The sequence below is a fragment of the Hydra vulgaris genome, chromosome 01, assembly GCF_038396675.1.
Source record: "Hydra vulgaris chromosome 01, alternate assembly HydraT2T_AEP".
Taxonomy (NCBI): domain Eukaryota; kingdom Metazoa; phylum Cnidaria; class Hydrozoa; order Anthoathecata; family Hydridae; genus Hydra; species Hydra vulgaris.
The window spans coordinates 53,880,001-54,162,500 of record NC_088920.1 but is presented as its reverse complement, the minus strand read 5'-3'; the positions used below and the strand labels follow the sequence as shown (position 1 = coordinate 54,162,500).

The window sequence follows — 282,500 nt, the reverse complement described above, 5'->3', positions numbered from 1 at the left end:
AAAATCAAGCTTATCAAATAACTTTTTTGTATTAATTGGTATAGAATGAGTAATAAACATCCTGTAAAAAAATAAGGTACTCTATAATAGAGTTTCACTTTCTCTACTAAATTATATATCAAACATAGCGGTAGCACTTTTATTTTATTTTTATTTTAAGCATTTTCTTACATATATGTAAAAAAAAATGAGTGCGTCTAAATTTATGAAATCCACTGTGTGTATATATATATATATACATAAATATATATATATATATATATATATATATATATATATATATATATGCATATATATACATGTGTGTGTGTGTGTGTGTGTGTATATATATATATATATATATATATATATATATATATATATATATATATATATATATATATATATATATATATATATATATATTTAGTTATAAAATCAAAATGCATATGTGTGCATGTGCTGTGGTTACCCTTGGTGAATAATTTAAGCCCAGTTTTAGCTCTGAAGTCCAATGTTTAGGTTGCGTGATTTTGCATTTTAATATCTAATAAAAGACATTAATAATCCTTTCAAGAAAAATGGAGGAACAGTTTCTAAAATAGCAATAGATCTTGCAAAACAGTGCCAGGGCAGTATCCAGGGAGGTTCTAGGGGGCTAGAGCCCCCCTGGATACTGCCCTGAGTCAAGTCCATGAAGAAAAGAGGGCTCATCCCCCCACCAAAAAAAATCAAATTTTTTTTTGGTGGGGGGCTGAGCCCTCTTTTCTTTTCTTCAAATTTGGATCAAATTTTTCATCATGAATTTAGTATTTATCATAATTAACTACTATATTATGATTTTTCAAATCACATATTTAAAAAAAATTGATATTTATTAGATACCAAAGAAAAAAAATGAGTTTAATAAAATTGTCAATGAAAAGTTATTTTTAAAATAAATTAGTTTCAGACTTAAGTCAGATCAGGTTATCCTGCTATTAGTAACATGTAACCCAGTACAATCTGCTTCATGTCCTGCTGCCTTGTAGGATACGCCTTTTTAGGCAAAGGCCAGGAGATGCCAACTCCGACTTAAAACACCCCCTGCCTTGGGGCTCTTGGTTGAGTAAAGGCTAGAGATAGTGTCTCAATAAAAATACTCATTTTGGGCAGATGTTAAATGCACCCAGCTACTGTCTTGTAGAAGGCCTCCAAGGCAAAGACTTAAGGGGTAAACAGATTCTATCTGTTGACCAGCCTCCCACCCCTTCTTCATCTATTAGGCTGGCACAGATGTATTTTTAATACATTGTTTCCAGTTTAGGATGTTGAATGCTGGATCTTCTTGACTCAATGCATGGGTTTTGCTTGTGTCTCTGTTTTTATGATTAGGCAACTCATTCTATTATCTCCTAATGAGGGTACAGCTCTAAAATTCAGTTTTATGGTTCTGAGGCCGGCTGGTAGTCAGGTTTCCCGAACTCTGTGGTAGCTCTCAGAGAGTCTGATTCCATCAACAACTGAAAAATATCAAAGTATTAATAGTGCCATGTTGCGCATGGATGGTGTCCCTGTTTGTACTTTTGGTGTGCATTGCGGAGGCCACATTTGGAGCCCTTTGTTACGGCTTATGGTTTATTAGTAGTAATGAGGCAATTGCTTGGGCTATTAAACAGTGTTCTGAGTACTATCTATGCTTTGAGTCAAGTTCTTCAATCTAATTTAAAAATGAATAAAGTACCAAAAACTATAAAACACAAAAAACCATCATCATCACCAAGTTCTCTAAACCTATCATTCACTAATATTCGTGGTTTTCGAAGTAACTTTTTTTCTGTTAAGTCTTATCTCTTGCAAAGTTTGCCAGACCTACTTGCTCTTTGTGAGACTAATTTGAGTTCAGCTGTCTCATCTTGTGATCTTAGTGTTGATGACATTTACATTCGTAAGAATTCACCCATTTGTTGTGAAACTAGATTTGAATCCACAGGCTATTCTTTCATGTGCTTTCGTTTAGCACCACTTCACTCTATTGCCTTCCTCTTTGTTCTATATTACCAGAGGCGTGGTGGCCCCAGAGGGATTACTGCATGGGCTTTTCACTTTTTCATCTAAGTATGGGCCTTTTGGCAAATTTTAATTGTTTCTATATTTTAAAGAAATTCCACAATCATTTAAAATATTTATGTAAGCACAAATTAAATTTTATTATTCACTTGATTTAAAAAGTCTTCGAGTTTGAGCGCAATTATATTAGTATTTTGCATAATAATAATATTGCCCTGAAAACAAAGTAGATGTTTTGAGACTTATTATGATATTTTTTTCATGAGAAAATAATGAACCCATAAACGGTGTTTAACGATCCTAATGTTGACAAAATAAATTTAAGAAAGTCCGCAGACCCAACAATAATAATAGCTATTATTATTGTTGGACTTGAATTAACTTTTAACCCCAAAACATTTTTCTTAAATAAATTAAAACGCAATACAATTACTATATAGTAATTGTATTGCGTTTTTATTTATTTAAGAAAAATGTTTTAGTGTTAAATTTTAAACTATGTTTTATATAAATAAGGATCGAACTCATGTTTTACACTTTTGTAACGTTTCGAAACAGATATAAACTTCTTTAATAATAAATAAAGTTTTTTATTTTTATACAGTTTATATTATTGTATGTAAATAAAGAAATCAGTCCGTAATATCCTGTCCTCAGACAGATTAAAAATAGGATGATGAACTGCTAAATGAAACCACATTATAAAAACTTTTATGTTTAAACTATGTCCATAGCGGCACCATTTTAAGAGCGGCATTTTTACTGTTTATGCGAAAATGTTAAAAAAAGTTAAAACACCGAATTAAACAAAAGCATAAACTAAAATGAATTTTCTCATAAAATAAAAAGAATTTCTTATTTTTCAAGATTTTCAATATTTATTTTAGAAAAAAAATTATACATAATTTAAAAAATTTTATATTATTGTACAATAAAATATATATCATTATATAGTAATAGAAAAATTAAAATCTTTGATTTTTAATTTTGTGTTAGGCTATGTTCTTCAAACAATAAAATACTAATCGTATTCGCTTGCGGTAAAGTTGTGTTTTAAGAAAATCAAAACAAAAACGTGGTCGCTACATTGTGTTGTTACCATTTTTATTTTGAAGTATTGCAAACAATAATATTAATTTTACATATATATATATATATTTATATATATATATATATATATATATATATATATATATATATATATATATATATATATATACACACACACATATATATAATTTTTCGTATGGGTCTTTACATCAAGCATATATGGTAAAATCCCGCATATAAAGGCCTTTTAATAAAAATCCCGCATGGGCTTTTTAGAGCCACCACGCCCCTGTATATCACTCTCCTTTATCTCAAGATTGCACTCTTTTTGATGTTATTTCTGATCATATTGACCAAGCCCTCTCTCTTTATCCATCAGCTAATATAGTTGTTGTTGGTGACTTTAATGCTCACCACTCTGAATGGCTTGGCTCTAGTGTCACTGATTCGGCAGGCATTAAAGCCCACAACTTTTGCCTTTCTCAATCCCTAACTCAAATAATCAACTTTCCAACTCGCTTTCCTGACAACCCAAATCATTTACCTTCTCTACTCGACTTATGTCTTGTTTCTGATCCTAGTCAGTGCACAGTTTCTCCACATTCCTCCTTAGGTGCTTCTGATCACAGTTTGATCTCTTTAAAACTAATATCTCATTCTTCTTCATCACCTGAATCCCCCTATTATCGAACCTCTTACAACTACAGTAAAGCTGATTGGGATTCTTTCCGTGATTTACTTTGTGATGGCCCTTGGTAGAAATCTTTCGTCTTCCTGTAGACAAATGTGCTTCTTACATAACTTCGTGGATTCAGGCTGGCATTGAATCTTTTGTTCCCTCTCGGCAATACCAGGTCAAGCCTCACTCTCCTCCATGGTTTTCCTCACGCTGTGCTGCTGCGATTGCCAATTTAAACCAATACTTCCATATTTATCAGCAAAACAATTCTCCAGAAAACAGACGTCTGTTTATTACTGCTAGAAACAATTGTAAAAAAGTTTTGTCTAACGCCAAAACCCGCTATTCTCAGGTCATGAAATCTCGTATATTATCTAAAAAATTAGGCTCTCGTAACTTCTGAAGAATCTTTAATAATATCAATAATAAGGGCAAATCTTTAATTCCACCTCTCTTGTATGGTTTGTAAAAAAAAAAAAAAAAAAAATTGAACATAACAAATTGATTTAAGGTTGGTATAAAAATGTCAAAGGATACTAGATTGAAACACAGAATCTTCTTGCTGGAAGATGCTATTAAAGTTCTTCCGGCTTCTCAGTTACTAACTGGAGAACAAGTTCTCCAACTTCATCACTGGAACCTAACAAAAACAAGGAAAGAGATGGTTTCAAGTAGTTTCAACAGTGTCAAGAAGAGTTCTGTTGTTTCTAAGAATCCATTGTCAACTAAGATTTGTGAGATTGGGTGCAAAGGTAATGCAGGATGCCAGACAGAAGGAATAACCCAGTGTGTGGCTGGTGCTGTAAAGGATCTCTTGCAGAGGAGTTCTATTCCTTATTTTTAGACTTTTCCATTAAAAATATAATTTAACTACTTTTCCAAAATATTGTTTTTTTAATTTGCTCTTTTTTTTATTAAGAATTCAAAAATGCTATAATCTATAATACATTTAGTAAATTTTTTACCACAAAAATACACTATTGTTAATACCAAGTTAAAGATACTTCAGTTGGAAGAAAGAAAAAGCTGGCAAAGAGCAAAATCAGAAGTTCTCCAACAGAAGTGAGAAAAAGGAAACATTTCAAGAAAGAAATGAAGAAGTTGTTTGATATCTCTGTCAAAAATGAGAGACTTGCAGATGTTACATTCTTGGAAGATCAAAAGGGAGAGTATAAAGCTGTAATGGTTGTCAAAAGCAGGATGTACACAAAAGCAGTGAAATATAACTTCTGAACATGTTGTTGTGAACTCTGGAACAATAAACAATGATGATGGTGTAGAGGATGTAGATGATGGGAAGGATGCTGATTATCAAGTTAATGGTAGATCAAAATCAATATGATATGGAATACAGAGTTCTGCCCATACTGCTACAATGGCACATGTTATTATTTCAGCAGAGGCAAATATATTAGATTTTGATGTTTCACTCTCTTCTGCTAGATACCAAACTAATGCAGCAATCAATGAGACTGGAAATAAAATTAAGCAAGGTTTCATTATAGAAGCAAAGAGAAAAACTTCTCTGCATTCATTTTGATGTTGAAATGTGGACAGAATGGCTGTTCTTGTCACATCTCCTGATCTTGAGAGAGAACAGCTTTTAGGGATAGTTCCAATGTCAGGTGGTTGTGGATTTAATCAACAGCATTTAAGGGACTTCTTGTGTATTGGGATCTTTGGGATGATATTCTCAGCATATGTTTTGATACTACAGTTTCAAATGCAGGTGGGTATAGTTTAATTGATATTAAAGTCAAAAATGGTTATAGTAAATTTTTAAATATGGGAAAAACATTTTAAGGTTGGTTGAAGGAGGTTGCAGCTATTGGAGAAACAGATGGAAAAACCATTACTATGGTTTGGATGTCGACATCATGTCTATGAGCTCCACATAAAGTTGAATTTTCTACAAATTTTAAATTACAAATTTTACTTTATAGTTTGATCTTTTATTTTGAATTGCTACTATTTCAGCATGTGGCACAGGCAGCATCTGGAAAGAAAACTGATGGGTTCAATGAACATCTGTTGAAAAGGTTTCAAAATTCTTGGGAAACTATCAAGCCCAAGATTGGTTTGCAGAATTTCAATACGTTTGACTAGAGTGCAAACAAGGGAGCATTTCCGCAAAGTTATTTTTCAGTGAAACAATTGTTATCATTATTTTGTTGTTCATGGGCATCTTGAAGCTATACTGTTCACAAAGGAGTTTCCTTGTGGTGATTACAAACATTTAGCAGAGCTTGTGCTGGTCTGGTTGAAAGTGACAAGATGAAGGAGTTCAGTTTTCATAAACCAATTGTAGCACACCATGCAAGATTTCTTGCTAAATGTTTATATTATATGATCATGGAACTGCTAGCCAGCCAGATGGATGACGTTGTCTTTGGCTTGATTACTAAGAAGGATAGATCAATAGTCCACCAAGTTGCAGAGTACGCAGGATTGTTTCATGCAATGTGGTTTTTGAAATCGTTAGTGGTGAGTTAGTCACCAAATGTGGATTTGAGTACAATCAAAGACATAGCACTATATGCAGATTTCGATGAAACTGTTTCAAATGCAGCTATCAAGAGCTTAACTGAAAGAAATGTTGTTCTTGCACTAGCAGTTGATCAGTTCAATGAGAATGTGCGATATGGCATTGCCCAAGCTCTGGTGAAATGTCCCAGATCTGAAACATTTGAACTTGGAAAATCTGTCTTTCCTAAATTAAACATGAAGAATATTCTATTCTGCCCAATTTGGTTGGATCCTCAGAGTTAGGTGATTTTTCAACTTCTAAACCTGAAGGAAACAGGCTGGATGGAAGTTAGCTGCAAGTAAAAGCATAATAGCGAAAATGCTGTTATCGTTATTATTATTATTATTATTATTATTATTAATATTAATATTATTATTATTTTTATTATTATTGTTATATTTTAGATATGTAATTGTAAGTCTTTTTAATTTTTATTATTCATAGTTAATTAACAATATGATTTCTCAGGGACTGACACAATTTCTTAGAGTACAAGTATCTACACAGATTATCAATGGGTTAAAAGAGGAATTCAACTGATTCAAGATTTCACCCATCTGTGTCAGAATGAGCCATTAAAACAGAACCTGCTACTTAATGTGGCAGACCACAGAAAAAGGCACTCAATAAACATGAAAGAGGAACTTTCAAAATCAGAAAATGTTAAACTAAATGTTTGTTTTTTTTAAGTATGCGATTTTTTGAAAAATTGTAATATAATAGTTAATTATGATAGATACTAAACTTATGATAAAGGCTTCTTTTAATTTCTGTTTGATCTTTTTTTTTGGAAGGGGGCTGAGCCCTCCCTCTCTCTCACAGGAGGCCCCATAGCACTCCTTCCCCCTGGATACTGCTCTGGCACTGTCTTGCAAGATGTATATATTGCTATTTTCGATGTAAATTATTCCCCCATCTTTCTTGAAAGGATTATTAATACCTTTTATTAGATGTTAAAATGCAAAATCACGCAACCTCTGCTCTTCTCCACACTGATATAGAAAATGGACCTAAGGCAATACTAAACATTGAACTTTAAAGCTAAAATTGGGCTTTGACATGTTTAGCAAAAAACATATAAGTTTATATATTTTTTAGTTTATATTAAAATTCAAATAATTCAATAAAATACCAAAAAACTTAATTGATATTTACAATATAATACAAAATATTCTAAATTGAAAAAATATGATGTTATCACCACTTTCGACTGTGTCACTGAAATAAAAAAAAACCATTATTTTTGACAAATTAAATTTATTTAACTATGGTAAAAATCTGTAAAAAAAAGTAATCATATTCGCATATCTCAAATTATATTCTTGTTGGTTGAAGAACAGACTAAGAAATCACCAAAGAAAAAAATTTAAAAACATTTACAGGTTTTTATTCAATGTTATCAGCAAATTTGATGTTACCCAGAATGAATGTATAAAAAAGTTTATTATTTTGCCATTCTGCGCAGTGCGCTATAAACATAATTAGTTCAGATTTTAATTTTTTTTTTGGATAGAAAATAACACCTAAAATACCTTTCCTCAATTAGTTAACATTTTTGATTAAAAAGTAATTGCATCATTGTTCTTAGTTTTATTTACAAAATTTTACTCATCTATACCAATATTTGATGGAAAAAATGGAGTATATGTGTATATATATATATATATATATATATATATATATATATATATATATATATATATATATATATATATATATAAACCTTTATTGACATGTTGTGTCTGATCACCTGATTGATATCCCATGTCCCATTGAAAACGATTGGCTTTAAACAGAACTTAAAGTGTGCAACATTAAAATCACAAGCAAAGCACACTTAAAGGAGGTTCTTGAAAGTAAGTGGAGCTCAATTTCAAAATAACTATACATGAAATTGATTGAATTGATGCCCAGGCATGTAAAAATGTGTTTTAAAGCCAAGGGTGGCTATTTTAAGTACCAAAAATTAGATTTGTCCAAGTTTAATTGTCATTCCTTTTTTTTTCTTGTGTTTTAATTAATAAGCTTTTTTAACTACCTGCTTGAGTTGAATTTTTTATTACATTTTAATTGGCACTTATATTACAATAATAAATATAGAATATAAAGACAAGAAATATACAATACACTATATATATATATATATATATATATATATATATATATATATATATATATATATATATATATATATATATATATATATATATATATATATTAGGGCTGTTCATGTGAACACAGGAAAAAAAAATTTTTCTTGGATTTGAATGCATAGTTGTTTATTTTGTGCCATTTGACATAGTAATTGACTGTGGAAAAAATCTTTCCAATCAGATAATGTTTAGGGGGTGCTCAATGACCATAAAGTTTTACGAAAAAAGTCAAAAACATGTAAAAAGTTCCAAAGTTCTAAAAATTTCTAGAACCTGGTTAGTTAGATTTTTTCCACTGAAATATTGTCTGATTGCGTGCTATATAGATTAATTAAAGTGCAGCAGATTAACTGTCATCAGGGCACCAGACTAAAAAATGTCTGCTAGTGTTTAAAACAACTGTGTTTATATCATTTTGTTAAAATTTGTATTCATAATTTTAATACTATTATTTAACTCAATTTAGAATTTGTTCAAACAGAATAAAAAGGTTTACAAGTATAAATATTATTTTTATTTGGAATTTCAGTTTGACAACAAATGTATTAATATTTTGATAGTACCTAACTTTAGTAACCTATTACAGAAAACTAGCATGGTAGTCTGGTAGTGTATTGTTTGTTATTAAGTGCAGATAATAATAATTTCTAATTTGAAAATATTTATTTAATTTCTTTAGTAATAATTATTATAATATATTGCTGCAGCTGCATAAACCAACAACTGAATGATAAGTTTGTATAATATGGTATTGAGTTTTGATTTTCTCATAATATTTCAGTTATCATTGAAATGGCAGCATCATCTCGTGTTGCTATCTCTACACGACTTCAAACCAAAATCTTTTTAATTGGACAACCAGAGCCAAATCTTCCAGATAAAGTTCTTCCCTTAACATCTGATGTTTTAAAAACATTTTTTTATCATCTTAATTCAACCAAAAAGTCAGTGCCTGAAAGTCATAAAACAACTGTTGATGAACTGATTATTATTTGGAATAAAGCCCGTATTCCGACAGCATTTCATCTGAATGTAGTCTTAAAGTTGAAAACTTTAGTCCAGGAATTTAAATTAATAAAAAAAAAAAAATCCAGATTGTCAGATTCTCAGAAATCGAGAAAGAAATCATTTACAGACACCATTGGCCTACTTTTTGACATTGCCCACAAGGATGCTGAAACCATGATCAGAATTGAAGAAGATAAAGAATTTTTATTGGATCAGAGATGTCAGAGAAAAATGGTGATGTTTGGAGAGGACAAAGAACTTTCAAAATTAGAAGAAAGAAATGAAGCAAGGAAACAAGCAGAGAGAGAACGAAAGCTAAAAGAAGAGCAAAGACAATCTGGTGCGAGTGCAATAGTTCCTGTTATTGAACCTTTACATGATGAAAGTTATAGTGATGACAACGATAACGATGCTGTTGATAATGACAAAATGGTTGATAGAGATTTTGAGATAGAAATCCCTGTTTATTACAGACAACAAGTCAGTAAAGCAAGTTCTTCAGGGTCAGCTGAATCAAGTTTAGCAAGTACTCCAAAACGACAATGTATCTTAGATACAATTCTTGACTCGCCTGATGTTTCATCAACATTAGACAGAATTAATCTATCTGACACAAAATTTACTATACTAGCAGCAGCAATTGCAAGGGCTGGTGGACAGAACCTCGATGATGGATCATTGTCACGTTCTACAGTCCGTAGAAAACGAACCTATCATCGATCAAATATTGAAGCCACTGTTCGAACTGAATTCTGCGATTTGGACAAACCACCATTAATCGTCCACTGGGATGGCAAACTGATGATAGATCGTACAAATTCTGCAGCCCCTAAAGCAAATGTTGACCGGCTATCTGTAGGTGTGACAGGTCACAATGTTGACAAAATACTTGGAATAGCAAAACTATCAGCTGGAACTGGAGAAGCCCAAGCAAAAGCAGTTATTCATCTGCTTAATTTCTGGGACATAATTGGTGATGTTATTGGAATGAGTTTTGATACTACAGCCTCTAACACTGGCTCCAAAAATGGTGCATGTGTAGTTCTAGAGAAACATATAGGTAGAAATTTGTTATATTTCGCTTGCAGACACCATGTTCATGAGATCATAGTAGCAGGAGTGTTTGGATCACTATTTGGACCATCATCTGGTCCCAACATACCTCTTTTCCAGAGATTTCAGCAATATTGGCCCAAAGTTAATCAAGGAAATTTTAAACCTCTGGATGACATTCGAATGAGAATACCCCTGGTGCAAGAACTACAAAATGAAGTGATTGCATTCCTCAAAGAAAACCTGCATGTTAAAATGCCAAGGGATGACTACAAAGAAATCATGAATCTCTGTCTGTTAATACTTGGAAAACTGCCTGATCAAGAAGAGAAAAATTATCATTTCAAGATCCCTGGTGCTTATCACATGGCTCGCTGGATGGCCAAGGTTATTTATTGTTATTTAAGATTTATTTATTTCGTGAAGAGTTCAAGTTGACCACAAAAGAGGAAAAAAATCTCTGTGAATTTTGCTTATTTGCTAGTCTGGTTTATGTAAAATCTTGGATATCATGCACAAATGCCAGCGATGCTCCAGTTAATGACTTGTTTCTGTTTCAGCAACTTAAGCAGTTTGCAGTTGTGAATAAAACGATTTCGGAAGCAGCAGTCAAGAACTTTCAAAACCATTTGTGGTACCTTTCACCAGAATTGGTCCCACTAGCTTTGTTTTCAAACAAACTTCAAACGGAAGAGAAGCAAAAATTGATTTCCAACATGAAATTTCACGGTGAGAACTGGTCTGAAAGGTTGATCAAATTAAAGAACATTGAAAGTCTAGAGAAGAAATCTCTGGACATGCTGGTGACATCAGTTTCAGCAAGTGCGTTGCGGTCAATGAAGGTTGATATTGATTTTCTGTTCAACAACGATCCAGCTACCTGGAATGATTCCCCAGAACACCAAGAAGGAAAAAATTTAGTATATTCATTGAAAGTAGTAAATGATGCTGCCGAACGATCTGTGGCTTTAATGTCGATGTTTAATGAATCGATTACAAGGAATGAATCTGAAATGCAGAGGTTAATTCAGGTGGTTGAGGATCACAGAAAGCGAGTGCCAGATGCCAGAAAGTGTACTCTGAAGAGTTATAGTCCTCGCTAGCATTAACATTGCACGAACTATAAAATTACGATAATTAAATGTTAATTGCTCATATGTTTTTTTGTTTATAATTCGTATTTTAATCAATGACAAAGAGTCAAAAATCCTAGTGTTTTATTTTGGAAAAATTCTGATATAACAAAAACCGCAGAACTTTAGTCGTATTGCAGTATTTTATTTCATTAAATTCTCTGCTAATAAACCAGTCTAAAGTGGATGTGGATTGTAATTTGTATTCCGAATTTAATATTTAGAGATAATTAAAACTGATCAAATCTGAAAAATCTAATTAACCGGGTTTTAGAAATTTGTGGAACTTTGTTACTTTTTCCATGTTTTTCACATTTTTCGTAAAACTTTATGGTCATTGAGCAGCCCCTAAACATTATCTGATTGGAAAGATTTTTTGCACAGTTAATTACTATGTCAAATGGCACAAAATAAACAACTATGCAATCAAATCTGAAAAAAAAAATTTTTTTGGACAGCCCTAATATATATATATATATATATATATATATATATATATATATATATATATATATATATATATATATATATATATATATATATATATATATATATATATATATATATATATATATATATATATATATATATGTATATATATACTAGAGCTTTTGGTTTTTGCACGAGCTATCTGTTTATTCATTTAAAAAGTTGCTTATTAGATACAAAATTTAGATTTATACTTGTTACAAGCATATATTTGTAACATAAACGTTACAAGAATAGTTACATACAAACGTCATTTGTTGCTTTTTTATCAAAAGTTTGATAAAGAGCTATAAGAGTTTTTAGTGCTTATAAAAAAATGTTTTATATTTTCTTATTGCAATAGAATGCAGGCATTTTAAGAATTATTACAACAATAAAAAATTCCACAATAAAAGTGAATAATATATTAAAGTAATTAATATATAAAATAAAACTCTTTACATAAAACAAAAATTGTTGTGCAATAATTTAGAGTGTAATAATTTTATTTTTTTTTATCTGTTAAACAATTTTATATTTTATCAGTATAACTTAGAATGTAATAATTTTATATTAAACCATGCCTTTTAAAAAGTATTGCAGTTTATTATGCAATTAGTTTTTTTTTAATATAAAAATGATTTTTCATTTTTCATTTTAGTTACAATGATAATTGTACTTTTGAGAGAAAAAAATTATTTTTAAATAATTATAAATTATAAAGTATAAAATTATACTTTTTTGAAAGCCGTAAATTGCTCCCATAAACCATGTATGTATGTATGTATGTATGTATGTATGTATGTATGTATGTATGTATGTATGTATGTATGTATGTATGTATGTATGTATGTATGTATGTATGTATATATATGTGTATATATATATATGTATATATATGTATATATATATATACACACATAAATATACAAGACAAAGACAAGAAATATACAATACACTAATAAATAAACAAGAAAATTAAGAATGCCTCACTTATAGTTTTTTTTATTGTTCACAAATAAATTTGTATATGTATATGTGTGTGTGTGTATATATATAATATATATATGCATATAATATATATAATATATGCGGTAGTGGTGTAGTGGTAGAGCACTTCGTTAAGTTTCATGTTTCGGAGTTATAGAGTTGAGAGAGGCTTATGACCACAATTAAGTACCCTCCTCATCTGTAATGGTCTTCTGAGCCTTGGGGAGGTGAATTAGTTAAAACAAAAAAAACAAAAAAAAATATATATATATATATATATAATATATATATATATATATATATATATATATATATATATATATATATATATATATATATATATATATATATATATATATATATATATATATATATTTGTCAAATATATATATATATATATTTGAGAAAAACATATATATGTTTTTCTCTTTCGGTTTTTTGAAAAACTATCTGGATATAAGTAAAAAATTTAAGTTAGTTGAATATATAATTTTTATGCCAATTTGAATTCAAAAACATTGATATTTATATACACTTTGTCACAAAGTATTGCTGGAGAAAGTTTGAGGTGAATCAAAATTTAATGGTGGCATTTTTTTCTGTTAAAATTTAGCTGTGGTTATTCTACTGATTCACAATAAATTATATTCCTTATTGGTAGTGAGCTAATTAGCATAGTTTTTATAAGTTAGCACAAACATATTATTTTTTCAAAATTAATAATCTCATCATGGAAGTTACAAATGCAGTATTTAAAAAAAAAAAATAACAGCAAAAAATTTTTTCATATCGAAAATGCAAAAAGTTAACTATTTTCGATTCTTCTTTCAATCCACACCAAAATAGTTGGATTTTTTGAAGTTATTTTTTGAATTTTGAATCTTACCTTGTGTAAAATCTAACCAACCTGGTGTGTAAGACTAGTTTAAAATTTGTTGTTCTATTGTTATAAGACTTATTTTCAGCCAGTCATATTTGCAAAGATTCATTTTACGTCAGTCAATTATTTGCATTTACTCGTGTTCAGTGTGTATCATAATATTTGTTTATGATTATAGATGTAGAGAAAATATAAAGATCTAGATAGTACACAAGGATGTACTAAGAATGTATAAAATCGATAAAAAGTCTGATAGGTAAGAAATATCTCAAGAAACATTAAATACAACCAAACAGTCAGCCCATAATATGAGCATAGGTAATGGTCAATATTACAAACTATTAGTTCAACCCTCATCTGATCAAGCTAAGCATGCATTGATTTGATTGTTAACATTAGCTAATGTAATAATAGTTAACCAAATAATGTGTATGAAAGTGTAAAGATAAAAGGTAAGTTTTTAAGTATATCAATATACATACATACAAGCAAATAAATATATACTTCGAACAAACATAACAAAAAATGCAGAGTAAAAAATGTATATACAAACACACGTACACACAAGCATATATTTGTACAGGTATATATTACAGATCGATACTGTAAGATCTAATTATAATTAAACTAATGTAGGTGAAACTCCATCCTCAGTGCCACAAGATTTACTAATGATGTTTCAGAGAGCCTGATAAAAAAGACTAGCACTACTTGTCAGAAATTGTTGTAATCTTTATCATGTTCACTCAGAGCATATACTGATAATTTTACTTATTTGCGATGAATTTAGGTTTAATCAACTTTTTCTGAGCTTTAGTTTAAAACCACTTTATTGTCTTTCTTTTTTCTTTATTGCTTACAATTTTTGTAAGATTTTACAAAGAATATAACTTTTTTTTTTTAAACATAAGTTGTTTGTTTGATTTAGTTATTTTCTACTTTATATCATTCCATACTCAGTTTAATTTTAAATGTTTTTACACTCTTTAATATAACTATTGTATTAGTAATATGCAAATATACTACTATATACTATTTAAAAGAATATAATTTGATATTTAACGTGTTCATTATTATGCAGTAGTGGTGTAGTGGTAAGAGTGCTCGCTTTGTAAGCAAGAGGTTCGGAGTTCGACTCCCACCACGTCCCTGGAAGTACCGCGCTCAACTTAGTTTCTCCGCGCAGCGGCCTTGCTCGGCAAGGTTCGTGTTTCGGAGTTAAAGAGTTAAGAGAGGGTTGCACCACGAATAACAACTAAAAAAAAACAAAAAAAACACACACACAAAAACGAATAGCCTCCTCGATTGTAGTGGCCCCCCTCAGGCCTTGGGGAGGTGAATAATCTAAAAAAAAAAAAAAAAAAATTTTGTATTGTAAATCAGTTTTTACTGTGATATAGTTTAATATTGATTATAAATATTGATTATAAAACATTGGTTATACATATTTATTTTTGTTATTGCATTTTATCATGTTCTATTATTCTATTATTATTATTCATATTGTAATTTTTATTATTTTCTTACAGTGTGCAGATTTAAGTCTCACAAAAGTTGTGCACCAAATGCACCTAGAAGCTGCAAGTGGACCACACTGGATAATATTCCACCAGATGTTCGTTGTGCTGGTTACACACAAGATGTAATTTTTTTAAATATAAAAATCTTTTATACGTATTATATGTATATTATATATCATTTTTTAATATAAGCTTTATATTCTAATAAAAAATTAGTTTTAAAGTTTATCAAACGATAGTTCAAAAAAAATTCCTTATGCTACTTACTTTCCACTCTTGATTTTTTTACATTTTTACTTTTCTTTATAGTTTTTGTATCCTATGGTTCTTTTATAGTTTGCCCAAGTTTTTTTTTTCAATTATTGATAACAGAATATACTATTCTTCATAGTTATTGAAGCTAGTATTATTGTGTTCTACATAAAGAAGAATGTGACTCAAATTATTATGATTGTTAATCATGTACATATATCTTCACTGTTTTTGAGGAAAGTAGTTCTTGTTACTTTTTTTTTTAGTTCTTTTGGACATATACAAATTATATGGGCTTTAAAGAGACAACTATTGCAATCACTTTGGTTGCAGCATAAAATTTTGCACACGCATATTGTCAAATAATTTATTCAATAATTTAATTTTTCTTTTATTGAACATTCATTCAATCACAAGTTTATGAGCATATTTTTGTGAGACCAATAAAAATTTGCTACCATCTAAATATTCTTTACTTTATTAAAAATCGAGTATCTGTTACTGATCTTACATGCAATAAAATTCTATATCGTAAACAATCTCTCATCATAGGCTGATAAACAAAGTTTGTATCCATTACTTAATAGTTCATGCAATTTGGAGCATTTTAATACTGTTTGAACTAGAGTAGACTTTTTAATGAAAATTATATTGGTTTTGTGTAAAATATTGGTAGCTATTTGTAGTAAATAAAGAATCTTTTAAACATGTTATAAATTAGTCTTATTTGAATTGAATTTTATTTCAAAATTTAAAGAGTTATTGTATTAAATAATTTTTTATTAAATATATTCAATAAAAATATTAAATAACAATTAAACTTTGATAATTGCAATTAAAATATATTGTTTTATTGTAATTAGTTTATTAAATTTGTTTTTCATAAAAATTATTATGATTTATTTTAATTATATGTTAAAACTACATAAAACCTTTTAAGACTACATAAAACCTTTTAAAACTACATAAAACCTTTTAAAACTACATAAAACCTTTTAAGACTACATAAAACCTTTTAAAACTACATAAAACCTTTTTCTTACTACTTATTACTTTTATATATATGTTTATCTTTAATTTATTTTTTCAATTTTTTGTTTGTTTGTTGCTTATTATTTATATTAATTTTTTTTTAATCCAAGATGCCTCATCAATGGATAAAGGGAAATATTGTTGACAAGAAATGTGCATTTTGTTCTAAGCCTTGTGGTAGCAGAAAAGCTCTACAAGATTACACTTGTCTTTGGTGCGACTATAGAGTAAGGTGTTATTTATTATATTAAATAAATAAGTAAATATATATATATATATTCCGCACCTACTATTTATATACTTATTCTTTATTTAGTCTTTTTATCGAAAATGCAAAAAGTTAACTATTTTCGATTCTTCTTTCAATCCACACCAAAATAGTTGGATTTTTTGAAGTTATTTTTTGAATTAATTAATTATATATATATATATATATATATATATATATATATATATATATATATATATATATATATATATATATATATATATATATATTTTATATATATATATATATATATATATATATATATATATATATATATATATATATATATATATATATATATATTCCGCACCTACTATTTATATACTTATTCTTTATTTATGCATTTCAATAGATTTAAGTGACTGAAAATAACAATACTTCACCTTGGCTTTAAGTTAACGATTAATACTTTATATTTTTAATTGAAAATCTTTAATGATATACCGGGTTTAGATGCTTATTGATTTTTTAACTTTTTATTTGGTCTCCCCTCTAATATTTATATAAAATAGTTTTACAATGAATTAAACAATTGTTTCGCACACAAATTAATATTCATATAACAGTTTAGCAATATTTTTACTTTAAGAAAGAAAATTCTTTATTGTCTCTAAAGTGCGCAAACTTTACTAATTAAAAAAAAACTTTATATCGTAAGTCTCCCCATGATAGATAAATAAAAGCAAGATTGGGATCGGGATTGGAAGTGGGATCACAACTTTCCTAATAAAAATCATCAATTAAAAACCACTTTTTCAAAATATTTTGAACCCTCCCATTTATTAAGACTCCCCATTTATTCAGCAGATAAGAGTATTTTTAATTTAAAATAATGGTGTTTTTAAATAAAGAGGAGCTCTACTTTCGATGGATTCGTTTTTTACTATTATAATAATAGCAAAAAGCAAAATAAAAGTATATATAACAACAAAATTTATTTATTAACATATATACAACAATTAAAATATTAACATATATACAACAAAATTTATTTACAACTTTTAAATAATATAATGACAAATGCAACAAAATGAACAAAAAATATCTTTTTAACAACATAGATTGTAACAACGGGTTTTTCCCCTCCCTACTCTTATTTTAAATTTTTGAATTAAAGTATAAAATATAATAAGTTTTTTTGCTCTTTCTCTTTAAATAAAAACAGGGGCTGCAATTCCTTAACGAATTTGTTTTCATATTAACAAAATATAATCGATTGTGTTATACCTTTATCTATACATACGTCATATGTTATATCTAAAATAAAAAAAATTAAAATTATATTTAAAAGGAAAAATAACATATACAAAAATTGGAAACTTGTTTTTTTATCATCGTTGTTTAGTCATAGAAGCATTTAAAGCATTTATATATTTAAGTACATCTGTAAATATAACATTGTTTGTGAAACATTTGTTAAATGACAAAAAAACAACCTAATAAATGATCTTGTTCTCCAGCACACATCATAGAGTTGGCCATGTGAGAAGCAAGGACACATCATAGAGTTGGCCATGTGAGAAGCAAGGACACATCATAGAGTTGGCCATGTGAGAAGCAAGGACACATCATAGAGTTGGCCATGTGAGAAGAAAGGCTACAACTATAAAAAGAACTAGTTTGAAAAAACTCTTTTTCACAGTAGAATTATTTTCCACAGAATTATTTTCCCCAAGCAGCCACTACTCAGGTAGTTCAATACAATAGCACAATGGATTATATAATATTTCACTACCAATAAATCAATGCAATGTGCAGAAGTTGTTATTAATAATGCTGAAAACAACATATTAGCACAAAAATGCACCAACACACAGTAGGGCAGAGTGTGCTAAAATACTAAAAAATTGTTGTCATAATAATGAAAATATGTTCGTTAGAGGAAATACCTAGTTAAAAAAACATTAAATATTTACTGAAACGTTTTTTTATGCAGTTATTTGCATGCAAATTTGACTTGTGTTTCAAGTCAAATTTTTTTTGTTCAGACTTTTTAAAACAATTTAACATAAGTGTAATCCTTAGTTTTTATGCATCAGTGACAAACAGTTTTCAATATTTTTTTTTCTATTAACTATTACTTACTACTTAACTAACTATTCTCCAATATCCTCCAAACATTTGATTATGTAAATCTAATGCTCAATGTATATAAATAGCCATGCATCATAAATATTTTGCAACTTTTCGCAATAAATAAAGTTGTTACAAATAAATCATATTCGTTTCATAGTATTTATTGCAAAAATATGTTTTTAATATGTTCTTCAAACTATTTTTTGTAATAACTTTTTAACTACAAATCAATTATGCAAAGTTTACATTTACAAATATAGAATTTTTTTTGTATTTACCAATGGTTTCAATAAAATAATTTTTTTGATTTATATATGGTGATTGTTGCTGCATTCCCCCTCATTCCCTATTTCTCTCCCTCCACAAAACAATAATTTAAGTTTTTCTAACCTTTTCAGTATATCTAATGTTACTACATTTAGTTTCTGTACTAATAATAACCATTCAAGTTACAATGATAGATGGCAAAGTCTATACTGCCTTATCTTATAAATGTAACAAGCTCTTGTCAATGTATATGTGGATGTTCACCGAAAAACATGAACAGCATTGACAAAGTTACAAAACTTCTCTATTCACCAGATGAGCTTCAATACGGATTTTCTACACTTCATTCATAGATAAGATTTTTTAAGATACCAATCAAAAAATGGCAACTAAGAGAGGGCGCAGAGAAAGCTCTTGTTCCAACAAAATGGGATTTATTGTTGACTATCAAAAATATGGAGGATCCGGAAATTCAAATAGCAGCAATACAGCTCGAAAAGCCTTTTCAAATGAAGATGAAATTGCAGAAATTACAGGAATGAACAAGGAACTATTTGTAAAGTTGCACATAATCTTAATTTGCATATCAAGTGGATTTCAAATAGATCGTTCTAAGTTTTGCTTATTTTGTCTGAAGACCGCAAAGCTCTATTTATGGTTGTTCCGTTGGTATTACTTGCCTCTTGAGTCTTCACAAGATCTTAATTCATGGAGCAGAAGTAATAGAAAGTCTATTATTACCATTAGGTCTATTTAGTAAAGAAGCTCAAGAAGGTTAAGATTTTAAAAAATATAAGGAACATCATTCCTGTAAAAATTCAAGAATAAAGACAAATAAAGATGTAATGAAAAGACTTTAATGTACATCGGATGCAGTTATTTCATCTTATAGAAAAACTGTTTCAGTAACAAAAAATTTCCTTCAGGTGTTGCTGAACTTGCAAAAATTCTACGTCCTAGAATAGAGACAAATCTATGTTGTAATTTTTAATTGTAATTAAAAAAAATTTTTGTATAGATTTTTAAGTTTTTAGCAATAAATATAAGCTTGATATTCATTTTGTATGATTTGCATAATTTATAACAGTTCTAATAAAAAAAAATATTTGGCACAAAAAACACAGTTTTGTCCCGCTGCACTGGGATCAGAAATAACTTAAAATTAGGCTAAAATTAATTTTTTTGAAAATATTATTTACAATTGCTGAAAATTGGCTAAATGATGTAAAAATTGTAGACAAAGAAAGACGACTATAAATCTTTAATATAGGTCAAATATGGTTGGGGGGTGTAAGAATTTTTTTTTTTGGGGGGGGGGGGGGCAGATATCAACATACAATGTTATGCATACAATTTTTTAGAATTAAACCAACGATATATATATTCAGCCCTCAGAATTCAGATCAGCAATGTGAACTTAACTTGAAGTGTTTGAAGTAACCTTGAAGTGTTTGAAGTTGGCAAAAAATTGCTGACCTTTTTTTATATATCTTATGGTAACACCTTTGTATCAAATTTTTTTTGCCAACGTAATGTTGACTTCGAGTTTGGCAAATTACAGTAAACTCCTGGTTATTCGAACCTCCTAGGGGAATTAGAATTTTCTTTGAATAAAATTTAAAAATAAATAAAATTTCGAATAACTGCTGGTTCGAATAACTGATGGATATATGCATGAGTTTGTTAAAGAAAATTCACGGGGAATGAAAATTGCTTCGAATAAGCAGAGTTGTTAACAAGGCCAAAAGTAGCAAGGAAAAGGTTACATTTTACAAGGCCAAGGCCAAGAGTTTTAAGGTCAAGGCCAAGAAAAAGAGTTTCAAAGTCACAGTACAAGTACTGTGACAATAAAATCACTTTTTGTGAAAATAGACCAAGGTGCAGAATGTGCAGGATTCAACAAAGTCAATAAGAAAATATATTTATATAGATATATATGTAGAGATATATATGAAAGCCAAAAACAAAAATGCATAAAAATAAAGAATAAAAAATTTTAATTCTTTAATTTTACATATTTTTCTTAAAAGGCCAAGGCCAAAACAATCAAGGCCAAAGCCAAAATTTTCAAGGCCAAGGCCAACAGCTTCAAGGCCTTAATTTTTGGTCTTAAGGCAAGGACAAGGACTAACAACTCTGCAAATAAGCAGTAAATTGGAATAAGTGCCAGTTTGAACAACAATATATATGCACACATGCACAATAAAAAGTTTTGTTCAGAAACGTAAAGAAAAACTCTCAAAACATAAATTGAAGTTAATTTATGCCATATTAACTTTTATGTCGCTAATTTTTTTATAAAATGAGCTTTTTAAAAATACATTGTTTCAAAATGGCAAATTAAGGCAGCTAAATTTGTTAGTTTCTTATAGAATGATACTAATTTTCTTTAAAAAAAGATTTGACTTTGCAAAGGAATTTTAAGGTAAAATGTCCTAGCTCTATAAAAAATCAGTTTAAACTCATTAAATATGCACATTTTAAATGCATTTTTTACCAGATGTATAAATATATATCGAAATATTTTTATAAATTAAAATAAAACTAGCTGTCATGACCTGTACAATACGGGTCGTGGTAGGTCTGTTCCACACCCAACTATTTCTAAATTTGTTCTTAATATGGTCTCTTTAGTATTTATTATAGTAAACAGCAAAAAATTAATTGATTTTTTTGCCGTTTACAAGTAAAAGTTTTTGGCTTTTGGTTAACAATTAGTCTACTATACTTTAAAACTGTACTTATTTACTTCAACATTTTTTACATAATAAAAGTATCTTTAACATGTTGTCCTTTAGCTTACAACACCACTCAAGTCTAAAATTGGCGGTTTTTACATTTACCTATCGATGGAGCTGCTCATTGCACATCTAACCACTAGTCACATGATATAGATTTCAGCAAATTTTGTTAAAATCTATTTCATGTGACTAGTGCTTAGGTGCGCAATGAGCAGCTCCATCAATAGATTAATGTAAAAACTGCCAATTTTCGACTTGAGCGGTGTTGTAAGCTAAGGAACAATATAAAACAGTTACTTTACATTTCTTCAGGTGTTTTTGGGTATAATATTATTTTACCCTTTTTTACCATTAAGATTTATTTAAAAAGCAAATTTGAACATTGAAAAATAGGCCAAAGAGACCTAGTTATTTTAAATAAGTTAGCTTTTTACAGAAAAGCTTTTATAAAAAACATCAAACAGATAGCTTTAGCTATCTGTTTGATATTTTTTATAAAAGCTTTTCTTTAAAAAAAACTCTTAACAAGTTCATTCAATTAAGCTGTTTTTCCTTTGGAGTTGGGTAAGTAAATTATTAAACCTGCTGTTTGTGCTAAAAATCGATACTTAATGCAAATGGAAGAATTTGAGTACAAAAGGTGATAAAAGTATAAATGATTTCCATTCACATATAAAAAAATAATGGAAATATAAAAAGCAAAGCAAAAATGGCCAATATATCCATTCAAAACAATAATTCCAAAAATAAAAAATATAGAAATTTACTTGAGAAACAAAAAACATATTTTTCTTGAGATAAAATAAAAATATGAACTTTAATAAAAATTACAAAAAACTATTATATTCAACATAAAAAAATCAAAAATGTTTATAAAAACAATTTAAATTAAAACATTGTTTCATTATTATATAGCTTTTAGTAAATGGTATAAAGATTATCAAACTTCGTTTAAGCTTTTTGAATACAATCAACATTCAGAACATTTCTTAAATTCTGCTATGTAGGAACTTTCAAAAATCAGTCATAAGAGAAAGAATTCGACCTAAAAATGGAACAAAATTATTAATTGAATACACTTAATACACATTAGTTTGTTATGTACTATTTATTTATTTGAAAACTTAAAAATGTGACTAAACAAATAATAAAATAAGAGAATTACTTTGCGAGGCTGTTTTTCTTTTGTTAAAGTTTCAAGATTTATTATTGCTAGTTTGGATTAATAACTCTTTTTAAAAAAGCAAGGGTAAAAATAAATGAAAAATAAAAATTTGCATCAACTCATTTAAACAACCATCATTACCAGCTTGCTCCATTCTGAATGACACTGCTGAATGACACTGCTGAATTAGGATCATATATGTTTAACTGACAATATATGGGTACAAAACCTTGAAATAAGCTTGCCTATATAAAAATATAAAATAAAAATATAACTCATGCAATATCTTGATTTTTATTTACAAGAATTATACAAGAAAAGTATTTTCTTTTAAACACCAGGACCAGTTAATGGATTGTCAAATCTATTTTCCAGTACAACTAAATTTATAAAAATTATTTAACAACAATTATCTAATAGAAATATAAAGTAATAATTAGGTTTAACCTGATTGATTTTTAATTTTAGTGCAACTTTTATTATATATTGGTCAATAAGCAAACTTTACTTTTTTTTTTGAAAGTATCTATTGTTCAACATAGAAGGCTTTTATTTCGCCTTTTTATTTTAAGCTAATAAAAAATTTAATGAAATGTCCACTATATCAGAAGTAAAAATAAGAAATTACAAAAATAAATGTCTTATATCTGATTTAAATCGAAAATTTTTGTCTTATATCTCTCTAAGATCTAATTCAGAATCTTTTTCATTCAGCGCGTTTTTCAAACGTTTTTTGAAATAACCGTGGTCAAATTGTCAAAGCAAAATATTATTTGCCTGTTCATACAACGGCAAGCGATCATAAGCCTTCCTGTGAAAGCCTGTTTAGTATGATAGCAAAAGTTATTTTAATGAAGGATAAAAAATATTGGCAGAATAATAAGGGGTCAATTCCAATTTCAAAGGGTTGTCAATTTCAGTTTCAAAGGTTCAGTTTAATCAGAAAAAATATAGAAATAAGAAGGATAGTGCAGCACAGAGAGAAAGTTATTAAAAATTATTTGAATATATTTTTCTTGTTAAGTTGTGTTGAGAACAATTAACAGTTTTATAGTTTTATGCCATAAACTTTTGTCAAATTATTTTAAAAAGATTCAAAGGTTCCTCTAAAAGATTAAGTTTAAGTCGAAAGGCAACTCATAAATAATAAAACATTTGTATTACTAATGAAAATAGTAATATAATATAATATATAAGTAATAATATAAAATAATAAAAATAGTAATATAATATAATATATAAAGTAATAAAGTAGTCCTTTTAAATTTATTTAAAAGTTCCGATCAACATAATTGATATGTTATCATGTGCATAAATTATCACATGCAAAATCCCTCTAAAAATATATTTTTATGTTGTACATAATTTTTATTTTTTAAATCATGCCCAAGCTCAGCGACAAGTAGTTTGTTAATTTTTTTAATTGTGCAAATACATTTATAATTTTTTAACTCAAGGTTCATGAAGATTGCAAAGCAGAGTTTAAAAAGAACTTTGAAAAATGTACCCTTGGTCATAATTCATTTTCCATTATTAAACCAATTTCTATCAAACAGTCTTCAAATTCTCCAGACTTATGGGAAAGTGCAAGTACTGATAATGGTAGTATTCCGTTAATTGTATTTGTTAATTCAAAGAGTGGCGACAACCAAGGTGTTCGCTTCATGAGAAGGTTCAAACAAATACTTAACCCTGCACAGGTTTTTGACCTAAGTGTTGCTGGTCCAGCTTTTGGGTAAATTAATTACGTCAATACAATTTTTCTGTTTTTAAATTAAATAAAAACCTATTTATTATTACTGGATAAACTTTTATTGTATATTGTGTATTAGTTATCTTTAATCTTCTTTAGTTCAATCAAAATAAATTTTGTATCTATTGTGAACCAATATTTTAGCTGTGGTTAAACTATTTATATTTTGATTTATCCAAAAACATTTGATATTAATATTATATACTCAACAACATAATATTATAGAAATCATGTTATTGTTGAGTTTTGCATTTTTTTTAAAGAAAATTTAGAATTTGATTAAATAAGTTAATGATTTTAGTTTTAAATTTTATTAAATAACAGTTAAAAAAAATAAAAATGGTTATTTTGATTCTTTATCAGTATTTATTCTTTAAAGTGAGAAAATTTTTTGGCGGCTACTAACCATATATTCATACAATACATAGTAATTAAAATAAGTAAAAAGTGTAGACCTGCTAATGTTAACTTGCTTTTAGCAAGTCACATTTATTGAGTGGTTAAATATAGCTTCAAGTCAGTGTTTCAAATTTATGTATATTGTAACACAAGTTTGTAATTGATTTTAACAAATAAAGTTCTCAACAATTCTAATTATGCAAAATATTTACGAGTTAAAAAAATAGAAGTATTTTCAAAATAAATAATTTTCCTCAAAAATTTTTACAGAAAAGGAGATTACCTATGAAGAAAAATTCCTTTGTAATATGTATGCTATCTCTTATGTGTGTACTAGTGTGTACAGAGTTCCCACAGTGAACTCTGTAAAGTACACATAAATAAAGAGGGGGTGTTAATAAAGTAATAGTGTTTTTAAAGATATTTTTAAAGATATGTTATACACATATGCCATAATTATTTTTAAATTTTTAAAATGTATTTTACTACAAGTTTAAAGTTTAGGGTGGGGCTTTACTAATATTTTTTACAAAAATTTCTTTGAAATTTATTTTTTCCGTATTTATGGTTTTTTTTAATTTCAGGTGTACTTGTACACAAACTTTTATACAAAATAGTACATGCATCACCTGATATAGACATTATCAATAGTCTGTGACAATAATACTGCATATTAATATTGCCATTCCTTTGCAGCAGCAGGCTATAAGATAGTTTATGTATGTCCTAAACCCCCAGCAACAGGCTGTTTCACTCTATGTGTGTTGTCACAGTGCTTACCTAAACACACATTTTTAGTTGTGTGCGTGTGTGTATATATATATATATGCATATATACATATAAACATATATGTACATATATATATATACATATATATATATATATATATATATATATACATATATATATATATATATATATACATATATATATATATATATATATATATATATATACATATATATATATATACATATATATATATATATATATATATATATATATATATATATATATACATACATATATATATATATATATATATACATATATATATATATATATATATATATATATATATATATATATATATATATATATATATATATATATATATATATATATATATATATGTATATATATGTATATATATATGTATATATATATATATGTATATATATATATATATATATATATATATATCTATATATATAAATGTAGTCTTACCAGGTACACACAATTTGAGCAGTTTCGTATTCTTGTCTGTGGGGGTGATGGAAGTGTGGGTTGGGTTATGACTGAACTCGATAAACAAGACCTTACAAACAAGGTAAATTTAATATTTTCAAACAAATGTCCTCATTTAGTAAGATAAATTTTTTTTAAAAATGAATTGATTAAAGCAAGATTTTATATATATATATATATATATATATATATATATATATATATATATATATATATATATATATATATATATATATATATATATAATTATATCTATTAGATATATATATCTAATTATATCTACTAGATATATATATCTTATATATATATATATATATATATATATATATATATATATATATATATATATATATATATATATATATATGTATATATATATATATATATATATATATAGATCTATAGTTTGTTGTCTTTGGGAAGAGCGGAAGGAAAAAAGTGATTCTTACGCCAACACATATGTCACTTTTAATTACTTTTGACTTTAGTCCAACATTTTCGTGTTGGATGAAAGTCAAAATCATTAATTTAATTACAAATTAATTGTTATATAAAAAAACCACAAAAACGCAAATTTAATTGACCAGAATGTTTTTAAAAACATTCTGAATGTTTTTAAAACATTCTGAATGTTTTTAACAATATAAACAATGTTTTTATTTTTATTTTTTTTAATAAAATGTTTTTATTTTTATTTTTTTTAATAAAATGTTTTTATTTTTAATTTTTTTACTGTAAATCATGCGCGGAGTGTTGCTACATCGACTATCTTATAGCCTGACTCGCAAGGGAGTGTTGCTACATCGACTGACAAATAGCCTGACTCGCAAGGGAGTGCTGCTACATCGACTGACAAATAGCCTGACTTGCAAGGGAGTGCTGCTACATCGACTGAGGGTTTGGTTGGGGCAGGCAGTCTATCAATTAATAGAATAAAAAAATTCCGGTCTTGCATTTTAATTTTTACTTTTTATCAACAAAATATGGAAAAAACATTCAGACAACATATAAGAGTTCTATATATATATATATATATATATATATATATATATATATATATATATATATATATATATATATATATATATATATATATATATAGAACCCTTAGATGTTGTCCGAAAGTTTTTTCCATATTTTGTTGACAAAAAGTAAAAGTTAAAATGCAAGACCGGTATTTTTTTTTTTTATTAATTGATAGACTGCCTGCCCCAACCAAACTCTCAGTCGATGTAGCAGCACTCCCTTGCGGGTCAGGCTAAAAGATAGTAGATGATGTAGCACTCCCTTGCGGGTTAGGCTATTTGTCAGTCGATGTAGCAGCACTCCCTTGCGAATCAGGCTGTTTGTCAGTCGATGTAGCAGCACTCCCTTGCGAGTCAGGCTATAAGATAGTCGATGTAGCAACACTCCGCGCATGATTTACAGTGAAAAAAATAAAAATAAAAACATTTTATTAAAAAAAATAAAAATAAAAACATTGTTTATATTGTTAAAAACATTCAAAATGTTTTTAAAAACATTCTGGTCAATTAAATTTGCGTTTTTGTGGTTTTTTTAAAAAAACAATTAATTTGTAATTAAATTAATGGTTTTTACTTTCGTCCAACACGCAAATGTTGGACGAAAGTCAAAAGTAATTAAAAGTGACGTATGTGTTGGCGTAAGAATCACTTTTTTCCTTCCGCTCTTCCCAAAGACAACAAACTATATATATATATATATATATATATATATATATATATATATATATATATATATATATATATATATATATATATATATATATATATATATATATATATATATATATATATATATATATATATATATATATATATATATATATATATATATATATATATATATATATATATATATATATATATATATAATTGATAGCTATCTTTACTTTGGAAAAAATCAGCTCAGAAATTCAAAATTATTAAAAACACATATATTATATACACATTAAAATACAATAAAATAGTCAACTATAAAAAGAGTATAGCATAAAAATGATCAAATAACACTAATAAAAAATAACAACTCTAATACTTAAAATATCCTTCATTTGCTTTAATACCAGTTACTATTTATTTCAGGATTAATTTGTATTTGTATTTGCAAGAATTTCATGTAATATGTTTCCATGAAAGTACTTGAAAAAATTCTTCAGCATTTTCGGACCATTTTCTATCTTGTTTTTAAATTCAAATATTTCCAAACATGTTCTATGATGTTTTAATACAGACTTTGTGGCAACCAAATCATTACCTAAAGCGAAATTTCTTTGGAGATACAATGAACAATTCAGAAGTACTATCCTAGAACAATGCTTTTGATCACTGTTTTGCTGTTGTATAAAGTTGTCCAATTTTATATATTATTCACTTTCCCAAGGCCGAAAAGGCTTTGTTGTAGTTACAACTCCAAAACACAAACCTTGACAAACAAGGCTGCAGCGCAAAAAAAAAAAAAATAGAGTGCTGTATTACCAGAGACATGGTGGGGATTGTTTAATGATTGGGTTATCAGGCTGATATGGTTATCCAATCCTTGTTCTAACATAATGGCATTTCATTGTACCAAAAATTTTGAATTTAAATTTGTCCATGTACATGGTGCAATTAAACATTTCCTGAGTCCAATCTTTGTAGTTTTTTGTGTTTGCAACGTAAGAAAGGTTTATGAATGGGAACACATAGCAGTGATGTTTTTTTCATTATTTTTTGATTTTTTTTCTTTTTCCAAAAATCTTTATGAAGTCATGTTGGCAATAAAATTTATAGTATGTGACTGTATACATAAAATGATAATACTCATATGTATGTATATGTGTATATATATATATATATACACACACACACACTATAGCAAATATAGATAACAAATTGTTACTAGTTTTGCCTATTTTTATGGCTTATAGCGTTTTAAAAACAAAGAATAATGAAAGAAAAGGTTGAAGTAGTGGCACTCCCTTGCAGCAGCAGGTTATGAGATAGTTGATGTAAGTACTGAAGACCCTGGCAGCAAGCTATTTCAGTGAGGTGTCTAAGATGTCTAAACACTCATTTATAGTTATATATATATGTGTGTGTGTGTGTGTTTATATATATATATATATATATATATATATATATATATATATATATATACATATATATGTGTGTGTTTATATATATATATATATATATATATATATATATATATATATATATATATATATATATTTATATATATATATATATATATTCATTAAAAAAACATTAAACCAACCTTTTGTTCATTTATAGACAGTCATCACTAAAATGAAATCAATTCATATTCAAAAGTTTTAACAACTTTAACCATTAAAATCGTTTTCCATATTTCAAATTCATACCATAGATGTCATCTTAGAACACACTCAGTTGCGTAGTTTAATTGTTAAGGTTACATCTGAAGACAATTTTAAATAGTTTATATTTCTGTTTCAATGGTTTAAGGGTTAATAAGGTGGGAGTGCAAAATCATATTTGTCCAAGGTTATGATATGTATGGTAAACAAAACAGATTTTTTTTCACCAATGTACATGAGTATGACTGTTAAAAATTTCAAGCACAAGTGCCCTTTCTTCCCATAATTCTATTAAGTTCCTAAGAATTCCTGAAATTCTATCCCATAATGTGTTCTATTAAATTCTATCCCATAATGTGTTCTATTAAATTCTATCCCATAATGTGTTCTATTAAATTATTTTTCTTTATATTATTCTTTTATAACATTTCAAGGCTTACTCTGATTCGTCTTAAAACCCAAAACTTTTTCTTATCTCTCAAAACCCAAAACTTTTTCTGCATTTGCCTAAAAAAATCTATTTCTTTTAAAAACTGTAAAAAGATTTTTACACTTTTATCTTGAAGTTAAAAAAGGTGAGTTAGTTTAAGATGAGTTGCAACCTTTCTATACTTAAGTTTGATTTAGAACTGCATGGAGAGGTAAATTGATACTTAATTAAAACTCAATAATTCATACCCGTAATAAAAGTAAGGATTATTGCTTATTGCTGCATTAGCTTTTAATTAAAACATTCTAGCTCACTATAAGAACACCTTTCTTCCTCATTACTTTTTTTCATGGCATTATAATTGCTTATTTTTATCATGCTTTTTTGAACTTTTCCAAATTCTTTCTTACTACTTAGTTCTATTGCTTTTTATTTGTAAATCTTTAAATAATCTTTTAATTTTACAATAACTGGAGCTTTTTTTCTCTATGAGATTGAATTTGTAAATCATTATTTGTAAATCATCATTTGTAAATCATCATTTGTAAATCATCATTTGTAAATCATCATTTGTAAATCATCATTTGTAAATCATCATTTGTAAATCTTTATTTGTAAATCATCGTTTGTAAATCTTGTTATCTCTATGTAATCTTCTATTTTCAAAATAACTTGAGCTTTCTCTTTTCTCTGAGATTAAATAAATTTTAACTATATTGATAGAATTTTTGCTGATTTTTTACATTTTAAGTTAATGTAAACCCAGATAATTTGATTAGTTGAAGAAAAGAACTGCATATTTGCAGTTATTTATATCATCAGTTGTAAATTAAACTTTATTAATTGTCATTTTTTCTTTCTTTTTGTGCAAGTGTCCTGATCATAAACATTTTTGATCTGGAGATGAAAGTTTGCTTTTTTACTGTTGTTTAACAACTTCCAAATTTGTCTTTGTTTACCAAACAATAGATTTTCTTTTATTTCTGTTTTAATATCAGCCCAAAAAAAGATTATTATTTAAAAATTCCTAGTTAAAAAATGCTTTATTTTACCAAGCTTTTTCAAGCAATTCATAGCAATAAATAAGTTTTTGCAAATGAAGTTATATAAGTGTCAGGTTTTTTTAATAGACATTACATTTATATAATTTCAAACAAAAGAATTACTTTGTTGTTAAGGTTTTCTAATAAATTTTTTAATTTTTTTCAAATGTATGGAATGCCCTAATTTGCATACATATATTTTATCATGTATGTATGTATACTTTAAGATTCAATATTTTAAATAAAGTAATTAAGTTTTTTATATAAAAATATTTTTGTAAATAAATATTATGCTTTGCTTTACACTAGTGTCAACTAGGAGTTCTACCATTAGGAACAGGCAATGATCTGGCTCGTGTTTTGGGTTGGGGCACATCTTGTTATGATGTCAGTTTAATACCTCACATTTTAAAACAGCTTGAACATGCAAAGCCATGTATGCTTGATAGGTTAGAATTTTGTTATTTTTTTTTAGTCTATTTACATAAATATTTTTTGTTTTGTTTTTGCAAAATTGTTCTAAATATTATTCGTGTATTTGTTAATTTTTGTTACTGTTATAGTAACAGTAACTTACTGTTATAGTAATAGTAACTGTTGCTGTTATAGTAACAGTAACTGTTATAGTAACAGTAACAGACGAGGAGGCTACTTAATTGTGGTTATAACCCTCTCTCAACTCTAGAGAAACAAATTGAGTGCGGTACTATCAGGGACGTGGTGGGAATTGAACTCGAAACCTCTTACTTATGAAGCGAGCGCTCTACCACTACACCACTATCGCATTACAGTTACATTACAGTACATTACATACCGCATACAACTACAGTAACGAATAAAATATTAAGAGTCAAAATCTGTTATCACATGCCTAAAATGAATTTTGATTTTAATAAAATACATATACTCTCTGAAATTTGTCCTTAATCTAGACAAATTTTTTCTCATAATTAAAAAGGAGAAAAAACAAATAATACCTCTTGACCAAATGATCTAATGATCTTGTCTCGTAAACTTATTTAAATATTGTTCTAATTTTTTTGGAGCTTTTGGTATCTATTCGATATCAAATTTAATAGGAAATAAACAGATTTTAACCTATTTTTGGGCTTTCTTTATAAGAAACATACAAAGCACCCACTTTTTCCAAATATGAACATGTGAGTATTTGATTAAAGCAGGCATTGATTAAGACAGTGGGTTTCCAAAAGTCTGTATGATTGTATTGAAAAAATTCAAAAGGAACAAAGTTTTTTTATTCGTAGGTGCATGTTCTCATATGTTTTTTGACTCAAGAAACCTCGTAAAGTTTCATGTCTACTGCTAAAGTGTGAATAGATACGAAGCGAGTAGACTGTTATAGTGTTTTTCACTCTAACAGTAGACATATAACTTTAAAATGCTTTTAATGAATTAGGCTCTGTTGTATCAGCATATTTATTCCATGTTCAGTTTTGGTATAAACAAAAGAACGAAACATTTTTTTAGCAATAAAAGTAAAATTGAAGCATTACGAAAATGTGACAGTGTAGACACAGTTGGAGTTACTCTTCTACACTGGAAAAACAAAAAAGATCTGTTTATGATGACCATTTGCATTAGCCTGTGTAAAAACAAAAAAAAACCACTATACTCTTATACTCTCCAATACTAATCACTATACACTCCAATCTTTTGACCCATTTGACAGTTATTTGACCCAAAAAGACTATACTTAAAGTTTTAGAACTGTAGGACAAATCTAATAGGATTATGCTGATGCTACTTTTTTACATTTTTTATGAAAAACAAGAAATTTTTTAACTCGATAAAAAAAAAATTTTATTTGTACATTTTTTAAATTTATATAGTGTTTACAATAAATTTTATTTTATCTCCAGCCATTTCTTTATTGAATATATCTAACAATTTGTCACTGTCAAATCCTATTTTGCTGCCTAATTCCACTGCCCAATTAAATTCCACTGCCCAATTAAATTCCACTGCCCAATTAAATTCCACTGCCCAATTAAATTTTACTTTGCATAAATATTTAGACTAGTTTTATTTTTCCAGATAAATAAAATATTGACTAAAAAGAAAAAAAGTTTAAAAAAATTGTTGTTCTACCAATCCAAGGAGAATATGTCTTCTGAAATACCCCATCTTCTGAAACCCCATACATAGTCTACCAGATAAAAAACTTTCTACCATTGTAAATAGTTTAAGGTTCTAATACTTTTTAATTTACATTAGAAAACTTAGCTATGTAATTTTTTTCTTTAATTTTCATTTATGTACTTAAACTTAACTTAAAATTTAACTTAACTTAACTTAAAATTATATACTTATTAACTTAACTTAAAATTATATACTTATTAACTTAATTAAAATTATATACTTATTAACTTAAAATTATATTTTAACTCTCATAGTATAATTATCTTAGGTATGCCAGGTAATACTTATATTTGAAATCAGACAAAAAGTTGATTTTATTAGAAATAAAATCATAGGTGTTGAATGAAAAAAGATTAATGTTGTACATTGACGCTAAACTTGTAAAGCAAACTTGTGAGCAGAAGAATATCTGTTACAAATCATAGACTGAAGTTAAGTGTGTCTGCTCCAGATGCTCTGAATTTTAGTTTTTGTTTTTTTTGTTTACTTTTAATATGGAGTTTAACCACTAATATTTTTTTTGTTTACTTTTAATATGGAGTTTAACCACTAATATTTTTTTTTCATAATCCTGTTACACATGGTCTTATGAGCTTAAACATGATAAGTTTGATATAAATGAAAAAGATTGTAAAGTATAGCGTCTCTGAATTTTGACTTTAGTTATAATATGACATAAAGCGTGTACACAAAATAAATGTGAAAGTAGAAAAACAACTAAAAAAAAGTACTCCTCAATTTTTATTTTGAACCAAGTAATAATTTTAATACAATAATATAAGAAGATCAAACATTAAAAAAAAGATTAATTATTCCTGTGGGAATCTAATAAAATTTTGAGCTTTTGCTTTAGTGGTACCCATAAGCTTGCGCACAGAATAAGAATCAAAACTATTTGATGCTTTTTTAAATGATATTTTAATATCTTTAACATTTCTGCAAAGGTTTTTAGTTTTTTTCATGTTTCTTTTAATAATAGCCCAGTACTTTTCAATAACTCTCAATTCTGGGCAGTTTGGAGGATTTTCTGTTTTAGGCACAAATTTCACATTATTCTTTTTGTACCATTCCATAGCTAGTTTACAATAATGAATTGAAGCTAAATCAGGCCAGGTCTGTTATTGTGTGATTTAATGAGAGGTAAGAGGCGTTTTTGTAAATATTCTTTAACATATATTTGACCACAAAGTATGGACTGAGAAATATAAGGTGCTGATTTTTTGCCACAACTGCAAATAGCTTGCCAAATTAAAGCTTTTTTAGTGAACTTGTCATGTTTTGTGTATTTAAATTTCTTATCTGCTTTTCCTCTATATTTGGCAATATAATAAATAGCACCAGGAATTTGTTAATGATTGTACTTGATATAAGTTTCATCGTCTTCAATAATACAGAAGTTTTCAGAAATAAAATTGTCATACAACTTTCTGCCGCGGGTTCTTGCACTTTTTTGTTGAGTTTCAGAACAGTTGGGCACTTTTTGTGCTTTGCAAAAATGAAAACCATGTTTGTTTCTAACTTTTGCAACAAAACTATGAAAAATCCATATATTTTTGCGTGTTCCCTTAGTGAAAGGCTTGGGTTATTCTTAAAACTGTTGACCAGATTTCTAACTAGTTTTATATTTTTAGAACCTTCCTTTCTTCCACCACCAGATTTGCGTTTGATTGATTTTGTTTGAGAAAAACATTGAATAACACAACTAACGGTGTATGGATGTATTTGCAACAGTTTTGCTATCGAATTGTAGCTACTATTAGGATTTTGTAAACATTTGTGCCTAATTTTTTCTCTTATGTCTTCTTCTTTTATCATTTTTAAAACCAATTAGAACCAAAAACTAACATTTTTTTGAAACCAAAACACATTGTAAACAAAATACAAAACAATTTAAAACATTTTAATACAACCACTGAAAAAAACTGCTTATTCTTTCACATTTATTTTGTGTACAGGCTTTAGGCTAATGTGAATATCAGAAACTGAGAAGATTGTAGTCTTTTAAATCAGATATGGCATTTCAGAGAATATACTAACAATAAAGTAAGTTCATAAACTGTCAATTAAATGATGACATGTACTTGACGAAGAGAGTTATTGAACAAGCGGCTTTTAGTCATTATCTCATCATGTTTCAATGCACACATCACTTAGGAATGGTAAGCTTAACACTCTATTAAACTGATAGAGAGAATTGCTTTATAAAATGGAAATTATTTTCTATTTACTTTATATATTTTTGTTATATATTTTAATTTTATTTTAAATTACTCTAAATCTTTTAAACTTGATGCTGTTGCACACCAACTAAGATCTTGGTTAAGTGGGATTAAATGTCAAGTTTTAAAAATAAAATGTTATTTGCTTTTTACTGTTGTTTCACAACTTCCAATTTTGCCTCTGTTTATCAAACAATAGATTTTCTTTTAAATCTATTTTAATATCTGCTAAATTTTTTTTATTTAAAAATAATGAAAAAATAAATAACAACCTGTTTAAATATATATATATATATATATATATATATATATATATATATATATATATATATATATATATATATATATATATGCATACATACATACATACATACATACATACATACATACATACATACATACATACATACATACATACATACATACATACATACATACATGCATAAATACATAAATACAGGGCCTATTCTGAGAAAAAAATTTGGGCAGCGGTAGTCCTCCATCCCAGAGAAATTTAGTGGAAAATCTGCATTTTTTTGCACAAAAAAAATAATATTTGCCATAAAAAACATTTAAAAAAGGTCTTCGAATTTTAATTTGGGCGACGCCCAAATACGGTTGACGCTGTCAAAAATGGTCTAGAATAGCCCCTGATATATATATACATATATATATATATATATATATATATATATATATATATATATATATATATATATATATTGTTTTAAATATATATATATATATTGTTTTAAATATATATTTATATATTGTTTTTTATTTTTTATTAATTTAATTTAATATTATTTTTAAATGGTTCCAAGTGCTTTTTTTACATTGAAATGATATTCGATAGGTTTTTTTTTTATTAAAGTTACATATATAATTTTTTGTAAGTTTTTTTCTTCAAAAATATTTTTGAATGACTTCTAATGTTTTATTATAAAATGTTGATTAATTGCCAAATGTTGTGCTACATTTTTTTTGTTTTTCTTTTTTGCATGAATAAAAAGTTTTTTGTTTTATAACTTTTGATTGGTGAATTTTTTCCATCATTTATAGGTGGAGCATTTCAATTAAAGAATTTTCTTCAACAATACCAAAGGTGTGTTTTATTTATTATATAGAATTAATATCGTATAGAATTAATTTAATTGTTTCTTTGTTATTATTTTTTTGAGTCTGCAGTTTTTTACAGCTCTGGAGTTAGTGTAAAAAAAAATTTTTTTTATGACTAAAAAGTTTTTCTAATCTTATTCATGAAATCTTATTCAAGTTTCTTATGCAGAAAAGTTTTTCTAGAATGTTTCTATTAAAACAGGATTGCTCATATTTTGGTTATGAGGACTCAATTACAATGCAAATTACCAGAATGCTGGCAACAAATCATCATGACGTTGTTCTGCAATCTGCAAAGTAACTTTTTTTTAATAGAGTTATAAATATTATTAATTTAAACAAAAATTTTAAATTTATATTTGTTTTCTTGTATATTACTTTTAAATAAATTTTGCATTATTTTTTTGTCAATAATTTTTAAATTAAAAGATTTTTTTTAAACATTTTAATTTTTAGAATGTTGTATGATATTGTCTGCCATTTTGTTGAGTTTGTGAAAAAGTCCACTCTTTCAATAGATGAAGATAAGAAAATTGATTCAGACTCACTTAAAAATAAATGTTCAGTACTTCAGAATAAACTAGAAACTCTCTTTCAAACATTAAAAATAGAATCAAATTCAAGTTTAGTATCTAAATCATGGCCCAAACATGAAAGACCTTGGCCTGATAAGTGTAGAAGTAACACAATGGAGAATGTTGAACTTTCTTCATGTAAGAATCTAGGTGAAAAAAAAAAATATCACAGTGATATAACATTAACAGAAGACAATTTTAAAAAAAGTAATAGTTCAATAAAATTTATTTCAAAGGAACATTTATGGTCACGTGCAAACAGTTTAAAAAGTGCCCTAAAAGATATAATAGATCATACTGAAAAAGGTAAATTTTGTGTGTTTTTATGAATGTGTACATATATATGTGTATATGCGTATACAATTCAAATATATGCATACAAATATGTTTATATGTGTGTGTGTGTGTGTGTGTGTGTGTGTGTGTGTGTATATATATACATATATACATATATACATATATACATATATACGTATATACATATATACATATATACATATATACATATATATATATTATATATATATATATATATATATATATATATATATATATATATATATATATATATGTATATATGTATATATAGGCAATATTAAATTATATTATAAACATTAGCATTTAGCTAATTCCTGGTACTGCGGGTAACAGTAACATATATATTATATATATATATATATATATATATATATATATATATATATATATATATGTCTTGGGTGATGCAGAACTTTATGTCTAGGCATAAACGTTCTATAAAATATAAACTTGATTATTTGAAATTCAATTATTTAGAATGATGTTAAAAGCAGCTGAATGAGAATCTTTTCGAAAGTAACTCAAAATGTTTTTTGTAAATAAACCTAATATAAAAAAAAATGAAATCGTAAATCATTTTGAAAAGGAAAGATTTTCTTAAAGTACAATATATGATAACCTATAAAGACTTTCAAATCTGAAACTGTTCAATCCTTTTCTCATAGAAAGCATCCTGGTTGTTCAAAATCCTGGACTAGATAAAAGAAAGCCGAATTAACAAGGCCAATTGTTGATTGATTTACACCAAATGTAAAACATATTTTTCTCTGACTGACCCCTTTTTGATTGTTGACAACTTGTCAACAATCGAAAAGGGTCAGTCAGAGAAAAATATGTTTTACATTTGGTGTAAATCAATTGACAATTGGTCGTCAGTTAAAAAAAATGAATATTAAATAAAGAAAATGTAAAAAGACTCCAAAATACACTATAGAACAACAAATAAAGGCAAAGAAAAGAAGCAGGAAACTAGTTAACCAACTCTATAACACAAAATTGCTTCCGGTCATCAATGACGAAAAATACTTTTGTTTTGCAGGGGACAACATGCCTGAAACTTCTGGTTACTACACAAACAACAAAAAAACATGCCCAGAAAGTATTCGTTTTATAGGAAAAGAGAAATTTTCAAAAAAAAAATTAAGGTGGATAGCCATATTTAACCGTGGTATGTGCAAGTTGTTGTTTCGCATTTCCAAGGCTGTAGCAGTTAATTTATTGATCTATATTGATGAATGTTTAGAAAAACCACTTCTTCCATTCATTCCCAAATATCATGGAGACTTTAACTATTTATTTTGGCTAGATTTAGCAATTTCTCATTATTCAAAGATTCTCTAAATTGGATGGACCAATATGTCGATTATGTTGGTAAAGAATCCAATAGCCTAAATGTGCTTCACGCACAACCAATTGAAAACTTTAGGGAACATTTGGTACAGAAGGTTTAGGAAGGAGATTGGCAAGCTTCAACAGAGCAAGTTTTGATTGATCAAATTAAATTAAAACTACAAGAAATCAATTTAAATTGTTTACAGTTCAGTCTTCTCCGTTTACGGAGCGCTTTCGTGCTCTTGCAGTTTTGCGCTCGCCCACACGCCCTCCAATACTAAAGCTGGCGCTTTTTTAAGCGCTCGCCAAAAATTTTAAGCGTGTTTTTAAATTGAAATAAATCTTTTTTCTTAATCAAATTCTAATTAAAGAGGTACAAAAAACAAATATTTTTTAATATCGTGCACGCCAGACAAATAATTTTCAAACGGAGAAGATTGACAGTTGCTTATGAAAAGCATCAAAGCAAAATTGAGATCAATTGCAGATGGCGGTGTTTTTCATTTAAAAAATAACTTATTCCTTTTAAAAGATAAATACTTTATTTGAAAAAAAACATAATAAATAGTTTTTTTTTTCATTATAAATTTTTTCATAATAAATAGTTTATAAAAATATATAGCATAAAAATATAAATAAAAAACAAAATAAATAGTTTTTTTTTCATTATAAATAAGTTATTGACGTTTTTATTTTGTCTGATAACCTACGCATCACATATTATATGTGTGTGTGTGTATATATATATATATATATATATATATATATATATATACACACACACACACATATATATATATATATATATATATATATATATATATATATATATATATATATATATATATATATATATATATATATATATACAGTCATGGACAAGAAAGGCGTGCAATCGCACTTCAATCTTGACCACGCATGTAATGAGTTATTTTTTTGCTCTTTAGATAATTAAAAGCGCGCTGAATAAAACCAACAAAGAAAAAATTATAAACAGATTAAACTAATTAAAAAAAAAAGAAATCTTAAAAAAAGAGAAACTAAAAAAAAATTAGCTAATATAAATCTGAAAAAGTAACTCTAGAAAATTATTTTTGATTATGTTTTGTAATTACGTTGATGTTGAATAACTCGTCACTTTGGTTTGACAAGTTCCTGATTTTTTTTAGATAAGGAGAATAGCAAATCTTTTTTGTTTTATTTTTTTAAGCCTAAAAAAAAATATTTTTATGATTATTTTTTATTTATTAATGTATTTTTATATATCAATCAAAAAAAGAATACATAAACATCAAGCCTTCCTGGGAAGCGCGTGTGGTTGCACGCCTTGTATGTTCACGCTTAAAGTGATTAATAAATCAGCAATTCTTGAAGAAAAGAACCAAAGACTATACGAAATAGAAAACGTAAATAAAATAAGCTAAAAAGAATTTATTAATAAAAAAATTTGTTTTCTTATTTTTAGAGCGTTTGTTATTTTCCACTACCAAAATTGATACAAGTCGAGGAAAAAAGTAGATAAGAATAAAATGAAAATAAAAATATTTTTTGATATACAATTTTTTCGCAACTTTTTTCAGTCAGTATGTAAAGAAAATACTTTATAAATTGCGCTAGACACATGGACAGTTTTTAAATTTGTTTTCAAATGCTTTTGCTAAACTTTACTGTTTTTGTCAATGGGCAGGAAAGCAAGAAAACTAATTGCTATTTATTTGTGAAAAAAAAAAATTTTTAAGCAAATTTTTCATATAAAAAAATGTAACGATGCTGCAAAATTTTGTAGGCTAGTGCATTATTAATTTACTGAACTTTTTTAACAAAATTTCTAGGAGCCTATTGAAAACCTTTTGTTTAAGTTTTTGAATACATTTTTTTTCAATAGAGCAATTGTTATGTTCATTATCTCTAGTAATTCATATTAACATTGAAAATTGGGCAGTATAAAAAAAATACATGCATCAAATGTGGTAAATACATTTATTAAAGAAACTACATTATTCTTTTATTTAACTTATTCCGTCATTATTATTAATAATATTTTTTTTCATATTAACAAAATTTATTAATCAAATAATATTTTTTATAAATAAATAACAATTTATTTTCTTATTTTCCTATTATATAAGTATTGAGAAAAAACATAATAAACAAATAAATGTAAGAAAAAAATTAACAAAATTTCTTATAGTTCTAGCATACATAGCAAATTAGTTTCTAAATTTTATGGACTGATGAAAATCAAGAATAAATTGCATATCAAAACTTTCAAATGTTGTTAAATTTTTACTAAAGATGTTTTTTTCAACAACGACTCTAAAAAAAAGAATAAAAAAGTTGTATAAAAATTTTATAAAAAAGTTTTTTTTTTAATAAGTTTTCTTGTTTATTTAATTAAACTTGATATTTCGTTACAATTTTGTTTCCTTATTTAAGAATAGTTTTTTTTTTTCTTAGTAAATATGCTTAGCTTTTTGCCGCGAATTATTGAACTCTTTAAAAGTTAAAAGGTGCAAGCTGCCGTGGTCGGTTAGTCTAAAACAATTACTTTAAACATGGACAAACAAGGTTGCACATGCTTCCCGGGAAGGTTTGAAACATAAAAAATAAAAATATAAATAACTTTAATTAAACATTTTTAAAAATTAAAAGATTTTTTTAATTCTCCTAATACAAAACCAATGCGATGAACTATTAAACTTTGATCTTTTCTAATGTTTTTATAATATTAGGCAAACTCTTTTGAATAAAAAAAAAAACTTACATCTTATTATCATTTAATAAAAAACTAACTTTATTTAAATTATGAAAAAGTGTTAAAATTAAAATTAAAAAAAAGTTTATTGAAACGCATATGTTGTCATCATTGTTTAAGATTACAAATTGTTTAAAAAAAATTACATTCATTAGAAAAAAAAAAAAAAAACTTTTGAAATAAAAGTTTTATTTAATATTCTATGACAATTTATTTTATACCATTTTAAAACTTTATTTAAAATCGTTTGGCTTAGTGTAAACAAATTTTATTAGAAAGTTTACATAGCATAACAAAAAAAAATAATTTTGTTATGTGTTCGACTATTAAATATACGGATTCATCAAAAAGTTTATTAAAACAATTGTTTTAGTTGTGTGTGTATATATATATATATATATATATATATATATATATATATATATATATATATATATGGGCATATTCACTGTGGAAAATGTAGTCAAATTTTATTCTCGTTTTCGTCAACTTTTAGCAAATAAATATTGATGTAGACACAAAAGTTTATTTATAATATACCTTTAGTACTAAAATCAATTAATTTAATTCATTTTTATGCTTCCGAAAATTACAGATTTTGAAAAAATATCATTGTAAAATGTTATCTAAACGATGAATTTATTTGCATAATCGGAATTAATTTATCATGAAAATGGAGCTATCATATTCAAATTGTTGTTGGTCAGATTTTTAACTTTATAAAAGATATATATTTGGGATTGTCCATAAATTACGCAACACATAATCTTTTTAAAAAATAAAAGTAGGAGATAATAAGCTCTTTTACGCAGTAATTTTTATTAAACTTAATGGACTATTTATTTGTTTTTTTAAATTAAGACTCTGCGAGGGAAATCTTTTGATCTTTTTTGTTTTGTTTATTGTGAAATTTGCGTTGCGTAATTTATGGACGATCCTTTTCAAGAAAATAACAAAAGAACTTTTGCAATATTCATGTTATGTAAGTTAAAAAAAACGTGATAAAGTTTTGTTTTTTCTAACATTTAGTTTAAAAGCTTAAGTTTTTTAATAATATATGCAAAATAATACTAAATGTTACGCTTTTTTTCATTTTACATTTTAAATTTGTGTAATGTAAGTTAAAACTACATGCTTTTACTTAAGTTCTGGCGCTTTTTCGTTAAGTTTTTGTTTACAAAATGAATTACATCATTAAGTAATTATTATTTCATCGCATTGGTTTGACAAGGTTCTAACTGAAACTTTTTATTTTAGAAGAATTTAGAAAAAGAATATTTAATTTTTTTTTTTAATGTTAATTAAAATTATTTAATTTAACGATTTAAATGTAATTACTTTGCAGTATTTTAAAAATTCAACCTGATGAAAATAAGGTAATACGCATAAACATAAAAAGTGTAAGTAAAAACTTTAACAAACCAAAGATTTTCTTATTTAAATGACTCAAATAAGTATTAATAAAGTTGTAATACTAAAATAATTTTTTAAAGTTGCTCTTGGTCTTGTGGAAAAACTGTTTTCCATTAGATAATTTTCATAAATGTTATAAAAAATCACTCAGGAAGAGTGGCCACCGGTTTTTTAATACTTTTGCAATTTTAACTCTTAACAATAATCGCTCTGTAACGTAAAATATATAGTATCAAAAAAACAAGTTTATTTTTCTTAGCCGGTCACCTCTCATAAACTTTTATATATTTTTTAAATTGTTATAGAATTCTTAACATCTTATAAAAGTTTCTAATACAAACAGCAGAAATCAGACCTAAAACTTGTTTTCCGTGTAAAGTTAAGTGTCATTTTCAGCAATAAGTTCGCCCTCTTTTGGCCAGACTTAAAACTTTTTAGCTTATTTTATTCTTTAGACTTATTTGTGCATTGGTGAATTAGTTGCTTTTCAAACCTACTGAATTTTACACTATTGATCTAATGATGCATAAAATTGACTGCCAAAAAAATAATCGCATGCTAAAAAATCCTTATTTAGCGTAAATCAAGCAAATTGATTGATTAAACTAGTAAGTACAATTGAAAATAGTAATTTTTAAATAAACTTTCATCATAGAAATAAAATAATTTTAACTTTCCATCAATGAAGCCTCCTAGTTGATTTGTAAAATCAAGGAAAATGATAGAAACCATTGCTAGTGTGGCTGGTAGAGTATGAAAATGCAAGTGCAATTGATCGAAATATAATCATTAATGTGAAGAAAAATAGATTTTTTTAGACATCTAAATTAGCTTTAAAAATTCAAGAAGATCACAACATCACAGTGACTCCTCAAACAATCAAAAATTGTATAGAGAGCATGAGTAGAGTAGTTGGAAAAAAATTTTTTTTGGAATTTGCAAAGAAGTACGAATTCAATAGGAAATTTTTGATATATTTTAGACAGAAAAGTTGGCGACCTAGCCTTTAGATGCAAAGACAACTTGAAAAAAGCTATAATGAGCGCATGGGATAATATAACAACAGAAGGGACCCAAAATTTGGTCAACTCAATGCCAAATTGTCTAGCTAAGGCCATCATCGCCAAAGGAGGCCCCATTCGATACTAATTTCCATGGAGTTTGACAATTTGACATTATTTTTGAACTGTATGATTTTATTTTTTTTTTGCAGTCAATTTTATGCATCATTAGATCAATTGTGTAAAATTCAGTAGGTTTGAAAAGCAATTAATTCCCCAATACACAAATAAATTTTTAAAACAATACTTGATAATATATATAAAATTTTTTTTAATATTTTAATGAAAAACTTATTTTTTTGATGCAATCTTTAAAATAATGTCATTTTTATTAAGTGTACAATTATTTTTTTGCATACTGTATATATATATATATATATACATATACATATATATATATATATATATATATATATATATATATATATATATATATATATATATATATATATATATATATATATATATACATATACATATACATATATATATATATATATATATATATATATATATATATATATATATATATATATATATATATATATATATATATATATATATATATATATATATATATATATATATATATATAAACTATGTTAGTGTATTCTACAAATAGAGTGTTCAATGTTCTTAAAGAACAGAGCGATATATATATATATATATATATCGCTCTGTTCTTTAAGAACATTGAACACTCTATTTGTAGAATGCACTAACATAGTTATATAAACTATGTTAGTGTATTCTACAAATAGAGTGTTCAATGTTCTCAAAGAACAGAGCGATATATATATATATATATATATATATATATATATATATATATATATATATATATATATATATATATATATATGTATATATATATATATATATATATATATATATATATATATATATATATATATATATATATCGCTCTGTTCTTTTCAAACCTACTGAATTTTACACAATTGATCTAATAATGCATAAAATTGACTGCAAAAAAAAAAAAATTTTATATATATTATCAAATATTGTTTTAAAAATTTATTTGTGTATTGGCGAATTAATTGTTTTTAACTTACATAACATGAATATTGCAAAAGTTCTTTTGTTATTTTCTTGAAAAGGATCGTCCATAAATTACGCAACGCAAATTTCCCAATAAACAAAACAAAAAAGATCAAAAGTTTTTCCTTGCAGAGTCTTAATTTAAAAAATACATATACATATATATAACAGGGTTGCAAAAAAACCGGTTTTTTTGAAAAAAACCAAAAACCATCGGTTTTTTAAAAAAAATAAAAAAACCATGGTTTTTTTGGTTAAAATTAGGTTTTTATTAAATAATGTTGTATTTGGTTATCCTTTTAAATTAAAAAAAAGCATAACACATTTTATTTAAGAAGCATAACACATTTTATTTTAAACTATATTCTTTATCAATATTACTGTAATATTTCACCAAAGTTATTCAATACATCATTGTTCAATGTTCTATATATAAATACAAGCTTTGCTGCTTTTTCTACCCCCAATTGGTTTCTTAACTTAGAATGAACAAGGCCAAATGTTGAAAAAATTCTTTGGATTCCAGCACTAGAAGCTGGTGCATTTAATAAACCTTCAATATCCATTATGTTACAATCCACAATTTTTAGAGATTTCCAACATTCTATTGGTGATATTTTATAAAACAGATTTACTATACAAATAGCTTTTATCGAATGGAGCAGATTTGGCTTTTAATTTGAATATTATTAGTAACAAATTCTTGAACTCTTTATCTGCGAAATTCATCGCAGCTTCATTTTCATTTTCAGAAAAATTACATCCAAAATATCTAGGATCTATTGTGTTTGCCAGGAATTGAGCATCACTGACAGTCTGAAGGTATCTAGATTCAAATTTTTTTTTTCATTTGTTAAAAATGATAAACTGTTTATCAAATCTTTAAAAATTTCAACAGTGTCACTTATTTTTGTTAGATCTCTTAGCAACTTATCTAATGCTCCTGCAATTGGTTTTAATATTTTTAATAAATCTTCTGTGTTTCGCTTTATCTGTATATCACTTACTTTTTTACCAATCATGGGATCTAAGTCTTTATTTTTTTCAAACATTGTGAAAATGATGCTCCAGTTGTTGACATATTTTTCAAGTGAATCACGCAGAATTCCAGCGAGTTTCAGTAGGAAGTGGCAATTTTGTTCGTCCACTTAATTTATAAATTGCTCCAGCTTGATGATTATTTCTTATATATTTTATTATTTGTGTAACATGCTTGCTCACATTTTCAATGTTAAGATCATTTACTAAAAGATTTAGCATATGAGTAGCACACCCATAAGTTATGACAATATCTCTTTCAGATGACAGTACTTGTCTCATTGATTTCATATTAGCTGCATTGTCAGTCGCAAAGCTTTTTACTGTGCATCCAAATTTACATATTACAGAATCTATTGCTTTGCTTGCTAATTGTGTAAGATATTCACCAGTATGTGAATGACCAGAAGTGTTGATTGTTTCTACTAAAATGTTAATTTTATCTGTAATTACAGAGAGACAAGCTATAGGTTCATTATGTACATTACTCCAGCCATCTAAAGACATGGCTACAATTTTACCATTCAATACATTACATTTTTTAATTTCTTCTGTGTAAACCCTATCTAATATTTCTCCTCCAGTTTGAGTTCTATTAGGTAGAGTGTATCCTGGATGAAGCATATTGATAGATTTTTTAAATTCTTTGTGTTCAACTGTTCTGAAGCTAGAATTTGTACTGTATATAAATCTACCAAGTTGCAGATCAAATAAATCTTTCTCTTTGAGGCTTGTTCGTGTGAAAAACTTATCAATTTTCAAATATTTATCTGCTGATGTTGAATTGGGCTGAGACCTTTTCATTTGTTGTTGTGATGTTGATGGTGAGTTACCTTTAAAATGAAATTGCAGTTTATTGAATTATTCTAGGTTAATATGTCTATACGTAATAATTTAAATATATATGTTTACAATTTTAAAATTTAAAATGGCAATACAGTAATTTAACTACCTTCAAGAAGTTGTTGATCTTCCATTGACTCCATAATTTCATGGGGTTGTGATTGCTAGCACTTTTTTATATGTTCATGCATCCTTTGAACTTGACCTTCCATTTCTTTTTTACACGCATTACAAACTGCTCTACACCCTTGTTTTTCTGGAACAGTCACTTGTGTATATTTTAACCAAATCATATCATATTTGCGCCCAGTTTTTTGAGACATTTTTTGTGGTATCAATAAATTATGTTAGAACTACTTATATTTTTGCTAAACATATGTATATATACATATATATATATATATATATATATATATATATATATATATATATATATATATATATATATATATATATATATATATATATATATATATATGCATATATATATACACACGCATATATATACACATATATATAGATACATATATACATCGTTAAGAAAACTTCCTGATGAAATAAGTTCATCAGGAAGCAATTCTTCTGTAGAAGAAAACAGATAAATAAGTGTTATTACTAATTTATTACTACTCTATTCTATGAGAACGCTGAGGACTCTATTTTATGAAAAAACAGAAACAAAAATCATGGGTTTAAAAAAAATATCTATATCGAAGATTAGTTATATTTGTTAACATAACCCTGTTTTAGTTTCCTGTTGTAAGTTCAAATCTTTTTGAAAAAACATTAATTTGGTTTAAACCAACATTTTTTTAATTGGTTTAAACCATGGTTTAAACCAATGGTTTAAACCATTTGATTAAAACCATGCAACCCTGTATATATATATATATATATATATATATATATATATATATATATATATATATATATATATATATATATATATATATTATATATATATATATATATATATAGATATATATGTATATATTTGTATATATATGTGTGTATGTATATATATATATATATTTATATATATATAATATATATATTCACACACTGTTGTAAAGCAAAAGAGTGTGTGTGAGTGTGATTTGCGACTTATTTGAGTTGGTTATATTGAACCTTTGCTTCTGTAATTTCTTTTAGTTTCCTAATGGTTAATAATCTTTGAGGTTATTGAGAATTATTTACTTTTTTAAAATAGGGTTGTAGCACTTGGAAAATAATTTATATAAAGATGTAGAATTAAAAATTTATATTGGACATCTTTAAAATCTGTAATTTTTATTTCAGTTTTTGGTTAAATAATGTTTAACTTACCTGCTGCTATTGTGTCATTTCCTCTGCTAGAGGGGGCTGCGCATTTTTTCTTTGTTAATCTTTTATTTTTTCTGAGTATAAATAAATATGCACTTAACATTTATGATTTAATTCTAAATTATTCTATTTTTGTTATGTTCTTATTACATGATTTTGTGTTTTTTATACTTTTAGTGCTTGGTAGCCAGGAGACTGTTGAAGCAATCAACAACTCTAATATGACGAACAATAAATTAGACATCAGACCTAATGATATATGTAATGGTATAGAACCTATTGAAAATAAGCTTCAGAAAAAAGAAAAAAGTATCTCTGGAAATCCTAATGCTAGTAATTTTTTATTCTTCGTGCTTAAAATCCAAACATTCGCAAGCTTAGTAAACTTTTTGAAGAAAAGTTTAAAATTTTCTTTAATAATTTTAAAAGATCTTTTAATTGAGGTTAGAATCTCATTTAAGAAGGTAGAAAACCTTGATATAAATTGATATAAACGCTTAAGTTCCTAATATATCATAAGTGAGATTAAGCATTTTTTTCCATTTGAACTTAAGTTTTCTGTAATGAATGAAAGTTATATGGTTATATGGATATATTTTTATATATGGTTATATGGATATATTTATTTTATATGGTTATATGGATATATTTATTTTATATGGTTATATGGATATATTTATTTTATATGGTTATATATATATATATATATATATATATATATATATATATATATATATATATATATATATATATATATTTTAAGCTGTTCCTCAATCTTCACCATTTTTAAACTTGCAAAATATTGCAATGCGATGTAAGAAGACATCCAATACTGTTATTTTTCCTGGAACTGTTATAGCACGTGCTTTTCAGAAGCCTAACAATTGTGTAAGCTTTATTAGCAAAGTTATTTTAGCAAATACAAGTGCTATTTGTGCAACCGCTGTTGCTGGAATGGAAGGACATGAGCAAATGTAAGTCGTTATTTAAAGTTGACTAAGAATATATCTTAAAACAAAGAATTAATTTATTTTATTTAAAACAGAGAGCTCATAAATAATTTAATCTTATTAATATTTAATTTAAATTTAAACTTATTTAAAAAAAAGTTTATTGATAGTGTTTTAAGTTTTTGTTGGTTTGTTTTTGACTCAATAGTTTTTAAAAAAGAAAAACTCTGATGTAGAACATTGAATTGTGATTATAGGTAGGATGAGCTCTTAAACCTTGAATAGTATTTAGTTAATTGTAGTATCACAAAAATATTAAGTCTTGATCTGCAAGTTAATGTAAGGTTGGGTATCCATTTGTAAAAAATGGTCTTAATTCTTCCATAATGCAATATTTAAATAAGAAAATGACATTCCTAGCTCAAGCCACACAAGTGTGAAATTATAGGCCCTAAATTTTTAAAAACAAACAAACATATAAATAAGGTTAAATGTTGTGATAATTTACTAAAAATAAGTTTATTTAAAAAAAAAAAACATGCTTAAAATGAATGTCACTTTTAAATTTTTGGGTGAATATTTTTTATTGTAGAAAAGGCTTGCATTAAATTTTGATAACACTTTAAATCTTTTGAGCATGGTTCTGAGATTTTTTTTTGTCTTAGAAGTTTGTTTCACTTTGTTAGCACTAAAATATGACTTGTTTGGCTTAAGACATGTTTTGAACTTAAATAATAATAGTTTATATTTATTTATGTCTTTGTGTGTTATGTGTGTTATTAAAAAATAATTATAAAATGGTAATAAAAAATAAATATTAGTGACATACTATAAACATATATATAGAGATTTTCTTTTGTAGTCATGGATACTATCCATATATATAATTATTTGCTTTAAATTTTTTTTAAGCTTTAGAAAGAACTTCAATGAGAAATGTGTTATGAACAATTATTTTGGTGTAGGCATTGATGCAAAGATTGCTTTGGATTTTCATAATAAAAGAGAAGAGCATCCTGAAAAATATAGGTGACTAAAATACTTTTAATTAAAGTTACGAATCTGTTGGTGTATAATCTGCTTTTTGTGTGTCAGTTTCGGTTACTGATTAAAACTTTTTTTTCTTTTTTTTTTTAAAACTCTTTATATTGGTAATATTACATAAAGGGAAAAGATTTGTACATAATACCACTACACAAAAATTAATAAACATTTTGCATTTATTGGTAACTTAATATAAATGCATGGTCTTTCAAAACATTAGCATTTTTTATAACTACTAAAAAAATAATTGTTTGGTGTTGTAAGGAATATAATAAGGAATAAAGATGTTTTGCTATGAAATATAAAGAAATGTGACGTTGTGTGAGATTGTGTGAATATATATATATATATATTAGTGATCAACCAAAACCGAAATTTGACCCGAAACCGAAAGTACCGAAATTTCGGTTCAGTGAAGCCGTAGCCAAAACCAAAACCAAAATTTCGGCCGAAATTTGAAAAAGAATGTTTAAAATCCCTGAACCTTTTATGATCACCGAATTAAAGCAAAAAAAACTATTTTACATATATCTAAGCAATCACCATGAAACATAGTTTGATAAAAACTATAATTTCAATAATTAAAGGCAATAATTGAAGTATTTTCTCTGCGGAATACTTTTTTTTTTTCATGTTTTCTGGCAAAAGTCTGTTTCTTTCATTTGAAAGAATGTCTCCAGCAGTTAAAAACAACCTTTTTACTTCGGTAGATGTTGGTCGAGGTCGTAGGAATCTCTTTGCTACTTTTGCCAAACCAAACTTGGCTTTTAATGTTGTTTTCTAATATAAATCTATGAAACTTCAGACCTTCTTCGGAGTTTGAATCAATTTTTGAGATTTTGTCAACCCAACCAGGCATTGCAAATTGCAACATTTCAGCCCTCTGTTGTTTTGTTCTGGTGTCAAATAAGGGTATTGTTCTTTTTTTAATTGTAATAGGCTCAACTTGATCTGAAGTTGGTATATTTTCAGGACTGCCGGTAGTTGTGAGTATTGCTTTTTCAGTAAGGAGATTTTTTAGAGTAAATGACTTCTTAAATGTGATGAAAGTCCGCTAAGTGATTGAAGTTTTAGATTGTGCGATTCACGAGATACTTTCAAATTGCAGATATTGTAAGTTCCGTGTTTGAAAACACTACCTGTCACGGTAAAATGATTCCATAAACCAGTTTTTTATCGATTATTTTCCATTGTAAAATTTAGCACTGAGAAACTTTTGATGAAACTATTGGTTTGGGTTGCTTTACTTAAATGTTAACTCATTTTAAGAATGATTTTGAGAATAGTAATTTAAAACTATTATGTAATGTGATTTCAATTAAAATTTCTACAATTGTCATAGTTAAAAATTGATTTACTAACAAACAATTACAATTAGGAAACCGTCATGATCCCACTCTAAATTTAAACTTAAAAAAAAATCTTATAAAAGTTTCGGCTCATTTCGGTTGCGGTTTGAACCGAAATTTCAGCCGAAACAGGAAAAGTAAAAAAATTATTGAAGCAGAAATTTCGGTTTCGGTTTCAGCCGAAATTTCGACCAAAGCCGAAAGTTTCCGTTCACTAATATATATATATATATATATATATATATATATATATATATATATATATATATATATATATATATATATATATATAAATATATATATATATATATATAATAGAATAAGTAGAAATGTGACATTGGAAAAGTTCTCAACATTTATTGCCATAAAACTAGATTTTCTAGAAAATCTTGTTTTCTAGGTAATCTAGTTTTATGACAATAAATTTGGGTGCCACATTTAATCGCAATTTTAGAAAAATATTGAATGTAAAATTTAGTTTCAAAGAAATGTAAAATAGTTTTATAAAATTGATTAAAGAAATTTTTTCTTGCTAACTAATTCATTATGCAAAACATAAGTCTCTTTTTGCAGATTAAAATATATGCTGATAAAAAACTTTTTTAATCAGCATATATATTTTTTTTTTTTTTTTTCTTTTAAAAAAGATAAAGATTTCAGATGCTCCACACTTGATTAAAAAAGCTTGTAACTGCCTTGCAAATTCTGGTTCTGGAAGAGATACTCGATATATGTGCAACAATGGTCTGCACCTACTTTGAAGTCATATTCCACAATTATTATTAGGACTTAGAATGTGGTTTAAGATTAGTAAATAAACTCATAAGTGGTCACATTAATTTAATACCATATTCAGTAATACATGTTCATTTGGTTGCTCAAGTGTTTAGTGAAACAGTTGGCAAAGTTTTACAAGAATTTGGTCCCCCGGAATATGCTGGAACTGCTCAATTTTGTCTCATGATAGATAAATTTTTTGACTGTTTGCATGTTTCAAGTAAAAATAAAACTATTTAAAATTTAAAAGAAAATCTAAACCACATGAGAAATTTATATGCATAATATCTTTACATATGCATATGTTATGCATATATATGCATATGAGATATTATATGCATAATATCTTTACATATGCATATAATACCTATAAAACTTTAAAAGTGTTTTATTTTATATTTTAGTGAAATCAAAAAAGATAAAAAAAAAAAGATGCCATTGCTAGGATTCAAATCATACTTTCTGCTTTGCTTCAGAAATTCTGCGAGCTAATCACAAAAATTTTATAACTACTTAACCAATAAAAGACTTAATAAAACAAAAATAAATGCTATAGATTAAAATTAAGGTGTTGCCACAATGCAGTTTTCAAGTGAAAGTAAAACTGTAAAACTTGATAGTTTTACAGTAATATGTTTTAGTTTTAACATTACATAATTAGAAGTTTGCATAAGTTAGATATTTGCATACACTTTCGTTAGCTTTTTCTTATAAAAAACAGAGCTGCGAAACTTACTCACCATCACCTCAGTTGCAATGGCTGCCAAGAGTTCTGTGTCAAACAAGCTCAAAAGGGCTATACTACTAACAGCAGTATTAAGTTCATCAATAATAATTAAGATGACTTCATAGAAAATCATGGCCTGAAAAGTGTCAAGATAACACAATGGAAAATGTTGAACTTTCTTTATATTCTTATCTAGTGTGTGTTATTGTATAATATAAATTATAGAATGATATAAGATAATATATATTAGGTCAAATAATATAAGAACAAGTTAGGTAGACAATTTATATAAAATTTTATAGGAGTCGTACAAAAAATATGATATGGTATGGTGTACTTGGTGGTAAAGAAATTTTGAATAGAACATACAGAAACTTGGATCAAAATGTTCATCTGGAGGTATTAATGTAATTTGTTATAGTTTTTATTTGTGCAAAGCTTTTTTTTAATTGTTTTATTTTACAAAACTAAAATGAATCATTATTTTTACAATACAGCAACCACATAAACAACCCCTGGCTAGTGGCTTATTATTAGGCTGACATTATTTTGCATGATTTTAAAAGATAATTTCCTTTGTTTTCATTTTGCTATTGTCTGATATGTCTGTAATAGAAAGTCGCTTCTAACAGTATGTCTATAGTCTTTATCTCAGTAGTTTGGTTGGCAAGATTTTTGAAAAATCTTAAATGGTTTCATTAACAAAGAAAAGTCTAACATCCTTCATATTTAGTTAGGTTTATCTGCTGTTAGAAATCCAAATCACTCCTGCTTCTGTTGCAGGAGCAATTTGGATTTCTAACAGCAGATAAAATTGTTTCACATCTAAACTCCTCTATATCTTGAGGTCTGAGAAACATTTCTTTCTCATTTATAAAATGGGTTCTATAGAACTGTTCTATTCTCTTTAATACTTTTTAAACCTTTTAATAAGTGTTTTATGGAAAATTTTTGACTGATCTCTATCTAATATCATTAAACTATCATTTAGTCAGTCTTTTATTGTGTTTGAGTCTTTAATTAACAAATATCAAATGTGTTATCCTGAGTCCAACAACTTACTGACAATAATTTAGATTTCTTATTTTACTGATACCTTGTTAAATATAATAGCAGAAACCTTCTATTGTGCATTAGATGGAAGTTAGCAAACTAAGTGCTATTTGATATATAATAGGCTTTTGATAAGTCAAATGATATATATGTTTCTCGTATATATTTATTATATATATTTTTATATATTATTATTATATATTATTTGTTATATATTATTATATATATATTTATTAAAAGAGAAGATAATTTTCATAGTTTTTATTTTTGTTATTGTTGCATTTATTATTTTTTATCAAATTTTAAAAATACACTTTTATTTTTTTTTATATTACTACAATTTATTATTAGATTATTTATTTTGATATATAATATTAAACGTTAATTTTTATTATTGTTATTATATTTTTAATTTACATTTCTCTTAACTTTGATTAGTTTTTTTACTTATTTAGTTTGATTTTATAACTCTCTTCAATATTTTTGTTTTTGTTATAGTTTACTGTTTGGCTGTTGCATTATTGTTTAACTACCATTATTATTATTATTATTTATTATAATTGTTAGTTTTTTCGATGTTGTAATCGGTTGTTCCTAATAATCATCTTTTCATATGCATTATTTTATTTTAACAATTATTAATAACATAGCTATTTACTTCCTACTTATTGTTTCTTACATTCTATCTAAAATTTAGCTATTTACTTCCTACATACTCTCTAATATTGCGGTTCCACTATGGCTTTAAACTGTCATTTGTGTAAAAAAATAATTAGCCAAAGTTGCCGCTCATCTCAATGTAATATTTGTTTATTTTGGGCTCATACAAAATGTAACAGGCTTAATGATACTAAGTACAGTTTACTACAATTAAATTGCTCGTTGTGGAATTGTGTAAGCTGTATTAAAAGTGTCTTTCCATTCACAGATGTACAAGATAATGAACTTAAATTGCTATTTTCTTCTGATAAAATTCTTTGAACTGATAATTTACCTCTCTCTACAAACCTTTTCCTATCTTTTCATTTAAATAAAGTCTCTAATCAAATTAGTAATTATGTTTCATCTTGTGTTTTAGATTTTGAGGAAGAAATTTCTACTTCATTAGACATAGTTTGTAAATATTATGACATAAGTGAATTATGTACACTTAATTTTAATAAAATGCCGCTCTCTCTTTTTTTCATCTAAGCATATCATTACAAGAATACTTTGAAGATTTAAACGTAATACTATCATTAATTAATTTTGATTTTTCCATTATTGGTATAACTGAAACATGGGTAAAAAAGGAACATCCTTATATCATCCAATTCTCATTGATAATTACAACATTGAACACACACCAACGGAATCCTCTTGTGGTGGTACATTATTATATTTATAAAAAAAACTAATTTACACACGAAGAAATGATTTAATGATTTACACGCCTAATTGTTTAGAACCCACATTTGTTGAAGTTATTTTTTCTAAAAATTCTAACATTATTGTTTGTTGCATTTATAGACACCCTTGCATGGATAATAATATTTTTAATAGTATCATGTCTGTCTTACTTCAAAAAATATCTGCTGAAAATAAATTTATTTTCTTACTTGGTGATTATAATATTGATCTGATGCAATCAAATAATGACATTGTGACGTCTGATTTTTTAAACTTATTTTCTTTTTATAATATTCACCCTTTTATTACTTTGTCGACTAGAATTACTGATCACTCTGCTGCAATTATCATATTTTCTCTAGTTTAATAGCCAATGAAATTGTTTCAGGTAATTTGACAACTTCTGTTTCTAATCACTTACCTCAATTTTGTATTTGTCCCAATTTCAATAAATTATTTATACCACGCAGACACAATTTATATAGCAGGAGTTTTAAAAACTTTAATAAAGATAATTTTGAATCTGATTTATTTAAAAATGACTGGGGCAATGTTATAAAGTCCAATGGTACTAACAAATGTTTCCAAACGTTTATTACTGAAACAACATTGATTTTAGATCGCTACACCCTGCTTAAAAAAACAAGTATTAAAAACTTCAAACATTAATTCAAACCATGGATTACAAAAGGAACTATAAAACCTATTCAAGTGCGCAATCTTTTCCAACAAAAAATGATAATAAAAAAAAATTTGAAAGTATTTTTAAAAGATATAAATATATGATAATTACATTAAATAAACTTAGTAAAAAAAAACATTAAAAATTTTTTTTCTCAGAAAATGTAAAAAATCTTCGCAAACTTTGGAAAGGCATTAACATTCTAATTAATGTAAAATATTTTAATAAATCATCTCCCAACTGTTTGCAAGAAAACGAAATATATATAACTGATCCAACTCTAATCTCTGAATCATTTAACACTTTTTTTACAAATGTTGCTCATAAACTTAAATCCAATATTCATTCGTCTTACATTAACTATCAAAAGTATCTTAAACATCCAAATTTACATAGTTTATTATCTCCAACAAATATTCCTGAAATTTCATCTTATATCTAAATTGAATCCAAAAAAATCATTAGGTCCAAACAGCATTCCCACAAATATTCTTATAGATTTTAACTATGAATTTTCAAATATTCTTTCTAAACTATTTAATACCTCATTTGTAAATGGAGCGTTTCCTGATATTTTGAAATTATCTCGCGTTAATCCAATATTTAAAAATGGCTCAAAACTTTCATGCACTAACTACAGACCTATTTCTCTTTTATCTAACATTAGTAAGCTTCTTGAGAAACTAATGTATTCTAGAGTGTACTCTTTTCTAAACTCATTTAATTGTTTAAATGATTTTCAATTTGGTTTTCAATCAAAACATTCTACTTGCCATGCATTAATGAGTATAACAGAAACTGGTCATTTTGCTTGTGGTGTTTTTATCGATTTACAAAAAGCTTTCGATATCCTTTACCATAGTGTTTTGATTTATTAAATTAATTAAATCAAAATTAATTTATTAAATTATTATAATTAATTATTACAATTATAATTATAATTATTAAAATTATGGAATAGGTGGTATTGCAAATGACTGGTTTTGATCTTATCTTTCAGATCAAAAACAATTTGTAAGTATTAATGGTTTCAATTCTAGTAATAAATCAGTTTTGTGTGGTGTGCCTCATGGTTCTGTTCTAGGTCCTCTTTTATTTTTAATCTACGTTAACGACCTAATCAACTCTCTTCAGTTCATCTGTTTGCTGATGATACAAATCTCTTGCACATCATCAAATCGTATCATTCTTTATGTAAAAAATGTTAATTCGGATCTAAAAGGTATAGTTCACTGGTTAAATGCTAACCTAATACGTCTCAACACAGAAAAAACTAAACTAATTTTTTTTCATCTCCGAGAAAAAATTTCTTTAAAAATGTTGAAATCAAAATTAATAATAAATGGCAAATCCTTCAAGAGTTAAATTATTGCAATCAATTAATACACCAAGATTGATTGCAATCTTTCATGGAACTTTTATATTAATAAACTAAGCAAGAAACTAACTCGAAAATCTCAAGCTAATGGTATGCTTTTGATAATTCGTCATTATGTCAATAAAGTTACTCTAAAGAATATTTACTATGCATTATTCTCATCTCATCTTAGATATTGTTGTCAAGTTTGGGGTCAAGTTATAAACTATCACATTAACAAGTTGCTATCTTCTCAGTGTTAATCTATTAGAATAATAAACTTTCAACCAATTAAATCAGATACATTGAAGTCCTCAAAAAAACTTTTTATTTCAACATTTCCAGTGCTAATAAAGTATGCTAATCTTCTTTTTGTTTTTGACTCCTTAAATAAAAACTTACCATCTCCTATCACAAACTTGTTCACAGAAAGTAGACTATTATATTCCTACTCTACTAGAAATATACACAATGGAAAACTAAATGCACCATCTTCTAAAACCCAGAAGTATGGTAAAAATTCAATTGTTTATCAGTACGTCTGTGAATGGAACAGGAGCCTTGCATGCATTTTGAATGAGTCCAAAAAACTATATCCTAGAATACCTTTACTCCATCTTAAACAATATCAATTAAAAAAAATTCTGAAAAATTTTTTATTCTAACTTTTAGACAAAATATCCTTACAATTAAAATATTCTTTTAATTTTCTTTTTGTCATTACTACAATTATCATCAGTACTTTATGTTTCTTTTTTTATAATAATAAGTTAATGATTTCTGTATGAGTGACACCATCCATTTTATGCTCATAACTACCATTATAATATTAGTTATTATTATTATTTTTTCATTTGAATTTTTATAAACATACTTATTATTACTATTACTATAATTTGTATTAATTTTTTTTTTTTTTTCTTAATCTTGTATTATTATAATATATTATTATTTTTACTATTATTTTTGTTATAATTATCAAAACTATTGTAAAATCTTGATTTACGGAAAATAAATTGCTTGTTGTTGTTGTTGTTTATAATATTCCAGATTATCTTACTACTAAGATTGTTGTTTAATTCTAATAATAGTTGCATTAGTGTTGATGTTTCTATATTGATGAATGACAACACTTTTACTGAATCTTCTACTTTATGATTTCTTAGGTTATCTTTTACTACTGGCACCTCATGTAAACCATCCAATCCATTGCATAGTTAGAATATACTATGGTTGTCTCTATTAATCATGCTGAACATTTACTCCTGATAACATTCTCTACTTCTATAAATCTTCTATTTGTTTTTAAATAAAATACTATTGATATTTGAGCTGGTTTTAAAATACCTTTTTTTTTAAATTTACTATGTTAAACTTTATTGTATTTAGTTGTATTATTGGTAACATATTTTTATATTTCTTGTTAAAAGGTTGACGGACATAAGATAAATTTACCCAGTTTACAAGGCATTGTTGTACTCAACATACAGAGGTATCCTCAAAGTATTTTATCTTTTATAACCAGCATTTTTTTTGAAACAATTCTAGTTAAAAAAAGAAATTATTAAAGTAACAATAAATATATTATCATAATCATACATCTACCACAATACTTTGCACAAACATTAGCAATTAGTTATATAATCAGAAATAGATGCAACATCAGATTATAAAATTAAAACATTTGTTGTCACTAAGAAAAAATAGTTTATATTTTTATTTTTATTAAAAAGTTATTGAATTGTCAAGTTGTTGTTTGAATTGCTCTATCAGATTATATATATATGTTATATATAATGTTGTTATCAGATTAAGCATTATCAGATTATATATATGTTATATATATAATGTTGTTTAGTCTTTAAATGTCACAGTTGAAATACTAAATGTTTACCTATATAAAAGAATTAATTTTTAAGTTGAAATTTTTTATAAGATAAAGTTTAATCACTTTCACTTTAAGAGGCACTGCAAAATGTTTTTTTAATGTGTTGTTTAAAAAAACTCATAGCATATCCATTTTTTTTTTCAGCTATATTGGTGGCTCAAACTTTTGGGGAACAAAAAAAGAGCTAGATGTATGCAGATATTTTATCATTTAATATCTGTTTTATTTTAAATTTAATAAAATTAAGTTTACATAGTTAATGAGTTTTGTGATGACATGTGCCAAAAATTACCATTTGTGTACATTTTCTGAGAAGGAGTAATAATACATGTACTATCTCTAAAGAAGAATATTTACATGTGTATTTAAGCACCTGTGTGTAGTGTACTCATTTTTTTTTTGAAAGTTTTCTCAAAAAAGTTTTTCTTAAAGGACTTTTTTGCTTTTTCAATTTTTCAAACTCATTTAAAAAAAAAACTTTATTTGTAAAACTGTAATAAGTAACAATTTAAAATGTGTTATAAATGTTTGTGATGAAAGTTTTTACTTCTAAATAAGTTTTTTAATTTTTTGTGAAAAAATTTTTGTGAAATTTTTGTTAAGGGTTTTACTTCACCATCATTTGATGATAAAATGCTTGAAGTTGTTGCTGTACTTGGAGCAAGTCAAATGGGTATGTCTAAAGTGTTTGGTGGCATGCAGCATCATAGAATATCACAGGTTACTTAAGTTAACATTTTACCATAAATACATTAACTTTCCATAATATTGTTAGTATTTATATATTTTGATAGTATTTGTAAATATTCTGCTATTTGCTTTTGTTTTATTTTATCCAACAAATTATAATTATAAATTAATTAATAGACAATGCAAAACAAGCTACCACCAAAAAAATGATACACTTATAAATAACAAAGATTAAAATATTTTTCATTAATAGTGTCACAGCGTAAAAATTACAATAACTGATGAAGAAGTTCCTGTTCAAGTTGATGGTGAAGCTTGGATGCAACCTCCTGGAATAATTCAGATTATTCACAAAAACAGAGCTACTATGCTTAAAAAGGATCGAGTGAGTTTTTTTTGCCAAAAGTTTATAAAAGATAAAAGTTGATTTGGTTTATATGAATGTTTTTGAATTAACTTATTAATAATTAAAGTCAACCAGTAGTCTATAGACAAAAAACAAATATATAAAATATATACATATATATATATATATATATATATATATATATATATATATATATATATATATATATATATATATATATATATATATATATATATATATATATATATATTAAGGTGGTTCTAAAAACAACTTTATCTGAAAATGACTGCTGGCACCCCATGACTATGTTGTATATAATTCATAAACTGCAATATTTACGAAATATATGAATAAACACTATTATCAGGGGTTGCTAGCCACCCTCAAACATTATCTAGGTCCCTAATATTATTAAAAAAAAAGTTTTTCAAAATTATGTCATGTTGGGTATCAAATAAAGGGAAATTATATAAAAATTTTAAAAATATTAATCATTTTATAATTAAATTTTTATTTTAGATTTTAGTAAACAAAAAGTTACGTTTTTTAACTAAAAATGAAAAATAGGGAATTTAACAAGATTTTTTGATTATAATTTTTTTTATCTATGTTTTTTTATAAAATGAATATTATTTTTGAAATTTGTATATGATTTTGCTTCGTTTGAGACCCAACATGACATAATTTTGAAAAACTTTTTTTTTAATAATATTAGGGACCTATATAATGTTTGGTGGTCGGTAGCAACCCCTTAAAATATTTTTTATTCAAAAATTTCTTAAATCTAGCATTTTTTTAATTATATACAACATAAAAGTTGTTTTTAGAACCACCTTTATATATATATATATATATATATATATATATATATATATATATATATATATATATATATATATATATATATATATATATATATATATATATATATATATATATATATATATATATATATATATATATATATATATATATATATATATATATAACAAAGAACAAAAACAAATATATAACAAAAAATAAAAAACAAATATATAACAAAAATATAAAAGTAATGAGCATATGAAAACACAAAATAAAAGTAAAAAATTTTTGAATTTGTGATGGAATAAAAGCTTTTATGAGATCACATTATTAAAAATATATGTATATAATAATTACAAAAAAATATGTATATTTTTAAAATATGTCTTAGGAGTTTGAAGAAGCTCTTCGCTCTTGGAATGAACCAAGCAGACACTGTAAATATGATTATAGAGCTTTGACTGGACATGAAGTAAAGCTAATAAAGCCTGTTGCAATTGCTGTTTTAATTCTTGTCAAGAAGTACATTTTTTTTTTCTAATATCTTATCTTAAATTTCTTAGGAAATGCCTCTCTGTCATTGTGTAATATCATGATTCCATCCTAATTCATATTTAGCCCATTAAAAACTCTATAGATTTTTTTGTTGTGTTCAGTGTAAAAGCTGCTTCCTTAATCAACGATGCCCATCAAGAACTTTATGAACTTGCTTCATCATTAAAGCAAATGGCTGAGAAATTTCAAAGTTTTTCTTATTCTGTAAGTATTTTGTATTTATGGTTGTGTAAGCTATTGTCTATAGTTAAATTTGTATTCAAAGTATGCAAAAGTATAAGTAAACAAAAAATTGTGTTAATTTTTTGTATTATTTTATTATAATAATAAAAATTTGATATGAAATAATTTTCTCTTCGCTTCAATAGTTTTAACTATTATACATAAAATTGTTTCAAAAAATTTCTATTTTAATGAGGTTATTTAGAGTAGTTTAATAAGGCAAGAGTGCAGGTTAGTTCTTAAACCATTAACTTAATATTGTGGTAGTGGTGTAGTGGTAGAGCGCTTGCTTCATAAGCGAGCAGTTCCAAGTTCAATCCCCACCATGTCCCTGGTAGTACAGCTCTTAACTTGTTTCTCTGCGCAGCAGCTTTTTTTGTCAAGGTTTGTGTTTTGAAGTTATAGAGTTGAGAGAGGGTTTTAACCCCAACTAAAAGTAGTTGTGGTTAAAACCCTAGTCTTGACTGAAATGGCATTGATGGCCCTGGGGAAAGTGAATTGAAATTAAAATCATAAAATTCTCTCTCTTTTTATGTCCTTAAAATTTCATGCCCTAAAAAATTTCATTTCACTTTATTTGAATATACACTTTTTTAAATAAAGGGTAACTCTTCAATCCCCACCATGTCCCTGGTAGTGCCGTGCTCAATTTGTTTCTCTGCGCAGCGCTTTTGTTTGTCGAAGTTTGTGTTTCAGAGTTATAGAGTTGAGAGAGGGTTAAAACCACAATTAAGTAGCCTCCTCATCTGTAGTGGCCATCTCGGCCTTAGGGAGAAAAAATCTAAGTTCTGCAAATTTACTTTAGTAATTCAAATTGATTTTTATTATAAACACTTTCTGTGTTGCTAAAGACATAAAAGTAATCTTTACTTTTTACCACTCTTTTTTCAGACCCTCAATTACATGATCCATTTTTTTACGAACGATTTCTGGAAGTGATGTTAACCCATCTTTTACTGACTTACCCAATCAATGAGTAACTGCCAATATGCTGAGTTATTGTCTAATTTAGCCATATATATTTACACCCATTTTTTAGTTGGGCCAATGGATCTACCCTTTTTAATTCATAAATTCGTGTTTTGTATTTTTATTTAGTTGTATCAAATCAATACAAATACGAAGCTGTTGATTAAGATTTTTTTACAACTACAATCAGATGACAGTTCTTTTATAAAAAGATAACATTTGATATTAAAAAAAATTTTGAGAAAATCTTTTACCCTTATATATGTAATATATAAAAATAATCATTAATTATACTATTATTTTAATAATAATTTTTATTATTTCATTCTTTTTGTTTATCTAAAATAATGTCTGGGTTTTTTGCTACTTTGCTGTTTTACAATTTTTGCTTGTTTTTTGCTGTTTTAAAATTTTTTTTAAATTTATTGCTTGTTTTTATATTTGATTAAAAATACTTTTAATGATTTATAATTATAATTTTAATAAACATAATTGGTATTATCATATATAATCATAATTTTAAACTTTTTTGTAAAATTATTTGAAGACTTGCAACACTCAGGAGGCTGCAGAGTTTTTAACATTATCAAAGTCGTTCATTAATGAAGTCAATGAAAAATTGTGGATTTCCAAACCAGTATGTTTTTTGAATTTTATTTTATTTGTGTGTTTGTTAAGTTTGGATATTTTTTCCATATTTTTTATGCCAAGTATCTTTTATGCCATACCACTACTAAAAAAGATTTTTTATAATTTTTATTTAAAATTACATTATTACAAATATGTACATATATAGAAGTTGTCTGAAGAATTAGAGTATGGTATCAACTCAGCTCTTAAAAAGGCCGATCTAGAATTAAACTTTTACTACGAGCAGTTTGAAAACAAAGATTCTGATGATGAGGTTTTTAAATTTTTTTTATTATTATTTATTTAAATTTTTATCAGTTGCTTATTTCTATTTATTTGAAATTTATAAATGAACAGAAAAAAGGGGCTTTTATATTCTATTACTCTGCTTTTTTACCTAATATTTTATAAAGATGGCATGAAAATGAAAACATTCGAGGGGTGAATTAAGTGATTGTGAATTGCAATATCTGGAAATGTTTCTGCTCTTTAAATTTTTAGTTATTTAAAAACCATAAACGCTTTTTTTTATTTCAAAATTCAATATTTGTTATTCAATAAAAAATATTTATCTCATAAGTATGATAAATAATCATTATAAAACCATATTGTTATTATTGTTATTATTATTAATAATTATTAATAATAATAGTAGCACTTGATGTTGATGTATAGACATTAACATCTTTGTTGACCAAAAGATAGTGAAAAGGAGAATGAAGTTTAGTATTATAAGTACTTAGGGAGATGCTGTATAAGTACTTAGGGAGATGCTGTATAAGTACTTAGGGAGATGCTGTATAAGTACTTAGGGAGATGCTGTATAAGTACTCAGGGAGATGCTGTATAAGTACTCAGGGAGATGATTAAAAAAAAACTAGATGAATAAAAGATTATATAACATGAAGGGACATATGCAGTAAAAGGATGCAAGTTTGCTGATTGACAAGTCAAATATGAATAAGTTTTGGCTGATGTAACTAAAGATGGAAAGCTCTTTCGAACAATGTCATGATAGTATTTGTTGAAAAAAGAAAAAGACAAAACCTTTTAAATGTCTAACAATCAATTAATCTTTTTCTCTGCAATAACAGAAAGAGTGTGGTCATCAGATTCAAAAATGAATTAAAGGAAAAGTTTATCCTTGAGAGAGTAATAAGATCAGTATCAGTGATGGAATGTTAGACTTACCATTCTTAATGACATTGTTGAGGATTTTCCAAAAGTCTCTAGAAGCTAACCTCTGAGATAAAATATAAGATTTAGTAAACTGAGAGTATTGTAGTATAAGTATAATTATATGTTAAATATTAAAAAAAAAAAGTTATATACTATATATTGCTTTTTGGTGTGTAATGAGTCAAAATATGGCAATTATTTCTTTATTTTTTAGATGGAAACTTCATCCCAGTTAAGCAATAATAAAATGATGAACAGTTTTAACCGAAATGCTGTTTCGTGTCGATTATTTTCTTCTTCTGAGGCATATGGTGAGTTAAATATTGGTTTATTTATCACTAATATTCTGCAATGCAATTTTTAGACTTTGTTGCAGTTCATGCATTAAGTTGATATAGAATTTATTTTAAAATATTTGTTTCTGGTGCAGAAAATTTAGTCACTGTTCTGGTATCCCAGGTAAACAATCATTTTTTTAACATTGTAATTACTCCTACTTTGTTAACAAGTTGCTGCTTTAAACTTTTTGATAGCATAAAGTCTAGTTTAATGAAGGTCCAGAGAGCTCTAGACTTAATATTTTTAGACTTATTTTAAAGACTTACTTATTTTCTTGTATTGATTGCATAGGTAAAGTATTTTAATGGTTTAAACAAATACTAGAGGTTGCTGCTATGAATGCTTTAAAGAGGTTACTAGCTATAACCACAATAAAAATTATCTATTATTACAGCTATTACTACTAATTAATTATTATTAAAGCTACTACTAAATCAAGGTACTACACCCTAGGTTAACAGTTTTGAATCAAGCTTGGATTGGTGGAGGAATAGCAATTGTTCAACATGATTGTTACAGTATTTATTTTAATAGTACGCCCACTAGCATTTCAGTTACTAAGTTAATAATAATAACTTGCCAACAGAATTTCTTAAATTTTAAAACTACAGTTTTGTTAAAAAATAAGCCTGTTTATATATTTAATTACAAATATATAAACCAGAATTTTTATTGAAATTGGGGTTTTATCAAAAGCTGTAAAAGGTCCAAATGTGTCAAGGCCACCACTAAAATGTGTAACTTCTAGGCTACTACTATAAAATGTGTCTCCACTAGGCCACTACTATTAAAGTTTGTCTTGTTCTCACTCTTAGTCCTAATAATCTGAAACAATAATCTTGAATTATGGTAAAGAGAAAAAATTTAACCATTTTTTAATGAAAGCAGCAAGGTCTGATCTTAAAGAGAAGTCTATAATATCTTAAAGAGATATTAGATTTGTTGTCCTTGTGTATGATGAGCTGTAGACCACACTATGCCAGACGTTGTTTCAAAATGACTTTTTGTTGTATGTTTTTTTTTTTTATGTTGTTGATAAATAGTATATCCATATAAGATGATTGCTTCAGTGAAGGTACTAAGTGTCAATTATGATTAAGAAGTTTCTTTTGGTTCTTTGGAATTTCTGTGTTGTATAGATTTAAAACAGTGTTTTTCTTGTATATGTGGCTAAGATTGCATCTTTTATTATCGTGGTTATTTTTAAATGTGTTTAGTTTTAAATGTGTTTGGTTTTAAAAGTTGTTAAACAATAAAAAATTTATTAAATTTGATGTGTACGATGAGTTGTAGACCATGCTATGCCGAGCATTGTTTCAAAATGACTTTTCTTTTTAAAATTTTTAATAATTTAAAAATACTTTTTATTCATTTTATTAATATTCAAATTAAGACAAGCGCAGATAAATATGAGTTTTTATCATTTTAAAAAATTGTTTATATAAATATATTTCAATAAATATTAATTAGGTAGACTTTCGTATCATCTCCAGTTAATTCTACGCAAGTTATTGATAATAAATCTTGTATTCTATTGGTATCAGATAATCTAATTTTTAACCCATTTCAGGTGGTTTTTATTTCAACTGGCTATTCTGCGTTTTTAATTGGTATTTTTCAATATTTTGCGTCATAGATGTAGTGTAGTGTACATACATCATAGGTGCAATGTTTCAATCTGATCTAAATTATGCAAAAGTTGTTGCTTAAATATATCATTAAGTTGTTAACCATTTAAATTAACCATTTTATTAAGTTGAAAGTAGGCCTTATTTTAATTGTGTTTTAAAAAAACTTGACATTCTTTTGTTTATATGTAGCAGCTTCTTGCATTCTGCAGTTGCGTTTAAACTGATTTTAAATTTGTGAGAATGATATAGTATAAATTGCATTTAAAACAATATTAAAAATATATTTTCGTTTTTGCAAACTAATTGTGAGGAGGAATTAATATGCTAGTTAATAATAATAGTTAATGCTGATGAGGTATAGCGCCAGGCAATATCTATGACAGCCGATATATATTAATTACTGTTCAGTTTTAAATAAAAAAGCGTTAATAATAAGCTTTCTTGATTTTTGTCTTGTTTGCTATTGCTTTTAAATCGACCGATTGCAAGTTTGATTTAAAGCTGTAAATAAAGTTAAATGGTTAAGTTTGTCGAAAATAGTTTTTAATTTACTAACTTTAATGTTGTATATATTTTCATTTTATTTGGTTTGCCGTTTTTCCATTTTGTTTTAACTTTTATGTTGTTTTTTTATTTTTTCATTTAATTTAATTTAATTTTATTTGCTATTTTTCCATTTATTTTCATTTTGTTTGACATTTTTTCATTTTTTTAAATTTTATATTTCTTTCTATTTTTCCATTTATTTCATTTTATTTTGTTTGCCATTTTTCCATTTATTTTCATTTTATTTTGTAATTTTCAGGCTTTATTACTTTTCTTGAATAATTTTAGACATAATACTTAATTTTAGAGTGTCTTGATAAGAAGTCATTAACTGATTGGACAAATAATGATGTCAATTTGTGGTTAGATAAAATTGCGTGTGGAGAGTATAAAGATATTTTTTTTACTAATAAGATTAGAAGTGGCAGAGAACTAATTGGTTTAAATGAAAAAGGTCTGACGGTATGATATTTTTTCTTTTGTAAAATAAAATAAACCAAGGACTATTATAAGAAAGAAGGCAAAGTTGATTTTCTGATTCTGCTAGCAAAGGTTAATACTTCTTACTAAACACTTATACAGTTAAACTTAACCAAAACAACATGAAATCCATTAAAATAATAATAATCATATAAAAATAATTTTACAGTGAAAAAAAACTTTGAAAAAATTAATAAAAAGTCAATATCATAAAACTTCCTCTATACAAAAATGAAGAACATTTGATATTTTGATGATATGATATCTATAAAGAAATAAATAAATATTCTCTAAAAGATTTTATAGTAATGTAAAAGCTAGTTTTTTTTATATATAAAAAATCAATATAATAAACACCATGAGCAAATTAAAAACAATTGTTATTAATAACAAATGTTAATAAAATTATAAATAAATATTACTCAGCAAGAGGTACTTTTTTATCTGACAAAGTGTTTCTTAACGGGTGATGCAGAAGTTATCGGACAAAATAAAAATGTCAATAACTTATTTATAAATAAATAAAAAAAACTACTATTATATTTTTTTTTAAATAAAGCATTTATCTTTAAATAAAAATATATTATTTTTTATATGAAAAAACACCACCATCTGCAATTGATCTCAATTTTGCTCTGACGCCTTTCATATGCGACTGTAAAAGGTTTAAATCAATTTCTTGTAGTTTTAGTTTAATGCGATCAATCAAAACTTGCTCTGTTGAAGCTTGCCAAACTCCCTCGTAAACCTTCTGTACCAAATGTCCCCAAAAATTTTCAATTGGTCGTGCTTGAGGCACATTTGGGGGATTGGATTCTTTATCAACGTAATAGACATATTGGTCCATCCAATTTAGAGAATCTTTAGAATAATGAGAACTTGCTAAATCTGGCCAAAATAAATAGTTAAAGTCTCCACGATACTTGTGAATAAATGGAAGAAGTCTTTTTTCTAAACATTCATTAATATAGATTGATGAATTGATCGCTACAGCCTTGGAAGTGCGAAACAATGGCTCGGACATACCACGGTCAGATATGGCTATCCACATTAATAATTTTTTGGAAATTTCTGTTTTCCTATAAAACGAACACTTTCTGGGCATGTCTTTTTGTTGTTTGTGTAGTATCCAGAATTTCCAGGCATGTTGTACCCTGCAAAACAAAAGTATTTTTCGTCATCAATGAATAAAAGCGATTTTGTGTTATAGAGTTGGTTAACTAGTTTCCTGCTTCTTTTCTTTGCCTTTATTTGTTGTTCTATAGTGTATTTTGGAGTCTTTTCACGTTTTCTTTATTTAATATTCATTTTTTTTTAACTGACGACCAATTGTCTATTGATTTACACCAAATTTAATACCTATTTTTCTCTGACTGACCCCTTTTCGATTGTTGACAAGTCTCGTTAATTCGGCTTTCTTTTCTCTAGTCCAGGATGTCGGACGACCAGGGTGCTTTCTATCAGAAAACGATTGAGCAGTTTCAAGTCTTTTTAGGTTATCATATATTGTACTTAAAGCAAATCCTTCCTTTTCAAAATGATTTACGATTTATTTTTTTTTTAATATCAGGTTTATTTACAAAAAACATTTTTAGTCGCTTTCGAAAAGATTCTCGTTCAGCTGCATTTAACCTCATTTTAAATAATTGTGTTTCAAAAATCATAATATGTGAACATTATAGACAGAATGTTAATAAGTCTTTTTCTAAAACAGCTCGGTTTTTTTTTTTCTTCACAAAACTTAAGCTAGTTCTAAATAGCTGATAAGTACATTCACGAAGAACTGTCAAAATTCTTGTTGAAATCTCTTAAATGGCAGCTATCAATCCTTCAGTGGCTTGCACAAGGGTTTTTCTGGAATCGTGGGTAACACATTGGATCCATGCCCTGATTTTATAGCTTTAAATTGTTCTAAAAATAATTGTAGATTATTTGAATTTTTATCTTGCAAAGATTAGTTGTGATCTTTTATTCTGCCCTTATGCAGAAACATTAACAGTATTTAAAATGATATCTTTTCATCTTGATATAGGTTTTTGGCATCAATAAAGAATTCTATTGTTAACAGTTTTTGACACTCAGAAATTCAGTTGTTACATAAGCATTTAAGTTTATGTAATAAGAAGCAGTAATAAGCTATAGAGAAACTTTTGTTACACAGTATTCTCAAGTGTCAACTTGTAACAAAGTTCAGTTTCTTTATAATTTAAATTCCTAACTTGAAAGAACAGTTGTCACGTTTATAAATGAAATTAATAGCTTCTTTTTACCTTTTGAGCTAAATAACTTAGAAAACTTTGAGTAGAAGAGCAAGCAATTTTTATGATTTGATATATACTTAATGGAACGCTAATTTTTAAAAGCAGAAAAAGTTTTTTGTGGTGAACACAGTGTACACTTATCATAAACAATTATTGTCATGAATCTCTCTTTAAAATCCTTTGACATAAAAATGCATATTAATTTATCTTCGTGCCGAGATATTACGATATTTCAATTTTTTATGTTGGTTTGCAATTCATTGTCAAGATAGAATTCAGAAAGCGAATTTATTTTATCTTTTTTAATAAAATAATTAAGTTTCTGACACTGTAGCTTAGATTTGCAAAGGAACATTAAAAATACTTAGTGCACATACTGGTCGAGTATAGCTGTCATGAATCCTAATCATTTCTGTTTTTTCAGGCCAAAGTTTTTCGCATATAAAAAATTTGTCTCTATAATAAAAAATTTACGCGGAGGAAGCACGTTAATCCATTTCTGTTTCTCAGCTTCATCTTTAGATAATTTAAAAACATGATAATTATTAAATTCGTTATAAATCCCTTTACAATTCACAACATATATGCTTAGCATAATGAAAGTAAGATATTTTCCAAAAATTTTATTGCAAGGTTTGAAAACGCTTTGACTTTAGTAGAAATAATGACCTTTGCTAGCGTCAGAAAATTTTGTCATATAGTTATCCTTAAAACAAGCTTAAAGAACATTGCGTGAAAATTTTTCCAATTTATGTCTAGAATTTTTTATGATGTTCTATCTCTCCTAATCTAGTAAGTTAAAGTGATTTCTTTCCTCGCAGGCTTCTTTAGATTTATTACGCTTTGATAAAAACAAACTAGGAACATTTTTTTTTTCCTAATATTTTGATTTGATGTTTATTTTGAGCTAGAGTGTTTTACCTTTTTTTTTACAGGACTTAGGAATTTCACATGATAAAGTAAGGCACATAATAAACCAACTTAAAGATCTAAAGCACTTCCAAAAAACAAAAACTAAATGGACTCGAAAAACTGTTCTGTGAATGGTTTGATATTGTGAACTTGCATTTGAAAATCTGTGAACTCACAACGTTAATTGGTCTTATAAATAGACTTGCAACAGTTTCTAACTTATATTTATATATATAAATTATATTAGTATTTCTGGAAATACTACTTTTGAATTTTTATCTGTTTTTCGAATCTCGTGTGAAATCGTGATTTGGTTGAGCCAATCACGTTTTAAGCATACGCAAATGCACGTTTAGATGTTATACAACAGTTTATTTATATCGAATTTCAAAGCTTTATTTAATAAGGGCTGTGCCTTGATAATGAATTTTTTGACGGAAGAACCTTTGTAATTTATTTGTTGATAAAATATAATTACACATTCTACTTTTAAGTTGTTTTTTTTTCCCGTATGTTTTTCCAATTAAAAAATTTTGATAAGTCAATAGCATAAGCTCATAAAATTGTGGCTAGAATGATATGTTCATTATTTTAGCTGAGACATCGTATTTCTAAAAAAAACTTCTTGCTGTGTTGCTATCGTTTGATGTACATGTCCCACTTGTACACCCTTGGTTGCTCTATAAAAAGATTCGCCATTTTTGAAATTTAGCTCGGCCTTCAATCAATTTAAAACTTTTTATCGAAAAGCATATTTAACTAAATTTAAACGACTCTTTTTATTTATATTATATATATGTATGTATATATACATATATATATATATATATATATATATATATATATATATATATATATATATATATATATATATATATATATATATATATATATATATAATGAAGAAATATATGTACACTATAAAAAATGTCACGCCAAATTGTCTAATAAAACTCCCATGTCACGAAGCCCGATTTTTCACGCGACGTAAAGAATTAAAGTTGTCACGCAACTTTCAGATATTACGTTTGGCGTGACATTTATAATTATAGATGTCACGCGACTTTTTAAAATTTAGTACGACGTGACATTTAACTATTTAATTGTCGCGAGACATCTAAAACACTATCGTGTCGCATGTCACCAAGCCCGATTTTTCACGCCACATTTAGATAAATTAAATGTGGTGTGAAAAATCGGTCTTGGTGACATGCGACATGATAATGATTTAGATGTCCTTGGTGACATGCGACATGACGGTCTTGGTGACATGCGACATGATAGTGATTTAGATGAAATAAAAGTCACGCCATAATTAAACATAAAAAATAAGAAGACCTAAGAAACGATAAAAATTATATATTTATTTTGTTTAAAGAAAAGACATCAAATATATTTGACAAAAATATTTGCTTATATATAAGCAAATAAATTTTTAATGGTTCAGAAGTCAATATAAAATGTCAATACAGTAGAATCCCGTTAACTCGGACTCTGAACAGGTATATATATTTTGTCTGACTTAGCGAATGTCCGAGTTAAGCGAAGCTTTTGGTATGTGTAGAGAATTCAAGGGGAATTGAAAATTTGTCCGACAAAGTAAAATTCCAACTTATCCAGGGTCCAAGTTAACGGGATTCTAATGTGTAACACGGCAACACTTTTCACAAGATTTTACATTTTTTGAGCTAAAGCTTAATCGTGCAATCAAATTAGTTGCAAGACATAATGCTGCAGTAGCCCTAAAACTCCTCCAAACAACCTTGGGTATGATAGGCCCATTATATAATAATATGCCAGAAGTTGAAGGACGTGTGCATCATTATAGCGTGCATCATTATGGCATTGTCCGATACGTTTTCCGACATTGTCATACGTTTTCGCCTAAGATGAGTTGAGGCCCTGGAGAAAAAGTAATATCTTCAGCCTAAATATTTTGTAAAAAAGAAAATCATTTTCTCAATTTTTTTATCTATCTTAATCAATATTTAAAAAAAAAAATTTTAATTAAAAAAAAAAATTAAACAACTTTTCGTTAGACTTACACCAGCAATAACAACTGGGCACAACGCCCCTCTTCTGGTGTGTTGTTGTGAAATTTAATCAGGACAGATGCAATAGACATACCAGGACACAATTTTTCAACGACATGCATTAGTTTATCTAATGCTGTTTCTTTTGTTATAATATTCATTCTTTTGAACTCGTCCATGGCCTAAAAAAATTGGTAGCACATATAACAATCAATGATATAGTAAATGTGCCAATGGTATAGGTAATTTTTTCTTACGATCTCGCAGGGCTCAATTTAACGGTTGGACATCGGACATTGTCCGCCTAAAACCTCAGATTGTCCAATTAGTTTACCAAGCAATTGGACGTTTTGACCGACGGGAATTATGAACGCCATTGTTGATCACGCAAATGATTTTTCTTGTTTATAACTTGACCACGACTGTTTAGTTGTTTTGATGATTTGAACGTTTCAGAAATGCGCTGAAAAATTGAAATTTAAGCTAAACTAAAACTAGGGGGGAAAAAATGAAAAAGCTAAATAATAAGCAAAACAATTCCTTACGAAAAAGAAAATAAATTAGTTTTAAAATAAAACTAAAAAAAACTTGAAGTTAAAATTAGTTCTTGTTACGTTTTTAATTGCATTTGGAAAAAATTAATTTATAACGTTTAACTAATAATTAAACGTTAAATATCTTTAACGTTTTACGTTTAAATAAAGTTACTCAAAACGCTTTTACAGACCACTTCTATTGATTGTTTAATAAATGAACATTTTATTTAAATGATTGAAAAGTGAAATTAAATTAATGAGAAGAAAAAATATAGTATTTTTAAGTTGTATAAATATTTCTTTTAAAAAATTGCAAAAAAAAATTTTTTTTATTAAATAACATATTCTTTTTAAAATCGTAATTTTTAATCATTTTATGCTTTAATTAGTAAATCAAGTTAAAAAAAAAATTAAAGACTTTTAAACAATTCTTTGTAAAAATAAAAACAAACAAAAAAAATTAAAAAAATAAAATAAAATAAAGCAATTAAATCATGGGAAGACTTAATTTAACTTATTCATAATTTAAAGTAACTTAAAAAATTATTTTTTAAAAGATTTTCAGAAAGACATGGAAAAATAGTTTCAAAGTTTAAATTTATCATAAAAAATACATACCAACAGAAAAAAAAGGGTTCAATTTAAAAATACGTACTTCGATTTTCTAATTTATCACAATTAACAAGCTAATCAATAGAAAGTTAAAATTCGGACTAAAGATCCTAGTTTGCCAACATAAAAAGATGTATGGTATAGGAAGTAGAGGGTATAGTTTCCCTCTATGCACACACATGTATAGGCGCAAGCTTTGCGACCCCCGACATCCAAAAAAAAAAAAATGAGTCATAACGCATGGTCATAACTTTTATAATTTACAATATTTTTCAACGAAATTTAAAATCTGTCGATAAATTTAAATTTAGCTTTAGAGATATTAAAGATATTAAAGATGAAAATTTTACTACATTAGTGCCCTCACGTTTGGGCAGGGAGGAGGAGGGGGGGGCAAGCGAACATACTTAAGTTTGGAGTTTGCCCAATGTGTGAAAGTGTCCTATCTGGAACTATTAAAAAATCCTGCGGGCGTCCATTCTCACATGCCACCCCTTATATACTGGCCCTGAGTAAAGCGTATTTCAGGCAACCTATTTTTTGAGTCGACAAAAAACAGGTTTTAGCAGTGCCGTGGCTAATGGGTAGGAGCCCCCCCCCCCAAAAAAAAAGTTGTTATTAGGGTCTCAAAATTTGCCAAATTTTACCGCTAGGTTTTGCTAAAAAAAAAAAAAGCTCCTTAAATTAGCAAAAGGGCACAAAATTTGCTGCTCTCCCCTCCAATTAAGGGGTATGGGAAGCCTACCATCAGCACTGGGTTTTAGGCTTTGTTTTCAATATTAATGATCTCGCGTAAGAATCGTTTTTTACGGACTTACTAAAGAGGGGTGCCTGAAAAAAACCCTTTTATTTTTCGCTCACGTTGCTTACGAATAACATTTGAAACACTTTTTAGAACACCACCCTGAAAAACAAAATGTAAAACTAAAAATATATCTTGTATAACACATGAATGTGACATGTATAAAGAATTTTACTTTAGGATTTTTTAAATCTAAATCTACATCTTGACCTAGATCTAGATGTTGGATTTAAACTTACCCTATTTCTGATAATGAGAGTAACTTATGTTCTGCTTAACTTAACATTTTAAAGAATTTATAGTGAGCCATTAGTTTTATAAATTTATTTTTGTGTGAAACATTTTAAAATAAAACATTAAATATTAATTCAAACTTACTGCACCCTCTTCTCCAAAAGTACAGTTTGGATACGACTGTTTCAAAAGGACAGTAACACGCAATAAAACTCCTTTCTAATGGAAGGGGTTCCCTCAGGAAGACACCCTTGGGAGATAATGTGCCAATTCATTACCAATATCTTTTAAAGTATGCTTGCAGCAAGGTACCAAACCATTTAAATAATTAGTGCAATCCATCGAAAAAATAGGTAACTAATTTTTCATTAAAAAAAAAATATATATATTATATTGAATTAGATAAAACTTTAGCAAGCATATAAATAAAAAAAATAACTAGACTACAGCTTATTCTTTATAAAATAATACTTAGTATACAAAATATATTCTTCTACAAAATGAGGCACAAGGTAGATAAAGGTACAAACTCTATCAAATGGAGCTATTGACACAGTTGCACAGAATTAAAATATAAAACAAAAATCCACTTGATAGCATAATTATTGGCAATCTTAATAATTATTAAATAATGTCTTTTTAAAATAAAATTACAGGGAAAAAAGACTTCGAAAGTTCCACATACTTTAAAACTTTCACATAATTATTTCTTTATACTTTTTAAAACGAAAAAAAGTATAACAAGCTTTTGTTATACTTTTTATTGTTTTAAAAAGTTTAAAGAAATAAAGATTAAACTAATAAAATTGATAAAATCAACTTTCAACCTATCTTTCTTAAAACGCATATATCTCCCCATCTAGAAATGTTGACTCTGTACCTTTTCCTTATCTTGTGCCTCAAATAATTATTTTTATATGAAATAATTATTGTAACTAAGATAGTAGGAGACAATCTTTTGATCTAGGCACAACTAATATGGTGCCATCTAAAGTAAATTTTGTCAGTGGCCACGGAATTTGGAGAGTTTCTAAAGTAATTGGTTGGAACATATTACTACTTCTGACATTACTGATATTACTACTTCTGACAAAACCAAGCTTATGAGGTATATAGTTCTCAATTTTCATGATACATACTTTTACGCCATTAGGTTGAAGATCGGTAATCCTATACAGTTGATAAGAATCATTAACTGTTGAAATAATATCACCAACTCGGTAGACAAAAGATCCAATCACAATTCTTTTTTTAAATTGGTGTGTTTTTGCCGTAAAAGGCTAAACCATAAGTTGGCCATTCTCATCAAGGAAGTTTGAAATGGTATTCCAACAAAGATGCTCACAAACTGATTAAGCAATGTTTTTAAAGCAGTACCAGGGTACACTCTTTATTTTATTGTGCTTTGCTTCAAAGGTCATGCATAATTGTTTTTTTAAGGGACCAAACTAATGCATTTGTCCAACAAAATGCAGTAAAAAGTGATGCTTTGGTATCAGATTATCTGGCCACAACAAAGCAAAAGATTTGTTGTGTCTTTCAATAAAAGATTGTAAATCCAAAACAGTTCTATGTGTAGTTATTGGTGACAATGTAAGTTGAAGACTTTCCAAAAGATCAAGAAAATTAATGTAATGAACATCATTGCGATCACTGTATTGTCCAATAAAAAAGTGGAATAATACGAGCAAGTATCAAAATTTGAGCAGATGTTTGTGACCCTGAAGTATCAAATATATTTGGGAAAATATTAGGCTTGTCTCTGGCTTCAGAGTATGAATAAGGAAACTATTGAGGGCAGCTAGTGAGTAAATATGTGTGGCCGTGGCGCAGTGGTTAGGGCGCTTACTTTATAAGCAGGATATCCAGGTTCGAAACGAGTTCTGGACATATTTTCGCGTCACGGTAAGGAAGGAGGCGTGAACTTCCTGGTTAAATGCACTTCCGCAGTACTTTGTGACAAGACCGTTAGGACTTCTTGGGGCACCTAAAAGTATATATATATATATATATATATATATATATATATATATATATATATATATATATATATATATATATATATATATATATATATATATATATATATATATATATATATATATATATATATATATATATATTTCAACAACATATAATCGCAGCAGAAGACAAAGTTCAAAGGGCACTAGTCCTTCCAGCAAAATATGCATGAGATCGTGTGGTGTGTGATGTCATTAATATCATGGGATCGTGTGGTGTCAATAATATCAAAAGTGGCAATTGATAAAAGCGCACTCTCATAATTATACGACAAAACCTTGACCAATAAAGTTTTGCCTTTTTACTTGTCACACTTTTACTTTTGAGATCTATAATATGTTGATGGTGGTTTGCATGAGTACGTAAACGACACATTTCTTCTCTATAAATTATTGACATTTCTTTATTTGTGGTGATACAAGAACGACAACATCTAAATACATTTGGTGCAAAGCTGGTTTAAATCCACAAATGTGATTTGAAGCTAATATGTCTCCCAAATATATAACAAATTTTAAAAATAGTTTTACACAACCAATCGTTGAATTGAAAGTAACACCATTATTCAAGAGATTACAGTAAGTAATAAAATCTTCTAAGTACTGAAAATAAGCCTCTTTTTTATTTAACTTATAATAACTTATAATAAATTTACAGGCACAACAGCGAGTGGAAATACTGATATTAACGTTGAGCGTATATAGGATGGCAACTAATGAAATTGAACATAGAAAATAGTCAGCTTATGAAGTTTTCTGTCTTTACCAGTAGGGTTTGCTAGTTCTATGTCGGGCCTTGTTAAGAAGCGTTACGCAGCTCGCATTTTGCCTGCGAAAAGGCAAAAAAAATTTTGCCAACGCGTCCAGCAGTTTTGCGTTACGCAAAAAGTTATATCTTTTAGAATATTTAAATTATTTTTTGACGTTTATTTGTTATTCAGAAGAAAAAAAGTCGTAAAATTTAACCGTAATTGTAAACTAATAGATTAAAGAAATAGTTAAAGAAACAGTTTAATAATTTTTTTGTTGTTGTTAAAAATTAGTTAAAGAAAATAAAGCTTTTTAAGTTTTATCTTAAGGAATTAAATATAGAAATTCCTTTTAAATATATAAATTATTTGTTGTCATAATAGTTTAAAAAACGCACAATTTATTTTGATGTAAATATTTTATTAATAAGATATTTTGTTTATTGTCAATTCAATAACGTAAAGTTTTAATGACGTTCGTTTAATTTATGAAAATAAATTATGATCAGAATATGTTATCGGTAACTGATAAAACTCTTTATTGTTTAAAAATATTATTAAAAAGAGTTCACAAAATAAATAAGAAAAAATTTATTAACAGTTAATAAAATAACCAAAAACCAACTGTAAAATTATAAGAAAATAAAAAAATATTGTTACATTTTATGAAAAAAATATTTTTTTCAAAATAAAATTTAGTTCATATTTGAAAAAATTGATAAAAATGATTTTTCTAATAGGAACTTTGATTTTATTTGTAACTTTTTTTATAGTTAAAAAAAAAAAAACTGTCTGTATGATTTTTAACGTGTTAATAAAATAACTTTATTTACAATGCGGTACTCGAAAATACGCTAGTGACGCAATATAACTTCTAGCAATACAAAATATAATTGCTGAGTTGAGTTACTTTGAAAAATGTTACACGTTTTCGTTACGCAGCGAAATTTTGTAGCAAGGCCTGCTATGTCATTACAACATGAGCTGAGAGAAAATTCAAATGGCTAGTGGGTGGAGAAATATGTTTGAAAATTTCTTTCAGCACCTTCCTTACATAAAAGCTGCACAAACTCATCAACCTGCGATAAGAAATTAATAATTTCAAATAGTAAAAAACCTTTTCCACCAGCAAACACAACTTCAGTTATTTTTAAAATGTCAAACAAATTATTTAACAATTTTTCTCTTGGATACTTGTCACTAAGAATATCCACTCTGGCAAAATACTTGTCAAAAGTATGAAAATGTTCTTCTTTTATAAACTTCCGAATATCAAGTAACATTTGCTGAAATAATGCTGAAATATTGTATTGACAGTTGTTGAAGGCACTCTCAATTGACCGCATAGTTTAATTGCTAATGTTGTTTGCGAGTCTATTTTTATCTTAGGAAAAGGTAAAACTACTTTTTCATTTTTTTTGCAAATGTGCCTTGATATTCCTATTGATGATTTAAATGAGGCATTAAAAATTTTACAAACAATTTTACATATCGAACTTATACCTAAATGTCTGCCCATACGTGCATCATTTACAAACATAAATCCACAGCAACATACCTTAACCCCAATCTTTAGAGAAAGTGGAGACTGGACAGTAGCTTAGACATTCATAATTTGTGGCTGCAAAATAAACGATGGTTGTGAGTGAGCTTTTACTTGTACCAAGAGAATTCCCTGAACTTTCTCAATTATAAATTGGAACAGAATTCAACATTTAAAGAAATGACAGTTCGTATGTTATTTTTTGGAATGATAGGTCTGATTCTGAAAAACATAAAATAGAATTATCATATATTAAACATAAGATAAGCATAAGGAAAAGTATAATTAGTTTTAGAACAAACTTTTAAAATAATAAGAAAAAACCTGACATCATGAGTTTAGACTAATTTATAATAAAATTTTAACAATAACCTTGACAACGATTTCACAAATATTAGGAAGAGCAACTATCATCTCATCTTTTAAGACCATGTCAGAAAACATCAAATCAAAGTCATCTGGCAATAGATTGATTTTTGAGGACACTAGAGCAAAATATTATTTTCGTATATTTTATGCATAAATTGGGTAAAACTATGAGAATTCTACTGCAAACTAAGTTTAACTTCATAGAATAAAATATTAGTATAAAAATAGTAATTAGATAATCTAATAGATATTATTTTATAAATTGTACTTTAGGCTTATTTTATAATTTTACTTTGATAACACTATTGTCACAAATTTTGAAAATATATACTGAAAGTAAAATTATTATTTTAAAATAAAAAGACATGTTCGTAACTGTAACTATGTATACCTAAAGGTGTTAGCATACGTATGTATTGTAATTATTGTTATTGTGTGTTGACTTGATTAGTAGGGTTGCCAGATGTCCGGTTTTTACAGAGGAAAATACAGCGTCAAACTTGTAAAAATAAATTTTTTTCTCTGTTCTCCTTCGTAAAAGTGGACATCTGGCAACCCTATTGATTAGTTTATACAATTTGTGAACAACCTTGTTTGTAAAAACATTTAACAGAAAAAAATTGATTCAACGATTGATTTAAAATGCAGATGTGTTTTCAATTAACTCATTTCTGTCAACTGTAAATGTTAAATTATGTGAACTGTTTACTTATTAGTTTTAGATAATCTTAAATAAAAATACAAACCAAAATAAAAATTAAAAACTAAACCGGTAATAAAATTATCAGAACAAATTCTAGAATGATTTAAATCGAAATTCATCTTTTCAGGTTTTATTGCAATAAACCATTAACTTTTAGTGCAATAAAAGTAAATATTTTAGTGCAACAAAAAGCTTCTTTTTGTTGAAGGTTGAAATCCTCGTCTTGATTAAAATTTTTGATTGGAATACGAAAAAATTACTTAAACAACTTTCAGAACGATTTGAGTAGCCAAAAACACAACAAAAAAGCAGGACTTAGATGATATCAAAATTATACCAACAGATATATTGATATGACATAACAATCAATGTATATTAATTCCGTATTTGTTTGTTTTTTTAACCATCATGGCTAATTAAAAGTTCTATTTTTTTTAAAAAAGCTAGTGAGGTCAGGTCGGACACACAGAAACCGTCGGAGAAAGTCCTACCCGAGCACAGAAACTGTCAACAGAAAAGCCTAATAAAGTTTTGTTAAACAATAATAATTTTAAATAATTGATTGGCAGTCAATTCCAGCGAATAATAGCAATGTACACAATAACATTGTGTAAAGATAATCAATATCATAGTGTATAACAAAACGAGCTTAAAATACTCAATAACGTATTAAGAATAACAATTATAAATTAGGAATAGGTATTCCTAATATATCATTGAAAATACTTATCTCAGATCTATTATTAACTTATTTTACTGTCATAAGTTATGACAATTCATGTAGAGTGTATTTTTACCTTTTTTTTTAACATTAATGGTAATGTAATAAAAAGTAAAACTCGTTGAAATGAAATATTTACCTTTAGATTTAAGCGCGAACAAATTATCATCTACAGCCAACACCATTGGCATAAATTTTGATTAATAGGAAACTTTAATTATTTTAAAGTTTCCTATTAATCATTTCGACATTATAGTCATAGAATAACCATGAAAAATTAATTAATGTGATTTTCGTTGCGGACACACATACGTTTTATTAGTCACGCGACATTTAGCGCGTGGCGCGAAATTTATAAGTATGGCGTGACATTTAAACAATTATACTCTCCGCGACTTTTTAATTGCTTGTAAGCTGTAATAAGTCGCGCGGCTTACAGCATTTCTTTGTAAAGATTTAAAAGTGGCGTGAAATTTAAACATTTTGATGGGACATTTAAGAATTTTGCGTGACGTTTTTTTCGTGTACTTTAAAAAAAATTAAAATAGTTGTTAAACAATTCAGAATTTTTTTTTTCAATCTTCTTCTTTCACATCTTCATCAATCAAATCTTCGGTATCATTAACACTTCATTAGGAATATAATATTTAGAAGAATTTTATGGGAATTCCCAACCTGCAAAAAAAAAAAAAAAAAAGCATATGTTGTCTTAATAAAATCTTTGTAATTAAAAAAAATTACCGATTTATCGGATTCAAACAATCTAAGCTACCAATAACGTTTTAATTAGAAAATCTTATTTTGAATACAGAAACCGATATTTATACAATGATCAAAGTAATACTTTTTTGTACTCCATAACTTTTTTAGGTTTTTTAGGGCTCTATTTTAAGGCCGCCTTTATTTCTATTATGCATAAACGACTTATGCTTAGCAACAAATTTTTTAGATCTAATTTTGTTTGCTGATGTAAAGTAACAAACTTTCACTAAATGCGGGTAAAGCAAAAAAAATACTTTTTTATAAAGCAAGTAAATCAGAAAACATTCCTCTAAAAATATTAAATCCTAAAGTTAACAACTCTTATAATAAAAGGAAAACATACATAAACTCTTTAGAAGTAAAACTGGATAAATATTTATGGTTTTCACGTATAAATAGTATTGTAGCTAAACACTTGAAAATGATGTTTAGGGCTAAACCTATCCGGAATATCTCTACAAAAACTCTATTTCGCCTTTATTCACAGTTATTTGTTTTACTGCAATATTACGTGAGCTAGTGTACTAGTCACATAAAACTAAAGAAAATTTAAAGTAAAAAAGTGTGCAGAATAGTGTTTGGAGCTGATGGAAATGCTCCTTGCAAACCATTTCTGCTCGATATTTAAATGTGTATAAACTCAATTTACACAAAAACTTTATTTTTTAAAACTTCATTTTTTATGTTAGGAATAAAAATAGAGTTTTCTCCAAAAATATTTCTTATTTAGGTGAAATTAACCATAGTGAAATTAACCAATCTTATTTAAGTGAAATTAACCATAGTGAAATTAACCAGTCTTATTTAAGTGAAATTAACCATAGTGAAATTAACCAATTTTATTTAAGTGAAATTAATCATAGCGAAATTAACCAATCTTATTTAAGTGAAACTAACCATAGTGAAATTAACCGGTACTAAAAAAGGTTTTTAGATAACAACTTGAAATATAATATAAAGGCAACTTCTTATTCAATCAAACCCATGGGACCACATCTGAGAAATATTTTCAGATATTGTTAACAAAAAAAAAATTCGAATCCGTTAAGAATGAATCAAAACGGTTATTATTGTTCATGGATCTCAATACATACCGGGAGGCTGAAGAAGCACTAATTTCATAAGTGCAAGGTATTACAAAAACTTGCATATGTACAAATTAAAATAAGTGCGCCAAAAGAATTTGCAAATATTGGAACTTGCATAAGTGCAAAGCAGTTGCAAAAACTGGCCCAAGTGTATTCTGGTATAAGTGCGAACTGGCATTAGTGCAAATCGGCATAAATGTGAAGCAGTTGCAAAAAATTGCATAAGTGCAAATCAACATAAGTGCAAAGGGGCATAAGTTCGCCGAAAGAACTTGCAAAAACTGGAATAAATGGGAATTTATATAAGTGCAAACTGGCATAAGTGCAATTGCATAAGTGCGAATTGGCATAAGTGCGAACTGGAATAAGTGCGAAGCAGTTACAAAAACTGGCATAAGTATGATTTGGTATAAGTGCGCCGAATAAAATTGCAAATATTATCATTAGTGCAAATTAGCATTTCGCATTTATGCCAGTTTGCATTTATGCCGATTTGCACTTATGCCAGTTTGTACTTATACCATTATACACTTATGCCAATGTTTTCAAATTCTTTCGGCATACTTATGCCACTTCGCACTTATGCAATTTTTTGGAACTGCTTCGCATTTATGCCAATTTGCACTAATGCCAGTTTGCACTTATACCAATATACACTTATGTCAATGTTTTCAAATTCTTTCGGCGCACTTATACCAGTTCGCACTTATGCCAGATTGCACTTGTGCCAATTTTTGCAACTGCTTTGCAACTACAGTTCACACTTATGCCAGTTCGCACTTATGAAATTTGCGCTCATTTAGTCGTTCCCTATATACCCGACTTTCAATGAAACATGAAACTTCAGACTTTTTTCTTAGGTTAAACATATTTTATTCAACCGAGTTAAAAATTATAGATTGTTACATTTAAAATACTCTTGAAGTACTCTGCCGCTTTGATTTATGCCTAATATTTTACTTATAAGAAACTGAACTTGATCTGAAATTAGCATATTTTCAAGATTGTAGTCAAGATTGCTGTAAGTCGCAAATAAAGATTTTTTTATTGCAAGATTTTTTTTTTTTTTTTTCGAGTCAGTTACGTGCCGAGTTTTTAAATAATTTGAAAGTTCGTTGACTGATTAAAGTTTTGGATTGAAAAAAATTATTACGGAATTACAACATAAGATTTTGATAATAGAAGATTTTGTTGCTTCAGAGAAAACTAAGTGCAAGTTATGGCACAGAGAAAAAAATGCCTATGGTTTGAGACTTAAAATTCTTGTTTAAAAATCAGAATGACAACCTTCCATATTTGTTTCGAATCTTAGACCTCAACTGGCCTAATCCAAATTTTTTTAGTTAGTAAAGAAACATCAGCTTTCTTTAACGAACTAAAAAAACTCAACTAAACTTCTGTTTGAAAGTTTACACATAAAATAAAATGAAATGTTTTTTTATAAAATTTCTGTTTCCATCTAAAACAACAAAAAATATGTTAAACAGATAAGACAACCGGCAACAAATAGAATTACAAATAGTCAACATTTGCGTGAGAAACATCTGGTCTAGAAAATTTCAAACGAAATGTATTTAGCTTTTTTTGCACTGCATAATAGTTTTTTTTTTATTATTGAATCAGCCAGAAGATTAATCATATCATTTTATATATGACTGCCAAGGTAACTAATAGCTTTAAATATTTATAAATATTTATATTTACTAATGCCATTTAAGATTAAAACAAAACGTGACTTATCAAGTAGTATTTCAAACCAAGTTATTAAAAAGTAACTTTGTTGTTCCCATAAACCATCTTAAAAAAAGTAGGGCCTGCGATTCGGAAATTTAAACATCGATTCGAATCTCAAATGCATTCACCTATATATTCGCGAATCGAATCGAAATTTGAATCTTTTAAAAATAAGTTTTTTTCCTATTTCAACTATTTATAATGCAAAAGATGATAATATAATGCGAAACAATAATACTTTATTCTTAACTGCAAAATTAATATATTAATATATAAATTAAGATTTAACTGCAAAAGAACTATAATATTTTACTATTTAAATTATAATTCTTTTTAACGTTTTAATTTTGTATTCTTTAGTGTAAACAACATTTGGAACCAGTCTGGAAGTAACATGTAACTTTTTAATTCGAATTTATATTCCATTAATTTTTAAATTGTTATTTGCTGGTTATCCTTTTTATTTTCTATTCTTTGGAGGCATTGACTCTAAGAAATAATACGATTCGGTTAGTTACATCTTTTCAAAATAATTGTAAAAAGACCAATTAAAGGATAGTATCCTAATTTATTAAAGAATAAAATACACCATTTTTACATTCTATTCTTATATAGGGTCCCTTTATGTTGTCCCTATAATAGGGACAACATTTGGTACCAATGATTATGTATATATTATATCTTTTTATAATAAACATAAATAACCAATCATAAAACTTTTATGTACTTTATCTAGTCATAAGGTTTTATTATATATTTAAACTTATAAAGTTTTATTTGCTCATTATCTATTTTATTTTATATTCATTATTGGAATTAACGCTAAATAACAATAGTAAAGCTGTATCTTTTCAAAATAATTATAAATGATCAATTTAAGGAAAATATATAAAGCGACAATATCTGGTAACAATTATTAATTTATACCGTAAGATTGGGTGGCTTTGGCCCATTGGGTGACTTTAGCCCAAGCAAAATTTTTGTTTAAAAATGGTTTAAAATCGATACCTCAAGGTATACCGGTTAATGTTTAGTAGCAAATTGTGGGAGATTTATTATTTATTTAGTCTAACTTAGTTTACTTAACTCGAGTCTTTGTGATATTATTGTAAGTTGCACTTTAGAAGAAGCACCTAAAATCCGAATTTTTTCAGGTGTGTAAACTTTTACATCGATAGCAGTACCTAGAGAAGGTTTTTTATTGGAATATACACTGAATTAATTTTAAACCATTAGTGTTTGATTCTATCTTGTTTTGAAAGCTTAACAGTTTATTACTTTTTTGCAATTGAGATTAAAAAAAAATAGGTTGTCTTTGGCCCACTACATAGAGTGATATTGGCCTGGGCTAAAGTCACCCCATGTATTAGAGTAAACCTTATTTAGTGATCATTTATAGATGTTATGGTAGTTACTATGTTGGAATGAAAAATCTTGTAGTAGTAATGCAATAGAAAATCAGTACCACTGTTTGTATCAGTAAATAGCGAAATTTGTTTAGTACTTAGTTTAAATATGCCACAAAATTACAAGCCAAATCGTGGAAAATATATTACTTATACTTTAGAACAGTTAGACAATGCATTAAAAGATTTATAGAATGGTTTAATTACTCAACGACAAGCAGCTTAGAAATACGATATACCAAGATCAACATTAAAAGATAAAATAAAACAGACATCCTAAAAAGTATGGTGGTCAGTAAATATTTACATCAAAAGAAGAAGACATGTTTAAGGCATATGCAATAAAATCATCTGAGTTTGGATTTCCTGTTGATAAATATGATTTAAGATTTAAGATTTAAAAGGGTATTTAGAGAAAAAAGTCGTCGTTATACCTCAGTTCAAAAATAATTTTCCAGGCGGAGATTGGATTCGATCTTTCTTAAAAAGAAATCCAGAACTCACAGTAAGATTTGCAAGCAACATAAAGCGAAAGAGAGCAGAAATAGGAACGACTGTGATTGATAACTACTTTATAAATCTATCAAATGAAATAAGTAATATATCACCTGATAATATATGGAATTATGATGAAACCAATCTCAGCGATGATCCAGGTAAAAAAAAAAAAAATTAACAAAGCATGGATGTAAATATCCTGAGCGCATAATTAATTCTACAAAGACCTCGTTCTTTGTAATGTTTTGTGGCAATGCTAATGGTGAATTGCTACCACCTTATGTTGTTTACAAAGCTGAGTCGTTATGGAATACATGGATGGAACATGGGCCACCAAAAGCATGTTATAACAGATCAAAAAGTGGTTGGTTTGACTCAACATGTTTTGAGGACTGGTTTTTCTCTTTAGTTCTTCCAAGACTTAAGAAGGCTCAAGGAAGAAGTGTCATTATAGGTGATAACGTATCTTCACATTTGAGCATTGCAGTACTGGATGCATGTCAAAGCAATAACATAGGATTTGTGGCATTACCAGCAAACTCTACACATCTCACGCAGCCATTAGATGTTGCCTACTTTAGACCTATGAAGATTAACTGGCACAAAATATTATGTGAATGGAAGGAAAAAGGAAAAGGAAGGAGAGTTGCTTCTCTTCCTAAAGATGAATTTCCTAGACTTTTAGACCGTTTAATTACCAACTTAAATGAACATGGGAATGATAACCTTAGAGCTGGTTTTCGCAAAACTGGAATTTTTCCATTAGACAAGTCTCAAGTGCTTTCACGACTACCATGTTGTAATGTAAGTTTAGACTCAACTACTGATTTAGTAAGCCAATCATTTTTAGATCATTTATGTAAGTCACTGGATGATCCCTCAGATGGTTCTAAAAAACCAAAGCGATGTAAAGTATGTGCTGTCCCAGGTAAAAGCTTATGTTCAACAGATATATCATCTTGTGTTATAAATGAAAATAATAGATTAAATTCAAATAATGTAGATACACCTATCAGTATTATAAATACAATTGAGACCAACAACATTGACTTTGCTGGCCCAAGTACAAATACTGGAACTACTGAGACTTCTAATCTAATTTTTGCGGATGTAAGTTTAGTCGTAGAAAGTCATACAGAATCTTTAGATCATTCAGCATTAGGCAAAAAGAACTTTCAAAATATTGATAAAACAAAAAATGTTTGTAAAAAGGAGAAATTGTTAAATCTTGTAGAAAATTATGTAATTGTTAAATGCAATGGAGAGTTAAATCCTGGACAGGTTTGTTTATTTATTTTGAATTATTTATATTTAGCTAATCAATTAGTAAACTTTATAACTAATTAGTAAATCAATCAATTAGTAAACTTTATAACTAATTAGTAAATCAATCAATTAGTAAACTTTATAACTAATTATTTTAATAACTAATATTATTTAATGTAATAACTATTGAATAATTTTAAAGTAACTTTCGAAATTTTTTTTTCTGCATTGAAAAAATTAAGAAAAAATGGAGCAGAAATTACTATTATGAAAAAAAATGGACTTAACTGGAAATGGTCACTACCAGCAGTGCAACTTTTTTTTCCCCAGTCTGAAATAGTCAATTTTATTGAGGAACCAAAGAAAATTTCGAAAAGGGGAATTTATTCAGTTCCAGAACTTTTTCACTAAATTTTTTAAAACATTTATTTAGTCATTTTTGTTTACTTTATACCTAAACTGTTTTGTTTACTTGGTACCTATACTTGTTTAGTTTGTACCTATATTTTATTTACTGTATACAAGAACTTTGTTACTAAATCTTTTTTTGTCACTTTATTTTTGTAAATTTTTTTTTTTTTGCCTAAATATTGTTGTTTTTATTGTTGTTTTGCTTCCTTTAGTCCCTTTTTACAGGGTTGGGCCAAAGTCACCCTAACACACAGGGCGACTTTGGCCCACCATTTAAACCGCCCAAAAGATACTTCAGGTAAATAATTTTCAAATGGGAGACAGATAGTTCTAACTGTCTTTTCTATGTACTTCTAATAGTACTTAGTGTTTGAAGAAATAACTTTTGTGGCTTTCATGCAATAGACATTAAGGTGCAAAATGGGCCAAAGCCACCCTATCTTACAGTATCTTATATCTTTTTATAAATGACCAAATATCATAATATTATTTAATATTATATTTAATCATAAAAATTTTTTTCAATTCTTCTTGTTTTTTTTATTTTTTAGTGGCGTACCTAACAGCAATGGTGAGGTTATATCTTTTAAAAATAATTATAAATGATCAATTAAATTGTTATATGCAGTAAAATCACACATCATTTAAAGATGTTTTTATTTTTGTTGGTTATCTCTATTTTATTTTGAAATATTTACCTTACCATTAAGTACCATTGAGCAACATCTTGTTACTCAATGGTTATAAATTCTTTTTAAATATTTATAAAAAGCTTATTACGGTTAATACAACATTATTTAATAGCTTTTTTACAAATAAACTTTACATGTTGTAATAGTTTTAACTATTTTTCAATTTATTTTATTACATTACTTTTCTCAAACTATTTATAATTTAATTGGACTCAGTCAAATATAATTTAGTTTGGACTCTGTCAAATAAAAAAAAGCTACTGTAATGAATATTATGCTTGTAAAAATAGGATCAGTATGATAAATATAACACCAAATGTAACTATAATGTCGTTAGTTTATTTATTTTTTTCAACTTAACGCAAAAGTTGAGCAAGTATAACCGCGAGGCTGAATAAGAGCGAATTTTATAAGTGCGAAGCATTGTAAAAACTGACATAAATGCAAACTGGCATATGTGCGAAATGGCATAAGTTCGCCAAAAGAATTGGCAAACATTGGCATAAGTAAGAAGAAGTTACAAAAACTGGCGCAAGTGCGTACTGGCATAAGTGCGAATCGGTTTAAGTACGCCGAACAAATTTGCAAACATTGGCATAAGTGCAAATTGGCATTTCCCACTTATGCCAATGCTTAAAAACTTATTCAACGCGCTTAGGCCAGTTCGCATTTTAGCCGATTCGCACATATGCCAATGTTTGCAAACTTGTTCGGCGCACTTATGCCAATTTGCACATATTATAGTTTTTGCAACGCTTCGCACTTATGAAATTCGCGCTAACTCAGTCGTCCCAATATAACGGATAAAAATAATGCCAATATAACGGATAACTAGCGTTATATTTGCTCAACTGTGGCATCATAAATATTTTTTTTATTTTGACGTTAGTTTTTTTTAGAGTGCAGGAGAAAACAAACTGATTAATTTCACATCCTTGTCTATATGTTCATTTTTCAAATGTAATGTTTCAAATGTAAATGTTTCAAAACATTAGTCAAACCAGATTTCATCAAATAAATATTCACAAAGATGAAACATCTCATGAAACAAAACCCCGACATCTTTGATAAGCACCAATTTTTAGCACATGCAATTTAATATTAATGAAAATCTACAAGAAATTAAAAACATATCTTAACTTGTTAGCAATGAAGAAACTGGGAGCAACGCACTATGGCAAGTCTAACACAAAAAAAAAATTTAATTAAACTATTTTTATTCATTGCATGGCTTATTGCTAAAAACTGATTTTAACATGGTATGTCATTGTTGAGCGTTATTCTTGAGTGTCTAATCCATTGCCCTGTTTTCTTGAATACACGACAAATTTTATTATATTATTTATTAGAAAAATGTTTCAAATGTTGTCTATGCAGTTAATACCAGAGCATTTTAAAGTTCTTCTATAAGAATATAAGAAATAAGAATATAAAAAATTTCTATAAAAATTAGAAAATTTTACTTTAAGCTAGTTATAGAAAACAAAAACATTAAAAAAATAGTAAAAATTATAACTGTGTTATTGAAATACCTGAGCATAAAATATCAAGTATTAAAAAATTTTTTATATTAGTATTCTAACAAAGCAAAATATTTATACAAATATTTTGTTAATAGCGTAATATTCGGAGTTTTCAACGATATTAAAGATTTCGACGATATTAAAAAACTGACGATTAAAAATAACATATACAAAAAATCGAAACTAAAAAAAAACTAGTAAATAAGACTGTACATAATAAAAGAAAATAAATAAAATAAATTTACACAGCATAAAAGCTAGTACAACGTCAACAACAACAAAAATTAAAATATTTCAAGGAAAAAATTTTCTAAAACTTTAAAAAAGATTAAAAAAAAAAAATAAAAAAAAAATAAAAAAAGACGTAGGAAATTTTTTTCATGCAATTCGTAAAACTTTTTATACAAAACGCATGTGCAAAAATGTAAATATTAGGGTAAATATGAAAACAAGGTGAGAAAATATTTAAAACAATAATAAAAATAATTTATAAAATATCTTCTCGTCCTCGCTTATTTACATTACTATGCTAACTAAAAAGTTGAACTTTATTTGAAAATATTTATTTCCACTTATTCAACGAACAGCTGTAACTATAATAACTGAAATTTGTTGAACTTTCAGTGTTTCTTAATTGCTAATATAGTTAAAAAAACTCAAGACACGTGCTCTTCTGGAGTCTCTTGAGGTTGATTGCCATACATAGGATTTTGAAAAGTGGAAGTGGCTTGCTTAAAGATCGGATTCTCTCCCTTAATAAACAACAATTGCGTTAATAAACACAAATCAGAAAAAAATAAAAAACTTGAGAGAAGAAAATTTTAAAAATGAGAAAAATTTTTACGGTGTTCCATTTTGCATTCTTGGTTTCTTTATCGAAACGAGCAAACTCACGTCGATCCTAAATATTTGAATAACGACTTAAACATCATTCAATTAAAAACTACTTAAGTGCACAACTTGAATTAAAAAACTCAAGCTAGCGACCTCAAATTAATGCATACCTGAATAGTAGCCAAGAGCTTCCATATCAGTAACAAAGCCAAACCTATTCCCACAATACCAGCTATTACTCCAAGAATGATAGCCAAAATGTCAGGTTCAGCAGGGCAAACTAAATATAAGTCAATGAAAATACAAACAATTATTTGTGCACCAACACCAGTAAACCTAAGCAAATGTAACATAATAACACAGGTGTGTACTAAGTAAATATATAGTCTATGTATGAACAGTTAACAAATATGTTATGTAAGATAGAGTGCAAAAATTTTATTTCAAAAAAATAAGTCAAACAAACAACAATTGATTTGTGCCACTATTTTAATATTTAATATATATGCATTTGTAAGTGATATTAAATAATTGTAAGCGAAAAAGGGAATTCTTAAATTCTTTTCTCTATTAATTCAAATTAATAAAACATTGATTTAGATGCACGTTTAAAAATATTTTCAAAAATATATATATATATATATATATATATATATATATATATATATATATATATATATATATATATATATATATATATATATACAAACTTAAATTAGTTATCAGTAAGTGAATTTGAGGGGCCCAATTGCTTTCTAACAGTCAACAACAAATTCATTTGCAAAACCTTAAGCCACTTGAGTGTCTTTGCTAAAGAGCAAACGGGTTTATTCAAACACCTTAGCCCAAAAACAGACTCTTTCAGTTTGATGAATCAAGCATAAACCTATCTGTAATATAAAAACTACTAATATGCCTGGAATCAAATGTTATGCCAATATTCAAAAAAGATAACAAGTTCAAAGCATCAAACTATATCTCACTCACATCAGCACTCTATAAAATTCTAGAAAGCATAATACTAAAGAAAATTTTATTTTTGTATCAAAAATGTTTTTACTGAAGAACAACACCTTTTTTTTCAAAGAGAAGAGGTTTGACAAATTTTCTTGAATTCCGCAATATTCTAACAGAAGCGTTGAACCAAAGGCTACACTGTAATTGTTATATATATAGAATTCTCTAATATATTCGATCCAAGGCATCCCATCAAAGACTACTTTACATATGGTATTCATGATACTCAACTGAATTACATTATAGCGTGGTTAACGGGGGCAACAAAGAGTCGTCATTGATGGTCATAAATACAAAATAGCAAACCACTTAAAAATATATACAGATGACACAAAAATCATTAGAATCAAAATTTGTGTGTTAGTGTTGAACTTCTAGCGCGGTATTTACCGATCCATAAGTTCCTACATGTATGTTTGTGTTCTGCATGAACTGGTCCGGTGTTTAATGTTCATTCACCTGTAAGTTACTACATGTGAGTTTGTACTAAATGTAGGGTACAATATGTAACTGTTTTATCTGTCTGAACCACTAGCGCAGTGTTTGCTCACTATAAATTACTAAATGTATGTTTGTGTTTAGCTTAAATTTCTGATGCAGTGGGAGCTCAGTTAAAACTAATGACTCTTGCTATAAAACTTATGCTCACCTTGATTTTGATGCATTTCCAAAATATCATACTCATTATTTTAAAGAACTGCCTACAGGAAGTAACTTCTTTTAACAACTCTAATTCAGGTCAGGTTTAGGATTATCATGATCACCCTGCTACTGGTATCATGTAACAGTGTTTTTAGGCAAACACTAGGAGGAAAAAAATCCAACTTAAAATTTCCCTGCCTTGAGGCTCGTGGTTGAGTAAAGGCTAAAGATGATGTCTGGATAAAAATACTCATCTTTGGCAATGTAAACTCTGTGGTAGCTCTCAAAGAGGCTAATTCCATCAACAGCTCTAAAATATCAAAGCATTAACAGTGCCATGTTACCTCCTTTTTTTTTACCAGACTTGCTTGTTCTTTGTGAGACTAATTTAAATTAATCCTTTGACTCGCAAAGACCTCAATAGTCACATGCTTGACGTACACTTACGCATCAATTTACCTATGTCATAAAATCAAGTTTGAGTCCTCTGACCATTCCTTTATGTGCTTCCGCTTAACCCCTCTTCACTCTATCACCTTTCTTTTTGTTCTTTATTGTTTTCCTTTTATTTTATGATAACACTCTTTAAAATTTAACATCAAATTTTTCTTATTAACCCTCTGTTGTTATTGGTGACTTTAATGCTCATCATACTGAATGGTTTAGCTCTAACACCTTAATCACTTACCTGACTTGCTAACTTCTGTGACTGAAAGGTTCTATCATGCATAAGATAGAGGCGGCGATGCTAACACTATTGCTCTTGACATATCTAAAGCTTTTAATAAAGTTTTGCATGCTGGTTTTCTTCATAAGCTTGCTTCATATTATGTATCTGGGAAAACTTTTGAGATTAATAAATTATTTTAATCAATCACTGCTTTATTTAAGTCATCCTTGAAGGCTTACACTCTTCTTTATTGCAGGTAACTTCTGGAGTACCTCAAGATTTTATCCTTGGTCCTGTTTTGTTTTTTATCTACATTAATGGTAACTTAACTCATTAATCATATTAAGGTTAATTCAATAAAGTTAAGGTTTATCATATCATCAATGATAAACCTTAACTTCTTTCTGCAGGATTTGCCATGGAAGGATTTACCATACTCTTTGATCTTAAGGTATTTCCTGATAATGAATTTTTTGCTTCATCAGTAACAGATTGTCTAGAACCAGTGACTTCCAATTGTTTTTAATCCAGTTATTGCTATTGTTTATTTTTTAGCTTTTAGCCATTCATTGCCAAGTCTGACATCAAACTTCGCTTGTAGTGTGTTGCATTTTTAGCTTTAAAAAAAAAAGACAGTTTAATAGTCAACTACCCAGTGTTTCTATTAACATCAATCACCAAGCAAATTTAAAAAATAAAGACTGTTTATTATGGCTGGATCAAAAAAGTCTGTTAAAAGACATAAACGCCAAGGTCAACATACCTAAACATTCACAGACACTGCTGTTGAAAATAAACTAAACAAGATTTAATAAAAAAATAAAACCTCAGTTACAAAAAAAAAAAAAAAATTTATTCAGAAAAAGAGCACCAAAAGTAAAAGAAAACATCATGTTGACATTTTTCTTATTAGAAGTTGTATGTTGAAAGTAATGACATTTTTCCTATTAGAAGTTGTATGTTGAAAGTAATGACACTTTTTTCTATTAAAAGTTGTACAATCACATTTTAATATATTGTCTAGTAGTTTAGTTTTAACTTTTCTACTCAGATATTGTAAAGAAATAATTTTGTACTTCAACAACTCGGAAAAAATCGAGACTGGTTCTCAAGGTAATTATTTAATAAAGAAATTATTTTTATGACTTTAAATTTTAATATAAATTTTAAAGAATTAAGCAATTCTTACAAACGCTTTCATTGTTTTAATGACCTTAATGGAATATATTATTCATTACTTTAAAAATTTCTATGGAGGTTCTCAATATCCTTACTTAATTTAACGACTATGTTATTTCTTAATAACAAAAATAAATGAGTGTTTGAATACTTCAAACCTGGTGGTCGGTGTGGTTCAGTGGCAATTGTGTACTGTAGCTGTTATGTACTGTTGCTATTATATACTGTTGCTATTGCATACTGTTGTTATCATGTACTATTGCTTCAGAGCTCGAAATAAAAACATCTATTCAGTAAATTGCCTTGATAAATTTTTAGGATCATGGTTGCATACTACTCTTTAGTTATTTTTGTAATTTAAAATTATTAAATTTAATGTGTTTCCACAACTGAATTATTAGTATAAAATTTATATAAAAATATCAAATCAAATACATTTTGAAAAATGCAACATCTAAGTTATTTAAAAGTATTAGTATTACTTATAGTTAATAAAAACAACTTTTATAAAATAATAAATATAATACAATAATAGTAAAATGTTATGAAAATAATAATTTTTATTAATTATTCATTGTACTATATCTTTAGCCTACCCAAATCATTACTACTAAATCCAAATCCATCAGTACTAAAGCCCTTTTCATCCCTATATCATTTCGGCATCATCAATTTTATTTAAATTTAAGGCTAAAACCTGAGATTCTTTTTACAAAAGAATATTAAATCCACTTACTTCTTTCACGTTGTACCAAAAGCTGTATTTCTCCAGTGATATTATTTTTATTGTATGAAAATACAAAAGAGCAATCATCTTCATCCCGAACAATACAGCGACGTACTAAATATGTACAACAATAAATTAAAATACAGTGACGTACTAAATGTATACAATAATGTATTAAAAAATAGCAACATAGTAAATATATACAACAATGTATTAAAAAACAGCGACGTACTAAATATATACAACAATGTATTAAAAAACAGCGATGTACTAAATGATCTACCCACTTTGTTTGAATGCAACTTCTGTTCTTTTTTTAAATCTGACTAGAGGGTACTCTAATTAAATCATCTGACCAAACTTTTTATTTAATTTTTTGAAGCAAATCATATATTTATTTTTTTCAAAGACCTACTTAAAATTTTACCTGAACTCTCACTTAAAAACTTGCAATGTAAAAATCAATATTAAATTTGATATGTGGTGATTGATTTATAAAGATTAATTTTTACTGTTCTATGAATCACTTTTTTAATGGTGAAATCATTACTATTAACTAATATGCATTAAGTTGGTGCAGTGAGGCCACTCCTACTCAAAACATGATTTTGTACAATTTTCTTTTAAACTATTGAGCTGTTGTTTTTTCAGTCATTTGTGAATTGTAATTGACTTATCATATTACTTTTTTTATTTGCATTTATTTTTGCAGCAATTTTTTGTGAAGTTACTTGCAAGCTGGTTTGAATAATTTTTTAATTTAAAAAAACAAACATTTTTTTTTTAACATTATAAACAACATAAAACCTTCAGGGACTTTATCTTGCAGCTTATAAGAAGAAATGTTCCATTTAGTACATTCTAGTTCACACTGTTCTTTCTTTAAATCACTTGTATCAAATACTTTGCATTTGACGCATTCTCTAAAGTCTTGACAAGCATCTGGACAGTTCTAAAACAATTCAAAATTTTATCCATTAAAATTCTGGTTTTTTAACAAATCAAGTCAGCAATTCTTCTTTTAATAAAAGATTTGATTCTAAATTAAAAACAGGAATTACCGAAACACATTCTTGACATAAATCACCGATGTAACCAGCATTGCAAACACAATTATTGCACTTACAGGTGCCTTTTCCACTGCATTCCACCTAAACAAATATTTAATATTGATAAAAATAAAATCAATTAAATGCTTGTAAAATAAAATGATAAAAAAATCGCACCCCATCATTATTCATGCACATACTTGTGCCTTTATCGCATTGCTCTTCACATGCATTTCCTTGCCAATTTGCATTACACAAACATTTTCCACAATCACACATTCCTCGATCTGGTCCTCCACATAACTTTCCACCATTAGATCTTCCACATGTTGTATTACTACATTGACATTGATCCCCATAGATGTGATCAATTTCACCAAACTCATTTAACTAATTTCAAAAAAAATTGTATATGTAAAAAGTACATGGATGTTTTTTTGGGATAAGTGGATACTTTGATTAATAAACTTAACCCTGTCCCAACACTAAACCTCTATCATGAACTAAAATTTTATTTTTATAATGACATTTATATAAATATAAATGTGTGTATATATATATATATATATATATATATATATATATATATATATATATATATATATATATATATATATATATATATATATATATATACACACATCAACCCTCAGAATTAAGGTCAGATCGGCAAAAAATCGCCCAACTCGTTTCTATGTTTTATGGTCAAACCTTTGTTTTACATTTTTTCTGCCGATCTGATGCCAATCTCACACAGATTAAGGTCGGCAAATTATTACCGACCTGATTTTTCCTGATTCCGAGGGGTGATATATACATATATATGTATATACTTATATGCAATATTATATAAAAAGCACTTATTTAACTCATCATGATAATGCGTTTTTATGTAAAGTTCATATTTAAATGTATGTAGTTTGATAACATTTTTGCTTGATATAAAAGTAAGCATAATAATTAATTTAGCATAAAAATTTTAGTAATTTTTATTGCTAGTATTTTTAAATTAAATTTAAAAACTTCCCAGACTTAAAAATCACTAAATGAAATAAATAACTTTCTTAAACTCGGGCAGTATAAATTAAAAAATATGCAGTATAAAATAAATAACTTTTTAATTTAAAAAAAGGTTTTATATAATAAGTGTAAAATGAAACTTTAGCGAGAACTTTTTTTTTTTGTACAATGTACAACATAATATTTATTTTAGGAAGAAATTTCTTAAATTAATCTTAAATTTTCGGAAAAAGCAGAAAAAAAAATAAAATAAAAAATAATGAAAAATTTAATTGCTACCCTAACCCAATCAATCAGTTAATGCAGGAGCAACTCCCTTACATGTTCTACCTATATCAGTCAATAAATGTACTGAACCCCCCGCATATTTCAGTATGACATTATCATGTGTGTATCTAATGTTGCATTCATTTATGTATGTATGTGTGTATGTGTGTGTGTGTGTGTATATATATATATATATATATATATATATATATATATATATATGCGGTAGTGGTGTAGTGGTAGTGCGCTCGCTTCATAAGCGAGAGGTTCCGAGTTCGATCCCCACCACGTCCCTGGTAGTATCGCGCTCAACTTGTTTCTCCGCGCAGCGGCCTTGTTCGTCAAGGTTCGTGTTTCGGAGTTATAGAGTTGAGAGAGGGTTATAACCACAAATAAGTAGCCTCCTCATCTGTAGTGGCCTTTGGGCCTTGGGGAGGTGAAATAACAAAAAAAAAAAAAATAAAATAAAAAAAAATATATATATATATATATATATATATATATATATATATATGTGTGTGTTTTATAAAATATAATTGAGAAACTAAACAGTTTATTGTTTAATTGATAATTTAACAATTATCTCTCTACTTTCATTATTTCTTTAATTATCTCCTTCTGCCACAGCATTGTCTGTAGACAAATGAGAAAATTCTTGAGCCTTGATGTAGAGCAGGTTGAAATTCAAAAAAAACCTATAAATTTCAATAGATTTTTAAAGTTAAACACTTTTATGCTTTTTTTTTTAATTTCATTTAGTTGCCCCAAGAAGTCCTTACAGTCTTATCACAAAGCACCACGGATGAGCATTTAATTGGAAGTTCACACCTCCTTCCTAGCCAATGTCACAAAACTTGCCCAGAGGTGGGATTCGAACCACGGATCCTTTGCTTCTGAGGCAAGTGCGCTACCACTGTGCCACGGCTGCTCATGCTTTTGTAATTAATTAAAAGCATAATTTAAAAGCATAAAAAAAAAAGCATAAACTAATTAATTAATGTTAATTAAAATATAACAAGTTAATGTTCACTGTTCTTTAGTTTCATGTAATTAAAACTAATTAAAAACATACCGTGCCTTTATTGCAAATACATTCGCCACACTCGCAATCACCTTTTCCGCTACAAACAGATTCAACATTTGGCACTCTAAATAAACAAACAAAAAAACAATGAGCGTTTTTTTTAAATAACTTTTTTTTGTTTTTTTTGTTTTGTATATCAACTTCCTCCTCATTATATCTTAAAACTTAATAAAAATAAAAATATATATACAAAGGCTATTCTAGGAAAATAATTTGGGCGGCGGTACTTCTACGAAAATATTTGAGCAGCAGTATAAAAAATAAAAAAGGTCCTCAATTTCTGAATTTGGGAAGCGCCCAAATATGGTCGGCACTGTTGAAAATGGTCTACAACAGCCCCTGATATATGGTACCTTTTTCCGAATAATAATAAAACATATCTTTTAAACTTTTATTCATTACAAATAAAATAAAATAAATAATTTTCCTGTTATTTTGCTGATCATGGAAGCCACCGAAGGAATTTTTATTTATCCAAAGTTGTGGAAAACACAACAGCATTCCATAAGTCTGGGAAAGTAGAAAAATATCACCCTATTTCAATTTTACCAATATTATCTAAAACTATGGAAAAAGCTGCCTATTAACAGTTACAAGAGCACCTTGAAATCAATATTTTTTTGACACTCAGTTTGGATACTGCAAAAGAAAGTCAACACAGTCAGGGGTCACACTGGTAACAGACAATGCAAGGAAGAGTGTCAATGAAGGAAATCTTGTTGGCAGTTTATTTATCGATTTAATGAAGGTTTTTGACACTGTAAATGTCAATATCCTTAGTAAAATGAAAACATATGAAACAACTGGAAATGAGTATGAAGGGTTTGTTAACTTTTGAACAAAGGTTTTTATTGAAAACAAGTATTCAGAAGATTTTTATTTAATTTTATTTAAGTGATCAAACACAACAATCTATAACAAAGGAACAAGGATCTATATTAGGACCTTTATAGTTTATTTTGTTTATTAATAATACACCAGAATGCCAATTATTGTCAAATATGCAAATGATGCCATCATATACTGTAGCCATTAATAACTTAACACTATTCAAGAATCTCTAAATTCATAATACGTCTTGCAAATCCAACAAATGTCGCAGAATACTTATTCAAAAATGAATTAATAATCAACTAAATGTGGGAAAAACTGAAGCTGTTTACTATTGTTACTGAAGCAATGCTGTTTGGTACTGCAACAAAATGTAACAAGAATGTTCTTTGTGTAAAATATGATCATGGTATAATCAACACAGTAAAGTCCTACAAATACTGAGAATGTAAATTGGATCTGACACTATCATTAAATAGCCATTTTAAAGATAGCTATAAAGAAAATCATCTTAAGGCTATAAAATCATGTAGTCATTTAAAACTGCTGAGTAAACTAAAGAACTTCCTTCCTTCCTGCCAAAGCAGCACTCTGATTTTGACCAGATTGACCATAGTAAGACAAATAATTGACAATCATTGCAAACTAAGGGAAGTTGCAAAACTTATCAAATGAGTTTTGCAGCAAAATTTTGAAAACTTAGGCGTGTTTTCAAAAAAGTGTTTAAACAATGATTTTTATGAGAACTCTACAAACAAAATAATTAAGCATACGAGATGTACAAGGAATATTGTTGAAGGTATCCCAAGCGCAGAGACAAGTTGTGTTTATTTTTTTCTCTCCATATTTTGCTGTTAAAGAATATTAAAAATTACAAAGTACATGAATAAAAGATTTACATGACCAGAACAAGAAGAAGACAATAATTGTCTTATCACTAAGCTGAAGAATAGTTTTATTATCACTAAGTTAATATTGATGTTTAAATGTTGATGAGAATGTTTTAGAAAAATGTTTAATTTTTTTGATTAAAAAAAAAAAAAAACATATAGGGGAGACCAGGGCTAGTTGGCTTGTTTTTTACTCTATGAGCTCTGTAAGCCCTAACAGCACATTTTTTTGAAAATATTAAAGTGTAGTCTCAAAGAGTATGAACTTGGGTAACTTATAAAAGTTGCATTCATTTACAAAAAAAAAAAAAAATTTTTGGGGCCTTTCCTGGCCCTCAGAAAAAGAAAAAAAAAAGTGCCAACTTACCCCACTTTTGGGGTAAGTTGGCGCAACTATAAAAATGATTATTAATGTACTATTAAGTGCAAAATTATTAGAAATTTTTTTACAATTAACTTTGGCAACAATTTTAAGCCAAAAATTTAATATTACTTCTAGCTGGTACCAAATATTACATATAACATCCAAAACCACTTTTTATCTGTTAAAAAAAACCTAAAAATAACTTTTTTTCATTTTTTTGTAAGAATAAATTTTCTCAATATTGTTAAAAAAAAAAATTTTTATAAAAAATTTTTTTCCATAGTAAATGCTATGAGCCAACTTACCCTGTAAAAATTTTGCCAACTTACCCCAAAAGCCTTTTTTTCAATAGTCTATAGATCCTGAAAAAAAGCAACTTTGAAAAGTCTGACTGGAAATAGTAAACCAATTGTGACTGGAACTATTACAATAATTTTTTTTTCATACAACTAACTATTTTCTTTGTAAAGTAAAAAGAAAGTGATGTTCCAAAAGTTATGTTTTTGTCCAAAAAACACATAAATCCTAATATCTCCCATGCGCATGCGCGAATTCTAAAAATAATATAGTGAATGATGAAATGGTCAATTAGGAAACTTCTGTGTAATTTTTGTCACTTTCTGATGAAAGGCTCTGAAAATAAACGCAGTTCGTCAACTTACCCATGCTGCCAACTAGGCTTGGTCTCCCCTACCAAGAAAAGTTACTTTAATGATAAATATATGTAAAGAATAGATCAATTTTGGTGATCTTTTTTGTTTAGAATTTGGTGGCAAAGATGGTTTTTTTTGTTTAAAGTACTTTATTTATGTTTGAAATCAATAGAGAATTTGAATCAATCATAGATTATGTATGAAACCGTACGCTATAAGCAGTTACCTCGATGCTAATCAACCACTACAAAGTTGTAACAAAGATACCTTAACAAGAGTTCCAGGAATCTTACTATTACCTTAGAACCATTAAACTGCATTTTAGAGCTGTACACTTAATAAGAGATTCAAACAGAAAGAGTTGCATAGCCACAACCAAGGTGGTAAACTTATGAGTAGAGTTGAAAAGATTATTCACAATCATAGGATAAAAATTATTAATTGTTTACAACTATGCCTGTCAATTAGATGAAGATCTCAACATTAACTTTTAATGAACAAGACCTAATTTATCATTTATAGATTTCAACAACAATTTTGGATAACTATATTATCTTTTGTAGTTAGTTCCTAATATTGATTTTGGTTAATCAAGACCTATATTATATTCTATAAATCATAGCACCAATTTTGGATGAACGTTCCATCCAAAATCAATAGAATCTTAAGAGTTAAAGGTTTCAAGATTTTAGACTTATTTTAAAAATCATTTAAATAAAACTTTTTACAGTTTAATTTTAAAATATCTATTTTATAAATATATTTTTATTAATAAATATTTTTTATAAACATAAGATTTTTTTGTAACTATTTGCATATTTTTATGTTTTGTAAATTGTAATTTGTGTAATATAATTAATTAATTATTTGTATAATGCATTGTTTATTTCTTCATATCGTTTTATTTAATACAAAAGGAGATTTTTTAAAAAACTTAAAAACCTTTAATATTACTTAAAAATTTATTTATTGTACATTTAACACACCTGCAAAGAGTTTGGTTGTTTGCTTCTTCCAAAGTACACTGACAAAATCGTCCAGCAAACTTTTCCCTTTAAAAACAAGATACTTAATAAACAAAAAATACTTGTTTTATTATTATACAAAACTAGCATGAGTTACCCGGCGTTGCCCGGGCCAATATTTAAACTGGCTTACCTGATATCTGTACACAAAAATGGTCCCAAAAAATGGTCCCCTCTGATCCCGGGGTCAGGGGGGCCCATTTTTGGGCCCCCTTGACCCCGGGGGTTGGGGTACGGGGTCAAAACCCAGCTAAGAACCTTCTCCTCCTCGAGGACTACCCCCATGCCAAATTTCATCGAGATCGGTCGGGCGGTTTGGATTTCTATACAGAACAAACAAACAAACACACACACACACATTGCCCTTTATATATATAGAAGAGAAGACAAACAAACAAACACACACAAACACACATTGCCCTTTATATATATAGCTGGAGTTACCCGGCGTTGCCCGGGCCAATATTTAAACTGGCTTACCTGATATCTGTACACAAAAATGGGCCCAAAAACACACACACACATTGCCCTTTATATATATAGAAGATAATTATTTTTTACAACAACTTAAAAACAAAACTATTTAGAAATAATAAGAAATTACAAAAAAAAAAAAAAAAAATTACAAAAAAAATTAAATGCTTTAAACAATGTTAAACAATTCGAACTATTAAAAATCAACTATTTGAAAATAGTTTATAAAATAATCATAAAATTTTGGTATCTTTTTTTATCTCATTGTATCTTTTCTCATGGGTGAGAAAACTATTAATTAAAATATTAAAAAAAATTTAAATGCTTTAAATAATGACTTTTAAAAATAGTTAATAAAATAACAAATATTAACGTTAATAAATGTTAATGATATATTTAATCACATCATCTATCCTGATGTAACACTATCTGTTTTTATTATCACATTTCCCAGGTCTACCTAACTGGATAGCTCATTTAGTCACCTATTTGCATAAACAAATATAAATATATTGTTTGTGACTGGTGAGCCCCAACTTTTTCCAATGCACACCACAATAAAAAAACAGACATTAGACTATAATGCTGGATATGGTTATGGCACTAATGAGTATGCTGAAACTCACGCACACATGTGGTCACAGCACTAATGAGTGTGCTGACACTCATTTACACATTCATTCAGAAGCTCCACAATGCCCATCAGGTTGGCGCTCGTTGACTATGTGGTCAGTACAGGGTCTTAGCTCTTTTGGCTAAGAGTCAAGACCTGTGACCTATGGTGACTAATGTGTGTATTTGATCAATTGAAATCCATTCAGTAGGTCTTACACCTGGCCCTGATGTGCTAGCTCATATGCGCAAGAAGTGAGTGTGTTTAACTTTCTACTCACCTTACTAGAAAGTGGACAAAGACATAATGAGACCATATCAGACAACCAAATGGAACCTATTAATGCACCAAAATACCACACCTGTAGACATCAATAGTCTCTAATATTAATAAACACAATCTACAATCTATTTTTTTATCAAATCTTCCAGGTCTACATTAATAATCAGCTCCTTAAGTCAAATATATGCAATCATTGTGTTGCATAAACAACTAAAAACTAATGGTATTATTTTTATACCTTATGGTATCTTTTCTCATGGGTGAGAAACTATGATACAATGCAAAAAAAAAATTAAATGCTTCAAACAATGACTTGTAAAAATAATTAATAAAATAATCTCAATAAATGGCATCTCGTCGAATCTCTTCTTATGGGTGAGAAAATAATAACAATTCTTTTTTATGAAATATAAGTAAAATAATAATAATAAATCTATAAAATAAATAACAATAAAATATAAATAAAAGTAATAACAATAAATAAAATAGTTAAACTAAAAAAAATAAAAAATTCTTTGATTCAGTTCATAAAAAGTTAACTCTTCCAGAGTTTATAAAAAATTTCTCACAAAACTTCAATTATAGTGACCATTTTTAGGACCGTCTTTATTTTTATGACCAAATTTATTTTTATGACCAAATTTATTTTCATGACCAAATTTATTTTTATGACCAAATTTATTTTCATGACCAAATTTATTTTCATGACCAAATTTATTTTCATGACCAAATTTATTTTCATGACCAAATTTATTTTCACACCCAAATTTTTTTGGCCTTTTTCCAAACTATTTGAGAGCCATTAGCTAAATTATTTTAAACCTTTTTAAAAACCAAGTTAAACATTTAACTTTTTTATTTCTTTGTAGTTTATAGACATAAACATCAATAGCTCATAGAAACCATCAATAGCTTTCATGTCTACAGGCTGTATAATAAGTCACTACTAATATCACTTTACTTTTATCAATATATTCTACATATTGATAACAGTAGAGATAGTATATTCTCCATATGTTCAACAAACATAAGGAGAATATACTATCAAACATATTACATGTTTGGAAAATTGGTATCTTCTAACTAATTTTTAAATCCTGTTATTGATAAAAAACTTTAAGATATAATTTATCTCATTGTAAGATATAACTTATATCTCTTTTCTTTTAAATTGAATATCAGTTAAATATTACTTTTTTGTCTCCGATAAAAACCAATAATATTATCAAAAAGAAATCTTTTCATAAAATTAAAAAAAAAAACACATAACAATTCATCATAACAAATCCTCATTCTAAATGAACTCATTCAGATATAGAATAATAAGTATGTCCTAAAACAAATTAAAATTTTATGAAACTCAAACTTACTTGTCACAAAAACAAATACCACAACTCAAATTTCCTCTTTTACTACATTGCTCACTATTTTGAATCTAAAAAAAAATCAATCTATGGGAAAATAAATAAATAAAAAAATACATAATAAATACAAAATATAATAATAAAATTAAATGTATACAAGTACCATAGTCAAGTGATCAATATCAAATGTAAACAGACTTACACTTGTATTTCCACATGGACATTCACATATAACTTGTAATTTTACGCTTACATCATCAAAGTTTGTTTTAATTAAAAAACTGAAAAAAAAAACACTTGCAATAACAAAGATTTAAAAAAGATTTATATTTTAATTAAAAAATAAATAAAATTTATATTTTAATTACTGACACATTTTTAATTATATTTTAATTACTGCAATAATAAAAAAAAATCTCACTAGCTGCAAAAAAAAACACAAACTAGAAATAGAAATGGGTTTAACAGGCTTGGGTTCATTCAACTCTACCGACTCCATATACCTTAAATTGAATAATTTTTGAAAAGTAATGAGCTCACTCTAGATCTTTTTCTGCGTTGCTGCAGTCACTTGTTTTCATCTCAGCACTAAATGTCACCTTAAATTATTAAATCAAATATATATATATATATATATATATATATATATATATATATATATATATATATATATATTATTATTATTATTATTACCATTAAGATATAAATATTAAAAAAAAAACCATTTAATAATTATATTTTTTGGATTCCTTATATTTTTACTCATTAATAAACACCATACAATAAAATAAAAAAACCTGCTCTCCAATATCAACATCATTACAAAAGGATTGATCCAATGTTAGTTTCCCTTTGCTATATTTAAAAAAAAATAAAAAAATAGTGAAAAAAACTGTTTTTAGTTGTTGTTTAGATTTTAAAATATTTGATAGCCCTTAATAACATCAACACAAAAAAAAAACAACTTAATAAGTAGGTCAACCTAGATCTCAAAAATCTTGTTATACTAAAAACATATCCATTTGATTTACACCTCCAGCTTATTTTATTTAGACTTGGGTTATTGATTATTTATTGATTGATTTTTATAATTAATTATAGTGGTTTATTATTTATATTTGTTTTTTGTTTATATTTCTTTGTAAAGTCCTCCATTTTTAAATTCTTTTCAGAATATTTTTTATTGTAAAATGTCTTTTAAAAATGTAAAAGGATCATTCAATTCAGAGTAGAGCAATGATCCCTTATGGACCATCTCAAAAACTGCTGAAATTTATTGATTTGGTACATATATATGAGAATAGAATGTGGAAAAATGTTAGATTAATATCTAATGTGGTTCTTTAAAAAAAATTACTTAAACAGTGTTAGGCATAAAATTTCCTTCTTTGAGCAAAATGACTTTTTTTTTATTTTTTCACTATTTTAACAGTCTATAACTTTTGATTTTATACTTAAATTTTTTTCAAGATAGTCAGTGTGCTATCAATACATGTTTTAGACAAACCAAAAATCTAGCTTATAGATAAACATCTTAGAAAATTAAATTCTTACTCTCAGGGTTATGTAATTCAAATTATGTAATTCAGAGGTCAGGGATCCATTTAAATTTCAAGACTCTGGGATTTGTGTATTTTTTTCTTTTTTTATTGTTAAGGTGCTCTAACAATAAAATAACAGTCTTGTCACAGACCACCAAAGAAGAACATTCAACACCAAGTTCACATCTTCCTTGCCAATTCCGCTTATTTTACCAGATTTGGTACCAATTTGGAATTCTTTAATATACTTTTTAAATCATTTTAAAAGTTTAACTTGCAGATAAATATTTTCTGATGTACAATTTAATTCAAAGACAATTGTGACATGCAAAATGTCACCTAACAAACATTTGCTAAGATAATAAAGAAAATCTTTAAAAAGTGCAATAAATACATTTTATGCAGAGTTTGCAGAAAAGCAATTCAAAATTAAATTTCCTTTCATAAAAATTGCTACAGATGGTCTTCATGCTAACCTTTTTAAGATATCTGTAAAATGTTTTAAGACTTTTTTTTTACTTACATTAGCAAACGTTGTTTGGGTGTCTCCATGTCACCGTGGAGTGAAAAATTCAATTTTATAAATTTCGATGAAAAAATTAAAACCGAAGAAAAAAAAAAAGAATTAAAACTGGCATAAATTATTTTATTATAATTTATTCAACATTTGCTTAACCTGTTGTATATAAAGTTTAAAGGACATGTTAATCATAGAATATATTGTTATTAAAGAATATGTTAATCATGAAATTTATTGTTTTTGAAGGATATGTTAATCATGAAATATGTTGTTATGGCAAATAATATCTTTTGTCTTAAGAGAGATTTGAATCTCTCTTAAGACATAATGAAAAAGTGAATTTTTTAAATGAACTAAAATTTAATAAATTAATGCAAAAAACAACATGATCCCAAAATTTTCACAAAGAGCTGTAGTCAATAAAATATGAAATTTATAAAAATTTATGCATTTGAAAGAGATATTTTGCATATTCATGCATGGGTGTTTAGTGATAATTCCATTCATGCAGCATTTAAAAACATTTGTGTAATTAATAAGAGAAAACTTAATAGTAACCTTATTGCTTTTCCAGGACTTTCTCATACATAAAAACTAAGATAATATAATTAAAATGTTTAATTCAAAATGATGAAAAATTAATTCTAAAGTCGGGGTCTATCATTTTTGACCTCAGAATTAGGTGTTTGATTTCATTAAAAATAAACTGCCTACCATTAAACATGGAGGAGGTAATGTAATGATTTAAAGATATTTTAGTTGGGATGGTGTTTGTCTACTATTGATCAATATACAAAGATATATGCAAGAACATTATGTTATATTTATCATAAAGATCACAGCTAAATCAGTTTAAAAATTCTTCAAGAAGAATAAAGTTTGTGTTTCAAAGTGGCCGTCCCAATCACCTGACAGAAATTCTTTTGAACATTTGGGGGAACATGTTGACTTTCAAATAAAAGGCGTCTAGCCTTCAAACCATTTAGTAAAATCAAAGAAATACAGGCTGACTCTATGCCTCATAGATGCCAAGCTCTTCTCGATTGTAAAGGATATACTACAAAATGATAATGTGATTCATACTTTTATATAAATTTTTGATCAAATATCATTGGAAAATGTGTACTTTTTTAAAAATAAATGCAATGGAATGGCAGGCGATTGCTCATGCTCATCTACAAACCCGTGCAAGTCAGTATACACAGGTGAAATAAAGCCCAAGCAAAATACAATAAATTTTTTTGAAATACAAAAATTTATTAATGTTTTATTAAATTTAATTAATAAAATAGTAAAAAATATCTAGCGCATTAAAAATTATATATGTATGTATATATATATTTATATATATGTATATATATATATATATATATATATATATATATATATAAATATATATATATATATATATATATATATATATATTTATATGTATATATATCAGGCCTTGTTAAGAAGCGCTACGCAGCTCGCATTTTGCTTGCGAAAAGGCGATTTGCCTACGCGTTCAGCAGTTTTGCGCTACGCAAAAACTTATATCTTTTAGAATATTTAAATTATCTTTTGATTACCGTTAACGTGACGTTTATTCAGAAGAAATAAAGTCGTAAGTAAAAGCATTTAACCGCAATTGTAAAATAATAGATTTTTTTGTTAAAGAAACAGTTTGTTTCATAATTTTTTTTTTGCTATTAAAAATTAGTTAAAAAAAAAAGTGTTTTAAGTTTTATCTTAAGGAATTAAATATATAAATTCCTTTTAAATATAAAAATTATTTTTAGTCATAATAGTTTAAAAAATACACGATTTATTTTGATGTAAATATTTTATTAATAAGATATTATGTTTATTGTTAATTCAATAACGTAAAGTTTTAATGACTTTCATTTAATTTACGAAAATAAATTATGATCACGAATATGTTATCGGTAACTGATAAATAACAAAAAAAAACTTTATTGTTTAAAAACATTATTAAAAAGAGTTCACAAATTAAATAAGAAAAAATGTATTAACAGTTAATAAAATAACCAAAAACCAAATATAAAATCATAAGAAAATAAACAAATATTTTACGTTTCATGAAAAAAATATTTTTTTCAAAATAAAATTTAATTCATATTTGAAAAAAATAATAAAAATGATTTTTTTAATAAGAACTTAGATTTTATTTGTAACTTTTGTTATAGTGAGAAAAAAACAAACTGTTTGTATGATTTTTAACGCGTTAATAAAATAACTTTAATTACAATGCGGTACTTGAAAAGACGCTAGTGACGCAATATAACTTCTAACGATGCAAAATATATTTGCTGAGTTGAGTTACTTAGAAATGCGCTACGCGTTTTCGCTACGCAGCGAAATCTCGTAACAAGGCTTGATATCTATATATATATATATATATATATATATATATATATATATATATATATATATATATATATATATATATATATATATATATATATATATATATATATATATATATATATATATATATAGACCTCAGCAGGAATGGCAGGCAATCACTCACACTTGCCTCCACACCAGTGTAAGTCAATTTACACAGACAAAATAAAGCCTAAACATAATTATTTATATTTAATATATATGTATATACATTTGTATTTATATGTATATACATATAAATACAAATGTATATACAAATGTATATACATATATTTTATTATACATAATATATATGTATATACATTTGTATTTATATGTATATACATATAAATACAAATGTATATACAAATGTATATACATATATTTTATTATACATAATATATATGTATATACATTTGTATTTATATGTATATACATATATATGTATATACATATAAATACATATATATATATATATGTATGTATATACATATGTATATACATATATATATATATATATATATATATATATATATATATATATATATATATATATATATATATATATATATATATATATATATAGATATTTATATACATATATATATATATATATACATACATTTATATATATATATATATATATATATATATATATATATATATATATATATATATATATATATATATATATATAGGAAAGAAGAGAAGGAGAAGGACCACTATAGTCAAGCATTTGATTTTTTTTTTTAAATGTGATTATAACCCTCTCTTAACTCTTTAACTCCGAAACATAAACCTTCATAAACAAGCAGTTTCATGGAGAAACAAGTTGAGTTTGGCTCTACCAGCAACATGGCAGGGATTTTTCTTGCTTAAAAAGCAAGTCTCTACCCCAAAACTACTACCACATATACATGGATTGCTCAAAACAGGGGTGTGATCCTGCCACCTTTTTATAAACTGTAAAACATCCTGCTACCTTTTTATATCTCTCATTATCTTAATATTAATACTACAGAAATGTTTAATGTTCAATGTCGTTTTATAAGTTATGCTTTGAAAGAACGCGTTCTCTAAATGCACGCGGTCATCAGAGAAAGATCTCTTAAGCAAGTTGAAACTTTTTTCCTTATGAAATTTAATTATTAGTTTAGATATATTGCATAAAGAATCATACTAAGATAAATAATCATCGTTAAGATCATATTATAATTCAAGTAAGTATATAGAATAGTTGTATATACATTTTTATCAGACAAAGTAGAAAAGATTTAAATTTTTATTAGATAGTAGAAAGGATTTTAATTTTTTAAATCGTTTATATTTTGTTTGTTTTAGCTTTTCTTTTAGCAGTTTTATTATTTTATTTTTTAGAAGGAAAATAGGGGTATGGATGTTATTTAAAGTTATACTAATGCTATTTCCATAAAATGGTTATTACTACTTTGAAATTTCTGTGATGCTATTAACTATTTTTGTTCTTTTTTAGAAAATTTAGAAAAATTAAATCAAAATTTTGTGCCAACACCGACATGGTATGTCACATGTTATTGTATGTAAAGGTTAAATTCTGTTATGAGGATTATAGTTCTTATGAAAATATATATTTTGTTTATTTTGAATCTTTTTAAATTTTCTCGTGTCATTTTTAAAATTTTTGTTTGTACACGTTTATTGTTTGCATTTATGCTTTTTTAATATGTATGTGTATGTAATAATTAGTGCTTTATAGTTGTTTTATCAATGTGTTTTTATAATAATGTAAAGTTTTTAATGTATTGTTTGTGTATGTGTCAATATGTGTTATATAATTGTTTTTAAAAATGTTTTTAAATATGTATATAAGGTATATATTTAACCTTATATACATATTTAAACACATTTATTGTGTTTAAAGTTGGTACATATGTTTATATTATGTTGATTCAAAGTGCTGTGACTTTGAAAACGTGTAGAGTAAGATTTGTCAATTTTGCCAGCCAAGTGATATACTTATAAAAGAGGGTTACACAATAGTGTTTAGTGTCAAAAAATACATAATAATGTATTTTAATAACATTTTGCTTAATGTTGTTACTTATGTTCTGTTAAATATGAATGTTATCTTACTTAAGTTATGTTATAAACATATTATATTAACTTGTGTTGTGTGTTGTTGCTGTGATATTTTTTTGTTATCTTTTGAGTTGATAGACATTTGGCTTATTCATGTTGGTGTCTATTGTTAAAAATGGTAAGTAGGTAGTTTTATTATAAATCACTGCTTTTAATCATTCACTAAAAGCCAATACAAATTATTTTGCCACATATACAATTTGTTTTATTTCAGTTTAATTTTTTGTCGTTAGCGCTGTTTACTACATGATTTTGCTATAAATATTTTGGAATCATGATGTTCCAGCATAAATTATTTTGTAAAAGCTAACATGAAATAATAATATTTTACAACTACTACTCTGGTAAATCACAACAGCTTTTCTCTATAAGGTGCATTGATTTTCATTTTTGTATGTAATATTTTTCTTATTTATTTACTTATTCATTACATTTTTAATTTTAGATTTACCAGATAATGTATTAATATGGTATAGAAGGACAAAATATTGAAAAGTTTTTTGAATTTTTGAAAAAAACGTTTACTAATAATTTTTTTAGAAGAAATAATTTTTAAGTTTGCAACAAAGGGTTTACAACGTTTTTTTTTTTAACTTTTCTTTGTTAGCAGTATGTTTATTATTAGAATTGCGTGTTTTTAATAATTTTTTTTGTTATTATTTGCTGAGCTAATTTTTTTTCAAACATCTCCTATCTGATATATATATATATATATATATATATATATATATATATATATATATATATATATATATATATATATATATATATATATATATTTAAAGTCATGAGATTATTATATAATTTATTTTAAATGACAGTCTGTTATATATAAAAATTATTTGTGTGTGCTATTTAGTGTAGAAAAAAATTATATAGGAAAGATCGCAATCTTCAGGATTCGTTTAAGATTTTTTGTTACTACTTTCAATTAAAAGTGAAGTTTAAATGGATGATATTAGGCTAGAAGCAGATATTAGTTTAGTAAATGGAAATGTTAATAGACAAGTTGTTTGTGGCACAAATGAATGAGATTTAGGCGAGATGAAATTAATAATGGACAAAATGCTGCTCGGCAAGCAGCAAATAATTCAAACCCAAATGAAGAGAGCTTGGTTAGGCGAGTTGAAAATAATCGTCGCAGAAATGAAAGAGATCAACAAAATGCAAGAATTGCTGCTAGATACGAAAGAATGCATTGTATAGCAAGAGGTAATACTATTCCAGATTATAATTATTTAGGAGAAATGAATGATATTTGTCAGCATTGTGGTGCTAAGAAATTTCCTGATGAAACAAATTTTTTGTTGCCATAATGGAAAAGGTAGTTTTGTCGCAACTTTCATCATTTCCACAAGATTTAGAAGATTTATTTAAAGGAAACTATGCAGATAGAAATGCCAATCTGAATTTTTTAAAATATATTAGAAATTATAATGCCTGTCTTTCTTTTGCTTCATTTGAAGCTAATGTAGTTCAACCCATAAATCATGGGCCACCATGTTTTAGAATATGTGGTCAAGTTTTTCATCGTATTGGTAATTTAAGACTAAATCAAGATGTTCTGCCAACATATTGTCAACTATGCATCTATGATCCACTTGCAGCAGTAAGTTTTAGAATGCAACAATGTGGTAATGATCTTTGCTTAAGTGATTTAATGTTTCGATTGCAAACTATTATTAGTGAAGAAAACCCATTTGCTCTTGCATTTAAAAACATGGCTGAAGTGGAAGATGAAGAAATTCGTCGAGCAGCTCTAGAAGGTCGCTCAGTGTCAGTTGTAAAAATGTCTTTACTTGAAGGGCATGATAGACGTCGCTATAATCTCCCTTCACATAATAAAGTTGCAGTTGTATTTGTTGGTGAAGATGGTGCACCACCTGCTTCCAGGGAAGTTGTTATTTACCCAAGAGATCATCTTCTTAAAACTATATTAAGTATGTCTGCCAACTTACATCATAAGGTTTATCCTCTATTTTTTCCAAGAGGTGATGCTGGTAGGCATGATCAATTAGATCACAACCCTAAACGTGCTACATTGGTTAGAAATCGTGTTATTTTATCTCAGTATTACAATTAAAAACTTTTAATTAGACAATTCTTTTCTTCACTCTTTTATGGCAAAAAACTGTTTCAGCAATATGCTGTTGACGCGTATGTTAAAATTGAAGGCCAGCGCCTTGGTTTCATCAAAAATAACCAAAACAAATTGAGAAGCGAGCAGTATGATGTCTTACACGAACATGTAAACAACCTTGGAAATGATCATAATGTTAGACCAGGGCGTGTTGTAGTTTTGCCATCAACTTATGTAGGAAGTCCTAGAGCTTTAAAGGAAAACTTTGAAGATGCTATGGCTATAATTAAAAAGTATGGTAAACCAGATCTTTTTATTACTTTCACTTGCAACCCAAAATGGCGTGAGATAACTGAAAATTTATATCCAGGTCAGACAGCAAATGATAGACCTGACTTGGTTATTCGAGTATTTAAACTCAAATTAATTAACCTTCTCAATAACATTTTAAGCACGGTGTATTAGGGAAAGTTGTAACACATGTTCAGGTATTGAGTTTCAAAAGCGTGGTTTGCCACATGTTCATATTTTACTTCACTTTGCAAATGATGATAAGCTTGAAACAGCTCATGATATCAATAATTTAATATCTGCAGAAGTTCCAGATCCAATTGTTAATCGAGACCTTTATGACATTGTTAGAACTTGCATGATTCAGGGTCCATGTGGCATACTGAATCCAAATTCTCCCTGCATGAAAGATGGGGTGTGCAGCAAAAACTATCCTAAAGAACTTAATGCTAACACAGTAGCAGTTCATAATGGTTATCCACGCTATAGACATCGTAATGGTTGGTTATCAATATTAAAGGTAACAATGTTGTTTTTAAAAAGGTAACAATGTTATTTTTAGTATCCTCTTCATCCTGTGAAAATGGTGAGGTTATGCTTTATATTTTGATTTAAAAAAATTGTAAATATTTTTAAATTTTATCATATCCTTCTATTTGTAATTTTAGAGTCGTTAACATTTGAGGAATATGAAAGATATTGCTCCCAACACCCAGGATCTCTCTCGGAGAGGTCCTTCAATAAGTGGCAAAGTAATGGCGGTATGGATGAGCCATCTTTCAAATGGAGGGCTCATCCATACCGGGGTGTTGGGAGACATCGAAGAAAAAACAGCAACCAAAAGGTTGTAAATGCCTTCTATCAGTGAAGATATTTATAACTTTTTTGTTGCCGCTTTTTCTTCAGTGATTTTTTTTTTTTTAATTTTTTAATTTGTAACTTTTTTTTTTTAATTTGTAATTTTTTTTTATAATATGTTGTATATTTGGTTTGATTTTGTCTTTTTTAATTGAAATTTTATTTGCTTTTCATCAATTAAACTTAAATATAGTTAAATTGATTCATTACCCAATCATCATAATATGATGCTACTTAAATGCTAATTAAAAATAATTAATTGGTAGTTTAATTTATTGAAAACACTGCTTTTAAAATTTACTATAAGCCATGACTATTTAGCTATATAAATGCAATATATTTATATGTCTATTTTCTTTTATGTCTACTTATCTGTTACAATTTTTATTTTAGGTTTGTCATATGACGCATTAATGCAATATAAAAGATAAAAGTTAACATATTTTTTACAATTTGTTATACCACACATGTTTGATTGTAAATTAACTTTTTTTTGTTTGAAACGTATTTGTACTCAATTGCTTAGTTATTTATAATAAATTTATTTAGTTGTGTGCATTTATCGTTTTAAAGACGATTTTCCTTTTTTAAAGGAACATGTATCAAGTGGATACCAAAAAATTAATAACTCATGAATAATTTACATTCACTTCATATTAATCTTATTAATTAAAGTTCATGTTATAAAAAATATAACAAGAATTTAGCTTTAATCTTTCGTCAATTTAAGGCATGATGAAGTGTTATTATTTTGTGTCAGTAACTAAAAACATATTGTGTTGAACTTATGTTAATGTCTAGGAAAATGGTTCTGCCATAGACTTATATGACAGTTGTAAATTACTCATGTAACGTTAAACAATTGGTAAATTAATTTATTTTAATTTTACAGATGGTTTAACTTTTTTATTTGTAGGCGTTTTTCTTACAGGGTATTAGTTAAGGTTTCGCAACTTTAAATTGTGGAAAACAGCCACTATAAATTAAGTAACAGACCGACCGTAACCCGTATTACGGGTTGCTTTCTGCTAGTAATAATGATTAGTATTTACAGATTATTGAAAAGCATAATCTTGCTTTTTTTTCATGACTATTACTAATATATTGGGCCAGGTCAGTTTTTTATCTGAGGTAAAAATGACTTACCTAAGAAAAGGAAAAATCAAGTATATTACCCTAATTTAACTGTAGGTATTTATGGTTTTTTAATAGTAACACAAAAACAAACAAAACTAAAAAAAAGAATAGGCTTTCTTATAATGACAAGTGGCAAGTAAGTTAATTGATAAGTGAAGTTAATATCCATTTTAAAATATATCTTATATTATTATTATTAACTGTTTTAGCTATTAATTTTAATTTTCAACTCCAAATGTTTGAAACTAATACTATATTATTTCAATTAATCAATTTTTTAAATAATTTAAAACAATAAATTTCAAGTAATTAACACTTTAAATAATTTTAATTCATTATTATACTCATTAAAAATTAATGTTTTATATAAGCAAATTTTTACCTGCACTTAGCTCGAAATTTTATATCAACACCTTTTGGCGGGTCAGCTCTTATATTAACAACTTGAGCAATTTTTAAGTATGCTTCTTTGATCAAAGGAACTACATTTGATGAATCGTTATTCAATCGAGCTGCTACTGCACCAGATGCTTGGCCAAAAAAGCTTGCTACTTTGTTATATAGATCTGTGTTACCTGTGGTGGCAAAAATCGGAACTATTTCATTCTCAGCCATCAATGCTCGAATTTGGGATAAGGATGGATAGTCAAACTTGTTCCATCCTATATAGTCATTATTTTCTAAATGACATTTTCCGTCACTTGGTAAAACGAAACCACCAAGCAGTCCATCACCAGAAAAATGGAAGGTTCCATCAGTAGTAAGAATTACAATCCTTCTAGCTTTCTTTTTATTACGCCATCCAATTTCTTTTTCACAGACAACTACTTGCAGCAATGCTTCTAATGATCCTTCTGGACTATCAACATTATATGAAATTTTAGTGTTTTTAACAGCTTCTCCGAACAATGCTTTATTTTCATTAAGTGGTAAACGATTTTTAAAAGAAAATGTTTGCTGAACTGATGTGTCAGATCGTACTTTCTCATTCCAAAACCATGTGTACGGTCCTATATCTTTGTCAACAAATAATCCGAATCCCAAGCGAAAGTTTTCGGTAACTTGGTCAAGCTCATTAGCTAAATGTAACCATATTCAACAATAAAACAAATGATTAAATCTTGCACACAAAATAAATGTGAAAGAATAAATAAATTAATAATAAAAATAACAAATACATCTTTTTTTTCCAATTTTTGTTTTAATATATTCTTAATTGTGTTTATTGTTATTGTGTAATTGTGTATATTGATTACAATGTGTTGCGGTTTTAAAAAATGCTTTAGTTTTCCCATTTAATTTAAGATGAGTTTTAAAAATGACAAAAGAAGAAGACGTTAGAAAAAAAATTATGCACAAATATCTAGAAAATCTGAAGAGAAGCTATAATTCAATAGTGAAAGAGTTGCAATTACACCCCTACACCGTTAGTTATGTTATTTAATGTTGTATATTTTGAAAATCAGGTTTTCAAAATATACAACTGAGAACCCACAGTAGAAAGTTGTATAACAATTTTAATTCTGAAAACTTTTGTAATATTAAAGATGATGAAACTTATATCAAGTACAACCACCATCAAATTCCTGGTGCTGTCTATTAAATTGCTAAATAAAGAGAAAAAGCAGATAAGAAATTCAAATGCACAAAGCATGATTAGTTTGCTAAAAAAGCCTTGATTTGGCAAGCTATTTGCATGTGAGTCCACACTTTCTGGTAAAATATATGATAAAAAGTGTTTACAAAACATCTTTTACCTCTTACTAAATCAAATGATAGTAGACATGATCTGACCTGATTAAGCTTCAAGTCATGATAGTAAACTGGATGGTATAAATAAAATGAAGCAAAAGTTGAAGCTAAAACACCAAAACCTATAAACTGCCAAGATTTGAGAGTTATTGAAAAGTACTGAGCAATTATCAAACAAAAAATGAAAAACACAAAAAAGCTATGCAGATTTTAAGATTTGAAAACTATGCAGAGTTCAAGATTTGAAAAAATCTTTCAAAAAAGCATCAAATAGTTTTGATTGTTGTTTTGTGTGCAAACTTATGTGTACCACCACAGCAAATGTTTGAAATTTTATTAGATGCCCACAGAAATAAATTAATTTCTTTAAAATATTTTATTGTCATATATTTATGTATCAAAATTATTACTTAGTTTTAAATTAAAACTGAGTACCTTTTTTTAGGAGTTTTTCTACTTTCACATTTATTTTGTATACACGCTTTAAATAAAATCTTTAATACAGTTACTGCTATTGTTTCAACTGAAATCATATGAAATGACTAATTTATTACAGTATTGAAATATATATTATAAATATGTGTATATAAGTGTGTGCGTATATATATATATATATATATATATATATATATATATATATATATATATATATATATATATATATATATATATATATATATATATATATAACTATGGTAAAGGGCTTAAATATACAGTTTGTGGTCAAAAACAGCTCATAACTTGTCTACGGTTTTTAAACTGACAAAATTAAGGTTAGATTATAACAAAACGCATTAATTTGATTGGGGAAACTAATTAAATTAAAAAAACCACAAAAACACAAATTAAAAAACTATGATGTTTTTAAAAACATTCTGAATGTTTTTATTTTGATTTTTTTACTGAAAACATGCGCGTATTGTTGCTACATCAATTATCTTATAGCCTTACTCGCATCGGAGTGCCACTACATCAACTGAGGGTTTGGTTAGGGCAAGCAGTCTATCAAACAAAAAATGAAAACTTTTTAAAAAAGTTTTTAAATTTTTTCTGGGTTTAAAAACAATAAAAAAAAAAAAAAAAAATTTAACACTGACATTTTATGAAACTTAAAAACTACTGTGCAAGAGTGTGTATATATATATATATATATATATATATATATATATATATATATATATATATATATATATATATATATATATATATGTATATATATATATATATATATATATATTTAAATTATACGGTCAAAAGTGTTAAAATTTTATTTGATATTTTCATATTTTAATATTTAAAATTTTAAATGAAAAATTGTTATAATACTGATTTCAAAAGTATGACATATAAGTAATGCCCCATCAAATGTCATCTACCACGATCATGGCTGCCACTCCAGCCATGCTTGAACTGGTGACATCTTCTCTTTGCATCCTTAGGAATTGTCTGTTTTCATTGTTCATCATGATGTCCAAAGCATTCTTTGTGGCCAAGTCAAAAAGTTCCATCAGGTCGTCTTTGAACATTAGCTCTTTAAATCTGCAGCTTTCATATGCTTTTGTCCTATTCACCTTCAGCAGTTGATATTCACCATACAAATTCTTTAGTTTTCTTTCACCAGAATCAATCCTCTAAGTGGGAATTCTTGCATTGCTCCAAATCATATTGATATCTTTAATTATGCAATTAATACTGTCCTTCACAGTTAGGTCTTCTTTGAGGTGGTGAAAGAGGAGGCAGCGAATGGCATCACCGTTTGTAGCTAATCTTGCTGAAGAGAATTGGTTGGTGGCCTTGCTGACAAGCCAAACTTCAGCAGAACTTCTTGTTGTAGCTGCCATTATGTAATTAAGTACCTGCCTGTGGATATAAAAAAGTACTAAATAGTAAATATTGTCATACTGTTCATAAATATTATGTTCAAATGTTCAATGTTCATTTTATTTTAAAAACAACAACAATTGTTTTAAGGCCTCAATATATGACTGATAAATTGATAATATTACACTAATCCATTTAATAAACATTAGATTATTAACTAAATATTCATGGTAACTAATTAATTGTAATTATGTAACATGTCCATAAAGCAGCTGATGCAAATTACTAACCTTTTAAGCTATTCTTCTATAGTCAGAATAAAAATTCAAAAATACTATATATTTTTAGGTTCCTTAATATGAAACAAATATTGTCCAATTCATAAAAATATTCTTGTGTGTCAGACATTTTTACCGTTGGCATCAGATAAGCACTGTTTTCCTTGACATTTATAATTTGTCCAGGAAAAAATTCAAGTCTCAAATTTTCTGAGCTAGATTTCTCATTCTTATTTTTTGTTGATAAGTTTATTTTCAATGCTACTGAATGATTTTGAACTAGAACTGTGCTCATGGCACATCTTTCGGATCTTCTTCAAATTGAAATTTTTGATTTATGCTCTTCGTGTTTTTGTTCTGTTTATTTTTCCTTGCAAGCTTTGAGCCAATATCAAAACTCTTATTAAATTTTTCTAAACCTTCTTGCCAACACTTTTCCCTGCAGGAACAGAAAGCTTTTTTTTTCCTTTTTAAGTTTTTGAAGACTACAAGGATTGATATTTTTCTTGTGAAAAAATCTTAAAGCTGTCTTCTAAAAATTTTTTATCGTACGATTCTCTCTCTAAATTGTGTGAGAAGTTGATTGACATTTACTGGATGAATACCACACTTTCTAAAACCTGATTATAAGTTGTTAGCCTGATTTGGTTCTATAGCAATCGATAACTAAAAAGTTCTGGAAAATGCTGTTTTTCAAGAGATGTTTTTGTGCAGCCAGCAGGAGAAACTTTGTACTCTGTAATAATTCTATGCCATGCTGTTTTTAAAGGTTTAAAGAAACCCATATCTAGAGGTTGAGTTAGTATTTAATTTTTTTCACAGGCATTAATTAATTTTGGAGAGATATGAAAGGATAAGTTATCGCCTAACAAAAAAATGTTCCTCCTAATTTTTTTTTAAAGGTAAAACTATAGAAAAAAACAACTCTTCAAAAACTGCTCCATCAAACCAACCCTTTTAGTGTTGAAGTATCTGACTTCTTTAGGACCTCTTACACACCAAGTTGACTACAGATTTATAGCCTTATAAACTACAAAAGGCAGTAGAACTTCACCAGCAGCATTACCTGATATCATAATGGAAATTCTTGTCTTAGAAGTATATATTTGCTGGGTATTTATTACCTCTCTTTACCAAGCATTTTTTTGAGCCTGGGTCATCAGTCAAACTTGTTTCATCGTAATTATATATGTTGTCTGGAGGTACATTTTGTACAGTTTTGGATAATTGCTCAATATAATCCTTTAAAATTTCTTCATTAACCATTGTTTAAGATTTTTTTAAGTTTGGCACAAATTTACTTGTAAGCTGTGGATGTCTTTGTAAAAATGAGTTAACTAAATTAGACTCAGGAAAGACTTTAGACTCTTTTACTTTTTTTCCTGAACTAATTGGATAATTATCCATAATATGATGTAAATCTTCTTTACCGATTGGAAATCTAAAATTACTCAACTGAATGGTAAACTTAACAAAAGCAGCCTCCACGAATTTGGAAAAAAAGTATGGTTTACCAGGTTTTAAGTTGTGTTTTTCTTTCATTTTGTAACAAATCATTCTTCAACTTATGCCATATTTAGCAGTAGCTTATTTTTGTGTCAGCTTTTTACATTTTACCTTACCAAGACATTTGAATAGGTCATTATTTGTATAATCTTTATATTTCTGGCTTTCTAACAACTTGACATCTGGTAGAAACATGAATGTTATTTTTAATTAGCAAAAAAATTAATGAAAACATAAAAAGTATATGTAATAACTTTACTTATATATACAATTTACTTCAAGTTTTAAAAAGTATTGTTTTTAGATGATTAAAGACAGTTGTGGTTATTTTGCACATAGTGCAAAGTTATCTCAATTTAGTCCAAAATAGTAACTTATTTATGAAATTGTTAATATTTATTCATCTATACTGACAATCACATTAAAACATAGAATAATTCAAACTTATATTATGATGAGCATGTTACACCATTCACCTTTGGATCTAATTCTGATCTGCTACAGATAAAAGTTGCAAGAAATTATTTATGTGGCTTTTTTCTAAGTAAAAGTACTTGTGTAGAAAGAAATTTCATTAAAATGACTATTTCACACAATTTTCGTATTAAAACTAGAATATACAGCTGACTTCAAAAGTGTTTTGCAGTTATAATTCAACCTTTTAACTGCTAGAGAGTAAAATATTTTTGACTTTGGTTGTACAATGTTACCCACGGTTGCGCAAAGTTACCCAAAGTTAAGGTATATAAATACGCTGTTTAAATTTTTGTTTTTAGTGAATACAGTTGAAACAACTAATTTATAGCAGTTACTATATTAAAATATATACTAATATGCATGCATGCATGTATTTATGTATGTATGTATGTATAGAGTTGCAAAAAAACATGTTTTTTTCCTTTGGCATTTTTTTGGGTCAAAACAACTTGTTTTTTTGGGTTTTTTGGTTATTTTGGCATTTTTTTAAAGCTAACTTTTGTTTTTTAGCAGAAATTTTGGAATAGTTTATCTTTATCCTAGTATATTTTTTAGTATATGATTATTAAAAGCACAATTACATGTACAAACACCAATTTAACTTAAATTTTTAACAAAAAGTTAAATTAGATATAAGTAAGTTATATATCTACCCATACTGTGTAGGAAAGTTTATTTGTCATGTACTTCCTAACAACTGTGATACTCTCATTATATATAGAGACTATTCTTATCCTATAAGAAAGTTACCATTTTAATTTTGATAATGAAAATATATTAGTATATGTATATAGTATATTTAAATATATAATACCATGTAATTTAATATCAGACTTCAATCGCCCAAAAAAATAAGCAATCTATCAAGATTATTTATTTCTTTGAGCATTTGTATATTGTGTGGTAATTTAGTCTTACATTGTTATATTTGTCAAAAAAATATATATCGCTAGTAGGCACTTATAAAAAAAAAGCCCTACACTGAATTTAATTTCAAGAAAAATTTAAAAATTTTGAACTTAATTATTTACTGAGTTTCTCAGATTACTTTCAACTGATGATTCGTAACTTATTTATTATTATTATTTTTTTTTCTAATTATATGATTAGAAAACTTTTTCTAAAAATATGATTAGAAAATGAGCTTGAGCATTAACTAAATATTGGACAATTAAACTTAAATTAATCAAAAAAGATAACCACAACATGAAAATAACTGAAGTTATTTTCATGAGTTCTGATTTTTTATCTAAAGGAGGGTTAAAAGCACCTTATATATGTATGTATGTATGTATATATAGATCAGTTCAAAAAAAAAAAAATTTAATAGTTATGTTATATGTGGCCATATAATATAGTACTGATATCTGAACTTCTTGACCTAAAACTGAGAGTGGTATTGTATTAGTGGAATGTACATTCATTCAATCTAGTTGCAATGTACAACTATCTACATCTCTTGACCCAATTAGGAGCATCAAATGCTTTATCACTTATTCATGAATTTTGCTAAGTTCAGAAATTGCATCACTTGTAGTCATTTCAGCAATGACTTCAGCACCAGCCTAGAAAGTAGAAAAGTTTAAGTTTAATATGTTTCATACAGTTAGTTACATACTAGATGCTAACTAGTTGCTTTCTTTACTAATTACAATATGGTATACACTCAAAATACTAGAGACTAAAAAGTAGAAAGTAAGTCAGTTAAATTATACTTAGGTGTATTTAATACTTAATGTGAGAGTATACTTGTTTAAATTAACACTCTTAGACTCTACAGTTTGTTTCTACAGTCTACCCTACAGTCACAACTCTCTGGTCTGTAAACTCTACAGTTAGAGTAGTTTAGAACTTCAAAATGTTTGTTACACCCACTATAATAAATTACCTGTAGCTCCAGATTCTGGAATTTCTGCATGAAGAATTTCTTTTTTAGTTCCCTGCTCATTTGCTGATATTTAATTTGATGCTCCTATACACTTTTATTTATGATTTTGAAAACGAGAAACTAATCCATGAATTTTAATTCCACATGCATTACATGTTGATCTCATTTTACCTGAGTAGTTTCAACCTTAGTGAATTCTGCCCAAATAATATCTTTTTGTCAACCTCCTTTCTTTATAGTAACTTTAGTAACTTTACTATTTAAGTTAACAGAGACTAATTAAAGTGAGCTGATAATTTACACTTTACGAACAGTAAACAATAATGACATAATGTTAGAAGTTACTTAGCTAAATTAAAGTTTTTAAAATAATTCAAATAAAAACTAAATGTTTTAGAACTTTAATCATCCATTATTTAATATTTACCAGTGACTAGCAGCACCCAGTCACACGTTGCTGTTGCAAAGACTGGTTAGTTATTCAAATAAAAATAAAAAAAGGTTTATTAAATCAGGCATCACAAATAATCTATTCACAGGCTCTTAGAAAAATAAGAACTAGATGTTTAATATCATTTCAACACTAACTGTTTTTCATTAAATATATACTATTTTCTGAGTTTGACAACATGTAATTAATTAATATGGAGATAATGACTAAAGTTTAGTTCAAATACTACAACTTGATATGAGAAACCAATGACTTAATGACCTTGTCGAATGACATTACAATTCAAGTTGAAAATTGCCACAGATGTCTATCTGTTCTTACAATATTGAATATTCATGGCAAATGTCAAACTTTTAATTGCACATGAATACAGTATATATAGGTGAATGTAGCTGCTAATGTATAGCTACACATAGATTGAAAAACTAAAAAAAATCAAAAATTAAAAAAAGCTAAAAAAATCATAGACAATCAGACAAAAAAATAAATTTAATCGATTTTTTGCATTTGATTTATTCAATCCCAACCCTGACATAAGTAAAGATATATCAGCTATTGGGTTGTCAATGCTGGTGTAAAAGGGATATGATGGTAAAAATGATATTCTGAGATTTTAACAAAAAATGTAGTAAATAATTGTACTATATGTTTTACTAGCATATAGCATTGACTTATGTTATTGTTATAATTGCTATATGTTTTGTTTCATTATTATAGCATAAAAACCAACTAGCTATAACTATATATATATATATATATATATATATATATATATATATATATATATATATATATATATATATATATATATATATATATATATATATATATATAAAAATAAAAACCTAGAGCTTCTCCTAATGTTTGAATGTTCGCAAGATCTTCTTTCATAGAAGTAGACATATCCATAAGATAATACAAATCAATAGGAAAATTTTTCGGTGTTTTTACTTCAATATCAACAGAGACTGGTTGACCTAATTAGCAAAAACTATTTACATATATTGCTCTTTAAAATATTTTTTATGAGACACAGAAAAGCACATACCTGGTCGTAACTTTACAGTGATAGCCTGTGGAGAAACACGAGTTTCACCTTCAAGCTGTGCCGCCTTAAAGAAAAATAATAACATTTAAAAACAAAATAAAAATTTAAACATAAACTAACATAAATATAAAGTCATAGATAAAAGATTTGGCAGAGGAACAGATTAACTATTCTTAGTAATTGCTCAATTTTGTTTGTTTTTATTTTGATGTTGCAGTAACTCAATTTTTTTTTAAACTAGTTCACTTAACCTTTTTTAATAATATGCAAAGTACACATTCTGTTTTTTAACTTTCTTGTTCATATTATATCAACTTCATTATTCCAACTTTTATCTGTTAACTAATATATTATTTTTTGTTTTCATTTTAAATAAAAGAAAGAAGATTTGCTAGCAATTTGAAAATTTCGCAAGTTTATACAAATAAGAAGTTTATGCCAATAAGAATGCAAGTTTATGCCAATAAGAAATCAGACTAAAGGAAAATATGCAGAGCTAATAGGAAACATCTGTTGAACTGATTCTAAATACATTGATAAAGCTTTGATTAAAAAAAAAAAAAAAACAGACTTTGCTGTGTTTTTTTTATAAAAAGGTATAAAATAAATCCTACATCTAAATAATACATAATTACTTTTGTATTTCTTAATGAAAATATACCTTTTCTATCTTTGATGATGATGGAGGATTTGTAATCTTGATGCATTTTTGCTTTTCATGGTTTTCCAAAAGATCACACTTCTTGTAGAAATTTTTTAATGTGTAATTGTAAAACTAAATTTTAATTAAATATAAATAAAATGCTAGATATTTATAGAACAAACATATAAAACAAATATAAAAAAATACTATAGCATAAAATAAACAACAAATAATTTTAAAAAATTATTCAATTCTAATAATTTTTCTATTTCTCATCTAATTTTAATGGTTTAAATTGACTTTTTTCTTTTCTTTTGTTTTCTTGTTTAACATCCATGTTTCTGTACTCTGTGTAATGTGGACAAGTTTTCATAATGAGCTCTTTAAATCTTTCATCTCGTACTTCTTTTTCAGACTCACCCTATCATCGCACTAATTACTACTACCCTTAAGCTGATTGGGACTCTTTTCGTGATTTTCTTTGTGACGGTCCTTGGGCTGATTTCTTTTCCCTCCTGGATTCAGGCAGGAATGGATGCTTTTATTCCTTCTTGCCGGTTCCAAGTTAAGTCTCATTCTATCCATGGTTTTCAATCTCTTGTGCAGCTGCTATATCTAATCATAATCACTTTTTTCATCTTTTTCAAAAGAACAACTCTCTTAAGAACAAACAGCTATTTATTATTGCAAGAAATGTAAAAAGGTGCTGTCAGATGCTAAGCTCCATTATTCTCAGTTCACTAAATCTCGTATCTTATCTCAGAAGTTAGGCTTTAGAGACTTTTAGAAAATCCTCAACAGCGTTGTTAACAAAGGAAGGTCTAACATTCCATTTCTCATTCATGGGACTGATCTAATTACCTCTCCCAAGGATAAGGCCATTTGCAAAGAACTTCTCTTATAATTCAACTCTCAAATTTTATGGTCATTCTCTTCCTTCTATTCTAATTAAACAGGTAAACCAATGGGTTTACCTGTTTAATTAGACATTCAAATCACTCCTGTTAGACATTCAAATCACTCCAGCTTTCGTTGCTAAAGTCATATCTTGATTAAACTCTTCTACAGCTTGTGGTCCAGACAACATTCCTGTCACAGTCTTACAAAATTGTTCTACAGAACTCTCTTCAATTTTCTCTAAACTACTTAATAAGTGCTTGACTGAATCTTGTTTTCCTGCCTGCTGGAAAATGGCATCTGTTGTTCCAATTTTCAAAAACTCTAGTGAACATATTGACCCCTCTAATTATTGTCCAATCAGTCTTCTTTCTGCTATTAGCAAGGTCTTTCAGTCTTTGATAAATGAACTTCTCACATCCCATCTTGAGTCAAATAACTTGCTATCAGACAATCAATACGATTTTCGATCCTCTCGCTCTACGACTGACTTACTAATTGCTGTGACTGAAAGATTTTATTGTCCATTAGATGGAGTCAGAGAGGCTAGGGCTATTGCTCTTAATATATCTAAGGCTTTCGACAAAGTTTGGCAGGCTGGTCTTCTCCATAAGCTTGTTTCATATGGTGTTTCTGGGAAAGATTTTGAGATTATCAAACTGTTTCTTTCTAACCGCTTTATTAAAGTCATCTTAAAAGGCCAACACTCTACTTTATTTCCAGTAACTTCTGGGGTACCAAGGTTCTATCTTTGGTGCTATTTTGTTTCTTATCTACATTAATGATCTTCCCAACAACCTTACATCTGAAGTAGCTCTTTTTGCTGATGACTCAACTTTATACTCCTGTCTTGAAAAAAAGTCTTCTCTTTTCGATTGCTTAGAACAGGCAGCCGATCTTGAATCTGATCTCACTTCTGTAACTGATTGGGGCTCACAGTATAAATTTTAACTCTAATAAAACTCAGTTATTTACTGCAAACAACTATTGCAGTACCGTCAACATTCCTAAATTGATGAATGGCAACCCTCTCACTGAGTCCTCTTCTTTACGTCTTCTTGGATTATCATTTACTACTGACTTTTAATGGAAACCATATATACAATCGATTGCTAAATTAGCACTTGCTAAGGTTGTTTCTCTTTATCGTGCTAGCCATTTTCTCTCTCTTGATTCTATTCTCTACCTCTACAAATCTCTTATTCATCCCTGTATGGAATAGTGTTGTTATATTTGGGTTGGTTCTTCTAATGATGCTCTTTTTCTTCTCGACAAGGTCCAAAAACGCATTGTAAACATAGTATGACCCAGTCTAACTGTTAAGCTTGAGCCTCTTTCCAATCATTGTAAAGTTGTATCTCCTTCTCTTTTCTACAAATACTATCATGGTCGCTGCTCAAAGAAGCTTTCATCTCTAGTTCCATCAACCGAAACTCATTCTTGCTTGACTCGTCATTTATCAAAGTCTCATTCTTTTACTGCATTTGTCCCTCCATGCTCCAAAAACTCTTATTCACCTAGCTTTTTTTCCCGCACTTTAACCCTTTGGAACTCTCTCCCATCTTCATGCTTTATATCCAACATTTAAAAGCTCCTCCTACACTTACCTACAATTAAATTGCAAGCTTTATATTAGAATTTTAATTTTCCTATGTGTGCATAGGTAATTTGCTTTCAGTACAGCTAAGGAACCTCACCTGCCACAATAAAGAATCAGGTTAAAGTCATTGTCATGACTTAACATGAACCTATAATAGTTATTTTTTGTTATTATAACTTTTCAAAATCAATTCTAAATTAAACAATGCAAATTTTAAATGTTAGAATATATTTTTATTATATCAAGTAACTCAAACCTTATTTCAAGGTTACTTAAAATTTTTTATAGGTTCATTTAACATTTAAAGATAAAATAATCATTTTAAACAAGCCAGGTACATCACAGAAAATTGATATGTAAGAAATGCAGTGTTTTGGACCATTCATCAACTGATATTGTATAATAATATAATATATATCTGTATTTCATTTAATATAAACTAATAATAATAAAGATAAACTAATAACTTATAATAAATATGAAATAATTAAATGTATAATAATAAAATGTTAACTAAAAAGATTTTAAGACTTGATTAATATTTTGATTCGTAAATTATATTTTCCGTGAAAATTCACGGAAATTAAGAAGCAATTTTGACTATTTTCCATGAAAATGAGGTATTTCTGATTGAACTAATGAACGTTTAAAAAATTTAAAGAATATAGGAGACAAGTAGTGTATGAATATTTATAATATACTGACAATCGATTTATGTAGGATTAATTTTAATATCCATTGACATATATTGTCAATCAAAATTAAAATCAATTGAGATATATTGTTTTTGATAGTTTTTTTGATGTTAAAACAAAACAAGTACTTGTGCAAGTATTTGCTTTGTTTTTGCAAAAATAATCTATTAAAAATTGTTTTATATCTTTTATACACAAATATATATATATATATATATATATATATATATATATATATATATATATATATATATATATATATATATATATATATATATATATATATATGTATATATATATATATATATATATATATATATATATATATATAATAAATATATAATACATACATATATATATATATACATATATATATATATATACATATATATATATATATATAAATATAAATATATATATATATAAATATATATATATATTTGAGTTGATTTTTTGCAATAAATGTTTGGTCAGGTCATAATGATCACCCTGCTACTGGTAACATCTAGTCCAGTACAACCATGCCACATGGTTGACTAGATGTTACATATCCTGCTGCCTTATAGAGTTTGCTTTATAAGTAAAGGTAGGGGAAGTTAACTCTCACATAAAATACCCCCTGCCTTAGGGCTCTTGGTTGAGGAGAAGTCAGAGATAGTATCTCAAAAAAAGTACTCATGTTGAACATGTTTTAATTGCACCTGGCTGCTGTCTTGTAGAAGTACTTCTTTTGCAAAAACTTTACTAAGACCATTCTTTATTTATTTGGCTGCCATAGATGTAAACTTATGTTACATTGTTTCCTGCTTATGATGATGAGCAATGGATGCATATTAACAGTGACATGTTGAGTATAGATGATGTCTCTGCTAGTGCTTTTTTGTGTGCAGTTTGGTGAAAGGTTACATTCAAAAGATCAGGTAGGCCTTGAATGTTGCCTCTCTTCTGTGACAGATTTTGGCTCAATGTGACTGGTGATTTTTAATCTTAACAAAAGTCAGTTGTTTACTGCTAATAACTATCACAATGTTGTATCCTGATGTTGATGAATGGAAACACTTTTACTGAGTCCTCTAATTTTCTTCTTCCTGAGTTAATGAGTCATAAATCTTATTTACAAATCATTACAAAGTATCTGATATGGCTGACTCTTAATTGTGCTCACCATTTTAGTTATGTTTAATAGATGGAATAAAATTTTTATGCTATCTATTAAACACAAAGAACTTTTAATATTACTTCAATTGGTTAATCTTTAGGCAAACAAAATTTTTATTTAGCAAAAATTTCAACTCCTATTTGTGAAATTTTACTAAGCAAAATTTAAAACTCTTAATTGTGCTCACCATTTTCTTACACCATATTCCATTCTCTACCTTTAAAAATCTCTTACTCGTCCCACTATGGAAGACAATTGTCACATTTGGACTTGTTCTTCTAATGATTCCCTTTCTCTTCGAGAGAAGGTTCACAAATGCTTGTAAATATAGTTGGATCTTGTCCAGCTTACTAGGTTTAGCTCCTGTCCTACCATCATATGACGGCATCTATTTTTCTTTTTTATAGATACAAACATTGTCTCAGCTTCAGCAAGCTTTCTTCTTTTATTCCACCAACTATAACTCAATCTGACATTAGTTGTCATTTAGCATATTTGCATCCACATACTGTATCTGTTCCTTTTGCGCTCTAAAATTCTTTATTCATCTATTATTATTTCTTGTACCTTAAAGGTTGGAATTCTTTCCTGTTCTCATGTTTTCCTAAATCATACGATTTGCAATTTTTTAATTTTGTCTTTTTTTTTCTTAAAAGTTCTTGCTCTTTTACTTTATCTTTTCTTGCTTAAAACTTTTGTTTTTGTCACTACCAACAATGCAAGCAACACTATTTAATTTAGTAACTTTTGACAATAACATTTGCCTTTTTTTTTAGTTTAAAAACTGAAAACATTTGAAATGTCTTTGACTCTATTTAATTCCTAAATTAAATAGGTTTTATTTTTTATATATATTGCAAAAGGTTTCATTCAAGAACAATCTAGAGAAAAAAATTTTTTTTGTTCTTTCAGATCGTTCTTGTTGAAAATTTTTTTGAAAGAAACAATTACAAATAAAAATTCCTTTGGAAGGTGAAAACCATGGGATAGAGTGAGACATGATTAGAAACTTCTACAAACAGTTGCTTGATGCAGTTTATGCCTGCCCAAGATGAATACTTTTATAGATATACCATCCCTAGCTTTTACTCAACAAGAGCCCCAAGCCAGGGGTGTTTTAAATCTGAGTAACATTTTTTACATTCTTTTCTTACCTATGAAAGCAGATCATACAAGGCAACTTGATATAGACCAGATCTTGCCTTTCTCAGCCCATTACCTCTTTGATGTTTGCAGTGGAGAGATGAGTTGAGCTCTGTACCACCAGGGGTTTTTAATCATTCAGGAATCACTTGGATTTACTTAAAAACAAGTCAACTACCTTTTACTTCCGTTATTTTTGTTGTTTTAGGAAAAATAAAACATGGGCACTTCTGATTTTGAAATAATAATTAGTGTAGCATGTAAAACCCTATTTTTTTTTATTTTATATTATTTTTGTATATAATATAAATTTTTATGCACTTTTGCAGGGAAAAGGTGAGTGAAAGTGGAGGCTTTATTACAATTGGGGATTGTGACACAGAGGGAAATCAGTGAATAATTAAACTTGATTCAAAAGGTGCTCTAAATTATAAAGCAGAGGCTAGAATTAAGAGGCTCGTCTAACCTCAAAACTTTCCACATCAGAGAGACAATTATCACACATGCCAAAAGAACAACATTTCAAAAAAGTTTCTGTGAGCTGTTTTGTTGTCACCTCATCCAGGCTGGCTACACTAGTTTTTAATGGAGTAAAATACTTCCAAATATAATTTTTGCTTATTGAGTTATTAAATTTAAAATGAATAGACAATCAGTATATTGTTGTATTATCCTTGGGCATTTGATTATGATGCTAATGACCATTCTACTAGCTGTCTTTTCTCTTTTGGGCTAAATTCATAACTTTTGTCTTTAGTGATGAGTCAACGAATCAAGTCCTTGATAACTAGTGCCAGAACGTTCAAAATTGTTCTGATTAGAAACACTTTCCCAACAGCCTGGTGAAAACTGTGAAGTATCCAACATCAGTAATGGTGTGGTCTTTAATCTCAGTCCATGGTGTTGAAAGACTGTATATAGTGGAGGGTACAATAAGACAGCAACTTGTACTTTATGTTAAACTTACTTGTATTCTGAATTCTAACCTGGACAATTATTTTTTTATTTTACAAGTGTTACTGTTATTGAATCAATATTGAACTGATGTTAAACTAAAATTGAACTATTGAACTTTTCGAGTAATAAACTATAAACTAAACTATAAAATGGCATTATCCAGTTTGAGATCTGCTCCTAAGCACTAGCTTATTGGAAAGCCAATTTCTCAGTTATCTACAGCAAGATTACCACGTATACTGGATGTACTTTAACTGTTCTAGTTTCATCATTTAAGTGAAGGAAAAACTCTTCCTGAAAGTTAAAATCTTGAGATGCAGTAATTTATATTTGGATGAAATTCAGGATACCAAACAGCGGGTTAACTCATGTGTCAGAAAACTGTCCAGCCTGCAACAGAACTATCTGGCTTTAAAGGCACACAGAACACGGCAACAACAGGATGAAAAAAGACATGTTTAAAGGTGATCTTGAAGAATCGTTTGATATTGCGACATTGGATGTGATGACAGAAATACAGAACAAAGAAGATCTACAATTCCTTTACATGCAAAAAGAAGGTATTTTTTCTTGCATCATGAATGGAGTAGATGTAAAGACAGCAACAAAAAAAACAAATATGAAAAAGCAATGAGAATAATGAGAGAGAAAGAGAAAAAAATGAGATCTGAAGAACGCATGACCAAAGGGCATTAACGAAACAGCAGGTGAACTTTCTTTGTTGATATCTAATTCAGAATCACAAGTAGATGAGGAGTATCAGCCAACTCAGCCATGTACGCCAACAGTATCAACATCAACAGATTCAACAACTTCTGCTTCATCACCTATAAAGAAATTTTTATGTTTATCTTTCTGGTGTCTTGGTGGATACAAAGACTGGGAGAAATTTTGAGCTCCCAGTCCAACACATCACGCGCAATAGATAGCAAAAGCCATTTACACACTAAAAATCTTTCTTTTTAAGAATCAGTTCTAGTTGACTGCTCATAAACCCAAGAATATCACAGATTTGGCTTGGCTTGTCAGTCTTGTTTATGTGAAACAGTGGAATGAAGCACCACTTGGAGTCTGAGCCCCTCTCAATAACATAGAATTTTTTTCAAATCTGAAGACCTATTCGAACAAGACTGTTGCCAGCAAGGCACATCAAGCATTTTCAAAGTACCCCTGGTTTCTCTTTGAAGACATTGACATTGTATTATGCAAACCACATCGCTTTCCCCCAGGTCAACCAGCTGTAAAAAAACAGACTTTTTTACAGTGTAACAAAACCTCTTGAGAAACTTAGGATTTATGAAAAAGATTTTATTTGTTTAACTTGGTTCGTCAAAGATTCCATTGCACAAAATTTATTACAAAGTGGTAGTAAAATCTCAAGTAATGATCTTTCTCCTACTGTACCATATATCATTAATGATAAAAGAGCTAATTTACATGAGCTTAAACAATATTTTGATGAGTCTGCTTGAGCTGAAATTGAAGTACGATATAAAAGCACTTCATCTAATAGTTGGCCATGTTATCATTGTCAACAAATTCAATCAGCCTGTAAACTTCAAAAGTGGATTCAGTGCGATCACTGTTTATATTGGTATCATTACTATTGTGTTGGTATTTTAAGAAAACCGAAAGGTCACTGGTTATGTATAGATTGCAAAACTTAATTGAAAACATATAATTATATATATTCATATATATATATATATATATATATATATATATATATATATATATATATATATATATATATATATATATATATATATATATATATATATGTGTGTGTATATATATATCTGTATGTATTAATAGTAAAATGATAGTTTAATATATTAGCATGTATATAACTTAACGATAAGTAGATTCTAATTATAATTTGTCTTTTATTTAAAACTTAACTTTAAAACTTTAAAACTTTAAAATTTAACTTTGACATTTTTTAGACTTTTTAGCGTTAATTGATGTATCCTGTTAATATCGGCACACCAAAAGAACAACGGTTAAACAGAATTTATGTGTTATTTTTAATACAATTCATTTATGCAAGGCTATAACTTTATTAACATTTTACATACCTGTTAGTCATTAGTTACTCTCTGCAGTAGTGCTGGAAGGTATGATAACATAACTGCAAGGTAAACAGCTTTAAACCTTTCATTCATTTTATGAAAGACTGTATAAAGCTGTCTTGACTATTAGCTAAGCTCTGTGACATAAGCACAACTAAGAGGTTCCTTGAAATGTTTTATTTCTATTTTGTTATTGGAATGGTTATAATGTACGCTTTATAATGTATACTAAATATATATATATATAATATATAATAAATTTTATAAAAATTATATTATACTAAATTATGTATTTAAGTGTAAAGTGAATAGAATAATTCTTTAATAATGGAAATTTTCGTAATATGAGCTAACTTTATTATTAATTTAATTATCACAATATGTGATTGTCAATCATGTTGTTAGGATATTGAAACTGCTCCAAAGGTAATAAAAATAAACTCTATTAACTATAAACTAATAAACTATAAACTATATTATCTTAATGTGCGACTTTAAGTTAGTACTTTATTAAGCAAGCCTTTTACCTAATAAAATTATTTCCAAGTACATATTAGTAAAACTTTCTCCTTTATTAAGGAAGTTTTTTTTCATCTCCATATTAAAAAGCCAGGGATTGTCGATAGTGTTTTATATATAGATTTGTACATTTATGTTCATTTGCTCAACTTAAGTAGTTAAACATCCTCCAATTTCATGGGAATCCTTCTCCGCATACACATTTTTGCACCACAAATGTGTATCTAAAGAATTTAGTGCATTTAAATCAAACAATATTACTACCACATTCTTTACAATTTACTTATTTATCCGTGAACACACTTTTGCAATATTTGCTTACCACTTAAATTGTCGAAATTACTACATACCATCTATCCTTAGAGAAGACTAAAAAAGTGTCCTAAATAAATAAAAAAGTGTGTGCAATATGGTTTACATTGTGACAAGAGATATTTATTAGAGATGCCACGAATATTCGACAACAATTATATTGAGGGCTCCAACCTGCTTTGTTGGAGTGCATAAATCAACTACTCTATGGGCATTTATAAATAGCTTGTGTCACAGCATACATTATTTGTTGACTGATACGCCAAATATTTTAACTATAGTTATGCCTAAAAGTTTCATACTCTTCAAACCATTTAGAAAAGTTCAAAAATAACCAGTTCAGGTATATCTTGCACTTCTGAGGTAATTTCAGAAAATGCTATAGAATGAATTAGTATAAAAAACTCTAAACTTATTTAAAATTTTATTTTCATGACAATCTGAACTTAAAGCATGGTTTAACTTTAATGGGAAAGACGATTAAACGATTGTCTTTTTTATTAAATCGCCAAATATTTGTGACATCACTAATATTTATCTTTAATCTATATTCGACATTTGGCATTTTTTTGTAAACACAGCCATAATGCTTTTAAAAAATCGGTAAGTTTTCAAAAAATATAGTCAAAATCATATGAAATTTATTGCAAACTGCCAATATTTATTATAATAAATTTTGTTACTTTCCAAGGAAAATATCAAAAATTCGTTAGTATAAGATACGTTGAAAGTAGCCAAAATCACTTCTTAACTTCTGTGAATTTTAACAGAAAATAGCGAAACTCCTCATATTAAGTTCCGTGAATTTTCACGGAAAATAACCAAAATCGCTTCTTAATTTCCGTGAATTTTCACAGAAAAATAACATTAGGCATTTTGATTAATCATAAATATTTAACTTACAATATCTTCGCACCAAGCACACTGTGGAGATACAGATTTGATACATGCACCACAATCTTCTTTGGTTTGACAGTCGTTAAAATTTCCTTAAAATATTTTTTATCAAAAATGCTTCATCATCATCATCATCATCATCATCATCATCATCATCATCATCATCATCATCATCATCATCATTGTAATCATGTCATAACCATACTAACCAACAAAAGTGATTTTATTTATTTGACTTTGAAACATTTTAATTGAAAAATATTTACCTTTTATTTCAACATACCCCAGTTGCAAAACAAAGATAAAATATAAAAATGATAGAACATCCATGACTAAAAATTATATACCAAATGTTTTTATATAAGCATATATACATTTATATAATTTAAATTATATAATTAAAAACAAATTTAATGCAAAACTATAATTATTATTATTATAACTATAGTTACACAAATAAATATTGTTACTACTATTATTACAATTATTACCATTAATATTATTATTATTGTTACTACTATTATTTTTATTCATCATCATCATCATCATCATCATCATCATCATCATCATCATCATCATCATCATCATCATCATCATCATCATCATCATCATCATCATCATCATCATCATCATCATCATCATCATCATCATCATCATCATCATCATCATCATCATCATCATCATTATTATGTTATTATAACTATAACTATTACAATTTTGTACTGAATTTATTTTATTTTACATTTATACATTTTATTTATACATTTTATTTTATTATAGATTTATACATTTAGTTTATATAGTATATTTCGATTTTTATAGCATACAGCATTTTCAGAAAAAGAAGAAAAAAACAAAGAATAATGATTAGATTGATGTCCTTTGCCAAACCCTCAGTTGATGTAGCAGCACTACTTTGCCTGATGATAAGGTAGAACATGTAAGGAATGCTCCTACATTGACTGAAAAATAGATAGAAAATGTATTTCACTACATTGAAAGCATTTTTATACAACAATTGTGCAAGAGAAAAACTAACAGTTGAGGCAGATCTGTTGTAAATTCTGGTAGTTTTTTTCATAAAATATCAATACAAGTAAATTATCCATCAATTGAAAGTATAAATTTAGTATTTTTATAGACCATCAAACTGTTTTTTATCTCCACAAAACTTAATTTAAAAAAGAACTACCTGAACATTATTTTAAAATATTTTTTAAACCAAATATAATCCTTAAAACAAAAATGTAAGCCACAATATATGTAAACCAGCCAATGTACAAAAATTAACTGTTACAGACAGAGATAATTGTTTGATTAAGCAGAAAGTCTGTATATTGAGAAATATCAGCATTGGCACTGAAGTTTGCTTTAAATCCATCTGAATTAACTGTACAATTAAAATTGCAACAAACTTCAAGACAAGTTTCATTGACAATTTGGCTTTGCCCCTACAACCATTAGACCTAAGCCCCATCAAGCACCTGTGGTCAACAGTGAATAGCAAAAAGGCCAAAAACAACTCATAAATATTAAAATTCTTTTTTGAATGAACCGTAGCACAAATGGGAACTGACTCCTAAGCTGGATATACAAATCAGATTGTTTAGCCTTGGTCTGATTTGGATGCAGCTTTCAACAAATTTAATAAATAGTTTTTTTTATGGGGGCCGCTAAAGAGTTAACCATTTTCAGTTCATGACTAAAAAACTGTAAACCAAGACTTTAAAACAATAGTAATTACAACAAATTAAATTAAAATATTTCTAGCTGCCATAATGATTTTCACACCCGTAAAGCTTACAATAATATATTTATTTGAGGTCCGCATACTTAAGTATTTATGAGAATGTCAAGTAAATTAGTCCCAGTCTTTTTTAAGAAGTTATAAATTAGATTTTTTATTTATAATCATGATTATAATAGAAAACCAATTTAAAATTTTCTTAAAAAGATATCAAAATAACAATTAGAGCAACAAGAGTATTAATAATACATAGTAATACATAATGGTGATAGGAAATAAAAACATTTAGAACCCATTAGTCTGATTATTACCACAGTCTCATAATTTTTGTGAAGCGTATAGTCAACTAGTCATTAGATTCATGGAAAATCATTTGCATAAACTTAATTTTTTGAAAATACTTTGGGTTTTTTTAAGTTTTATTATTGAATTTAATGTTTATTTTGTAAATAGAATTTAATTTAGATAAATGTAATATAAAAACTCATTATCAGAATAACCAGCAAATTTTATTTTTAATTTTTTTTTTATAGAAATGAATATAAATTTTCTTTTAAAGTTTATCAAACTAAATGAAAACACATAAAAGTTAAATTTAACAAGTGTAGCAAAAAACACACACCACTTTACCTTTATTCAAAAACACTTAGACGCTCGCTTTAAAATTTTTAAGGTTTTATTGGGTAAACAAACTTGATCAGAAAAATATAATTGCAACTGAATAAGTCATTTTAGTTTTTAGCGTTAAGTTATTCTAAAATTTCAAAATTCTTATAAAATATTTTAAAGTCTTATTTGAAATTGTCTGCCTGTTCAACAAGCCCCATAAAAAAGTAAATTGAGTCATTGGCAGGGGTATACTTTAGGGAAATGCGGAAAGGGGAAAGGTTTCAACGGGTAAAAAGTGGGAATAAAATGCGGAAACAGGGCCAAGGGCTTGCAAGTCTCAGTGCATTCATCAATCAATTTATTGAGAACATGCAAGGAGTACTGCTACATCAACTGAGGGTTTGAGTTGAGGAAGTAGTATGATTGGGGTTATTCCAGCATTTTACCCGTTGAAGGTTTCCGTGTTTCCGCATTTTATCTGTTTCCGAACTTTAGCACTCAAGTAAATATAACACAAAATCATTTTTTTCTTAATTAAAAAAGTATTCATTTTTGAATTATATCTTTTGATAAAATAATTATCAGTAATTGTTAAAAAATGTATATTTAACACAAATATAATATAATGTAAAAGTAATTTTTTACAAAATGAATCATTAATATGTATACATAACTTAAACAAATGAGAAAATACTCAAAGTTTTTTTTATATAAAAAGAACTTAAAATTTTAAGTCATTCTGCAATCATCAGCATAATGCATATATATATATATATATATATATATATATATATATATATATATATATATATATATATATATATATATATATATATATATATATATATATATATATATATATATATATGTATATATATATATATATATATATATATATGTATATATATATATATATATATATATATATATATATATATATATATATATATATATATACAGTATCGGACAAAACGAGTGCAACCGAATAATGCTAATTTAGTTTCTTTATATAAAAGTGCTGCACTTTTTCAATTTAGAGAAATAACTATGTAACTGTTTAGAGACAAAGTTCTTCAAGTTTTATTTGAACAAATCCAAAAGGCCCAGGTCTTTTGGATTTGTTCAAACAGTTGATCTTTATTACGAACACCTTCACGATTAATTCTGCGGTTGACGATCTCCCACAGGTTTTCGATAGGGTTGAGATCGGGAGATTGAGGCGGCCAATCCATCACCGATAGGTGGTTGTCTTGAAACCACTGCTTGACTACTTTTGCAGTGTGTTTTGGATCGTTGTCTTGCTGAAAAACCCATTTTATTGGCAAATTCCATTCAGCATGAGGTAACATAACATCTTTCAGGATATTTTTATACATGAAACGGTCCATTATTCCATCGTTTCGATGTATTGGACCTAGACCGTTAGCAGATAAACACCCCCAGACCATTACATTGCCTCCATCATGCTTCACGGTCTTATAGCAGTAACGTAAATAGATGTTCTTAAAAGAACAGAGCAATTATATATTAGTAGAAAATCACTTAACTAAATTTTTCCATTTGACACTGTGTTTCATCAACAAAGATTCATCAGAAATCCTTTTTCTGATGAATCTTTGTTGATTTTTGATGAATCTTTGTTGATGAAACACAAATGAAAAAATTTAGTTAAGTGATTTTCTACTAATATATAATTGCTCTGTTCTTTTAAGAACATTGAGCACTCTATTGTGTAGAATACTTTTTAAAGTTGTTTAAATATATATATATATATATATATATATATATATATATATATATATATATATATATATATATATATATATATATATATATATATATATATATATATAGATATATATATATATAGATATATATATATATATATAGATATATATATATATAGATATATATATATATAGATATATATATATGTATATATATATATGTATATATATATACATACATATATATATATATATATATATATATATATATATATATATGTATATATATATATATATATATATATATATATATATATATATATATATATATACATATTTGCATATATGTATACATATATATATATATTGCTGTTGTATGATTTAGTATTAAAAATACTAAACTCTTGATTGTTGTAAAGTGCTCAATATTTAAGAAAATATATATTTTTTCAAAAACAGAGCGTTTTATAATTAAATTAAAAAAACAACAACTTTTAAGTTCCATTAAAAGTTGTTTTTTCTAAAATTTAATTATATATATATATATATATATATATATATATATATATATATATATATATATATATAAATATGTATGTATATATATACATATGTATGTATATATATTTGTATATATATACATATATATATACTTGTGTGTATATGTATATATATATATATGTATATATATACATATATATGTATATTCATAAATATATATATTTATATAAATACATATATATATATATATATATATATATATATATATATATATATATATATATATATATATATATATATATATATATATATATATATATATGTATATATATATATATATATATATATACATATAAATATATATAGGGAGCCCTAAAATTGCTGCTTCATTGTTGGTAGTTTTAATTTTCCGAATATAAAGTAGTCTAATCGTGGTATTAAATCTTTCAACCCAAACAATTCTACTTAGTATGGTTTCTGGATTATTTACTTAAACAGCCTCGTTACACAACAAACTACATTTCCTACTTACAGACATTATGTGTTTGCTTAAGTCATATGTTGGACTTGTTATTTACCTACAGCAGTAATTCTACTATAAATTTATTTCCCAATGTTCAATTTATTAATTTCTAACAACCGTACTGTTTGAGAATATTTTAACCCCAATGTTAATAAGACAAAGAAAAAAGATAATCCTTGGGTCATTTCGAAAATTAAAAACTTAATCCGAGCATAAAAATCCGCTTCGTATATCAACTGCTCAACTAAATGGAAGAATAATAAACTTAAAGTAAATTACAATCCTCTTAATCGTTCGTAAAAGCCTAAATATTTAAAGCAAAAAAGGCACATAAAAAAGAAATAATATTAAAACCCCAGAAAAACCCCAAATTCTTCTACAAACAACTAAAAAATAAAGATTGAGTTTGTTCTCTATTTAATTTTAGTTGAACTCTGTAGTTACACTTCTGAACTCTCAATTCAAATCTGTGTTTACAGAATATTTTCCGTCGTTAAGTAAAAGTGATGTTAAACTATTTCAGACATTGTTAAGGAACGTACCGATCTAAACCACTATAAATCTTTTTTCTACGTACAAAAAACTTTCATAAATCATTTAATTCTGGAACACTACCCATTCTCTGGAAACTAGCGATATTTAGTTTGGTCTCCACAAAAAGATAAATTCCTTGATGAAAACTATTGTTCTATACTAATAACCTCTATTGCCTGTAAAATCTTAAAAAAACTTTCTATAAACAAAAAAAAAGAGCGTGATTTAGAAGCCATTTTTTCATCTAACGCCAAAAATAGCACTCAAAAAGTTGTCTCTAAATCCTTACAAATTCTTGGTATGAAAAAAAGAAATTCACTTTCATTGATAAAAGTATGGTTCTTAAGTCATATAAAGTGTTTATAAGACCATAGGGTCACACCATAAATAAACAGTGTCTATTTGGGCTTTTTATTTAAAAACTGATAAAACCTTGGTTGAATCTGTTTAACGCAAAGCTACAAAATGGGCTTTCAGCTTAAGATATCTTTAGTACTGTGAAAGACTAAGAAGAACGAATCTTCCATCATTGACTTAATGTTTGGGCTAGGGTAACAACAAGGTTAGGATTAGGAGAAATTTTCCGCGCTATATTCCCGCATTTTACACATTGAAAATTTTGGCATTTTCGCATTTTACCCGTGTCCACAATAACATATTGTGGTATAAGTTGCTTATTAATAAATATAATAGCAGCAATTAAGCTGACAATACCCTTTATTATGGCAACTGCAAAAAGATTCCTAAGCGCATGAAAAAGAATAAGATCACGTTTTGTCTTCAATAAACCTAATAGCTATTGAAGCAGAAATAGCAGCTCAATTAAGTTTAAAGGTGAAATATACCAATTTTTAGCCATGAAAACAAGAAAAAAGCGTTTATTAGATTTTCTACTTACTAAACTTACATGGTGTTTCAAACTAGCTTTTATTTTATGTAAACAAAATTGTATTTAAGAAGGATAATTTTTTTTCATGTATAATTTTTGTCAAGGAGGAAGAAGGGAGGAGGGGAGCAGAGAGTAATTTTGGGGCCCGTATTAAAAATGTATGTATATATATATATATATATATATATATATATATATATATATATATATATATATATATATATATATAAATATATATATATATATATGTATATATATATATGTATATATATATATATATATAAATATATATATATATATATATATATATATATATATATATATATATATATATGTATATATATATATGTATATATATATATATATATATGTATATATATATATATATGTATATATATATATATATATATATATATATATATATATATATATATATATATATATATATATATATATATATATATATATATATATATATATATATATAGAAGTATATATATATAAAATATGTACATATACATATTTAAAATACGATAGCAATGGAAAGACCAAGTTCTGGCTTATACTCATTGGAACCATTAGCTTTAATCCTAATTGTATTTACAACAACTATTTTTAGCCGTGGAAATGTGTGGGTTCTGGCAATTACTATTTCTAACAGATACTACATGAAATAAACTTGGTACGGCTAGGAATACAGTTGAGGTTGCCCCAATTTCTTTTTTTGAAATACCAAAAACACTTTGGCGTTTTATCAATTTGATCATTTTTTGTTTTTTTATTTCATTAGTTTTAATATTAATATTTTAAGCTAAAATTATATTCTTCAATAGATTACAAATATCAAATTTTATTTAAGTGTTCAAAAGTTATCACCATATAAAGTTTCCAAAATCTCTCGAAGTGAGGGGGTTTTAAAAAAACAACTGATCCCTGGTTATTGTTGTTTATAATTTCTAAAAAATGGATAAATCTCTAATAAATGGATAAATGGAAAAAATACATTAATCATTATATACTAAGCATAATACTTTTCTTTATTAATAAAAATAATCTTTATAAGCTACAAAACTTACAAACGTATTAAATTTTTTAAATTTATTAAGAATATTTTTAATGTTACTTAAAATTTGTATTAATTTGTTAATAAAAAAATTCCTATTTAAGAATAACTAAAATTAGCAATTAAAATTTTAAATATTTCTCAGTATTCGTGTTAAATAATTACTAATTTTTTTAATCTGGCCTATAGAAGATGTATTTTCAATCGACTACGGTTTATAAAAGTTTTATCAAAACTCAATGTGTAAAAGTTTTTGTTTGCGAATAATTCAATTAAATTTGCCCTCCCGGAAACAAACGTTTCAGCATACTATTTTACTTTTCAAACAAAGGCAATAAACGCATTGCTGCGTTAGTTCTTGTAAGTTGGAACAAAAATTTTTAAAAAGTTTGTGTTAAATATTGTTCATTAAAGCGTAAAGATTGGTCTAAGCGCTCTAAAATGGTCATTAAATTTGCACGGGTGAATGCTTTGTTTTCAAACAAAGACTTTTTTCAGGAATAACGTGTGCACCTGAACAATGAAAACTTACAATCAAATGAACAGAAGATAATGCAAACGAACGCTGAAACAAAAAGGGTTCAGTAATTTTTAACGCGAGGTCGCCAGCACTTTGTGCAAGAAAAAAGTTTTTGGAAATTTTATCATTGATATTGTTACAATTGATTTATATTTTATATTATAAATATTAAAGTTTTAAAAGACAAAGGAAAATATTTAGAAGTGAAATTAAAACATGAAAAAGCTATTAAATAATGCATACAGATTTGGGTAACATTAAAACACGTAGCCAAATGTTCAATACAATAATTTCAGTACTATGACGCACACCAAAAATCACCTATATAAAAAATGGTGGCCTTTGATAATATTGATGCTACAGCAGCTTCGGGGTATGCACTTATAATTTTTATGATTTTCAAATTTATTTTTTCAGAAATTAATTTTTAGAAACCATAACTTAAATTAAATATAGATCACGCTGAGCAGTAAAACAGCAATTTAAAAATGCCAGGTCCAATTTATATTTAAAATGCTTTGCCTTTCAAAAAGAAAATTTTCTTTACTTTTAAATTTAAATTTCACTGGTGGGCGTAAAACACCATACATTAAGTAACAACAAGGAAACGTTTAGGTCACACCTATATAAACTTGTATACACATATAAAAATACTGTTTTTATTATAAACTATTAAACCATTATTTTGCCGATGGTAAGCTAGTAAATACCATAAACTGGGGTGTCTGTTAAGTCTGTCGAGTAATTTAAAGTTCAAAACAGATTCTTATTATTTCTCAAATACGTGGTTTAATATTTTTCGACCGCATTATGATAAAGTATGTAAAGTAAGGAGAGAAAAAACATTTGTACAAACGCGCATTACATACATGGGGTATTAAAGGTAAATTTACATGCATAAAACATTAAAACTAGTAAGTAAACTTGCTTTTATAACGCCTTTAGCAGTAAAACTTCATTTTTATTTAAAAATTATTTTGTGTTTGAATAAACGAAGTGTTTCTAAAATTATTGCTCAAATGACTTCTTTCAAAAACGGGTGTTGTTTTACTAAGATAAAAAAATTGAGGAGTTACTTGATTTATTGGAAAAGAAAGAAAATTAAGAGAATGGAAAAAAAGGTTTAATGCAACTTACGTATTTTTAAATTATCTGTAAAAAAAAAAAAAAGATGTCAAACATTTACGTTATTACTTTTTAGCTATTTTTATTAAATTATTATAACGACTCATAAATTATAAAAAATAATAACAAACTTTGAAACAACAAGAAGTACTTTCAGAGGCGATTTTAGGAATGAGGGGGGAGAGAAATCCCTAAAAACTGCTTTCTAAAAAAAAGAGGTCCTCAAAACTAAAAAACTGCCCACTAAAAAGACTAAACAAGGTTTGATCTTCTTTTTAGAGAGAGGGGAGAGGAGTGGAGTAAGGGAGGAGGTTACGCACCACCACACACAGACCCCTGTCTTCATTCTGATCATTCATATCACTTTCTAATAAAATGTTTACTTATGAACAAAAAGTAAAAAACTAAGTGAGTTTTTACGTGGCGGTTGGTACGAATGTACTATTCTACAATCTCTTAAATGATGTTGTTTTGTTAGAGTCTATAATTTTTTTCTTCCATTTGTCAGACTTTGGCTAGTTTGGCAGATTTAAATGTTATATATTTATATGTTTGGAGATGAGGGTTAAGAATAAAACCCATTTTCTTGAACGACCAATTTTATATAAATTAATTTAGAAAAATATGTTAAGTAGTCGCTTGCACTTCAGCAATAAAAACGATGTGAAGAGAGTTTTGTTCACTTTGGAACGATGTGAAGAGAGTTTTGTCCACTTTTGTGAATTGCAAAATTATGATTATTTTAGCTCAAATTGCGAAAATAAAAAACACATTAAAAAACAAACACTTTTGACAATATAGCAACTACTGACATTTGCAATCATAAAGATTTGGTAACAAGAACTGCTAGCTACATAAGCTATAGCTTAGACGCCAAATGGGGTCTGTAATTTAACAATCTTTATATATTATCTACGTTTTTATTTATTACTACTGGTTTTTATTTATTAAATCTATTTTGCGTTACCAACAATCAGTGAAAAACTTTGCTGTATAAATATGTAAATATGCATATAAACATTTTTGAAACTTTTATTTTTTAATGTTTTTAATTGCATTGAGCTTTTCCAAACACTTACCAGTAATTCAGTAATTTTTTTTCCAGTTTACAAGTAAACATATGCTAAAAATGTTAGTCAGATTTTTTCAAATTAAAGATTTAATTTTTATGCGACTAAATATGCAGGTTTATGCATATTTATTTATTTTCATTCATGCAGACCTAAACTTATCTCAAGGTTAATCTAAACTAATCAACTTTTTTTAACAATTTTTTAAATCTCGTTTTAAAGTTGCTCAAATAAGTTCTTGCGGTTCCAGAACTTTGAAGAAGACCATCTAGCTATGAATTTCCTTACCGATGTTGCAAATATGGCCCGAGTAGGTATTGAACCTTGAACCTCTCGATTCTGAAGCAAGCGCTCATAACTAAAAGATAAAAGTGCTAATAACTTTAAGATAACTCAAATTTTACTAAAAGTTTTGAACTCCTAATTTTAAGAACAATTTTCACACTGTAAATGGTAAAAACAAGCTTGGCACCTATTTCAATCTACACTGAATTAAAACTTATTTTAAGTTATACTAAATTATAGATTGAAATGGGCCCGGTGCTAGTTTTCAACATTTACAGTGTTCATTGTGTAAAATTATAATTATAGTTTTAACAAACAAAACAGAGAAAACATTTTAAATATATAGCAGCACCAACCTACATTTTCGTTTTAAAAGTTAGCAAAAAAAAAAAGTTGTAAAACTACAATGAAAATGTAATGAAACATTATTATTTGAAAGATATCAATTCGCTTTGACTCTGAAAGTCTTTACTTAAAGATATTAATTTTGTTAATTTATGATAAAAACTTTTTTTAAAAAATTGTCAAACAATTGATCTCTACTACACATTAATGACTCAATATCTGACTCCAACGACATCTCGCAGCGTTTTATTTTTTTAATGGATTTCTTTGTGATTTGTGATTTCTGTTTGGTGATTGGTTTAATTTCTGAAAGAACGAGATAATTATTTTTACGTTTTTAGGTTCCGATGTTTTTTTCTTAGCAACATCATTAGATGTACAACATTATTAGGTGTGGATTTTAATTTTCTACAAGTATCTGTTTTTAGATTTGTTGACATTGTTGATGTATCTGTTTTTAGATTTGTTGATGTATTGGAACATTTGATCAATTGATATATTTTTTTTAGATTAACTCTTTTAATTTAGAGTTTGCTTAGTTGGATTTCATTTCATGCAATCGTGAAAGGTTCATCAGTTGCAAGACATTCCGCCGCTTTGGCTTGAATCTTAGCCTATGGAGTGAATTAAGCATTTCTGTCAATGTTATCCTAAAACTAGGGTTTGGGAAAACCGGCATTTTTAGACCCGACGAGTCCGAGTCGAGTCTAAGAATATTTATCGGGTCCGGGTCCAATACGTCTTTTTAACTTGCAATTTTAACAATAGCATGAAAGGATTTTTTGTTCTCTCACCCATTTTTAAAAATGGATTTGGTATACGTTAAGGTAAATAAAACAACTTTTAGCCAGTTCAACGTCTCACGTACATATATTATTCTATACTTTTATTATAATCTTAAACTACCAAATAAACTTGACATTACCTTTTTAAAAATATCGCATTTTATAAAATGCGTGTGAATATACTAGCAAAAATAATTTCAACTCAATTAAAATACTTGCAAGTGTGTAATACAAAATAGAGCAATTATTTTTGCTTACAAAATAAAACTTTAAAAAAACTAATGCACTTAATGAATTGTCCGATAACCTAAAACAAATTCTTGTACAGAAGTTGGATGCTACAGAAAATGTTCGTTCGGAATTTGTTGATGTTGGTTTTATCTTCATTAACGCTTGATGCAATTTTTCTAAATATACAGTTCCTTCGACGTCACCATCGCTCTCATCAGAATAATAATTTTCATCTTGATTATCATTAATATCATCTTGACCATGGTCATTTCTATCTCCATCAACGTCAACTTCATCTTGCAAGATGGTAATACTTTTCTTTTTATATAGTACATCACAAACAGCTAAGTGTATTGTGTGATTCAAACACAAATTATAGAGACTAGGAGCTTCTCATCCAAATTTTATCATTACACTTGCACCGTCGCCGATTGAACCAGCTATATATTTTTTAAAATTAATATTATATGTGTTTAAATGTTGTTCAACTTTTTTAACTAACTGTACAGCTGTACACGAGTTAAAAATTCTCACTAAACCCAGATTATTAACTTCAGAGTCAATTCCATGCAAATTGATATTGAGATATTTCCGAATTTTCATACTCGTCCATTCATCAAGTATAATGCTAAATCGTCGGCCTTCTTTAATTTTTTCTTGTAACAATTCTAATATTTTTTTCATAAAACTTATGAATTAAATTCATAACATCTCTTTACTTTCACGAATAAAACTAGACTTTGTAATCGCCCTAACTGATATACCATCAAGAGCGGCCATTTTAGAGAGAACTTCTTCTAAAGGCTTTCTTGCGACGGAAACGAAAGTGTCGATAGTTTTAAATCGTTTAATGCCAGAATTTTCTCCTATTTCTTCCCGTGTTGGTAAAGAAATTCCGTGTTTAACTTTTAAATGTTTAATCATTGATGAAGTATTTCCATCTTCGTTTGATATTATCGTTGAACACTTATTGCATTTTCCACTTTTCAAATCTTTCCAAAAGATTTAAAAAATCACTCCAAAGAGAGGGAGTATTTCAAAAGAGCGAAATACTCCCACTCTTTGGAGTGCTTCGGCATAATGGGACTGTAAAAAATGTTCTAGTAAAACTATGATATTTCACTTTTTTCCTATATAGAGAAGTAATTAAAAAATGAAATTTGTTTTTCTTTTTTGTTTTTTAAATACGCGCCAAAAGAATTAACTTATTAACTCAATCTTTCTAGTCAATAGTTTTTATATTAGCGAATGCTTCTAAAACATTTGCTAATTATAGAAATATATTATATTAGCAAATCCTTGAAAGCATTCGCTTATATATAAAAACATTTCGATTAGAAAAAATTTAAGTTATGAAGTTAATTCTTTAAGTGTGTATTCGGAGATACATGGAAACATACATAAACTTTAATATTCTCAAGACATCTAAAAAGCCGTGACCAAGTTCAACTTTAAGTTAGATTCACAAACCCTTCTAATATATTTTTCTAGAAAAGGTAGGGATCCAGCTCGACGACGCACCGCTGCCTACGAAATAAGGGAAAACATTCAAACCATGAGACTCACCGAGCCTTAAACTGGGTATCGGATCCGGGTATTTACCCAAAGACTCGCCGAGACCGAGTCCGGGTACCCGGAGCCGAAAAACCCTACCTAAAACTGGTATATGCGTTCAAAATGACGCAAAAAAATCTTAAATGCTTAGTATTTAGAAACAATGTCATAAAAACACATGCAAAATGATATTATAGTATGGTTTTATTTATCTTTTAACCAAAGTTTTTTTCTGCAACACCGAAAAACTAGAAATTAGTTTAATTCATTCCCACAGTTATATTTGTTAATTCATCATCTGGCTACAACATCTGGTAAAATAATTTAAACATTAGTGAACAGGTGACGGGTAAAAACATTTAACACAATTTAACACATGTCAATGTTACCCACATGTCAAAGTACCCGCGTTACCTTACTAAGCTTTGGCCCCTGTTGTAAATTAATGAAGGAAAATCGATCGAGATGGCTTTTTCTACAATAACATAACGACATTAAGGAAAAAAAAGATTAAAAAAAAGATTTAAAGGAAACTGTAATATAGCTCGTATTTGAAAATACCAGTTGGAATTTGTAAGTTTTTTTTCTATTCTTAAAAAAAATATTAGGTCAGAGTTATTATTAATGGATGGTACTCTACGGTAGAATTTTTTTAAGAATGGTTTTTTGCAAAGTTGATTTTAGGTAAAGCCGTTGGTAGTTTAATATAAACTAAAAATGCTGTATTTTATATAATATAAAATATAATTATAAATATATGCTATATTTGGTTTAAAAAATCATAAAAATGACCACATAAAGTAAGTTTTAGTGAAAGTTTTCTTTGCAAAATAAAGGCAATTTTTTCTAATTATTGAATTGGACCGTTGATTTTTTCTAATTATTGAATTGACCGTTGCGGTAGATTTGACTTGAAATAATTACAATTAAACTTTAGTAAAGTTAAAAAACAACAACTTAAAATAAGATAAAATGTAGATACTGAAAGTGATGATAAAGTTCTAAACAGTGTATAATATTATAACTTAATAGCCGTTAGTGTATGATATAAATGTATTGAATAAACAAAGAAATTAGATAAATGAAATAATAAACTTTGTATTAAAAATTATATGGAGTAATTTTTTTTTGTTATTCTTACTACCTATTATTACTTTTTAAACGATTAAAAAACAACGCAAATAAATCAAAGATAAGAAATAAAAAACATTGTTTTGCCACGATAACCAAGAAAATACTGATTCTTAATTTAGTTGGATATAAACCGAAAATTATCAAATTGGAAAATATAAAGAATATAAGGGAAGTCAGTATGCTATACCTAGATTTTATTTTAAGCAAAAGTTTGTTATATTTATTGTTTTTTCATATTTTTTTTAGATTTTTGCTTTTGCTTTTTACTCTAAATATGTTTTTTAATGGCTTTGTAACCGCTAGGTGTTGAATGGCTGCGTAACCGCTAGGTGTTGAACGATAAAAATTTAGCGAGTTTAGCATAACATAATCTAAGTCTATTTTAATTATTTTATTTGTTCATTAAACAAAAATATATTTGCTACCTAAAGTGCCAACTTTCAACTGTTCTAGATCACAGTTTAAAGTAGTAGTTACATATAAATGCAATATGACCATTAGAAGCATTTATGCTATTTTTCGGTTAAGTTAGCCGGAGCTTAGGCTTTTTTATTTTTATTTTTTAAATGTTTTCTTGTTTACTTTGGCAACACAATTATTTATGTTTTTCATTCTGAAATATAAAATTAGGGCATACTATATTGTTTTAAATCAATTTCAGTATTTGAATATAGCCTTTTTAATTATACTTTCTACTTAAATAAATACTCAGTGAACCAGCCCAACTTTTTTTGATTTATTCCATAAAATGAATTATTCAACAACAAACCATGAGCAATTGGGAAAATGGTTTTTGACAAATCTAGGAACACGACATTAACACGTCGTTTATATTACTTTAAATATTGTAGCATAATAGTGCGGTAATCATCATTGTAGAATAATAGTTTTAAAAACCGAATTCACAGTCACTGAAAAGCAATTTTTTTCTATAAGAAACCAAGTAGCCGGCATTTCAGTGATTTTTGAGAACACAAGATTTTCTGAATTTCTAAGTTATTTGCGGACTTTATATTTTGTATATTAAGAAGAATGATACCGGCTTTATTAGACAAGTTAGTGCTAAAGTGTTTACTTTAACATTACTTTTAAATAATAATGCTGAAGAATTGTCATCTTTAGGATAATTAAAATATACATTATTATACAAAAAATTACAAAAGTTTTTTTAAAAAAAAATACTATTAAATAACAGTAAAAAAAACTCTAATCAATTTTCCCAAATATATGTTGATATTATACCCCTTTAACATTTTAAAATTACGTTACGTATTGTAACGTAAACGAGATTCGTTACTTTACGTGCAAAATGTCCGTTATTTTTACGTAACCGAGACGTAACATTTTACGTAACAATACGCAACACTGCAACGTAACGTTACGCGCAAAATGTTCATTATTTTTACGTAACCGAGACGTAACATAGTAACGTAACAATGCGTAGCACTGTAATGCTACGTGCAAAATATTACGTAACAACACGTAACATTTTGACCTAATGACACACAATATTGTACGTCACAATATAAATATTTTGACGTCACAATACGTCACAAATATAAATATTTTGACGCTTTATCACGTCTTTTTTTTTTTTTTTTTTAAAGGTTAAACAATTGAGACGTAACGTAACGTTAAAAAAATCTACCTTTGAGACGTATTTTAGTTACAACTCAAATCTAGATTTAGTTACGATACGTTACGTCTCAATTGGTTACACTTTCAAAAATTAAAAAAAAAAATTTGAGACGTAACTTTGCGAATTGAGACTTTTTTTTTTTTCGTGACAAAGTAACCAATTGAGACGAAGCTATTTTACAATAAAAATAAAACAAAAGTATTTAGCAATAAGGCAATGATGAACAAACATTCACTACATTTTCAAGTTTATTTACTAAATATTAAATTAATAAATAGAGAGTGTATCCTTGTTACCAATTATAGCCGATTGAGACGTAACGTAACTTTAAAATGTTATAAGGGATACTTTTTATACATGTGCATGATACATGCGTTTGATAGAATGCATTTTTTTTGTTGGTTACAGAAAAACATATTTACGGCTTTGGTAAAATGTATCGCAATGTTTGAGTCTTGAACAAAACAGTTAAAGACGTTTTACTTAAACCAGTTTACTCAAACGTTTTACTTCCTCTTAAACTCAAATGTTTTACATCCCTAACGACAAACGTTTTACTTCCCCTTCCTCATCCACTCAAAAACGTATTTGAGTGGATGAGCAAGGGGAAGTGGGCATAATGTACGGAAGATATAAAAAACTATGCGAACTTGGCATTGTTTTTAACTAATTTACCAAATTTTAATGTTTAACTTTGAATGCTCAAAATCTCATTCCAATTTATTTTAAATACTATCGTATTTAAATAACACAATTTAAATAAAGAATAAAAAACAACAATTTCCAATATAGTTAATGATTTTTAATTATTTAAAATCTAAATCCTGAAAAAAACCAAAAACTGAAAAACGTACAAAAAGTTGGGCAGGCTTGAACACGATGACTAAATGCTGTCCTAACCACAACCCTCAAGCAATGTATGAACATTTCGTTGTTTCAATCCCTATGTTCATGTTTGTATTAACTACTTTATAATAACCTCTATTGGTCAATCAATTAGTTCACAAATAATTTTATTGATTAACTTTAGTCGATCAGTAAAGTATCATTGTTGATAAAATGTGTTTGAAATTGAAGGGAAGTGTGTTGTTTACAAGATTCTTTTATGGTGTTATGAACAAGCAATTTTAAAAACTACGTCTGATATTATAGCACTATATTTCTTTAACATGTTCAAGTTATCTTAATAAATCGAATCTCATCAGAAATATATTGCAAAGTGACTTCTTGCATGCCTCTTTTTTTCTTAATTTTAAAGATAATGAGAAAAAATATATAGTCACTGCAAACAATAATCAAGTGATAAATTTAAACAATCTCTGTTTATATATAGTTTTTTATATAGTTTCCATACATTTGATAATAAAACTAATTTTTTAGTCATTAGATAATCCATTTTCACTGACATCTACTTTTCTTGTAATGTAGACTGTTATACTACTCTGAACTGATTTGGCATTCGGTGGCAAACATTTTAAACAATTAATTCAATTATGAAATAGGTTCCAGTCAAACTTTGTGAAACTTATAAATGTTCCCCAATTACATTTTAAAGTTACGTTACGTATTGTAACTTAAATGGGATTCGTTATGTTACGTGCAAAATATCCGTTATTTTTACGTAATCGAGACGTAACATTGTAACGTAACGCTTCGTGAAAAATGTTACGTAACAACACGTAACATTTTGACCTAGTTACACGTAACATTGTAGCCTATGGTATCCTTCTAATAAATTGTTTTTTCATATATATACATACATACATTAAGAGAGAGACTTTTTTTTGTGTTGTTATTCACCTCCTCAAGGCCACTACAGATGAGGAGGCTACTTAATAGTGGTTATAACCCTTTCTCAACTCTATAACTCTGAAACACGAACCTTGACGAACAAGGCCGCTGCGCAGAGAAACAAATTGAGCGCAGAACTTACCAGGGACGTGGTGGGGATCGAACTCAGAACTTCTCGCTTATAAAGCGAGCGCTTTACCAATACACCTCTACCGCACTTATATATAAAAATAGAGAGAAAGAGCTATATACATATAAATAGTGAGAGAGAGTATTAAGGTGGAATGCAAGAAGCAAACTTGAGTCAAGTTCGACTTGAACTTTACATTGTAACCAATAGAGGCAGAGTATGGGTTTTCCCCTCCAAAGGTACTCTACCGCTATTCACAATGTAAAGTTCAAGTCGAACTTGACTCAAGTTCACTTCTTGCATTCCACCCTAAAATGCCACGACATATTAAAAGATTCTAGACAAAAAGAGAGATTAGATAGTGAAAACAGAAAACAAAAAGTGCGAACTACACATAATTGGCTTAAGCAATTTTGTTTAACATTCATTGAAAGAAGATAATAGGTAACATAAGAAAGGTTGACATTTTATATTCATTTTTGCTTGTGGGTAAATAAAAACTTGTGAAGTGTTATTGACAAAAAAAAAACGTAGTGTAACGTAACAAAATTTAGATATGAGACGTAGTTAAAATACGTCTCAAATATAGATTTTTTTAACGTTAAGTTTCGTTTCAGTTTATACTTTTTTAAAGTTGCACTTTAATAAGTTTAAATAAAATAAATGAGACTTTGCGAATTATAACTTCTTTTTTTTTTTAGTAACAAATTAGTTATAAAAAAAAAACTACTTTAAGACGAAAGTAAAAAATAGTAACTAATTAAGACGAATCTTTTTCACAATTAAAATAAACGAAGAGATTAGCAGTTTTTAAGAAAAATGTTTTAGTTACAAATGTCTCGACAAACTCGTGAGTGGGGGTTTTTTCAATGTAATGTTAAAACATAGTTTTAACATTACATCGAAAAACTCTCCAAACATAGCATAAATGTATTCGTTCTTCTAACTTTACTAACCTATAACACATATGCTCAATTAAAGTTTTACAATATAAGCCATATCTCTAGTAATAAAACTTAATTCTGTGTCTGTATTAACCATTCGTTTTATGAGCCTTATATCTAAAATCAAGTAAGAACTGTATGTTAATGTTTAATTTTTAAGAAAGAACTCAGTAGTTAATAATAACTAAAAGAATTTAAAAGTAGAATAATTTTTTTACAATAGCTATTTGTCCTTTTTTTAAAAAAGTAAATGATATCATTCATATTAAGAGGTGGTAACTTTTGAATAAGTTTGAAGAGCAAGTATTACATTACAAAACATTTTTAAACTGTAAAAATATATTGGTTTGTAAATAGGTTGTGGATGTATGGCTACAAGATTTAGCCTCAACTTTCTCAAAATCAAAGGTTACTTCTTATTATAACAGTAAAATTAATGTCTTAGCATACTTGCTCAAACACATGGCTTAATATCTGCTTTTAAAAAAAGAGGAAAACTGTAGTAGAAAAGAATAGATTTTACATAGTGTTCACTCACTAGTATAATACTACCTCTCACTAGTATAATACCTACCTGTTTTTCTTCATTTGAAGTTATACTGTTAATAAAATAGTGCTTAATAACAATTAAATAAAATTAGTACTTAACACTTTTTTTGTTATGGGTGTGGTTTTTTTTCAGTTTTTTTTTTAAACTTGCAGTTTAGAATCTTAATGAAACTGATTGTACAAGCTTTGAAATATTAAAAAATAACAATAAAATTTGACAGTTGTTTCTATATCATAAGTTTTTTACCTAACTCTGATGTACTTATAAGTATAATATGATCTAGTAGTATCAATTTTTGATGAACAATTTCAATCTTGTTTAGATACCAAACTGTTTCTTCAACTCTTGACCAACAATAAGATATGTAATATGATTTTTAGATAGTGAGAAAATTAAGCAACAAATACAAGCATGAAAACTTAAATTTGCTTAAGATATGAATTGCACAAGTATAGAGTGTACATAAAACTTAGATATTCAGTTAATATAAAATATATTCAATTGGATTTGTAAACCTACATTTATTACAAAAATTGTTACAAAACAAACAAACTTAAAATAAAAACTTAAACTTAACTTTTAGTGTCTAAATTTGGTGTTTTAATTTTAGTGTTTAAACATTCTATTCATCCAGAAATAAAACATTTTTTTAACAATTTATTGCAGCTCACGAATGTAACTCTTGAAGTAACTGAATGTTGAAGTGTCTTGAATGTAACTGCTGGAGTAAAATTTACTTTTACTTTTCTGTATAATGCCCTCAGTTGTTTAAAATCTAATTAGAGTAGATAGGTCACCATTCATAATTGAAAGGTCAGCATTTGTTTGGCTTGGCCTGTAAGTATTGCCATACTGTTGTTAGAAATGCATACATTTTCAATGTAATCTTCTAATAAAACTTTTGGTGGCTTCAGCGAAATTTTTTTTAAAAGTTTGTGTTCTATTGTAACTTTGTAAGGTTGTGTATACCATTTATAATATATGTATTTGAGTATTTTTGAAGAGTACAGACATTGAAAATGTTAAGTAGGGTCATTTCGGATAAAGCGAGCCAATAAAACTAAAATCAGTGTGTATTAATAACTATGTGAGATATCTTAATACTTCTTGTACTAGAAAACTCTATAACAGATACCGAAACTATGATATAATGTAAAGTGAGCCACACTAATATAAAGTGAGCCAAGTAAACTATATATGATACATAGGAGAGGCTCGCTTTATATTAACAAATTTATAAAGTGAGCCACCATTATTGGTAAAGCGAGCCAATAGCTTATATGATTATTCTAAAGTGAGCCATTTAGCTTTTATTTCAGACAAAAATTTACAAAATTGGAAGTATTATTACAAATAATATTTACTATATTAATATTAACTTTATTACCTACGATATAGTAAACTGGTATTAAAAGTTTGCAAACATTAACCTCAAATGCATACAATGCAAAAAATTTATAGAACGAAAGCAATATAAAAATGTCAGCGACTAGTCTAATAAAAATAATACTGCTAAAGCTGCAGATAAATGATGCAGTACAAAATGCAAAATATCAAGTCTTAACTAGAGTTAATTTACTTAGTTGTTGTTTGAACACAATCAGCACGTAGTTGTCCACGCACGGTTATTTCGATACAGCTCTCATGTAACCAATCACGGCAAGCGTCACACTCAATCCATTCATCATCAATGAGAGGATCAGTTGCTTCACCATATGCAAACCCACAATATTTGCAAATGTCCTCTTCTTTTTGTTTCATTTCTTTTTTGGATTCTTTCTTTTTCTTTATAACCTTCTGTTTAACAGTTTTCTTCTGTTTCTTTTCTTTGCTGGTCTCTTTCTCTTTAGCTGCTTTTTTTGTGATTGGTTTGGTTCTTTCTTGAATAAATGCTACATTTTCTTCTGATGTCAATTCATAAGATGGTGGTTTCTTACGTGGCCGACTGCTTTGTGGTCGATCTCTGTGTGGCACTGGCATCAAGTTTTCGAAAGACACATCGAGGTCTGCTTGTTCAATTGACACAATTACATTTTCATCAGTGATAGGTAAACAAGTACTACCAGCAATATCAGTATTGACATGTTGCTCATGCTGCTTATCTAGGCGAGTATTAGAATTAGATGCATTAATATTATCTTTATTAGCTGTATCAACAAGTTTAGCACTAGAACTATTTGAAATATCTGGCAATTGCATTTCTTTCAGATTAATTATGTCAACGGATTCGGTCACAGAAATCAACTGCAAATTCATAGCTGCATTAGGTACAGGTGGCTGTTCAATACTCGATCGCAGTGGCAAACAAGAATTTTCAATATTTGACAACATTTTGGGCTGAGAATCCAATGGCTCGGTTTACCTGAATGCCCTTGGCTCGGTTTATCTAACAGTTATGCAAAACCGAGCCAGGTTGAAAATTCGATTAAAAAACTTTATCATCGCTCAAATACATATCAACACTGTATTTTTTGAAATAGTTTCTCATATTACTAATATTACAATCATATTTACTATAAATAGTGTCAAATATGAAATACTCACTTTTCTTAATTGAAGCTAAACAAAATATAAGGTCTTAAAGCGAAAAAACGTTTTGTTACTACTCGAATGATTATAATTATACCACCGCGAAAATAATTGCTTAGCAACTGTTTTTAAAATATTCATTAGACTTTAAAATGAATAACTAATATTAAATAAATTGTTATAAATCGAAAGCATAATTTGATTTCGTAAAATTGCAATATTTAGGCGACCGGCTCGCTTTATCCGAAATGACCCTAGAATAAACAAACAGTTGGAATAACAGCAAACAAAAACTTTAAAACACTATCAAAAAAAATAAACATGGATTTAAATTATTTCAGATCTTAAATATAAAGTTTTTCTCTCCAGAAAATCTTATGTAATTTGTTTCTATACAATTTAAAAAAAATATAGTATTCAAATCCTTTTTTTGGAAAAGCCTAATACTTTACTGCTCACTTATAAAAAATGCAGCAGAAAAACTTTAGGAAAAAAAAATTAAGAAGTTAATGCATTAGAATACTAAAGAGAACAAATTAAATCAAGATGTTAATGTGTTCTCCTGTAAAGAGAGATAAATGATAGTTGATTTAATGACCATATAGAGTAAAGTAAGTTATAAATAGTGAGTGAATAGAATAAAATATGTAAATATGATAGTGTTACATTTGTATCATTAAGTTTATATGTAAATATAAGAGTTATGTTTATATCATTAAGTTTATACGTGAATGTAAGAGTTATATTTAGGGTTAGGACTATTGTATTTGTAAAAATTCAATACAATTACACATTACAATGCAATAATATTGTATTGTAACATTACAGAAACAATAAAAAAAATTTATTTTGGTATTGTATTGCTGTGATGAAAAACAATTACAATAATTATTGTATTGTTTTGATGAAAACAATACAATAATTATTGTAGTGTATTACTTTACATTAAAGTAGAAAAGCTAACGTATTTTAATGTATTTATTTTCATCTCTGATGAACTTACTATTATTTTTGCTATTTTTTATTTATGGATTTGCAATATATTGCATATTTTATTTTTTACATATTTAGATTTTGCATCACCTTTCTTGTTATGTATTTCTAAGCTCTAAATGGCCGCAAAATATTGCCTGTCTGATGATAGCCTTACTATTATGAAAAATAACATTCATAAATTATTTTGTTCAGCCCTTTTATTTTTTCCTCTTGGTTTTAATGCTGCAAAGGAACTTAAAATATAAACAAACAGTTAAACATAATAGTTCTTCTTAAATAAAAATGTTAATGTCTTTTATTACAATAACAATATATTGTTATTGTATTACAAAGACGAATTACAATACAATATTTATTGTTATTGTATTGGGTCATTACAATACATTTTTTTTTCAGATATTGTTATTGTTTTATAAAGATGAATTGAAATACAATATTTATTGTTATTGTATTACAGAAATACAATAGTTGAAAATCACAAGTATTGTTATTGTTTCTAAATTAAGTTAATACAATAACAATAATTATTGTTACTGTTATTGTTTTCATTACAATTACAATAGACCTAACCCTAGTTATATTTATATCATTAATTAAATTAGATCTACTTTATATTCAAGTGGATTTAAACATGTAGAGAATGTGAAAAATAAACATAGAAAAACTTTATCTAAGTTTATATTTTTTATTTGTATAAAACATAGACTTTATTAAAGTAACATTTAATTTATTGATAAATAATATAAAAAAATAAGGAACTTGAAAGTGTTTCTTTTTTTTCTCATGTTTTGCTTTGCTCTCAAGATTTTTTTTCTCTCTTTAGGTGATGTTAAAAGTAGCTGCCGAATTACAAACATTATTAGTGGTTATTATTTAAAGTCTGGAATAAATCAACCAAACATTAAAAAATTAGGGGAATCTGACAATTTAGCTCTTTGCAAAAAGCTTTCTTGTAAAGAGGATATATATGACTTTGGCTTGTTTGATGGAAAACAATGCTATGGTATTCTTTGCCTCCACAATACTGACAAAAGATGTATGCTTAAAAGAGATGGAAATGCAGATTACACAATTTTTAAAATACATGCTCAGTCATCGCCAAAAAGAAAAAAGCATGATAGATGTAAGTAATAAAAATCCTTTGTGTATGGGTTGATACTAAGTGTGCATATTCATCTATTTTTGATCAATGAACACATTAAAACATTAAACTGTGTAAAGACGAATGTTAATTTGAATAGTTTTAAGAATTAAAATGCATGCATACTAAGTATGCATACCCAGATGTAACATATGCATGCCAAGCATGTCCAATAATAAAGTTAGAGCAGTTTGCATATCTACAACAACCTTTAAAATAGCATATAGTAGTGCTGAAGTTGCAATCTGCACTAAAGTTATTAGACGATAAAATTAGAGTAACTTTAGTATTTATATATTTAAGTTTTAAATTTAGAATCCATTTGAAATTAAAACAATCAATCTACATGAAGTTTTGTATTTTAAAATTTGTTAACTTGTTTCATTTATTTGTTTGAAATTTTTATAACTTTTATTCTTTATCAGGCTTCTTTTACCAGGTCTAAAGTAATTACTTTTACAGGCTTGGTCATATTTAGGAAACCACTAAAAAAGTTTATTAATAAACTTTTTTAGTGGTTTCCTAAATATTTATAAATAATTTCTTAATTTGATTATAAATATTTAATTTTAATTAACAACTTCATCTTTATCCAATCCCAATCTACCTTAAACATATTTGTAAGCAATCTACTCTTAACATTGTACTTGTTACATAATTGTAAGCAAGTGTTTAAAATGCTGCCAAGAAACAATTCAAAAAAAAGGTAACATTACTAAAGTTTGCCATTACAAATGTATCAATGTTATTAATATTGTTATTATAATATAGGGGAAACTAAGGTAAAATAGGGTATTAGGATAAAATAGGGTTTTGCAAATGCAGAGCCTCAAAAATGATAGCAAATGATTGGATTTGAAGTAATACAATATAAGACAAGGTCATTTTGATCTATAGTTCACTTTTTTTGCATTATTATTGTTACAAGGTAAATACAAATTTATAAATGTTTTTCTTTAAATTTTTTTAAGAAACTTGTATTTAATAATTGAAGCTTTGAACTAAAACTTTTATTATATCTGAATAATGTTTAATTACCAACAAACAATTTTCATATAACAATAAAATCCCAGTTTCAATTATAATTATTTTCAAGTAAATTTGTATTAGTTTTGATAATTTTTTTACTCTAGAAGTTTTTTTAAAGTACGTTTTACCCAAGTTTCACGTATAAATGTCTGTTATAAAATATGTATGAATGTTTTAATTAGTTTATTTAAAAATTTTTTAATAAATTTTATAAATTATAGTAGTCAAAATAAAAATTTAAATGTGTTTGATTGAGACATTTAAACAATTGTACCACTCTAAACATTTTTTGAGTTTAATTTTATATTTAACGTATTATTTCAAGTATGCAATAACTAATAGAATTAAACATTGTAAAATAATAATAATGCAGTTATATTTTTAATAGAAAAGAAATATATACCTTTAAATAATATTACGTATAAGTTACATATAAAATCAATTACAAAAAAAAGTATAAAAATCTTATTGCACAAGGTTTTTTTAAATTTGGCATAATTCAATTTTGTAAAAAGAACATATCAACCTCATTGTTATAAACTTTTTTTAAATTTTCACATGTATATACACAGTATGTAGCATAGCTGCAATGTTTCTGCAGCATATTTTCTATATATTTGGTATGTTATTATTTGAAACTAAATTACCGTATTCCTTTTAAACTAAATTATTGTATGCTCATTTGTAGAAAAATCTTTATAAATATTTTTAATTTTTTTAGATCATAGTACAAAGAAAAATGGTTATCAAATAAGTAATAATTCACTGCAAATTCCATTGAAAAATAAGTTTGTAGGGAATAGAACATTTATTATTCAATCACATAGGACTACTAATGTGCATAAAGAAAATAAACAACTTCATAGGAAACATAAAAAAAGGAGAGAAAAACGAAAAGCACAAATAGATGCTGGTAAACATGCTGTGTTCCAGAATATGTTTTTATACAACAATCAAACTGAACTTTTAACTAAAAAACAATTAACAAAAAAACCATATTTTTCTACTCTCACTTCACTTAACCCTAATTTTAAACTAGTCTCATATTCAAAACCATTTAATGTTTATGGTTTTTCTACAAATCAACAAAACCCACCTAAAAAGTTATTAGTTGTTAATCCTAGTTCGAATGAAGTTTCTTATTCAATGCCAAGTTTTGTTTCAAAAGAAGTACCATCTCAAAATCCTGCTTTAATCAATTCTTACATTCACCCAGAAACATTATCAAATGGGGAAAAAATGTTGTATTCGTTCACTTATCCACCACTTACAAATAACTACAATAAAGATTTATCCACAGCTAATTTTGTTATACAAGAAAGTCTATCCAACTCAAGTAATCTTTTGGGAGAAAGTAATGTAAATAAAAGGATGAATATTGATTCAACTGCATTTTCTAGTTTTAATGAAGATCAGCATCAGCCATTTCTGAATAATTTGACAAAATCAAATAATCTTTCAGAAAAAAAAGATAATCTTATAATACCACCAGTCCAAAATGAAATAGTGCAAAAAGCAGTTCAATCCAGTAATTATGGTAGCCAAAATTTTAATAACAGAAAAGGAATAATATCAGATGTGCAACCTTTGAGAGATTTTCCTACTGATACAGATTTAGCAGTTGAAGAAAAAGATATTATCCCCAGTCCTGATGAGCTTAGAAAATTAGATGATCAAACCATGGCTGCAAAAGATAGTGTTATCGATATTCCATTTTCTTCTAAGAATCAACTACAAGATTTACCAGTTCTACAGAAAGGTTTGTTTAACGCTTCAAAACATACGCAAGCACAAACATCAAATGCAACACTCACACGTCTATATACACCAAAAAAAACTTATCAAGTTCTTCTTCAGCAACGTAAGATCACAGGACACTCATTATACCATCATATTCCTTCTATATCTCATACAGAAGAAAGTGTTGTTAGTGATACTGATAAAAAAGAACCAAAGTTTATTACTGAAAATTCAAATGTAAAATCTACCATCTTAAAAAATTCAAATGTAAAATCTAACATCTTAAAAAGTAGGTTTAGTAGTATTAACAATCGCGATATGGTTCCCAGACCATCAGAAAATATTGAAAAGCTGATTCCTGAAAATTTTCAAAAGTCAGAAGTCCAAAGGCTGTTAGGCCCTTTAGATCCTTTTAGTTTTCCAAATAATTTTAATCCTAGTAATTCATCAATTTTAAAATTTGGAAACATACATAATGTGACATCTGAAACAGATGACACTGATGAATACATGATGCTTGATGCTCAACATTTAGGATTCCAAACTGCAATATCAAATGATCATAATAAAAATTATGACATTTTAAATTCAGGTAACAGTGCGAGAATCTTAAATGAGGTTTACTTAATCATATTGCTATTATCTAAAACGTTAAAATATTTATTGACATAAAAGCTATTTTTGCAGTTAAATACTTCTTTATAATTTCACATAAATTTATTTATTTTCAGTTTTAGTAGATAAACAAAATTTTCTAGGTAATTAAACTTTTTTTTAATAAAAAATACCAAGTTAAGAAAACAAGAAACGCTTTAACATATTACTGTCTGACATTAATAACAGCAACATATGGTTACAAAGTCACTGTACCTTTTATTGTTATGCAAACACACAAAGATGTTTACAACAGAGTGTATACTATTAACCTTAAATTTCAATTTACATTACAATATGTTTACAACAGGGTGTTACTGTTAACATTTAATTTCAAATTACATTACAATATGCAGTTAGAACATTAATTTCGGTACATATCAGTTACTTATTATTTAACAAGATTACTAACAACGCTATCTTCTGATAATATGACTGACTCAAACTATTGATAAAAAAATATATAATACAGATTTTTTATAAAGTGTCTCATAAAAGTGAGATGAATCTTTTATGCACTTATTAATTATTTAATAAATTTAAAAAATGTGATGTTTTTTTAAAAAAAATACAGGCTGTGTAAATCCAATTGGAATAAGTCAGCCCGCTTTAATTAAAGACTTCCAGTTTAGTGCATCATCCTCTATGGAAAATTTTCCACCTTCAAAAGCAAGATTGTTACTGAAAGAAAATGGAGAGGGTACATTTTTAACTCTTTTTTTTTTTTAAAGTTTTTTACAAGATAGTTTTAAATGGTTGTTTACCTTTTTATTTTAATAGGAGAAAAAGAATTTACTAATTTATTTTAAAACAGTCATGTTTGTAATAATAATTATACTTAATTTAAAACAAAATTTTTTGATTTTTCAGAATATTCAGGGTCATGGTGTTCTTCAGCGAATAGTAAAATGGAAAATATGCAGCCATTTCTACAAGTTGACTTAAGAAAGCGCACAATGTTTTGCAGACTTGCAATTCAAGGGGATGACAATGTCAGAAAATGGGTGAAAAAGTTTAAAGTACATTATAGTGATGATGGTGTCAAATGGGATCCATACAGTGAGGAGGGTGTAGCAAAGGTGAGGAGGGTGTATCAAAGGTTTTTTTTTTGCAAAAGTTGTATATGCGTTAGTTTAAACTAATAACTTTCAATTATTAACAACAAAATTTATATAATTTGAAAAAGTTCAAAAAAAAAATGATTTAACAATTTTTAAATCTGCTTGTTTAAAGAGAAATAAAGAATTGTAGATCATTTAAAATTATTCAATATTAATTTGTACAATAATCCAATTGGTTATATAGTAAAAAAAAAAAAAATTAGCATTATGGCTGTTTTAATGTTTATATAATGTTTCAAAGTTGCGCAACATTAGTGCTAATAAGTATTATAACACTTTGTTAGATATTTATGGGTAATGAAGATGAAAAAGATATAACATTTCGAACACTTAAAAATCCTGTAATTGCACGATATGTTAGGTTTAAACCTATACAATGGGAAGGTGACTCTCCTTGTATGAGAGTCGAGATGTTTAATGCTGGAGTGCAAGGTAATGGTTAATGATAACTTATACTATAGAAAATGTTTTTAAATCTTTTGTATGTGTGCTATTTGATATAAATGATATTTGTACCAAATCTTTGTGTTGCAAAATTGAGCATAAACATCTGTAATGATACTGCAAAATTTTAAATATTTTTGTAAAATAATCTATATATTTTAAATAGTTATTGTGGGCTTGAGTACATTCATCAACTGACTTTGATTTTATTATAGTTAGCATATCAAAAATCAATTAGTGAGCAACTATATTAGTATATGCCAACTTAATACAGAGTAGGAATATATATATATATATATATATATATATATATATATATATATATATATATATATATATATATATATATATATATATATATATATATATATATATATATACATATTAAATCTTTAACACTTTCTGATTCTGACATAATTAAACTGACATAGATAAGTTTACTAAAATAAATAACAATAAAAATAAGCATAATAATACTTAATGACTAAAACTTCAAAGTTTCTTCCATAAATTAAATGTTCTATAAGTTAAAGTCTATGTTTCAAAACTAAATAAAAAAATTCAATAAATATTTTTAATTAAATTCATTAGCGATTTATTTGTGTTTCAGTTGCTAAAAAAAAAATTGCTTTTATTTATTACATTTATTTTTTAACAAGCTTTCTTTTATTTTATCTCTTGTTTATTAAACTTGTGGCTAAATCTTAAAAACAGCATCATTTTTGCTGAAATTGAAAACTTAAGTCTTTTTTTTTTAGCAATCTTTAAGTTAATTACTAAGCCACAAATTGAACAATGTATTCAGTCGCAGCTTTAAAGTTGCTTTTATTGGCTAGAAAAAATAGGGAGATTTTAATAAACCAAATGTCTTTTAAATAACTTAACACAGGGTTCCCGCTCCTCTTTAAAAACCTTAAATGTCCTTAAAAAAAAAAACTCCTTAAAAGTCCTTAAATAACCTTAAAAAAAGTTAAAATTTAACTGCTCTCCTTAATTTCTCCTTACTTTCTTTTTTTTTATCATCTAGGAAATTTTATTAAAGCAAATGGATTATACTTATCCATAGAGAAGCATAAAGTTACTTCTTTGATGAGTTAAAATCCTATACTTTCGTTTTATATATATATATATATATATATATATATATATATATATATATATATATATATATATATATATATATATATATATATATAAATATATATATATATATATATATATATGTCACAGAAAAGTGTGATTATTTTTTTGACAAACTGTTGATGAAGCTTGTTACTTTCAAGAAAATTACATATATATACATATATACATATATATATATATATATATATATATATATATATATATATATATATATATATATATATATATATATATATATATATATATATTTATATATATATATATATATATATATATACATATACATATATACATATATACATATATATATATATATATATATATATATATATATATATATATATATATATATATATATATATATATATATATATGTATATATGTATATATGTATATATGTATATATGTATATATGTATATATATATATATATATATATATATATATATATATATATATATATATATATATATATATATATATATACATTTTAATATAATATAATTGTTTTGATTTAATATAATTGTTTTCTCCTTAATTCTCCTTACTTTTTCCGCCAAAAATTTGTTGTTCGCGACCGAATCTCCTTAGATATTAAGAAAATATCTCCTTAAATCTCCTTAAAATCTTTAATTTTAGCCCCAGTTTTAATAGTGGGAACCCTGTAACACCAACAACAAGCTTTTTGCAGTTTCTCTTTTAATGATAGTATCATGATAAAAATACTTCTAAACTGTGCAAAATAGATTAACTCTTGGAAGGTCATCCAGTTGTTAAAATCTTCTTCAAAACCACACAATGTCACAAAAAAAAAATGGATTTCATCATCTGTCTCCCAGATAGCTGATCCTTGCTAACTGCCTTAAGAGAGTTATTATCACTTATCAGAAAAATATACTTGGTCAGTGGCATCTATGTTATTTGCTGTAACATACATGGCACTGTTGTAAAATTAGTCAACCACCCTGTAAAGTTGAAGATGAGTCTACTACTACTACTACTACTACTACTACTACTACTACTACTACTACTACTACTACTACTACTACTGCTGCTGCTTCTGCTGCTGCTGCTACTACTACTTTGTTAATGGCAGTTTAATAATATTTTACTTTTAGATTTTTAAATTATACTTTTGGTTGGATTACGATTGCCTGCCCAAACCAAATCCCTCAGTCGATATATGGACACATATATCGACTGAGGGATTTGTTCTAACTGGCACATGTTCTAACTATTTAAGTCAGTCCATGTATGGACACTCCTCACATGTTCTACCTATTTAGATCAGTCATTGTATGCACACTCCTCACATGTTCTCTTTATTTAAGTAAGTTGATGTAAGGAAAAAAATGAAAAAACAAACAAAAAAAAACTAGAAAAAAAAAACAAAAAAAAAATGAATAAAGCAAATAAGCGAAAAAATTGTGTAAACAAACACTTATTGCTTTGTAATTTGAATTGCGATTTTTAAAGTAAAAGAAATTCAATTATTTACTTTAAACGAAATCATATTAGTCGTTAACTGTTGTTGTCAATGAAAATAAAAAATCTGCTTATTAATAACAATAATATTGCTGTAATAATATTAATATATATAATAATAAAATAATAATATTAAAATGTAATATTTTTATTTTAGTTTTTGTTATTATTTTTTGAACTCTTAATTATTTATACCTTTAAGGACTTGATAACTCTGTTTTGCGATCTACCATCCCTTCTGTTCATTTTGGACTCGTAGTAGATCTTGATTTTGAAAAAATGGATGAACTTATAGCACTAGATAAATCATCATTTGGCAACAACGGATTTTTACATGGCGGTGCAAAAATATTTGACACTCACAGCTCATGTAGGCATGCGGTGCAAATTCCAATAGGCTCTGATATTGTCATTGATGGAAGTGTGATGAAAGTTCATCCACGTAAAGCTATTTCTATTGCTCTTTGGATACAGTTAAATCGTGTTGATGGTGTTCATTCAATTTTTGATACAGTTGGCAGAAACTCAAAGCACAATTTAGGGCAGTTTCATTTTGAAATTGTTGGTGGTGATGTCAGATGGTTTCACAGAAATGAAACTGAAAGTGAAATTTTTAACTTAATTACAGGTAGGTGTTATATACATTATGTCTTAGTATTCAATAAAGAGATCCTTCTAGAATAAGTTTAATTTTTTGATGGATAGTTCCATCATTTTTACCTATATTATCATTTATCCTGAAACAATTATAATATTATTTAAAAGTTTCCAGTTAGTTTCCAGTTCCCTTTTATCTTGAACTTTAAACTTTTTTTTTCATTCAGCTTTAATTTTTTAAAAGAGTTACAGCTTGTATTTAATTATATACATTTATATTTATAGCTTCTCTAAAAATTGCATTAAAGGGGCTTCTTTTTTTGATTATGTAAGTTTAAAAAATATGATGTCTAGAATTTCATTTTCACATAATGACTGTCAATCTCCATTTTTGGGTTTATTAAATTGAATTTTAATAAAGTCTCAAACTAGTGCAAAGTTTAAGGCCATTAAAAGTGGCATTATATAATAGATGATATATATATATATTTATATATATACATATATATATATATATATATATATATATATATATATATATACATATATATATATATATGTATATATATATATATGTGTATATATATATATATATATATATATATATATATATATATATATATATATATATATATATATATATATATATATATATACATATTTATATATATATATTTAAATGTATATCATAAATTTAAAACTTTAAATGAAATAATGTGCTATTTTTATTAGAACAAAAACTTATAAAGTCGCATGAATGGAATCATATTGCTGCAACGTATGATTCAAAGACTGGTGCTACAATTATATATATCAATGGTACTGAACAGGTTCGTGGTAAAGGACAGGGCCTAATCTCAAAGGACTGGTCTGAACATGTTGGAATTGGGCAACATAAAGGTGTTAGGTTTTTGGACGGACAAATTGATGAGTTTAAAATTTATGATTCAGCAATTACTGCTGAGCATGTTGATGAATTAGCATCCAAATGTGACTTTTCCAGATATTGTAAGGAGATCATCTAATTTTTTTTTTTCTTCTAAATTTGTAGAAATGATAAAAATGAGAAATATAAAATGTTTTATTTTTTTTTTAATTTTTTAACATGTATTAATATTTATTAAAGATTGCGGGCAAACATTAACTGAAGAAACTGGATCAATATTTAGTCCCTCCTATCCAGATACTCAAAATGGTCCTGTTGAATGCGTATGGAATATACAGGGCGATATAGGAGAGACTGTTTCACTAGACATGTCTCAATTTAAACTTGGTTACAAAAGTGATTGTGGAAAAGGAAACTTAGAAGTTAGAGACAAAAATTCAGTAATAGGTGTTTATTGTGGAGCATCTATTACTCCACGGAGGATATTGTCTCATTCCAATCAATTAACTATAAAGTATTCTACAGATGGTGCATTCACGGGTGAAAAGTTTAGGATTGATTTTAAAGGTAAAGTTTTTCTTTGATTTTGAAATTTATTTTGAAATTGAATAATTATTTATACCAAAAAAGCAAAGGAAATCTATTTTTAAAATAGTTTAAGTTTATTGTATTAAATGAAAGTGTATGTGAGCCTCAGAAGATGGCTGTTATAAGTTGATGACCTTAATGTTTAAATAGGTAAGTCTAAAGCTGTTGCCATTTGTGCTTCTAAAGTTTCTCAGATGTTAGGTTTTAGAGACTTTTGGAAAACTTTTAACATTAATTTTATTGTCATTAATTAAAGCAATTCAAATATATCATCTCTCATACATGGGGGTCTGATCCTATTACCTCTCCAAAGAATAAAGTGGTACTACTTGCAAAAAACCTTTTTCGCTAATTTATCTCTGAACCTAATGACCTCATTCTTTTTTTCATGCTAGAGAAACAGGCTAATCCATTGTTAGTCATCCCAATCACTCCAGCTTTTGTAGCTAAAGTTATTTCCTGACATATAGAATACTTTTGCTCTTTTCTTATGGTGCATCTATAAAAGTTTTTTAAAGTTATTGAATCAGTTTTGCAGTTTTATTTGATAAATAACTTTTTTCTATGGAACAACAAGGTTAAATCTTGTATTTATCCTTGTACAGAATATTGCTGTCATATTTAGGCTGGTTCTTATAATGATGCAAGTTCTTGTGCATGATGCTTAAATTGTAATTTTTGAAAAATGAATTTTAAAGATCAAGAGAGCTATTGGAAGTTTTGAAAATAATTTTTTTTAGTAAAGTCATTTCTTTTGAAAATTAAAAAAAATCTATTTTAACATTAGATGTTGTCTACTTTTAGAATAAAATAAACCCAAAGATTTATTCTTAAATAAAACTTGATAACAGCATGCAAGCCAGAGGGTTTTCATAGATTTGTATTTCTTAAGAAGAGTTGTCACTCTGTTTTACATTCTAGTATTAAAAGCCATTTTTATCAAAACTTTGGTAACAATAAGATCTCATTCCTTTAAGTTTTCAATGACTTTTACAGGTAGAATTCCCTGTACATAACTGAATAGGTTTAATAGATATACCTTGTCATGGTTCACATGTTTTGCTTACTTGCTTTCCTATTTGTACTTTATTGAAATGTCATCTTGGCTATCTTTCATTCCTATCTTCTTATTCTTATCTTTCATATCACTATAAAAAAAAAGAAAAACTTATTTCATGATCAATTTAAGGAGAGCTCTGAGATTCAAAATATAAATTAATATAAATTAAAATATTATTTAATTGACAAATAACTTTTAGACTAAACTGATTCTTCAGCTGAGTCAATTATATATATATATATATATATATATATATATATATATATATATATATATATATATATATATATATATATATATATATATATATATATATATATATATATATATATATATATATATATATATATATATATATATCTATCAAAACTTGAAATCTTTTTATATATAAACACTGAAAATTTCTTTTTCATTTAATTTTTGTCACTTCTTTATGAATTTTATGCCTTTTTTTTTTCTTTACTTTTTTAAACTTTAGTTTTGACTTTGACGTTTTTAAAAGTTGAAAACAAGACAATATCTTCTTCTGCATCTGCTCTGGTTTTTATTCAAATTGAAATAAAGATGCACCAAGAATTACACCAAATTGAATTTAAAAAATTTATTGATTAAATTTTTGAAAATAAAATTTTAAAAATACATAAAATTTTTTTTTTTAAGTAAAACTTTTATAAAAATAAATTATCTTTAAAACTAAGTTTTTGAAATTGAATTTTTTTTTTAAATTTAAGTCAAATTTAAATAAAATTTAATAATACTATTTTAAAATTTAAATACTATTTTTAAGATAATAAATTTTTAAAATAATTTGAATATTATTTTTGTATAATTTTGATATTATTTTAAAATAACTTGAATACTATTTTTAAAATAATTAATTTTTAAAAATAAATTATTTAAATAAATTTTAAAATAAGTTATTTAAAAAAATCCCAAATATGCTCAATTATATTCAAAATTGGACTCTGCGGTGGCCAGTTCATCAATTCCAGTACTCCTCCCTCTGCCATTTCATTTAAATAATTTTTTGCCTCTCGGGAAAAATGTTTTAAGTCATTGTCCTGCTGCAGAATAAAATTATGACCAATTAGTCTCATTCCGGACGATACAGTGTGGTGCCTTAGGATATCCACATAACGTTCCCTGGTGAGTCGCCCCCCTATTTTGATCAAATCACCTACTCCAGGTGAAGATAAACAGCCCCAAACTTGTAAAGAGCCTCCTCTGTATTTAATAGTCGGGTTTAAACATTTGGGCTGATAGGCTTCTTCAATTCTTCTTCAAACATATTGACGTCCTTTTGTTCTAAAAATTTCAAACTTGGACTCATTGGTGTACGGAACCCGATTAAACTTTTCCTGGGCCCAATCTTTGTGTTGTTTCGCATATTAAAGTTGTTTTTCTTTATTGCAACACTGTAATAATGGTTTTCGAATTGCAACACACCCTCTTAATCCCGATTTAAGTAGGTGCCGTCGAATAAAAGAAGAGCTGACATTTTTCCCAGTTGCTGTGTTAATGTATTTTGCCAGCTCGGTTGATGCTTTTTTTGTATTTCTTAAAGATAGGGATTTTAAATATTTATTGTTATCTTTTGTTAGCTTAAGAAATCTACCACTTTTCTTTCCATCTTCAAGGGAGCTAATTTCTCTGATTTCTGTAACAGCATTCTTCGAATATCCTGTTTTGGATGTAGTTGTTATGACAAATCGTTTTAATAAATAAACAAACAAATCCCTCATGTTTCCTCATCAATTTTGTTTATTTATTCAAAATAATATATTCTTTCAACTTTTCTTATATATTATTAAACTTAAGTACGCTTTAAAAAAATTACATAGGAAAAAAATTGTAAATACATCTAATTATACAAGTGGTCTAAAACTTATTCACATTACTGTATATATATATATATATATATATATATATATATATATATATATATATATATATATATATATATATATATATATATATATATATATATATATATATATATATATTTATATATATATTTATATATATATATATATATATATATTTATATATAGTAAAAAAATATTTTAGTTAATAGGAAAAAAACCAAAAAGAATTCAGTTAATCATCAGTGCGTAGCATCTAAAACAATAGGAAATGTAACATTAGTTGGTGGAGTAAAAGCAGGAAATTTTACAGACCTTGGATCTGTTTCAAATATGGAAGATTGTAAAAACAGATGTTGTAATTTAGAGGAATGTCAAGTTGCTTTTCTCATTGATGATAGTTGTTATGCAGTAAAATGTGCTCGACCTCAATTATGCCAACCACGTAGGGCAAAATCAACTGCACTTTATCCTCAATTATTATATATTAAAAATCGAATCAGTAAGAAAGTTTTATAATCATTTTTTTTTAAATGATAATTAATAATATAAAATATTATAATCTAAATAATTAAAATAATAGTTAATTAGATTTAATTGTTAGTTAAACCTTTTTTTTTAACGTTTTTTATATTTTTGTTATAACGGTTGTTTAATTTTATTTTAAAATTTTTTAATTTTAGAGCTACCATTTTTAAGTGATCCCACAGATCCCAACATTAATCCATCAGAATCTGATATTCAACCACATAAACTATGTCCTCATGATGAAAAACTTGTCAATGTTACTTTAGTAGGAGGCATTAAATCTGGAAATTTCACATCTCACGGAACTGTGCAAAACTTTGAAGAATGTCTCCAGTACTGTTGTCTTATGAATAATTGCGATCTAGCATTTATGGTGAAACAAACTTGTTTTTCTTTAAAATGTGCAAACTCTGAGGTGTGCACTGTACGACCAGCAAGACCATCTGTTTACAATCCTACTGTCGCTTTTATTAAAAGAAATAAAGCTCTTTCAACATTTAAAGTTCCTACAGTGTCAAGTATTTATTAAATATTTATTTTTAATTTTAGGCTATTTTTTTTTTTTTTTAGCACATGCATACATACCAAGATCCATTAGGGTGATGCAGAAGGCAACAACTTAAAAAAAAAATCACCCACCACTCTCTAAAATAACACTCGATTGAAAAAATATTTGAACTAAAAAAAAAAAATAGAGGTTCCATAAAACTCTCAAACATTTAACTAATCTCTAACTTTATCATAAAAAGTACTTTACCCTGTGTCTCAAATGAATTGAAATTTTCCATATTTTTTTAAAAAACATCTTTTTTATGCATTAAAGCATAATATTTATTATTATTTCATTATTATTAACTTTTTATTTTGATTATTATTTTTGAAAATTTGTGAAGGTTTCTGTTTGTTTAAAAGTAGTTTTTAAACAGTTTTTTTCAGCTTAAAATAATTTTTATTCAAAAATATTCAGTTATTTTATTATATAAAACACATTTAGGAGGGAGGGGGCAATATACCATTTTTGAAATTTTTTTTTGAAGACCCCTAACATACATACATACATACATACATACATACATATATGCATACATATTTAAATATATATGGATGCATCTAACGCCCCCTACTTTCAAAAAGAGATTTTGATCAACTATAAATCTTTTAATTGATTCTTATATGCAACTCTGTTAACTTTTTCTAAAGTAATAAACTGGGTTTAAGGGGCCAACTCAAGTCTGAGTTTGCAATCCAACCTTAAATGCAGAAAAAAAAACCCAACATGAAATACTTATAAAAAGTTTATTAAAAAGTATATAATGTTAGGTCTCAAAAGTAGCAAAATTATATAAAAATCTAAAAGTTTTTTACAACTTTTTATTTAACTTGCTTTCTTGTTGGTTTATTTTTTTGGTGTCCTCGCAAAACAAACACAAGGTCAGCCGTAATAATAAAAGAAATTGTTAAAAAAGTAATTAAAACAAACAAGTAAAACAGACTTTAGTTAAGCGTAAATAAAAGAAATCGTTAAGAAAAGTAATTAAAACAAAAAATAAACAACAAACTTTAAGTGTTTTAGTTTAATGTAAATAAATAGAATAAATGTTGAATAATAAAAAAGATATATAAAAAACACTTTTTAAAAACAAAATTTTAAAAATGGACTAAAAAGTAAAAAATAAACTATTTCACGGGACCCAAGGACTTTGTGTATATACACAAACTGAAATATCCATTAAAGTCAATGACTGAAAATGTTGGGCACCAATAGAACGAGTTGTACTTAGTTGCCCAACATTTTCAGTCATTGACTTTAATGGATATTTTAGGTTGTGTAAGTCCTTGGGTCCCGTGATGTAGCTTATTTTTTACTTTTTAGTCCATTTTTAAATGCTTTTAAAAACATTTTTTAAATATATTTTTTTAGAAATCATTTTATAAAAATAAAAAAAGTGCAATTTTACAAGATTTTTGATTTTAGTTATCTTTTTCTGATGTTTTTTTATAAAATGATTATTATTTTATATATGAAATTTTATATAATTTTTCTTCTTTTGAGACCCAACATCACATACTTTTTAATAAATGTTTTTTAAAGTCATGTTAGATTTTTACTAAAAGTTTTACTTTTTTTACTTTAAAATAATTACTTTTTTTTAAAATGATGATTATTTTTGACATTGTATATAATTTTGCTTTATTTGAGAACCAACATTATATACTTAAAATTTTTTTTTTTTTTTTGAGATTTAGAGTCATGTTGTGAAATTCAGACTTGAAGTAGCCCCCCCCCCCTCCCCGCCTCCCTAAATCCAATTTGCATTTTTCAAAAAATTGAAAAAAAAAACAGTAAAGAAATTTAAAAATAAGCCCTGATCTTTTTTTTGAAAGTAGGGGGCATTAGATGCACATTGTTTTTATCTAGTTTTGGAAAAGACTGAAACAAGTTTAAAGACTTATTAAGGAAATTTTTAATAATTAATAAACTGCCTGCCCAAAACTTTTTACTCAATAAATATTTGTGTGTGTAATATACACAAACTCACACACATTTGTTGTATTTTGTTCTTATCATTACAGAAGTACCTGCTGTAATACCAAAAGTACTACCAATAGAAAGCAATAAAGCAGCATGTAAGGATATAAGATTGTCAAAAGTTCATCATGGTGTTACACTTAGTGGAGGCATAAATGCAGGAGAGTTTACAGATAAAGGTCATGTGGAAACAATGGATGAATGTGTTGAAAGGTGCTGTAGCTCTGATTCTTGCAATGTGGCGTTTGTTATAAAAGACACTTGTTTTGCAGTTAAATGTAAGTCTTACAATGACTGCAATCTGAAGTCTGCAATGTCTGAATACTACAATCCTAGAATTGTGTTTGTTAATTGGAGTCCTCCTAAAGATTTAGGTGAATCAGGTAAAGTTTCAATTTGATTTAAAAAATAGAATAAAATAGTATTCAATAAATTAGTTTTTTTTTCATACTATTTTATTGGTTACTTCAAACCTTTTCTTAATGGTTACTTCAAACTTTTTTTTGATAGTTACCTCAAACTTTTTCTTGATAGTTTCTTTAAACTTTTTCTTGATGGTTACTTCAAACTTTTTCTTAATGATTACACTTCAAAAAATTCATATTTATTTATTTTTATTATTATTTAGATTTTTTTTCATAAAAAGTGACAGATTCTTTTTCACCAAAAATGACCGATTTTTCACCAAAAGCGACAGATTCTTTTTTACCAAGTGTCAATTTCTTTTTGAATAAAACTGATGGATTCTTTCTTCTTTTTTAGATAAAATTAGCTTGAAAGTTCAGAAAATAAATTTTTGAAACAAATTTATTTATAAAATTAATTATAAATTATATATAATATTTATTTATAAATTTTTATAAATATGTTTATCAATGTAATATTTATTTATTTATAAATTTATTTATAATATTATATATTTATTTATAAATTTTAATAAATAAATATTACTGATTTTATTTATTTTTTATTCTGCAATATAAGAAAAACAAAATCTAAAAGTTTATAAACAAGTTGCAACAAGAACATATGAAATTTATTGATAAGTGTTTAAAAACGCTTATCCAAGATTAATAAATATGAGAATAACTTACAGAATAAATTGCATGCAAAATTTGCAAGCGCAATAAATAATTACTCAGTAAAAATGATAAAAAGAACTTTTATACACTTGTATAGTTCATTTTTACAGGATAAGTTTCAAAAGAAGACCAAAAGTTAACATGATACATGATAAGTTTCAAAGCAATACCAAAATTTCTTACTCTAGTTAAGTCAGTGGATTTTTTTGTTAGTGATAAGGATTTGTCCTCTCAGCCTCCTAGTTTTTTTGCACCCTCACTGGCGCTAGACATTTGTTAAAACTCAGACGCAGAAGTAGTAAAGTAACTTTTTTTGCTGAGTTGAATTTTTTGCTAATTTTATCTACTTGTTAACCACATTGCCATTCACTAATAACCAAATTGATTAATACTAATTTAATAACTGTGTAGTTAATTATATATCTATATTAAAAAGGTGTTAGTGAAATCATTTTTACATACTGTTAAATATATATTATTTGGCTATATATTTTACTATATTTGACATTGTTAAATGTATTAACTGAAATTTCCTTATTTATCATATAACTCAATATTTTATATTTTAATTATGAATAACTATGTTAGTAATGTTAGTTATAACATGTTAGTTATTTAATTATGAATAATTATGTTATTTATCTTATAATTCAATATTTTATAATTCAATAATTATATTATTTATAATTATCTTATAATTCAATAATTTATTTATCTTATAATTCAATATTTTATATTTTAATTAGGAATAACTATGTTATGTTAGTTATAAAATGTTAGTTATTTAATTATGAATAATTATGTTAATTATATTAGTTATTTAATTATTAATAATTATGTTAATTATGTTAGTTATTTAATTATGAGTAATTATGTTAGTAATGTAACTAATGTTAGTTTATTTTGTACTTTTTTATTTCAGTTCCATACTTGTATGAGGGGTGTTGGCACGATTTTGACATATCTGCATTTGCACTTCCACTTTTAGAGGGCACTAGTCCTATACTAAACACTCTATATAAGAAAAGACAAGATCCAGTAAATGATTGTTCTAGTGTTTCACAGAGTCGCGGCTATAAAGGTATTTATGTAAAAATGTTCAGTTAGAATATGCCCATGTTTTATTTATATTGTTTATATAAATATTATTAATTTAGATCCTAGTTATAATATATTTCTAAGGTATTTAAGACTTAAATATTAGTTATATATTTATATATCGTTGTAAAATAGTTGTATTTTAGCTAAAAAATACTTTAAAATAATATTTGAATTGGTATAAAAATTATGCATTATTCTTGCTTTTTCAATACTTAACATAAAATAGCATTGTTAAATACTCTAAAAGTATTTTTATCTCTTAAATTAAATATTATATATTAATATAAAATTAATAGCCACTTAATTAAATAAGAGAATGAGTTGTCACGAAGAAATATTTTCAATATAAATTATCTTTTTACTAAATTTACATTATTTTTTTTTTCTATATTTTTGTTTTCAATTTATCATTTCCCAGTTTTATTTTTTTTTATTATTCATTTTTTAGTATTCATTATTATCCAATTTATTCATTTTCCCAGTTTTTATTTAGTTTTTGCCATTCAAAATGGCGGAGCTTGTTTTAGTGGTCCAAATGCAGAACAAACATATAAACGTTATGGCAAATCTGATGCATGCAAAGAAGGAAAAGGAGGTCCATTTGCAAACAGTGTTTACAAATTATTTGATGATGGTATTATACTTTTTTTTGTAAAGTTTAAATAAAAAATATACATATGAGATATGTATTTTTTATTATAACAAAAAATGTGTTTATGTATATTTTATTATAATATAACATACAGAATATCTAATCAAATATATGTTTACATATATTTAACTATATTAGAAATTTATTTAATATTTCTGGTAATAATTTTTCTCATACATTAGTATTTCTGTTTATTAGTTTTAATGTACATTATGTTAGTATTTAAAAGCATCAATTAAAACTGTTTATTTACTATTACTTGTAATTAAAGAACTGTTTTATTTTTTTAAATTGTATTAAAATTCCTGATTATTTTTATTCATAAATTTACATATCTACAGTGATTTACATATCTACAGACAAACAGTTTTATATAAAAAAAATCTTTAGTTAAAATAGAATCAATGAGGCAAACATTTCATAAAATGCAAAATTTAGCAGTTTTATAAAAATATACAATTAAAAGTGTTAAAGATCAAACCTTAAAGTAGCACTAAGGTAATACTAAGGTAGCACTTTAATGACTTGTGGTACAAGCAACAAAAGTAATTAATTAAATTTAAAGACAAAAACTTTTAAATACATCTTTTAAAGCTAAGTTTACTTCATCAAGATTCACACTTAATAAATGTTTACAAATATTGACAATTTCAATATGAATAATAGACTCAAAAACATTTGTTATTTTTATTAATTGCATTTGTTTTCTTTACTGTTTGAATAAATATTCTTTTTTTGGATTCTTGAAGTATTCTACTTTTGGATTTAGCAAAGCACAGACTCAGCAGATACACTATCTGAACTCCTGTTCAGTGTTGCATTTGCTGTGCTTCTGTTACTGAGAATTTCCTTACTATTACCTTACTTACTAAGAATAAAATTTACAACCTTTCAGATATTTAGATTACTTAAATTTATGGTCTCAGTGTAGACTGTAAGAATGCTAAATTATTTGCACAAACTTTTCCTTTAAGTATTGATGTCCGTTTTATATATAGCACACACAGTTGGAGTATAGTGAATAAGATGCTTGAAAATTTAAAGCAAACTAAATGTTATTTGTTGATAAATGTAAGTGGTATTTTATCATAACTTAAATCCAACAGTAGCCTTTTTATTTGTTCAGTAAAATATTAAATTCATACAAAAACTTTAAATTCAAAAAAAGTTTTTTTATCAGTAAGATAAAAGTCTGCAAGGTCTTGTTAAAATAACAATTTCTTGTAGATTATATAAAATAGTTTTATATTAATTAATCAAACCATATTAATTAGTAATAGGATATTTAGCACAATTTTTTCTTTATTTTTTATTTTTGTTTCCTTTTTCTGCACTTGAATACTTTTGTGGAGTGATTTTTATACTTTTTAAAGAATTTTTCTTTTGAGACCTCTTTTCTTTATTTTTATATTATTCAAGGAATTTTTTTTCTCCTGTTCAATATTTGTAGTAAAATAATTTGTACATAAATAAAATATTTCATTTACAATTTTATATTTAAATAGGATCTGTCATTGCTCTTGGATGCTGGGCAGATTTGCAAGATCGATCATTTCGTAGAATGGAGTCAAATGACCCATTACTTTTTGACAGCTTTGAATCGCGCGCTGATCCAATTGGAACTTGTGCTAGAGTGGCAACAAAAATGAAAATTAAGTATTTTGCAATGCAAAAAGGTGGTCAATGTTTTGTAGCAAAAGACAAACAGAAAGTTAACTATAATAGGTACTCACCTTCTCGGAAATGTAAATATGGTTTAGGAGGGCCCATGGCTAATGATGTGTATATGCTAAAGCTTAGTAAGTTTGTACACGTATTAAATATTGAAATTTTTTTTTCTTTGGTTGCTTGTTTACTTAACAATTTTAAATTTTTAGTAAACCAAGTTATTTAATTTATTATTATTGTTGATCAAATTATTTTATAATGGTTTGTTATAATTATCATTCAAAGTTAATAGCCTTATAATTATTTAGTTGCTGGAGCTTAAATTTCATTAAAGCTCCATTAGCTATTAGAAATATTGGAGTTAATTGTTAATAAATGAAAGTTTTAAGTTTATATTTGATAATAAATCATTAGTATTTCAAATTCAGTTTTAATTAACCCTAAAACCCTGTCTTAAAGTTGGTTTAGCAACCAAGAGTTAAATTAAAGGTTGTATAATGGTAGACTTTAACAACTAAAAGATGTACTAAAGTTTGTATAATGACAGACATTAGGGGAAAAGACTTTATTTGAATCAATTTTAAAATGATTATCTTGAAATTGCAAAAATGATTCATCATGAGTCTCTGATATGGATAATGAGGGATTTATCTCGAAATCGTTATAGAGAAAATCTTCCTAAAATTTAGTTAGAAAAAATCTTAATTAATTTTTAAATTAGAAAAAATTCAAAAAAAATTCAAAATTCAAAGTTGAAGTAGCTTAATCAAGATTTTGATTTCAGAAAACAAAAAAAAAGAAGCGAAGAATAATGAATAAACAATTGCTACCCCATCCCAAACCCTAAGTCAATGTAGCAGCACTCCTTTGCGGAAGCAGGCTATAAGATAGTCGATGCATTTACTGAAGCCTTACCATTTTTGAAATGATAAGGCTTCAGTAAATGCATCAACTACAAAACACCTTGATAAACAAGGCTTTATAACTCCAAAACAAACCTTGACAAACAAGGCTGCTGCGCAGAGAAACAAGTTGAACATGGTACTACCAGAGACATAGTTGGGATCAAACTCAGAAAATCTTGCTTATGAAGCGAGTGCTCAACCGCTACACCACAACCGTATTAATATATATAATAATATAAAACATACTAATACTTAAAATAAACAGATTTATTAAAAAAAAAAATATTTTTAATAAATGAATAAATGTTTTTAAATACTTAATTACTAACTTAGTTTTTGTTCCTGTGTAGACTTTACAGATAATCCAGATGTAATAAACAAGACTAAAGTTCAACTCCCTCAAGATGATATTTTTCCTGGCGAAACTGTATACAAAGAAGAAATAGTTGGAAATCATTATATTCGTTATCTTTACAAGGCAACTCCACCAATGAATAATGTAACTCTTGCATCTGCAATAAATGCTGGAACTTTTGAAGATAAAGGAAAAATGGATACAATAAGTGAATGTATTAAAGCATGTGGAGTTTCACCAGATTGTAATGTTGCCTTTATGCTCAGTTCACAATGTTTTAATGTTCATTGTTTTTCTGATGAAACTTGCAGAACTAAGCCTGCATATTCCACAATATATAAACCAGAACTTTCATATATCAAACATAGGGTTATAAGAAAACCCAGGAATAAAAGTAACTTTTTAAATTTTTTTTAATATACATATTTAAATCTTTTCTATATATATATATATATATATATATATATATATATATATATATATATATATATATATATATATATATATATATATATATATATATATATATATATATATATATATATATATATATATATATATATATATATCGAGCTGGGATAGCTCAGTTGGTTAAAGCGCTGCTAAAAGTTCAGATTAATTATTGGCCATAGCAGCAGGGTTGCAGGTTCAAATCTCAGCTCCGCCTTCTCAGCGTATGAGTATTACTTCGGTACGAAGGGAACTTTTCTCGATTAGCTCTGCTATTACGATGTTTCCTTCTCAACTAGTAAATAAATAATCTAGTCGAGTAAATGAAAATTTTTATTATATATATATATAAATATATATACATATATATATATGTATATATTTATATATATATATATATATATGTATATATATATATATATATATATATAAATATATATATATATATATATATATATATATATATATATATATATATATATATATATATATATATATATATATATATATATATATATATATATATATATATATGATTAAGTAATGTTGACATAATGCTTACGTATTAATTATGCAGAAGTTATTTTATTTTAAAATGTGTTAATTACTTTAATAATATCATGCATCAAAACAAGTTCATTTTATTTAAACTTTATTGACTTATGAGTTACTTATTGTGTTATTATTTACTTATGAGTCACTTATTTAGTTATTTAGCCATTGGCCAGGTGAGTGTACATTCTTCACCTTAACGTTTTGGTTAGGGGAGTTTTCTTTTAATAAATTTTTAACTACTTTAACAAATTTAGTTTTAACTTTAACAAGTTTAGTCAACTTTAACATATTTTTTTAGTAATATTTTATTACTTTATGTTCCTAATAGGATTGGCTGTGGTTTTAATTAAATAAAATTAATTACATATTTGCCTTCATTTCTCAAAATAAATATCATTTACAAGTGTAAAAGGTTGTTAAAAACAAGCGCCACAGGCACCCATGAATTTTCTAGTATATATATATATATATATATATATATATATATATATATATATATATATATATATATATATATATATATATATATATATGTATGTATGTATGTATGTATTAGGGTGTCCCAAAAAGCAACATTTTAGAAAAATATATGCTGCCACTCTCTTAATGTATTATATATGATATATTTTTTGAATCAAAAACATTTCTAGGGGTCCCTCAAGACTCTTAAACATATAACGAGTTCCTAATATTATCACAAAAAAATTCTGTTGGTCTCAAATGAAGTGAAATCATACAAAAATTTATTTAAAAAAAATATTGTCAAAAAAATTGGTAAAAATGCACTTTTTTTATTAAATTAATAAACTTCATTTTTTATGCTCTTCAATTCAAAATATTTATTAATATTTTAAATTCAATTTATAAAGTTACCATTTTTGAAATTTTAATATGGTTTCGCTTCATTAGAGATTTAACATTATACACTTTTGAAGTTTTTTTTTATAGTATTAGGAACTCGTTATATGCTTAAGGGTCTTGAGAGACCCCTAAAAATATCTTTTCTTCAAAAATTAAAAAAACAACTTATTTTTTTATCATATAGAACACATCATGGGTGTGGCAGCATATATTTTTCAAAGATGTTTTTTTTTTGGAACAATTAATTTTCAATTAATTAATTTATTTATTTTAAAAAGTTAATACTTATTCAATATTAAAACAAAACATGATAAATTTAATTGTGTTTTTTTAAGCTGAAATTGCTGTCAAAGACAAAACATGCAAAGCAATATCTGAGCATAACAATGTAACATTTATTGCTGGTATCAATGCAGGAAACTTTTCCGATATGGGTCATACTACTACTATGGATGATTGCAAAGCAAGATGCTGTCATGACAAAGACTGCAACATTGCTTTTAAAATTGAAGATGATTGTTATGGAGTTCGGTGTTACAGCAAATCTAGTTGTCAGATGAGACCTGCTAAAAATGCTTACTTATTCAATCCTCAAATGGCAGTTATTCGAAAAATTAATGATTCATTGGAACAAGCTGTGGAAGAGAGTTAGTGTTTTTTATTGAATTTAATTTTGCATTTAATAATTTAATCCTGAAGGTAAAACAAATAGATCTTTGTTACCATTCTTAATTTACACTCATTGATTGCTTGTCTTAATAGTTACTTACTGTTTGTTTTAAAAGATTGCAAGATTACTTATGTTGTAAAAATGACTCTATTATTTTTTACTATTGCAACTAACAGAAAGTTATTGAAGAAAAAAACTTATAAAAGTATATATTATTATTTCATTATTATTTTCATATTATTTAAAAAACTAATTAAAGATCTTATTCATTTTTATTTTATAAAAAGAATTTACATATTTACAAACCTTTCTCATAAAAACAAAGCAGACACAAATGAATTTGAAAAGTATTTTTGGAGGCACTGCTACTAGTTTTGTATTTGGATACTTAAAAACTTTAATTATTGAAATGTTAAAAGCATAGATTTGTAGTTTTTATTTAATCTTTAATTGAATAAATTTATTTGTAAAATAAATGTTTGATAGAATAGTTTTTTTTGAATAGATTTAGCTTTTAATATTTTTGAATGGATTAGTAAAAAATTAAGTATTCAAAAGAAAAAAGGCTAGCCAACTATAAAGATGACCTGTTACTATGACAATTGAAGGTTATTATTTTTGTTTTCTCCTGCTAATGACTTTAGTTTGAATGAACCAAGACAAACATATATCAACAACACTACTATTCAAGACAAACATATATCAGCAACACTATTAATCAAGACAAACATATCAACAACACTATTAACAGATACAACAGATTACACAAACCTTCTGAAGCATTTTAAAAACCAATACTGGGTAAAACACTCTAATAGACCTTTCTCAAAAAAAAACACAACAGACACAAACGAACTGCAATTAATGTTTTTCTAAACAAATTTTTATGTTATTTGTATCCATTTCCAGACATAACAGCTCCTTTGGTTTCACTCAAGATTGAATTGACAACTACCGTTTCTCCTCAAACCACATCTTCTCTTTCAACAACTATGAAGAAATGTAGTGGAGATTTATGGGACGAAGAAGTGGTAAGAAATAGTACTTTAGTAGGTGGAATAAATGCTGGCACTTTTCGTGACCATGGTCAAGTGGATAGCATTGGGGAATGCATGGAGTATTGCTGCAGTGAAAGTGACTGTGATTTGAGCTTTATGATAGACCAGGATTGCTATACAGTCAAATGTTATAGTGAAAGTGTATGTTTAACTAGAAAAGCGAAACCTACTGCGTTTACTACTTTAATTGCATATAAGAAAGCATATAAAATAGGTATGCATTTTTTGTAACAGAAAATTTAATTTTTCAATTGAATTTTAAGACATTTTAAATGCATGTTTTTCAAAATAAATTTATCGAGTTGTTAGCAACTTAAAACTATGTTTACTTAAAACTATGTTTTTATAAATGCTTGTAGTTGCTCTGATAGTGCAGGTAGTTGATCTGATAGTGCAGGTAGTTGATCTGATAGTGCAGGTATTTGATCTGATATCTTCACATATGATCATACTCAGAAATAAAAAGTTTTGTTTACTTTTTTAAAATTTGTATTTTCAGCAATAAGGAAAGCCAATCTTACAACTCTCCTAAAGGTTTATAAGTATCCAAGCCCTGAAAAAGAGTTATCTCCTGATATTGCCTATGCGTCATTAAAATCCGAGTTGTTACATCCTACTATTCTTGATATGAATAGGTTAACAAATGTAACGGAGATCAGTTTGGTAGAATACATCAATAGTTTGCTGAATGGTATGATTAAAGTTCACAGAACACACATATAACATACGCATACAAAACTAAACAAATTTAAAAAGTACACTAGAAAATATACGTTTGGATATAAACTTCTGATTTACGTATTTACGCAAAACTAACATGTGAATAGTATCAAACATAGTGTGTTGTGTATAACTTTAGCATACAAATACAGTGTACAAATATTTATAAAATTACTACCTTAGAACTTCTCCTACAAAGTTTACTGTTTTCTAAAATCTAAAACATGCCTTATTGTATTTAAGACAACATTAGTTGTATTTAAGACAACATCAACTGTATTTAAGACAACATAAGTTGTTGAAATTAAAAATAATAAAAACAAGGTTTGTTAAATTTTTGTTAAGAAATTTATTTTAATTTACTTTTTTTAAATGATATAAATTGAAAAATAAAAATTCAATACGACAGGTATAAATCAGGTGATTGGATTTGTTAAAGACACACTAACTGAACTTGCAGACGATAAAGGAAGTATTGAGAAAACATTTCGTATACTTTACAATGGACTTAGTACAACTCCAACTGCCCCAACTGTGACAATACATAAACATCGTACTATCATACCTAGACCAAAAACAGGTTAGTGACTTAGACTGAACATACAAATAATACATTTTACTTTGATAATTAAGAATGACAGAAATTTTTTTCATTTTTGAAATAAAATTGTAAAATATTTTTAATTAAACTAAAATAAAACTAAAACAAAAATATACAAATTAAAAACATTAACAGATAAATAAAATTCATACAGAGTAAATATAGGAGAAGTTTTTAAGAAAATATCAAATATTAAAAAAAAAATTAAAAAAAAAATAGTTAAAAAAAAAAAAGGAAAAAACATTGTCGGTGTTTAAGGCTGGTATTGGAACAGTATTGCAAAGCACAGTGACAAAATCCTTGCAATAACTATTGAGCAGATGACAAAAGATTGAACTGAGATTTTTAAAAGACAACAAGAACACATAAAGACAGTAAAATATTAAAAGTAAACTGACCTCAAGAGAGCTGCAGAATTTAAGAAAATCAAATAAAATTTAAATGATAAATAATTTTTTAAATTTTTTTAAATTTTATAAATAAAATTTAAAGCAAATAGGTATAATAAAGTTTAAGCTGGAAACATTATGGGTTAAACTTTTAATTTAAAAAAAAAAACTTGTTTTGATATGCACATTTTCTCAACACATAAAATTAGAAAGCAACTCTATTGGAATTAAAGAAATTTCAACTTAACAAAAACAGAACAAATGATTTTGGAATCTACATCTTGACATCACATGAAAAATACCACTTAATAATTTATCATTTGTTTGTGAATAAATCTAATTTAATTTTTAAATATTTTTAGGTACAACGCCATCTTCAACTTTCATGTTTTCATCTGCAACCAATGTTGCAACACCTTCATTTGGTAAGTCACAATTAAATTAGTTCACTATATATATATATATATATATATATACATACACCTATATATATATATATATATATATATATATATATATATATATATATATATATATATATATATATATATATATATATATATATATATATATATATATATATGATATATATATATATATATATATATATATGTATATATATATATATATGATATATATATATATATATATATATATATATATATATATATATATATATATATATATATATATATATATATATATATATTAAATATCCAAAAACAATAATCATTTTATATATAGATTACTAGTTTAAATTTTATGGCTTAAAAACTATCGTTTATTAAAAAAAATAGTTTTTTTAAATAAACTTTTTTATACTGTGTTTTCATAAATTTTTTTATTTATTTTTGAAGTTTTTATAAAATTTTACTTCTTTTAAGACATGATATACTTTTAAAGAACTTTTTTTTTCGAAATAATAGGGAGCCATTTTTTCATATTTGATTCCCCTCCCCCCTAGCCACTCTTTTTTTCTAAAAAAATGACACAAAGGACTAAAATTATTTTTGATAATCAACTATGTTCGGATTTTTTATAATTATCTTGTGTAATTTTGTTTAATAAAACTTAATCAAATGTTATTTTCAAAAAAATTTCATATTTGACCCCCCTTTAACCCCTTTAATGTGTTTTTCCCCCAAAACAATCCCTAGTATACTCCTTTTATATATCTATTATTTATATCCAATATAATTAACTATTATTATAATTTCAAATAGTTTTGTAATAAGTAAAAATAAAAATTTATTAGAAGTAAATTTTTACCTGGTTTATGACCCCCCCCCCCCCATCCTTTCTAATAGTACCCTTGTCATATGATTTTTTTCTGCCTAAATATGGAACTTTATAAATTATTATTTTATTAATTAAAACAAAACAGCAACAGCAACATCAATTTTTCAACGTCAATTTTTTTATAAATAAGCATTTCTTTGTAGAATTACAAGTTATTAAATGGGGCATCGATTGTGCTTGTGCACGTAAGCCATATTTTCACATAAAATAGTAAAGTAAATTTACAAAACCGTGATAATTTCTCTATAAAACTTTCTTTATACTCTGCCAGGTCAGCTAAAGCAAACATTTTAGATGTGTACAAGATTGTACACATTTATCTAGCATGATGGAAGGCTCCAGGTTTGTGCCACTGTATATTTATTTGTTTTGGATTGAGTAATTGCAAAGCAAGTTGACAACATTCTCGATAATCATCTTGTAATATTTTTCGAGATTTCCGGTTAAGTAAACCAGGCAAAAAAAATATTACTTCTGCTTGTTTGGTCTTTAATACTGGTTCTTCGATTTTTATTTTTCTAAAGGTAGTATCTGAAGTTAATTAAAGTTTAGGCCATACCTCATTTTTAAAGTGTCTAAATGATTCGTATTTTGGTCTACATTCTCCAAAAACTTTTAAGTAAACAGAAGGCAAAACTCTTTCAAAAATATGGTGTCTGCAGACGCACCAAAGTAACTTTTTATTAAAGTGTTCTTCAATTAACTTTGCAGAACCATTTATCTAACCTGAGTTTGATGGAGTTGTGTCAAAAATTATTGCCACAAGCATTTTTTCTAGTTTCCATGCCTTTACAGTATCTATGGTAGCTGTTGCCTGACTTCGCTCAGTTGTATTAGGAATCCTGGATACACACAACAATTTACCTTCAGGTGCACTTGGTTTTCCTGGTACTACAATAGCCAAACGATCCACTTTACCATTAACCTCAGATACCAGCTTTGAATCCCAGTGAATAAAAGAGTACATGATTGAAATGAATGTTTTCTTAATACCATTTGAAACTTGCTGTCAAATTTTATTACCTGATCTGTTCGCTGTGCTTTTTGAGATATTTCATCTAAATTGTGACCTAATGCTTCAGCTACAGCTAAAATGATTCCAGATCTTTCTCTGTTGGATAGATTCAACCTATCAGCCATTTAGGAAACTTTAGAATTTTCTAATATCTTGATTTTTTTTTTCTGTCTATCAATAGTACTTTCTTCATTTTTATTATGAATTTTGTCTTCATTATCAAATGCTACCAATACTTTTTTCTTTTATGTTTTTTTCCTCCTTTCTTTTCAGTTTCATAGCATAACTCTTGCTTAATGGGGCCAAAATTTGCTTTTTTTAGTGATGCTGATCTGAGAGAAAATCTATATCTGAGATCTGACTATTGATACTACGCGAGGTATCTTTTCTTATCAAATTTTCTGCATTTGATGCTGCAATATCAAACAATGATAGCTTATTAGTAAAACTCAGAAGTTGAGCTGCATAACTTTTTTTGTGTGTGCAATTTTCATCAAGTTCTCTCTAAGATGAATCAGATGCAGTATCATTCTAACAATATCTTACTTCTGTTTTGTTGGAATTCCTGCCATTTTCCAAAAAACATTAACTTTTTCCCAAACTACAGATGCAACTTCTTTTTTACAAGTTAATTTCAAATCAAATCTTGTAAGATAAAGATAATGGCATACAACATCTCCATTTGTTGGTAGTTGACTATACATCTTTGCTTCAAGTGTTGGTAATAATTTACCAACAATATTATCAAACTTCTCATCATTTTTTCTTAATTTACTACTGCTCATAACTGATCAAATATTTTTTATATATGCTATTATATCTATAGATAAAAAGTAACTATAAATTATAAAATTATTAGAATAATGTATGCAACATTAATATTCATCATAAAAAATTTTCTAATCTCAAACATTGTAAATAAAATTAATTAATGATTTTTGAGAATCATTGAATTGAAACAAATTATGTTTACTAATATTAGCTATGATACATAGTTTAGAATTATAGAATTAAGAGTGATGCGGAGGTGGTAAAAACTTTAAAATAAGGGGGGTTAAACTTCATAATTTTCCAAAAATCTTCTTTTAACTTTTTTTTCACTTCTAACTTCTTAACACTTTTCACTTTTCTTTTCTTTCTTTTCACTTTTAATGGACAAAACTACACACAAAACTAAAGGAAATTTTTTTTTTTTTCGGGACACCCTAATATATATATATATATATATATATATATATATATATATATATATATATATATATATATTTATTACATCAAAATAAAATCAACATTTATTGATTTTATTTTGATGTAAGTTAACTTTTTAGCAACATTAATTTTTTTTACTTATCAACATTGAATTTTTTTATTTTTTAATTAATTTTTTTTTGTTTGGTTATATTTATATAATGATTTTCCATTTTTATTAAATATTTACCAATTATTTCACATACAGTTGTTTCTAATTTACATGAATAAATTCTTGATTGGTTTATTGACTATGTAAAGTATAGTAAAAAAAGTAATAAATTTCTGAAATGTCATCAGTTGTTGATTGGAAACCAATTAAAGAGTTATAGTGTTTTAGACTTACACTAAAGCAGCAAACTTTCTAAAGTGCTAGCAAACTTTCTTTATATCATGAAGAAGAAAAAAAAAATACTAAACTCAAATGCAAACATTTTTTTACTAGAAAAATGCTATCATATCTACTACATCAGTCAGATATGACTAAAAGATAATGGCTAAAAAGTTGATGAAAAATTTTGTCTACAAATCATGTGAAAATAAAGTCTTTTAAAAATATTTGATAAATACTTAATGAACAAAGAAACTTTAAAAATGAAACTTTTAAATGCTGCAAGATCAGATTATGCAAAAAAAAAAAAATTTAAAAACCAATTCAAAGACTATAGACAGTCTTTTAATTTGTCCTTTGTCTATTTTGTTAGTTGCTCATATGAAAAAGTGCAATTTTAATTAACTATAGTCATACACTATACCAGTTTCGTGGTAAACGCCATCTTTGTTTTGTTTACGAACCATATGACTCTCAGTACTTAAAAAATATAAAAACAAATTTATACCAACATTTTTTGTTAGCTATCTTATCATTATTTGTTATTTGTTGTTCTGTCTATGGAAAATTTTGGAATAAAGCTAATTTGAGAGAAACATGCATTAAATGCATTAGGGCGAATAATGACTTGAAATTTTTAAGACTTTGAAATAATTATACCTGCATTAGTGTTGTTAGAGATGCAGCAATGATAGGTCTAAAATAATACTTGTTATTTGCCTGAACACTTGATTGGTTTTGCTTTTTTTGACTCTTGCAATAATTTTATACAAAAGCCGTCAGCATAAAAAGTTACCAAAAAAAAAGTTACCATGGAAAATGCAAAGCATTCAAAATTGAGAACTTACTGGAATCTTACAGAACTCAGAAGTTACTGGAATGATACAAGAAAGCTTGTTATTTCTACTACTTTCTTATTTGAAATGGGAAGGCTATATTTTTATTTTGATGCCACCTGAATTTTGGCAAATATAATCTATATATATTTAGTTCAAGAAAGAAGAGAGTTGAAAAGATGAAAGATAAAAATTGTCGGTGGCTATACAGAGAGAAAGATTTCTCTTTGAAGACCTTTGACTCTTCTATAAGGAAAGATGAAATGCTAAAGCAATACCAATTGTGAGTTGTCAGTAGTTACTTAAAAGTTTCCTCAGAGCCATCAATATTTAAAAAAATTCTAAAACTAATAAACAAAGCTTTGCATTCAAATTTGACTTTATATCAGAATATTTGCAACCTCTTAAAGTCTTAAATTATTTTATTAAGTTGAAAAATTGTTTTTTTATATATATATATATATATATACATATATATATATATATATATATATATATATATATATATATATATATATATATATATATATATATATATATATATATATATATATATATATATATATATATATATATATATATATATATATATATATATATATATATATATATATGTATATATATATATATATACATATATATATATATATATATATATATATATATATATATAAATAAAAATATAAATATATATATATATATAAAAAAAATATATATATATATATATATATATATATATATATATATATATATATATATATATATATATATATATATGGGCAATTTCGCAAAAAAGAGGAAAAAATAAAAAAAGCAAAAAAGTCATGAAACACATACTAAACTCCATAACTCTTTTTTTAAACTATTTTAAAATACTTTTAAGCAAAAAAGTTATTTAAAAAAATCATTTTATCATACTATATCATGGTTTTTAAGTTGTAAAGATTGTATAAACGTATTTTGATGCTTATTTACAGTCCTGTTGAGTAGCATTAAAAATTGTATCGTATATCCATAATTAAGAACTTTGATAATGTTATAGTGCATTTTTTTAACATAATATACATGGTTGTTAATAATCATTTATAATTTTTTTCTTACATCATTGATTGCGTTGTTTTATTTGTTGTTTATTAGCACTTGATTTTTTGTTACGACCGTCATGACAAAAAAAACATAAAAATGCTCGTAAAACTTTAAGTAAAAACTATTAAACTCAACATGTAATAGTATCAATATGTGCTGAATACACACACCAAAAGTTTTTTATTTTTACCATGTCGTTCACTGCATTAAGTCTGACAAAGTTGTTTTGTTCAGAAATGGTAAAATGTAAGCATTACAATCGTCACACTAACTAGAGTTAATTTTTGAAAAAAGTTGATGGCATTAATGCTGTAACTTTAACATACTAAATTATATGATAGTATTTCACATTTCTGAAAGTTTCAAGTCATTCCCATTCTTGGTTCATTTTTAATAGCTTAAAGGGTGTCAAATGTTACGACTGCCATGCTCGCAGAATATATATATGTGTGTATATATAGACTTGGACAGGAATGGCGTGCAATCAAACGCTATTGCTGACCACGCAAAATGATTTTTTTTGTTGACTACTTGACCACAACTGTTTTAGATGTTTTGATGATTTAAACTTCAGAAATGCGCTGAAAAAAGAAACACTAAGCTAAACTTAACTTGGAGAAAAATTTTAAAAATGGTGAAAAAAGAAAACAATTTCTTATGAAAAGGAAAATATATAAGCTTTAAAATAAAGCTCAAATTCAAAGAAAAAATTACTTTTTATGTTTTTAATCGCATTTGAAATAAATTGCTATAAAAATTGTCTCTTAAAATGTTTTTTTAAAGTTATGCAAAATGCTTTTAATGATTGTTTAATAAATGAACAAATTTTATTTAAGTTACTGAAAAGTGAAATTAAATTAGTGAAAAGAAAAAAATATTATTTTTAAATTGTTTTTAAACTTTTTGAAAAAAATGTATTAACATTTTTTTTAGAAAATTACATAAAAAAAAAAATTGTGTAAAAAAGTAACAGTCTTTTTAAAATAGTAATTTTTAAATCATTTTATGATATGATTAGTTAGTCAAGTTTAAAAAAGAAAACTTTTAAATCTTTTTTTGCTTTTTTTTGTATTGCATAATTAAGTAAAACTTATTTAAGCAATATTTTATTTTAAATGCCAAAGATGTTTTTCACTATTTTTATTCATGTAAAATATGACTCAACCTAAAAAACATTAATAAATTTTTCTGCTATAAAAACAAATAGTTTTATTTTGCGCAAGCAACATTTTGCTTGTGTGCAAAATAATGCTTGCGCAATTATATATATATATATATATATATATATATATATATATATATATATATATATATATATATATATATATATATATATATATATATATATATATATTACCCCACTTTTTTTGCTGACATAAATTTAAATTAGTACAATAAATGCAAAGCATTTAAGAATAATGGGAATAATTAATGTAACAACATGTAAAATAACAACAAAAAATACTTTAGAGTTTGCAATGATTTTTATTATATTTTTTACTATTTTGTTACTCTGCTTAGTTTTAATATACTTAGTTTAGTTTACTTATTTTTAATACACTTATAAACAAGCAAAGTAAGAACTTTTAAATATTATATTTTAGGATCACCAAAGGAACATTCATGTAAAGCTGATCCAATAATTTTTAACGCTACCCTTAGAATGGGTATGCATTCCGGTTTATTCACTAAACTTGGCAGAGTGAAGCAAATGGATGACTGCATTGAGCGTTGTTGTCATTCTTCAAATGCAGATGTGGCATATATGTTAGGACCTTTTTGTTTTGCTGTAAAATGTAAAACAAAAGAAATGTGTAAGCCTTCACCAGCAATGTATTCTGATATTAAAAGCCTCAATCTAAATCCTGCAATATCTTTTTTAAACAAACCTGGTTTGTTAGGTTTATCAGGTAATTTTAAAAAAACTATGTTTATAAGGGTTTAAGTGGTCAAGCTTCATTACAAAATGTTATGTTTAAATATGTTTTCAAATGGAATTCAGTTCTGTCTACCATTTTGGTCTAAAAGTCATTTGCATTGTCATATGAAAGTTTTTAGATGTAGATGGATTTAATTTATTGTTACTTTTTTAAATATTACTCATTTATTTAGATCAAAACTGGAGTTTAAATCAAAAATTTAAGCAAATTGAATCATAGAAACACAATCTGTGTTTAACTATATAATTATAAAATAAAAAATCAAATTTTTTAAAAATCAAATTTTGATAAATTTTCACTCATATTGTAGACAGAACATCATTTGTTTATTTGCTTTGGTATTTGTTATTTATTTGTATTAAAGACCACTGTGTGGCAAGTTTAGGGAATTCCAGTAGAATTAGACATTGAGTTTCTTTAATTTGTGAATATTTATGTTTATGTTCTGCTTATTTCCAATTTTCTTATCTTATTGTAATTATTTTTATCTCTATTAAGTTTATAATTATATTACAGACATTGACAATGACAAGAATGTACTTGATACTGTTTTTGACAGTGTTAATGACACTGAAGACCTAATACAACAAGTTAAAGCAAACCTTACACAAGAATACTTGACAGAGCAAGAATACTTAACGAAGCACATTAACAAAACAAATAACTATTCAACAACTTCAACCTTGGTTCCTACCATGTTTGATCAAAAAAATAAATCTTCACAAGAAAAAGGTGAAATATTGATTCTGTAAATGTACAGTTCACATTCACTAAGTGCATAATGAATATAATATAAATATAGTATCTATTATTAAATAATAATTTGTTAAATGCATATATATATATATATATATATATATATATATATATATATATATATATATATATTATGTTTATATAGCAGCCATTAGGTAGAAAACAAATGTTTCTAAAGAAAAAGTACTATGTATTCCATACTGCAATCGTGACAAAAATGCCACAGTGTTAATTGTTAATTTTTTGTATTGCGATTATTAAATTAGAATTTAATACCATTAAAATACTAATTCTATTTTTTGTTAATTAAAAGTATAATTCTTAAATATAAAATTTTTAACCTCTTTATTTTTAAATTGTTTAAATATGTTTATAGTAAAAATATTATACTCTAAAATATTTATAAACAAAATACCTTTAAAATTATAGCTTGACAAAACATCATAAGATGCCACAACAAAAAACTAGGGTCTAAAGATTGAGAAAAAAACTTACCCTGCAATATACCCTGCAACTTACCCTGCAATAGCTCAGTAAAAGATAGTATTTATTTGAATGGGTATCATTAAAATTTATTGACTTTATTGTACCTATTACCTGACAAACGACTCAACAACAAAAAAAGTTAGATTTACTTGCTACAGTTGGCATATTTCTTGGTTGGTCCAAAATGGACTAACTGTTTTAGTATGAATAATAAACTTTGTTTTTTTAGGCTAACAATAAATCATAACATAATTTTTTTTCATTAATCAATTCCAATCTACATACTTAAAGAACTTTTGAAAGTTTTTTTTATTGGGTATTCTCTATACTACTAGAACAGGCAAGAGTTTTTTTTTATCTCTACCTGTGTCTAAACATGCAGTTCTTTTTACAAAGTTTTTTAATTTCTATATTTACTAATTTAAGTAAGTTATTGGCTTCCAAAATGTAATTATGTATCTAAATCAATTTTAGATTATTCAGATTTCAGATTTTTTTCATGTCATTTTTTGTTTATAAGTTTATATTAATTTTGATTTTTGTTCTTGTTTGAGGAAAGTTTTTATTATGACATTTGTAATTGACGTTTGTAATTGACGTTTGTAATTGACATTTGTAATTGGCATTTGTAATTGATAAGGTTATTGAAGTTAACTTGTTAATTTTGTTTTGAAGAAACTTTATTTTACTAAATCCCAACAATGCTCTAAACAATCATTATTTAAACTGAAAGTTTTTAGGTAAATAAATAAGGTAGGTAAATAAATAGACAGTTTAAAAAAAAAAAAAAAAGTTGATAAATTAATTGTCTTCAACATAAAATGTTAAAAATTTTATTTTTCTTGACAAATTTTAATTTTAACCTTCTATTCAATTTTGAAGGTACTTTGAATAAGCATAATTTAAAAAAGTAAAATAATTTTATAATTTGTTTTGAAGCATAAGTTAGAACCTATTATTATTTTTATCACAGCATCAGTTTTGGTTGTTTTAATGTTGTGTAAAGAAATTAGTTCTACAAGTGTAATCAGTATGACCTTTGGACCTATTCTTTTTAATAACGCTTTGCTTAAGAAAAGTTTTTCTTTTTAGTCTGTTAAAGATTTAATTAAATTTTTTTATTCTGATTCACTCCCAACAAGGCTTCAAACAATCTCTATTAAGTTGGGAGTTACTTGAAAAAAAGAATAGAGTTAAAGAGCATGGTAACGGTTGACAGAGATTTAAAAAGTTGAAGGTTGTATGAGTAAGGAAAACATGAAGATGGGAGAGAGAGTTTTTAGAGCATGCAGGGACATTAAAAAAATGAGAATTTGATGAATGACAAGTCAAGTGAGGTTGAATTTTAGTTGATAGAACTAGAGATGAAAAGAGAAAGAGATGCAACTTAACGACAATGAAATGAGGCTCAAGCTTAGCAGATTGATCGGCTCCAAATAAGTTAACAATGCGTTTTTGGACCTTGTCTAGAAGAGAAAGAGCATTAGTAGAAGAACCAGCCCAAATATGACAGTAGTATTCCATACAGGGACGAATAAGAGATTTGTAGAGGTAGACTATGAAATCAGGAGAAAGAAAATGGCAACCAGTATAAAGAGAAGCAACCTTAACAGTTGTTAATTTAGCAATCAATTGTATGTATGGTTTCCATGAAAGGTCAGTAGTAAATGATAATTTGAGTAGTATACAACCGGGGTTGATATCTGACCGGGGCCGGGTTTGATAAAATATAGCCAGGGTAAGGGCCGGGGCCGAGTTTGGAACCGGGGCTGCATAAACAATTATACATCATAAAGTATTTTTTTTTTATTCAAAACTTATGTTATATTTTGTATATATATGCATATATAAACATATGATCAACATGATCATCATAATCATCATTACCATCATGATTATTATCACCCTCATTATCATCATCATCATTGTCATCATCATCAGGCTTTAGCTTTCTTTTTTTATTCTGTTTCTCTAATATAAACAAACTAGAGCATTTTCTTTCTTTAACTAAACCTCATTCATACAATATATAAGGCACTCTCTTCAAGTTTTCTTACTTCTACCAGTACCATTTTCTCCTGAAGCTTTTACCTCTCTATTTGCTGATATCTAAATCACTTTAATCTTCTCTAACAAACGTTGTCTGATAAGACGCTTTTTTCTAATCTGTCTAAAACTATGCCTCCTTTTCTTGTCGTGTTAGAGTCACAGAGTCATCTGGTCATCTTCTATTTTGGCAAATACTACACCATATAAATACTAAAGTTGATATAAATATGAAAGAATATTGTTTGCTAGCATCTAAATAAATAGCAAAAATATGCTTATACCCATAATATGTATGCATAAAGCACATCTTGGAAGCTTTTATTCTTTATGGAATAAAAGCTCGGAAGCTTCTATTCCTTCTCTTCAATATTAAGTCAAGCCTCATTCTACTCCACATTTTTTACCATCTTGAGCAATGGCTTTATTAAACAGTAATCATTTTTTTCGTCTTTTTTACAAAAACATGGCTTCTAATGCTTAAGTTAGTTCTCAATTGAAAACTTCTACAGTTTGTGCTCCAGAATTCTCTTCTTTTTTTGCTAAACTTTTAAAAAGTGCTAAATAAGTGGTTTCAATTTTTCAAAACTCTAGAAAACACTTTGAACTCTCCAACTATCCTATGATTAGTCTTCACTATGTTATTAGTTTCTTTATATAAAGTTTTTGAGATTAATAAATTATTTCTTTCTAACTGCAGAATTAAAGTTATTCTTGAAGGTCAACACTTCACTTTATTTCAAGTAACTTTAAGGGTACCACAAAGTTCTATCTTTGCTTCTGTAATGTTTCTTATCTACAACAACAATCTTCATGAAAATATTACATCTAAAGTACCTCTATAAGCTAAGGACTCAACTTTACACTATTGTCTTAACAAAAAATCTTCACTTTTTGATTGCTTAGAATAAGCACCGACTTTTAATCTGATCTCTCTTCTGTAATAGCCTAAGACTTGCAGTGGCTTGTGGATTTAAATTTTTTAAGGCAACAAAACTCATTTACTGCAAAATAATATTGCAATATTGTTGGCATTCCTATATTGACGAAAAACAACCCTCTTACTATCAGACAAAGTCTAAAAGCACAATGTAAATGTAATTAGACCTGCTTTATCTGCCAAGCTTAAACCACTCTCCCATTGTTGTAAGGTTGCATTTCTTTCTTTTTTCTAAAAATACTATCATGGTCAATGTTTAAACAAGCTATCATCACTATTACAATAAACCAAAACTCATTTATAATTGGCTTCTTAACCAACAAGTTGCATCCTTTTACTGTATCTGTCCCTTCATGCTATAAAAACTTTTATTAATTCAGTTTTTTGTCCTTTCACATCAAAAAATTTTTAATACATCCTGCAACTTTTAAAGTCTTCAGTTAACCATTTTCTAGTATTTTAACCTGTCCTCTATTTTAAAGTAATTCATTTAATAGTGGTTGCTTGCAATCTTGTTGAAAGTAAATTAAAGTTTAAAAATATATAAATATATGCCAGTATGTAATAAATAATAAATGTAAAAATAAAATTATAATACAAAAAGTATTATAAATTTTTTTCCAGCCCCGGCTATCCACCCCTGCTAAATCATATAATTTTGTAGAGTAGATGTAAAGATGAGGACTCAGTAAGAGGATTGCCATTTATTAATATAGGAATGTTGACAATACTGCGACAGTTGTTTGCAGTAAATAATTGAGTTTTATTGGTGTTAATATTTATAAGCCTCTGTGAGCCGCAATCTGTTACAGAAGTGAAATCAGATTCAAGATGCCGATCTTTTCTATGCAAGCAAAAAGAGAAGACTTTTTGTAAAGACAGGAGTATAAAGTTGAGTCATCATTAAAAAGAGCTACTTAGATGTAAGATTGTCAAGAAGATCATAAATTTAGATAAGAAACAAAATAGGACCAAGGATAGAACCTTGAGGTACCTCAGAATTTACTGGAAATAAAGAAGAGTGTTAGCTTTCAAGGATGGCTTTAATAAAGCGATTAGAAAAAAACAATTTGATAATCAAAAGCATTCCCAGATACACCATATGAAACAAGCTTATGGAGAATATGCCAAAGTATGCCAGTATGCCAAAATATGCCAGTATGCCAAACTTTTTCAAAAGCCTTTTATGTCAAGAGCAATACGTCTCAGACATGAAAGGCCCTAGCCTCCATCTAATGCACGATAAAATCTTTTAGCCACAGCAGTTAGCAAGTCAGCCGTAAAGCAAGAGGATCAAAAACTGTACTGATTGTCTGGCAGCAAGTTATTTGACTCAAGATAGAATGTAAGAAATTTGTTTATCAAAGGCTCAAAGACCTTGCTAATAATGGAAAGAAGACTGATAACTGGAGGGGTCAGAATATTCACCGGAGTTTTTGAAATTTGGACAACAGATGCCATTTTCAAGCAGGCTGGTAGACAAGACTCAGTCAAGCACTTATTGGATAGTTTAGAGAGAATTGAAGAGAGTCCTGCTGCCTTGTGGGATTTGGTTTCTAAACAAAGGCTGGAAGGAGTTTGCTTTCTATCATCAGTACTATTTAAAACCGGTTATGCCTATAGTAATATATACATATATATACATGTATATATATATATATATATATATACATGTATATATATGTATATATATATATATATATATATATATATATATATATATATATATATATATATATATATATATATATATATATATATATATATATATATATATATATATATGAAGTGCTTGTTGTGAAACAATGACAAGCCACAAAAACAAATATTTGAGACAAATGACTTTTAAGTTTTATTTAAATCTATAAAATCAGTGCTTACCTATTATTCTCTCAAATTTATACATCATAAAAATACTAATGGATATTATATATTGGACAAAAAAAATAAATAAAAATGCGAAGTAATGTGGAAAAAATAAATTTTATTGAAAAAAACTGTGGCTTGTAATACTATTTCGAAAAAATAAACATAACTAATCTAATCTACATATTTAACAATAAAAATCACTTTTATCTAAAATAATCTCAGGATCTTTTTCTTCAGTCTCACCAATCATGGCTTGTAAATTATTATAAAATTGGTGGTGTGTTGGCGGTATATACGGCAATAGAGTTTTAATATTGTCAATCTTTTTCTTCGATATTTTTAACAATGTTATATATTTCTGCTCTAACTCAGCAAGTGATGTCTGCAACGGTCTTCCTTTCATTGCAATATTTACTTGTTTGTACTCATCTTCATCAACATCATGTTTGATATAGAAAACCTTAGTATTTTCTGCATTAAAGTGATAGGAAACTGTGATAGCGAAATCTAATCTTTTACCATCGTTTGTATACATAGTTCTTTTAATATTTGCAAGAATAAAGGCAAAATTTAAAAAATCTGTTTGCCTCATATCTGTTACTTCAAGCTGTGTTTTTCTGTTTGCTTTGCTAGTAATATCGTGCCATTCTCCTAGAGAATAAATTTTTGGTGCATTTTTTCTATTAGATTTTTCTATAAGAGCAAAGTCTCTATCCGAAGGAAGATGAGTATGGCCACTTATAAGAAAATTATGAATTATGCTTTTAAATTTTTTCACTTTTACCAACTGTAACCAGAGAGCCATCAGTAGCCAATTTTTGTTTTGTCGGGGACAATTATCATTTAAGATTATTAAGTCATCTACTTCAGTTATTTTGCTTAAATACTTTAATTTAATTTAAATACAATAAAATGCTGGACCAGTTGTTAATTTCGGAAGTGGCAAAGCCTGTTGTAAATCGAAAGTTTTTACTAATTTTCTATTGTTGTTTTTTGAAACTGTCGTTACCAATTTAAGCTTTTCTTGCATAGCTAGGGTCTTTGCATTATGGAGTCTAAGTTCATTTTGTAATCGAATCAACTCTTGATTGTTGGCAACTATTCTTTTTGGCTCTATTTTAATATTGAGTTAATCACAAGTTTTGCAGGAGTCCGATTTTGGTAATTTAAAACCAATTTGTTTGGGGTGTTACTCTAAAATAAATATACAATAATATAACAAGCCACAATATTGAACTATTTTTCTTGTCTTATAATATTAAGTGCAATATAATAACAAGCCACAAAATAAATGTTTACCTGTTGATTTAAAGCTATATTTTCAATGTCATCAGGGACATAGTCTTTATCAGCATCACTATCTTCAAAATCACTACTTGTAGCACTATTATCACTGATATTTTTTTTTAAATCAGCAGAAACTGTTTTATCGTGTTGGCGTTTTGGCGCCATTTTGTACGGCATGTCATTGTATAACCTCAAAATATCCTAATTAACACATTTTGCAGTGAGATGATTTTATAATTATAGCTCCTATTTTAAGAATTATGCCTTAATATCTTTTTTGTGTGTGTGTCTTTTATACAGTTTGAGGTGCCTTAGTTACTGTTTTAGCTCACCTGTAATCTACTTTACTACTTTATATTTATGTTTGCATTCTGTCTAAAACTCTGGCCCAGTATTGACTCACCCATAAACTGCTCTCTGTATGTTTGTGTTCTGTCTATTTATGTTTATATGTATGTTTGTGTTCTGTCTGAACTGCTGGCTCAGTGTTTACTCACTCGTAAGTTACTTTATGTATGTATGATTTCTGTTTAAATGTTTAATTGTTTAAATCTGTTTTGATGCATTAACTAATTAGACACTCCAACTATTAAACCTACGCTCACCCTTATCTCTAGAATTTTGTTGGGTATAATATTTTTCCTAATGCATTTCCAAAATATCATACCAGATGTTTCTTTATCTATTAGACTGGCATAGATGTGGTAGTGGTGTAGTGGTAGAGTGGTGTAGTGGTAGTGGTGTAGTGGTAGTGGTGTAGTGGTAGAGTGGCGTACATGCGGTAGTGGTGTAGTGGTAGAGAGCTCGCTTCATAAGCAAGAGGTTCCACGTTCGATCCCCACCACGTCCCTGGTAGTACCGTGCTCAACTTGTTTCTCTGCGCAGCGGCCTTGTTCGTCAAGTTTTGTGTTTCAGAGTTATAGAGTTGAGAGAGGGTTATAACCACAATTAAGTAGGCTCCTCGTCTGTAGTGGCATTCTGGGCCTTGGGGAGGTGAACTAAAAAAAAAAAAAAAAAAAAAAGATGTAAACCTGTGCTACATTGTTTCCTGCCTAGGATGAAGTATGCTAGATCTTCTTGACTCTTCTCATATGTTTTTGCTTGTGCCTCTTTGATAGTGGCTATGCAACACTTCCTGTTATCTCCTAATAAGAGTACAGATCTAAAACTCAGTTGAATAGTTCTGAGACCGGCTGGTAAGTAAGGTTTCCAAAACTCTGTGGTAGCAGAGTTTTGGAAACATTACTTATTCTGTTAGTAAACCAAAATATTAAACATAAAAACCAACCCCACTACCTAACTATTTTAATATATATTTTACTAATATTCATGTTCTATGAAGCAAACTTCCATCATTTAAATCTTACCTCCTGCAATATTCACCAGACTTGTTTGCTCTTAGTGAGACTAATTGAAATTCTGCGATTCCTTCTTCAGTGTTGTTAGGTACTATCCTTTGATTTGCAAAGACTCCAATACTCACATGCTTGGCTAAGGGGTATACATACGCATTAATTCACCTATTTGTCGTAGAATCAAGTTTGAATCCTTTGACCATTCCTTTATGTGTTTCCGCTTACACCTCTTCACTCTATCACCTTTCTCTTTATTCTCTATTGTTTTCCTTCTTCCCAAGACTGCGCTCTTTTAGGTATACTTTCTGATCAAATTGACCTTTCTCTCTTTACTCCTCTGCCAATATTGTTGTTATTGGTGATTTTAATGCTCATCACACTGAATGGCTTGGCTCTAACACCACTGACCCTGCTGGCACTAAAGCCAATAACTTCTGCATTTCTCGAACTCTTACTCAGATAGTTAACTTTGTGATTTATTTTCCTGACAACAAGAATTATTTACCTTCATTCCTTTATTTATGTCTGATCTTTGATCCTAGCTTGTTGCCAGTTTCTCCTTTTTCTCCCTTAGATGGTCCTGACCATGCAATGATCTCTTCAAATCTTTCATCTCATACTTTATTTTTGAACTCGCCCTATCATCGCAGTACTTACTACTACCCGAAAGCTGACTGGGACTCTTTTCGTGATTTTCTTTGTGATGGTCCTTGGGTTAATGTCTTTTCCTTCTTAACTGAAAAATGGGCCTCCTACATAACATCCTGGATTCAAGCAGGAATGGAAGCTTTTATTCCTTCTCATCGGTTCCAAGTCAAGTCTCATTCTACTCCATGGTTTTCACCCTCTTGTGCAGCTGCTATATTTAATTGTAATCATTTTTATCATCTTTTTCAAAAGAAAAACTCTTATAAGAACAAACAGCTATTTTATTATTGCAAGAAATTGATGTAAAAAGATCCTATCAGATGCTAAGCTCCATTATTCTCAATTCACTAAATCTCATATTTTATCTCAGAAGTTAGGCTGTAGAGACTTTTGAACAACATTCCTGTCACAGTTTTACAAAAGTGTTTTTGGCATTACTTGAATGATCAAAAATTAGTATTTATTTTAAATCTCCTTAATAATCTTTATTTTATTTTAGTCTTCTTTATCATCCTAATCTTAATTACCATTATTGCATTATTATATACATCTATATTATATATATATATATATATATATATATATATATATATATATATATATATATATATATATATATATATACATATATATAATATATATATATATATATATATATATATATATATATATATATATATATATATATATATATATATATATATATATATATATATTATATATGTATATATATTATATACATATTATATGCATCTTGTTTTTAAATAGATACAGTAGTGGTAAAATGTAACTAAATGATTATTTTGTTTGAAACAAACAACGATGGAATACTTTTTAACTAATTTTTTACTATTTTAATTGTTTACAAGAAGGCCCATTGTTTAATTATCAAAAAAAATTTGTTACAATCAAGTTGATATATAGTAATGAAAAATTAAAATTCACTTTAATAATGACATGAGGAAGACCATGCAAGAAGTTACTGTGAATAAAAAGACCATACAAGATGTTTCAGTGTAAAAAAATACTAATTTATGTTATTATAAAATTTATAAACAAGAGACAATTTATGAATCACAGAATTTGTGGAACACAGACAATTAATAGAGAATGTCCTGGTTATAACATTAAACTATTTCCATATAAGGACAGGTTCAAGACCAGGACATCAAACAGGGACAGTTCTCTTTAGTTATGGTGAAAGCATTGTAACTTAAAAATAATAACTCTAATATAAAAAAATTAAGATACTAATATATTTGTAAATTTGAAAATCAAGTTGCAGATTTGAACTGGGAAATTAAATACGGTTTTTTAAATATCAGTTATTTGTATATTAAGTTCTTTTCTATTTTTGGAACAAAATTTTTCGAAATTTTGTTTCAAAAATAAATTTCATAGAAAAAGGTGTATTTTCCTTTATGAAAAAAAAAATATATTTTTCATAAAGAAAAAAAAATTATATATATATATATATATGTGTATATATATATATATATATATATATATATATATATATATATATATATATATATATATATATATATTTATATATGCAAACTTTTCTCATTATACACTGTGTTTCATCTCATGATGTAAAATCTCAATCTGTGACTCATCAGAAAATCTTAATTGATAAAACACACTAAAAATTCAAAAAAATTTGACAAGTGATTTTCTACTAATTTATTATTGTTGTGTTTTTTAAGAGCAATGAGCACTTTCTTTTGTAGAATACATTTAAAATTATTCAAAAAACGATTTAATATGTGTGTGTATGTATATTATATATATGTGTGTGTTTGTGTGTGTGTGTGTGTGTGTGTGTGTGTGTGTGTGTGTGTGTGTATGTGTATGTGTATATATATATATATATATATATATATATATATATATATATATATATATATATATATATATATATATATATATATATATGTGTGTGTGTATATATATATATATATATCAAAATAAGGAAAAAAAGTTAAAGTTGAATTTAATTGTTTTGTTTATAATGTTAGGTCAAAGTCAAACAAATAATAATGAAAAAGGAGTATGTGCTGACAGCCCAATAAATTACAATGTCACACTTCGAGGTGGAGTTCATTCTGGTAAGTTTTTTAAACATTTGTTGCCTGTTGATAAATTGGACAAGCTAACAAAATGAAATATGTTAGCCATTGGTTTTTTGATAAACCTGTGTATAAATTATGCTTGACTTTAAAATGTCATTGTTTTTTTACATAGAAAGGATGTTGATAATTTAAATGGTATTTAATGGTTTTTAGAAGTTAATTACATTTATATTAATACAGGAAAATTTATTGAGCTTGGAGAAGGAATCAATATGCGTGAATGTGTTTCAAAGTGTTGTGATACTCCATTGTGCGATGTTGCTTTTATGTTTTCTGATAAATGCTATGCAGTTGGTTGCTTTGATGAGGCCAGTTGCCAGGCAGTAATAGCAAAACCTTCTAATTTAAATCCAAAACTGGCATACGTGACAAAATACAGACCAAATACAGTTTTATCATTGGATTCAGCTACCTCAGGTAAATCTTTATTCATTGGGTAATATTTACAGACTTTAAATTTTTTTAATTTTTAGGTTGATTAACTTTCATAGATAGAAATGTTTCCCATAATCCTTTTTTTTTTTACAGCGTTTGTTTTTTTATAAATAAGCTTTCTTTTGCATCATGCTCAAGCCACCTTTACCTTTACTGTGACACCCTAATACACTCTATTAGACACACTATTTTTAAACATATATAGATTGATTTTTTGATTGATTTTTAAGATTTTTTGTTTGTTTGTTTGTTTATTTTTTTTCAAAATTGTATTTGTACTTTGTGTTTTGCTTTGCGTATAACTTTTACTTATTTATGTCAGGTATTCTATTTGACATTAACAATGAGAATCCCAAAACCTGTGATCCTGAAACTATTGAGCACGGACCAATTCATGTTAACAAAACATTATCTGGTGGAATGAAATATGGCTACTACTCTTACCTTGGAAAAGCTTAGTAAGTTGTTGCTCATGTATAAAAATGTTGTTGTTCATGTATAAAAAGAGTTTGATTACATTTAGATAATAAGAAGCAGCACACAGCACTTTTTTGATCACTAACATTCAATTTTTAACATATCTGTTGAAACTTTTTGTAAAGTTCAAAGTTATTCATAAAATGGTTTTTAAAATTACTTTTTTTTAATGACAAACTATATTATGTTTATTCGTAACACCATTTGCTTATGTTTCCAAAATTATCACAAAATTTAGGTCATTATCACAAAATCATAGAAAAAACTCAAAGCAGCATTAGTCATAATTTACTCAAATTGTCTGCTTGCCCTGTGTGTGGGGCAAGATGGTTTAAACAAGTTAAACATAACAATACATGTTGAATGTTCACCAGGTGTTCACACTTATCTTTCCAGATTTATCAATCTATTTTATAAGTTAAATTTTTAATTTTTTGTTGCTCTTTCTTAATCTCATTCTTGTTTGGTTGAATCATGTTAGCTTTAGTTTAACTACATTTTTTAAAGCATTTAACTCAACCCAAAATCTTTTCAAAATTTTATGTTTGGCTAATTCTTTGGTTGTAAAAGCATTACAGAAAGCATCTATTTTAGGCAGACCTAATCTATATGCAACTCTATTTTTAATTATTACAGTTATGTATCTTTTATTGGTTCTACTGGTATATTTATCAATAAAGTTTTTCTAACAGCTATTGATAAGTCAGTCTTTTTTTTGCAATGACATTGTTGTATTGGTTAAATACATCCTTGACCAACGTGATCTTCCATCAGTTGAATATGTGATCAAAGCAGATATTGTTGGAGACTTAGAGTTTCTATAGGCCTGTATAAATAAATTGAATAACCTATAAGAAAAAGTAAAACAAAAATAAAACTTTTCCTATTACTAAGGTATATATATATATATATATATATATATATATATATATATATATATATATATATATATATATATATATATATATATATATATATATATATATATATATATATATATATCTTAGTATATTATATATATAGAAAAAATATTTTAACAATTTTGGATTGTTATTTTGTTTAAAAACTCCCCTTGGGTATAATTTACTTTTATATTTGAATAAAAATGTTTATCAAATATAAAATATGTTATAGTTTAATCTGAAAAACTACTAACCTGTTATAAAGACAAATTTGTTCTGATTTGAGATTAATAAAAGAAAAACTTAGTATTAGTAAAACTTAGTGAAGGACTTATTATTCATTTCAATGTGTGTAAAAAATAAAAAAATACACTACAAATAAATCAAGTTCTAATGTTTTCACTAAATAGAATCAAATAACAAAAATACTGACTAATCCTCACATGTGCACCTTTAAAAAAAAAAATTTGATAAAAATTAAAATGAAACTTTTTTATTTTTAAGCTTTCAAAAATTAAATTTTGTGTGATAAAAATCTTTACATAATGTTATAAAATTTAAAATCTAAAACTTCTTTTTTTTGCTTGTGAAAATATTTTAAAAATTCACTTAAAAGAATGCATATAAAATATAACTTACTTGGCAGCTCTTTTGCATTTTCATCATTATCATTATCATCTACTTTCTCCTCCTTCTTCTTCTCCTCCTCCTCCTCCTCCTCATCATCATCATGGAGTTTTAATAACAAACTCAGTTCCCACTCTATATTTTACGAAAGTATATTTCTGATTTTGTTGATTGCTTCTGAATAATATCCAGGGCATATCACTAAAATCTCAACTACCATTTATTATCTTGGTTAAGGTACAAATAGTAGTAAATACAAATGGTATAAAATATAAGATATAAATGGTAGTTAAGATAAGGTAGAGACTTAACTATAAACTATATATATACTATTATTTTTAATATTACTACCTTATAGCATAAACTATAAGGTAGTAATATTAAAACAAATTTATGGAAATAAAATTGATAGTTGAATTAATAATCATAATAAAATATTTTTACTTATCAATTTTTTTATATTGAAAATGTCATCTGAGCTTTCCAGCCATTATTAATTACTTTACTATTGGGTCAAGTTGAAATAAGGATACTATCTACAGCTGTTAAACAAGCTGTTGGAGTAGTTTTTGTAATGTTGGCAATTTTAATCATGTTTTTTTTTTTTTTTTTGTAAATTGTTAGTATATAAATTTTGTTGAATATTTTTTTCTTCTGGTAATTGTTAACATTTAAATTCTAATAATAATTTTTTTTTATTCTTTTGTTTAAAAAAAAATTTTCATAAATGTTATTATTATTTATTTATAGCATTATATCTGCTTTTTCTACCGAGCTTTATTTATCAAACTAAAATTTGATTAGAATCTATCCCTGGTTTTGTAATAAATTTGGAAATGAGCTTTAGGCTATAACTCTTTTTTATAAAAATGTGGTTTAACATAGACTAGATACAAGAAATCATTTATATATATATATATATATATATATATATATCTATATATATATATATATATATATATATATATATATATATATATATATATTTATTAGGGTGTCCCAAAAATATGAAGTTTTAAAATATTGATGTCTCACCCCATTAAATATGTCTGTATGGTAACAGTAGTTTACTTGCCAAGTTTTAGCCCATTTGGACAATGTTTAGAGGTCCCTCAAGGGGTCGAAAGTTTCCGATTTTGGTGTTTGATCGTTCACTACCAACTTTTGATACAGTGTTATATGATATGTTTATAAATGTTTTATGATTTGTTTATACAAATGAAGCAAAACATATAATTCTGAAAAAATATCTGCAATGCCTTTTATTTTTTAATTTCAAAAATTCGGTCAAAAATGATTGAAAAACAAGATTTTATTGAATTTCAGTTCGCTTGAATATTAATTAACAAGCATTAATGTAGATTATGGAAATAATTCAAATTTTAGCTAACAGTTCACGATTATATTCTGCAAAGTTTTTCCTATGCTGTTCAACCACTTGAAGCAAAAATTGTTTCTGCTCTTCGTCTTTGGTGATGGTTTCATTGAAATGTTGTACCAACGCTACTCCCCGTTCTGCAGAGTCATTGATGCAAACCAGATTCCTTACAAACACTGCTGCAACTTGGAAAGAAGGAGTATCTGACCAGTTTTCAATAGGTACATTAAGAAAACTGGCATCAATATTGGATGTTTCAAAAAATGTTTTAGACGCACGCAAATTGTCAAAGCTTTGTGGTAGTGTTTTCATCAGATGTGGGCCTCGATCTGCTTGTATTGTGCGGACAAGATCAGTCTTTTCTTTATCAGACAGGAGAGATGAAAAAAGAGCAAGAGTTGCCAATTCTGGACTCATGGACCAAGAATGACGCAGCATCATTTTTAATCCAGTCGAACCAAGAACTGCATCGTCGTAGTCATGCAAACGCTGTATCAACAAAATATCATTCACAGGTGCATCAGCAGTGAGCCTGCATGAAAACCATGACTGAAGATAAGTCATGGTTTTCATGACTTATCTTCAGTTTTAGATAACGGATGATAAACCGATTCAAACATTGAATACCTTGTAATTCTTGAGCTGTTAAGTTAAAAATGCTTTTATTTACGGTGAATAATAGTTCAATTTTTAATGCGTAGATGGTTTTTGCCATCCATCATTCCCTGTGCAGTGCACCAGGTTTGCGAATAGCTACATCAACCTGCAGCCCAACCATTTGTGCAGCAAGAAGTAGAAACTCTAAATAGTCATCTCGTGAATGTCTGACCTCAAGTTGACATTTGATGAATGCTTTAATTGCATCTGAAACAATTATCAAAGGGGTTGATCTGGCTTCTGGTGTGTGATTCATTTCTGTCCATTTTTCACGAAACCTTTTGAAAAATAAAATTTCTGGTCCAGTGGATGGTCCAAGACAAACATTGAATACATCGGCAAGCAACACTTCAAACATATGATGACGGCAAGCCATCCATAATAAATTACGTCCCATGGCTTTTTCTAGAAGAGTGCAAGCTCCATTGAGTTTTCCAGTATTGGAAGCTGTCGTGTCAAAGCACATGCCAACAACCATTAATTCACACTTCCAAGATTTTATATGTTCATGAACTGCATCAGCAGCTGCTCGTCCTGATCCAGATGCTAACTTTGGAACTTCAAGAAGTTTTGTAGTGCCATCGACAAGTGATGAGAGCAGGTAACCAATCTACGTTGACCACACCAGTAACATCGGTCAAAAGTTTCCCATCCCAATGAACAATGGATTTTGAGGGAACATAATTTTCTTTTATAAGAGCTGCAGCTTGTTGATGATGGTGCTGACGATGTCTATGCATTGTACTCTTGGAAAATATTGTCTCTGATATCGGAACACCAGCTTCGTTGAATGCCGATGCAATAATCATAGTTGACTTTCTAATGCTGAAATTGTCCTATCCAGCACAGCTGCAACTTTGGGAGATATAATGTCTCTGCGATGTCTGCGTTGTGTTGTAGAATTTGTTTTACTTAAGCATGCTGATTGTACAAGAAATTCTTCATCAGATTTATCATCTTCATTAGAATCATGGCAAACGGATGATGTTGTTGAATGTGTTGCACTGTCCAGTTGTTGGTCTGCAGCTGACTCTGCTGTTGATGATAACCTACTCCGTCCACGGTAAACAATTTTTGATACAGCATCTTTTGCTGCATTATCGACATCCCTGATAAATTGTTTTTGACGTTTAGCAACTCGTTTTTCTTTAACCATAAGTTTTTTGTCCACAGACCCAATCGATCCCATTCTTGATTGTTGTTGTAATTTCAAAAACTGTCTGTCTTCATCAGTTTTTATCAACTGTTCAGAGTTGGCATGGCTTAGATGTCAAAAAGTTGATTCAACTTATTTGTGTATTTTTTTTGGTTCATTTGATCAGTAGAGTTCTCTTACAATGCTTCATCAAACGAACTTGGTCAGCATACAGATCTTTAATTTTCTGTATTATGTGATGAACTTGGTCAGCATACAGATCTTTAATTTTCTGTATTATGTGATGTTTTTGTCGTACAGGCAGTCTTGATTTTACCCAAAATGGGAGCAGTTGCATCGTGCACTTGTTGTGCAGCTTTATTAATGTTTAGCTTCTGTACACGGTAATAGAATACAAAATTTTTCATGACATCTTGGCCTGAAGGGAGGCGAGCACCTGAGATGGTTTCTTTTGGAAAGTCGATAAGCCATATATTGTTATTGCTTCTGGTTACTGTAGCCATACCCTAAAAAAATAATACAAGTACCAATGACAGTATAAGTGTTATTAAGTATAAGTAGTTTAATATTGTATTTAAATATTTTAATATATTTTAGAAATATTTGGAGAATGCAATTAAAAAATGATTACATAATTGTTATATTATTAGTACAATAATTAACAAACTTACAAATTGTTGCTGTATTTCTTGTTTTTTTCACCAATTTATATACAATAAAACATGAACAAATTGTGTTTACTAAAAATAAAAGAAAACAAAATGGCCACTTGGTCATGTGACAATAGCACTGCAGCAAATAATAATAAGTAAAAGTAAAATTTGTTTCTAAACTTTTGTTTAAAATAGCGAGTTGACTGGTCAAAAATATACATTTTTTGCATTCTCTAATAAAGATTATCATTCTATAGGTAATTGTTAATAATATTTTAAACTCTAATTAATGTCAGCAGTGAGATAATTAAACTAGTTTGCATTTCTAGCTTTATTTCACTCATTTTGTGCATATTGTTTAAGATTATTGATATGGATTTTGAATTAACTCGATAGTAAAATTTTAAAAGCCCTTGGGGGACCTCTCAAACTTGTTCAAATGAGCTGTAACTTCACCAATTTAATTATTGTACCCAAGAGACACTTTTCAGAGGGTGAGACATCAACTATTTAAAAAAAAAAATTTCTGTTCATTTCTGGGACACCCTAATATATATATATATATATATATATATATATATATATATATATATATATATATATATATATATATATATATATATATATATATATATTTATATATATATATATATATATATATATATATATATATATATATATATATATATATATATATATATACATATATATACATATGTATATATATATACATATATATATATACATATATATACATATATATATATATATATATGTATATATATATACATATATGTATATATGTATATATATATGTATAAATATATATATATATATATATATATATAGTATATATATAGTATATATATAGTATATATATAATATATATATATATATATATATATATATATTTATATATATATATATATAGTAAAAAAAGTGGTTTATTGTTACCTTTGCCTTGTTTAAAAAGGCAAAGTAACAGTGAAGAAATTATGTGATATTTCTCCATCAAGCATAAATTATATGATTTACCAATAGGTTTTAATGATTCAGCCTGATCTAAGATTTTCCACAAAATAACAGGATTTAAACCCTTCCTTTTAATACTCCGCACAAATTTAGAAAGTTCTTTTAGTTTATTTTGGTTAAATAGTTTATGGAGCTTATGATTTTTTGGGAAGCTTTCATTGATTAAATTAAGGAAAAGTTTGACTATGTTTGCCTTGAGGTTAATTATAAACGGAGGGTTAAAACTTTTGTAGAGTTCTTGGGAACTGAAGAACTTTTTTACTCGAGGAAATATTTCTTATACCGTTAGATATTGTGGGAATAGGTTTAAGAATATGCGGAAGATGGTTTGAATTAACATTCGGGGGATGGTTTGAATAACAGATTGTCAGATTCTATATAGCAGAAAAGAGTTGTTAGACAGGTAGAGCAAAATAGTCAATAAAGTTATCAGTTTTTAAAATAATTTTTATTGTTATATTTAGCATTATATTTAGAATTTTCCTTTAAAAAAATGATGAGATTTTTCTTTATTATTTCTGATTGCAGTCCACAAATATTATGGAAACAGCAAAGTCTGCCATCTCAATATAAACCGTTGGTACGTAATTCATATTCTTTACTAATGGTAAATAAAATAAAAAAGCCTACCAATTCACTTAACTCAGCTTCGTCAAAGCTTCCTATTGTCTTCAAAAATCTTAATCTCCTGATTTTTTAACTCACATTTTTTTGTAAAAAGTAAGAATTTATTTAGGAATTGTGGAGGAAAATCAGGACACTTAGTTTTTGCATTGTAAAAACTGGCATAAATGCAAATTGGCATAAGTGCGCCGAAGAAATTTCCAAACATTGGCATAAGTGTGAAGCAGTTACAAAAACTGGCATAAGTGCAAACTGGCACAAGTGCGAATTGGCATAAGTGCGCCAAAAGAATTTACAAACATTGGCATAAGTGCAAACTGGCATAAGTACGAAGTAGTTGTAAAAACTGGCACAAGTGCGAACTTACGTCATCCGCACTTATGCCAGTTTGCACTTATGAAATTCATGCTTATTCAGTCGGCCCAAGAATATGTGTTCCAAAAGTCCCATAATTTTGATAATAGTTTTTAATTTAGTATATCATTAACTGTAAAGTTTAGTTATTTGATTATTTAGCGAATTTATTTTTTGTAAAAAAATTTGAAAAAATGTTTTTTTTGTTTCATCAAAATCAAATTAAGAATTGAACAGAAAATAAAAAATTTCAATAAAATTTTTTCTTTTTCTTTTGAGAGGGAGAGAATATATATATATATATATATATATATATATATATATATATATATATATATATATATATATATTTATTTATGTTTATATATATAGATTTATATGTATGTATATGTATGTGTATATATATATATATATATATATGTATATATGTATATATATATATATATATATATATATTTATTTATGTTTATATATATAGATATATATGTATGTATGTATGTGTATATATATATATATATATATATGTATATATGTATATATATATATATATTTATTTATTTATGTTTATATATATAGATATATATGTATGTATGTATGTATGTGTATATATATATACGTATATATATATATATATATATATATATATATATATATATATATATATATATATATATATGTATATATATATATATATATATATATATATATATATATATATATGTATATATATATATATATATATATATATATGTATGTATATGCTTATATACAATGTATATAAACAACTATTAAATCTAATATTTTGCAAATCTATGTTAAAAGTTGTTACATCAAAAGTTTTATTACAATTTCTTACATTTTATTGAAAAAAACAATTTCAAGTTTTAAATTTTATTTTTATGTCATTTTGTTTAAATATAGTGATATTAAAAGTTGTCTCAGTAAGTGCTGCGAGTCGGGAAAATGTGACATGGCCTATTTAGTAAACAAAGAGCAGTGTTTCTCCGTCAAATGTTTAACACCTGAGCTATGTGAAATAAGAGATCATCCTTTTAAAAATAAATGGATTGAAATTTCAGCACTTGTAAAAAGTTCAGAAACAAAGAAAAAAAAATATCAAGCAGGTAAATTTTTGAATTTTATGAAATGGGTTTCCAAATCTTTTGTTTATTTCCTTTTTAGATGTATTTTAAAATTGTTTGTCATTTTATCTTCACATTTTTTAAAATTAAAAAAACATTTTTTTTCTAGTTAAGTGTTATTCAAAATGTTTAAGGGGCTTGGTGATAAGACTGAGTTTGTCTTCTTTTTGCCCCAGCCATGGGGAAAAAAGAAGACAAATTTTACAATTTTTCTCAAAAGAAGACAAAATACTTACATTTCTTGTTTAAATTTTGTAACTTTTTCTTTATTGCAAAATACATAATGATATTAAAAAATAAAAAGACATAAACAATTAACTTTAATAAAATTATTAATTTTTAGTTTCTGTGTTACCTTTGTTGCTTGTTTCTTTGGTTGTTATGACAGCTGGTTTGACAGGTTTAATTTGGGCTATCCTAATATTTGTGAGACGGTAAGTAATAACTTTCAATTTTTCTAATTTGTTTTTATTTTATAACAACTATATAACAATCACATTGAATGATTTAAAAAAATATTGGTTGATAAAAATGTACACTGTATAGTCTGTATACACTTACTATTAACTACTAAGATTTTCACTTTTTTCTTGACTTTTACAGTAACATTGCCCATTCATCGTTGATCGTCATAAATCTACCTTCTTTTTTTAATGCTACATTATATCTTCAAATTTCACTGCTGGCCATTAAAACACTGAGGCATATACTTTACTGGTTTGTTTTGAACTTTCAATATGGACTTCTTGTTATTTAAGCAGATAGGAATTAATTAAAAACAGTCATTTTAATAATTAATTCAATTTAATAACAACCAGTTTTAATTTCATTTCAATTTTTTTTTTTAAATTACCTAAAAAACAAATGTTACTTTTTTTTTCTTCTTATTTTTGTTTGACCAAACTATGTGTTGTTAATAAATATACTGTTTTTAATTTGATTAGCAATATTTTTATCAAACTATTTGTTATTAACTAGTTAAGCACTTGGTTTGATCCTTAAACTTTTTATATAAATCTTTGTTATTATCAAAAATTTGATATTTTCTGAGTACTTATACCTTTTGAATTTTAACATCTAATTTTTCAATAGGATTAATGACATATTATCAGATATCACTTTACTTTTGATTATTAGCTCTACATGTTGAATCACATTATTTGCTGTTGGACAACCATCTTTGTTGGATTTAAAATGTTTATTAAAAACTTTTTAAAGTGAATCAAGTGCTTTTAAATTTATTTCTGAACCTAAACTGTAATCTAAATACTAATCAATACACTTGGCTTTTACTTGATGCATTTTAAATACATGGTACATCATCTTTTTGGTACCAAAATAATGACACCTGAGCTTTTCAACCAATATATAAAAATTTGAATAAGCAATTCATACCCAATTTCTTGCTGGCATCGTGCGTCTGGCATTGCGTGTCTTTTTTCCTTCTAATCTTATTTCTACAAGTCTTTTCATTTCCTCCATGTCAGTAAGTTTCATGGAAAATTTGCATGCAGAATTTTAAGGTGGTATTTATGACTTGGAATGTAAGTGATGAATTTTAATGAATAATGTCAAAACTAATCACCAGTCTTTCTTCCATTTTTTATTTCCATGCTTAAATAATATTTTTAAGTTTAACTAAGAAATCAAAATAATTAAAATGTCATTAATTTTATATAAACTTAAATTATAAATTAAAATTTAAGATTCCAAACTTAAGTTATAAACCTATTTTAAGTTTTATAAGTGGTATAAGTTAAGGTACAAGTTGTGTAATTTTATGTAAGTTGCGAATTGGTGGTTGCAAGTTAGTGGTTGCAATTTAGTAGGTAACCACAAACTCGCAACTTACATAACTTGCACAATTTAAAAAACTTTTTTTCAGTTTTACCTTGGTTGTTCATTACCTTTTTTCAAACTACATTGCAACTAATCAATTTCTTTTGAACCCCTTAACCATTTTTTATGTACTTCCAATGCCACTAATTAATTTATAAATTAGCCTCTCTTCACTTAGTCACCTTTCTCTTTTGTCTCTTTCTGACTGTATTCCTTTGGATGCAATTTCTGACCAAATTAACCAAGCCCTTTCTCTTTATTCTTTAGCCAATATTAATGTTATTGGTGACTTCAATTCTAATCTCCATTATTTCAGTTTACTAAATTTTGTATCTTATTTCATAAGTTAGGCACTAGAGACTTTTGGAAAATCTTCAACAATGTCATTAACAAAGGTAAATTAAACATTTTATCTCTAATTCGTGGGACTAATCTTTTTTCCTCTGGCAAGAATAAGATAGAATATTTCTTTCATTGTCTTACAAAAGTTTTGTCCAGACCTCTTTTTAATCCTCTCTAAACTATTTAATGCTGAATCTTGTTTTCCTGGCTGCTGGAACTTCTGTGGTTCCAATTTTTAATAACTCTGAAGAACACTTTGACCCCTCCAACTATCCTCTGATCAGCCTTCTGACTATTATTAGACAATCAACGTGATTCTTGATCTTTTTGTTCTATAGCTGACTTAGTAACTGCTGTAACTAAAAGATTCTATCATGCGCTAGATAGAGGCAGCAAGGCAAGGAGACATAGACAAAGCAACTGCTCTTGACATATTAAAAGCTTTCAGTGAAATTTGGCATGCTAGTCTTCTCCATAAGTTTGCTTCATATTTTTGAGTCTTCTCCATAAGTTTGCTTCATTATTTTTCTTGTTTATTCATTATTGTTTCTTATCCACGTTAATGAACTTCTTGATCTCACATCTAATGTGACTTTATTTGCTAACAAATTAACTTTATACTCTTGTCATGACCAAAAGTCTTCTCTTTTGAATTGCTTAGAACAGATTTCAAATCTGATCTCTCTTTTGAATTATGAATTTTAACTTCTACAAAAAGTTATTTACTGCAAACAACTATTGCAATATTGTCAATATTCTTATATTATTCAATGGCACCCTCTCACTGAATCCTCTTCTTCATGTTTTCTTAGATTATTATTCAGTACTGAGCTCTCATATAAACTCATCATTTTTAAATCATATAAATCGCAAATGTTATACAAACTATTGCAAAGTTAGCATTTGCTAAGATTCTATTTATTGTGCTTGCCATTTTTTTACTCTCGAATTTATTCTCTACCTCTTCAAATCTCTTGTTCTTCCCTGTATGGAATACTGTTGTCATATTTAAGCTGGCTCTTCTAATGACGCTCTTTCTCTTCTAGACAAGGTCCAAAACTGGTCCAAAATCCAAGAAGGTCTAAAACTGTATAGTAAATCTTGTTGATGCTCAAATGAGCTATCATCTCTATGAGCTATCATCTCAAGTTCTATCAACCTCGCCTGACTCCTCATTCAGCAAAATTGTATCCTTTTACTGTATCTGTCCCTTCATGCTCTAAAAGTTTGTCTAGTTTTTTTATTTACCCATCAATGATTTGAAAACTTCTCTCCCAATTTCATTTTTTTAATCACAATCTTCAACTTTCAAGTATTCTTCTAAACTTAATTAGTATTCTTTCTAAACTTAATAGTGGTTGCTTGCAGCTTTTTTGGGAGAGAATTAGTATTTATTTTTTAAATAAGATAAATAAAATAGATATATTTAAATAATATAAGATGAATTCTTTATTGTATTATTTTATAGTGAGTGTTAATTGTTTAGTGGGAATTTCAGTCATCCATTATAATTATTTGAGTATTTTTTCTGAGTGTATCCTTACTTACATGATGTTAAATGATTAGTACTCCAAGGGATTTGTTGATGGCAGTTATTAATAAAGAACTTAATTTAATGTTATGTGTTATAACAACATTGATTTCATTATTTGATATACTTGTTAGATTTTAAATTAACATGATTTTTCAATATTCTTATAAAAATGTAATTACTACTAATTTCGATTAGATTCTTGCTTTTCACAAGTGAAGTCAAACCTAACCAATTTTGAAAAAATAAAAATGTTTCATTCTTTGTGTTATACTGCCACTGCACTTTTCTGTTTGGTGACCTTATAATATAATATATGTTTTAATGAATTGTATACTAGAGCAAATGCTAGAGTATAATACAGAGTAAACTATAATACTAGAATACTACAAATAGCAGGCTATAATACTAGAATACTATACATAGTTAACTCTAATACTACAATACTACAGATAGTTAATTATAATACTACAATACTATACATAGTTAACTATAATACTAGAACACTACACATAGCAAACTATAATACTACAATACTACACATAGTTAACTATAATACTAGAAAATTATATTCTATTACATAATTATAAAAAGTACAGTTATTCGTTTTTATCACATTTTATAAAAAGGTCTGAAATTTTTTAGACATAAAACAAAGAAGCAAAATGAAAAATCAAATGACGATGAGGATGATGGTATTCCTCGACCAGAGAGATAAAGTCCGGATCAGAGAGATGAAAAGTTATAGAAGCAATTCTTGCAGGATTAAAGAATTTTAAAAATTAAAACAGAAAAATTATAGAAAATAAGATATGGAATAATAGATGGAATGAAAAGAAAATTGGAATAATGATAATAATAAATGAAAATAATATTTGGAATGAAAGCAAGCACATCTGATAAAAGTATTTGAACCATTTGAGTGAAATTTTAAAGTAAAGTGTTTAATGTTTGGTAATCGATTAAATAAATGATTAATGACAGATATTAATAAAGTTTGATAAACGACCAAATTTTATGATTATTTAAAGTTCGGAAGTCATTAAATACCGCTAAGATAGCAAAGGACAAAATTCCTGTCTTCATTATTTTCTTGTTTACAAAGTGACCGAATTTATTCATAAAAAAGTTATTTATATATGAAAGTTAGTTGAAGAATCAGTTTATAAAATGACGAGCCTTCATTAAAACAATGCAATGGCGATTGTTTTTAGTTAGAATAAAAGACGAGTATAAAAAGTTATGCAACAAAATAAAAAATGGTAAACCAATAGTTTGAGCTTCCAAATAAAATTAGTAATGAAGAACTTGTTTATTAATTGACAACTTGTTCATGATGACCTTGTATTTACAATGCTGAGCTGTGTTTTACCCATGAACTTGTTTATACAATGACAAACCTTAATTCAAGGAAAACTTGTTTATACGACGACAAACCTTAATTCAAGGAAAACTTGTTTATACGATGACAAACCTTAATTCAAGGAAAACTTGTTTATACGATGACAAACCTTAGTTTAAGGAAAACTTGTTAATACGATGGCAAACCTTAACTCAAGGAAAACTTGTTTATACGATGACGAGCTTAGTTCATTGAGAACTTGCATGGGCGATTTTTTTAAGTTTGATTTTCAACAGCGTTTTTGTTTTCTTTTTTTAAATGTTAATGTATGTTTTCAATTTTTGTTATTTTTATAACATTTTGTGATGTTGTACACTTTCTTCTACATGCATGCATTCATATCCGCCAAATTTTTTATGACTTTTTTTCTTCTTCATCGAATTGAAGACATTTTTTAGCAACTAAAAGTTTTTTAAAAATTGCTGAAAACTAAAAAAGTTTTTGCAATTTGTTTTGCAGTGAAAAGAAAAATGTCATTTCTTTGCAACCCGATATATTTAGTGTTAAATATTACTGACGCTGAAAGTGTATTTAGTTTTTCAGAATTTAGTTTTTATATATGTGTATATGTTGAAGGTACTGTAAATATAAACTCAAAGTAGATTTTGTTTATTACATTGTTTTTTTTTTATCAATTGTTTATTGCTTTAAATTTTCAAAATTGAATCTTCGCCATTAGTTCCCAGCTTTATGATGGCCGAATTGTTAAAGATATTACTGGGTTCCTAAAGCTGATGCAGTGGTCAACTTGGCGTTTCTAATTGTTGTCAGACAATTCTGTGGTGTTAATCGTAAAATAGTTTAATCAATTATTGATTCGGACTAGTTTTGAAGAGTTGTTATTAGAAAGTATTATGTTCCGCTGAATTTTTTTGTTAACAGTTTTTGAACCGTTGCTGCAGAAGACCCTGTTAACATAAAAAAAATGTAACACTTAAATTCTTTTAAAAATATGAGTTGCATTATTTGTAAAAACTCTTAGGGTAGAGCGGGGCATATACTAGGGTAGAGCGGGGCTCATTGGGACACTTAAGAAACAAAAGTTGCGAATAAACTAATCATAGTAACACTTTTTTTATAAATTTCCTAAAATTCATCAGTATAAGAAAACCAAAAAACAAAAAAAAAAGTTCTAAATCACCTACGACAACCAACGAAACTCAAGACTAGCAAAATTTAAACATTTTGCAAGTGGGTGGCGCATAAGTGGGTGGGGCAAAGCAGGACAGTTTAAAAGCACCAGTTATTTGTTAATTATAAAGCTTTAAAAATGATAAAAAATAAAAGCTATCTATCATTTAAACAAGTTCAAACATTAAACTCTCAAAAAAGTAACACCAATACAAACTACACGTCCATACACCACAAAAAAGAAATAATTAAAAAATTTGTTTTTTATTATAAAATACCTCCACCCTACCCTAACCTATATATTATTAAATTGGTAGCTACTACTAAATTTAAAATTAAACAAAAAGTATTATGAATCTCACAATCACACAAAAAATATCAAGAAACTATTTGGTAATATTTTTGATGAGCTGGCTTTTTAGCAATATGCCAATATATAACAAATTTAAATATGTCGTATGTATCAGCAGCTTTTGTAGTTCTAAGTTCCTTTTTACTCATAACTGAAACTGCATTTTATCCCAATTTGGATGATTGATCTTTCTTAAATAATTTCTTACCATGTTTGTTTACTTTAAACACTATTAATAATCGAAGTTAAGTTATAAAAATTTCTTTGAATTTATTACTAATATTGCTTTTCTAAATAAGGAAAATAATATTTTTGATTATAAATAAATACTTTGGATTAAAAATAAAATCATCAAACTGTAAACATCATCACGGAATGGTAGTAATATAGTCAATTATATAAATAACTTGTTCTCCCGATATGCCCGACAAAAGTTATTTTACTGAAATTTTTATTCAAAAAGTTCTCTAGATATTCTTTAATAACCCGGTTCTAAAAAAGGATATAAAATACTCTCTAAAAAAGGATATAAAATACTCTCTAAAAAAGGATATAAAATACTCTCTAAAAAAGGATATAAAATACTCTCTAAAAAAGGATATAAAATACTCTCTGAAAAAGGATATAAAATACTCTCTGAAAAAGGATATAAAATACTCTCTGAAAGATATAAACTTTTTATAAATAAAGGAAATCAGCAATAGTTCAAGATAAATCTTTTGTCGTTGTATCGCTTGAGAAAATACACTAGTTTTGTTTTTTTGCAAACTTACTGATGCAGTTTGGTGCTTTTAATGCACTTTAGTATTCCTAAAATATAATTATTATTAATATATATATTATAAATATATATATATTATAAATATTATTCCTAAAATAAGATTTTTTTTACAATAATGAAGCACAATAATTTAAAATATTTTATCAAAAAAATTTTGAAAAAAAATAACTTTTTGTTGAGATTAAGCTTCAGGTATAACTGTTCCCTTGTGCGCTACTGTCCCGATATGCCCCGCTCTACCCTAAAATATTTTACATTTAGAATTAGTTTTCTTATTTGCACAAGTTTTTGACTTTATTGGCTAGATATAAGCAGCTTTATTTAAAAAAAAATACCTTTGAAGAAATTTTTTTTTTAAATACAGACTTTCCGCACTAGTCATTTATTTATGCAAATACTTTTAAAGAACTTATCTAACGACCAAAAATTAATATTTTGAACTGAAGGAAATTAGCAAAAAGTTGCGGGCAAGCTTTCTCAAAACTTTAAAATAAAAAAGTCTGAAAAAATTATTACCTTGGATGTTACACTGACAGTGGCTTATAATAAAACATCTTATAAAAAGGGTTTTCATAGGATGCTTCGTTGACATTAGGGTCCGTTTGAATTAGGAATCTTGAATTAGGTATTGTTCCTGATAAGTTAAAATTACACTAATCTTAAGGTTGACTTCAATACCAAAAATCTCAAATAACAAAGCAATCTCTATCTTGAGATTTGTTATTTGAGATTACTGGTATTGAAGTCAACCTAATCAGGGTTTGTTTCTTGAAAAGCAGACCCCGAAGAACGACTTGTTGTATAGAAAGCAGTTTGGTTTCAAAAATATACATTCACTTAGTAGTTGAACTACTCGACGTAGTTAGGCGAGTTAGCAAAACTTAAATCAAAATTTTTTTCTAAAAATTAGTGTTGTGACCAAAACTAAAAATCGTAACTAACTAAACTAAAAAAACCGTAACTAAAACTAACCGACTAACTTTTTAGCCTAACTAAAACTAGTCGACTAACTCTTTAGTTAACTAAAATTACCCGACTAACTTTTTAGTTCACTAAAATTAGTTGACTAACATTTTAGTTAACTAAAATTACCCGACTAACATTTTAGTCTTACTAAAATTAGTCGACTAATGTTTTAGTTAACTAAAATTAGTCGACTAACTTTTTAGTCTAACTAAAAATAGTCGACTAACTTTTTAGCTAATTTAAATTAGTCGACTAAATTTTAAGTCTAAATAATACAAGCATGGGTGTCGATAGCCTTTACACCGCCTGGGACAGAAAAACCAGGTCGGCGCCTCTATTTCTCAAAATTTTCCTATATTTTCCTATATTTTTTTTTTTTAGATACCTTCTTTTTCTTTGGCTCCCCTTGGACATCTGCCGCCTTGGACAAACTGTCCCATTCGCCAAACTTTTCCCTTTATAATTTATTTTATATATTAATAATATATAAAATATTATTTAATATATTAATAAATATATAATATAAATAATTTATATAATATATGTATTAATAACTATAATATTTAAATTAATTAGGGGAAAGTGGGATAATATGGGATACTTAATTTTAACGACCTATAAAATTGAAATTTAAAAATTAATCTTGTTGCTAATAGTCAGTTAGTTTCAATAGCTATCAAATATCATTTCTGTAAAAGATGAGTCTAACAGCTTCAATACACTTTGAGAAAATTTAATAAACAGAAAATGTTTGGGCATCCCATATTACCCTTAAGGGTGGGGTAATATGGGACACCTGAACAATGTCAGCTAAGGATGGTAATAAGTTATGCAAGATCTTATGAATCAATGAAACAAAACAAAAATTTATAAAAAAAAATAAAAACAGCTTTAATATTACAAAAAAAAAAGAAAAGATTAATAAAAACGAATTTCAATTTTTAATCGCTGTCAATGCATAAATCACATTTAAATTCGTCTTCATCAGCCCCTGCACATTCTGTGTGGGCCCATTTTCTGCAAGTTTGGCACATGACCCTCTGCTCTCCTTGGCCATCTTCCGAGAATAAGCCAGTATAGTATATGCATGGAGTGTCATTATCAACCATTAACGCACTCGTCATTGTTGCGCCTGTTTGTTTTGACTTTTTATTTTCGGCTGAAAAAAGTTTTTTTTTCAATTTTGATTTTCCTTTTGCACGGCAGTAAATCCCTTACGCCTTCTGGTTCTGTTCACCCTTTCTTTGGCTACGGGTAAGGACTTATGTCACTAGCCAACATGGGTGTATCACTATAGGTGCTGGCCACTGGCGGATGTTGCGATTGAATGGTTATCTCACTTTCAGGGGCAGGTATTTCTGTTGTTTCTGCCGCCTTAAACTCCCACTCCTCAAATACATTCCTATTCACTGGCCAAATTCCAGTCTTTTCATATCCATTAACTGCTGTTGCGAGGCTGGCAGTGCGCAGATAGGCCTTTGCAAATATAGAAGTTATTTGGAATTCTGTGACGATTCGCCCAGGATGTGAGCGGAGTCACATCTGAATCTCGGAGTCATAATAAGTAGATAACGACTTCATAAATGCAACATCAAGAGGTTGCATTCTGTGATTGCATTCCGGTGGGAGACAGATAATTGTTATAAAATGTTGTCTAGCCAAAATAATGGCCTCCAAATTCTTGGTATGTGAGGCATGACCATCTAATATAAGTAAAGAAGGGCTTTCCTGACTAGGCTTTACACATTCAATGAAATGTCTGAGCCATTGGGTAAACAATTCAAGCTGAATCTAGCCAGTCTTATGACAGGCATAAGTAGATCCTGCTGGTGTGCCGTCCATTAACTCCATTTTCATGCACTGCCGAGGAAAAATAAACATAGGTGGGATGTATGTCCCAGATGCACTCATGCAAAGTATTGTAGTAACCAACCGTCCTCTTTCAGCTGAAGAAAGGATGCCACCTTTTTTTTTCTCCTTTCAGTGCTATTATTTTGGCATTATTGGACTGGACAGTGGTAATGCCCTTTTCATCCACATTAAAAATTTTATGAGGTTTAAATTTCTTCTCATCAATTTCCCTTTCCAAAAGGTCAAAAAATTTGCCCACATTTACTGTGTTAAATCCTGTAGCTCTTGCAATGGAAGTGAATTCTGGGGTTCTTATAGATAAGTGTAAATATCGTCTTAAAAACGATGCTAGCCAGTCTTTTCCAGCTCTTTCTTTTGCAGAGTTAAAACGGTTGGGAATACCGTTAATTTTTGCAAGCTGAAAGGCCAGTCTACGGACATCTAAACTGGTAAGACCAAAAAGCCTGGCTTCCATTTCTACTATGTAATCAGCCAGATCTGATTCAAATTTGAAAGAGAAAATGGGTTTTCGTCCAAGTGGGAGACTGGTCAATTCTTGTACTGGATGATCGTTGCATTTTACCTTGCGTTCCAGAGTTGACCGAGGGACATTGAAGACTCTGCTAGCTTTTAGATAGCCCATTTCTTTTTTTCTAACGGCATTAATAGCTGCTGTCATAGCTTCTGCTGACTGCTGTTGCCTCACTTTTTTTTTTTCAAATTTTCTCGGCATCTAAAAAAATGACCAAAAAAAAAAGAGTGAGAACTTTTATACGTTTTATTTTCTAGAATTTTAAACCTCTTAAGGGTTTATAAAATAAAAACATAAAAATGTAGTTTTTAAAAAAGAGTTAAACACATTAGAGTCTATTTTCAATGTGCTATTCCTGAATGGGACCCCAATCAAAAATGTATGAAAGAAAAAATATCTAAAAATGATAAAGTTTTTTTAGCGTAAAAAGAAATTTTAAAAATTAACACATTTATCATTATGACTAATAATATGACTTAAGGAAGTTGTTAGTGTCTATTTAATTAATGCACTTTAAAATTCTGAACATTTTTACAGAACTGTTGGATCTTAAGGTGGTTTATACTAATGAGAAACTGTGGTTGGTTTTTTAGCTTTTTTTAATCATGAATAACAAAATTGGTTATAAATTGTTTATTTTTTAATCTCAAGTTTATACTGAACACACCCAGACTAATAATTAATGTCAATGAAACTCCTGGCTTGCTCAATACTGACAATTCAATAAAAGCAGAATTAGCATTGAAAATATAATAAGATGAAAAGGAAATAATATAAACAACGTGGTTAATATGGGATAGTATCCCATATTATCCCCATTTAGGTATCTCATATTACCCCACTATATAGCACACTTCTAGTTTATTTTTTTTTATGTACCACGTAGAATGGACAACCCTTAAAAGGTATTTTATGTTTAATAACTGGTCAGTTACTAATTAAATTTTGAATATAGTGAGATAGTTTACCTTTTTAGACTATTTTGGCCTCCTGTAACAAAGTCGATGTTATGTAAGGTTCACTGGTGAAATTTTCAAGACTTTTTTCAGACGCAAATAATTCGAAAGAGAACAATTTATACTTGCGGAAGTAACCTCCTGACATTAGCCTCGTTTCCAATTCAACAAATATTTTATAGCACTGACCTATAAGTAGATAATAGAGGTATCCCATATTACCCACTATCCCATTTTACCCGACTTTCCCCTATATTATATATAATATAATTTATTTTATATACTAATAATATGTAAAATATATATTTAATACATTAATAAATATATAAAATAATTATATAATATATATTTATATAATATATTTATTAATAACTATATTATATAAATTAATTATATTACATATACAAATAATATATTAATAATATATTTTTAGCTGAATAAAAAGTCGACTAGTATTTAGGGCCGCCCAAGGGGGGGGAGAAAAAGACAGTTTGTCGCAGGCGGCAGATATCCAAGAGGCGCCAAAGAAAAATAATTTTTTTTAAAAATTCTGACAGCAACGACACCATGAAGTTTAATTAGAATTCTGTCAGAATTTTCAAAAAAAATTTTGTTAATACATGATCATTGTACCGCAAAATACCGCAAAAATAAAAAAATAAAAAATATCCAGAAATTTAACGAGATACCGACGTGAAGAAGTGGGGTGGTTGGTTGTGAAGGTGTGTGACACCCCTTCAATTAACACTTAGTTTATTTAGTTAGCAAATTTGATTTCTTTAGATAAGTCAGTTAGGAAATGCAGACCGTTCAGACCAGCCGGTCAGCAAATTTTAAAAAGTGAGGACTTTCATTTTCTTTTCCAATCAGCAACAATTTTAATGGCGCTCTTGACGTGATACCAACTTGCGCCAGCCGTCTAAGCTATAGAGGTGGTTACAACCATTTTAAAAAAGAGATATCTTTAAAAATGCAATTTATTAAAAAATAAATTATTAAAGTTGGCCTAAAAATTATATAAATTCCCTAATTATGACTATTACACAAAAGCAATTTTATAAATCTTGTTATGCGTTAGTTGTGAAGAGGTTAGATCTCCAACGATTAATTCATTTGCTTTTACGAATAGCTGTAAAGTACAGCTTACAGTTATAATTTGCTAAAGCGCATGAATTTAAAAGTTTCCTTTTCAGAGTTTTTCAGGTTTTTCAAGAGAAATAGTTTTCAATTTATAATTAAACTAAATGCAATAATAAAAATAATTATGGAAACAAATTTATAAAAAATAGATAGTGCAATATTTTTTTAAAAGTTATGTTTTGTGCCGGAACTATGTTCGGATTTCCTTTATGTAACACCTCCAATCATTTTTTGATGTAAAAACTCGTAAATTAGTTAGCTCTACATTCTTAAAGCGCTAATGTATTAATTTACTACAATTAGATTGTAAAATTTAGACAACTAAAGTTTTTTATTAAATTTATATTGTTTAATTAAATATCTGTTAAACTATTTACTTTTATTTTAATTTTAAAAATGGTAAAAAATAAATAAACTAATTATATATTCGGTATAGTTATGTGTTCGGTATAGTTATGTATTCGGTATAGTTATGTATTCGGTATAGTTATGTGTTCGGTATAGTTATGTGTTCGGTATAGTTATGTGTTCGGTATAGTTATGTATTCGGTATAGTTATGTATTCGGTATAGTTATGTGTTCGGTATAGTTATGTGTTCGGTATAGTTATGTGTTCGGTATAGTTATGTGTTCGGTATAGTTATGTATTCGGTATAGTTATGTGTTCGGTATAGTTATGTATTCGGTATAGTTATGTGTTCGGTATAGTTATGTGTTCGGTATAGTTATGTATTCGGTATAGTGGCGGATTATTTATTAGGTAAACTAAGCAGTTGCCTAAGTCCTGCTTAAAAAAAAAGGCTCGTCATTTTAATCTGAAACAAACATATAAAAGATACAAATATATACTGTATTAAATTAAAAAGAAAAATAATAAATTAAATAGCATATATTAGTTAAATATTTTTGTTACTAATATTGTTTAATATAAGTAATTTTATGATTTAATTTAAACAGAAAAAATGATTTATCAATCTGAAACTTACAAAAAAAAATTTGGTAGTGATGCCTTTTTTTAATATTATTTTATTAAATTGTCATGCCTAAATTTATTTATTATTTATTTATTGGCCATGACATGACAATTTAATAAAAAAATAATAATAAAAGTCCTTTTGAAAAGACCCTCAGTTGTCATCAGATGAGGCCCTCGAAGTGTCTCTGTCTAAGGCCTGAAATGCTTTAATCTGTCATCGATTCTGTATGAAATTATTTTTTATTAAATTATCAGCTGTTTTAACCAAGTTATTCTGCTAAAAAACCGATTGTTATTTAATTCAGTAAAATAACATTTGCGGCAATACATGTACAGACAAAACATTTTATTTACCTATTTTTCACAAATTATTTATGGTTTTTGGTATTTCTGAAATTTAAAGGAAATTTAATAAATATCTTTAAATTGATTTGATTGTGATAACTTCATTAAATTTCTTACCGCATCAAATTTTATGGAATGTCCTTTTTAAAACCTCAAAGTAATGGTTTCCTGCTATATACTAGATATAAAGTTCTTCTAAACAATATCTATAAATTTATTTTAAGAAATTAAATTATTATTGTCAAGCAATAATACGTTTTCTTCAAATCAAAACGATGGCAAAACCAGTTTAAGTTTTTCATCCAGTCAAAAAGAAATTGAAATTGATACACAGTCCATTGAGGAAACTACTAAAACGGCATACGAATATCACTCAATTTTAGAAGGAAACTTCAAAATGGGTATGCGATAAATGTAGTTATAACAGATCTAAAAAGTACTCAAGTAAAACATTAAAAAGTATACAAGATTACCATCTTGAACATGATCACGAAATTATAATGCCGAAAAAGAAACTAACCTGAGCGGTTTGAGTAAAGAAAATAGCGATAAGATTGATAGAAATCTTTTGATACTCATTATTGCTTTACATATCTGCAACTGCAGATTTCATTTCTGACGAAACCACTTTCATTAGTGTTTGTTTGGGATTGGCATACCTTAATGGGCGACATGAAGCAGATAATTTAAAAAACGCTTTACTGATAGATGATAAAATAATAAGTGTAGTATCCGACAACGCCAGTAACGTACGCTACTGTTTAAATTCTTTAAAAGTTAGTTGAAATATTCAACCAATAAGATGCATGGGGCATGTCTTGCAATTAGTAGTAAAAAATGTGATAGATTTAGTTGAAAAAGGTGAAAATGATATCATCTAAATTCTTTTTTATTGCAAAAACAATAACTAAGTGCAGAAAAATTGTTACATCTTTCAATCATTCTTCTCAACTTAATGATTAAGAAAGTCAAATGCGACAAGGTGTTGAAAGAAATCACGGTTCAAGATGTAAAAAATCGTTGGCACTCCACGTTTCTCATGACAGAAAGAATGCCTAAACTTCACTCATACATAAAAGATATCTTTAATTCTAAACAACAATACAAAGATATGAGAAAAAATTTGCTCGACGAAGATAAAATAGTTAGCTTAAAAGAAACGGTAAAAGCATTTGCAAGCTTTAATCAAGTAAGTGTTTTACTTTCAGGCGATACTTATGCAACATGTTCTTTAACTATTCCAAGTATAAAGTACCTAGAGATGCAACTAAATAAGAAAAAAAGTAAAACCCCTCCTTTAATTATGATTTTAAAATTGCATTTATTAGAATCTTTAAAAACTTACAAAGACTCATATGGTTTAGAGAACAATTCGTTTTTATTATGTACCACTTTTTTGGGTCCAAACTATCAAAGTTTTCAATTCTTTGAAAAGTATGAGAAAAAAAAATATTTAATATGCGTGAAGGAATTTTTGTCGGATTTTTACCTGACAAAATAAGTTTGTGAAATAATTCCAGTTAAAAAGGTGACAATCAAATCAAAAAAATTTAAGTTATCATTTGACGATGAAGATGATGATTCAGGAAATGATGATGACAAAACAATAAGTTTAGATTTAAAAAAAGAAATTAGCGATTATATAAAATTGTCAGTATATGATCAAAATGTTTTATACTTTTGGCATCAAAATCAACATGTGTTTCCAATATTGTATTGTATTTCAACAATGATTTTATGTACACCTGCTACCAGTGCACCAAGTGAGCGCCTTTTCTCTGACGCATTAAATAATTTGTATGCAAAGCGAATCAGAATGACAACTGAATGTTTTCAAATGTTAATGTTTTTGTACGAAAATTTGGAATTTTTTAATTTAGTTTAGATTTATTAAATGTAAAAAGTAAGTTTTTTCTAGTAATAATTATATTTTTAGTTCATTTTTTTAATATAACTCTTATAAACTGCTATAAACTCTTTTGTGTTATAAATTTTTAAAACGTGTTATAAATTTTTAAAACGTTTAAAAAACTTATTAAAGCGAATATTACCGTTTTTTAAACGTTCTGTGCTTACTGGGTAGGGCATGAAGGCTTAAATGGGCGCCAAAGAAACAAGAAAAGCAAAAAAAAAAAAGCTATTTTACATAAAAATATTTTTTTAAATTTAATGTAAAAATTTTTTTTATTTATTTTTACCCTGTACGCAAAAATCCTCGCTACGCCACTGCATCTTTATATTATAACCAACAAAGAATAGGGCGAGTTAAGTTGAGCAATTTTGAGTAAATCTAAGATATCTCATGAGCGGTGCGTCAGATTTACAGAATTCTTTCACTATTAGAAAGATAATTAACCTGGGACCGATGCTATAAACAATGCAACGAATCTGTCGAAAAAAATTTTTATTAGTTTTTTCAATTTATTCGTTTTAAATTTAAAAGTTAGTTATTAAAAGTAAAAAAATGCGTTAACACGCAATTTTCTCGCTGTTTGAGTAATAATTTGGTCATTGCTACGTAATAAACTATGTACGTAAACGAAAGGAAAAAATACGTCGCTAAAATGACGAAATAATACGTCATTAAAAATCAACTCTTGGCAACTTCTAGACATAGAGCAAACTACAAGTATTTATATGTTCATTTTGATGTCAAAAAAAGGATGTTTTGCAAAAAAACAAGATGATCGGATCCTGGGAACAACAACAAAAAAAAAAATGTTAGCCCCCCAGCATGAAACGTGTCAAAATCATTATTAGTCAACAGGCGGACATCCGCGAATTATAAATCAAACTTATATTATTAATCTACATATTGAACAAAATATTTAAGGACTCGAATTATTGAACCACCATGGACCGCAAAAGTATTTAACTATATAAGTGAAATTTTAACTAAAAAAAGTACTTTAAATATATCATCATTTGAAATCAATTTACTTAATATCCAACGTATGAAATAGTGTTGCAATAACTCATTTGAAAGATAATGTATGAATTAATTTAACTATGCAATAAAAGGAGAGGTTTAAAATCATTAACTATTTTATGTTTCTTTGTAACACAAAAAATAATCTTGAATTTTTTTGGAAAAAAAAACTTGATTTAAATCAACGTGGCTTAGTAATGGACTTTTAACACGCGCATGCGTCATATTTTGTTCAAACTTTTGTAAACAGAAACGATCGCAGTTAAAAAGGGATTTCTTACTAAAGTTGTATACACTTCAAACTCTAATTATTTGTGGATAATGCTAAATTATCTCTAAGAATTTATGTCAAAACAAAATTTTTGGTATAGTAGGTTTTCCCATACCAAAGCTATTATTTAAATAATTTTAGGAGGAGAAAAGATGTGGAACTAAAGTGAAACTTTGTTGTTTTTTCTGGGAAATTTAAACCTGCTTACATTATGGTCTATATTTTAGAGTTGCAAATTTTTTAATGATTACCTTTGGTTTTTTTTTTTTAAATATAGTCGTGTGTGAATCATTTAAAACTAAAATTATAACTAGGTTACTTTTTTTTGTTATAATTTAATGCTTTTAAAAATTGATAAGTTTTCTTTTTATTTGAAGGTTTAAAAATACTAACAGAAGTAATATTTGCGCTACAACACTGCCATTTATATTCTGAAAACCCATTTGAAATATCTGAAAACCCTTTTGCAATATTTCATTAAACTATTTTAAATATTTGCAATTTTTCTCTTCTTAGGCAGAGCTTTTTGTTGATATTTTTTTACAGTTGGGTGGTTATTTATGAAGTACTCATCCATTATACTTTTGAGTTTACGTGTTTCTTTCACGTGCCAGTAGGTACTCTTCATGCTGTTGAATTCAGCATGAATACTCTCTGGACCCTGTTTTTTATAAGTAAGAACTATATAATTAGTTTAAGAACTATATGATTAGTTTACCTTTAAGATTTTGTTAACATGGTTACCAACAAAATTTTTCCCATGGTATGCTTGTCTTTGCACTCCTAATAAATTAAATATCTCGTCGAGTTTATTTACTAGTGGACCATATGACATCTTTACATGGTCAGTTTCTTTCATTATTTTCAGTTCTGAGGTCTCTGAATATAAATATGGCGATTGATTCTCATATAAATACAAAATACAGATATAAATACAAAATACCAAAACATAAAATATTAGAAATAACATATCTATAAGGATCCTAAAAAAAGGTATTATGTTTTATATTTTTAGTGAACAATAAAATGTAAAATGTTTACCTTTTCTTTTTTTTTTCTTTCTTTAAAGTGAATTATGCGTGGATCAAATACTAACTTCATATATTCTTCCTTTTCAGGGTGAGATAATATGTGAGTTTCAAGTGCTTCTGTTATAATATGTGTTTTACCTTCAAGATCCTGATTACTTATCTGAAGTTGTTTTATTTGACGTTGCTTCTTAATATATTTGTTAAACTCTTCACAGTCAAATGTTTGGTTGTTTACTGCCAAATGTTTGCAACATTTTTTGTTTAATAACACGAAGTACAACAGCATCCTTTGTGATAACACTTTTTGAATTTAATGCAAATATATCTGAAAGACTTATTTGTGACGATGATGATGACAAAGTTGAGGAAATTGGTATTGGAGTTAGATAAATATTTTGATGATTCATGTGTTCTGACAGTTGTGACATTTTAAATAATCTACCACAACATTGCTTACATTCTTCTGGAATATTATTTATCATTTCAATAACATTGCTAGAGGTGGTTAATCCATCTATTGAAATTGAAAATGAGCATTTAGGGCATTTTGTTTTAGATAATAGTTTATTATTGATAAGTGATAATATAAATGGTGCACAAAACGAATGCAGACAGTTTTTTAAAATAACTGGTTTATACATTATACCATTACAAATATAACAGACACAAAGATGTTCATGGGGATAAAAGTTTTGGTTAATGTCTTGTAGTTTCGGATTTAAAGTTGGTAGAGATGTAAGTTTAGCTCGTATGTTATTTATTGCTTGTCGAGTCCAAATTTTTTCATTGGCAATGCTTAAGGGCCTACTCTTTACAGTTTTCTTTGGTTTCTTTGCTTTATTTACTTTGAAGCAAACACATTCACATTTCTTGCAATTGCTAATCCAGTTTTTTAATTTAAGATTAGTATTTGAACCTTTTTCTATGTTTCTCATAATTGAATAGCATCTGTAACACATCTTCTGTGGGTGCATCTTTAAGTCATCCTTGTCGATTCGTATAAAAAAATGCAATTCGATTCTTATTACATGGTTTGTTAAAAAAACACTACAATTTCCAAGATTTTCTCATAATTTTTTTAGTATTGTTATGTGAAACTGTCATTTTTATATTTATTTATAGCCAAATAATAGGATGTACACTGTTTTTAAACTTAAAAAAGTAACCCAAGCCTAATTTTTTTTTTTTTTAATATAAAGATAAACTCTTCTAGTTTTAAAATATATTAGGTTTTAAAGCCTAAAAATTTAAATAAGCGTTTAGTTATCCAGTTTTTGTAGTATACATAGCCATAAAACCAAGTCTGAGTTTCACGCGTATTTAGAGATACTAAAATTTAAAGATTTAAATGTGAAAATTTTTTCACAACATTTAAATCTTTATATTTTAGTAACATTTTTCATGGCCATATTTAAATCAATTTAAATAATGGGATATCAATTATACATCTTTATAGCAAAGCTATGAACTACTTTTTTAGGATATGGTTAAAAAAAACAACTAAATAAAAGCGAAATAACGATATCTTTTTTAATAAAAATTACGAATGCGCAATATAAAATGCGATTGTTCAATATTAAACCACCGTGAAATCAACAGCTTAAAATGCAAACCCATAATAATTATAAATACATGTATACATTTTATAAAAGCTATATCTTTAAGATACAAAATAGTGTGATTAAATGTCATGTTTGAACTTTTTTTTTATTTTTGTCCACCACATGGCCAGGGTTGCCAGATTCTTTTCGGTATGTGGTAGCCATATATACATAATAAAGTGCTTTATTAGGCTACAAGTAAAAGAGCCTTTCATCAGAAATACCAGAAATTACGTGGATTATCTTAATTTACCATTTAATCTTTTACGGCAGCTTTGTAGAGTTGTGTGCATGCATATAAGAGATATTGGGTTTTTATGAATTTTTGGACCCAAAAAAAATTGTTAACGCATTAACTTAAGCATTCCAAAGAACTTTATTCGTCGTGGAACTTTTTTCAAAGTTCGTAAAACGCATCCTTTGTTATTTATTTGTTTAATGGTTCTTAATAGATTAAAAATGACGTAGTTTGTGTAAAAAATGGCCGGAATAGTCAGAGTATATAAAAGAAAAGTAAAATATATCGAAAACAGTTATTCGATTGGGGCTGAAAGTTGTGATCATTTAAGTAAAAACGACTTTAATAAAAACATTAACCTATCATATTTTAACGGAAACTAACGTGACATTGTAGTTAAACTTTCTCATAGAGGTGTGGTATTGAAAATAATAGTTTCAATTTTAAAAAAGAAATCCTTTTTTATAGATATTTATTCCAAATTATAATTAGTAATTTTTTGAGATTAATAAATATATAAATAAAAGTTATTTTTATTTATATATTCATTAATATAATATTACTTTTTTTTTCTAACAAAAAACAAACAAGTACTTAAAAATTTAAATTATAGACGCATTGCATTTTTCAAGTACTTAAAATGTAATAAACAATTTTCTGATTAAAAAGCGACCGCAGCTTAATAAAATATTTTAATTATTCAACAGGTAATATTCAATAATATTTATCTTGTAAACACCATTCGACGATTTAAATTGCGGGAATTGCATTCTTAAATGCGAATACCAAGCATTCTGTGTAAATTTTGCAAGTCTCGCCAACCAACAAACAACTCTTCTCTGAAAGCAATAAAAATGTTCACATAATAACCTAAAAACAATTACATTCTATGTTTATGGTAATACTCTCACCTGCCTACAGGGTCGTACCAACAAGGTGGTGGAGGTAGGTGTCGAAATTCAAAAGTGAAATTTGGCATCTAAAAAAAAACCCTTCATTGGTAAAATTAGCTTTTTTAGTTGCATGTATTCATCGTTCGGTACGGTTATGCCTGTTGCATTGCAGTGTGTTGTGGTTATAATAGTTGGGGGAGAAGACACAACAATAAATATTCATAGATTGTGTACTGTAGTTGTTGTGGTGGTTACGCTAAGATTTCAAAATATTGAGTTAATAGAAGGATAAGACTTATTGATTACTCATTTATTACTTTTAAATGAACAGAAAAAGTTGTAAGTAAAAACTAGTAAAAAGTAGTAGAACGCCAAATGTTTCTACTGCATTGTTTCTGTATTTCATATTTTAGAGTATTTTTTGCCATAATATATTTTGCTTTATTTTTTCGGTTATTATTCCTTTTTTTTATGCGTGTATTTTTGGATTTTGGGGTGATTATAAATTGTTAGTAGGGATCAGTGTTTGGGGGGAAAAAGCGTAGATACGGTGAAAAGTAATTAATTGAAATCAAAGAGATTTTTGGTAGAAATTGGAGATTTACTCCACCCTTGCAACAAGCCAGGGAAGAGAACTCATGATGTGCTATTATTATAGCACACTACCTATAGAACGCGGCGCATAAAAAAATAGATAAATTAGACTGTAAATAAACGTACCAAATATAAAATTCTGTGTTAACTTCGCATTAAAAAAATCTGCAAAGTTTCAGAGCTGCTAATGAGTTGACGGTTTTAAACTTATTTCAATATAAGTTACTATCATTAGTGTCAGGTAAAAATTAGGCAGATATCAGCATCCCTTAATTCCAACATATCTCATTTATCTAAATAGTACAATATAAGTAAATACAAAATTTTTTATTCGATTCAAGTTATAAAAAATTTATTTGAATGAAGCAGAATTTAATAAACTAGGAAAATACACAAAATTTTAGTTTCACTGAAATACTTTTTTGAAATTTACATTATTACCGTATTTTCCACTTTACGAAATCGAATCAGAATTTGTAGAGAGTAAAACCTGTTTCAAAATCCCAAAATATATATTTTGATATTTTGACAGACCAGATTTAGATAAGAAAGTCTTAATATGACTTAATATGCTTCGCTAGTTTTTTACGTAGATGTATATTTTTTAAAATATTGTTATTCAGATAATTGATGAACTAGCTCAATTTCATTTATTACAAATTCAGTAAATTAAAACCTACCCTAGAATCATGCCATTGCCCAGGGCCATTAGCGTAAACCTAATAAATAAACAAATCTAGGCCACAAACGCAAAAAACATTCAAGGAATGGCATCTTCACCTTTTGATGGAGGTATAATTGGTATGTGACTACCGTCTATGCAACCACACACACTTGGAATCTGTACCACAGTGTAGAACTTACTGGGTAGGCTGTCAACAGGATCAGGCTAATTAACAACTTCCTCTCGTCGACAAAACAAACTGTCCAGGACTGCATGAACTGCTCGATGGCCTACGTCTTTTCCAATAACATGGCAATCTTGCTCAACATGATAGATTGATGCAGTTCCTGAAATTTAGGAAGTCAATTTTTAAACTATTTTAAATACTATTGGGAAAAGAGCATATTTGAATTATACAAATGAGCAATATTTCTAACAACATTATAACCCACCAGTGTAAAACACTAGTTTTACAGAAACTAATAACAAAAATTAAAATTGTTGGATTATTTGCAGCCTTTCCAGAAATAATGAATTAAATTTATATAAGCACCTTAAAACTTACTTATTCAGTACAAAAATTTAAACCGGTAAAGTCAAGTCATCATTAAAAAATAATAAAATATACCTAAAAAATGTAGGAATATTTTAATTTGATCTCGTGGGGACAGATTCAGAGATTTTCTTGAAACTTAGGTTCTTGAAACTATTTTATGTTTTAATATATATGTATACATATATGTATATATATATAAATATTTTATATATATATATATATATATATATATATATATATATATATATATATATATATATATATATATATATATATATATATATATATATATATATATATTATATCATAGCGTTTTTACTAAAGAACTAAACTTAGTAATTAACAATTTGAAATCTGCTAAGAAAATACTGTTTGTTTTTGCCTGTCGAGGTGGTCTGTCAGTAAATCTTTTTTAAAAATCTAAGAGATCTTCAAGATCTGACTCTGACTCAGTACTGTTCATTTTACATGGCTAATAAAAAAATATTAGTGTATTTCAACAACAAAAATTTGTTTCATAGTGTCATTTTTGATTGTAATTACTACTAAATTTACTTTTGAATTAAAAAAAAAGCTATCTTGGGTTTAATTATAGCTTTACTTCCTTGTGGTATAAATTCTTGGCAACGTTGAATATTTTTTAATATAATTCTGAAAAACCAAAAGCAGAATTTAATAACCTTACACAATACAAAAAATTTAATTTTTGTATTATAACTTGTATTACTTTGAAGTCCACTCTGAAGTTACTCTAACAAGAAAACAAACAATTACAAAATGTGTTATTCTTTGTCTAAGCATCTCTCTTAAGTATTTCTATTAACAAAAACTAAAGAAACAAAGGACTTGATTCTGCATATTAAAGAATTTCTAAGATGTTTCAAATTAAAAAAAAAATGTGTATATGTATTCTTAGCAACTCTCTTACTAAGAGACTTTGCAAAATGTTCTATGTTGTTTGCAGTTTAAAAATAATCTTTTGTTTTTAAAATAACTTTATAGATTGCAAAAGTTCCCAACAAGTAAACCAAATAAAAAATACTAATTATTTTCAGTACTTTACTTATTTTCAAAATCTTTTATATATTTTTTCATTTTTAACTTGATAAAATTCAATATAAACTACAATTTTACACACCTCAGCTGTACAACGTCAAAACACAGTAACCAACATTTTTATCAAAATTTATTTTTTTATATACCCTTTGATACCAACTCATGCAGAATTGTTATGTAATATCCTCTTTGGAAACAGACAATTATTTCAAGAGTTACCACACAGTAACTACACCATTTTATTCTGATAAATAAAAATAAAAATAAAAAAACCCAGTATCTTCACAAAGTTGTAGATAGTGTGTTTTGAATTTGTTATGATTGTAATCTGCCGAAATTATATTTCAAGCGTAATGAAATTCAAACTCAAAACACAGTAACTAACTACTAGCAAAGATTTTTTTTAATTCTCGAATTTTTACATTAAATAACTAATCAAAAAAAAAATTATGGACTGGGATCACAATTATGCATTACAAGAACGCATACGTAAGTTCTCTTAAGTAATTACTTATTATTGTATTATGTATTTACATTAACATGTAATTCTATTTTTAGTCGACAACGTTGAAGATGATTTGTATCCTGATTTTATTCCTATTACTGTTAATGAAGGTACTAAGTGTTTTATACACACATAGTATTTAGATAGTTGCACAACATATTAACACGTCATGTTATATTTTATATTAGTGTTTATTATATTTTTTAGTTGAAGAAGTTTTAAATGTTTTTGATGACAGCGATTTTGTTCCAATTACTGAAGATCAAGGTACTAAATAATTTATATACACAACAATGCATTTGTTAATACATCATATTTAAATGTCACATAAAATTGTATACTAGTATTTATATTTTTTAGTTGAATAAGTTGAAGAGGATTTGGATGACAGTAACTTTGATCCTGATTTAACCCCAATTACTGAACATCAAGGTACTAAATAATTTACAGTATCGGACAAAACATGGTGGACAAACTCAAATTTAGAACAAAAGTTGATCATAAACTAAAAAAAACTAGTAAAACAATTGAACATATTATTTTTTATATAGTTTATTATGTTGTTAGCAAAATTAAAAACTTTTGAATCATGCTAAAAATCACTAAAAAAGTTTTATAACACATTTTCCCTAACAAACTACATTTTTCTTTGGATAAAACAAGGTGGACATTCAAAAAATCGACTGAAAATTCAAATAATTTTAAAACTTAACTTATTTTTTTTCGAAAAACTTCAAAAAATTAACTTAATATTTGGTTAGACCTCCTCGACTTTTAATTACTGCTTTCATTCTTTGAGGCATAGACTCAATTAATGAGTCAACAATTCTCATATCAATCTCTCGCCAGGCCTTCTCGACTTGTTCAAATAATTCCTCACTGGTCTTCACATTTGTACGCTCAATCTTTTTGCCAATTATTTCCTAGATATTTTTTATGAGATTCAGTCTGGGCTTTGTGCAGGTCACTTCATTATGGTGATATTCTTGTCCTTGAACCATTGTTTTACAATGTTAAAAAAAATCCATTTTAGAGGCATCTCCTATTCAGCATGTGAAAACATTATCTTCCATTATATCTTTGTAGACAAAACGGTCCACAATACCATTAATTTTGTGAATAGAACTAGTTCCTAGTGCTGAGAAACATTCACAAACCATAGCAGACGTTCCATGCTTAACACTCTTCTTGGTATATTTAGTATTGAATCTGGTGTTCTTTGGTCTCCTGACTCGCTTCTGACCGTCGCTTCCAAAAAGGTTATATTTTGATTCATCACTAAAAAGTTTGTTTTTCCACTGGTCTGCAGTCCAATTTTGGTGTGCTTTGGCAAATGCAAGTCTTAGCTCTCTATTTTTAAAAGAAGTTAGTGGTTTCTTGTCAGGCATTCGAGAAAACAACTTTGCTTCGTTAACTCTTTGTCGCACAATGCGATTAGAGATTTGTAGTTCAAGTTTTTCGGTTAATTTTGTGGATGACAAAAATGGATCTTTTTAAAGCTTTTTAACAATTATTCGATCTAGTCTTTGTGATGTTTTTCTTAGAGGTCCGCCCCGATGGTTTGTTTTATAGCTTCGTCCGCCCCGATGGTTTGTTTTATAGCAAGATCCAAATGATTTGACAGTTTTGTTTACAGTCAATTAAGGTATATTATATTTTCTACAAATTTCGGCTTGACGTTTTCCGCTTTTCAAATCTTTAATAATATTTTCAGGTAAAACACTTCCTAATTTGTCGTAAGCCATTTTAATTTGCAATATACGCCATATATCACGAGTTAAATCTATTTTTAGTTAAATTGAAAAAATAATTGGTCAGATGTTCTAAAATCTATTTTATTATTTTAGAGTAATGTTATGATAAAAGTGAAAACAAAAGAATATGGTAAATTGAATAAAGACAATGAAATCTTATAAATAAAGCGTCGTTTTGATTTGTCCACCTTGTTTTGTCCAAGGAAAAATGTAGTTTGTTGAGAAAAATGTGTTATAAATTTTTTTTTTTGATTCTTAATATAACTCAAACATTTTAAATTTTGTTGAGAACATAATAAACTATTTAAAAAATAATATGTTTAATTGTTTTACTAGTTTTTTTAGTTATTGATCAACTTTTGTTCTAAATTTAAGTTTGTCCACCATGTTTTGTCCGATACTGTATATATACCTACAACAATGCAGTTGTTACTACATCATATTTACATGTATATAAATATTTAACATACTCCAGATAATCAACTTATTGAAACTGCAAGGAAAAAGAAGAAGTTTAGTCCGGCAGATAAGAAAGCAGTATTAGAAGAAAAAAGGGAATTAAAAAGTGTCAATGCCAAGACAAAACATCCAAACCGTTCTCTTACATGCCCTGTAGAGTGTAGAAATAATTGTTGAGACAATCTATCCACTGATTATCAAAAGTTTTTATGAAAAACTTATTGGTCTCTAACAACATATGTCCAGAGGAGACAATTTTTAGCAAAATGTGTAACAATTACATCTGTAAAACGTCGAACAACAGTTGAGGGTTCTGTTAATAGCTTTAAGAAGTCACAATTCAGGATTTACAAACTTCTAATCTCCAAAAAAAAAAGAAGTACAGGTATGTAAGACCATTCTTCTAAATGTTCTTGGCTATACAAATGATTCTGTTTTAACAGAACTAGTTAAAAATATGAACAGTAGTTTTTTTATGTCATTTGTTACTGAAAATAGAGGGCAGCAAAATATTAAAAAATGTATACCCAAAGATATTGTAGCTGATCATATACGGCTGTACAAACCATCTGTAAGTCATTATCGGCGACTAAGTGCACCAAATATAATGTACTTGCCTTTTAGACTCACAGTAAAAGCCATGTATGATGATTTTTGCTCTCAACATAAAAACTATTGCTCTCAAGAGTTTTATAGACAAATCATAAAGGATTTAAATATATCTTTAAGAAAGCCCACAATTGATAAATGTGAAGATTGCTCTACCTATCAAAATATAATCGAAAATTCTACTGATGAGAATGAAATTAGAAATAATATTACACTTTTAGAAAACCATAAAGCCAAGGCTGTAGCAGCAACGTCGAAATATAAGGAAGATTCTAAACTGAGTACCGAGTCAATTTGTATCTACTCGATGGACTTACAAAAAGTTTTACTAATTCCTAATATGCCAGATACTCTTCTTTTTTCACCAGTAGACTAGTGGTATTTAATGAAACATTTGCTCAATTAAAACCAAATGCCTTATGCCACTGTGTACTTTGGCATGAAGCCATTGCTGGGCGTAAAGCTGAAAATGTTACACACACAATATTGGCTTTAATAAGTAACCAAAGAGATGTTCAAGATTTTCTGGGCTGATAATTGCACTGGCCAGAACAAAAATTGGACCTTATACACGACATTGGTATTTAACTTAAATTCAACAAGTTTCTTATTTCAAAATACAAAATCAGTAACAATGAAATACCTAACTAAGGGTCATACCCATATGACTGCTGATGGGGTCCATGGAAATATTGAAAAAAAATTTAAAAAATTAGGCATATATATGACTTTGAAGACCTTAAGAATTATATTTCCCAAAGCCGACAAAATTTAAATATTTTAGAATTGAAAGATTTTTATGAGTGACAAAATAAAAAAAGGACTACCAATTTAAAAACAGATACATTGTGTGGATTTATAATAAACAGTGTTGTTATGGCCAAATTTTCAAGAGGATCAACTTGTATGGAATACTGGACAGATTTTAATGGAGAGCCAAAGACTTTGGACTTATATTTTTTAACATTTTTTAACATTTTTTAAAAAATTTTTTAAAAAACATTAAAACATATGCCCCTAAAAAAATTACTCAACAAAGAAGAATTAACCTCAATAAAAAAAAAGGAATCCAGTAATGCCAGAAAACAGGAAACATTTTTGGATAAATCTTTCAGTGTCTATCACTTCAGAAGATTTGGTTGATGAGATGGGCCTTGGTAATGCTTTCATAACTTCTGATTATGAATAAGACTTAATAAAGACTGAATATGACTTAATAAAGACTGAATAAGTACTTTACAATTATTTTATTAAGTTTTACTATTATTTATTTTGTTTATACTTGTTGCTATTATTATATGAAACTGTAAAAATTGTTCTACCTGAAGACTAGGTATTTTCAAATTATATATTTTATGCAATAAAGAAAGTGATACGTATTTGTTTTCATTTTTGAATTTTATTTTAAGTGGTTATTTCTAGCTTTCACATAATTTTATTAAATCTGTCATTGATCTGTTATTCTTTAGTTTGAAACCAGTAAATTATGCAATTCAGTATGATAATTTTTAGGTTGAGATTAAAGAGCATTAACAAAATACAGTTTGTGGTAATTAAAAGCAAATGATTCATAATACCAACAAAATGTGGTGCTTTAAAAGACTAGATTCAGCCACTACCATGTGGACGTTACTTACTAATTGAGCATTTAAATAGAAATTCAATACTAGTTTAAGTAAATTAGTGCGAAATAAGCATTTGTTAATTGGTTTTTAACTTTCATACAAGTTTGTGAAAATACTTCACTCATAAAACAATTTAAACATTTGTTAGTTCATTGGAGTTAGGGGAGTATTTAGACATTATTCTAGGAGCAATAGGGCAACTCGATTTTTCACTATGCCACGTCTTCTTGCCGAATGATAAATAGGATTAATGATTTTTCAAAATATTGAATACAAAATATAGATCTAGGAGGAGTCGGTTAACCCATCACCCATCTTAAATACCCCCCTAAATGGCTTTAATTTTTATTTAACAAATATAATTTACACATCTGTGTTTTAAATTAAATGTGATAGGATTTTCAAATTTTTCGATAAATTTCAAAACACAGTATCTACAATTACAGCTTAATGAAAGCTAAAAATACCATTTTGTCGATTTACATTGAATTCTATGCATTTTCTTGATAACCGTATGAAGATTCAAGTGATAAGTATGAAGTTAAGTTGGCGGCCCGACGTACTTTACACAAATCATTTTCATATCAAATTATGAAAAATACAGATACTGTGTTTTGACGATGTACAGCTGACCTCTCGGGCAGTGTAAAATTGTAGTTTACATAATTGTAAAATTGTACACAAAAAGTCGCCGTAAACTTTTTATTTTACAATGTAGCTACATTGTAAAAATTTACATTGTAAATTCGTTTTATAGGATAGGGGCCTTGATAGATATTACATTTTAAATAACTGTTCACAGGTTGCTTGCAGTCCACAGTAAGATTTTAGACGTTTTTTATTTAAACATTCTAACTATTTATCTTGCAGACCAGATATTTAACAGATTGTTTAAACTGACAACCCACTGACGGCAATTTCCTTAAAAGCACTTTGACTACTGTGAGTAGTCAATAAAACATGTGACGCTATAAATAATGTTTTGCATTAGAAGTTTTCATTGAACTGTTTATAGCTTTTGATACGTAAAGCATGATAAACTGCTAAATAAACTTTAACATTATGACATTAAATTAAAAATTTACTCTGGATTAAAGACAAATCAATTTAAAACTGGGTTTGAAAAACGAAAAAAAAAACAACGTTTTTTTAGCTGTATAAGCGATCAATATTCATTAAACAATCTCTATAATTTAAATTTGCAATTTTTCAAAAATAAGTATATATTATAGAAAATGTGTGTTGTAACAATATTAAAAGAATCTTTCCAGTTAGGAAAGTTAAAAGAGCAAAGACCAACCTTTATAACTTTGATCGAAGAAAATATTCCAAAAACACTGAACCAATTAAACTGTGGAAAGCATTCCGTATAGTTGTTAGTATTTAAGGCTAACAACTTTGAGAGCCATGTTGTTTTACTGGTCTTAATTTGTAATTTATAATCTTAAATTAAAGCAACTTTTTTTCATATAGTTTATTTTTAGCTGTTATTGCTTTTGCTAGGTAGAATAAAGAGAAAATTATCAATATAAAAAAAGTAATAATAATTAAAAATAAACAAAAAAAATTCTAAATAATTTTTAAAAACTTAGTTTCCGTTTCTAGAAAATTTGCTTTTTAAAAAATAATTGCAAAAAATACTTTTTTTTATTTTTTCGTAAATCCAACATTCTTCACTTCACTCTATAATTGTAAATTATACCGTAACTTGTTTATTTATTTTTCAATTCATTGGTGCTTGTAAAACTCTTGAATATGTAATAATTTTACACTTATAAATTTTATGAACGAAAGCATGTAAACATTTTAGAAAAGATGTACTTACATAAAGAAAATTATTTCGCGAACAAAGGAGACAATAAGATGAGTCGTCTTCTGCATACTCCTGTCAGAATTCCTTTTTTTAAAGGAACATTGTAAAAGTATTTGACGAAATAAACCCGAGATCTAAATTTAATTGAAATGCAAAATCTTTAATTTTTATGATGCGCATTTTACTAAGTCAAACATTAAAAATTGTTGATGACTGGGAAAAGCATCAAGTGTTTAGTTCATTACACACGTGAAAGGTTGAACTTTTGTAAAATAAGTTTATCCAAAGCAGCTGTCATGCGGTACATCGCTTCAGATCTATAGGTTACGAATTCAAATTTTACTCTAGTTTCAAAGAGTTACCAGTGAGATTAGAAACGGGAAATCACATTTCAAATGGTATGAATTTATCTATGACGGCACACTGGAATAAGAGTTTTAAATTAGGATTTAAAAAAATATTGCAACCGTGTTTGCAAAAAAATTCAATTTATTTACAAAAACACTAATTATTACAAAATCAAATTAGTAAAAAATCTGAAAAAAATCTAAAAAATAAATTCAATTTATATAATATATAATTGTTTACATTTTTTATATTTCCGTTGTAGTATAAAGATTTATAGCAAACTGTTTAAATAAAAATTGTTTTTTAAAATAAAAAATAATAAATCAATTCTCGGATTAACTACACAAAATATAATGATGTTTCCTCAACGTTTCTACAACGTTTCCTCAACGTTAGTTTTTATAAGATGCAAGCTAATCCTAGCCAACAAAGAAAATTTTGTGCATTTTTTAAAATCGGCAATTTTAACAATTATAAAAATAGTTATTTCAAATGAATTCTAAAAAATATTTTAATCAGTTAAACGACATCTTGATATGGACTACATTTTTGGTATTAAAGACAATTGCAAGATTAGACCAATCTCTAAACTTTACAATTTCATACTTGTTCCAAATTAGAATATTTTTTTAGTTATCATAAGAATTGGGGCAAGGACAAAAACCGAAAAATGATTCTCTAGGTGATTTTGCCCCAACCTATGTTTAAAAAATTATACTATAAGCAAATTTTGTCTGAAACATAACAAAATCATTTTGACGTCTAAAAAAAAACGGTATGAAAAAAAAAAACTCTAAAAAGAGAAACATCGACAGTAATAAAAGAAGGACCATGAAGAAGAATAACTAAAAAAAAAAGACCAAAGAAGAAACGAAGAAACATGAATGTGAGTATATATATATACATATCTATATATAGGGCCAAAGCGTTACATGTTCACTTTTCAATATTTCTAGAAGCAGATTTAAAATCTTCAATCATTCAACTGTGGACAGTCTAAATTGTCAAAAAGGATACTTTAATTTTTACTCAATGTTACCTCAGGCTACGCACACAATATTCAACTCAAAATTTAATTTTGAAAAAAATAGTGGACCGTTCTACCTTTGAGCCCTCGATATATATACATATACCTATACATATATATATATATATATATACATACGTACACACACATAACATACTTTTTAACAATACAATTAATATTTCCATCTATATAAAATATATATATATATATGTTATTTATAATGATTTTATAAAAAAATATATTTGTAACCAAATTTGTTATTCAAACCATTTGTACTCCAAATAAAAATATTTATAACAATATTTTACACAAAATTGAATATATATATATATGTATATAATTATATGTGTACACGCTAAATATATAATTATATTTAGCGTGTATTGTAATATTTAAGAACATTTACGGTAATAAGACGTTCTCATACTTTTTAATTAAAAAAAAAAAAATATAATAAAAAAGAATAATTAAATATTTATGTAAGTGCTACATCAATTTTTTAATCAAATAAAGGACCAGTCTGAAGAACGACGATCAATGACTGAACCATAATTATCAATATACCCCACAAATATCGAGACTTAACAGGTATGGCAAATATTTCTGCCTATTAAAAAAATATGAACTATAATAAATATAAATACAGAAATAAAAAAGCATTAGCATAAAAATGAAAATTTACGCATTTGAAAGTAAAAAAAGTATATATTTATAACAACCTATTACTTGAGTAAGATATCCATAATCCAAAACTACTAGATTCAATTAGTCATACTTCTAAACAACTACTTGGTGACTAGTTAATACAACTACTCATAACTACTGTAAAATTTTACTATAACCTAATTATGACTTTTAACTACTACTGCTAAACAGTTAACTATAATCTAATTATGACTTATAACTACTTGAGCAATGTGTAGTGGGTCCGCTTTAAAAATAGACAAAAGTAATTTTTTTTTGTTTTGGATTTTTAACTTAATCATTTTAAGGGCACTCGTTAGACTTAAGAAAAATTACTCTATAGATTTTAAACATTTATTTACTAATGTCAGACGTTTTGAAAATATAAACTTAATGTAAGATCATTTTTAAAATGTCAACTTCCTTAAATAAAAAAAATCGATGAATACAAGTTAAATTAAAACCTAAAAGTTAATAAAAAAATCATAATCATCATCATCATCATTATCATGATCATCACCATCATTATCACCATGATCATGACCATCACTATCATGATCATCAGGATGATCATGATCATCATCACCATCATTATCATCATGATCATCATCATTATCAACATCATAATTAATATGTACGTCTGGAGGTTTGAATAAATCTAGTGCTTCTTTTGGAAACCTGTGTAATTTTTTTTATAAATAAAAAGAAATTATTATCTTGCGCTATTTTTTTATGAATAAAAAGAAGTTAAATATTTAATAATAATAGCATTTGTGTTCTTTCGACTACATTTTTTAGAGTAATTCTCTTTATTTTTAAAAGTCTTTATTGCTTCCTGTGCTTCCTCAGTTAATTGTCTTATTGGCAACTATGCAGATGATATAATTTTAAGACCGTGTATAAAGCTTTTAGGCAATGTAGAGGGCATGCTTTACCATAGATACTTTTTAACAAAGTATCTTGTGGTGTCAAGAGCAAATAATATAAGTTTATTTACATCAATATCATGTCCACTTGCCACTGCTATCATAACTGTATGAACTTTGTTAATTAAAACTACATCTATTTTTGTTATAGCAGCTGAAATTTCTGCCTCGGCTAAAAAGCGCCTAGTTGTGTTTCCATTATTTGTATTACCAATTCCTGGTTTCAGTTTATCAATAATCACACTGTGTTTTAAACTATTTCTAAATTCAAGCTTTCTCTGAACCATTTGCTCAATACCATTAAAATGCTTTGCGGTTGCACCACAAATAAAACATCTTTGGGTGGAAGTAGTGTCTGCCAGAGCATTACATACTTTGCCACCTACCATACAAAAAACTAGAGTATACTTCTACTAGTCTTTTATCGATAAGGCACTTTGTCTTAATAATACTTTTTACTTGCTCATCTACTCTATTCTTCTCCCCAATTCATTCTATCTTGGACTCTTTTATAAATTCAATTTTTAGAGGCCTACAATATCTTATGGATGCAGGGCGTGGATTTGATCAAATAACTTTTTCATCAGAAACAAGACAAAGAGAGATGATGCATGTTAGAAAAATAGCTGAATCACTGGCTTTAAAGTTATAAAACACCTGTCTGTATAAACTATGGCCTGAAGAGCCACCAAATCCCTACTTTAAAATTAATTGAAGCTGGTCTAATTCGTTATAATAAAAAGTCCCAATAATAAGCTCTACAGCTAGAAGTAAGGATTGTATTGTGTGGTTCAGTAAAGCTTGCAAAGAAACCAAAGTTTAGGTTTCTCTTACATGAATATCAGTAGGTCAGCTGCTTGAACCTTTTTGTATGAGGGAAACTTTTGAGTTAGGAAGGGAACACTTTTTCTTAAATCATCATATTGATATCTGGATAGTTTTGCTTCCACCAAAACATTTTAGCATCTTCAAATTTACTATTGTGGTATTTTCTTATATGCTTCTCTATATTTATTTGTACGTTTTTGACTTTCCATAGCTTCTTTCAATAGTTTTGATGAAACAGTGCTTCAGTTCTCAAACTGATTTGTGTGGCACAAGTCAATACAAATAGAGAATTGGTCTCGGTTAAAACTTTTAAAAAAATTTTCTTCAGATTGTTCGTTCACAAAAATTTGGAAACTTGAACTTCTTTTCGTTGCTGCAACTTTCTATCTCTGTGTGCTGATTTAAACAAATGAAACTTTTTAACCAAAGCTTATTGTTTTTTTATAATCTTCTTATATCTTTTGTGGTTTTTATGTCATTATTTTTATGTCTTTATTTATGTCATGTGACATAAATAAAGACATTGATTTATTCAACACATTGAAATGTTCTTTTTCACATTTTTAATATTTTTGATACTTTTATTCAAAAAAAAAAAGAAACAATTTTTTTATACAACTACCAAAACTCAGCAAAGCGTGCTCACAAAAAACAAAAAAATTTCATTAGTTTGATGCGTGACCTGGTGTCATTAACTTGTTTCTACTGATGTAATTGACACATTTCCACTAATACACACAAAAAGCCTCAATAAGTGCAAAAAAAAAAAAGTTTTACAATCTGTAATCATCGGCTATTTCATAAAAAAAATAATTACAAACTGTATAAGTCCTAAAATTGTTTAAAAAAATTAAAATAAAATATTTTAAAAGCACTTTTTTGTATAAAGACCTATTAATCTAAGCACTTTAAAATTATTTTTTCATTAGTAAAAAATAGCTGCAAAATTAAAATTAAAGAATCTCCAAAAAAAAAATCTTTCAACAAACTTCAGCTTTAACACTATAAAAACAAAGTAATACTTTTAACTCGCAAAAACAAGTTTTTTTTTTCAACAAAATAATTCAACTAAATAATGAGTTCTATAGGATTAAAAGTCAGTCTTAACCTAAAAAAAAAATATGTAGATAAGATGGATCAGAGATTCTTTTATACATTACCACCAAAAAATGTTTCATAATGCCTTTTTTCTTTTTCCTTAAATGTCCAGTTTTGAAGAAATACTACACCGCTGTGCAATGCCAAAACTAAAGTCATAGTAACTAACGATAACTAATAGTAACTAAGTGATATCTATTATTTGCAAATTTTCAGTTTTAGATCTTTTCTTTAGTTTCTTAGTTTCACTAGCAAAGTGAATAATTATAATAATTATAACTATTAACTATGCATTAGTAGTAGAATGCCCGCTTCAGGAATGAAAAGACGTCCTTGGTAGAGAAGGTAGTAACAACAATTAAAAAAAAAAAAAGAGAAGACTTCTCAGCTCTAATGGCTTCTTCTTTGGTAATAACAATAAAAAAAAAATTAAATCAATTAAACTTTAACAATTCAACTTATTTTTGAATAAATTTAAATAAAATAAAATTTAAATAAAAATAAAAACATCAAAATGTTAAAACTTTGAGAAAACTTCTTTTCTTTAGTTATATAAAAAAATTAACTAGTTAGTAAGCAGTATTAGTTTCTTTGACAATATCAATTTACCTCAAGTCTAGTCATATTTAAAAAGTTAAGAAATGAATCGATTTCAGCTTCTGTATTTGATTGATATCCAAATACACGAATTGTCAAAGCTTTCTCTTTTAATATTTCAGAGCGTGAAGTCAATGATGCTGCCTAAAATCAAAACTATTTCTTTTAAATCTTTTAAACCAACTTTTAAAATGTTTTAAAACCATTTCTTTTAACTTATATTTTGAGCAACTATTGTTATTAATTAAAAAACTGAACATTTTGATCTTAATCTATATTGTTAAAATAGCATCATAAAATCCACATTCACTTGTAATCAAACATCTTTTAATCAAAAACATTACTTTTTGTATATACTATTTTGCAAATACTATTATATTGTATACTATTTTGCAAATACTTAGGCAATCACTAGGTAAATGAACAAAATAACCCGTTTTTAAATTTTTAAAGGTGTAAATCTGCTTTACCATATTGTTATGCTGTTAACTTATATAAATATACTTTTAACAAGTCTTGTGAACTTTTTTCAATAATATTTTTTTTTTTTTGTAACATCTTCACTTCCAACACTTCCAACAAAGCTGCAAGCAACCACTATTAGAGTTGGAAGTTACTGAAAGAGGAAAAGATGAACTTTATAAAACAAGATAACCATCAACAGACTACTTAAAAGATACCAAATTATATGAATCAGTAAAACAAAATGAAGGGAGCGAATTCCAAAGAACTGATGTTCTAGAAACTAAACTAGACAAATAAGAATTTGTGGAGCACTTAAAAACAGTCACAGTAAAAGGATGAGACTTAATTGAGTGATAAGAAACACAAGAATGAATTTTAGTAGGTGACACAAGAGACCCTAGCTCTTTAGAGTGGTGTCCAAACTAAACTAGACAAATAAGAATTTGTGGAGCACTTAAAAACAGTCACAGTAAAAGGATGAGACTTAATTGAGTGATAAGAAACACAAGAATGAATTTTAGTAGGTGGCACAAGAGACCCTCTTTAGAGTGGTGTCCATTATAGTATTTATAGAAAAAAAAAGAGTTTTATCTGAGTCAAAGTTCACCAGCCACTGAGAGCTGAACGCAGTGAGATCTTTCAAGTGAGATTCTTTTCAAGCTCAAATGTCCCCGCCAAACAATCAGAGAGTGTTGGTTTTTTATCAAGACCAGAATAAATGATAGTATCATCAGTAATCAATGCCACTCTAGATGTGAAAATTTCTGGTGATCATTAATATAAATTTAAAAAAGTCAAACGATAAAGCAAGTCGAAAAGTTGACTACTTGTGTTAAAGATTGAGAAAGGCAAACATTGTGGGGCTTAACATCTGCAGAGTCACTGACACTAGAACCAAGCCATTCAGTGTGATGAGCATTAAAGTCACCAACAACAATAATGGCTGAAGGATAAAGAGAAAGACTTGGTCAATTTGATCAGAAATAACATTGAAAAGAGTGCAGTCTTGATATACAAAAAGAGGTGTGGGATATAAATCTCACATTCCTGTTGTAATAAATCATGTTTCTGAGTTTTTAATGTTTAGCCAGCCAAGATTTTATTATCCAAATGCATAACCAGATTTCAACAAATTACAAGATGTTTTGGAAAATTTTCTTAAAATGATTTCAATATGCAGTTTTCTAATTTTTCAAAATTAGAGAAAAAAGTTTTAAAAGTTTTTACTGTTTGTCTTTTTATAATATTATACTATTATAGATAATAGTAGAAGATAACACTTTCAAGTCACTTAAGAAAATGGATGAATGAATGGATGGCTTAAGAAAATATAGGAGCGATTGTTTTGTAGATCATTGTTAGATTTTTTTTTAAACAAATTCATTCTTTTATTTTAAATGAATTCATGCTTTTTTTTTAAACAAATTAACTCATTTTTTTAAACAAATTCACAACAAGGCTGCAACAATCACAATTAAACTTGGAAGTTAACAGAAAATAAAGAAGACAGCTAAAGAACAAGAAAGCAATAAACATAACGTAATAAGAAGCATCAAGAAAACATGAAGATAAAAGAAGACCAGCAATAGCCCTTGCCTGACCACTTTGAACTAATGCATGACCATAACATTTTTGTTATAACAATCCTTGCCTGAATCCTGGAGAATATGAGGCACAAAAATACCAAAATATTTACGTTTTTTAGGGGCCCATCGGTTAATTCAGAAATTTTTTATAATTTGGGGCAAAAGTTAAATAAAAATTATTTTCTACCTTTAAAGATTGACATAAGAATCTGATATATATGTATATGTATAAATTATATATATATATGTAAGTGTTATGATCACACTATGTTTTGGATGAGACAAATTTTTATTTATCTAAAAATTAACAAATATATATATTTTTGACAAACTTTATTTTAATTAGAACATCATTTAAAGGAAAAACTTCGATACAACCAAACCTGAAAAAAACACTTTCTAGTAAATGATGGTGCACTTGAAAATTTATTTATAATAGGTTTTCAAGAACTTGATGTTAAGAAAAGAAATTTGAAGGTAAAGGAAAATTTCCTTATTATTAAGTGTGCAGATATCGAGGAGTTTATTAAGTTGCTTATTGTGCTTAAGGAAGAGAACCTAAGCCAACAAATAGTCAAACTCGGTATTGATGGAGGATGAGGGTTTCTGAAGGTAAATAAAATATGTTTAATTTCAAATTTTATTTTTAATCTCATTCATAAGATTCAGTTAAAACTAAAATAAAACGTACATTTTGTAAAAATTTTTCATATTTTAGATGTTTGAACCTACTCTCATATTATGAGATAAAAGGTGTAGAAGTTGAGAAAAATTATCACAAAGACAAAACAACAAGAAGTACTTATGAAGAAACTCAAAGTTCAAAATATAAAGAAGGTTCTGTAAAAACTTCTTTTTAATTAGCTGTTGTTCCAAGTATTACTGAATTTAAATAAAATAAAACACTCATTTGTAGCTGATCTTAAACTTTGTCAAATAACGTATGGTTTATCTTTAAGTGCTATTGCTACACAACCTTGCCATATGAGCAAATGGAAAAAAATCGAACCATTTAAAGAAGAGAAGCTTAGAACTTTTGATTCTTTAGAGCAACAATACTAAAAATTCTCTGAACCAGATTCAATCAAACATGATGCTAAAGATTTTTGCAATGTTTTTAGTCTTCTATTGATACACATAGAAATTAGCAACCACTTAGTGGTAGATTACCTTTTTCCTCCAGAGTTACACTTAATGGAGGGAGCTGTTAATCATATTTATAATCATATAGAAAAATGTGGTGATGAAAATGAAATTGCTTATGTTTCAATAACTCTAAATATTTCAAAAGAGGTTCAGAACAACGCTTTTAATGGGAATGCCTTTAGGAAAATCTTGCCAATTGACTTGAAACCATTGGAGAGGGGCTTAGAATTTTAAACAACTTGATCAAGTCCTTTTTTGGACAAACACTACATCATGACTTATTAACACATATTAAAATTTTGAGGATCACTACAGAACACTTGTTAATGATTATGCAATAACTGATTCATTGAAAATTCATATTATTTTAAAACATATAGGTACTTTTTGTGCAGTAAGAGCACATGGATTGGACTACTACTCTGAGCAAGCTATTGAAGCAATTCATTACAAAATATTTACATAATTTTTCTAAATAAATCTTGGAAGAGATTTAAAGTTTCAAAAAATAACCCCCCTTAGCAAAAATAACAACCCTTTTGCTGAATATTTCAAAAAATTTGCAATCAGTTTTAACAAAAAAACCCCCTATGAAAATATTTATCCTTTAACTTTACTTAATTATAACTTTTTTATGTTAGTCAGAAAATATATTAAATTCCTTAATAAACAGTATCTCAATTATGTTATACATAATTTAATATTCATGACATGGGTTTGTATTTTACAAACGATATATTCATGACACTCATATCCAAATGATGTGTTCAATTTTTTGAGTTAAACCCTTAACTCTAAAGCCTTCTTAAAGCTATAACTTTCGAAGAACTGATAATTGTTTTTATAAACTTGTGTAAAAAATAATAATAATAAAAAACTTATTTCTATGCATTTTGGAAAAAAAATTCCTGAACCTAAAATGACCTGTCTTTAAAGGGATCCCAAAGTGTCGAGACAAGTTGTGTTTATTTCAAAAAGAATGATAAAAAAAATTGGGCAGAAGTTTTTTTAGGTAAAACAAAATAATAAATGTAGACCAACAAACAAAAACAAACTTTATTATTTTACTCGAAGCTTGCTGTCTCTGCAGTAGCAATTCTCTCAAAGTCTTTAAAATATATGCCGCAATCTACAGACTTTAAAATTTATTCAAGCGTGTTTGATTCCAAAGAGTTTTAGTAAATGACGTCATTGTAGAATTATTTTTTTGAATGTTTTTTTAAAATAGTGTTTATTATCAATCATATAAATTTCCTGTAAATTTTATAGGAAGCTAAACATAAGCATGTTTTTTTATAGAGCACGAGAACCAAATAAAATTAAGATTTTTATATTACACTCTTAAATAAAATAAATATATAAAAAAGTCATTGATCACCTTATTATATATTCTGAATCTTTTTTTCTTTTTATGTAAATAATGTAAACTTTTTTTTGATGATGTTTTTGTTCTCCTATCAAAATGACATTTTACAAATTTTTAAATTTTTGATTAATAAATAATTTTAATAAACGACATTATTTACTAGAGAAAATAGCCGAATACTTTAATTCATAGTTAGAAAATATTAATAAGTATATCAATTTAGTGGAAATTGATAAATTTTGATGATTTGCATATAAATATTAACTTAATTTTGTATTTTGCATTTGGATTTTGATAACTAAACAATTAAAATGTCAACAACTCCATACTGATTTGAACCTCTTAAAAAAACGACAAAAAAACCTGTACGGATAAAAGAAACGAAATAATTGACAATCGTATCAGCTATGAAAATATGAATTTCAATATTGCTAAAACGTCAACATTAAGCCGTTTAAGTGTTGGCGCTGAACAATGGTGTAAATGTGGATTTTGTAAAACTGTGCCACTTGAAAAAGAATGTCTTTGTTGCATTGAAATAAAGGAAATAAATATCACTTCAGGTATTACAAATTAAGTAACATTCTTTAAAATATAAACTGATGTGCACAGTATTAATAATAGTAATAATAACAAACTTATTATTACTTTACATAGTCATTATGTACAAACTTTTTTCTACATAATGACTATGTAAAGTGAAAATAAGATTTTTTTTTTAGATAATCAATGCATAACAAAGCATAAAATTTTTTTGACTGGTTGCATTGAACCATATCTGTTATGGATATCAATGGCCAGTCTGAATGACAGGGAAGGAGCTTGGATGCCAGATTCATTTAAAGAAATTTCTAATAATTTTATTTTAAATTACTAAATAAATTTTCTTTTATTTATCGAGTTTTTTTTTTACTTAAATTTAAGTAAATTTCTCTGTTTCTTGCACAGAATATTTAGATATGCCGCTTATTGTCAATTAGAGCCAGGTTTCCAAATGATAATGGAACTTACATGAATTTTGATGGTGAAGACCAAGGTGCTTTAGGGATATCTGAAGTTGAAGAGGCATGGAAATACATTCAAGGGTTTAAATTTTAAAATGAAAAACAACGGCTTTTTTTATAGCCACAAACATTTAAAAATGTTATTTGCACTAACATCTTTGTTTAATAATATAAATAAATATGCATATACACATATATAGGAAATATGTATATTTACATATATACATATATAAGAAATATTTATATTTACTATTTTAGACTGTTTGCAACAGCGCCAACCATATTTGGACGCCACCAAAATTTAAACATAAGGACCTTTTTTTTTTTTTTACGGCAAACTTCCTTTACTTGAAAATGAATTGCTTTCTTTGTCTTCATAACTAAATAACATGTTTTTGTTTTGTTTTGTTCTTGATTACTACATTTGTTAAAAAATAAGATGAATTTTTTATAGAAAACTAAAAGTTAAACCGCTTAACAAAAAAAATACTAAATATCAAATAATAAATAAAATACCAAATAACAAATAATAAGCAATTAGTTAACAATTCCAAGAATGCAAAGAATCTGTAACAAGATCGGACATATTGTTGCTCAAAACTGCTGAAAAACACCGCTTTAAAAATGTGTTTATAAAAACCCATAAATAAAAAAGTATAAAAAACAAATACAATTATAACATTAAAACATGAAGAAAAAATATAAAATTATACAACTAAATATAAAATTAATAAATGAATGGATAATAATTAAAAAATAAATAGTATCCATACAAAATTAAAAATTTCTTATAAAAAGGGCTGCAACTAAAAGATTGCTACCTACATTTGATATAAACATTACCAATTACATTGTATCATCAGATAGTGATTTGTACTGAAATCGCAGAACTTATGACTGACACCAAGCACCAAAAATATAATGCGGAAATTCAATGTCAACGAATGCAAAGAAAATATTTCTAACTTTTTAACAGACTCTTTGAACGATGTGGAAGACAACGATTTTGTTCAACCAGTCTCAGACGATGAGAGTTTTATGAGTGGAAACACAAAAAAATGTAGCGGTATAAAAAAAAACAATTGCCATCGATTAGTTTTCGAGAAAAATTTTACAAAAATTTTGTCGCTGTTGGTGCTCTTGTTGACATCGAGGAAGTTCAAAATAATAGATACATATAAAAATTAATTGTTAGAATATTTTCAAAGTAAAATCAAGAATTTACTTGACAGATGTTAATTTCAAAGGACTCGGTAATTTATTTTTGCTAACATTGATTGCATTTGCATGAATAACGTTTTCTTTTAAAAATGACATTTTGCTTATATTAAAAATAAAAAAACGTTTTTGACACACTTGTGAAATTCCAGCGTGTGAAAATGATAAAAATGATAATAACCAGATAAGTTTTATTACTTTTTGGTGATGTGACAGTTCTGTTTAAAACGCATATGTACATATACAATCACGGAACTCGAATATGGGTATGTTACTGACGTAATTACAATATTATTTTCAGAAGTCCAAGAGTGAATATGTGATGTAACAATTTAAATTATCAATAAGATTCGTGACACGTTGCCAAATAGATCGGAAAAATCATGCGCAAACCCAGTCAATCAGTTTCTAAAAATATTTACTATAATGGATTCCAGCTGTATTTTGGTGAGGTATTAGAACATCAAATAAAAAGTCTGCATTTAATTTTATCAAATTTTTCTTCTTTTTTATACCATATTTGAAATATACATCAATACTGTTTATTTTAGTTTTGTTTAGTTTCCATATTGAAATCAAAAATTTTAAGGGATAATTTTAAACATTTAACCAATTCAAACTGTTGAAGTTTTGAATAACCAGTTTCTAAAATGTTTCACTTTGAGTATGATCATATGGTAATTGTTGCTTATTTGGCAGCTTTAACTTAAAACAAAAAATTAATTAAAATAATCATTTTTCGTTCATAGTGAAACAATTGTTATTTAAAAGTCAATGTTTTATACCTGTTTAAATTTCAAAATCTAGCACACTTTTTTGTTCTTTCTATAACTACAGTTTTGGTTTCGGTTGATGTAGGAGCCATTACTCGTTTTTCGCTTTTTCTTTTTTTAATCAATTATAACCATTTTCAAAACACTTTTTTTCATGATTAACAGATAGTCATAATGTTTTTGTCCTTTAATTCTTCTTCCAATAAACTTTTGGGTAGGTTTTCGGTGTGCTATTTTATATCTAATTTCTCCAAGACTATCCAATTTGTATTTCCATTCTGAATCAAAATTATGATCAATAGCTGCCAAATACGCATCCATTACCATATGATCATACTCAAAGTGGTACTGTTTTGGTACATATTTTAGCAAAGAGTTATTAAAAACTTCAACATTAGTAGTTTAAATTGCTTCAGTTAAATATTCAAAAATATCCATCAGAATTTTTGATTTCAATATGGAAACTGAAAACTGAAAAGCGCCGGATTCTGCATCCAACCAGTTTTTTGAATGTTCATCCTTTTTAGATTAAGGTTCATGTTTGCATTTATGAAAATATGAACACCCATTCATGTACATTTCATATGATATAAAACGGAAGAAAATTTTTCATACATTAAATGTGGGCTTTTATTAGATGTTTCAATACTCCACCAAAAATGATTTATTATTGATGGAACCCATTCCAGTAAGTCTTTTTGAGAAATGGTTTTACTAGCTTTGAGCATTTTTTTTACCGATTGATTTAGCAACATGCCGCGGATCAAATTGATGATTTATACCGTTAAACCTTGGATCTACTTTCAAAAGTTTTTGAATTTGGGCATGACAATCAGTAGATATAAAATCATTTTTTATCCTCGCTTTTTTAAGTGATTTTAATAATTGAATAAACCCTGCTTTTTCCAAAAAGTAAGAATTCTGCACTTCTGTTACTGATATTACAACTGTGTCAACTACACACCCAGATTCAGTTTCCATAAATGTATATGTACAGTATTTTGTGTTATGACCAGGACTGTCACATCTCCTATTACCAACAAGTGAAACAACCTTTCTAGTCCGTAACATTTTTATCAATTTCCTACATTGTAATTTCTACTTTTTTACAATCACTGGCACGATGAAGTTTTTTTTAATATCGTAATTTATGTTTCACAAAAAAACTTCATGTTTGCAATAAAAGCAAAACATTCAAATTTAGAAAACCAATTCCTAAAAAAGCAATCGATGTTGACAAAAATAAATTACCTAGTCTTTTTAAATTACCAACAATCGGCTGAGATTTTCATTCTACTTTGCAATTATTAAGATAATTTATTTTTAAATGTAGCTGCAATCCATTACCTTTAACTTCCTCAATGTCTGATCTGTCAACAGGAGCACCACATGCTGGACAGAGACGTAAAAGTTCGTACAAGTTTTTTTCAAAAACAAATAGCGTTCGATCATTGTACTTTATATCACTACATACTTCTTGGTTTTCGTCAGTGTCTTCACTTGTACAACTCTCATTGTCTGATGCTGATAGTACACAATCTTTGTCTTCCTCGTCATTTTCCAAAGAAGACTTTAGCGAGTCAGAAATAACTTCTTTAGATTCATTTGCATCGTTTATGAATGTTTCACCACCAGTAATCATCTCAACTCCTATATTATTTATTTCGTCCTGTGTCAACCACAAGCACTTCGATGTCAGGACAACTATATGTTGATGCAATGGAATCATAATAATATCTTTATTAATTGGAGGTAGCTGTTTGGGTTGCAACATTCGAATAGGTTTTTATATCTGTTTGTACACAACTGCTGACATATTGAAAATGCTATATATATGTAGTGGCGTAGGAAGGTTTTTAAATGTTTAAAATAGCCAATTTTTAAATTTTTAAAAAGAATACACATGAACATAAAATTTTTTTATGTTCATATGTATGATGAAAAGGTTCTTCACACAAAAAAAATTACGGTGATAGGAGAATGGGAACAAGAAATACTAAAATCTATTTTACTATTTTCAACTAGACTTATATTCATCGAGAAACTTTAAAATTCATAGTATAATTTTTCAGCGTTCAAAAATTACATATAAAATTTGCAAGCCCCTCAAATTGAGGGGGCTACATATATATATATATATATATATATATATATATATATATATATATATATATATATATATATACATATATACATATACATATATATATATCTGTTAGAGGTTGGCAAAAAAAATTAAATACAAAGAGGTTATCATAAAAAATAGAAACGAGGTAGACTATTCTTTGCTCAAACACTTTTTGGTCAGCAATTTGGTTGACCCTAATTATATATATATATATATATATATATATATATATATATATACATATATATATATATATATATATATATATATATATATATATATATATATACAAATAACCTCATAACTAATACTACAGTAATTACATCATTGTTGTAAATCGTCGCGTTAGTTTGACAAGGTTCTTAGTTAAATTTTTGATATTAGCAGAATTAAAAAAAATCGTGTAATTTTGTTTAATGTTTAATTAAAATTATTTATGTTATTGTTTTTTTTTTTTTTTATTATTTTTTTTTTTTTTTTTTAAAAAAATAAATAAATAAAAAAAAAATTTTTTATATAAATAATTTTAATTATACATTAAAAAAAAAAAAAAAAAAAAAAAAGGTTTATTTGCTATTTTCCTAACAAAAACACAGTTAGAACTTTGTCAAACCAACGTGACAAAATAACAATTTACGCATATATATATATATATATATATATATATATATATATATATATATATATATATATATATATATATATATATATATATATATATATATATATATATATATATATATATATATGTGAAAGACTCTTATGAAATATTACTATTTAAACTAATGTAGCTAGAAAATACGATTTGTTAGTTTAATATTAATAGAACTAAAAAAGCAACTAATCTTAGCCAAATTATTTCCACCAAGAAATATGGAAGGAACTGATATTGGAAAAATAAATCTTCGTTGTTTTGAATGATTTTGATGTCTTGAGTTGATTTAACCATTTCTTCTTTAAACTTGTCGAAACAAGAAGCATCAAAATGTAAGGAACATATTTTAGTATTCTGATGTTATTTAATCTAATGGCCTTTTTCCATAAATCAGCAGTAATTGGATCCGAAGGTTGTTTAAAGAAGTATATATGAGAACCCGATTTTTCATTACTAGAAAAACCAATAACTCCGCAATATTTCATTATAAGTTTCAACTATAAATTTACTATTTAATATTTTATAACTGTCAAATTAAAACTGTGAAGAATGTTTTTTGTACCTTTTTATGGAGTTTACACTTTACCAATTTACAGACAGCTTTTTATTAATTAAAGCAATAAATAATGTTTTATGGCAATAATTCAAGACAGATGGCGATTTAAATTGTTATTGTGTTGAAGCGCGCATTAAAAAACATATTATATTTAATATTACCTAATTTATGTGTCCTATTCGACAAGTATTTTACATTTCTCTTATCAAAAAACTAGCAAAATTGACAATGAAAGGTTTTTCTTAAACGATTTCAATTTCAAAATTGACTCAGTAACACTAAACTTTTTTTACAATCTTTAACAGTAATTATTTAACTTTAAAAATGAAATAAAATGAGCAATACATGTTTTATAGAATACATTTTATTAAACATATCTTGCTTGATTAAATAAGTATTTCGTGAATATATGTAACCCGATAAAAATAACAAAAAAAATAATAATTTAAAATAACTAAAAAAATTCTATAGTAATTTATGATTAAAAAAAAAAACTTTTACATAATGATAAGTATCTAAACAAAATCTTTAATAATCTATTATGGAAAAAAAAAAAATCTATAATTTGCTAACAAAAAATCTTTTTAAGATTTCTTATCAAAATTTTTCAATGACATCATTTACTAAAACTCTTTGAAATTAAATGCGCTTGAATAAATTATAAAGTCTGTGGATTGTGGCGTATATTTTAAAGACTTTGAGAGAATTGCTACTGTGGAGACAGCAATCTTCAAGTAAAACATCAAAGTTTGTTTTTGTTGGTATACTTTTATTATTTTGTTTTAAAAAAACAAAATTTTTTTTTTATCATTCTCTTTAAAATAAACACAACTTGTCTCCACACTTTGGGATCCCTTTAAAGGCCCCTGTGGACCATGAAAAATGTAAATATTTTGATAAAAGGAATTTTGTGATTTTATTGACATATTGACATATCCTAAATCTACTCATCATAACGAATCCAATGATGTTCGACAATGTCCAGGGTCAAATCACAAAACGAAAAAGTGGTTAAGGGCATGTGTGAGAAGAAAGAACTAGGACAATTTGATCAGAAACAACAAGAGTGCAGTGTTAGGAAGAAGGAAAAAGAACAAAAAAAAGTGATTGAGTAAAGAACAATAAGAAAAAGTATATAAAAGAAAAAGTAAAATAAATAATTAAAAGAAGTCAAATTAATTTAACAACAAACAGGTGATAAATATATACTCAAGCCAAGCATGTGATTATTAGAGTTTTTGTAAAACAAAGAATAATAAGCCATCAGCACTAAGATCTGAATATGAAACAGCCGTATATTGAGTAGTCTTAAAAGTCTGATAAATTTTACAAAAAGTAAGACTTAATTGATGAAAAGTCATTTTGAAGACCACCAGTAAGACTGTATAAAAAAATTTAGTGATAACTTTAATAAATGAAGATTTTTAGGACGTCATTTACTATAATCGAATCAAGTATTAAACAACTATTAAAATCATAAATAAAGTACATATTTTTATTAATTTTTTAATTAATGGTTAATAATTTATTAATTAATTCATTAATTATTATAATTTATTAATTATTAAAATATGTACTTTATTCATTTTAATAATTTTTAAACTTGATTCAATTATAGTGAATGATGTCCTAACCAATAACCTACGTGGTTTGAAGATAGAGCATTATTTTATGCTGTCACATAAAAACCAAAAGATTCATACCAGCAGTTGTAAACTGCTTTAAAGTAATAGCTGGTGCAATTAAATGGTGATTTAAAGTTTGGAAGATTGTGGTTGTACTTATTAAAATAAATAGTTGAGGTTGAACTTAAGTTTTAATAACATTTTATTGTTGCAAAAATACTCATTAAAGTTATAAAACAATAATGTATAAAAATACCTGTACAAGAACAAATAAAAGAATAACTGTCCACTGTATTCCAAAGCATACTCTATATATCAAATGTTCTACTGGTTGCAAACGTTGATAATCTATGAGAAGTACTGATGCTGCAAAAAATTAGATCATTAATTAATGATTGCACACTTTTTCACTACATCATTTATTATTGATTGACATAATTATAACAAATAAAATTAATTAGCTAAATTTCAACAAATAGGCAAAATACTATGAGCAAAATTTAGTTTTTAAATGGGGAAAAATTTATGTGTAAAACTTTAACTGAGTCGTAATAAAAAAATAAAAAATAGGATAAAAAAAGATTATAGATATAATTCAAACAAATAAAAAATAAAAAATTAATAAAGCTTGTTCGAAAAATATCTCAATTTTAAGTTATTCAGTTTCCAACTTCTGTATCGTATGTGTATATAAAAATAGGAATTTATTCTCCAACCTCTGCATCAGCTGCATTAGGGTAAGGGAAAGTTGACTATCATGGCATATTTAACTTTGAAACTTCAAAAATTAAAAACCTGAAAACTTATGTTATAACTTATGCGTAAGTATGTCACCATAAACAGTGAAACTGTTTCCTTTCCTGCGGTGAAACAATAGAAACCAGTTAAATCTTCACCACAATTGTTATCAATGTAAATTAATAAATTTTAAATCTTGTTAAAAAAACTGTCAACATGTTTAAAGAATAAAATATTTTAATTAATCAGCAATAGCACAGGCTATTGCTGATTAAATACATTAAGCCATATTAAACCAAAAAAGTCTCTAAATTTATAGCCATTTTATTAAATTTTCACTAGATGCTACTCTGACAAAGGTTTGTGCAGTGTAATCCCTTCCCTCTGTGACAAAGTTTTTTTAAATCTCTAGTTTACTTTTTTTTAAATATTTACACCTGCGTTATAAGTTAAATGTACATTACTATTTAAATTTATAGAGGAGACATTACTATTTAAATTAATGTCTGGGGAGACTTCAGAGCTTATTCAATAACTTTTTCAAAGTAGCATTCTTTTGTCAAACTACAATCATTAAGGTATATTTTACCATTTTAAATTTGCTTTACATTTCTTGATTTTCAATGTTTAAAAACTTTAAAAAAAATGTTATTTAAGTGTCCAGTCGGATATGTATAAAGGAGATTATGGACTTAAAATAAATGATTACACGATTTCAACACTAATAGTTTTTTTTTCATTTATAAACTTATGCAATTAGTATTTATCCAAATTATATATATTAATAAAATATATCCTAAAAGTACATATCATGGCACATCAAAGTTATCAGTATTGTTGTTATTAAATCCATCGTCATCAAAGTTATATGTACTCAGGTTATATGTATCATCATTAAAATTTGTAGGTTTATTGATTCATCTGACGATGATTTTTAAAGGGTTGCTTATGATGAGGTGTTTCCCCTCATCATTTTCTTGATTATCTTTTTTGCAAATCTAAGTGCCTCTTTTTCCGGGGTATCTGTGGCTATTATAGATCTACCTTTATGTTGCCCTTGTTTATAAGTTTTTGATTTCTGTAAAGCAGCTTTAGGATACAGACGAATTTGTTGTGGGGTAACATGCGATCAATAAAGATGCAGCTTTTATATACATTCATTTGAGAACTCCTTTGTGCAGAATTAATCTACAAGGTAAATATAGTGTTGTAATTATTAATAATTGTGCAAATAGAAATTTACAAAATTTTAACAATTGTCTATAGGTTATTTAGCAATCATTACATAAGCATCAGAAAATTATACTTTAAACAATGTCTACAATGTCCACAAGGGGTGTATTGAATAATCAAGGTAATTGTTACAAACTCATTTATAGATCACAAATACTTTCATTCTAGAACATCAGCAGGTAACCATTTGTTTTAAAAAAATTGCACCAACTCTTGCAGAGTTCATAACTAGGATCTGAATGATTCACTTGGAATTGAAAATTTTTTCATCAAAGAACCAAAAAATGATTTTTTCACTTTAAACTCTATCTTTTAGCAGGAAACTGTCTCCTAACCATTTTAAAGCTAAAAGCGTATGTTTACCAAATATCAACCATAGACATGGTTGTATTAATATTAACAGGGTAGGAGATATCGAAGTGCCCATTCTCTTTCTGTGTTCGAAGTCTTCCGGTCTCCCCTACTTAATATTACTAACTGCATATATTGTTATTATACTTATATTTATATTTTAATTATTATTTATATTTATTTATACTAACTTGTTTTTATATAAACTTTGGGTGAATGTGTTTCCCTTAGTAAAAATTTACCCTGAACAACTTTCTGAAGAAGCCTAATTTTTTTGCTTGCAAAAACATAGCTGTTTTTCCAGAAACAATATTTTTATTCTTGTGCCCTTAGTCAAAACAAAACTTTGGTAGCAACAGTACATGTATACTGTATACATACAAACTCTTGTATTAAATTTGATGCAGAAGCTACATAAAACATTTAGAGAGACACAAAATTATGCAAATATTACAGAAAAATAACATAAAAAAACAAAAAACTATAACATACTTATCAACACTAATATGATCATATTAAATACAATACATGATGTACTGAAAGAAAAGAGTCCATTTAGCTGATTGAAGTGAGATTTAATAGCAAGAACATCCTTAAAATTAAAACAACTTTATACATACATACATACATACATATATATATGTATGTGTGTATATGTATATACATATATATATATACATATACATACATATATATATATATATATATATATATATATATATATATATATATATATATATATATATATATACATATACATACATATATATATATATATATATATTATATATATATATATATATATATATATGTATATATATACATATGTACATATATGAATCTAAAACAAAACATATATATATATATATATATATATATATATATATATATATATATATATATATATATATATATATATATATATATATATATATATATATATATATATATATATATATATATATATATATATATATATATATATATATATATATATATATATATATATATATATATCAGACCTTGTTAAGAGCCGTTACACAGCTTGCATTTTGCCTGCGAAAAGACAATTTGCCTACGCATTCAGCAGTTTTGCGCTGCGCAAAAACTTTTATCTTTTAGAATATTTAAATTATCTTTTGATGTCATTTAACGTGACATTTATTCAGAAGAAATAAAGTCATAAGTAAAAGCATTTAACCACAATTGTAAACTAATAGATTTTTTGTTTAAGAAACAGTTTGTTTAATAAATTTTTTGTTGTTGTTAACAATTAGTTAGAAAAAATAAAGTGTTTTAAGTTTTATCTTTAAGGAATTAAATATATAAATTCCTAAATATAAAAATTATTTTTTGTCATAATAGTTTTAAAAAATACACGATTTATTTTAATGTAAATATTTTATCAAAAAGATATTTTGTTAATTGTTATTTCAATAATGTAAAGTTTTAATGACGTTTGTTTAATTTATGAAAATAAATTATGATCAAAAACATGTTATCAGTAACTGATAAATAATAACAAAAAACTCTTTATTGTTTAAAAACATTATTGAAAAGAGTTCACTAAAAAAGTAAGAAAAAATTTATCAACAGTTAAAAAAATAACCCCAAACCAACTGTAAAATTATAAGAAAATAAACAAATATTATTTTACGTTTTATGAAAAAAATATTTTCTTCAAAATAAAATTTAGTTCATATTTGAAAAAAATAATAAAAATGATTTTTCAAATAAGAACTTAGATTTTATTTGTAACTTTTGTTATAGTGAGAAAAAAAAAACTGTTTGTATGATTTTTAATAAAATAACTTTAATTACAATGCAGTACTTAAAAAGACACAAGTGACGCAATATAACTTTTAACAATACAAAATATATTTGGGTTTTCGTTACGAAGCGAAGTCTTGTAACAAGGCCTGATATATATATATATATATATATATATATATATATATATATATATATATATATATATATATATATATATATATATATATATATATATATATATATATATATATATATATATATATATATATTAGTAAAAACACTTATCTAATTTTTGATTACTTCACTGTGTTTCACCATCAGCAAGATTCATCAGGAAGAATCTGAATATATATATATATATATATATATATATATATATATATATATATATATATATATATATATATATATATATATATATATATGTATATACAGCCCTCAGAATTAGGGTCAGCATTCAGCAATTCAAAAAATCGCCAACCTCATTCTATGTTTTATGGTAACTCCTTATGGTAAAAATATTTTTGCTGATATAAAACAAAATAGTACATTATTATTTGTTTATAAAAAATATTTTTGTTGTATTTTTTTGAATGATGCACATCTCTTCACATTCAGATTTCTTATACCATTTAGGCCTTTCAGTGCATTTTCTAAGTAAGGCGCGCATATATATACATAGTTTTTAAGCTTTAATTAGGTCATGCTGTCTACACATTTTTTACATAGCCTTAATTGCTTCATATTATCTTTCTATTCCTGTGCGTTTTTTTCTGCCACCTTTTAGAAATTCTTAATTTTGGATACCTATTTCTTTTTAACATTTGGCTCTGTGCACTTAGTTCTACCTGCCCTCTTCTTTTTGGTATACAATGTTAATGGTGAACAATTGTTAATAATTATAATTATTAATTGATATGCAATTATTAATAATAATTATTAATAGTTGTTTACATATATTTCACCATAGTAGACCAAAAGGGAGGAGGTGGGTAAAAAAACTAAAAAATTTGGGATATTCTGTTTATAAAGTAAACGTCATATCTAAATAATGTAAATGTGCACATACTTATCAAATAAATGTAATTATATAATAAAAAGTTATACATAAAAGTATACCCTTGCATTGCATAGACGTATTCATATAGGGACAACACATACTTGTTACATTAATATTATACATATATATTTTAAAAATATATAGCAATTTATATTTTTGCTTTCCTCTTTAAAAAAATAAAAAATAAATAAAATATTGGAAAATCATTCTTTTTAATGTTGACTTAAAACAGTTTTTTTTTTTGCTTTGCCTTATCTTATTTCGTTGCTGAAAATAACAACCATCCTAAAAAAAAAAAAAAAAAAAGTACACAAATTATAAAGGTCTGCAAAAAAATATTTTTAAAAAGTTGTTTGAAATTTGATAACTGTTTTTTATGTATTTCTCTGCGCTGATTTCGAAAATGCAATGCATTTTTTTCTATCACGTCAGGTTATCTCACAAAAGGGATTATTTTTGGGTAAAATATCAAAATTTAACCAATTTTTCACATTTTTCAAACACTATAGAATTTATTTTATGTATAAGTCATCTTCGAAACTATATTTCAAGAACACTTACATTTTTTTTTCAGCTTATAAGTCCTTATAATAACATTATAGTCCATAATAACATTTTTGCTTTCTGTCGAAGCTTCTTTTATTGCTCTTCCGGCTGTGGACTCATTCAGGATCATCTCTCTTCATAATCCAGCAGTAGTTTGCTATAATGTTGACATTCCATTTTCCCTGATATCTTCTTTCCATTTCCTTGATGTCTTGGTGAAATCTTTCGCCTTGCTCTTCACTTGCATCACCAAGGTTTGCAGGGAGATAATCAAGATGTGAATGGAGAAAATGAACTTAAATGCTCATGTTACAGCCCAATTTCTTAAAGTTGTCAAGCATGTCTGTGACAATGGTCTTGTAGTTTGGATCTTTGTTGTTTTCTAGGAAACTGGTAACAACTAATTTAAAGGATGTCCATGCTGCCTTTTCTTTTGTTTCCATTTTGTCCACAAAATTAGGATCTCTCATAAGATTTCTAATGTCTGGTCCAACAAAGATTCCTTCCATAAGCTTTGCCTCAGATAAACCAGGAAAGACAGAGATATTTGAAAGTCCACAAAGATATTTGAAAGTCTCCCCTTCTTTTGGCAATGCCTTAATAAATTGTTTCATCAGCCCTAACTTAATGTGAACTGGTGGAAGTAACTCCTTTTTGGGATCCACAAGGCTTTTTCTCTCAATATTTTTAACCCCTACTTCTAAGATTTTTCTCAAGGGACAAACCTTTTTATGTAGTGCTGCTTTTTGTCTCGACTGTCCCATTCACAGAGAAAGCAAGGGAACTTTGTATAGCCACTTTGTTGACCAAGCAGCATTGAAATAACTTTTAAATCCCCGCACAGTCTCCATTTGTGGTCTGAGTAGCTGAGTTTGTCTAAAACCAGATCAAGGTTTTTGTAACATTCTTTTAAGTGTACGGACTGTCCAACTGGCATAGAAGCATACTTATTGCCATTGTGCAGAAGTGCTGCTTTAAGGCTTCTTTTTGATGAATTGATAAAAAGTCTCCACTCATCAGGAGCATATTCTATTTTAAAACATGCCATAAGTCCAGGAACATCACTGCAAAATACCAGGTCATCTTCTTGAGAGAAAAAGATACAAATTCCTTTTCTCTTGATCAATACCAAGAAAAGGATGTACCCAGAGCCAAGATGTTTTTATCTTTCAATCTAGATCCTAAAACTTCTGCTGAGTCTTTAGGAAGACCTAGGTCTCTAACTAAATTGTTCAGTTCAGATTGTGAAAATGGAATGGGATCGGTTGTGCCAGGATCGTAGCAATCACTGTCTTCTTCACTATCACCTTGTTGAGCCAATGTCTCGTGATCATCTAAAATATCATCCAAAGAATATGGAGGAAAGGGTATTGGTACTCCAGGTCCATGAGGAACAGGGCGAATGGCTGAATGTTAGGGTAAGAAATTTCCTTTTTGTTTTTCAAATTGAAACCTTGTACGTTGCAAGAACAAAAATAACAGTTACCACTATGATTTTTGGACTCCCTCCAAACCATTGGTATTCAACAACATAAGGACTGCTTTTTACCTTGAAACCATTGCCTCAGTTCTTCAACACATTGAAAAAACTTTGTGTGGAGCCCAAGACATATCTTGATTGCCTAACTTTATACCAAAATAGGCAAAATATACCTTTTCAACAAAATTGGAGATGTTTCTTTGTCGCTTTTTAATGGTATAGTTACCACAAATGTAGCAGAGGCAATCTGGTGAGTTTATACATCCTCTGGTAGCCATTGTCCATAAAACAACTTGTACTTTAGGCTAAATAACAGTTTGTGGAGATATTAAAAACCAAAGTTCAAACTTACTAGAGTACTGAACTATTTATAAAAAATATCAAAAAAGCTAAAACTAGACAAGCAGTTAGTGAAATAACTGTACGTGATTTTTCCTGAAATCAGCGTCGAAATACTATAAAAATCACTTATTAAATTTGAAAAAGTTTTAATGTCGCAGACCTGTGTTATTTAAATTATTTATTTCCTATTTGGTTACTTTTTGAAACTTAGTTTTTCCGTAATGCCTAATATAACAAAACTTGCAAACAACTGTGACTAAATTGTCTAAAATACTCATGCATGAACATACAAGACGAAAAACGCATGTGTTTCCTGGGAAAGCTTGTATACGGTGACACTTAGTTATTTTGAGGGCTTCAACCTGCTTCATTAAAATGCATATGTTAACTATGGTGTGGGCATTTTTTTTATATTTTGGCTAGGACAAAATTTTTCACCATAAATTGTTTTAACTATAGTTATTTATATCATACTTTTCAAACATTTAAAAAGATTACACTTAGGTACACAAATAACCTGCTCAGGTACAAAAATAACCTGCTCAGATACAAAAATAATCTACTCAGGTACAAAAAAAAACTGCTCAGGTATATCTTGCATTTCTGAGATAACTTCTATAGTTATTATAGATAGCAAAAAGTTGCTATAAATATAAAAAAGTATAAATTAAAACAAAAAATTTCCTATAAATGCAAATCTCTAAACTTATTAAAAATGGTACCTTCACTACAACCTGAACTTAATGCATGGTTTAACTTTAATGGGAATGACAATTATATGTTTTGTTTTTTTAAGTATATTCCAAAACTAGTTTACTAGAATTAGTTAAAACACAACAAGCAAAGTTTAATTTCTCTGAGATCATGGTATGTCATACACATCAGATCATGGTATGTTATACACATCAGTATTTTTCAGTGAAAAGTTAGGTCAGTGAAAGGTTAATCCTTCTCAGTGAAAAGCTGCTGGACACCAATGAACCATCACAGGTGACTAGAAGCACCTGTGATAATTCATCGCCACTTTGTAGCGATGAATTATCACAGTCCAATCTACATGTCTTTATGTGTTACAAAAATATAAACACATATGAAGGTGTGGAAAAGAAAGTCTAATTGCAAATGAAATAGGGTTTTATATGAAACTGTTTACTTAAATTGGACACCAAATCCTAGGAAGTGATGGTCAGCACACACTAAACATTATCCCAATAGAACTTTCTGAAATTTTCTTATTATTTGCCAGTGGCAGTGTACATAGTGAATGACTATTTTTGGAAGTATGTATAATTTATGAGGAATTAGCAATTACTTGCTATCATTAAATGATGAAAATGTTTTGATGATAATCATAGCTTACCACCTATAGATTTTAAGTATCAAATATGCTAATTATTTGTAAAAATGAAAAATTTTAAGATTTCCTTTTTTTTCTTCTTTACATTCTGGAATTCGGCTAAATAGTTTTTCAATACTCAGTCAAATACTGAATAGTCAGAGTTATAAATTGTAACTTACAGCACACAAGTCACAAGGCTTGATGAAGGTTTTTCTGTTTGTTTACCTCATTTATGCCTGATTCTGGCATAAAGCAACACTTGGTAAGAAAGCACCACTAAATGACCTTAAACTGCTAAAGCTGCTTGATGAGTATCCTGAGCGCTATGTCAGTGATAAAGCATACGCTGCTTTAAAGCAACACTAATTGTACTTTTCAGAGCATTTAGTAACACTTACTCTATTTGACGAGTGGGTCAAAGATGAAATCAAGACAATGTTTACCAATATTGTTTACAACAATGTTGGTAAACTTTTCCCGTACATCAAACAAAAATGCTATTAAGAAACTTAAAAAGAAAACATTTGAACACATCCGCCCTTTTTCAGAATACAGCACAAGCATGTCAAAGTTATTCTTTGATTTATCATCAAAAAATGAAAAAGAAGAGGCTAAACCATTACTATTGAACCAACCTACTCAAAAACAATACTTATTTTAGCTTGTTAGCAGCCATCAGAAGCAGTTTCCTGCTCCAACTAAAGGACTGGCGATGAATGTCAATAAATGTCTTTTGGTAGATACTTAATATTAGTACTGGTTGGTGGTTATTGTAGGCTTGATCACAAAAATATTTTTTTATAAACAACAATATTAGCCACTCTAGTTCACGTGATTACAGCATTTAAAAATAACTATTAAACATGGTGATTCAAAATGCCTTTTACTGTACAAAAAATTACTTAAAATAAAAAAGTACAACAAAATCTTCAAAAAAACAGGTTAAATAAAAAAAAATTCAAGATAAATTTTAATACATTATAAATATCTATAATTAATATGCAAAGAAGACTTTTATGATAAATATATATATATTTTAACATTTTCGCTTCCAACAAGGCTGCAAGCAACCACTGTTAGATTTGGAAGTTAATGGAAGTGAAAAGATGAAGTTTATAGAGCAAGATAACGATTGAATTAAAAGATTGCAAACTATATGAATCAGGAAAGCAAGATGAAAGAAACGAATTCCAAAGAACTGATGTTCGAGGAAAAAAACTAGATGAATAAGAGTTTTTAGAGCACTTAGGAACAGTCGCAGAAAAAGGATGACACTTAATTGAATGACAAGTAACACGAGAATGAATTTTAGTAGATGGCACAGGAGACGCTAGCTCTTTAGAGCAGTGCCAATTATAGTATTTGTAGAAAAGCGAAAGAAAAGCAACATTATGACAATCTGATAATGGTTGGAGGTTGGCAGCAAGAGCAGGACCAACTATGTTTACAATGCGTTTTTGCACCTTGTCTAAAAGAGAAAGGGCATCATTAGAAGATCCGCCCCAGATATAGCAACAGTATTCCTTACAAGGATGGATTTGAGATTCAGAGAGTGCTGGCTTCTTATCAACACAAGAACAAATGGTAGTATCATTAGCAAACAATGCCACCTTAGATTTGAGAATATCTGGAAGAACATAAATATAAATTAAAAAGAGTATAGGCCAAAAACAGAACCTTGAGGAACCTCTGAAGTGACAGGATATAAAGAAGAGTGCTGTCCATCAAGGACAACTTTTATACTACTATTTGAAAGAAAAGATTCAATAATCTTAAAAATGTTACATGATACACTGTAAGAAGAAAGCTTATGGAGAAGACCAGCATGCCAAACTTTATAAAAGGCTTTTGGAAATGTATAGAGCAATAGCTTTAGCCTCTCCATAATCTAATGCACAATAAAACCTATTGGTTATTACTGTTAGCAAATCAACTGTAGAACGAGAAGATTGAAATCCATATTGGTGATCAGAAAGTAAGTTATTAAATTTAAGATGAGATAGTAAGTGTTTAATAATTAAAGATTCAAAAACCTTGCTTATGATAGGAATAAGAATAATGGAATGATAGTTGGACGAGTCAGATCGCTCTCCAAATTTTTAAAATAGGGATAACAGATACCGCTTTTTAGCAAGCTGGAAAACAAAAGCACAATGTGAGGAAAACCTAAGAGAAGAGTTTACAACGATTCTGAGCCTCACTCGGCTTGAGTGAGGCTCAGAATCGTTGAGAGGGAATAAAAGATTCCATGCCAGCCTGAATCCAAGAAGTTATGTAAGAAGCACATTTTTCAGTAGAAAGACAAAAGATTTCTACCCAAGGGTCATCACAAAGAAAATCATGGAAAGAGTCCCAGTCAGCTTTAAGGTAGTTGTAAGAGGTACAATTATAGAGGGATTTTATTGATGAAGAAGAATAAAATAATAGTTTTAGAGAGATCAAACCATGATCAGAAGCACCTAAGGGTGAAACTGAGCACTGTGTAGGATCAAAAACAAGACATAAGTCGAGTAGAGAAGGTAAATGATTTGGGCTGTTTGGAAAGCGAGTTGGAAAGTTGACAATTTGAGTTAGGGATTGAGAAAGGCAAAAGTGGGGGGCCTTAACACCTGCAGAGTCACTGACACTAGAGCTAAGCCATTCAGTGTGATGAGCATTAAAGTTGCCAACAACAGCGATATTGGTTGATGGATAAAGAACATTTCTTAGAAGCTGGATGGCTTCTGCATGTAAGAAATGTTTGGCTCTGGCTTCGCTCCCGTACTTTATGAACAAAAATCGCAAGTTTTGAAACATTTTTTTGTCACATTTGTCAACCTAAATCCATGATTACACGGTTATTACCTTAAACCTTATCTACTACCAGATTTTTTTGATATATTTATATACATTTGAAAAGAAAAATGCTGGGTAAATATATATTTTTTGCTATATATTATTTACCCAAAACAAGAGCTTTTAGTCCTAAATTTAGTTTTAATTCATGATACAGATTCCTGAAAATGGCGTATTTTGAACATCCCAAAGACGTCCAAAACATTTCAAAGACATCCAAAACGTTCAAAAGATGTTTAAAAGACATCTTTCTTATGTCCTCATTGAGTCCTGTGCCCATACACATAAAAAGCTGTTAAATGTTCAGTTCAAATGCCATTCAAAATAGTGATTGACCGAAACAGAAAAGAAGCTGAAACCGAAATAAACCAAAATTTTGGGCACTCTATTTGGTGCCGAAACAGAAACCGACTATTCGGCAAATATTTTACTAAAACCGATACCAACATTTCGACTAGTCAAAATAAATTTCATTAGAAAATTTTATTTAAAAATGCAATTTTACATTTGTTATTTACGTGTGAATTATGTAAAAATTGATTACACATGTTTCACAAATTGAGATTTAATACATAAGTTGGTGATAAAAGTTAATAGCAAAAGTTAACAACTGACAGATTTTTGCTGCAAAACAAAGTTTTTTCAAGGTTATCTGGTAACAATCTGTTTCTTTTTAATTGCTCAGTATATCTCCAGCTTTTTAAAATAACCTTTCCACACCAGTTGATATTAGTTGAGGGGTAAGAGACCTCTTGGTGATTTTAGCAAAGGCCAGGTTGACATAACTACTCAAATTGTTAAGCAAATTTTTTTTCTTTAAATAAACATTATTTGTCAAAATATTATGCGCACTGCAATGGCTTGATTATTTACGGTTTTGATATTTTTAAGAAGTAGATAGAAATGCGCTATTTAGTCTAAAAGGTTAAGTAATTTGTGAACAATGGGCTTAAATTTTCATATAGAAATAGTAAAATATTTTGTAAAAATTTTCAAAACTAAAAATTTTTCTAAATTAGATAAAAATTTAAAACCATACAAATTTTTCGATTTTTGCTATGTTTTTCAACTGAAATAATGCTTTTTATCAAATTTATAAAAAGTACAGAAATCGAAATTTTGGTATCTGTTCAAATTGAAATTTCGGCCGAAACCGATACCGAAACAGAATTTCGGTCAATCACTAGTTCAAAAGACAATCCAAACGCTACAAAGACGTTTAAAAGACATCTTTTGTATGTCCTGTGCACACTGGGTAAAGCATGCGATCATTAAATTCAAAGCAATAAAAAATTCAAAAAAGATGAAAAATAATTAAACAAATGTAAAAACTTCAATATTTATCTTAATCTAAGAAACTTGAAGATTATAAAAATGCTTTTTATTTAAATATTTTTCACTATTTCAAATTAATAAGTAAACATTTAGGCTAATCGACGACATCAACTTCTGCACAGTGTCTTTTGCAATTTTTTTTACTACTAATATCTGCTCTCTAATCAAATCTTTAGCTGTACTTAATGTTTCGCCACTCTTATGCAAATATCTTTTTCCGATTCCCCAAAGTTTCTCAATGGAACAGAATTGTGGGGAGTTTAATGGATTTAAATTTTTTGGTATGAATTTGCAAAATCAGGCCAAAACCAACAGGGGACATTGTGACTTCGATAAAATGGTAAAAGTCTAGCTTGCAAACATTCCTTGATGTAAACATCTCAGTTTAAAGTTGGCAATATAACAAAAGCTCAAGATCTCAAACCCGAGCAGTATATTATTTGCCACAAAAGAAGTTTCTTACCAAATTTATCCAATGATTTATACTTGAACTTGTTGTTGATATGCCCATGAACAGTTGAAGTGTAAAATTTTAGACTTAGGAAAATTGAAGTGATAAAGTTTTGGACATGTATGTCATCCATAATTATGAAGCTATTAAACTTTGTTAGCACTTCGTCATAATGTTTTTGAGCTTGAGTTTTAGCAGTCAAAAAATCTAAAACTTTATACCTTTTGGGTCGCTCTCTGTTTGATAAGCCAAGATTTTGCGTGAATGATAGTCAAATACTAATTGTTGCTTTGTTATCCTTAAAGTCACTTTTCCTTCTAGACCCTTTTGCTCATTTGATAAATAGAGAGCTCTTGTATTGTTTTATGACCACTTAAACAGTAGTTTTGCTAGATTCATATGCTTTAGCGATTAAAAGTAAGAATGCAGAGGGATTTTGTATATAGTTGTGCAGAATTTTTTTTTTTAAATCTAACTGTTTCGAATACATTTTAGTTAAGAGAAATATTTTGACTTGTTTGATAATGTTTTTAATTAATACATGACTTAATGTAATTACGCAAAAAAAAATTTTTAATGTGTTAATGACAAGTTTTAAAATGAAATTCATTGTTCTGAATGTAATGATTGCATGCTTAACTATAATTTTTAAGATATGAATAACCTTTGATCATTAAATCGCGCATCAATTATTTAACAACATAATATCAGTATAAAAATATAATATAAAGCAATATATGTAATACTGCATGAATATTTCCATATATAACTTACTTTTTTTTTTTTTTAATAAAGCATTTAAGAATTGTTATTAAAGGATAGGATTTTGTTGAGTACAAAATCGTTAAAATATTCATTTTTATTACATTTTAGCAAGACTATAACTGTTAGAAAAAATATTTAAAAAAAATAGAAATTCAATAACTAATTCATTCAACAAATTAGTTAAACAATGAATGAATAAAGTTTGTCTACAATAAAAAAAAAACATATATTGTATATATGTTTGATTTTTGCGGCTCCGGAGCTGGGAGTACTTTTTTGCCATAAAGTCTTCTTTAGTTATACTAATCAAAGATACCCATAAATATCTTTGATTAGTATACTAATCAAAGATATTTATTGGTTAAACAATCAAGAAAACAAATACTAACTTACCTTCATTGCTATTTTTAATTCAGTAGATTTTGCTTCCAATCGTTCCATAACACCATCCAAATAATAAACAAGAAGTTTACATTGACCACAATAACTTAACACTACCGCCAAGACAACACAATTTGCCAAAGCATCAGAAAGAAACATCAGAGCCATTACCACATATGATTTCCTACAGGTTACCAAAGTTACCCAACAAGTTTTATAAAAGCAAGTAAAAACATTACAAACTATTAAAACAAATTAGGATTCATTAAAACGGAACCATAATCCTAGCATGTAGTACACAAAATATTTGATTTACTATAAACCACAATCATAAGCATTAAAAATAAAAATAATACCAATTTTTTAAGGTATAAATGTCATTCTTAAATGCTTGAAAGGAAAAAGCCATTATTCCAAGAGAAAAAAGAAACCAGAGTAGACCGGATGCCAAAAAAATTCTACAAGAGGAATAAAACTTAAAATCATTTTGTGTGTAAAAACATACATTTCAATGAAATATTTAAAAATGGTTCCCATTTTTAAAAAAATTTTATGCTTGGTAATAAACATATTCTTATTGGTAATTTGTGTATCTCATGTGAAAGTAGTTATACTTTATTTTTATATAAAGTTTTTATCTGTATTTTTATAAACACATAAGTTTTACCTCTAAGAAGATACAAAACATATCAACATGGTACTAAAAAGTACAAAAAATATCAACGTAGGCTAATAATTTGATATATATATATATATTTATATATATATATATATATATATATATATATATATATATATATATATATATATAAATATATATATAAATATATATATATATATAAATATATATATATATAAATATATAAATATATATATATATATATATATATATATATATATATATATATATATATATATATATATATATTCATAATAAATTAGTAAAAACACTTATCTAATTTTTGGTTGATGTATAAAGAAATAATAGCTTTAATGAGAAGCAATAATGGCAGTATTTGTAAAAAAGAGAATGAGATGCAACTTTAGACAATGGAACAGAGAATCCTAACTACATTTACTATACATTTGAACTACATTTACAATACATTTTTAAAATATTCTTATATTAGATCTTGTCTACAAAATGAGAGAACCATATTAGAGGAACCAGCCCAAGTATGGCAACAGTATTCCATAGCAAAAAAAAAAAAGAAATTTACAGAGGTCAAGAATAGAATACAGAGTAAGAAATCAGTAAATATAACAAAAATAGTTTTCTTTTACCATATACACAATCAATTACAAAGTATCTTTGGAAATACTTACTTTGTAACTTATTGTGTACATGGTTTCCATGAGAGGTCTTGAAAATAGTAAAGGATAATTTCAAAAAAGACATAAAGCAAAGGTCTCAGTAAAAATGTAACCATACCAACAGTAACCATTCATCAATATAGAAATATTGACAGTTTTGCAATAGTTTTGCAATGGCATTAAACAACTTTTTTTATTAGCTTTTGGTTAAAGTTTCACTGCCAAGTTTTAAATTTGACGTATTCCTCACATTTCTCCTTAATTTAGCTCTCTGTCCAGATCCATTGCCTGTTCTCAAAAAATGATGACTTTTGTCAAGACTAGAGTTTTGAATTTTTAATATTTTGTTGATCCTCCCTTGTTTTTTATAATTGCACGAAGACAATTTGGCAGTTGAAACCATTCGAAACCATTTCTTCAATTGAGCTAAAAGATAGGCTTTAATGACCTTTTTATATTGGCCCTGTTTCAATATTCCATCCACAATGTACAGTTGACCAAGGCCTTTTCCACTAATAACCAATCAAAACATGACTTTAGGAGAGTGTTTAATTGTCAGGATTATACAATCTTAATAAAAATTTTCATTAGAAGCCCTTTTTACGTATTGAGCCTTTTGAGTCATAACTTCTATGATAGACTCATCGCTGATGCTGATCATCATGATCATGATACCTCGAGAAAACAAAACAAAAACAATCACTAAACAACTCTGGAATA

At 27.0% G+C, this 282,500-nt stretch overlaps 4 protein-coding genes across 33 annotated transcripts in view; 2 read left to right on the top strand and 2 right to left on the bottom strand.

Annotated features, from left to right (window-relative positions):
* LOC100213305 (diacylglycerol kinase eta) overlaps nt 1-72,006 on the top strand; it is a 113,538-nt gene extending 41,532 nt beyond the window's left edge. For 3 of the 5 annotated variants that reach the window (XM_065788631.1, XM_065788632.1, XM_065788634.1), the window contains 23 exons: nt 15,499-15,611; nt 16,884-17,000; nt 24,748-25,025; nt 26,665-26,773; nt 31,814-31,953; nt 36,946-36,988; nt 37,205-37,299; nt 37,459-37,883; nt 48,897-49,052; nt 49,483-49,693; nt 50,582-50,698; nt 53,869-53,965; nt 59,478-59,539; nt 60,080-60,125; nt 60,539-60,655; nt 60,879-61,010; nt 62,188-62,318; nt 62,453-62,555; nt 64,090-64,179; nt 64,339-64,446; nt 65,566-65,662; nt 68,175-68,329; nt 71,544-72,006. In XM_065788631.1, coding sequence (XP_065644703.1) covers nt 15,499-15,611; nt 16,884-17,000; nt 24,748-25,025; nt 26,665-26,773; nt 31,814-31,953; nt 36,946-36,988; nt 37,205-37,299; nt 37,459-37,883; nt 48,897-49,052; nt 49,483-49,693; nt 50,582-50,698; nt 53,869-53,965; nt 59,478-59,539; nt 60,080-60,125; nt 60,539-60,655; nt 60,879-61,010; nt 62,188-62,318; nt 62,453-62,555; nt 64,090-64,179; nt 64,339-64,446; nt 65,566-65,662; nt 68,175-68,329; nt 71,544-71,651 — 3,050 coding nt within the window. In that variant the 3' untranslated portion in view covers nt 71,652-72,006. The remainder of the gene's footprint in view (nt 1-15,498; nt 15,612-16,883; nt 17,001-24,747; nt 25,026-26,664; nt 26,774-31,813; nt 31,954-36,945; nt 36,989-37,204; nt 37,300-37,458; nt 37,884-48,896; nt 49,053-49,482; nt 49,694-50,581; nt 50,699-53,868; nt 53,966-59,477; nt 59,540-60,079; nt 60,126-60,538; nt 60,656-60,878; nt 61,011-62,187; nt 62,319-62,452; nt 62,556-64,089; nt 64,180-64,338; nt 64,447-65,565; nt 65,663-68,174; nt 68,330-71,543) is intronic. The other 2 variants (XM_065788633.1, XM_065788635.1) reach the window with 1 other exon arrangement.
* A 19,356-nt stretch (nt 72,007-91,362) lies between these two features.
* Nucleotides 91,363-137,678, bottom strand: LOC100205067 (integrin beta-1). Of its 2 annotated transcripts, none has more exons than XM_065788636.1 (19): nt 137,523-137,678; nt 137,263-137,348; nt 127,024-127,137; nt 126,363-126,426; nt 126,160-126,291; nt 117,524-118,220; nt 107,006-107,063; nt 106,749-106,807; nt 106,411-106,489; nt 106,215-106,279; nt 103,437-103,502; nt 99,701-99,776; nt 97,519-97,731; nt 97,354-97,443; nt 97,100-97,244; nt 96,302-96,406; nt 92,228-92,337; nt 92,068-92,124; nt 91,363-91,975 (listed from the first exon to the last, which is right to left on the bottom strand). In XM_065788636.1, exons 1-19 carry the CDS (start codon nt 137,584-137,586, stop codon nt 91,880-91,882), a joined length of 2,376 nt encoding a protein of 791 aa, XP_065644708.1. In that variant the 5' UTR covers nt 137,587-137,678; the 3' UTR covers nt 91,363-91,879. The 2 variants fall into 2 exon arrangements, with proteins under 2 accessions (XP_065644708.1, XP_065644709.1); XM_065788637.1 differs by having other exon boundaries at nt 117,524-118,226; nt 126,166-126,291.
* Nucleotides 137,679-145,397: 7,719 nt separating this feature from the next.
* LOC100203833 (uncharacterized) lies at nt 145,398-221,499 on the top strand. 25 transcript variants are annotated; one of them, XM_065788603.1, is made up of 28 exons: nt 145,398-145,742; nt 161,301-161,600; nt 163,369-164,979; nt 165,616-165,741; nt 165,912-166,120; nt 166,447-166,594; nt 169,436-169,861; nt 170,563-170,838; nt 170,957-171,283; nt 174,432-174,728; nt 174,910-175,272; nt 177,329-177,667; nt 179,289-179,447; nt 179,961-180,101; nt 181,625-181,918; nt 183,043-183,441; nt 185,249-185,560; nt 186,493-186,855; nt 187,141-187,332; nt 188,714-188,776; nt 195,771-196,076; nt 196,623-196,838; nt 207,515-207,604; nt 207,809-208,045; nt 208,386-208,521; nt 216,845-217,047; nt 217,409-217,499; nt 221,423-221,499. In XM_065788603.1, the coding sequence occupies exons 1-28, from the start codon at nt 145,670-145,672 to the stop codon at nt 221,493-221,495; spliced, it is 7,770 nt and encodes a 2,589-aa protein (XP_065644675.1). In that variant the 5' UTR covers nt 145,398-145,669; the 3' UTR covers nt 221,496-221,499. The 25 variants fall into 25 exon arrangements, with proteins under 25 accessions (XP_065644675.1, XP_065644676.1, XP_065644677.1 ...); XM_065788614.1 differs by having other exon boundaries at nt 145,427-145,742; nt 163,369-164,406; XM_065788611.1 differs by having other exon boundaries at nt 145,433-145,742; nt 163,369-164,508.
* A 28,066-nt stretch (nt 221,500-249,565) lies between these two features.
* LOC105847333 (uncharacterized) overlaps nt 249,566-282,500 on the bottom strand; it is a 102,475-nt gene continuing 69,540 nt past the window's right edge. The window contains exons 7-12 of the mRNA XM_065788602.1: nt 280,823-280,924; nt 280,479-280,650; nt 268,652-268,751; nt 266,094-266,203; nt 253,328-253,459; nt 249,566-249,789 (exon numbers count right to left, since the gene is read on the bottom strand). Of these exons, the coding sequence (XP_065644674.1) occupies nt 249,682-249,789; nt 253,328-253,459; nt 266,094-266,203; nt 268,652-268,751; nt 280,479-280,650; nt 280,823-280,924 (724 nt within the window). The 3' untranslated portion in view covers nt 249,566-249,681. The remainder of the gene's footprint in view (nt 249,790-253,327; nt 253,460-266,093; nt 266,204-268,651; nt 268,752-280,478; nt 280,651-280,822; nt 280,925-282,500) is intronic.

Excerpts from the sequence above, each read along its gene's own strand:
- LOC100205067 (XM_065788636.1), bottom strand. The coding sequence starts at position 137,586 with ATGGATGTTCTATCATTTTTATATTTTATCTTTGTTTTGCAACTGGGG. Across the intron at positions 137,349-137,522 it reads GGGGTATGTTGAAATAAAAG|GAAATTTTAACGACTGTCAA; the intron begins GTAAATATTTTT and ends AAATATTTTAAG. Across the intron at positions 127,138-137,262 it reads GTGCTTGGTGCGAAGATATT|TTTTACAATTACACATTAAA; the intron begins GTAAGTTAAATA and ends ATTAAAATTTAG.
- LOC100203833 (XM_065788603.1), top strand. The coding sequence starts at position 145,670 with ATGACGCACACCAAAAATCACCTATATAAAAAATGGTGGCCTTTGATA. Across the intron at positions 208,046-208,385 it reads ATTGGATTCAGCTACCTCAG|GTATTCTATTTGACATTAAC; the intron begins GTAAATCTTTAT and ends TATTTATGTCAG. Across the intron at positions 208,522-216,844 it reads TCTTACCTTGGAAAAGCTTA|TGATATTAAAAGTTGTCTCA; the intron begins GTAAGTTGTTGC and ends GTTTAAATATAG.